This window comes from Telmatherina bonti (assembly GCF_933228915.1).
Source record: "Telmatherina bonti genome assembly, chromosome: 12".
NCBI classification, from domain to species: Eukaryota; Metazoa; Chordata; class Actinopteri; order Atheriniformes; family Telmatherinidae; genus Telmatherina; species Telmatherina bonti.
This window is the reverse complement of record NC_136610.1, coordinates 9,324,369-9,612,726: the sequence shown is the minus strand read 5'-3', so window position 1 is coordinate 9,612,726 and position 288,358 is coordinate 9,324,369. Positions and strand designations below refer to the sequence as shown.

General features: G+C 40.2%; 1 protein-coding gene across 1 annotated transcript; it reads left to right on the top strand.

Annotated features, from left to right (window-relative positions):
- Nucleotides 1-63,215: 63,215 nt before the first annotated feature.
- On the top strand, nt 63,216-285,166 carry LOC306762869 (protocadherin-1-like; the record flags this gene model as incomplete). Its single annotated transcript, XM_079249505.1, has 5 exons — nt 63,216-63,290; nt 79,437-80,268; nt 84,689-86,872; nt 184,980-185,199; nt 284,736-285,166. Exons 2-5 carry the CDS (start codon nt 79,459-79,461, stop codon nt 285,164-285,166), a joined length of 3,645 nt encoding a protein of 1,214 aa, XP_079105631.1. The 5' UTR covers nt 63,216-63,290; nt 79,437-79,458.
- Nucleotides 285,167-288,358: the final 3,192 nt, after the last annotated feature.

The window sequence follows — 288,358 nt, the reverse complement described above, 5'->3', positions numbered from 1 at the left end:
CAGGTTGACGTCATAAATAAAATCCTGTGAGTTTAAGTTAAGTTTAGGTTAAAGTTTAAGTTAAAAATCGTGAGTAACAAGACCAAGTCGTAAGTGCTGTGAGCTAGACGTAGCAAGACCAGACCAGTAAATCTTGTGAGTTACAAGACCGAGACCAGTAAATTAGTCAGTAAGTCCTGTGAGCTCGAGAAGCAAGACCAGGCCAACCTTGAGTTAGAAAATTGAGAGGAAAGCCATCTTGAGTGAGGAGGAACAGAGAAGAAACTGTGTGGGCTGGTTTCTGGAGACATTGAGAATTTTGCCTGATAATTCTACAAAGGTGTGGGATTGACCCTCTGTGTACATCCGCTGCAAACAGAACTAGTTCCTTTGCAGTAGGAGGTTGATGTACAGCACCATTAAGAAGTTGAAATCTCTGTCTTCATGTGAGGGGAAACTGGGGTGGTTGTGTAAAATTTCCTGTGTTAAACTTGATTGGACTGATTGTGTGGAGAATTAAAACCACGTCTTGTGAAGCCACACCGGACTCTCGCAGGAGAGCCTAGAAGCTTGTGTGGGGGTAGACAAACGTGGGGGCACGACCCATTCACATGCATTCATCCAACTGTTGAAGTGAATTGTTTGTGTAAAATCTAATTTACTGCAGTAAGAAAAAAAAAAGAAAAAAAAAAAACAACAAAAAAATGTATGAGAGTTTCAGACATGAAGGAGTCCAGAGAGGGAAGTGAGAAAAAAGTGTTTATTAAAGGCCTTCTGCTCACTGAAGGACATGATGTCATAGCATGTTAGGCAGAAACAAACATATAAATCCTGTGTAAAATAGCTGCTTGTGCTTTTCTTCCTAAAGCTTTTATAAGAGCATAAAAGCCACTCCCTGTATGAATGTGGAACCTTTTCCTGAGGAAAAGTATTCTTTATTATCACCTGAGAACATTTTAAAGAGCAACAACATATTAAGAATGAAAAATCTGAAATGTGAGAGATGTGATTTATAGTATTAGGAACTTACTATGATAAATTACTGTACATTGTGTGGGTAATAAACTTAGGTTTCTGTCTGTTCCCTTTCAGACATTCATAAGGTGATTTTTATTCCTTTACTACTGCAATTATTAATTTATGCCTAGCATGTCTAAATAAATTTAGATAGACTGGAAATAAATAATGCAGCTGAAGGATGCTGAAACTAAGCATAATGTTAGGAAAAAAAGAAAATCCTTGACCTTAAAATAGGAATGGTGAACCAACGTAACTTTGCCAGAGTAAATTTCTCTTGCAATAAATTCACTTTAGCTAAATGTGAGCTAACGGCGAGAAGAGAAGTTCTCAGAACAAGTGTATCTTCTTAGCAAGATCATGTTCAGCTTTCCCAGGAGAGAACTGAGTCATAAATCCACTGATAATATAGTCTCACACACACAATTACAATGTAATATTCAAGTTACATGATGTTCACAGCACAGAACATGGTTCACATAATATGTTTGCCACAGGATTCAGAAGAAAACTATTATAATTATGAGGCTATGATCTTTATTTTCCCCTTACTGGAGAAGAAAATACACCACATGACCAAATGGTTCAGTCTCAAAAGCTCGTCTGCTGTATGGTGTTGGACGCATTGCAGCGTTCCCTTCTAAACCCTTGTCAGCATGCAGCTTGGTCCACAGGGTCCTAAAATTGTCTATCCTGCCTGAAGGGGATTCAGAGGAGGGGCTGGGGGAGAGTGAGTTCTTGATCCGGGTCACTGCAGAGTTCTGGGTGTCACGTGTGGTCAGTCAGGAGACTGGAGCAGAAACGGTCCCTACAACCTACAGCATCATTTCACCTCCCTCCTGTGTCAGATCTAAGTCCTGGAGCAGAACCTGATATGCAGATGTGGCTGCATGGACCCGGCCGCTGCTGATGGCCTGGGGATCCCAGAACCAGAGGGTCTGGCAGAGCCCTGTTGGTTGTGACTGAACAGTGTGGATATGGCTTCTATGGTGGACATGTGAGCTGGATTTTCACCTTTGACCTCTGGAGGTGATGGATCCTCCTTGTCCTCAGACTGTGTTTCAGTTGTGGGATTTTCTGGAAGTAAAAGACTAACGGATGTGGCCGGCAGGCAGCACAAGTCCCACCCCGACTACAGAGTCAGATGATGTTTTCTGGAATAAGCTGCACCCTGATTCTGTCAGAAAGACTGTTGTGTTCACTCAGTTCTCTGTGGAAAACCTGGATCTCCTTCCTTGAACTTTTGCCCACTCTCTGATCCTTTACATGTCACTCTTTGTTATTTACACATATGAATCTGATTTATCTACCAGGAAGCTTTGATGAACATGTGTCGGGCACTTCCTGGCATGAATTTCTGATTGTATGCTGATTGGTGGGGAGCATGGTGGCTGTAGCGCATCTGACTCCTGAGCAGATCGAGTGATACGAGCTGAATGAATGATTATCCACAAGACCAGGCCAAGGAATGAGGCCCTACAACCAAACATTTACTCACTGTTTCTGCTTAGCTTTATACCACATTTATGAGCATGCATAAAATTTTGCACTCCTGCAGACTTCTGCAACTGAACAATGACACAGACATCTCTGCTCTGCTGCAGGGAAGCTGAACAGTTCATACAGACTAGTCAACTTCTGGCACGCTGTGCCTTATAAAAAAACAAAAAAAAAAGGTGTCAAATTCTGCCGCCTTTTCAAAAAAAAAAAAAAAAAGTGATGAATACTAAGTTTTTAATGTTTGAGACAGAATAGATGTCAAGAGAAAACAAAAACACGAGAAAAAAATAAGCCGCTATATGACATTAAATAAGAAGGTAGCTTTGTAATTTCCCGACTTCAGTGAATGCAACACAAGTACAACAATCTCCGTGTTTTATTTGCTGACAGCTTTGTGTTTCATCCCTAATCAGAACTCATTATTTTGAATTAAAGCAGATATGCTCAGCGGTTAAAATACACATCAGATGACTTTTGTTTAAAGAGTAGAACCAACTCTTGCGATGGCTGCCAGTAAACAGACCAGTCTCTTAGTTAACACGCTTAATAAGTAAACAAACAAGTCATTTAAGCCCTGTATGTCCTCAAAATAACATGAATATGAGGCAGATTATTATAACAGTATTGATACTTCCAAAGTTAAGCTAACTATGCTAAACCATTAGTCTTGGCCTTTTCTGTTACACACGTTTGCATTAAAATCATTAAGGAAGAAATGCTGCTGTGAGTGTGTGCACGTACATGTGTGTGTCGTGTTGTTGTAGATGAAAACAGTTTTGCCATCAGTATTAGAAGTTTGTTTCTAAATGCTGCTTTAGTTCAAATGTAGATAGAAAACAAACAGCTTTATTATGACCTGAAGGTCTCTGGCTGTTCGGTACCTAAAGTCCAGCTGTTAAAGATGGTTTTACATCTTGTTGCTTTATGCTTATGCTTATGTTCACAATATATTTGGAATAGAAAGCCAGTCTTATCATGATCTCAGTTTTGTGTGTGTTGCTCCTGAATGGGTCTGTTGGAGTCTGAGAGAGGCAAATCAGAGTAAACCATGAGACTAAACTAGACTACATTACTGATTAAATCAACAGTTCTGAATGAGCTTTATTTAATATTTGCAGAGATTCTTCAGTTTGGTTCTGCTTCTGTCATTTAGCAGACATGACATAAACAACACGAGCAGTAAATCAGAAAGGAAATTCCAGCATGGATAAGTGTTGGTCAGACTGCTGGGAGTCCAGTTTGACACATGTCCTGCTATGCAGTACTAGAGGATTTTTCTGGTTGTTGGTTAAGATGAGACTACCTGATAGGAACTTTGCAATAATTAATTAAATGAATTTGGTTACTTTGAATGCTTACCTACCAGATAACTGAGTGGCCCTAACTGTTGCTTTGTATTGTTCATGATTTACTCCATGACTGTTTAGCTGAAACTGACTATCCTCTGCACCCCCCAGGCCTGGCCCCTGACCGACCTCTAGTTGACCCTGACTTGATTTTCCTTTTGATGCTGTTTGCTCTGACTGTGACACGGTGGAGGCTGCAGCTCTCCCGTCTCAGTTCTCATTACTTGAGCTTACTCTTTAGCTGAAAACAAGTCCATGTTTTGGCGCTCTCCTATGAATGACTTTCTGGATGCCATTTTCCTGAATGTTTTCCTCCCACAGGTTGCAGACGGGGAAATTTCCTTCTGGCTCTCTTTTCAGGTCTTCCTTGGACCAAAAGTACTTTTTCTGGTTCTGATGTACATGCGCATGCGTAACATGGAAACATGGGCTTTTTTGTGATTCTTTTTGCAGGACCCTCACCCAAGTGGGCATGGTTCCTTCCAAGACTGCCTGTTCAGACACAGCTCTGTGTGAAAGTAATGTTTTAACATATTGTCCTAACCTCATAGGAACCCTTTTCAGGCATTTGCACACAGTTGAAAGCTGCCCTTCATGAATCAGCATCTACGCAGCTCTATTCACTTCAGCCTGGAGATTTTGTCCTGATAAGAAGTTTTAAACATCAGCGCTGGAACCAACATCGATGGTTTAGGCCATTTCAGGTTTTCCTGACGACCCAGACAGCGGTAAAGGTCGCAGAGTGAGCTGCTTGGCACTACAGATTGCTTGAACCTCCTGAAGCTCTTCAGTCTGAAATTACAGAAGAATAACGCACCACCCAACAAAGGGCAGAATAATCCCTGTGGTTGCGTGGGTAAGTGAGATAGTCTACTCTCACACCTGAAGACCAGCCTTCGCTCTCAAGCAAGATCAGTGAGAGGTGAAAGAAGCGCTCCACTGCCACTGTGACATGCCAAGTCCCACCAGAACGCCGACAGTGTCTTCACTACACCTCTGTCACCACCTAAGAGGAATGATTTGTTTCCACTTTTCTTAAATTTATCCTTAGACTGAGATTTTGAAGCTGAAGTGAATGGCTCCTCACTATTGTAATTTCTGAAAGATTCTTTTAAAACCTGATAGGCATGAGGCTCCTGATGTTTTGAGAATGTTGTCTTCTGTCTGTATTTTTGCGTTCTGATAATAATTTATCTTCTTATTGTTGGTCCTGTAGGACCAAGAGGAGGGAGAGTGTTGGAGAAATTATTATGGGTTTTGGTTTGAATTAAGTATTAGACATATATGCATTGATTTGCTGTGATCCTGCTGTGTTTTGTGTCTATGCACAAAGCTTTCTTTAAGTCATATGATCCTGGTCTGGAATGTGCAGACAAAGTCTGAGACAGGAAGAGTTTCCTGCAGGGCATCTGTTTTTGTCAACTGCTTGGTTGACCAGTTGTCTAAAGGTTAAAGGTAATAAAGTAATATAGTGAGTGATTGATGCTTAGTGAGCTCAGTTTAGCTTCGGTAGAGAGAATGATTGTTTTCTGTGGTCTGCCCAGCAACTAGGAGGAGTTAAGCAAGGTTTATAATTGGGTGTTACTTCAGCATCTGCAGAGAGCGTTCTCTCTCCAAGCTCCAGCGTGTGCTTGTATTAGTTTATAATAAAATGTTCATTGTAAGAAGACAGTTGACTCTTAGATGTATTACAACTTCTCAAGACCAGAGTATTTTCCACCACACTTCCGTTCCCGTTTCCTCAGCAGGAAGCTTCTTCCTGCTTTTATCCTTAACAAGGAAACTGCCAAAACAACAGCGATACAAAAACAGAACAAAGTTTGTTAAAATGAGTGAAGGCTGAATTCCATTAAGCTGTTCAGACTCTTACGGTTTAGCGGAGCAGATTTCAGCAGATTCTCAGCACTGTTGACTTTGTGTTTGTGTAATTTTCTGGATGAGCAGAGCACATGTTGATAGTTCAGTTCCTGCTGCGAACTGCTCCCTGACTCCATTTTCCTCTTGTGGTCTCGCTGTGTGTCAGCAAGGTTACAAAGAACTACAAAAACATCAAGACACTCTTACCAGTGATGATAAGAAAGTAGCTTGATATACTTATTGATAATGATGATCACATCATCACACAATGATGATAATAACTTAAACACTGGAGTTCAAAAAGTTTCATATAAGATCAATATAAACCTGAAAATAATAGCAGGTGCAGTGTAATTAAATCATTAAAAGTTATAAAATAATGAATAAATTCGAAAATCGACTAGATAAAAATAATCTTCAGCTGATAATGATGGTTCTTGAGCCTCGTTTTAAAAACCTTGAGGTTTTTTGAGCCCTGAAAGTCTTCCTGTTCCAGTCGAGGGCTGTATTGGTGAAAGTTTAAGTTTTAGTTCAACTCTAGGAACAGCTATAAAGCTGGTACTACAGGACCTCATGATTTGCCAGGGCACAGGATGTAAAATAAAGGATAATTAAAAATAAAGAGTCGGATGTTCAAGATGGGTCTGTTACACTCACATATCTGTTCACACTGTACTGACAACATGATTGACAGCTACTACCATGCCTTATGGTCTTGTCCACCTGTCAAGAGATTCTGGCTCCAGGTATGTAAAGATCTGTCAGACTGGTTTAAATGTAATATCCCTGCAAACCCCAAATTGTGCCTATTGAGTCACTTAGGTGAAAATAACATAGGGTTTAATTTAGCAAAACCAATCCTCAGCAGCCTGTGCATTGCAAAGAAAACTATCCTTGTGAACTGGAAAAGCAAACAGAATATGTGTATCCAGCAGTTTAGAAATCTGTTATTAGATTACATCAGCATGGAAATGATGTCTGCCTCCTCAAAGGATCAGTCAGTTGAATTTCACTCTCTCTGGTCTCCTGTGATCAGCTCCATCACTTAGTGTAGGGGGGAGAGTGTGACCTCATCCCGCTCGGGGCTAGGGAGTGGCTGGGTGGCTCAGGTGGCTATGGGTCTGGGGTGGACCCCTGGACGGGGATCTTGGCTGCTTCATTACTGGGGGGGCTAGGTTTCCAGACCTGGCGGGAGGCCTTGGGTTGATCAATGGTTGGAGTTGCCTTTTGGTGGTGGGGCGAGGTCGCTGGCGGGGGCTGGATCGGCGGGTATTGGCTCCGTGACGGGTGGCCGTGCCGCTGTGGGGTGGGCGGGGTGCGGGTCCTGGGCTCCGGTGCCCGGGGCTGTCCCCTGCTTCTCGGGGATGGGGGGTCGGCCCTGCCGTGGGGGAGTTGGGCTGACCTGGACCTGCCGCTGCAGTGGGGGCGGGTCCGTGCCCTGGTGCCCGGCAGAGGGACCCGGGCCCAAGATAGTTGAGGATGGGGGGTGCCTGTGTATATATGGGGTGTGTATGGAGGAGTGTAGTGGTACATTAATGTATGGGGGGTAGGGGTGCGTGTATGTGGGAGTGTGTTGAGGAGTGTATGTGTGGGAGTGTATGTATGAGGGAGTGCGGTGGTGTATATGCGGGGTGTGTATAGAGGATTGTAGCGGTATATGAAGGTATAGGGGGTGAGGGGTGTGTGTATGCGGGAGTGTGTGAGGGGTGTTGGGGTGGAGGTTTAGGGGACTGTGATAGTACATGAGTGTGTGGGGTGTAGGAAGTGTGTGGTGGTTTATATGTGGGGGGTTTATGGGGAGTGTAGTGGAGCATGAGTTTGTGGGGGGTAGGGTTGTGTGTAAGGGGGAGTGTGTTAGGGCATGTAGGTGTGGGGGTGGAGGTTTTGGGGCGTGTGATAGTACATGCTTGTGTGGGGGGTTGGGGTTGTGAATGAGGGAGTGGGTGGTGTGTGTGTGTGTGTGTGTTTGTGTGTGTGTGTGGGAAGGGGTAAGGGCTTGTGTGTGGATAATCTGGTGTTAAATGCATGGGAGATATGGGTGTGTATATAGAGGAGTATTGAGATGCATGTGTATGGGGGGTAGTGGCCCGTGTGTAGGGGGGAGTGGGGGGGTGCATGTGTATGTAGGTGTATAGGGGGGTGAAGGGTCATGATTATGAAGGGGGTAGGACTTCAGTGAGAGAAGTGGGGAGTTGTGGTGGTTTGTTCTAGGGTAGGTAGAATGAGAAGGGGTGTTTTGTGATGGGCAGGGAGGTGAGTGGGATGTAGGGTTTTGGAGGTGGACTAATCTTTTGGCCGTGTATCTGTTAGAATGGGTGTGTATGTGTATAGATGTATGTGTGGGTCTGTAGGTGTGTGTGTGTGTGTGTAGATGTGTGTGTATACCAGGCTGATGGTGAGGGGGTGTGAATGTGTTGGTGTGTAAAGGAGAAGGGAATGCAACGTGTCTCTGGGTGGGGGCGTCTCCTAGGGGTGTGGGGGCGGTGGGCCCTTGGTCTGTCTCTCCTTCTCCCGCCCCTCCTCTTCTTTGCCCCCACCCCCCACTTTTGCATGTGGTTCGTTGGTGCCTTCTGGGGCCGGTGGCGGCTCCTTTTTTGGGGTTGCTGAGGGCCCTGGTTGTTGGGGCAGCTGCCCTTGGCCTGTCCTGGCCTTCGGGGGCCCCGGGAATGGGGGACGTGCCTCGTGCCGCAGGTGGCTCATCTTCTTGAGGGAGGCGCGCTTCCCTCGGGACCTAAATCCCCGGACCCCCCTCCTTCCCTTCTTCCACCACATACAGGCAGGGCGTTGGGAGGTGGACACGTTGATCTGGATGGTGAGAGAGGCCATCAAGGTGGTTTCGATCGCCGCACCCAGCATCGGTTCACCTCCCAGTTTTAATTACACTTAGTCAACATAACACAAAAAACACACACTGACAACACATGGACATATTTTGGGGGGCGGGCCATGCAGTGTGCGGTGGGCGGGGCTGCTTTGGTGGTCCCGCTCCCAACATGATGTGGTTACTTCTTCCCAATTTTAATTGCAAACAACACACACTTCACAATCATTCATAAGCTGGGAGGGAGGGGGTGACAATGGGGTCCTGCCACGCCCCTATTTCTGGGGCTGTGCCGGAGGAGTTTGGGCGGGGGAGTGGTGCTGTTCAGGGGGCCTGGGTCTGGGCTGGCCTGGCGGGGGTGGGACTGCTGCTGGCCCTGGGTGGTGCTGGATCGGCTGCATGTGTGGAGTGGTGGGGGGGCATTGACAGGGGTGGGGGGTAGTTGTGGGGCCCTGATCGGGGCCCTCCTATCCCCTGCTCCCCCGGGGGTATCTCACAGGGGACACGTTGGGAAAGAAAGGTGAGGGCGTGCATGAGCCAATGGATGAAGTGGTGACTGAATGTTAGGGTAGAGGGGGGGTGGGGGGATCAGGGTGAAAGAATTTAGGAAAGTGGATGGCCGCTGGGATAGGAGGAAGGGGGGGTGTATGCAGATGGGTGGGGGTGCGTATGTGGGGTTATGTTGGTGGTACAGGGAAGTGATGGGGTGGGTGTACAATGAGGACTGTGAATGTGGATAGAGGGGTGTAGGGAGGTGTGTGTGTGTGTAGAGTGGGGTATGCGTGTATAGAAGAATGGGTGATTATAGAGGGAGCAGGGATGTGTGTGTGAGGGGGTGTGTGTGTATAAAGAACGGGGGTAGGAGAGTGTGAGTTTGAGCGTGTGTAAGAGAATGGGTGTATAGGGTGTGTTTAAGGAGGAAGTGTGGATGCGTGTGGGTGTGGGTGGGGGTAGGTAGGTGGGTGGGTGCATGTGTGCGTGTGCGTGTGTGTGTGTGTGTGTGTGTGTGTGTGTGTGTGTGTGTGCACATGTGTGTGCGCGTGTGTGTGTGTGTTTGTGTGCGTGGGTGCGTGGAGGGTCTTGGTGCTCGGGGAGCGCTGCTGGTGCGCTGGGGTGCGGCCTGGCTGCCGCTCGGTGGCGGTCTGGGGATCCCGGCCCTCCGTCGGTGTGGGCTGGGCCCTCTGCCTGCGGGGGTGGGGGGTTGCTTCTGGGCTCTTGGGGCCGTGGGGCCCACACTCTGTCTGCCCTGGGTGGCCGGTGCCCGGCGGGGCCGGTCCTCGCTGGTCCGGGCCTGCTGGGGCCTGTTCCCCCTGACTGCGGGGGACTCTGGCTGGGACCCGACTCTGCCTCCTCCTGGGTCGGTGCATGGCTGGCTCCGGGGTGGGGCGGTTGGGGTCTGCGCCTGGGGATGGCTGCCGATGGCCCTGGTCTCGGGGGTACTCCTGGCGTGCCTCTTGCCTTTGTGTGGGAAGGGTCACACTGGCATGATCACGTTCCACTCTGCATGTTCTGCATGTGACACAGTCACCGAGTCGTCACGCAGTTTTATTCACTAACAGCAGCTAGTTTTCTCATTTCTGTTTGTTTCTCATTTATATTTAACTTTTTAGATTCATAGTTTAGTTACTATGATCTAAAGTTGGCTTGTTTGTGTATGTATATGTGTTAATACTGGCGAGTGCGTATATGTTTGTACGTATGTATGTGTGTGTATGTGTGTGCATAGAGGTGTGTGTGTATATGTATGTATGTGTATATGTATATGTGTACATATGTATATATATGTATATATATATATATATATTATGTGTGTATACGTGTGTGTATATGTATGTGTATGTATGCGTGTGTATGTGTGTGTATATGTATGTGTGTGCCTGTATGTGTGTATGTATACATCTGTAGGTTGTTTTCTTTCTTTTTGTTTTTGGGTTATTTTTTAGTTGTTTTTCTCTCTCCCTTTCCTCTCCCTTTATCTCTTTCCATTTTCTTATGAGGTGTTTTTTCTCCTTTCTCTTTCTGTCTTTTGTCTGTCCTCTCTGGTCCAGCAGTACAAACTCTACAATTCAAACAACAATACAAAATAAACATAGAAATAAAATAAAAATTCAGAAAGTCAAGGGGATCATTATATCTATAAAGCTTCCCTTGGCAGAGAAAATTTGCTCAGCAGAACACAGCATCCAGACCATCATTCTGCTTGCCTAAATGCTGGACAAGACAAAAAAATAAATAAATAAATAAAGAGTCAAGCCCGTTACATTCTACACGAGAGGTAAGAACTTTCTTTGTGCGCAGGACATCTTGCAGCTTGTTCACAATGCACCAGCTACCGTGTTGAAGACTCCTCAGTGAGATAAGGAGCTATTAGCTGACCTTATGTCACTACAAGTAACAAAAGATGTCATCGTTGAATTTATGTAATCAATTATATAATCTGGTTCACATAGCTGTAATGGACGTTGCTGCAGCATAGCGTCATGGGAGAAACAAAATTACGATATGATACCTAAATATGTTTAGTAGATTAAAACCCAAATCAATTATTTTTTGTTTCAATTTTTTTTTTTTTTTTTTTTTTTTTTTATTCTACAATAGGATTCTACAATATAATACAATACCGCTAATTATTTGTAATGGTTTTTTTTTTTGTTTTTTTTTCCCTCTTCATTTATTTGTGACGGTAACCCAGGATGGGATCAGCCAGCCAGTTTTTAGCATTTTATTTTCAGTCTGGTCACAAAGCAGAGTTGATCATCTCCTGCTCTGACCCCAACTGTGAGTGAGGATTAAATGCTTTGGACGCAACACCGATGCTAAATAAAATATGCTTTCATGTCAGTCTCCAAAAGTCTCCAATAACAGCAGAAAAAATTTTTTTGTTTTTTTTTATTTGCTTTCTAAAACAAAAAGTAAAAACATCCCTGGAGGGGACTGAGAACTCCCTAACATAGCGACAACATTGATAAGTTAGCAACACTGGTTTACCAAACAGAACTTTCTTCTCTAGCAGCTTCAAGGAGTTTTGTATAATGGGCTGATGTTTGAGCTGGTTGATGTGTGGTTGATGCAGAAATCAATCTATCAATCAATCAAACTTTATTCATGAAGCGCTTTTCCAACATAAAATATGCAACTCAAAGTGCTTTACAGTTTAAAATCAGACATAGAGGAAACACACAGACAAACACATTATATAAAAAGATACCTCCCACCCCCCTTTTTAGATACATCTAAATGAGAGAGCTCAGTGCAGACGGACTTGTGGTGGAAACCCCATCCGACGAGCCGGATGCCATTGCACCGGGGCAGCGCAATGGCAGGCACCAGCATCACTGCACCCTCTCCACCACCGCCACCCTGGTTGCAGACAGCTCCCACAAAGGAAACACTGGAAACACCATTTAAAATATATAAAATGTATTAAATGCATGAAGCAAAGTTGTTTTTTATGCATTTTTGCTGATGTGAGGTTGAACAGATAACTTATATAAAAACCTCATTGAGGAGGTGAGAAAAAGGTAAACAACAACTGTGGCATTTGAGGACACAGACGCCACATGCAGAAACCCGTCCTGCCACAGAGGAAGTTTGTTGTTAAATATGAAACACACAATGACAATGTTGAAACTGTATTGAGAATTTCACTTTTGTCCTGGTAAAGCTGTAGAAAATTCTCATCATCATTGGCTTCTTATCTAAAATACAGTTTAAACAACATGGAATGGCCGAAGGGTGTGTTCATATCAGTGAAGTCTGCTGGACTCGGTCCGATTGGCAACTTGGTTCAGTTTGGGCTCCGACATTATTCTAGACTAAGACTGCGTTCGTGCTCCACTTCTCAGGCCAATCAGACCTTTCCAAAAGGAGCTGCATCAGATCCTAGAACTTCGGGTTCATCAGATTTCTAGCAGAAGTTTTATAAAATTCTGAGCTATTTCCCTGAAGGAGTCCTCCCAAAGGGATCCATAAAGTCAAGTCTAAAGTCTAAAGTCTGCTTCCCCCTTCCAGAGTCACCTGTTGCCTGTTCGCCCACGATGCCATGCGCTGAACCTAAAATGCATTTTGACGCTTCTTGTATGTGGTTGAGGTCTGTGTTTGTAGGCCGACCAAGCCCACTTCTTTGATCCGAATTCAGAATCACACACGACTTGCGTTAAAAAGGCTGGTATGAATTTGCTCTCAGTCATTAGGAGACATGATGATGTAAAGCTGAGAAAACCAATATTGTGTCTGCTGGTGACATCCTCAAGAGGCAACATGTAGAAAGTATTGGTCGAATCATATCAACAGTTACCCCCACAACTAGAAGATACTTCCTTTTTGTTGATGTGAAATGAAGTGATGGTAGAACAAACTGGAATAAATGCACTTTGGAGTCCTGCCTAAAAGTTTCCTTGTGAATTGCTGCACTCAAGCCCCTTAGAATAGATTATTTTCTATGTAATCAGTTTTTGGAAAAACACAACTTGCAAGCTGCAAGTTTAAAAACTTTTAGATTTATGTCAGGGTACAATCCAGTCATCTCTGGAGTTTAGTGCTTGCACATTCAATTATGAATACAAATGATTAATTTTACATCATATTGATTGTATGTGAAATCACAGCAGCTGTAGAAATGCAGCACCAGTCATCTGGGTGTTTTGGTGGAGCAGTAAATTCCACCCACATCCATATGAAACCTCCAAATTCCTCCTGTGCTGCGGCTCTGTGCCCTCTCGTCTGTGCAGCTGCTGTGTTTCTGAGAATCCCAGTTTGTCCATTTCCAATGAGGGTCAGCTGTGAGGGAGGCGGATGAGAGGAGGGGGCAGTAGCTCGGTAATCTCACTGCCTTCCTGACCATGTGTTCGAAAGCAGCGGTTTTCTTCTTCTCCTGCTGAGTGAGGTGTGGAGCAGTGGCTTTAACCTTGTGTGGGAGGATGAGGAAAAGAAGCAATGCTAATTATTTATTATTCAAAGGCGAGATGGAGGAAGATTCAGCGGCTGTGTTGGGGTTTCACCCTGCCTTCTCCGTTGCAGCCTCCGGGTCAGCTCAGTAATGAAAGCCAGACGGAGAAGTTCTCTGAGAACCTGCATCAGATGATCTGTGGCTTGTCTGCTTGGCGTCCACAGGTCAAATGCTGTAAATATAAACCCATTACCCAGACTAATGTGTGTGTGTTTTCTGCCGACCCACAGAACACAGGCAGAACACAACAGTTGCTCTCATTAGAACAACAGACAACAAACTCGGCTGGTAGCTCGGGGCGTTCCGAGGCTAAAGGTTAGCGCGCACAGCTAACCTTCGGTTCAGGATCTCACCTCCTTGCTGCCTCCTCCTGTTTCCAAGCTACCTTTTCCTGCACTTCTGTTTTCTCACTGGACACATGCTGAAATGACCATTGTTGCTCTCTATTTCAGAAAAGTTGAAGGAAAAACCTTAGAAACAGACTTAAAGTTGTTTTGACAGGGAACATAAGGTCATAAGAATGACTGTGCTGCACCTTCACTACATGTTGAAGAAAACATCACAGATATACAGAACTGACTTTTAGCATTTCTGTACGATGACTAAAAAACCTATTTTGTCATGTTACTGTAACCAGCTATGATAATGTGTAAAAGCTATATATATAGCTATATATATATATAAAAAAAGATATATATATATATATATATATATATATATATATATATATATATATATATATATATATATATATATATATATATATATACATATATAGCTTTTACACATTATCATAGCTAATGTGTAAATGCCCTGAGATGTCTGCATTCAAACATCTGGGATCTGATTAATCTAAACACTCACTTCCTCAGATTAGTGAACTTTTGCCCGTCTAGCCCACTTTTGCTTGATGCAGAAGATGGATGCACAGATGAATGGAAAGTTTCGTCCGTAGCTTTCACAGGTACTTGAGTAATTTTGTCTCTTTTCAAGGGTCTTACTGTAGGGAAATGGATCAATGCCACCAGAAATCATGGGAGCGGTGTCGAGATGGATAGCTGACATACAATAAACTAAAGCAACAAACTAGAGAAAAAGAAAAGAAACAGGAAGTAGATAGCATAGAAACCACCAAATAAAATTCACTAGAGGAGGAAGTTGAGAAGAACAGGAAAAACTTTTTATTCTTCTTCTTATGTATTTGGATAGTGTCAGGGTTTGTGAGATGTGGGAACCCAAATGTAGGATGGAAAGGCTTGAGACGGACAAAATAAGAACAATGATTTTAATTCAACACATAATCCAAGAGAGTAAACAAGAAGACTGGACAGAGAAATATGATGGGTGATGTGAGAAAGGAAACTGAAGCCTTATCCACTCATACAGATACAGCTAAGAAAATTAGAATATTATGAAAAAGTTCAGGATTTTTTGTCACTTATTTCCGAATGTGAAACCCATATATTAGATAGATTTATTACACATAGAGTGAAATATTTCAAACATTTATTTAAACATTTTAAACATTGATTTCTTGAAATCTTGATGATTGCGGCTTATTGATAATAAAAACCCAAAATGCAGTGTCTCAGAAAATTATAATACTACATAAGATTTATTAAAAAGGGATATTTTAAACAGAACTGTCAGTCTTCTGAAAAGTATGTTCATTTAAATGCACTAAATACCTGGTTGGGCCTCCTTTTGCATGAACTACTTCATGAATGCGGCGTGGCAATGGAAGCGATCAGCGTGTGGCACTGCTCAGGTGTAATGGAAGCCCAGGTTGCTTTGATAGCAGCCTTCAGGTCATCTACATAGTTGGGTTTGGTGTCTCTCATCTTCTTCTTGACAATACCAAACAGATCCTCTATGGGGTTCAGATCATGTCAGCTTGTTGGCCAATCAACCACAGTAACACCATGGTCATTAAAGCAGCTTTTGGTACTTTTGGCAGTGGAGGCAGGTGCCAAGTCCTGCTGGGAAAAAAAAAAAAAAAAAAGTCAGCATCTACATAAAGCTTGTCAGCAGAAGGAAGCATGAAGTGCTCTAAAATTTCCTGGTAGATGCTGTGTTGACTGTGAACTTCAGAAAACACAGTGGACTAACACCAGCAGACGACATGGCTCCCCAAACCATCACTGACTGTGGAAACTTCACACTGGACTTCCAGCAACATGGATTCTGTGCCTCTCCACTCTCCCTCCATACTCTGGGACCTTGGTTTCCAAATGAAATGCAAGATTTGTTTTCATCTGAAATGTGACCATTTGCAACCAAAATACCATGACGTGACATGCGCAACCCTTGTTTACAACATCATGGATGTCCTCTAAAATATGTCACCGTTTTCCGCTGTCCAGCTGCTTTTTGTGTGTTTTTACATTGCCATCAGAACCATCATCATACCGCTCCAGATAAATGACCAAAGGTGAAGGACAACATTGAGGACACCTAAATATATCACATAAGAAGCATTTCTTGTGTTTTGTTGAAGTGATGTTGGAAGATATTCTGATTGGATAGGATTAGAGGCGCTCCTGCCACCTAAAGGTTTGATTTGCTTATTAATGTGCTAAACAACACAGTTTTGTGGATAGATTTGTTTTTAGAAACAAAGTGGTGTGGACTCTTTTTTTTTTTTTTTTTTTCACTGTTTGATTGCCCAACCCAACCACGTTGGCCACATTTAAGACCTTTAATTCTCTTATTTTCCTGATTCTTACACTTGATTTGAACACTTCCGTCGTCTTTAACATGTCAACATGACGACATGCATTAATTTATGACCATGTGATTAAATATTTTTGTTAACAACCAACTGAACAAGTAGACCTGATAAAATAATATCTGTCCTCTTACATTTTTCCACCAGTATCACTTTGTGTTTATAGCCAAACCTTTTGTTACTATAAATCAAATATCAGAGATGATATTTAATTTATAGTAACAAAAGGTTTGGCTATAAACACAAAAATCCCATACAACACACCTAGCATCAGTCTGCACACAGTGTTGTGTTGTTGGGTTGCGTACACTTCCCTCACGATTTACAGCAGTTATGACTGCAAACAAACCAAACCTGATTGAAGATAACAGAATCGTATCATGCTCGCAGTCAACCCAGAAGTGTTCCTACTATGTATAAAAAAAACACATTGGTTTCCAAATAAATGATCTGAGCTAATGCGCTAATGTGAAATATGTAGGTTAACAACGGAATTAAAGTGTTGTAATGTATTTATGAATTTTGTATCAGAGCCAATGGGGTTAAATAATCCTCCAGCTCAAGCAGATGTTGACTTTGCACCCCCTCTTTCATCTACCGTGTTTGTGCTTTAAGTCAGTTTATGAGCTGTATTTAATCTCCAGTGACGATCCTGAACTTGTGCAGTTTAATTTACTTAAAGAGGAAAAGAGGATAAAAATAATCTTCACTGCAACGTTCAAACCATAGAGCAACATCACAGTTTCAGGTGTGTCATACAGTTTATCACGTCTTACATCATGTAAGAACTGTGAGAATACAAATAGTTAACTAAATGAGTTTATTAATAAAACATTAACTTAAAATGTGAAACATTCTCATTCTTATAAACTGTGTCAACCACAGACTTATTACTAAAGGGAATACTGACACCAACACGGTCTCATGAAAAGAAAATGCAGTGATTTATTTCCTGGGTTATGACTGTATGATCATAAACACAAATACATGTAAATCCAGATTCACAAGACAGTTAAACCACTGTGTAAAATGTATATAAAACAGAGTACAATGATGTTCAAATCATATTTTATTCTCAACAGAGCATAAACATTTTAAATGTTAAAACTGAGATATTTTGCTACATTACATGAAATATTAGCTCATTTTAAATTTGATGACAGCAACATCTCACAAACGTTGGTACATTGGCAACTAAAGGCTGGAAGGAACACTGGCACCAATCAGCTGAAGAAGCATTTGGCTACTAATTAGGATCTAGCTGTAGAGGCATTCGAGAAAGTCTTTAGGCTCATTTATACTCCCGTTTGTATGGAAACGTTGACGTCCATTTCAAACTTTCATACGTCACTGCCCTCATTCTTCCATGTGTCTTTTACTTTGCCATGGTTGTTGTCATTTCATCCACTAGTCTGCAGTGTTGAGTTCAGTGTTCACGTCTGCAACTTGCCACCATTTGGTAGCAGAAATGTACAACTATAAGCTTTTTTACACCCATCTGTCATGGTGTGGGGGTTTTTGTGTACTCTTTAGTTCTTATTTCCTGTTTTATTTTGTCACCTGTCACCTGTTCCTTATATGTCCCTCATTGTATTTATGCTCCTTGGTCCTCACACCATGTCCCCATGTTTTTGTGAAACTGAATATTATTCCCCCTCTGGGCAGTAAAAATGTGGTGGAACTGGTAATTGTGCTAGCAACAAATCTACAGTGATTGTGTGATGCTATCATGTCAGTATGGCGCAAAACGTCTGGAGAACGTTTCCAACACCTTGTTGAATCTATGACACCAAGAATGAAGTCAGTTCTTAATGTAAATAAAGGTCCTATTTGACAAGTCTGAATTCTAGTCTCAGTTTCCTGTTCTTAGCTGACAGAAGTGGAACTGGGGTGGTCTTCTGCAGCTGTAGACCATCTGCTTCAAGGTTGGCACACGCCAGTTTGAAGATCAACAGTTTCTGAAACAACCATGCCATGTTCTAAGTCACTTAAATCCTTTATTTCTCATTCTAATGCTCAGTCTGAACTTCAGCAAGTCATATTTACATGACTAAATACATCATGTTGCTCTGTGATTGGCTGGTTAGTAACACCTGCGCCTGATGGAGGCCAGTGAACGTATATGTGGTAATAAAAGGGAATTTCCTGCAAGTGATGACTTAGTTTAGCTTGACTGATCAAAGTAAAACTTCTCTGAGATTTGTGTTCATGCAGTTGACATTAAATTATTGACCAAATAAAGATGGTGTTCAGTATGGTCCATGTCGCCACTGGTCATAAAAATGCTCATACATTAACATATGCTGAGCAAACACATGCAGATGCTTTCCACTATTTAGCTTGTAATTTTGGATTGTACACAAAGTGCACAGCGGGGGTTTCAGCATCATACAGAGGATTTAAATTCAAATTCTGATCTTTAATCTGATTCATTGTTAATCCTCCCATGCATGAGTTATTTTCCAGGCATTATTACATACTTATACTTACAAAGACTGTAACCTTGTTAAGGACTAGTAGAAAGAATAACAAGAGCACAAAAACAATCTGTTTTCAGGTTTCCGCTGTGATATTTTGCTGTGCCCTGTTATTTCAGTGGACCGACAGTTAGAGGACCAGAACAGTCAGAGCTGAAATAACCAATTAAAAATGTTTTTAAAAGGGAAAAAAAAAAAAAAAAAAAAAAAAAAAAAAAACAGAAAAGAATAATTGTTTATGGGGACTGCAATCTGACTCAGGTCAGTGGTCAGTCAGGATGGAAATCTAACTCAGGAGCTGGCATTAGAATCAATGTATCAATAGAGGCTTATTGATACCTGTATCAGTGGTGACAGGTACTGCTCAGCTCATCTGTGTGTTGCCAGAGTATGGCTGCATTTCATTGAGAATCATAACAATGACACAAGCTAAAGACCATAAACAGGAACAGACCTATCTTATTGCGTGTAGGAGTCTGCAGCCTAATCACTACTCTGCTCTGTTCTCCTTACAGGAGTAGAGAACTTGCTGGAGGACTGCCTGATGTGCAAATACAATATATTCTTTTTATTTTCATGCAGTCTCATAGTCAAACTTCTGGCAAAGCTTCCAGCTTCTCTGGGTGCTGGAAAGTTCCTCCCTGACAAATTGTGAGGTTTCCTCCTACTGGTGACTGCACCAGTAACTGTAATGCTTCATGGAGATTTCAGTAGACTATAGCTGGGCACATTGTTAATAAAATCCTGTGAGTGAAGTGCTGAAACATTAATGTGAAGTGTATTGTGCGGGGTGATTCGATGTGCACAGCAGGCCATTTGCAATACAGAGAGTCATACAGTCGTGCAAATAAGATACAGGACACCGTGTTGTTCAGTTGTTTAATAAAACGATGAAGTACAAACCCGTGGTACAGGAAAGGTCTAAAGGCAGGCAAGGTGCTGCTCTGGTATAATTGTAGAGGAAAGACTTATGAGAAGCACGCAGAGGCAGTATTGCATTAGGCATCACAACACATAGGTCATAGTTTATTTAACTGCTTTGTTGACTTGATGAAAAAACTCAGAGTTTTTATAAGTTTTATTATTTTCCCTTTCCAGGCCAGATCTGAAGTTTTACCATCCATAAAATTTCAACTATATTGTTGATCTGATTAAACTTGTTTACATTGTTTAAAGAGTTGATATAGAGGCTAAACTCAAAGTTTACTCTTTTTTTTGGGATATGAATAGTCAATTTATTTGTTTATTTATTTCTAGTTTCTTTCTAGAAATCTGGATCAAGGAATTGAGAAGGGTATTTATATCAATAATATCATATCAATCCTCATCTCCAGTGGTCAGTATATTACTAATAATAATAATAATAGTAATAATGATAATAATAATAATATGTTATGAAAGGAAGCATAAAAGGACTAAATGTTGTTAAGGTAGCCGAGAGAAATAAAAGGTGAAATGTCCACATCTAACAAGGATTCTGGGCTGGAGGCAAAGGGTGCAACAGTACATGGATCTATATGTAAATCAGTTATGCTATTAATAAACCAATGACATCAATCCAAAATGCAAACATTGTTAAAAAAAATCGATAAACATTTATTAAATGCAGTTTTATTTTGAAAATGGCTGCATGTTGCGTTCCCCTGGCACTGTGTTTTAAGTTTATTAGCAGTCTGTTTTTCTTCTAAGAAAATTTCTTTCAAATTCCAATAAATTAATTCATATAAATACCTGAGGTCAGAAATAAACCTGTTTATTGTTAATCTTGTTGGTTTTTGTGATTTTGATGTGACTGGAAGTCACTGTTTAATACCTGTGGTATTGGTTCATATCAGTCTATGGATTCTAAATCAAACTGAATCAAGGTTGAATCATGAATATAAGATAGCAAATATCGAATCACGATTCACTAAATCTGGGGTCTCCGACTCCGGTCCTCATGAGCTGCCATCTTGCAGGTTTTACTGTTTCTGTGGTACAACACACTTGATTCAAATGAAAAGGTTCTCCAACAACTTGTTGTCATCTTCTGCATCTGCCTGTAAATGAGCCATTGATTTAGGTCAGGTGTGTCACAGCTGGGAACCACTGAAACCTGCAGGATGGTAGCTCACGAGGACCGGCATTGGAGACCCCTGCACTAAATCAATATGATATCATAGGTGCTCTAACTGCCGACTTTAACCCCTAGTGGAGTTAGATAAATCAATCATTTTCCAAGTAGGAGGTGATACTGATGCGCTGAAGGGGGCAAACAAGACCACCTTCCCTAAACGGTTTACATCTAAAACATCTTCTTACAAGGAGTTCAGATTTTCCCATGTCCAAATTTTCCAATTTGGGTGAAACCATAAAAACCAGTATCTCCTTGGTAAAACCTACCACATGCTGATGCTGTATAGTGATATGATAATACTGTAGTCTGATGAGTCCTTTGTGGTAATTGTACTATATTGCATTTTATACTAAATTTTGACTAAAAAAGTGTTTCAACCACACATTCGTACGGCAGTCCTTAGTTATGCTAAGAGCTGTATCATATAGATCATATTAATTAATAAATGCAGCATTGTGGGGTTCAGTGCCTAAGGACACTTGCCTAAACATGGACATTTTAAGCATTTACCCCAGGGAAAGAGGAAATGACCCTCCAACTTTCTATTTGTCTTACGTAGCAACTCGTGCCCCAACTGGTCAGAAAATCATCACCTCGTGTTGACATTTGCTACACTTTCATGTTCAGTAAGTCAGATCTAAGTCGGGCACACAATCTACAGCACAAATCATGGCTATATGAATTGTGCGCATGGATTCCCTATTGTCTTAGTGACTAAAGAGCAGCTTTATTAAGAAATATGGATTTACTGAGCAATCTTTTTTTTTTTCTCTCCACCAACCGAGGCTGCAATCTATGGCACTAAGCTGTTACAATCACCCCATAAAGATATTTAAACCCCTCTTAACTAAAAGCTTTGCATAAACTCATTCTGTGCAGTAACCACACTGGCATCCTCTATCCTCCCAATTTTTTAATTCGGGCTGGATAAAACTGTCTGTTTTATCTGTTTATTGTAATGAACAGAAGTTGTCTCTGTGCTGGCTTGTTTCACTCACACATCACTCAATGCAAAGCTACAATGGAAATGCTTTAGACAAAATTAGATTCAATTTGATTAAATTAAAAATGCTTCATTATTTCTCTGAGGGAAATGGGAGTGTTTGGAAAATGTACAAGTTTGAAAAGTAGGACAGGAATAAGAAATGGGGTTGAAGTAAAACATTTTTAAGGTTTTTAAAACCTTTTAAGCACCAAAGAAAACAACAAGCCTGAACGTTTCACCAAAATATTTTCCAGTTGTAAATGAATGTTTGCAAAAAATTTCACAGTTTGTATTTGACACACTTTGTCACCTTGTTTGGAGGTTTTGCTTTTAGGAAAAGGATTTGCATGGATGCAAAAAGATTTGTATTTGTAAATAAATACATATACAATGAAGTGTTTTAGCAAACATCTGTTCATGTATGCAAAGCAGATTCACAACACAGGCAGATGACGGATGACGGCAGATGAGTACTGTCCATTTATCACATTCACGTTGTCTCCATCATCCATCTTTAAAATACCTCTTCTCCCCATTAAAGGCCCATTTCCACTGTAAGCATGTGCACAGTGTGCCATATGACCATTTTAATCAACAGCTTGGCTCAAATAGGGCACGTCACAGTGTGTGTTAGAAGAATGCCGCAACTATCAGCAAAACATTGGTGTGGATTGGTGTAGGGTGTAGTGTTGATGGAGCACACTTTGGATAAAGCCACATGTCTCTAATGTACTTCACATGTTTCACATGTGATTCACCTGCAAACCACACGTGATTGCCTTGTTATTCACACATGGATCACTTTAATTGTTCCAAAACCACATGTGGTGCACATATGCATATATATGTGGATGACCTGTCTTTTCTGTAAGTAGAGAAATCTGCTTGAAACTACACCATCCTTCACTAAACAACATATGAACTTCTGTCTTAAACAACCAATTAACAACCAGACCACAATTCCATTCCCCGCCTCGATGATGATATTCCCCTGTTTCTCTAAGGAATTAGTGACCATCAACCCATATTCATGGCCCCAAAGTCAGATAAAGTTTAAGGGCTAGATGACCATTATTATTTAAGAAAGAAAAGGGACACCTTATCCCTTAGTAGAGCCATGAGGTGGGGCACAAAAGACAAGTAGGGACGTGGCCTCGAATCACTGTGTTTAAGAAAGCATCTACTTGGCTTTCCATCACCGCTTTTTTAAAGGTGCTAAAATTTGATGTCGCATCAAAAAGATTTTGCTGCATGATCTTGGCTTGATGATGGACTGGTGGCCCATCTGTGGGGTAACACCTCTCCAATTTGGATACCATGGGTATAGAAAAATGAATAGATTGAGGATAACATATTCTTTGCTCTTTGGAAAATAAACAAAGTAGTTTGACAATATTGTTCAAGCTGCTATTTAATGTATAGTTTTGAAGGTGAGCAATCAAAGAAAATGTCTGTAAAGTGTCAAGAAAACGACTGAAATCCAGTTTAGCTTAAATAAAAGGAGAAGATTCAAAGCTGCTCATTGAGAGTTGTATCTGAATGAAGCAGCCATTTCCCAGAAAAGAAGTTTTTTGTTTTTCAAGGACCAAAGTGAAAGTGTCATATCTGTATTTACAGTTCTGACAGAAAAAAACTGCCAATTAAAAGTATAAGTGGCCTTGATGACAGTGCTAACACTTTTAATTTGGTTTGTATTGAAAAAGATGTTGATGAATGAAAATAGAGTTAAAAATGATACGTTAGTGAGGCACGAGAAAAAGCCTTTAGCTTTCAAATACAACTGCTTTGCCGGTGCCAAGCAGCTCTTTGTGCTACTGAATCGTCAACTGCCCATGACTCTGCTACAACGGTCAGTTGGATTGTTGAGTCAAAGTGTGAAAAATACTAATAGAATAGTATGCTGATTGCTGCACCAACAGAGGTGGACTTTGTGGTGGAAGCACTGTGATGTGTGGGTTGGGAAAACAAAGCTTGTCTTTATTGGAACAACTTCAGTGTAAAGAGAAATGGAGATGGGATCTTGCCAGCGGAGGCAGTGTCATATCTTCACAGTTTGCATCTGAACTCTGTCCCTCAAGATAACAATGATATCCCTCACAGAGCAGGGATTTATGAAAAAATACTTCCAGAATTTGGGAGTGGAGAGAACGAAATGACATGCCTGTGGTTCTCAACTCAACACTTGTGAGACCAGATTGGGCATCTTTTTGATGCCAGGATGACCAGCACAAACACGCTGCCTTACAGATGCTGCTAAAAGAATAAATGCCATCCCACAGCAGTGTGTGATCAAGCTGGTGATCCGTATTAGGAGGAGGGGCCAGGCTTCCATGGCTTTGGATGATTCCTCCATGGCCCTTTATTGTCAATTAATCAACTTGGTAAATCACCAGTATGTCTCAGTTCTTCAAACTTGAATTATCCAATATAATAAATGACACCAGAGTCCACAGCAGAATCCACTGATCGGCATTAGCAAAGAATATTTGGCAAGTTTTTCATTCACAGGTAAAACCCACAAACTAAGTCAACCAAACATTGGTTTTCTTTGTCTTTGTTGTTTCGTGCAAGTTCATATTGGTACAAAATAATTCATTTACTGTAAACAGCAAACTAAAGTTTCACACTTATAATCAACATTTGACAGCTTTGACAAAAAAACATCTGCTAGAACCAGGTTTGGGCAGGGCAGCCATCTGCCTTGACCAGTTGAAGGTCAAGAGGACAGTAAGAAGGGCTTAACAAACACCACAACGTCTAGCCATGTATACCTTCTGAGGCTCCATCCATCAGTTTTGTGCTGCTTATCCAGGGTCAGGTTGCGGAAGCAGCAACCTAAGCAGGGAAGCTCAGGCTTCCCTTTCCACAGCCATATTTGCCAGCTCTTTGGAGGGATCCCAAAGTGTTCCCAGGCTCAGAGATAAAATCCGTCCTGCGTGTCCGGGGGTCTCCTCCCACAGGAAAGTGCCCAGAATACCTCACCAGGGAGGCTACCAGGAGCATCGATAACATGGCTGGACTGGTCATCGGGCATACCGGGCAGTTGGCCAACAGTGATTTAGGGTCAGACAGCAACTGGTTTTTTTTGTTTTTTGTTTTTTTTTAAACTAACAGTGCTAATCACAAAACACACAGTAGCTATGATAGCTACTGGTACACAAAATGATTTGTCATGATTTTTCCTGGGCTGGACCAGTTATATCCATGGGGCGATGCCACCTCCATCCTAGACCACTGTTCTGTTAGTCAATAAGTCATCAGAGAGAGACAGGAGATCAATATTAAGAACAAAAATACAAAAAGGAAGAGCTGAAAAAACTGAGACAAAAAGAGAAAAGTCCCTCAGGCAGTTGCACAGAATGTGTTAAAATAATACAATGTTTACTGTTGGCGATGGCAGATTCACCTCAGCAGCATCCTTGGCAGGTAACGGAGGTGGCCGGCAGGTGAATGAGGGTTAGTGGGGAGGCAGGGGGAGAGTCCCACAGCAGCCATTGGTGCCAATGGTGGGGAAACTGAACTTCTGGTAAGAAGTGATAAACTGTAGTATACTGGGTTTGACATATGTCACGTTTATGTGTACTTTATTTTGGTTTTGATTGCTAACTGTCAAAACAGTCAAGCTACAAGTAAGCCATTTAACAATGTAGTTGAAATAAAATGCCAAATAAATGTTAATTCATTCAGTTTCTAACCAAACTGTTATATCCGACACAGTCCGGTTTTCTTGCAGCCATTTTTAACTATCCCTGAAAGTCATTATGTCACATAAGCTTTAAACAACCACTCTTCTTCAGACTGAAATTTCTCCTAGATTAGTTGACATGCTTCCATGACGAATTGTTATTCCGAATGGACATTTGATCAGATCCAAAGTCCTCCATGTAAATGCAGCACATGTGTCCATCTTCTGGCTCTGCTGAATCCCCTCATTGTCAACAGGAAAGAAGCATAAACTCACCTAAAACTTATTCCAAACTGTGCTCATGTCACATCATAACCATGGAAAGGGTTAATGACAAAGCTTTTCTTTTTGCAGGGTTTCTGTTGTGGGATTTATAAAAGACACCAGATAATTTATGAAAGACATGACTGAAGCAGAGAGATGAGGCCTAAACACAATTTTCCACATTATTTTCACTCGTTCACATGAGTTTGGAGCCTGTCAGAGGAATCCAAACCTTTATTATGCAGGTTTTTCTGCTTCAGTTGACTCTGCTTTGTCTCCATACATCCAGTCCTCTTGCCTCTGGTGAATCCTTTTAGTTTTCATGAACTATTAAACAAAAAAAAAGTCTGCTTGAGTTCAGTAAAAGCTATTGACAGCCTGACCTGATAATCCGGTTAAACATAGCTGTGTGGAGCAGATCCCCCGTCATCCATTGTTTGTTTATTTTTGGCTCCCCAGCAATTATCATCAGTGAGATCTCAGTCTGTCAGCAGAGTCTGCCAAACCACTCCATCAGATATTTTACACATTGCTTCACAGGTCATAAAGATCCGTTAAGCAGGCGGGATCCATATTTATCTGCCACAACAGTTTCATTTCTCATGTTTTCTCAACAACCCTGCTTCTTTCACAATCAGAATTACAGCGATGTACAAAACTTTTAGGATGTTTTCAGAGTTTTTACTTATTCACCTTTTTACTGATCAAACGTCACTTTATCTGATACTGTTTGTATGGCATACCAGAAATTTTAAAGGAACTATACCCGATTTTATTTTATTCTCATGAAGAAAAAGGATTTTTATACAATATATCAGGGCGTACACAACTAAGTCATTCGAGGTCCGCAATCCAGCAGGTTTTTCATGGATCGTTGCTCTAACGCAGCCGAGTCTTGTGCAGAACTTGATAGGCTGTTAAATCCATTTAATTTGATTCAGGTGTGTTGAAGCAGCAATACGTGGGAAACCTGCTGGATTATGCACCTTGCAGGTCTGAGTTGAATACCCCTGAAATATATAATAAGGTAGGGGAAAAAAACTCATTGATTGCGCAGATGTATGAGTCCAGGCTTTTTAAGTTGTTGGAAGTTGCTAATGCTAACTAGCTTCTAAACTTGGGGTGGGCTGTTGGGGTGTCTGCTCAGTAGGTCTGATGTACGTCAGCTGTGTTGCAGCAGAGCAACTCCTAACATTTGCAGGACTGTGGCCCTCGAGGACCAGAGTTATCCAACCCTGTTCTAAACTTTCTGTGACCATTTTTCATTGCCAGTTGCTAAACGAGGGGTGTTGCAACAGCAACTATGATGCCTCTCCTAGCATGTGCAGGACAGATTTTGTAAACCAAACAGCGCTGCCACCAAGGGAAACCTAGGATACCTTGACTTGCTGACACTACATTTACAGAGAAAAACCCTAAAAGGATCAAACCTCAGGAAGACAAGAGACACTTAAAGTACAAGACTGACCAAATGCTCGTCCACATCTCAGTACCTGCAGCACGTCCTTTCTGGCTCTACCTCTGGTGGTTTGACCGCGTCGACCGCTGTGTCTCTATACCATGCTTATGTAATCTATAATGATATTTACACTGTTACATGACTAACTCACGTAGCATTCAGCGCACAGTCAAGCTTTTTATAAAACAACAAACTCAAACTTACATACTTTATTAGGCATGGATGTCTTTTTTTTTTACGTTGCGTAAAACCTCATAACACTTTATAATCGTGCGTCTGTGTACAAAACATTTGGAGTTTGGCTGTTAGGGTAAGCTAACATGAACAAAATGGCTTGTTATCCCATCATTTGCATTGCGGATTTAAGTAAAAAAAAAGTCATTCTCCTTAGACGAACTGATGAACTGAAACGACAACAGTAAATTCACATGAAGATGCAAGTTTCTTTCAGAGAATCATGCACGAGAATGGGGCGTGTGCATTATAACATGCAGGTTGAGTGGAAGGAGAGGGAAAGCAGGAGTGTTTCTCACTGGGGAAAACAGTTCAAACTAATCTACTCTCCTCGCTCATGGTTCAAAACCACGAGCTTCTTTATGATATTTTACATTTACAAAATATTTCTACAAGTTTGAGTTCAATCATATTTTTTGCTGAAACTATTACTTCTTACCGTAATTCTGACCAGTCGAAATATTGGACTTGATCCTTGTTTCAATTTCAAGATACCTCGGAGTTGAAACAAAACACAAGTTTTAGGCTTTAAACTGGCATAAAATGCCCAACAACAGTGTATTCCTTCCCTGTCACATCATCAAGGCAGCCTATCAGATGTTTTGATAATTTACTAGTTTGTTGTTATTCTGCATTATATTGTATTATATATATCATATCACATTTACATTTTTTTCACTTTATTGATATGAATAATCTGAATAATCTTATCATTCATTCATTATCCGAAACGCTTAGTCCGATGAAGGGTCGCGGGGAAGCTGGAGCCTATCCCAGCAGACTTTGGGCGAAAGGCAGAGTACACCCTGGACAGCTCGCCAGTCCATCACAGGGCCACACAGAGACAAACAACCACTCACACTCACTCCTAGGGGCAATTTAGAGTAACCAATTAACCTAACATGCATGTCTTTGAATGATGGGGGGAAGAAGTAGCCGGAGAGAACCTACACATACATGGGGAGAAAAAGCAAACTCCACACAGAAAGGCCTCTTTTCGAGCCTCCCCCCAGCCGATAATCCAACCAGCGACCCTCTCGCTGTGAGACCACAGTGCTAACCACTATGCCACCGTGCAGACCTGAATAATCATATATTAATTTTTGCAAAAAAACCCTGACATTTACATCCTCCTTAGTCATACATATTTGATTTTAGTACATTAATCTTTAAGTTAAAATTGCAGAGAAAGATTTTTTTTAATTTGTACTGTGAAAAAGAAATACTACGGCTAAAAAGCATTATGTGCTCTTAAGACTTTGAAAACCAAATGTTACTGAACTTTAGTTTAAAAAGCAGCATGAGAAAAAAGTGCACAATACACTACTTTAAATTCATCATTAAAATTTGCCAGTAGCCTTGTGATTAAACACATGGTTAAACATTTAATTGTCACCCAGCACTAATTGCTTTGTACAGTGAGACAGTGAGCGAAAGCTTCAGCAACAGATTAAACACACCTCTCGTTCATTTAGCTAAGACACTGAGTATAAAATCATAACTTTACCGAAAGACAATGTTGTTATTATCTCTGCCTGTCAGAATCCTGTGGATGCTTCCTTACATGTCAAATGAACCCATTTCTGCGGCGCACGCCTGTCAACCTAACTGCAGCAGCTCACACTTCTGCTTTACTCATGTTACCACTGCTGTCATGATCGGTGGATTTCTGTTCTTGTTGTCTATTTAGTTTTCTTGTCTGTCATTTTTTTTCTGTTGCTGTTTAGTTGTGTAAGCTGCGTGTTAATTCAGGACATATAAACAGGAGTCCATATAGTTCTATCCTACGGTGGCTGCTTACCGTTTGTGAACAGAGACAGACTACCTAGCCATAACACTGTGCTCCAGCGGCTCTGTCACCCAGCGACTCAAAAGTTTAATAATCAATGCTTTCTGGTTTTTCCATCAGTTAAATTTATGTTTTGAAACCCAAATTAAGCCTGAAATTGTACTTTTATTCTTCTCCATTTAGCTGTTCCTTGAAACTAAAAACATGTTCTTTTACTAGCTGCTAGACACTTTATTACCTCTTGAAAATACATGAATATCAAATATTACACAATTTTAATGTAATTAATGTATTTGACTTTGTCACATTTTTTCTAAACTTTGTTAAACAACAACTGCTGCTCATGCCCTGTCATGTTGTGTGAAGTGAATTCTGGGTGTCATGGGGCAGTAAAGAGTACACCAGCAGTAGCCTCTGCTAGGAAGGTAGTTGGAGTGCAAAGTTTGTCTGGCGGACCCAGAAGTGTCTCCGAATGGGACGGTGCTTGGCATACCACTGTGACGTACATATGTAGCCAACAAATCAGTGCGTCGATCCTAAATTGAAATACAGCTGTAGAGCTGTTTCACCTTATGTATTTTGTCGTCTTGCTTCCTGTTTTCGGTCATTAATTTTCACACCTGCTTTTTGTCAAGTAAGCAGCCCTTCTCAGTATGTCCTCCAGGTTATGCATTGCCACTTAGTTGGGTGTTTGTTTGGTGTGACCCTGTCAGGTATTCAGCTCAGTTCCTTAGTGTTCATTTGTGTGTTAGCTGGCCTGTGTAGTCTACAGATGTTTCTTTTGTTATCACCATCCTACCCTCAACCGCTATTGGTGCTGATCAGTCCACCTTGTCTCCTGCTTCCATTCCTTGACAGGACTCATTTTGTCTAATGCTGGGGTGCCCAAGTCCAGGCCTTTGAGAGCTACTATACCGCACCTTTTAGATGCAACTCTTGTCAAAATCATGCCTGAATCAAATTAATGTCTCATTACCAGGCATCTGCAGAGCTCATTCTTTCATTTTCTGAATCAGCTTAATCCACTTAAGGGTCATGGGTAAGCTGGAGCATACCCCCGCAATCACTGGGTGAGAGACAGGGTACATCGAGGACAGGTTCAGTTCAAGCAGCGACCTGTCCAGGGTGTACTCCGCCTCTCCTCCAAAGACTGCTGGGATAGGCGTCGGCTCCCCTAAGACAGTTAATTGGATTAAACAGTTTGTAAAATGAATTAATGGATGAATAAATAGATAACTGAATTTGAGTAAAAGGTAACAGAGACTAAAAAATGAAAACATCAAATGCTATTCACATCATTTAAAAGTTAGATGGCAAAGGGAATAAAAGAGTTGGAGAATCTGTTTGTTCTTCTTGGCGGACCAACAAGAAACCATCTACAGTGTGTTAAAATAAATGGCTTATAGGCAGAAAGATCCTCCAACTTTATGTTTAACAATAGGTGTGATTGTTCTTGGATCATCCCCATTAGCTGTTTGGTTGTTTAGTTGTTTGCGGTCTGTTTGCTCAGGTTCTAGTCAAGGACAGTTTGATTTCTGTGCCATTTGGAAAACTGTGGCTTCCTTGTTTATTTCAGTAAAACTGTTGAGTCTGAAAAAAAAAAAAAGGAAAATGAGAAAGGATTGTGATGAATAGGTTAATCTAAACGTTCTCTGTAGACTCCCGTGTAACTTAGCATTTCCTGGAAGATAAAAAAAAAAGCCAAATGTAACCATTATTTGCCTCGTCTGAGCTGTAATGCATGGTACCTACAATATGTCAGGATTTAGTTTTTTATGCTTGCCAGTGGTTGTCATGGCGTCATGTTTCATGTGCCATTCAAGTGTTTTAATACAAGTTTACAGAACAACAAGGACATCTAACACCAGCGGGACGTAAGAGATAATTGTCTTCAGCAAACTTCTAGAAAAAGAGTGAGAAAGTCAAAGCGATCTCACACTCATTGGGAATCAGTGTGTGGACATGCTGCAGTTTCTCTTCATACTCACGGACAGCAGGTTCTGATGGAATCAAAGTAGCATCAATCTCGCCTTTGAAGTCGAGATGGAGAGATGAAAGGAGTTCTGACCTCTCCTCCCTCCGTCACCTCCTCCCCGTTCTTCTCCTCTATTTCTCTCACATTCACTCTCCTCTTCCCTCATCACACCTGTAATTTTCCTCTCTGGCAGGATATAATCATTATTTTTCCTCCCACAATAAGGCTGCGCTGCTCCTCCCCTCGTCATGCAGAGACTGAAAATGGTAGAAGTCGCTGTAACACCGGAGTGGGTCATCATTCTGGGGAAAATACTGAACACACTGGTCAGCAGAGCTGGAGTCCAGACATGGTTTACAGGTTACAGCATTAAGGCTGGGGGCAGGCACAACCACAAATACAACCCAAATTCTAAAAACAATGCCCCCACTGTGAAAATACTCATGAAAGTTAAACACAATGATTTGCAAATCTCATTAACTCTAATGGTATTCCTTGAATATAAACAGCATATCAGATGCTGGAAAAGATGGGCTCATTTGGAATCTGGCAGCAACAGATGTCTACTATCGTTTCAGGGTAATGTTTAGCATTGTGTAGCATCTCCTCCTAAAATCACTGACTAAACATGTGTTGAGGAGACCAGTTATTGGAGTTTTAGGAAAGGTATGTTGTCTCAATCTAGTCTAATGCAGGTTCTGGCTACTCAACAGCCCTGGACTTTGGTTTCTAGATATTTTGGTTCATGATGCACCAAATCCAAATGGTGCCACATTTAGAAGAAAAAATCATTTCAGTCAATGAAGTCAAGAGTTTATGGGATATTGTAGTTTTGGGGTAAAGACATACTACAGAACAAGGCAGCGCCCCGTATGAACAAGTTGTATCACATGGTTTCTCATTTTCGGGACTCTGCTGAGAGCAGCAGCTCCAGAAAGACACGTCAATGTGTCATCGAACACATCCAGAGTGTAAGGTTATAAGGTCAGAAAGTTACGTAATGCATCGGAAGGCTCTAAAATAAAAGCAGGCAATATGGAATGATCAGGAAGTGGGGAAAAATGCAAAACAAAAAGCAAGGATGAACAATTCAACTTCGTTAGACCACCCACATTGGATGTTTTTTTTAATATGTAGCATGGACATTAGTAGCATTCCACATGGGACACAGGACAGCAGCTCGAGCCATTGCATTGTTTGCTGACAGAGTTGAGTATGTGGTTTGCGTCCATGAAAAACATTACCAAATCTCCTGTCAATGTCAAACAGCTTTTTATGTCATCAACTCTGGTTTTGAGCTTCTGCTGCCCAAGTGCAGCTATTCAGCTGTGAGCTCGGACCCTGTGCCAGCAGGTGTACAGTCAAAATGTGGAGATTTGGAGAACACGACGGTGATTTCCCCACTTATGGGGTTACAACTTCCAGTGCAGGCTTCATGATGCCTTTGTCTGGCCGCCCATCCTCACCGCCACCCACCACCCCACCCATTAGAGCCGAATTTACTGCAGAGAGATATGGCAATGAGATTCTTGAACCAGTATCTCCACAGTTTGAGATTAAACTCTATCCTCCAAGATGGCAATGCTTGAGCGGGCTTTCATTAGCTACCTCCAAAATTTGGGAGTGACAGAATGACCTACCTGTAGTCCTGATGTTGACCCCATTCAAACTTGTGAAGATCAGCCTGGGATCCTGTTGGTTACACAGTGTCCAACACAACCACGTCTGCTTACAGGTGACAAATGCTGGCTGAAGAATAGGATGCCATTCAACAGCAGTGTGTAAGGAAGCTGGTGACCAGCATTAGAAAGAGAAGCCAGATGTTGTGGCTGCGGATGATTCCTCCACATGCTTCTGAGGCCCTCGATTGTTAAATGGAAAACCCTTGTTAAATGGTTAATAATGTTTCTTCAGACTTATATTGCCAAATCTAATAAACAACACTGAACAAATTAGTAGAGGAATCATCTGTTTGCACCGGCAGAGAAGACGCTGCTGCTCATCCCACAGATGCATTTACTGTGGCAAATCTGGTGCTATTTAAAACTTTATTCTTTGTGTTCAATTTAATCACAGCCTGTAGACCAGGACCTTTTAAACCTTTTTTTTTTTTTTTTTTTTGAGGAATAACAACATTAAAAACTGGATTAACTTAGTTAAAGTAACGCATTCTTGTTAGAAAAATCAGTATTTAGCAAGAGAACTGACATTATTCAATTCAGTTCTATCCAGTTTTGTTTATATAGCAGATTTAAAACAATCCCTGCTGACCAAAGTGCTTCACAGTACAGAAAATACAGATAAAATTATTTAAAATATAATAAAAATAGGAAAATAAAACTCAGGGTGATTAAACGAGAAAACCTCCTAATGAGATAGCAATAAAATAAAACATTAGTAAAAAAAAAGGTAAAAATACAAAAGTATAAAACAATACAAAACAAGGTGTACCCCAAAAAGCTAGTCATAGCTTTAAAAATACAACCTCAAAAAGTAAGGCCAAGGAAAAAAGATGAGTTTTTAGTCTGGACTTGACCAGAATTACTCTGGGGGACTCTTGTATTTAGATGGGTTGATATAAAGAGAAAGGAATGGTTCATCAACAGAAAGGTTCACCAGAAATTGATTTTACAATTGTAAACTTTCTCCCATCCTTCCTGGCACATTTACTGTCCTTGTTATTCTAAAAGCAGATATTTTTGTTTTGCTTTCAATGAAAATACAAAAGCAGTATTATACTTGATTGCTCTTTGTGTGAACAATTAAACAACTTCATTTAAGAGTTATTAATAGGATTCAGTTTTCTTATATTTACAACTTAGTTTGAGACGATGGGAATGATTCTTCAGGGTCTAATTATATTTCCTATCATTCATCAGTAAGACACTCGTGAATCCTGTTTCAAATTACTTACGTCACATGTTTATCAGACAAACATGTTGACTTTTAGGATGACCTGAGAACAGATTGTCCTTAATCAGAGTTATGGAGTCATTCGAAGGTGTGTTGTGTTCCATCAGTCTTTGTTTCCCCAAATTTTTCAAAACTTGTTAATGCTTGCAGGATGATGAAAATCAAAATCTAACTGTCTTCATAGATGCTGGCTGATTACCCGGTCTGCACTGAGAAAGACTGTCCTCTATGAATGATGAAGATGTGTCTCTTTGTGTAACTGTTTGATTTTATTTCTTCATCTCGCTGACAAACCAGATTACCCTCGCAGGCCGAACACTGAGCAGACCTCGCTCGCAGCACTGAGGATGTCTGTATGTGCGTCTTAGCTCTGTTAGCCAGTGTGTTAGCATCGAATTGTGTGGGTGGGACCTGTGTGGGCTGCGGGGCAGTGTCTCATTGGTTGCCAGGAGGTGTATTTTTTGAGTGGCGGCTCTCTAATGAGAGCCCATGGGAACTGAGCTACAGACCTGTGGTCTAACATGGCTTAAGGCAGAAATGCCTTCATCTCCCATCATGCTCTCCCCCCCACCCTCCACCCCATATAAACCTCAACCAGCTGTGGCTCACGCTGCATTCAAGACATCTAGGAAGTGCAGTAAAAGTTTGTTTCCTCCAAGTTCAATACCTTTCAGCTTATTGTTGAGACTTTAAACTGTGGCTGGAAATCACTGGACTCGCCTCCAGGACGGTAAATACAACAGAAGCCACATTTCCACCCCATTCTGGACACTAAATAAATGTAAAGTCCAGTTTGGCTCCGTTTCTACTCAGCAAACGCTCCTAAACACACAAAATGGCTTGGCTTTCAGAAAGATGCAAAGTAGGGAAACACAGATCAGCGTAGGACTGGAAATTGCACCAAAGCTCCACTTTTGGATGGATGTTTTCTGGCAATAATAGCTGCACACATTAGTGGTCCACTCTCTCTTCCAGAGGCATTTAGGGAGAAATTTATTAACTCAGTTTCAAGGTAGTGACTACAAAGTGTACATTTTCCTTTTTTTTCTGTCTTTTCTCAAGCACAGATTTATTTTGACTATTTAAAACTGTAAAAACATATATGAGTGTGGAAAAACCAATGTAGGGATTGGATCAAAGTTAACATGAAATCAATTTCCATGTTTGCATTTTGCATGTGTTGTACTGTTTGTCCACTATAAATCAGTAACTGGCCTCAATTTTCCAAAACAGTCATTTTTTAGTTTTTTTAGTTAGTTATTTCCCAAAAATTTGTTTAAAAATTGATGGCCCATTCTGTATTTCCAGAGATTTTACACAAATCGGCTGGAAGGATTGGTGAACAAACTGAAATATCTGGTAAATTTCAAGATGGTTGCTCTGTTTTGTCTTTTTACAACTTGTTTGTCTTCTCTTGTTATGTAAGTTAATACTGCATAGTAGTAAATTAATTCAAAAGTAAAGTGAAAGGTGCTGCTTGTAACAAAGAACAGTATTATTAGCAGATATATCATTAAAAACTGCATGCGTTGATGCATAGCGAGCTGGGTTAGGGTTGGTCAAAGGCGGGAACATTGGCGGTCCAATCCTTGGCTTTACAAACTACACAGGATGTCACCTCTCTGGGGTGGGTCCACATGGCAGCTAGTGTATTAGAATGAACAAACAGCTCTGCATATGAAGTGAGAACGCTCTGAGTTTTAGGACAGCAGTGTTTGATAGGCGCTAGAGCACTGTTTAGGGTAGGTAATGCCTTAAATGGCACATGTTCAGATTTTTGGAGTGGTTATCTGTGGTGCAGTCATTGCTGCACTTGAGGCCACCGAATCCACTTGCAGATGACGATAGGTTTTTGTACGGAGGAATTTTGCCCATTGATGGCCACCGTACATTCATAACTGGAGTTGGCATTTAAAGCCATTTCTGTTTCCATCTTTTAGTACTAGATCTTTGTAATGCTTACACACTGCGTATTAAAATGTGTTGAAAATACATTTAATTATACATATTGAAGGAACTGTTTTGGGGACTCCTGTGACTCTGATTGGTACAGATACTTGCTGCTACAATTAATACTATGTGTTGATATTTTTTGGTCAATTTTCTAGTCCAGATCGAACAGATAGTTACCACTGATTCATTCTTCCCTTGGGGCTTTGTTTCTTATTTGTCTATTAAACTAACAAATGCCAGGTGAAAAGCATGTAGATGAAGTCACACCTAGATTGCCAACTGACCAGACTTATGTTTTGATGATGGGACATCCCAAACTTCTAAAGCATAATTGTGTATCAGGATAAGAGCAGCTGGAGATGATTTATATGGTGCATAATCCTGCTGGAAGTATCCATCTACACTGTGGTCATGAAGGGATGGACATGGACAGCAGCAATACTCTGGTAGGCTGTGGTGGTGAAACCATGTCATGTTGGTTCTGGGACCCAAACTGTTCGAAACTTATAGCCCCTACACCATTGCACTACCAAATACCCTAAGCTATTGATACAAGGCAGAATGGATCTAAACTTTCATGTTGTTTCCTAGTAGCTCAGCAGGTTCTTAAATAATCATATTAACAACCGTGCCATGGTCAGTCACTTTATTCCTCACTCTGATGCTGGATTTTTATTTCATCAACATGTCTTCAGTATGTTTACACCACCATATTAACTGAGTTCTTGCCATTTGGTGGAGCTTGTGAAGCTGATGAAGAGTACAATGACTGCTCCACAAGAAACTTGGTTTTGTGAGGTATGACAGTTTGTCTTCTGGGACCTGAAGTCAGTGCTTAAGTTTTAGGTTTTCATTTCCTCTGCAGTATTGGACAACATTTTGTCAGACACCGAGTTGGACTAAAGTGGATGATTAACCCATCACACACTCGCAGTCCAGTGAGTCATCCTGTCAATACCTCCTAACATGTCCACCAAAACATAATTATATTGTCAAAGATCCTTCACTCCCTCCTGTGCAGATGCACACACTACCACACCATCAAATAACACCTCAGTTCAAGGCTGAGAGCTGTCAATCATCCTGATAGACATGTTGTACTTGCTTCAGTGTGTCAATGTGTATTTGTGACCATCGATTAACATTTCAGTCTTCTTGGTCTGGGATATGGCATTTATATAGCTTATTTTAATGCTTCTATCATTGGTTGTTTTGAACACTTAAAGTATACATCAAATTTGACAAAAGCATACTTTTTACTCCAAACATTGGGTACAGTTACATAGTATTTTTTTTTAATTCGGTATTATTAAGTCAGAGTTACATAAATAGGAATTAACATATTCTCCTACGAGTTTACATAAAAATAATTCAGAATGAATGTTAACATGAAACGCGTCCTCACTTAATTCCTCTTTAGAGCAGCGGGTTGGGAAGGGTTTCTGATAAACAAAGTTAGCTCCCTGCTTCTTGTCTTTTCAGTCGTAACTTGTAAGAACTATATTATAAGTACCAGTTTTGCCGCTTTTTTTAAAATTTGAAGTATCCAGCTCAACACGAGAATACTACTGCATTTTTGGCAGCAACTAAGAAGGAGAAGAAATATAGACCACCGAACCCAGGAGACAAAACAACGCGCGTCATTGGGACAGGACAAGGTAACAAGCATGCACAGAATGACCAGAATTAAGTTAGACAAGAATTAAGGTTTACATGACAGAGGATTTAAATAGATCGGAATTAAAATGCGAATAAACAAGTTTACTATTAAGTTTAATTTCGGATATGAAATTTGCATTAAACTTTAAGTGTTTACATAACTTTAAGTGTTTACATGGTCGTTTTTCATCAGTTTAAAGCGTAATTAACTTTAATTCGGAGTTAAACAGGAATTAAAACTCCAATGTAAATGCACGGATTGAGCGTTTGGTCATACAAACACCAACACATTGTCGGTTGAACTTCAATACTTAATTAAAATATTGTTTTTAGCAAAGTGAAATAAACAAGCAAATTAAGCAGAAAGATGAAAAATAACCACAAAACCAAGTTTTCCTTAAAAAATATGCCTGTGTGGGTAATGATGTTTGTCTGTCCAAACTGTTGACATGTTATGAAATTTACCTAAAAGATAGAAACCACCAGATCTGTAGGCTGAGTAAAGCTCATAAAAGTTATTGGTTTAAAACATTTTCTCAGTATTTATTCAGTAAATGTACAACCATATTAGGTAAACACTGCTTATGAAAAAATATCATTGGCTTTGTATTTCACATTGGATGACACCTTTGGTTATAACAACGGCATCATAATTGCTTCAAATGTGCACCTTTTTAAAATGGATGTTTTTCCAGTCTGTGCTGCCACATCATGGTTTTCCAGATCCATCCCTGCTTTGCATAAATAAAATGAAAGAATGAAAAATACTATATTTATTCCAGAGGAACATTTCTATTATAGTTAGCAGGTAATTGCAAACAAGTAGCAAATTGTAATTATTGTAAATTTTAATGAAAAGATGAAGGCATAAGTGGAGTATTGTCAACGATTGTGAGCCTTATGTTAACGTTAGCCTCAAAGACATTAGCATGTGACAGATTAGTAATGTGGCTGCTAACTAACTGAGCCCTCTTTGGCCTGAATGGCAGATGACTTACAAAGAAATTTTTCACAGATTTGACACAGTTAATTTTATCTATAACATGACTAATGTTATTTTTTCCTTGTTAATTGCTATAACTAAATGTAAAGGAGTTTTGAAGACAAACACACACACACACAGTATATAGTGGGGATTGAAAGTTTGGGCACCCCTGGTAAAAATTTATTTTATTGCTAAAAAAAAAGGAGCCAACAAAAGATGGAAAATTTAGCAAATATAGCAACATACAGTGATAACAAAAAATATGAAGGGTATGAATAAATATGAGCACAACTGTATATATATATATATATATATATATATATATATATATATATATATATATATATATATATATATATATATATATACATATATATAAAGTCCTTGGACTTTCTGTTGATCACAAGCTGGATTCTCTTTCTCCTCTTTAGTCCATATGTGACTGTAACCATTTTGTTTTTTAAAAAAATATAAAATTTTCATTCATTAAACCAGTTCTTTTCCATTTTTATTTCTCTGTTACTTTTTTTTATAAAGCTCTTGGCAACACTTCACTCACATGAAATCCTTCTGAATAAATTTGTGTTGCTTTGTTTTTCCAGGGCATGTGGGAAAACTTAAATTTATTATAGACAGATTGATCAGAGGGATGGATGCAACCTTCTTTGAATAATTAGAAATAATAATTAATGGTAATCAGGCCTCTTTTGATGATTGACCCTGCAGTTACCATAGAAACTAGAACACATAAACACAATAACAAGGGGATGTTAAGTAGCTATGCATATGTGTTTGCTTTCATATGAGACGAGCATGAGGGTTCTGCAGTCTGCAGGGCATTAGTGTGCGTGCATTAATCTGAGAGGATGGTGTCGCACGTACTCACTCAATGCCCCACCAAATGCTTAAGGGTGTGTGACTGTATTTTATTCTGCATGTTCACGGTGCACCCACTAAATTGATAGCAATATTTTTTCAATGGGCACCATGGCAACAGATGTTCAGAGTAGTGTTTGTCTGTTCACGCCATGCTGGCATCTCACACGCCTAAATTCGAAGCTCTCTTCTGGAAGTGAAGTGAATTAGAAGTGATGTGTAGACGTTGACTTTCTGTCCAACCTCTTGTGAGCTCTTTTGAAATGCCAGTATAGCCGATTAGCCAATCCATGTAGAAACCAACCAGGTAACGCTCAGTTTGTATGAACTCAATGTAATGTTTCAGAAAAGCAAACATAAACCCATGTGTCTTTTCACCATCCTTTGTGATGTGCTCTGAAGAAGATGAGACAAGATTGCATAATTATTGGAGCGTCAGTAATTTAAATACAGCAGGGATTTTTCTGTCACATCCACTCATACCCTGTGGTGTTTCCCTGACTCAGTCAGCGCGTTAAATGTGCAGAAAATTTGGTGCATAGATGCTTACCTAAGGACAATAGAAAAAGTGGGCTGAAAATTAACATTTTTAAAGAAAAAGAAAAGTGGAGAAATGAAGGTAACAATAAAGACATTAAACCTTAAAGCTACACCTGGAATGAGGTGAGGTAGCTTTGTTTTCACATATATATCTATATAGATATCTCTCTCTCTCTCTCTCTCTCTCTCTCTCTCTCTCTCTCTCTCTCTCTCTATATATATATATATATATATATATATATATATATATATATATATATATATACACTACTCACAAAAAGTTAGGGATATTTGGCTTTCAGGTGAAATTTATGGAAAATGCAATATGTTCATGCTACAGTGATACAATATCATAAAAGTAAGACATTTAAGTAGAAGGATGCACTACTGATTTCTTCATTCAACACAAAAGGTAACAACAATGGTAGTTACACCACAACAAAAAATCTCAATATATATATATATATATATATATATATATATATATACATATATATATACATATATATATATATATATATATATATATATATATATACATATATATATACATATATATATATATATATGTATATATATATTATAATTATTATTATTGTTTAAAAAGATCTTTAAAATGATATAATGTCACATCAGTTCTAAATAGTATATTTTAAATGTAAATAAAAACCCAGTCAGTACAGATGGTGAAGCTGGCATTATGTTCATACTTGCTCTGTTTATATTGGTAATAGTTTAATGAGCGGCATTGGATGAAGAGGCTGTCAGAGTTCACCTAACAAGCAGGAGGAGGTCAACCATCACGTCCACACCTGCCCAATCAGACGCAGCGACCGCGGCACCGCCCACTGTCACCAAATGTTGATCTTGTTCCACTGATTGGCTGACCTGCTGGCATGTTAATAAAGCCACTACCACTTCTCTCCACACAACAATTAATTCTGATTTGCATACTTAAAAGCTCCTTTCAAACAAACAAACCCCCTGTGGCAGAAGTGACCTCTGTTGTCATGGCTACAGTGCTGATAGTCCACCATTACTTTTGATTAAAAGCCCGTTCAGGGTTGTGTCTAGACTGAAGTTTCAGTTGAGATTCAGGCATCAAATCTAAAGACTGGAACTAAAAACTTGTTCTTAAACTGTAATGAATAACTGATAAACAAAGGCTTTGCCTCCTGTGTTATTTTTAGAAACGTGAGGGGAGACATGTAAATCTGCAGTCTGTGCCTGTTATTTAAGTCCTAGCGCAAAGAAGCTAAATGAAAACACAAGAAATACATTTTTTTTTTTTTTTTGTTTAAGAAACATATTTTGTTGTGTTTTATCAAAAAGCCAAATTGGCTGATGGATAAAACAGCTGTTTGATTAACTGTCTTTGTGTCTGGACAGCATGCAGCCCTTCTCTGCAGGGAAGCCCTTCTCACACTTATCTGCATAGCAGCCTAAACTGGATGCTGTTTTCACAATATCAGGGTCTTTAGTTCAATCAGAAATAAAATAAGAAGTTGTACATCAGTGAGAAGTTAAATCTTTTTTTTTTTTTTTATAAACAAAGAATAATTTCAAACATTTTTAGAGGGAGCATTACTAAAAGAGGAAACACAACCCAGTCTCCACACGCACTATTCCCTCAACACTGTTTGAGGGTAAAACTAACAGAGTTGAAAAAAGCAACATTTTCTTTTAGACCAAACTCATAAAAAGGAAAAATCGTCTGAAATTCAATGCCCATGTTTATTTTGTCTTCAATTCCATATTAAAGTTAATTCCACTTGAAAGGGACGAAAAACAACCATGTGAACAAAAATTGCAAACGAAAACGACAATTCGAAATAAACTTTTCTCCGAGGTAAGTGGCTGGTTTATTTATTTATTTATTCCTTCTTCGTGTAAAGCTTTGACCCAAAGTTAATCCGATCATTCTGCGCATGCTTGTTACATTGTCTGCACATGTGCATCACGATGATGCACATGTGCAGTTTTCTTATTTTATTTTCTTCACAGTTTTCAGTTTTCTGCCTCCCGTCTGCAGTATTTATCTTCCTTCTTCTACCCATGATGTGCATCTAATCTTCCTTATATCAAAATCTGTTTAATAAATCTTTTATGCATTTTAATAAATTATTTATTTACTTACTTATTTATGTATTTATTTTTTTACTAATTCCATTCATTTTTATTTTCATGTAAGAAAAAAGACTGATTGGTGCTTTTGCTTACAGCCCAATTCATATTTTAATTAAACAAAGGACTTGATCTGGCATCTTTTTGTCTTTCAACAAGCGTAACAGTTTATTAAAAATGAAAACATCTTTACTTTCAACTTGTTTTCTGTTTTCATCAATACATAATAGTTTAGTCTGAGTTTAAAGTTAATGTCGCTTCATTAAAAATGTACTTGCTTGACCTTGAGTTAAGCTGAGGAAATAGTTTTTATGCAGAAATATTAAGTTTACTTCCATTGTTTCTACTTTAACTTTACATTCATATGACTGACTAACGGGGGGTTTTAAAATGTTTTTAACAAAGGTTTTTTGAAGAGATCATAGTTGAAGTGGAACAACCACTCAGATTTCCTGAATGTCCAGCCTTTCTGATGTCAGCTTTCCCTCTCCCATCTCCTTTCTTCTGCTTCCTTTTGTGTTGCAGGTCAAGCGGATAATGAGTTAATTAGCTGAGAGAAGTACTCCGCAGAGGAAATGTCATACTCTCTGGCTGCAGTTTGACTTCCTGGATGGGAGGTTAAAGGTCGATAGTGGGTTTACTGAACCTTTTCCCTCTCACCTTTATTGCAAATGTCACACAGGAATCATTAGCTCTGCCGGCAGACGCTTCAAGTGGCGAAGCAAGTCTTTCTTGCCATCACTGATAACTCTGCAAGCCTCTCTCAGCACTGAGTCAGTGTAGATTCTCTGAGGTTCATGCAAATCTGAGGTGTCCCCTCCATTTTTCACGGCCGTGACACTGTTTTTTGGACAAGTTTCTCAGAGTTGTGATTAATGCTACCAGGACTATGAACCCAGCAGATTATCTGAAAAATGTTCCTCAAAAGAAAAGTCAGGCCAACATTTTGGGAAACGTTTCCATGTGTGCATTTATATTATAAATTCTCTGTCATTTAAGAGGGTAAATAATAATGACTTTATTCATTCTTTATCTTTCCCTCAATACTTTATTCAAACTCATTTTTAAAATGATCCATTAATCTATTGTGTTATGTTCGTGAAGCTGGGTTGCAGGGGCAACAGGTTTAAGAGGGAGACTGTCAATAGTAACTGTCTCCAGCTTTTCTGGAGTCTATGATGTGTTAAGAAAACTTTCAAGATAAGGCAACCAGAAAGCATCCTAATCAGATGCCAGAACCACCTCTGCTGAAACCTTTCAATGCAAAGGATCTCTGGGTTCATGCTGGATGTGCAAGCAACCCCTTTGATCTCAGGCTGTGCCCAGCCACCTTGCAATTGAAGCTCATTTCAGTTGGTGATGTTCATGATGTGATTCTTTTAGCCTCTATCCAAAGCTGGTGACCATTCATGAGGGTTGTGATACAGACAGACCAGTAGATCAAAAGCTTAGCCTCTTAGCTGTCCCTTCATCACATCAAACCAGCACAAACCCCTTTAATACGCCCAACAAAACTAATCTGTTTGTTCTCCTTTGCTTCATCGTATCCAACGCAAGAATGTCAAGAAACTTGAGCCCCATTTCCAGCAGTGGATTTTGGTTATTATATAATGGGTTGGCACATATTTTTCATCTTTTGTCAGGGAAAGACTAACGTTGCCAATATATCTGGTGTGACCCATCCTACATGTTTGGAACCCTTATGTTGGGGAGCCTGGATACAAGATTTTGTTCTTTCCGTCGGGACCCACAGCTCATGACCATAGGTGAGGGTAGAAGCATAGATCGACTGGTAAATCGAGAGCTTTTCCTTCTGGCTCCGCTCCTTCTTCACCACAACAGACAGGCGCAGAGACCGCATTACTGCAGACACCGCACCAATCTGCCTGTTTATCTCACGCTCCATCCTTCCCTCACTCGTGAACAAGATCGAGATATTTATCTCCTAAACTTGGGACAGGACCTGACTCCCAACCCGGAGAGGGCAATCTACCCTATTCCAGCTGAGGACCATAGTCTCACATTTGGAGGTGCTGCTTCTCATCCCATCTGCTGCACACTCAGCTGTGAACCGCTCAACTGAGCGCTGGAGATTGTGGCCAGATGAAGCCAACAAGACCATGTCATCCAAAAAGCAGAGACCCAATCCTGAGGTCACCAAACTGGATTCCCTCAACACCTTGACTGCACCTAGAAATTCTGTCCATAAAAGTTATGAACAGAATCGGTAATAAAGGCCAGCCTTGCGGAGTCCAACCCTCATTGGAAATTAAATCTGACTTACTGCCAGCAATGGAGAACAATCTCTGACCCCTGTTGTCCAGGGACCGGACGGCTCCTTCAGGGAGGTCTGGTACCCCATACTCCCGGAGTACCTCCCACAGGAGTCCCCGGGAGACATGGTTAAACGCCTTCTCCAAGTCCACATGCTTCCCAATTACTCCCCTCCAGGTCTCACGGTCATTGCTCATGGGACCATTGAAACCTTAGCAGAACAACGGAGTCCCCAGATGGAGCACCCTCCAACACTACCTCCAAGGACTCCAGAAAGGGTGGGTACTCTGAATTGCTGTTCCATGCACAAGCACAGACAACAGTCAGGACTCATCCCCCACCTTGGTGGACAAAAGGGTAGCTTCCCTTTTGTCCACTTGGGTAAACCCCAATGTACAGGCACCAAGCTAATGAGAATGCCCACACCTGCTCGGCGTCTCTCACCATGAGCAACTCCAGAGTGGAAAAAGGTCCAGCCTCTCTCGAGGGCACTGGTTCCAGAGCCCAAGCCATGCATCGAGGTATATCTAGCCAAAACCGCTCAATCTCACGCAAAAACTCAGGCACTTTCACCACCAGAGAGGTGACATTACATATCCCCAGAGCCAGTTTCTGCAGCCTAGGATTGGACAGTCATGGCCCCCACTTCTTGCTGCCGCCCAGCTCACCTTGCCCCCAACCCCTACGGCCCCTTCCGCAGATGGTGAGGCCACGGGAGGTGGGGCCCATGTAACCCTTTTAAGCTGAGCCCAACTGGGCACCAAGGACAAAGGCCCAGCCACCAGACGGATGCTCTCATGCCCCACCCCTAGGCCTGGCTCCAGAAGGGGCCCCAGTGACCTGCGTCTGGGCAACGGAACATTACTGCCCATGGTCGTTGTCATCATAGGGGTCTTTGAACTTAGTCTGGTCCCTCCCCTAGACACCTGTTTGTCATGGATGACCCTACCAGAGGCATAAAGCCCACAGCAAGATAGCTGCTAGGATCTTCAGGACACGCAAACCCCTCCACCCCGATAAGGTGGCAGCTCATGGAGGAGATATTGATTAATTTGAAAAAAAAAAGAAAAACTATAATAGAAAAAAGCTACGGCGATCAAAAAGCCAGACCAAACAGCAACAAATCATCCCGGGCCAACCTAGAACCCTTGGTCTAGTCCTCCTTTTTTGGATTCTTTGGTTGCCCTGGTCCAACTTCTTCTGAAACATGTTGCTGCCTTCAAATTTAAAATAAGCTAATATTTTCATGACATCCACATAAACACAACTTTCTTTAAGTTCCTGTCTGTGTGCTTACATGCTTAAATCTGACAACTTGAGTGTTGCCCTCTTTCAGCGATCATTCTTTCTAAGCAGACTTTTAAACAACACATTCCAGCTTGTATGAAGTGTTAATGTTTACAATTAGATTATATTGTTTTAAAGCTCTGTTAATTTGCTATTGTAACAGCTTTTCTTCCAGCAGCTCATTAAAGGAACAGTTGTAGTCATACAACTCACAATCCACTATATTAGGTTTAATCAACACCCTGCTGCTGCCCATGACATTAAATTCATTTCAGCCACATGGGAAGAGAATGAAGCTGATTGCTGCAGCTTATAGCTTACTGCTTCTTTATAATGTGACTCATTGAGAGGCTTTTCAGTTGTTTCCCATGACTAATTTTGATTGGTATGTTTTTAAGCAGTGAGCAGATTATTCATTGATTAACACACGGGTAAATTCCTGACTGTTTAGAAATTCCACAAAGGAAAGGAAAAGTATAAATCAACATTTTCAGCTAGTGTAGTAAAAGACATATTTTGTTGCAGCTGTTGAGTTCTTCCCATCCAGAAGAAACAGGGTGAAGTTACTGTTAGTGTCTGTTTAATTTAATTTTAGCAAACCACATCAGTAAAACAAGACAAAGAGCACACACTTCATAAAAATGTTTACGTTCGTATAATATCCGTCAACAAACCTGTAAAAGAACAAAAGCTTCATAAAATACAATATATTGCCAAAAGTAGTTGTTCATTTGTTTTTTTATTTTTATTTTTTATTTTTACATGTATATGGACTTCAATGATATTAGTTCTTAATCCATGGAGTTTAGGAGTGTGTTTCTGGGAATTGTTGACCATGCTTCCAGAAGTACATTTTTGAAGACACTGACTTTGACACTTATGTGGAATAAGATGACCTGGCTGGCAGTCTCAGCCTTATCCCTCCCCAAAGGTGTTCTACTAGATTGAGGTTAGGACCCTGTGCAGGCCAGCCAGGTCCCCCTGACCTTTGCAGAATCAACCATTGATGACTAGCATGATAACATTAGCAATTATGTTAATGATGGCTGGTGTGCTAGAGGTACCTTGTTTCCAACAGTAGTTGAAAACAAGTAGAGTCAAAGTATAGAATACTCTAATTTGCCCATTGTTCATTGAGAAACAATGAGAACAAGATTAATTTTTGATACATAAAAAAATAATCTAAAAAAAGCCTCTAGGTAGTAGTTAGAGTGTCAGCAGAATGCCAATCACAATTACTGTGCTAATGTAAGCAAGTGTACCAAATACATCTAGCATGCTAGTGATTGCTCATGTGCTAGATGCAAATAAGGGAACCATGAAGACAGTCTTCAGTTTGGCTATTTTATCGTTTCTGCTGCGACCTTTGGAGAAAGAGTATTGAAACCAAGTCACAAAGCCAGTTTTTGTATACATCACAATGATCTTTTTTAATTTTTACCAATACCTATCCCTGTGCAGATATATTAAGTTTTTTGTTTTTTTTCACTGATGGTTGATTTCTATAAAATGGTAAATAAAATTCAATTAAATCACACTTTATTCTGATTAAATACTGATCATTGAGAGTTTAAATTTGATGTGCATAGCTGTGCTTGCACCTGTGGAAACAGGACAACTGGTTTAATTAGTTTAATCATAGGGATGTTATAAAATTAGTGTTGTCAAATGATCATATGCTGTGTACATATTTCAATAGTATGTCGTCAAAGTTATCAAGAGGTTGTTTTATGATAAGGACTGCAAGGAAGATTGGAACAGAGGAAACCCTTGAAGGAATTTTCCAAACTAATCTGTCAGTGGTCTCAGCAGTGAAACAGTTTCTCACAATAAGAAATGACATGTTAAAATATTTATCTTTCTTATATATTCCTTTTAAAAATTACCTTAAAATTGAATTTGGTGTGGTTTTAACTAGACTTTAACACAGCATATCTATCAAGAGCTAGTGTTAGCTGGTACTAGCAAGCAATGCAAGTTTGTCTTACTTTAAACAGAAAATGTAAATTAGAAATTAGAGGTTAAATTAGAAAACCTTTAAAAAAAAGTGTAAATTGTGTTAAACATAGTGGGAGTTTTTGACTGCTGTAACTGCAGCTGACACTGGTACAGTCTGTATTTGGGGATTTGAAGCCTCAAAAGCTTCACAAGACTTATTCTGCCCATCTCTTTCAAAGACAGAGGTGGGTTAGATGAATTTTCTAATATATGAAACAATACCTTCAGAGACAATGAGTTAACAATGGACTGGTGACCTGTCCAGAGTGTACCCTGCCTCTGGCCCAATGATGGCTGGGATAGGCTCCAGCTTCCTGCGACCCTTGATTCGAATAAGTGGTTAAGAAAATGACTGACAGACAATGAGTGGAGTTTCACATGAATGGGTGCACTGAGCAGAACCAGGAAGTCCAACAAGGCAACAAAACTGAAACCAGTGAGCAGAGATTCATTAGAGCCATAATCCGGGGAAATGGATAAGAGTTATCCGGTGGCTGGGCGAATGAGGCGAAAGGTAAAAAACTACTGTAAAGTGAAGCCAGTGGTTTCGCTGAATCCAATCATGGAGGAGTACCTAGGACCAACAGTTAAAGCAGTCATAAAACAATAGTCCAAAATCCACAAGAAGATATACTCAGACCAAGTCCAGGGTCAAAACAGGGCCAGCAGTTCAAGACCACAATCGCAAATCCTGGTCTGAAAAAGGCAGGGGTCAGATATAAAGAAACTTATGTATCCAAAAGGGCCAGAGGCAGAAGACGAGATCGGGTCCAAAAAAGGTCACATCAGGAAAACAGGCAGCTGCAGAAAACAGAACAGCGAAAAGTTGCTCGCTAACAGGCAGGCGGTGAACAATCTGACAAAGCAGTAGCGTGGAGCTCCTGCTGATAATTTGAGAGAACAGGTGAAACAGATCAGGGTAATCAGGAGCTGATTGCCATGAGCGGAAAGTGGACGTGGTGACAGCAAACATGACCCTATAAAGATATGAGTACAGAAACTGTGACAACCAAACTATTTACTTTACCGCTTTGGGGTAATTATTAATAGTGATAATAGCATGGATTGCAAAAAATGAGGTTTTTAGCATGCATCACTGTGTTTTGTCAATTGACTGAATCAAAGCTGCAAAGCAGTTCAGAGAAAAGAGGAGATACAGTGGCAAGCAAAGAGGCAGTGTCACAGCAGATAAGCCTGAGTACTGGGAGATGTGACTTTGTTCAGATAATTAATTAAATTTATTCAGAGTCATAGTACAGCATGCTGAAGTGTTTACCTGACCTCATAATATTGAGTTCACTCACTGTTCAGCACATCAGCCGCATTATTTTTTAACAATCCCAATTCCTATGAACTTGGAATGTTGTGTAAAATGTAAATAAAACTGGAATGGAAGGATTTGCAAATTGTTTTAACCTACATTCGACTGAATACACGAGAAAGAAAAGAAAAATTATGTTCAAACTTTTCTTTGGGCAAATGTTCACTCATTTTGACTGATGCTTTCAACATATTCCTTGGACTGGATCATGTTTACCACTTTGTTACATGACGTTTACTGGTAACAACATTAGTAAACGTTGGAGAACTGGGGACACTAATTATTGAAGCTTTGCAGGTGGAGTACCACATTAGTTGCTCAACAGTTCAGGATCTCCATTGTCTTATTTTGCACTTCATAAAATGTCACACATTTTTAATGGGAGACAGATAGTTCAGTCTCGTACCTGCAGAATGTGGCTTGGCATTGTCTTGCTGAAATAAGCAGGAACGTCCCAGAAAAAGATGTAGCATTACCATACCATTACATTACATTACAGAGACTGGCTTCTGAACTTTGAGCCGATAACATTTAGTCCTTTTTCCTCTTTAACTGAATAAACACAATGTCCATGATTTCCAAAAACAATTTGTGGACTCATTAGGCCACAGCACACATTTCTGCCTTGTTTAGTTTATCTGAGATGAGCTCAGATCCAGGGATGCGGATAGAAGAGAGTTTCAACTTCATAGTAGAAAACATATTTATGGTGGTTTTGACTAACCTTTTGTTTCTCCCACAACATTATCTTTCTCTCTCCTACAATGTCCATTACATTACAAGCATATGGCCAATTATGCAAATTAAGCGATGGCGTCATTCAGCGACTTGAAGCAACTTTTAGAACAGCAAATCGCGACTTTCTTTACTAGCAGCTGTTTGTTCACACAGCAGGTGGAATGTAAAACCCATTGAACAAAGGTGGCAAATTGGTTCACATCCACAGCAGATAGAAATAACCTTAGTTTTCTGGCAAAGCTAAAAGCAAAACTGTGTATAAGGCCAATTCTTCATCATTTTTTGCTTTAGAAGCACAATGTCTGCATCATTTCCTGAAACTCTACATTAATGTGGGATTAATGTTTTAATTTCAACAGCTTTAAAACAGATAATTACAAGATGGACCTTCAATCATCCCTAGCAGAGAAATTCCACACAAAATATTGTAAATAAAACAAAAATTTGTTGTGATATATATAAATAAAAATGAAATTAAATAAAGAATACTTTAATTATTATATATATATATATATATATATATATATATATATATATATATATATATATATATATATATATATACACACACACACACACACACACACACACATATATATATATATATATATATATATATATATATATATATATATATATATATATATATATATATATATATATATATATATATATGCAGTAAGACTTCCTGCAGCAGTCTTACTGCTGCAGGAAGGAAGGATCAGTGGTGTGTGTGAAGGGTTCCATCGCTGAAGGAGCTCTGCAGTGCTGTCAAAGCGTTCTGGAGGGAGTAGGAGCTGTCCCCAACATTGACACCAGCTTATGCATCGTTCATTTTTCTCCCAAGCTGGAGTGTATCCCAACAGATAAGAGGCAGGGTACACCCTGGACAGGTTGCTAGTGCACTGCAGGGCCAACACATACATAAATAAGCATATATGTGTGTATGTGTGTGTGTGTGTGTGTGCGTGTGTGTTATTTTTTTCAGTTAATAAGTGGCAGCATTTTGCTCCAGACTGAAACACAAATAACAACAAAAACAAAAGATTAAAATTTCATTGCAATTAATCATACACTATCCGATCTCTGCTTTGTGTCTCTTTTCTTAGACAGACTTTTGAGAAAATTGCTTACGAAATATATATAACTTTTAGATGGCAATAGCATTAATATTGCTTAACCTGCATTGGTTAAGTATTAAATAAACATGGATATCAGAATTACTGTTAAGATCATGATTGAAATCATTTTAAAATAAATGTGAGAAGTTGTTGATTTATTCAAAGCTGATCACAACGAGCACTTGGAATGTGGTTTCACTGTCATTTCAATGTTATTTCAATATCCATGGCTAATCAGGCTATACCACTGACTCAATGAGATTTAGCTATTTTTCACAATACGCAATACATAACAAACTTCTACATGTGAGTAACTGTGAGGGGCAAATAAGTAAAGGAAGGAGTAAATGAAGGAGTAGAGAAGTGTCTGAATGGGGAAAAAGCTTGCTAAGGACAAGGTTCGACCAGGTGATGTTAATCAAAATGTGACCAAATAGCTTGTGAGTTTAATGCCATCTAATCCTGCTAATTACACACCATAATTATCCTATTTAAAGTTTCCAGACTTTATATTTATAGACCTTTTTCCCATCAGTCTGGAACAAGTAAAGCCCAATTCAAACTCCACTTATCATCATGCCCACTCCCAGAAGCTCAGGGAAAGGCAGTCAACAACAAGACAGCAAGCACATTGAACTGGAAATGGGTTTGGGGGGGGGGTCACTTTTTTTCAGTTTTTTTCTTTTTATTTAAAGTCTGCCCTTAGACATCCCACTGACAAAAAGTCAGCTTCTGTGGCTTCAATATTATCAACCTCCAGCAGAGATTCATTATTTATGCTCTGCATTTTACACACACAAAGGAAACCTCTGGAGGTTAATCTAATTTATCAGCTGAATGTATGTTGGTGTGTGCGCTCGAGCAATTTGTCACTCTTTCAAGATGCAAATATTTCTGTAATTGTCACAGCTTTGGTGTTTTTTCATGTCATTGTTCCCCTGTTACCTTCAGCTAAAAGTGGTGATTTGTATTTATTTACTTCATGTTTTTTATATTTGTATTCCCACTGTAGCTGTGTGCGTTTTTGCCTCCTGTTCATCTCTTCTCTGGCTTCATGATAATATTTGTTGTTACAATACACAGGCTTTCCCCTCAGGGATCAATAAAGTTTCATCTGATCTTATCAATAGATGTTTACTGTCATTGTCTAATTAATTTAGCTCGTTAGCAGCAGGTAGCCGCTGCAGATTACAGATTACAGTCAATTCATCAAAGCAAGACCAAACAAGCTTGTTAAATGCAAATGGTTTCCTGTGGAGGGAGAAGAATCAGCCAGATTTCATCATCCCTTTCAATTCTGAATGACCTCTGACCTCCAGCTTACTCGTTCAGAGAAAATCAAGATCAAGGGTTCATAATAGGGGCAAATCTTCCCAAACCTGACCTAAAAAGCAACTATATTTAAGTAAACAAGCCCAAAAACGTGAGATCCATAACTGACTGTATTTGCAGGTAACTTGACATAAAAGCAAGGCTAAAACAAAACGAATGTGAAACAAAGATGCCAACTGATCTTTTTAACTCATAACAATCCAGAAACCATGAAGCAAAACAATCCTGTATTCTGTTTTGCCATCAAGCAAAACAAAAATCGTCACGTTGTGTCCCCAAGCGGAACATTTTAACTCGTTCAGATGTCCTCCAAAAAACTTTATCACAAAATATACAATATGAAAGATAAGAAATAAACTTATCTCCTAGCAGACTCTGTGGGGACACTTTTATGTTTTTTACCAATGGCTACGGTTACATGATTTTTAATTCAGAATTAATAATTGAAGAATTGAATAATTCGGAATTAATGTATTCTCCTACGAGTTTACATGAAACACGTCCTCACTTAATTCCTCTTTAGAGTGGCGGGTTGGGAAGGGTTCTGATTGGACAGAGGGTGCATGTGACATATGACGTATACCGGTAATAACCAGTTAGCTCCCTCGTCTTTTCAGTTGTAACTTTTAAAAACTACGTAATAAGTACCTGTTTCACCGATATTTTTTATAAAAACTTTGAAGTACCAGCTCAACACAAGCATACTACTTCACTTTCTGTAGCGTCTGAGAAGGAGAAGAAAGATAGACCACCGAACACGGGAGGCAAAACAACGTGCGTCATCGAGACAGGACAAGGTAACGAGCATGCTCACAATGACCGGAATTAACTTCGAGCGGAATCAAGGTTTACATGACAGAGGAATCAAATAGATCGGAATAAAAACGCGAATAAACCAACCACTGGTTTATTATTAAGTTTAGTTCCGAATAGAAATTTGCATTAGGAGTTAAGTGTTTACATGTTCATTTTTCATCAGTTTAAAGTGGAATTAACTCTTATTTGGAATTAAACAGGAATTGAAACTCCCATGTAAGCGTAGTCGATGTCAGACTCAGATCACAGCCTTGATCTTTGTGAGTAAGAACTTGAAGCTGATAGTGATTTCTCCCTTCCTTTCTCCCACGTTTGAAACTGACTTCATGATGAAGGAAGTGTTTCTCCTTCAGAGCTCTGACCTGAAGGCCCATCAAATGAACTAAAGCGCCAGCTGTGACAATGTTTTTATGCCATAGAAACTAATCAAAGCTTGTAGATTTATATCTGCTGGAAGCAGTGATGGTGAGGTTTAACTGTCACAAATGGTAGGAATGCTACGGTGTCCCAGCTAAATGCCCTTAAATTGGCCACGGGGATGGGCTGGAATCATTGGGACCACATGTTGGACACACGGGTGTCTGAAGGGAAATAAATATTTAATAATTGTTCCATCAAATGAGTCATTTGTCTGCCGAAATTACAAACCATTCCAGAAAATTCTCATTCAGGACTCTTTATTTTTTGCCTTACTTTTGTATATTGAACCATTGAATTGCTTCATTCATTCCCTCACATTAATAATTCAGTAATTCAGTTCAATAATTAATATCCTTATCAGCTCATTTCCATTTCCCTTGCCCCCCTGACACTTTCACTTTGGACCACTTGGATTAATATAGTTTAACTTTGTTGAACTCTGATTGGATGTTTTATGTTTTTTTTTCCACCAGTGCTCTCTGGGACTCGTAGTTGACTTTTTTCATGAAGCACATTGTGCACTTTTTTTTCTTTTTAAATCAATGAAGCAGAAATTTTTCAGCACAGTTTCTCTTTGTTTGATGATTAATGATGATTATCTGTGGAGGACTGTGGGATTATAATGAATCTTGTTGTTCTTCTGCCAGAATAATTAACTTAATTTCCTAACAGTTAAACTGTCGGTGTGTTTCCTGCTCACATGTTGCTTCAGGAGGCCCGGTATGATCATTTTCTTCACCAACTCTTTGAGGGTAAATGCTCCCAGCACATCTAAAATTACTGCAGATGGAACATTAAATTTTCTTCTTATGCTTTAAAATTTAGCTATTAAAATAATCCTACCCTGCCTTTTTTCCATTTATATTACACCCCTGTATTATTTTCATTTAAATCATTATGATAATTCAACATTAGCAATAAGCTAATGTGCCAATGGGCAGAGGAATTTGTGAAGCAACCAAACAACCCCACCCTGGGAATTTTACCCAATACATGTGGCGGATTCCACCCAGGTTTGTTATGCACAAGACAAAGACAACAGTTCAAATGAACAATGACTTTACTAATCCTACCAGATAGAAAGAACCAGATTAAAACAAGCATGAAACAGACAAGATGTTTACTCAGAGTTGAGACCTACTGAGATGGAGGGGTCCAAAATGTAAAAGGAAAGGGTGAGGTCTCAGCAATGCAACAAGTGAAGTTGAACAAACCAACCAAACTTCAATCCAGAAAGCACAACACACCAAAGCGCAACACCCAAAGCAAATAAAAAAATAGAAACCAAATGATTTGGAAAAACTAGTGTAAACGGTTGAAAAAAAAAGAACAACAAACTATACAGAATTGGGTACTATGATGGACTGGCAACATGTCCAGTGTATACCCTGCATTTCGCCCAATGATTGCTTGGCTAGGCTCCAGCTTCTCACAAACCTTGATTGGACCGAGTGGTTAAGAAAATGGATGGGTGGATTTAACAAACTGATAAAATAAGAGTCCTAAACAAAGAACTCCAAAGGAAAGTTGTCTTCTGCAAGAAGTGATCTGGCACTGCAGTAAGCTGTAGTTTGACAGCCCAGTCTGACATTCTGGGGCTGTCCAGAGCTTGTCATGGGGGAGTCGGTAACCAGCTCTTATGCAGTAGGTCATCAGGCGCTATGTTGTCACACCATCATGTGTAGAACTCAATCCAGGACATGGAGCAATCAGTGGTAGGTTACAGTGGCAGACATCAGCATCTGGGGGCAGTTCAAAAACACTTTACCGGTTCCATGAGAAGTGCAATACCCACACAAGGCTCTACAATAAAACAACCAGAGTGAGCAGCACTACCAGCCACCAACCAAGGGGAAGTACCTCAAAATTACATGATCCCAGCCAACAGCAAAAAAGAGACACAACGTGCATCCTGCCTATCTTTTATACAGTGGTCTGCCCCAACAGTTGGCTTGTAGACTCAATCAGTGAGACACAGGTGGGACCTGCTAAGCTAACATCGAGTGATTCAGCAGATAAAGCAGTGTCACTAAGATTTTATTCATACAGCTAATTTACCAGACATTGTAGAAGAGAAACATTGGGCCTCAGTCACCAAATGTTCCTATGAACAAATTAGGCCACAACAAATTTTTTGAGTAAAGCTATTCCAGCATCCATCTTGCATCCCACCTGTACTGTACCTGGACTGCGAGTTCTATCCAGCAAGTACAAATGAGTCTCAACTCCTGCTTAGTTTCTTTCTCTTAAATTTTGTCTCATTCTCCACTGGTGTTTCATGATGAATCTGTCAAAATGTGCATTTAAAACAGCCAAAACAATGAAGTTCCTCAGTTTGAGCATTAAATATTTTGTCTTTGTAGTGTATTCTACTGAATATTGGTCAATAAGTATTTGCAAATCATTGCACTTTGTGTTTATTTATGTCTCATACAATGTCCCAACTTCATTGGAACTGGGATATTAAAATGTATTGACTAAGCTAAATTGACATATTTCTATAAACAGTGAGATACATTTATGTTTGATACGTCCAGTCTGTAAAATAGCTAGCTTGCTAACATTAGCTTACTAGCTAATGTTAACCGCTGTTTGTCCCTTAGCTACTAGCTTCAAGCTATGTCAGTCATGGTCAATGCCAAGAGATAAATATTTGATTATATTTGATATTTGCATCAAATATTAAAAAGAAAAACTTCAGATTAGCCATCATTGCCTGTTTACAATGGCACATTATTCAAACTATTTACATGAAGAATCAAACATTGTTTAAATTACAGTATTTTGAATGAATTGCAGATATGTTTGTTTTGTTTTTTTTTAAATAAATTACTTGTATTATTTCTTCCTTCAGCGATTCCATCACATGCAGTGCACCCTTTTTCTTTTATATTTGTATTCATAAAATAACACATTATTGGGTTTCTCCTTTATTTATCAACAGACACGATTAAATTTACTGTCATAGAGGTTAGAAACACAAACTGGATATTTTTGTTTTAAAAGAATTTTACTGCGACAAAACCTGAAGTTAAGTAAGGCAGACAGTAAATATACAGAGTGGTGTTAAATTGTAATTCTGTGATATCTGTATTTGACAGCATAACAAACTGATCCATAAAAACACCGCAGTAATGACCACTGAGAACTCCTGATGCTGAACAAAGGGAACTTTGTACTGCGTGGACAAACTCTGGAAGTGTGATTAGCACGGCGCAGCAGAGGCAGCAGAGGACCCACTGAGAATATTGATATCATATTATACCCGATCAGGTCAGATCCACACAGACCCCTGGGTTAATTTATGAGACGGATGCTGGGAAGCGAAGTTGACCACCGAGGTTTAAACTCCTCGGAAGACGAACATCTTCAGGAGGGAAAACAAACTGTGGTAACAGACAGAGATTAAATGGTATAGACAGCACAACTGACTGCTTTTACTAACTCCCTGACTGTCCCAGTGCTGGTTTACATCTCACCCCTGGAGAAAAATATGGGCTCGTCAGATTTAGAGGCTCTTCATTCAGCCTTTTTTTTTCCAATTAAAAAAAAGCATTGCTATGGCGCAAACCAGTTTAACCTGAAGGCAGGGTTGGAGATGTTTTCCTGAAGCGGTTTTTACTATATTGCTTAAAATCTCCTTCACATCTCAATTGCAGACAATCAAATAAATGCTGTAACACAAATATAAACAAATGTACTCACCCATAGGGCCGATGGAAATGTAAACAAAAAAAAACAAAACACCATCTAATCACTTTAACCAATCTGTTGTAAAAGATTGAACAGTGATATGTCTATCAAACTTGATGGCCATTAGCCCCTCCCACCTCAACCCCACTCTTTCAGGCTTGGAGCATAAAGACAACAAAGAAACATTATCTACATTAGCTACATTATCTAGCATTCTACATCAAAATCTTTGGGAACAAGCATTGCAAGCATTGGAGGCCTGGCTTCAGGGGGAAGTCTGCAGAAAACAGACTTAGTTAAATAGACCTAAAGGTGGATAGAATTGTTGAAATGCCTTTTTCTCCAACTCCTCTTTTTTCTTTTCCAGTGGATTCTGCATCTCTTTTAATTCCCAGATGGAAATGCTTTTTTGGAACTCAACTCTGGACAGCTGAAGACACTGGAAAGACAGTAAATAGTCCAAGCTGCTGCTGGTTTGATGAAGATAAAGGAGTTTATTCTGAGACCTATAATTCCAACACTCTGCTCTGAATGCAGCATAGTGGCTTTTCACATGGATCCCTCTATCTGAATCCCTTAGAAAAGGTGTTTTTAACTTTTTTGTGACACAATCTATCGTTTCTGTATAAATTTGCATGTTCTCCCAACGTAAGTTCTCTCTAGGTACTCTCACTTCCTCCCACCCACAAGACATGCTAATCACATGTAAGTCGCTTTGAATAAAATCATCTGCCAAATTATCTATCTACCTATCTATCTATCTATCTATCTATCTATCTATCTATCTATCTATCTATCTATCTATATTTTTAATTCATAAGAATCCAGTGGGATTATATATATATACATATACATACATATGTATATATATATATATATATATATATATATATATATATATATATATATATATATATATATATATATATATATATATAATCCCACTGGATTCTTATGAATTAAAATGGCTGCAGATGTTTTGCAAAGCTTATTGCAAAAATTTCCCCATTCAAGTCTCCAATCAAACACAATGGTAGGTTGATATGTTCTCCCCTTCCTGAAGGTGGAAACCAGTCTGAGTTAAACAACATGCCATCCCATTTCCAAACTGTCCATTCTGACTTAAATAGTTGAATGTCAGATCCAATGTTCTTTCAAAACTTTATTAAAAGCTTGTTTGCAAAACTTTGACAATCCGACACTTTTTGTGTCTGATGCATTGCCTGGAAGTGCATCCTCCTATTAATACCTGGGAATATGAAATGTTATTTCCAATTTTGTTCAGAAAATTATAGTGGAAATTGGTTTCCATTTCAGAAATAAATCATGTTTCACATTTTCTACAAAGAAAAAACTTGGAGAAGCCACCTTTATATATGTGATTTATTATGGTGATGCACTGAACAAACCTCATGGTTCCTCCACTTTAAGGAGTCTGGAGTCAGTGTAACACACTTCTATATGTTTCATAATAAATGCAACATCTCTGGCTCATCACTCATCCCCCACTTGGCTGGACCTCATTGACAGCAGCACTGGAATATGTTCATTTATAAAGTTCATTTATAAAGCTACAGCAGGACTTGAACCACAGACCATCATACAAGCAGCTCTACCACCTGAGCCACTGCCACCCCTTCCCCACACCCTGTATAAGTGATCAATTGATCGATAGCCTATATCAGGTCATCCTCCGGGTTCCTCTAAATGTAGGCTGGAAAACGGTCAGAATCTTCATAAATAAGGAAGATAAAGTGGTTTTTGGTGGATTTGGTTCACCGATGTGACAAGGCACCGGCCCTAAATCAGGCTCTCTCACTTTTATGTAGCACGTGTGCTTGTATGTTAGTTAATGTGTTAATAATTAACGTGTTTATCTTTCAAATTAGTCTCCGTTTATGTTTTAATTTTGACAATCCTGGTAAATATCATGCTCTTATGTGCCCCTAGAGTATTTAGTTGTTAACAGCTGCAGAGGAAAGGAGAGACAGGGAGGGACGAAGCAGAGACAAGAGAAAAGCCAACATCTGACTGACCGTTACTGGTAGGAGGGAGCTCAGAGAAGAGATGAGACACAAGATGGATGCTGAATTAGCCATCATTCAAGGTGCTTCAGGGAATAAAGTTCCAAAAGAAAAAAAAAAAAAAAAGCCAAGAAATGTCATAAATGTCATATTCTCTGAGGTTTTAGTGTGTATTCTGTTTTTATTAATGTTCATTTTTGGGTCATTTATTTCTTTATTTATTTTGGTGGGAGGTTGTGTTTGGTAAATACAGGTCAGGTCACGGTAGTGTTTTTATTATAATCACGAGAAATAATCAACGTTAGAGCAAAACAATTGTTTCCTAGGTCTGTTAAGGGTTTGTAATCAAGTCACTTTTTATTAAACTCTTTTTTTTTTTTTAAAATTCAACTTTGAAAAAAAAACACAATTTAACAAATGGTTAAAATAATTGAAAAATTGTTGTTTTGGTGTTCAAATGCGGTGCATAAATTAATCACATTTGTTTTCTATGATTTACTGATCATGACACATTGTTTAGAATTTTAAAAGAACCACAACTTTTATTTTCTAGTTTATAAACAAAAAAAGGTGAACATAAAGAGACATTATTCATTATAGCAGAAACAGTTTCTCCGTATCCCAGAATGTGGAGTTTTGTTTTGTTTTTCTTAAAAAAAACTTTTTAGACGTTAGTAAATCGATAAAATATATAGTGAAATTGTGTTTATGGCTTGAAATGCAGGCAAGCTGTGAAAAGTTCGATGAGCTGAGCTCACACTGATGCGAACTAGAAATGAGAAGCCGAGGATAAGTTGGACTTCCCTCATATCTGAGGACCTCAGACCGATTGTGGGACCCCTGGGGACGTGGGTAAAAAGCATCTGTTTGTTTAGTGTTTGTGTCTAAAGTAATTTAAAAAAAAAAACATTTCTGTCATTTTCTGTGTCTTTGTATGTTTTTTTTTTTGTTTTTTTTTTGGCCGTTTATGTCTTTTGTATGCCTAGTGCACGTGTTGATGCAGTTTGTGACGGTTGTTATGTGCGTTGTTGAAGTGGTTTTGTGTTTGTTTCTATTGTTTAGACAACACAGTTCTTTTATTTCTTCTTTAACAGTTTGCATTTTTTATATTTTTGTATTTATTTTCCTCACACACATCCAGAGGACAGTCAGACTGACAATAATGTTCCTACAAGACATCCAGTGTTTTCCCAGTTTAACTGATAACATCATTCATCCATTTAAACATTAAATAAAAAGGGGGATACGATTCCTCTTTAACAAACTCCACCCTGAACAGTGAGAGGATAACTTGGTTCCATTTTATCTGGAATGCTTGATGGGTCATCCAAAAACATGAACTTCTCCAAATATTTATGAACACATCAGTCTTCAAAAATAATTACTCTTGATTAATGCTATTAAACGCCTTAAATTCATCATTAAAACATGGAAATACAGATTAAATAAGGCTCGTTTACATGAATACAGTCTCTCTAAGTGCATCCAGTATAGACTGGTCAGTCTGATTGGTTGTAACAAGAACGTATATTTCTGGTTTACAGTATTTACTCCAGTAGTTTAGACAAGATACTGACCAATGCAACAGGTCAGTAGTTGTATAAACTACTGGACCTACCAGCCTTGTCCTTTAGCAACTTTTAAAACTTTCTTTTTGTTGTTGTGTTTGTTATTAGTAATTGTTATTTTCTCTGATTTTTTCTGTGCTTTATAATTGTTTTGTATTTGATCGGCTCTTTTTGCATTCTTAGGTTTTGCCGTCTGTGGATCGGGGTTGTGACTTTATATTTCTGTTATTTACAACACAAGACACAAAACAGATATTTGAAAATATTTTTCTCTCAGCGACTTTTCGTCTTTTCAGTTACGTTTGTTTTCCTGAGGATTTTATTATTATTGTTATTGTTAATATCATTATTTTGCAGTTGCTTGTAGGTTTCCATAAATGTTTTGTCAATTTTTTTCACCCCTTTGTCAATATTTTGTGTTTCTTTGTGTTAATTTAATCATTTAAAAACAAGAAATTTTCAATTTATTCTCAGCAAATGGGTCCTAGGCACATTTACAATTACATTCACATATCTTTGTTTCCCTTTTGTTTTGTTTGTTTTATTGTAAGTTACAGATGGAAGAGGAATTATCAGTAAAATATCCATCTGTTTTTGAAAGAAAAAAGGTTTTAATTGATTGTACTTAAATATTCACACTGTTTTAAGTCTTTTTTTGCTTCTGATTTAGAAATAAATTCTGTATATTCATATGATTTGTAGATGTTTACACTCAAATTATGGGTATAGCCTACTTGTATTGACTTCCAGCGTTTCAGTAGACCTATTTGTTACATAAAGTCCCATGACTGAAGCTTTCTATATCTGGTTTTTAAAGAATATTATTCAGCAGTAAATGATTATGACATATATATCATGTGAAATTGATGATCTGTGTATTTTTGTTGTGCCACACTCCTCTTAAAAGAAAATAATATAATGTTTTGGGTTGTTTTTTTTTTTTTTTACATTCCTTTTAAAAGATGTGTTTGGATTAGTTCTGTAAGCAGATGCACTGAAAGTGAGGCCTCCATAAAATCATAATCCATATGTGTTGTTTGTAATGTCGCGGCAGTAAGCGGCTTTGGACAACAGCGTCTCCTTCCGCCGCATGCTGCGCGAGGGCTGCACGTCGGTCACTGCTGCCGCTAATATCCCCGTTATGTGTTTTACACCACAGCCTCCACTTTGTCCCGCTGGATGAGGAGGAGGAGAGGAGAGGAGAGAACGAGCTGCTCCGCTCACGTGCCGCTTGTCGCCTGTAGGTGGCGCTCAGAGCGCGAGAGACGGCAGCATGTCTCCTCTCTCCGCTGCCGGGCGGAGCGGAGAGGAGCTGGAGACCCGGGGAAAGGACCGCTTCTGTGCTGCTGGGTGGGCGCAGAGACCCCCGGACTGGGAACCATCAGGTTAACCAGTAAATAGTGAAGAAAGAAAGAAAAAAGTGTAAACCTGTGATGCTCCATGAAGTTAGAAAGAATGAAACAATGATGATAAACTGGCGCGCGAGACGTGGAAGCACGTAGGTGAGGAGTCTAGATGTGTTAGTGGAAGAAAAGAAAAGAAAAGAAAAGAGAATAAAAGAAAAGAAAAGAAAAGAAGAGAAGAAAAGAAAAGAAAAGAAAAGAAAGGAGGAAAAATGTTGGAAAAACCATGAAGTTGTTGCGGAGGATGCTCGCTCCGCCCCCGCCCCCCCTCGGTGGAGAGAAGAGAGTGAATGGGGTGAGGGAGCAGGGAGTGGGAGAGAGAGAGAGAAAGGGAGAGAGAGAGAGAGAGAGAAGCGCGAGCGCAGCCGTTTGGATTCACTCCACTCTGCCATCAGACCCAGAGCAGCCGCGCGACCTGCTCCGAGCCGGACCGACCGGGACGCGGACAGTCTGAGGCGGCAGAGCGGTGCACGCGCGTCGGCGTGGAAACTAATCACAGGACGGTTGATTTCAACTCCCGGACCTACCGGAGCTTGTCTTTCTCCACTTGGGTGCTTTTGTTTTTCTTATATTTTTTCTTTTCTTTCTTTTTTTTTTTTTTCCTGGTCCCGGCGCTGCGTCCTCATCCATCACCACCATCACCCCCTCCACCCAACTTCCCCTCGCGACGCGTGCCATCAGTGGGAGATGCTGCCGATGCAGCCCGCACGGTGGTGACAGTTCGGCAGAAGCCTGAGTGACCTGTCTGGTCGGGTCTCTCTTGCCCTGCCCCCCACCCCCCCACCGGGCTGGACTCCAGCTCCAGCCGCGCCTCCACAGAGAGGAAGGACGCGCAGCGCCGGTCACGACAGTCAAAGTGGACTGAAATTGTGAGAGAAACTAGAGGAATAATAACCACCGTGACTGGATTGTTTGATTTGTTTTAGATATTTTCAGTGCTGTGGATTCTACTTTTGCCCCCCTCCCTCCCGGAGAGGCTCCGTTTGCGCACCGAGGAGGACGGAAGCCTGTAGCCGGGTTGCAGCGCTCAGAGCGGGGCAACCGCGCGGCTCTCACCCGGTTCTGGTAGGAACTTCTCTCCACACATACCCAGTATCCTTTCTACTCCTCTGCATTAATAAACGACACATCCCAAGCGTGGAAATTCTCTGTCAGTCTGCGCGAGACGCTTTTACGCACGAGAAGAGTCCGAGTCCACTCACTTTATATTCAATCCGGCCGAAACGCGCACTTGTGCCTTAAGTAAAAACACACTCAGTGCAGGATGGATCTGTGAAGGCACACGGGCGATAGATAAGCTGTTTTCTAAAACATAGATAATAAAATAAACCCACTTAAAGCGTTTTTTTCTGCGTGGAACCTCCTCTGATGGCTGGTTTACGTGTGTTTCACTACGGACTTATTGATCCGTATCGATCCCGCATCCGTCCTTAACATTACCTCCATGTCTGTCAGCAGTAATATAGAGCTTCCTGTGGCTTTCCCAACATTTGTGCAACTGCAAATATCCACCACAGGAGATGCGTGGCTGCAGGATGCGGTTTTTATGGCTTCAAACTCAGGAGTTCTGCATTTGCAGAAGGATATTAATTATATGTATTTATATATATATATATATATATATATATATATATATATATATATATATATATATATATATATGTATATATGTATATATATATATATGTGTGTGTGTGTGTGTGTGTGTGTGTGTGTGTGTGTGTGAAAGTAAAGGAGCTCGTGGTTCCAAGCAGAGGTTTCTCTTCACATTGTTATGCGCGAGCTGATCTGCCTTCAGGGTCTCTCGTGGGGCTGCTTAACGCGAGGAAACGGTCCATTCATCCGGGGCTGCTCATAAGCTCGTCATACAGGCCAGGGAGCTTCTATCTCTGTGCACCTGAGGCCCCTGGAGCACCTGTAGCATCAGATTCAACACTCCCCACCTGCATCCTCCCCCCTCACACACACACTCCCTTAATATGGCTGTGTGTGAGCTGAAAGTCAAATAAAAGCAGAGGAGTTTCAGGTGAAGTGTGTGAAGGTGGCTGAGGGGAGGGCATGCGCTGTGACAAATCCACCATGTCACTGTCGGGGAATCCTGTCCGTCCGGTTCCTCTGGTGCCTCTAGTTTCCCGGTTCTCCTCGTTCTCCTTCTGCTGGGAGAAGCAGAGAGAGGGTGGGCATCGGTCCTACTGATAGAGAGAGAAAGAAAGAAAGAGAGAGAGAGAGAGGGGAAAGGGGTGGGAGGGAGGGGGAAAGAGAGGGGGAGTTGTGTATTTACATGCAAACTGCATCTGCTTCTCCTCGACACACACACACACACACACACAGACACCGAGCTGGAGCAGCGGACGCTGCCGCTGTGGTGGATTCCTGTCGTCCCTTCATACGGCTGTTATGTCTTCCATAGCCTGACCTTTGACCCTGCCCCCCCCTCCTTCTTTGTCTCAATGTTTCATCTGAAAACCGTCTTCATATGAAAACATCCAGAGGGACTGAAACCTGAAACATTTAGCTGCAGGTGCACCCGTGAAATGAGCGACCAGTGAGAGGACGGATCGGGGACGGGAACCACGGAGTGAAATGGCTTTGAAAAGATAAAGACAAGAAGGAAACGGGGAGGAGGTTGGGACTGGGAGGTGTAGAGTTGACGTGGGTTACAGGTAAGCTCACAGGAAGGTGGTGGACTTGATGTGGTCTGCTTCGATGCGGATTCCACCTGGAGGAAGGTTCAGCTTGTGGTGAAAACCCACAAACCTGAAAGCGTCTAATTCCTCTCCAGCAGACGGGCTTGAGCTGGGGAAACTGGTGCTGAGGTTTGCAGCCAGTTCTGATGCTGTCACTCAAGCTCTCGCCGCGGCGCCGGGGTGGGGGGGGGGGGGGGGGGGGGGGGGGGGGCTGCGAGGTTTGAGGTTTGAAACCCCGCTCTGGGAGCCGCCGCCGCCGCCGCCTGTAATTTAGAAACAAATCTGTCCAGTTCTGATCGTCCGAGCAAAAACATTCTCAACCATTTCCCTGTGGGGGGGGGGGGGGTTGAAGAGTGGGAGCTGAAGGATTAGTCAGCGGGGGAGAGGAAGAGGATGGCGAGGGGGGAGGGGGGAGAAAAAAGAAGAAGGGGGAGTCCGTTCTGCACATTTCTGCGTAAAAATTGGAGATGTGAGCGAGCCGCGTCGCTAATGGCCGTCATTAAAACCGGAGCTGCTGGTGCGGAAATGGGCTCGGTGTGTGTGAAATGAAATCACTCGCACATGCACGCATTTACATCCACCGCTCGGCAGGAAGAGAGAGCGTCTGCGCTTCAGATTCACCACTTTTCACGGCGGGTTTGCCCTCGTTTCCGGCTCAGGTCTGAAAGAAGTGCGTGAAGAAGAAGCAGCAAACGCTCACGGAGCGATGACTGCTCTCATTTCAGACAGAAACAAAGGAGAACGGAGGCTTTGTCGGCTTCCTCTCGAGCAGGGCAACCGGTTGTTTGACTTCAAGGTTTTTAAAAGGAAATGTGTAACACATGAGTCATATTGATGACATTTCATTTCGATCCAGTTTGAGAAGATTTCGGAGCATCTTCTGGCTGCTGGAGCTTCTGATGGTTCAGTTTTCAACTCTGAAAACAGAAATCTGTCCTTTCAGACTCTTAACGGTCCAAACGAAGCTGCAACACGCAGCCCTGAACAGCTAAAATATGTCCTACGTTAAAATGCACCACAGACAAAATTATGTAAAGAAATTTAAAGCCAAAGGTTTTTTCTTTGCATACTTGCTAAAATCCCGTCTGAAGGTTCTTGCAGGAGTCGACAGATGTGCGCAAATTGTTGTGTTTATTCACACAAATCTACATATAAGCTCGAGAGAAATATATTTTCTCCACATAGATGCACGGATGGCATCTGTGTGTCCAGAACATCGTCCAGATCCACGTGCTTTCACACCATCAACACCTTTCCTTTTTTATCTTTTAGTTTTTGCAAACTTGACCTGCAGCTGACTGTTTGTTGCAACTTAATCTCATATTTCCTCACATTGAAAAGCCCAACTTTCTGTTAACGCCAGCGGTCGATTTTTAGCTAAATTTAAGCAGCTTTTGCTTCAACAAGCTTTTTTTTGTTTTGTTTTATCTAGCTTGTATATTATCTCCCTTTCTGCTGCTTCTAGGTGTAAAAAAAAAAAAGCTTCTTTTTGGAGATTTTGTGAACAGAAGACGCAGAGGGTTCAGAGGTTTCACATAAATCACGCTCTAACGTCTGAGGAGGAGAAAACATACCGACTTGTACGAAAGCAGCAAACATCCGTGACGGCAGTGACAGACGAAGCTGAACGCTACCAGCAGGGTGTAAAAATGTCTAAAAAGCAACTTCATCACTGCTTCCATCAGAGGAATCTGCCTCATCTCAGACTCTTCGTGTGCTGCAGGTCGACGAGGACGGACATGCTCCTCATGTTTGCTTCCTTTTTCTTCCAACTTCCACACGACTCCTCCCGCAGCTCGTCCAGCTCACGTCGGCGTGTCAGCGGGAGCTGTCGAGGGACACTGTGGGTTCACGTCACAGAGCTTTCCATCAGTGCGACGCACCGTGGCTCCTCCGTAGCGAGGCCGGGAGTCGCGGGGGAACTCCGTGCTGTCGCAGCACGTCTGTGTCGCTGTGCAGGAGACGACCTGATGGCGGTGCGGCGGATGAGAAATAAAACCAAACTCCGCTCTCTTCTGGCCCTTTACGCTGTGACAGCAGTTAAAACCGATGCCATCTTGGTGGTTTCTCCCGTCAGAAGCAGGAAACCATAAACATGCTGCTAATTTCGTGCTAATTGCAGCTGCAGGGGTGGAGATGCTTCGCTGTCTGACAGAAGGACACATCTTTGTTTCCCAGCAGTAAATGGAGTTAGAAGCACCGTCGCTGAGGCCTGATTGATTCTTTTGGATCGAAACGAGGGTGAAAGGCAGATAAGGCTTGTGGGTTGAACACCAGGTGTCATTTCACACCACCACATCTCTGCTATACACACATTACACCATGCAGCTGAAGGATAAAACATTCGTTTTACAGAAGAAGTTCCAAATGTCATCTTCAGAAGTTGCTCGTTTAGGATGGAAGTCAGCAGGAAACTTTAATCCTGTCGTGGTTTCTTCTTTTTAAGATGCTTTTTAACATTCAGTGTAAAGAGTCGCTGTCGTTTCAGCGAAACATTTTCAGCACATCTCCCCTGCCGCCATCGCCATGAGTCCCTGATCTGTCGTTTGTAGTTCACGACATGAACGAAATGGTTCGTTTTTAAAAGGAAAATTAGAAAAAGTCTGTCAATCGAATAGAAAGAATAAAAAAACCGGCTTTCATGTCTTTCATTTAAAAAAAAAGCCACAGAAAAGTCCCATTATTCTGAAATTAGTCATCATTAACAGTTGAGAGAAAAGTAAAGGTCGTGTGCTGCTTTAAGTTGGTTGGTTGCTGCCATTAAGTCGTGCAGACTCCATGATGTCCCTCCATGATTCTGCTTTCCAGCCTCTGCACACATGAACTGGATGAAATCTTATTGGTTTAGTAATTTATGGACTTGTTTTATTTAAATCTGTGTGTAAAAGATGGAATCTGTCCTGAAAGATCCAGCTGGTCTGAGCTGGGAAGAGCTGAGACTCGGATCTAACGGCGTCTTCTGGAGTTTTTCTTCTCCATCGTCTTGGTGACAAGCTGCTGATGCACCGGTACTTCATTTCATTCAGTCGTTATGGCGATTAGAAATGATCTACCTGATGACGTCTGATCTTCAGCCACAAACTTCTCCCATACACCAGAGCTGCAGTGTGCGGATCAGAGGTCACCAGATCTCGTGAGTAGAAGGTCACATGTTTGATCCCGGTACCGCTTCGTCCCGCCACAGCGTCCCGCGGCAACACTTTGAAGATAACAGCAGGCGCGACAAGAAGAAGACAATAAAAAGACTCAGCCAGTCTGCTTCTGTGCATTTCCTCGCTACCTTTTCCCCACCTGATGACTTTCACCGCCGCGGGGAGGATGTTTGCAGAGGGCGTGAACACGCTGACAAACACAACACCTGTTGCCTCGGTGACGTCTGCACCGAGCTTCACGTGTTCACATCTTATCGCCGTCGTTCCACTGAACAGTCCAAAGTCTCTTTATGTCTGATTCTTTTAGACTTTTTCCTCCAGAGACGACATTTTCTGTTCTGCTTTTATTTCAGGGCCTTTTCCCATCTGCTCCCAGTTCATTCCCAACATTACATTTCTTGTTCCAGTGGGTGTTTGGGACCTAAAAGAAAAACACAAAGACTACTCAGTTTATGTCACTGGATAGCAGGAATGTCGTGACGAATCACTGAATCACTCCAGGATGATTGTGACTTGGAAGGGGAGTGTCGCTGCAGGGAAATGAAAAACCTTTGACTTACAGGGCTTTTAAATTCCTCGATGTCGCAACCTGAGAAGATTCATGGACTGGAAACCCATTCTCTGTATTCATGTGTGTGTTTCAGCCCTGATGGCTGCTTGGTTTGATTTTTGCAAATTAAAATTTGACTTCTTTGAGAATCTGCGTAGCATCCAACAACAAGGTCTGCTGTTTCTTAATATATTTATATTAATGTTAAACCAGACATTTATAAAATCGACAAGTGTTGGAATTATTTCCTCTTTAGAGCACATAAACAATCTGGAATATGTTGGATGATTTGCAGAAACCGCGTCGCAGGTTGATGCACGATGAGGATGAGATTAGTAGTAATGAATAAAGACGTGCTGCATTTAAGGAAAGCAGGATTTTCCAGAATTTAAGGCCCAGTTTGTTTCCCACTGCGATGAAAATGAACACACGAACGTTGGAACTGCGTCGTGTTCCTTAAAATGAACCAAAACAGGAAAATAATCTGCGTTTCTGGATGAATAAAAGCTGAAACGGTGCTGCTGCGGAAGATTTTCACTTCAAATGAATTCAGAGGACACACACATACGGGTGGTGCGAGGAGCTGCAAAAGGCTCGGACAACCCCGAGTGTGTGTTAGTGTGTATGTGTGTGTGTGAGCTGATCTGATCAAACAATGGAAGTGAATGGAGTCACTTGAGTGAGCCCTATTGTACTGGATAGCAGACAGACCACACACACACACACACACACACACTCTGGATTGTCCACATGAACCACATCCTGTCCATCTGAGATCTGAAAACATCAAAGCATCTTTTCATTCTCTGGGTGTGTGTGTGTGTGTGTGATGTTTAATTCAAGCCAGGTCTGCAATGCGTAAACTCAAAATGCCGGACATTCTGGTTGCTCTTGTTAGTGTGAGACACACACACACACACACCTGCACTGCTGGACGGAAACTTCCCGGACTGGTTTCCAGCCGGCCTCCTGCTGTGCCAGATTTTTTTGCAGAATGTTTGTCATATTTCCGTGGTTTGTGATTGGTCTCGCAGCGCTGCCGAGCTCGTCGCCACAATTAAAAATGACACCGAGGATTCTTCAGGCTTTTATGTAACACAGATGTCTCTCTGCGTCTGCAACACACACATTTCACTCCATTGAAAAGTCATTTTGTGGAGGAAAAATGATTTAATTTACAAGCTTAAATGAACATAAACTAATTCAAGTTCCGTTGTGCAGTTTCAGATTTACCTGAAAGGATCTGGGATTATTTGTCATTTAGTGATTTTTCAGGAAGACAAAAGAAGGAAACTTCTGTGATGGGAGTTTTTTTTCTTTACATTAGGAAGGATTAACAGTGAACTCAACACACGTTTGCTTTTCTTTATTCCATCCTCGGTGCATCTGCAGTTATTGAGGGTAATTTGGCAGCCATCAGTGGGTCTGTTGTCATGGAGATTGGGGCAGTTGTGTTTGGTGGGATGGGCCGGCAGGCGGGATTGTTGGTGGCTGAAGTCGTTCGTTGCGCTCAGTCGTGCAGCAGGAGGTGGTCGCTGCAGATGCAGCGCCGAGTCGGAGCGTGTTAAACAGCTCACATCAGAGGAAGTTTAATGTTTAATCATCTCGCTGGATCAACGGAGGAGGTCAGTCGTCTGGTTTCTTACGTTACTGCGTCACCTTCTGTAAACGGAGTGTTGTTTTTCCTACAAGCTTTACTTTAAAGGATGTATTCGTCACACACAACCAGCATTTACAAAGCTGACAAATCAACATACTGATGTCAGCTTGTGTAGCTTTCCCTCTGCGTCCTGCAAGCCTTGTTTCCTGGTTTAGGATTTTAATATGTGCTGTTTTTATCTGGAGTTTAGATAATCCCATGGTTTAAATGCTTTTTTTTTTTTTTTTTTTGCTTTCCTTTTATTTATAGTAAAAATATGGTCAATTCATATGAACGAACCAAAGTAGACTAAAGCAAAGTAGCGGCGTGCACATGCAGCACACAGAAAGGAATAAAATAAAAGTTATTAGTCAGACAGATGAACTGAAGGGTCCGAGGCAAGTTGCAACAGGTGAGTTTTGATGTGATTTTAAGGGGGGGGACGTCAGGAGGAGAGCAGAGCAGCGAAAAGCCCTGGTCCCCATGGTAACGAGGCGAGGGGCGATGGAGAGAGGAAGAGGATCTGAGGGAACGGGAGTGGATGGCTGTGTGGACCGGAGCAGAGATGATGGATGGCTGTAAAAAAGGATTCGGGACTTTATGAGGAGATGGGGGGGGGGGGGGGGGGGGGGTCTAGTGGTGATGCAGGCTGACCAGTTCAGGCTCATGGACTGGATAGAAGGGAGTTATAGTGGTCAAGGTGGGAGGTGACTGGGCGGTGGACCAGGACGGCAGGGTGAGGGGTGAGGGAGGGGGGGGACGGTTGGATGCCTGAACAGTTGAGGCGATATTGTAAACACAATATGTTAACATTTAAAATAAACACTCATTTATATTTCATGCTTCCTGCTTATTTCAGAAACTATCAAGGTGCATTTTTTTGTCTAAATAATCCAGAAAATGTCTCATTATTTGTGTATATTTAAGTTTTCCTTAAATCTTATTAGACATTTTCTTCCAATGTTTCAAACGGAGGAGACGATGTTGTTGTGTTGAGGAGTCACGCTGTACTTCTGCAAACGTTTTGGCTGTTTTTCTGCAGCTTGGAAAATATTGTTGAAATGTTTTTTTTCAAGCTTTTCTTTACTTCTAAATCCACTGAGTGCACGCGCAAGATTGTTTTGGTTAAATATCAAGTCTTATTTCACATTTCCAACAAACTAATGAGGACTTTTGTTCCACAAAAATATGTGATTTAGTTTAAATATTTAATTACATCATTAAGAAACCGGGTTTTTGTGTTTTTTTGTGGCTTTTTGTGAATGTAATACACATTTCCAGACACACAACCTCTTCAATAAATCATGTTGCATTTTTGCAGCATATTTTGTTGATATTTTCATCTAGATGCATTCTTAGTGGTTATTTAACATAAATAATGTATCGCTGATATTGTGGTAGTTTCACAGCATTTTAAAGCAACTAAATACAGTTTGTTGTTGTTTAATTTAGTGTTTAAGACAGTAAATATCAGGAATGTGAAGTAAAAACGAACATTTCTGGTTGCTGCAGCGTGAATGTCCTCAATGGATCAGGAGTGATTTCCATTCTGATCTTAGAAAATTTGCCACTTTTATTTGTTTTTTGTTCATTTTTGGATTTACGAAAAACATTGAACCCACATAACTGAAAAAAATCAACTTCAGAAGGAATTGTTGCCGGATGACAGCAACGTTAACACCAAGAAAACAACAAATCAGATCATGAAATACGTTGTAATTCTTATAAAATTTGCGTCATGGTTCGACTTGCAGTTGCGAGGGTGGCTGCAACCTGGGAAGTAAATGCAACACTGGAAAATCAGCCGATTGATACATCAAGAAAAAAAAAACAAAAAAAAAAAACAACTAGCTTAAATTGCTATTTAAGTTTGATTTGGCTTTGGAGGAATTCATTCCTTTTAAGGATAAACGTCGTATGTCATGTTAAAATGGAAAGGAGCACACGCAGCTGTTAGATGCCATGTCCTGGAGTTACAGGCGGGGTATTTACATGTAGATCCATCACCATCAGGTGGTGATAGGGCCTTTTTCGTTGCTTTGTAATGTACAGATGAGTGTTGTTGTCTGAACACACCCCCTCACTCTCTCCCTTTGTCATCGCCATTGTAAGCCTTTGTCTCTCTCCCGGTCCAGCAGCAGACGCAGCGGCTGTGAGCATCAAACACTCGCTGGCTTGTCCTTACACATGGAAATGTTGCTGGGCTTCCTGCTGCTCTTTGTGCCCAAACACACACACACACACACACACACACAGAGAGAGGCTGCGCTGGTGAGAAAGTTTGAGTCTGTGGGAAAAAGAACAAGCTGGACAATCTCTCGCTCCCCGAGGAGACGCACATCTGCACACGCTACATGTGAACCAACATGCTAACACCAATCCAAGCACATGGACAAACAGGAAGTCGCCGATGTTTTCTCTTCACATTTTGACCTTTTTTTTTCTTTTTAAACATCCAACTTTTCTCATGACCCAAGATGTTGGTTTTTTTTTTTTTTTTTTGTTTTGTTTTTTTTTTTAAACTTTCCTGGTTGGATGCTGGAAAAACAAAGTCGGCTGATGTTACCTGAGGCGTCGAGCTGCACAAACCAAACTCACCTGCACTTTGTGTTGAAACAGGAATAAATCGTTGGAAATGCAGACTCCCGTTTCTATTTATATCGCACATGAGTTCAAGCTCCGCAAGCTGCTGGAAAACATCAGCTCGCTTGTATCTCACGTCGCTGAGTTTATTTCAGTGTCTGGAAGTGAAAACAGCAACAAGCATAAGGTTCAGATGTCAGGAAAGATTAAGATTCAGTGGAAAGCTGCAATTGTTCCACTGGATGTGGGTCACATACAAGTTTTTAATATTTCCATGTAGATTTTACTCAATATTTTAACTCATACTTCTAGATTTTTTCATTCTTTTGAATTTGTTTGCAAAGTAAAAAAAATGGAATCACTGTTATTGTTGAAGTTGGCTTCAAATTTCCCGACAGGTCTCTGTTTTGTGTAAGGAGATTTTTTGCCAAACTTAGGTTTTATTTTATTTCTTGCACAGTTTTGCTGCTTTCTCTCTAAATGTACAACAAGAAAAAGCTAGAACAGCATTAGTTTAGTCTATAACAGATCTCTGGTCACGTCTGACCAGATCATTTTCCTCCTCCGCGCTTTTATGCCATCATCAAGTGTTTTTAGCTCAACATCTGAGCCAAAGAAAGAGAAAATAAATGCTAGATCTTATTTTCAGAGGTTTTTGCTGCAGCTTTTCAGATTTGTGTGACACAAAACATTCTCCTGATTACAACTGTGCTTTAAGTCCAACTAGAAAATCACTCTGAGAGCACTGGACGCCACCAAGCAGCTCATTTCCACCCACACTGGTTTCCAGATGATGTTTTAGTCCTACATTCATCTTACATGGATACACTAATAGATCCCACAGTGTCTTGGCTATATTGTCGTATTCGTTGCATATTTATTTCTTAATTTGTTCTTTTGCAGTGATGGGAATTCCAAAAATCTTTTTATTTTGCTTTTTCTGGGTTGTATTATCTAGAATTTCACTTAAATCCAGATCCATATTTTGTATATATTGTAAAACCAGTCAGGAACTTCTGCTTGATCTTTTGACCAAGTATCCTGGGTATTTTTTAAAGTATTTTATGCATCCATCCATTTTCTTAACAACCTATATGTCAATGTGCTGTTACACCATAACATCACACCCTGGCTCTACGAACATCAACACACACACGGGACAGATACATTAATCTGATGCTACATGTTTATTCAAAATACATTATCTCGTTGCCAGCCTCTACTGAATACAATAATAGCTTTTAGGGCTGTGACGATATGCTTTTGTCCCAATTCGATTCGATTTTTTTGGATGCCGATTCGATTTAAATTGCGATTCTCACAATTTTTCGATATTGCTCATTTTTGTAGATTAAAAACCAACAAAATGTATAAAACTTTTTTTTGCTCATCATTTTTCTTGATTTCAACTGCGAAAAGCAACACGGTAGCCAGATCATCATTCTGCTGCTATCATGCCCAAGAAGACAAGTTAAAAGATCAATAAAAACAATAAAAATGACAAACATTTTGTAATGGACTAGGAATATGGAGTCTATTCCAGCAAACATTAGGTGAAGAGCAGGTACACCCTGGACAAGTCCATCGCACTCACTCCAAGGGACAATTTAGTTACCAACTAACCTAACATGCATGTTTGTACGGAGGGAGGAAGCCGGAGAGAACCCACAAACTCCAGACAGAAAGGCCACTGTGCAAACCTCCTCCTAACCGAGGCTCGAACCAGCAACCTTCTTGCTGCGCAGTGCTAACCACCACGCCACCGTACAGCCGTTTTATCCGTATTGATTGAAAAGGACCCAATTTCGCAATGATAAAGAATCTTTACATCCTTAAATCCAGATGGCGATCCGTTAGATGCATTCTCAGCAAAAAGGACATACTAATCAGTCCAGTTGTATTGAATGACATTGCTCACATACAGGACAGACAGACAGATAGACCCTGAGAAAAACATGGCAACATCGTTGGCGGTGGTGATGAAACTTTCCACTCAAAGAAACCAAACAGGAATCCAGAGTGGAGCAAAGTTACACTTTCACCACTACTGCTTTTTCCCACACTGTCTCCATGGTTGGCATGTTTGTAAGTCGTACCAGTTGAAGAACTGCTGGGACGTTTTCGTACCTTTCTTTGATGTGCAGTCCAGTTTCATGAATCTACAGTATTATTACTGCATAGCAACATGAGCCTTAAACTGAGGCATGTCTGAATGCTGTCACCTTAACAGATTGGGAGAAAAAAGTGTTCCTGTTTATTATCTTGTGTTTAAAAGGACATCAGAGTTCCTTAATCTGTCCTCCATACAGTTTCTCTTCAGTCAGATGAAGAAATGATCCAAATGTACAGTTAGAGGAATAAAACTGCACAAAACAAGAGAGGAAAACTAAAGATCTGAATGTTGAGCTCCCAAATCTCCTGGATGTGTTTTGATTTCATGAAAATTTGTCATTCAGCTTCCGGTTTCTGTTCACCTGCTGGCAAAACATGAGATCACTGCTGCTGTGTGTCCAGGAAAAACAGCCGCAGTCTGACGTTTCACATAGAAACTCGCAGGCAGCCTGCCACATCTGCAACTTTTCCTGAATTCAAAATCAGATCAATTTAATGTAGAAGTGATAAATCCAAACATCAGTTTACGTTCACGTGTCGGTACGACTGTGGTGTGTTTGGGTTTCGTGCTGCTGGACTCGTGTGTGTCTAAGACAGGCCGGACATCCGCTGGGACAGTTGTTTTAGCTCCGTTTCCATGGTTACGTGTGAAATGCCATGGGGTCAGAGGGCATAGGATAGCAGTGTGGGGTATTTTGCAGCTCTACAAAAAAATGTGAGAAAAGAAAAACACACAATTTACCTATGTATACACACACACACACACACACACACACAAATCTCATGCACATTTACACCCCTCATTTACACACACACACACACATTTACAGTCTTCTGGGGGTAATTAAGTGTTTGTGTGACCCAGCAGGCAGTGGAGCATCCAGCACAGAGGAAGATGGCAACAACAGCATCAAACATTCGCTTTTAGCTGCACAGTTGCTGTTTTTCTCCGTTTTATGGCCTTTTAGCTGCAGCAGCTGTTTCCGCCTCGTACCACCTGATCCTTCACTTCGTCTTCTCTGAGCAAACTGTTGCTGTCTGCTCCTGTTGATGGCACATCAACATCATCATAGTGGTAATCTGGCTTTTGAAAAGCAGCTTATAGAAGATTTTGTCTGCAGTTTTATGCACTGAAAGAAGGGAGGTCATTTCCATGTGTTGTAAACAGATCTACTGGATGATATTGCTTCTGCCCAGCAAGCCCAATAGTCAAATCACACACGAGCAACGTCGAGCGAGCAGGAGGAATGCTCTCCAATATTAAGATATGTGGAAAATTTGAATAGGTATCATATTCCTATGTCCAATAAGCATATTTTATGCAGACTTCAGGACCTTTGGAAGCGCTGGGCTACATTTATAACTTTATTTACATGCAAGTTCACTGAGCAAAATGAGTCAGAAAGAGAACGATGCTAACCAGAAACTAGTGCTCTGTTTGCAGCTGTTGCCACAACAGAAGGCAACATGACCTGATTTGTTTATTCTTAATTTGGTTTTTATTAGTCAGCTGCTGTTTTACACTAAATCTAAGTCATGATCCTTTTGTTACATTTTATAAAATTATGCAAGACATTAGTCAGAATTTTTCCGCATCACCATAAATCTCATGCTGGTTGATATCATTCCTCTGGTACTTGATAAGTTTTATTCTCAGTGTGTGTGTGTGTGTGTGTGTGTGTGTTGGGGTGAGCAAAAGATGCGCTGGAATGTGTTGTTAGTTTATTAATGTGGCTGTTGTGTTGTGAGAAAAACTTGCTACAACAGGAACATCAGGCTTTGGTTCGTCACAAGATAACTTCATCTTCCTTCTGTCTGTGAATGACTGTAGAGACCTAATGGGCTCAGGAAGTACAAGCCTTTACTCTCACACACACACACACACTGGCTATTTGCATTAGTGTTGCAATGCTTAGGGAGTGAGAGGAAGGATGTCATCTATACTTCCTGCTCCTCTCCGTGAGTGTTTCCAAATCAAGGATAAGAGCAGGATAAAATAAAAAGATTAACCTTGTTGGTCTGCAGCAGAGAAACTCCTCCAGCACTAAACAGTGTCTGTGTGTCTGAGATGATTTACTGCCAAGAAAAAAAAAAGCGTGTGGACACAAAGGGAAGAAAGAAAAAAAAGAGGGGAGGTGAAGAAGAAAGAGCTGATAGCAGGAAGAATCTGGCTGAGACGTGGCGTTGTGAACGGCAGGTGAAAAAGTCAGTCTGAGAGTAAAAACATTGACACTGAAAAGCAGAGACGGCATTCAGCCAGGAAGCTGCGAGGTTAGAGGGAGAAACCAACAGCGTTCTCACCTCAAGGCCTGAACTTGTCTTGTATGGAGCATTGTAAAAGTAAAGTCTTAATTTTGACTGTTATCTTTGCTCTGCATAAGCGCTGCTGTTCCCCATGCAGGCTGTAAGAGACAGATATGCTGCAGCAGATGTAGTTTAGCCAACGCTGAAAGGTTTGCAGTGCTTTAAGGCCTGATCCTAATCTTGGCTCCCTGTATTAAGGAGTAGTGGTCATTAAGTGATCCTAATAACCTTAAAAGCTCAGGTTGAAGGAATAGATGACCACTTCACCTTGGACCTGGCCAAACGGAGGAAATGGAATACAGCCAAGTTTTAGGGAACTTTTCTGTAAGAAACTACAAAGTTCTAGCAGACTTTAGGATTTTTCTTAAGTCTAATGGTGCTTTCACACTGCTGCTGCTTGGTCCTCAGTTAAGGAACCCACAGACTCTGGTGTGGACTAAAGAAGCAAACTATGGCTGGCTTGAAAATCCGAGGTAATTTGCAAGAAACCCTGGTGCAGCTTACACATTGTGCGCCAGCATGCTGGGTAGTTTGCTGCTGGTCCTACTGGACAGATTCTAGAGAAAAACATTGTAAAATTAAAGTATAAACAGAAACCCTCAGACTGCATAAATGTTTTGTTGCTTCAGCTTTTACTTGCAGTGAAAGGAGTCTTTTCTGGTCCAGGTGAACCATTTTCTCTCTTGTTGTCAGGGGTGGTATTGGGGAATATCGCCCCTAGTGAGCAGTTGTTAATGCACGCCATTGTTCAGGTGCTTTGGTCCAGTTAAGTAAAGTGCAGCGTGGCTTCACAACACGTCTGATTCTTTGTGGATGCTGGATTCAATTTAAACAAATTATTCAATCCATAAAGGAGACTGACTGTGAGATGACCTAGATACACTAGAAAGGATTTTACTTTTTTAGTTTTTTTTTTTTCTTTGTTTGTTTTTCAGGGACTTTTGGAAAGAGGGAAAAAAATTATTTCTCCCTTTAAATATAGTTTTAGTGTTAAAGGTATTATGTCACCAAGTTCCAAATCATTAAAAAGGCAAGGAAAACATAACGTAAAATCTCAATATCGTAGCTTCAAAATGACTCAAACATCACCTACTTGTTCAAACCAGGTTTAAGGTAGACCTGTTGCAATAAGCAACAAGTCAGTTGATCGCACGAAAAAAAAAATATGTGTGCAATAAGTTTGCTGGACGCAATAATTTTCATTTGTGTTTCTTTTCTCGTGCCATGTTTGTTTTAAGACATATTAACTAAACACGGCAGTGCAACAAATATTTATTTGCACTTAAAACACAACCATCAACTGCAGTTTTCCCAGCTGGGAATAAAATAAAGACCTTGACAAACAGGCTATCTCCATTTTCCCGACAGTCTATGATCACTGCTGTGTTTAACTGACTGATTAAACACAAACAGGACAGTGGAACATGGTGTGCACTCAAACAACGTGGTTGGTAAAGCCATTTGATATTATTAAAAAGGCGACATTTTGAAAAGTGTTGCAAACATTTCACAGCCAGGATGAATTATCTGGATGAACATACATGTTACAAACGGCATTTCCACAACTTTACAATGACATGAAAAATGACATACTGAAGGCGAAGACATTTGATTTTACCATTCCACCTCTGGTCCAAACATGTCCCCTTATATGAGCTTTACCATAGTTTGTATAACTGCTGCCTGGACCCTGAACTCCAAGTGTTTAGAGTCCATATGTTCCAGATAACCACTTTGCCAAAACCCCAGGAGAAATCCTAATCTGTTTTAGCAGACTGGGGACTGAATCAGCATAACCTAGTCTGCACATCGAGCTAAGTGTTCTTTAGAAACTAAAGTATATTGATCTTTGAAAGGGTGTACTAGTATTATTATGACAATATTGTTATTTTAGCTGAAAATGGTCTCAAAATGACAACAATAATCGCTCAGCGCAATATTAATATCTATTGCAATCATTTCTAAGACAATTAATCGCATTGCAAAATTTGTTAATGTGACGGGCCTAGTCCTAGTTTGAGGTGAAACCTGATGTCAAAGAATCAGGTTTTATATATATATATATATATATATATATATATATATATATATATATATATATATATATATATATATATATATAGTGTGGGCATCTGGTGCTGTGACGTGGGCTCACCATGGTTTTTTCTGTCTTTTCTTTTACAGAACGGTGTTGCTTAACATAGACATGGCGCTGCCAAGGTGGGAATTTTTGCTGCTCCTGGCTGTCGCCCTGATGGTTCCTTGCAGCTCTGCGCCCACGGACATCCTCTATCGTGTTCTTGAGGAACAGCCACCTAACACGCTGATCGGCAGCCTAGCGGCAGACCAGGGCCTGCCCGACACCGGACATCTCTACAAGCTGGAGGTGGGCTCGCCATACCTTAGGGTGGATGGCAAGACTGGTGATATCTACACTACCGAGATCCCCATCGACCGCGAGACGTTGCGAGACTGCCGTAACCTGTTTGAAGATGATAAATGCCTCCTAGAATTTGAGGTGTCAATCACTGACATGGTGAAGGGGATTGGCATGGGGCCACGGCTGATCGAAGGTCTTATCGAAGTGCTAGACATCAACGACAACACGCCACAGTTCTCCTCACCCATTCTTAGCCTGGCCATTCCCGAGAACACGCACATCGGCGCCCTCTTCTCCATCCCCATGGCAGGCGACAGGGACTCAGGCAACAACGGTGTGGCCGAGTACACTCTGACCACCGGGCCAGATGCTGATTTGCTCTTCAGCTTGCAGGTCGCTGTGGACTCGGGGGAAAAGCTGCCACAGCTGGTCGTCATGGGCAATCTGGACCGTGAGAAGAAGGATTCGTATGATATGAACATTCGGGTCGTGGATGGAGGAAAGCCACCGAGGGCTAGCAGCGCCTTGCTGCGAGTCACTGTGACTGACCAGAACGACAATGCACCAAAATTTGAGAGAAGTCACTATGAGGCAGAACTACCGGAGAACAGTCCGCTGGGTCACTCTGTGCTCCAGGTCAGTACATCTTCACACACACCATCAGTTTCACTGTCAATTAAGCTAGCAGTTCTGTTGTTACGTACCAGGCTATTGGTTCAGGTGATTAGATAAAAAATGTCTTGTCTCAGGTCTGTAAAAACATGAAACATTTCACCCACTATAAACAACTTGTCTCATGTGTAGGATTAGCATCACACTTTTATTAAGAATCTTGTTATTAAACCAGGATTCAATTCAAAGTGTTTCTTGTCATATGCACAGTAAGGAAACAGCTTTCCCTCGTCAATGAAATTCCTACTTTGCCCTCCACATTGAATGCCTTAAAATAGCCATTTTGTTCACATTTTGCTAATGAAAAAAACAGGAAGATGGTAAATTGCCAGGTGGGATCATGCCTGAGCATCGCTGCTGCAGCTTTACGATCCGTATTTTTTAATCCAGTTTTATCTTTGCCAAACGCTGAAGCCCAATCTTTGGCCTTGTTGCCGATAAGTCTGAAAACTGCAGGACAACACTGCACACTGGCTGCACATAATATGCTGCTCAATTATCCGTACAGACAGATGGTGCGGTGGAGGTGAAGGAGGGCGTGGGATCACTGTGTGTAGTCACATATTAACCACTGATTCAACCTCACCTTTGAGCCCTCGGCCTCAGCACTTGTACGTGTTGTTGGTGTCAGCTGGCAGAGCAGGAAGACTCGGTTTGGCTCGGTGGTTCCGCTACATCCTGACAAACCCAGCTCACCGTGCCATCCTCCAGTTCTCGTATTCCCTCCCTCCCTGTGACTGCAGCACGACCAGCCAGTCTTCCAGCTCGATGTGCATGACTTAATCTGAGTCAGTCATGAGATTATCCACGGGGCTTATTGGTATTATTGCTATGGATGTGGCTCATTGCATTTCAGAGAGCCGCAGAATTCATTTCACTTAGCGTGCGCTTGAGGAGTGATGCTTTAGAGGCAGCGGGACAATGCTGACTGACGACCCTGACCTGCTTAAATTGTCCAACGGTTCTACTGACATGTATATCTCTGGCTTTTGACTCACTCTTTAAAGGGACATACTGCTGTGATGTGCAAATTTCCCTCCATTCAACGAATCTCATATGTTTCTTTTCCAGCAGTCACAAATTACTATTTATTTATCAAATTATTCTTGGGGGAGTGTTGATTAAAACTCCCATTGAACAATATCAGATCAGTTAATAACTAAAAGTACATTTATTAAGTTATAAAAATACAGTACATATAGAAAAAAAGTGAGTGTCCAGTAAAGGAGAAACATTTTTTTTTGTAGAAACAGAAATCAGTCGAGCTTTTCTTCTGTTTGATAAGCCTAGTCTGCTTTGATTTATCATCTGTAGCCATTTGACCAATCACAGCGTACACCACCCCCTCTTTCATGTCATCTGTGCTGTTTTTAAAAAAAATAGAAAGTATTTTATCAGTCCTAGAACTAGCATGTGCCTCCAAGGGCAGGATAAATTCAACTTCAAAAGTTGCTCTTGCATCTGATTGGCTGCTTTTAAAGCATGTGACACAACCTCTTTAAACAGACCCCAACTTTTTCAAACCAGAAAATGGAAAAGAACATTTTTATAGGCTCCAACTACTCATTATATATCTAATTAATGCTTTCACTCCTCCTTATGTGTAGGTTTTCATCATTTCAAAGAACAAAGCATGTTAAAGAATATTGACAGAAATCCTTCCCTAATAACTAGAAGCTTAATTTCTATTAAAGATGGATAAAAAGATTTATTGCCTCAACAGAATGCTGATTAATAATTGAAAAAGCAGCAGCCAAAATGATTTGAAGAGTTCACACTGATCTTCCATGTAATTACAATATAATCTAGTCAACATTTAACAAGATACAATGCAAACAATGACGGCTTATATCCGGCAAATTGTCTTTAGGATTCTCTTATAGCTTTCTGGTCGTAGAGACACAAATCTAAAAACAGATTTCATTTCAAATGTATATTATTACTGATTTATTATAAGTTGACTAAGACCTGCAGTAATTTTGGTCATTTAAGATACTAGTTGGTCAGTAGGTAATTGTTAACCAGGAGATAAGGAGTGTTTATATTTGCTGTATGCCTGCACAGAGTAGCCTTGGAGGGCAGCCAGCGTGGCCGTGGCCTCATCATGGTGGCCCTGTGCCCGAGGAGCTCAACTGTTCAATACACAATTCTCAGAGGCTGTCAATAATTCACCACTGTTTGGTGATATCTGCTGCTTAAAGCCACACCGGAGGAAAGGAAATCAATGTGCAGCAGAAATTATAATTTCACTTTCATGCTTTCTTTAACCTTGACTTCTCAGACTTAGATCAGTGACTCCCACGGTCACCCAGGGGGTGCCGGTCATTGTCTGTCACAACAGTGATCTTCTGCTGACAGGAAAGAAGATATTTATTATGTGGTAATGTAAACTGGGGTCTGTGATGGAAAAAAAACAAAAACAAAAAAAAACATTTTGGAGACACCTGAACCTCATTCACTTGCTAGATGTTAAGTTGATATATCCTGATAATTTCTAAACCTGGTTGTTAACTCAAAATTAAAACATTAGTTAAGTTAGTTAAAATATTGATTTTGCAATTGTTAAGAAAAGAGACCAAGATTTTTATTATAATTGTACTCGGAATCAGATAATCATCTATAGAAGAACTGACAAGGCCAAACTAGAAACATTTTAGCACAAAGACCAAGCTAAGCAAGCTGAGCTCCATTAAACAGTAAAAAATAAAAAAATCTCACAACTGTAAATTAGCATAAATTATCTAAAATAAATGCTAAGATAACTAGGATATTATTTATTTATTTATTTATTTGATGGTCAAAAAAAAAAAAAAGTTAGCCTAAGACATAGCCTAAGCCAAGCTAATGTAACTTGTTTGATTGATACAAAATGTTAAATCAGCTATAATTTTGGTATACGTTGCAAAAATAAGTTCAATTTTGTCCAGAAGACATCTAAGCTAGCAATAGATCTTTTAATTAATCCAAAAATTAAATAAATAAATATATTTGTTTACAGCAAAGACTGTGCTGAGCCAGATCTGTCCAGGCCTGAGATACCTAAATCAAATCTAAGTATAATGAAATCAGCCCAATAAATGTAAAAACCTTAGTTTGTGACATTCATTCCTCTTGCTCAATAAGTAAATTGTCTAAAGCCACATCTATTGTGAGTGTTTGTAACAAAATCCTAAAGACCACACTTTGGTCAAAATTAAGCAAAGCTAACATCTCTGTAGCTTCATAATTCTTCCACTCAGGACAGCGGTAAAAAAAGAAATGCATAAATAAATGGAACAAGAACTTGTACAAAATGTTTGAGCTTGGCTGTAAAACATGCCTCACTGCTTTAAGTATCCGTGTCCTTGGCCCAAAGATGAATTTTATTGTTTGTTTTAAAAGACTAAAATTATCCCATCCCATTGGCAGATTTCTTTTTTCTTGTTTTTAAGGACTTTTTAGGAGATTATTTTGCTGAGTGCAAACTTGGCTCAGATTCACTATGGTTAAAAGGAATAATGGCTTTAAAATTTTAAAACCCTAATTACATTACTGCAAGCCCCAGGTGAAGGCTACAAGAATGCTGAACCAGCAGCACCTGAGACATTTACATCAGCTGTTCAATATCTACTTCATTTGACCTACATTTTTAACAGCAGCCGTGGCATTGAATGAATCCAATTAAAAAGCATTATGTGCAAATATAGGCATCCTAACGAGCACAACCTAAGTGATATTTTGCTGACTGCTGGTACCCCCTAATTGACTAATTACTTCCATTTACTTTGGGTTTGCACATATGAAACTGGATTGTGGCTGATGTTGCTCTGTCCTCTCTGGTTTCCTAATGGGCCCAGAGGAGCCAGGGCTTTTCTGATAATGAGAGGAACATTAACATTCACTCATCTGCCCATTAGATACCAATGACCCGCTGCACAACTGTTAGATGTTGTCGTGTGGGTGTGTGTACCCAGCTTTGATCTTCTAATAGATTTCACACGCAGCAGAAGCCTCCACCCCCTCAGCAAAACATACAGGGCTTTGTAGTGTTGCACCGGTAATGGTCATGATACTTTGTAAGCCGAAGAAGCTAAATGATCATTAAAATGTCACTAAGACTGTAATGACTGGGTTGTTCAGGCTTACTGTGATGTCTGACTTTAATCAAAATTAGATACAAATTTAAACTTGAGTGTAATTGTCTGATAATCACAGATGAAAGCATCGCAGATATAATGGAAACTTCATTATTTCGCACTTATTTTTTATAATTGGTCATGACTCATGGGTATGAATTGTAAATTGTAAACCTTACCATGCAATTTCTGAAAAACTTTGACAAATATGTTGTTCTTCTAAATCAGTATTTTAAGAAAAATATAACCCTCTTTTCTGTCTGTTTCAGGTAAGAGCCACTGATGCTGACACTGGCACAAACGGAGAGATAGACTACAGCCTCCATCAGGCGTCTGATGCTGTTCAGAGACTTCTGCGCATCGACCGCTCCACAGGGATCATTTATGTCAAAGGTCTGGTGGACAGAGAGGAAGAAAGCTTCCTCAAATTCTATGTGGTCGCCCGAGATCGTGGACCCAATTCAAAGAGTTCCAAGGTCGTGGTGACTATCACCGTTAAGGATCAAAATGACAATGCCCCATCTATTGAGATCCGTGGTATTGGTTTGGTAACACACCAGGATGGTGTGGCCAACATCTCCGAGGATATGCCGATTGGAACACCAGTAGCCCTGGTTCAGGTGTCAGACCGTGACGAGGGGGAGAATGCTGTAGTGACCTGTGTTGTAGCTGGAGATGTTCCATTTCAGCTCCGACCTGCAAGAGAGTCTGCCAGTGATCGGAAGAGAAAATACTTCCTACAGACAACAACCTTGCTGGATTATGAACGTGTTAAGGATTACAGAATTGAAATAGTTGCTGTGGATTCTGGGAACCCAGCTCTGTCCAGCACAAACTCCCTCAAAGTGCAAGTTACGGACATGAATGACAACACACCAGTCTTTTCTCCCACTTTGTTTGAGGTGGATTTTCCAGAGGGCAACCAGCCAGGCGACAAAGTGCTTGATGTTTTTGCTACAGATGCAGACAGTGGCACTAATGCAGAACTGACTTACAGCATCATAGAGCTGTCTGCTACCAGTCTCTTTGAAATTGATGCCAACACTGGAGAGGTTAGTGTGAAAAACCTGTTAGATCGTGAGGAAACAGAACGTTATGAGTTCCATGTGGCTGCAGCAGACAAAGGTTTACCAAGTAAAACAGGCACAGCTACAGTTGTAGTTAACGTTCTGGACCGCAATGACAATGACCCTAAGTTTACGCTGAATGACTATAGCCTTTCTGTCAATGAGAACATGCCACCATTGAGTCCTGTTGGTGTAGTGACTGTCAGTGATGCTGATAAAGGTGAAAACTCCCAGGTAAGACTGTTTGTGGAACCGGACAATGGCAAGTTCGTCATCCAGAACGGCACAGGGACTATCCTGTCAAGCATTTCCTTTGACCGTGAAAAGGAGAGCACATACAGCTTTCGTCTGAAAGCTGTGGATGCTGGCGACCCACCTAGATCCTCATATGTAGGAGTAACTATCAATGTTCTAGATGAAAATGATAATGCCCCCTATGTCACCAAACCGGCTAACTCCTCCTACACATACCTAACACCTTTCACCCCACCAGAAACGCGTGTGGAGGTGGTTGAAGCTGAGGATATTGACCAAGGAACAAATGCTGAGCTGTATTACTCTATCACTGGTGGTAATCCCTATGGCCTGTTCCAAATTTCCTCAACCAGTGGGGAGATAACACTGGCCCAAGAATTTACTGGCAAGCACAATGGGCTACACCGACTCGTAGTGAAGGTTAGTGATAAAGGCAAACCTCCTCGCCACACCACTGCTTTAGTCCATGTTTTTGTGAACGAAACCAAATCTAATGTCTCCCTCATTGAGGCGCTGGTTGGTCACAGTCTCTACACACCTCTGGACAGGGACATTGCAGGAGATCCAAACTATGCCCTTGCTCAGCGGAGTAATATTCTGTATGGCAGCCTTGCAGGTATTGCTGGTGTCATTCTGGTCATTGTAGCTGTGGTGGTCATCAGATACCGGCTACAGAAAGATACCAAGAGTGGTTATCAAGCTGGCAAGAAGGAAAGTAAAGACCTGTATGCTCCCAAGCAGGGTCCTAAAAATGGCAAAGGGAAAAAGAGCAAGAAGGGCAAAGCTCCAAAACCAGCAAAACCACTGGAGGTGGATGAAGAGGCCAGTCTACAGAAAGGTCTGAAGTTTAACCTCATCAATGACAATGTCAACGACAGCCCCAGAATCCATCTGCCTCTTAACTACCAACCAGCAAGCCCTGATTTGGGCCGTCACTACAGGTCCAATTCCCCTCTGCCATCCATACAACTGCAGCCGCAGTCTCCATCTGCCTCCAAGAAGCATCAGGCCGTTCAGGACCTCCCAGCTACCAACACCTTTGTGGGGACTGGCGACAACAACTCCACGGGCTCTGACCAATATATGGATTACAGCTACAAGGCTAATCCAAACAAATACAGCAACAAACAGGTAGGAGACTACGCAAACACGGCAATGTACCCCAGGGAGATCTATTGGACCAATAAGGTGTGGTAGTCAAGCTGGGACTATTTGGCTGAGCCAATGTTCTTCCACCAAAGCTGCACTGATTCCCTTGCACAGCTACCATTTCCGAATGGCTTATATTCCTTTTAAGTTTTGGTTTTGTTATGTTCACCGTTTTTTCTGTTCAATTTTTGGTTTTTACCTCAACATGGAGACCACAAAATGCACAATATGAAGGATCACTTGAGGGATCGACCAGACATGGGCTTACCAATATCTTTCAGTTAATATGTGGTGACAGAAATGTCCCAAAATGGACATTTTGGATTATTGAGATGCATTTGCCGTTTGTGATTCTCAGCCATTTCTCTAAATGTTTAATTTTGTAAGTATTTAATGAAGAGTATCTTCTAAATCGCCGAATAAGAAGTTTTATTTTCAAGAACAATTCAAATTCAAGAGTAATGGATATACTATACTGCTGATATTGGAAATCCCATTTGGGTCTACCCTTAGCTTTTTATGTTTTTCATTTATTTTACTTGTTTAGTTTTGTCTTTCCATGAAAGTTTGAATGAAGGAGGCTGACAGTTTTTCGTTTTTATCACAAGTGTATTGCATCTGGAGTTCTTTGTGTGGCCATAGACAAATTCATGCCGATATCCTCATTAAGTATGATTGTGATTTTCTTTTCCCTCTTTTTTTTCTGAGAAGCTGGCTCTTTATGGCCGGATCAGCTTGTTGAAGTGTGACAAAGAGTTGCTGTGAATTCCTGAGTTTTTTGTATCCCCTTTTTATAATTGTTTCTTGGCTGTCTTTGGCCAGGAACTACACTGGCTGAGCAGCACTTTAGAATGTTTTCCATCGAGTTCGAACCAATTTAAGGTCATTTCAGCTCAGTCAGGGAGCCAAGCAGTGAAAAAGGAAAAAGAAAGGGAATAAGGATGGCGGGGGTGTGAGGTTGAAAAAAGCCACTACACTGTGAAGGAAAAGGTACACGAAGACTAAATACAACCATTTCTTAACCTCTGCACTTCTTGTCAGCTCAGCTGAAATACGACTTTTAATTTTGCCATGTTCCCAATCACTGGGGCTAAAAAGTAAATTGTTTGCACAGATTAATGGCAGGTTATTTTCCAGGCGCCCGCTTTCGCCTTCTTTTACCCACAGTGCCTTGCTCTATTCTATTTAATGTACAAAAGTGTGGTAGAAAGGGAGGGGGATCAGGGTGAGATGGGGGCCATTAACTGTGTGATTGTGACAAGCTTTGGTGCTAGATCAGCCGTTAACGTTGCTTCACTATGATGGACTTGGCGGCTATGAAAATGGAAAATGTCACGTGCACTGTAAAAAAAACAAACAAAAAAAAAAAACAAAAACAAAGGAAACTAGACAATCACATGAAGCTGTCGTAGCATGTTCAGACTGTACATACATGTTGGATGACGTGTCAAATATTTTGTTCTGTCTGTGCTTTTTCACCTGCTCTTTTTGTTGCAACATTATCGTGTGCTGTGTGTGAGCCTAACGACATGTCATTGTTCTTCCTGCTTTTCAAAGACTTGTGTTCACAATTTAAAAACCTGTACCAAAGAGTCTCTCTCTCACACACACACAAAAACACACACCTACACACCTGTGCTCTCATTGTCATTATCATCTTCCAGTATATAGCATGAATGAGGCTGACACAGAGGATCTGCTTTCCCCGTTTGCTCGGTCTAGCAGAGTTCCCGCCGGTGTTGGCAGCTTGGTGGTGCTCCTGCTGGGTTCACATTTAGCCTGTTAACACTTGAGCCCGCAGGCGTCACACTTCTCTCCAGTCAGATTTAAAGCCACATGGCTTCATATCTACTCTGCTCCATCACACACATTCTCAGTCATGTACTCTTTTACTTGGGGGGGGGGGGGGATATTTGTACAGTTTTTTTCTGATGTTTTTCTACAGTTAAAGCAGATTTTATTCCAATAAACTTGTTGCTAAAACGTTAAAGTGACGCTCTCTGTCCATTCACTGGGTTCTTGAGGTTTGGTGGGAAAAAAGCAGGAGCTGAGAGTGTTGGGAACACTGGAGTTAGAGGTACAGTATTCCATTTTCACTTCCATCCTTCACACATGGAGAGAAAATATGTTTGGCATAACATGTTTAGATGATTCTGCTGTTAGTTTTAAATAATTTTTTTTAAAGTCAAGAATAAGAAATCAAGTTTTTTTTTACTAAATCTTGAACATGCAGATTTGATTAGTTACATTTTTTATTTTGAGATTGAACATTTTCTCTCTTTAGCTTGTGTTTTGTTATTTAGATTCTTTATATTTAATTAATTTAATTAATTAATTTAATTTTTAAATTAATGAAAAATCAAGTAGAAGGTTTTATTATTAAATTTATAATTGATTGTTGGACCATAACTGAAAAAAAACAAGAAATTAACCAAATAACCAACAAGTCATGACAAATTAAAGCTTGTTACATACTTCACCAGAAGTGAGAACTTTGTTCTTGCTCTTGAGGCACCAAGAACAAGAAAAAATGTCTTTGTCTGGTTTGTTCATATTCCTCGAGAAGCTCCGTTTGCTGCAGGGCTGGGATCATATTTAACGAGAAATTTGACCATGGCAGGATGGGTTTTTATGTGTTTGAGTCTGCATGTTTACATGCTACATGTTAAAAAGATTTTCATACTTTCTCACAATCTTGATCAACTGTTTTATTAAAACAACACATTTAACTTTTAATCAGCAAAAATGTGACAGTGTATTAACCACACCCACCTCAAATGTCCAGCCAAGCTTCTCGGACCCCCACAAGAAAAAAGTACTGGGCCAGCAAGTCATGGACGTGTCTGAAGTGTCTTCAAACACGTCTGTGAGAACAAAATGACACCATTTTCTTCTTAGGGCCTCGAGGACAAGAACAAAGTTCTCACTCCTCACAAACTATGTAGCAGGATTTTCTCAATAGTTTCTGCAGATCCTTTCCATCAGAAGATGAACCCTCATGATCCAGAAGACCTAGCTGGCTTGCATCTCCAAACATTAGCAGGTGAAAATTCACAACCTACAAAAGCATCTTAAGGCCAGAAACAAGACCAGAAAATCTTCATGGCTGACTTCTGCTATGTATTAGTTACATTAGTCCAAATATTCTTCCATATTAGGTTATTTATTCTTCATTCATTTAGTCCGCATGTGTTTTTCTCTGTCACTCTACTGTTAAATTTAGATATATGACAAGTCAAAATAATTACAAAGAATGCAAAATAGAAAAAAAACAATACATATATTCATTGTTGACCAATAGTTTGGGGTACACTTACATAAAATCCAGTTTTGTTTGTGCATAGATGATGAAATTTACGGAGTTTCTCATTCATGAAGAGTTGTCATCAGGTATTGTGAATTGTCTCAAAACCTTTCAGTGAGTTTTAGTGAGTGCTAGCATGATAATATGCTAAATGAAGTGTTGAAAGCGTCTCTGGAGAGCATCACTGAGTGAGTCAGTCTGAAATGGAAAAAAAAAAAAATATATATATATATATATATATATATATATATATATATATATATATATATATATATATAAAAGCTCATCATGAAGCTTTCCAAATGCTGTCTTTTATTTATCTATATAAAGAGGTTTTTTTTTAATTTAACATGGCACACACACACTTGGCTGAACATCAGCCAAATATGTTTTCTCTCCATAAACACCTGAAGCCATTGTGTCCAAGTCTGTCACTTTAAAGCCACACCTGCCTACCTGCTGGCATGTGGCCTGTGTGCACACAAACCACAAACACACAATCTTTAGACTTTCAGACTTTGAACTTGCAGCACACGCCTCTAGTAGAGTGAGATCAAAACATAGCTGAACAGGTGCTCACTGAGGGGGGGGGAGCAGTCAGAGGTCAAATATTACCCAAGAACAAATATTTAGTGTTTTTGATTGAAGAGGTCAGAGGTTAATAAGACGGCCCTCTGCTCCTCCCCCTGTCTGGACACCACATTAACAGTCCACTGGCATACTTCTTGCTTTTACGCTGACCAGCTCGGCCGTTTCTATGGTAACACAGCGGCCTGTTCGTGTGTGTGTGTGTGTGTGTGTGTGTGTGTGTGTGTGCTGACTCATAGTACTGACTGACCTCCCTTGCCTTCATCTCCTGCTTCTTCCATCCAATCCAACACAATCCCTCCTTCTATGGAAAGCTCTGCCCTTTGGATGAGGGGTGTGTGTGTGTGCTTAAATGTGTGTTTAAGTGTGTTCGCTGCTTGTCATTCAGTTTATATAAGCTCTTAGCTGAGCATTTGTTCCGCGCTCCCACATACTGACAGATTTTATGCACTGTAACAGTCAGAGTTCTCCACTTCCGAGTCTCAAAGATTTCAGTGTCAGTTCGACGGGTATTCAGATTACTCACATTCACGGTTTTAGTCAGATATATATATGTGCTCTCAGGTAAATAATGACCGTAACGTGCAAAAGGGTGGATGAGAGATGAGAAAGATCTTCATTATGGTGTAGAGAGCAGTCTTGGCTAGTGTTGGATGTTGTCTGCTATCATGGTGCCCATCGGCTGTTTGGAGAGGAGCAGAAAGCTGCCACCTGTTTTCTCACCACTTCTTCCAGATCTGCATTTTTTTCCCTCTTTTTCCGCTCAGTTTGATGCAGGATCTGTTGCATGCAAGCGTTCATGTCTGCAGGCGGGCTGACAAACATCTTGGATGATAAGACTAGTTTGTCTGAGATCCACACTAGTGCATGTGGGACCCTGCTTTGTTTCTGAAACCCTCTTGTTTTTTGTGGTGTTTTTTTTATGAATTGGTGCAATACTTTTCATAAACTTCCTTAAACAATAACCAAGCTAAAAGAAGGTATGCTGAGGCATGTTTCAGATTTATAAATCACACAATCCACAAGTTATTTGAGGCAATGGTGCTCATAAGATGTTGAAGGAAGATGTTCCTGTTCAAGAATCTCTTCACATAATCTATTGTTTCATATTTTGGCAGGAGTTTTATTTTCCTGTGTCAAAACAGACAAATAAATAGGAAAGAGAATAGCAGGGATCTTTTTTGTTTAGTTCATTCTTGGCACAAAAAAACGCATTGGTTTTAGTGAGGTACACATTATGAGTGTGTCTCTAGGTTGTTTCTAGGTGTTTTCAATCACACTAACAGCAGAGAGATCATTGTTTTCTGTGCTTGATCTGCAGCAAGCAATCACTGCTACAAGTCCCACTCTATAACTCATTTCAATCGATATGATTGACTCCGTTGTTTTGCTTTTTGCTAACATGAGTGGTTGTCCCTGAGGTCACGCTCTCTGATGAAGGAGCCGGTGCTAGCTAGAACCAGACAGCAGCATTAACAGTGGACGTGAAAATGAAAGGCGGAATTGGGAGTAATCTTAGAGTGAATCAACATACTAGGAAAAATCAAAATGACAATATTTTCTCAACTGGCACTGAATCACGGTGATAATAAAAGTCAGCATCAGCATCACGATACGTTGCCTCGTCAGGAGACAAAATCAAAGCTGCCTGGTAGCTCAGAATGAGAAGAAGATCTTGAAGACTTGGGCTTCATAATTAATTTAAATTTTAGTGAGTCATACTATGGCTTAAATATGCACTTATCTGACCTTCATATGCAATTCTACAGATTTAGAAAGAGATTTTTTATCTCATAAAGATCAAAGGAATGAACCCTAAAGATTTTTAAATGTTTTTAGATAAAAACGAAACTAAAATTGACATAAAAGTAGAATTTCCCTCTGATATCACAAATGTTATGCAACTGCAGAGTCAAAAGGATGATGTGGACACATTTAGTCTGCTGTGGCGTAAATACCCAGTTTTATAATCATGTCGTCAACTGAACAGTACAAATATCACAAAATAAAGAAAAAAAATCTTTAAAGTCTGTTTCTAAACTGATTGTTTTGGATTCAAAACAATATTATAATGCAAATGAACATCATAAGGTGTGTGTGTGTGTGTGTGTGTGTGTGTGTTTGTGTTTGGGGTGGGGTGGGGTGTGGGGCTCTTATGGACACTTATGTACCAACCAATATCAAAATCGAACATTCACACTTGATGCGGCTTTAAAATAGACTCAGAGAAAAAGGAGTGATCATGATCACAAGAGCAGTTTTGTTTTTCTTATAAATTTCATAAAATAAACAAACAAACAACATCAACAAAAAAAGCAAAGACAAATCAATTTGTAAAAGTTTTAGTGATGGAGTTTAAAACACCGCTGAAAAAGGACAAACGGATTTGATTTCCTGTCTAACAAGGTTGTTTGTCGTTATAAAGTTGTCTTTATGTCTCAGTTGTTATGTGAATTTATTTAAAACTAAGTGATTAACATAAAAAACAACCTAAACAGCCATAAGTTGCAGAGACATGACAGAAGTCTTGGAAAGCACATTAACCTACAAGAACGGGCGACCTGTCCAGGTCGTACCCTGCCTCTCACCTCCTAATCGCTATGATTGGCTCAAGTCCGCCACGACCGTGAATTGGACCGAGAGGTATAGAAAATGGATAGATGGAACTTTACAAGGAAGCCTTTGGACAGAATGTACTGAATGGTCTTTGGATTTCTTTTATACATGAGATGAAATTTGCAAATACATATTACCACATCTCTCCCTCTACAGAGTGGTTTCAGAGCTATTTGATGTTCTGGGAAGCAGCTTTGATGAGTTATGCTTTAAACGAGAGAAGACCATAAAGGAAGAAAAAAAGACTTTTCAAGAGTGAGTGCTAGTAGAATTCCTTACAGTGACCAGGGGAAACATAAAAAGGTAAAAAAAAAAACATGACTTCATATGTCTTTATAAGTTTAGCTCCTGCTTGGAAATTTATTAGTATTGTTACATTTCTTATCAAACTCAAACATCTCTTATTCAAATTCAACTTCTTGATCTACATTGGAAAGCAGCTGTTTTTAATATGTTTTGACGTGATTTTTGTCATAACAGTCAAATGCATTTTATTACACATGATGTGCAGGATATATTAAGCTCCTAAAGGTGCCAACAAAGAAAAAAATTATTTTCAGTTGGTGCCATATGAAAGAAAAACCCGGTTCTGTCCACCTTCTCCCTTCAGTCCATTCGAAGGTTAGCTGTCAAACCAAAGCGCCTGGTAACAACTGGTCCACAGCCTAAAAATAATTCCCTATTTTTGATGTGTGGTCTGAAAAGACAAAAATTATCCTCTTCAACCACATCAGCGCCCTTTCCTAAATCTCCTCTTTCAGCCTGTCAGCTGTCATTATGATTATCCAGTAAAGCGACACACCCAGAAATTCACACACTGCACGACACCAATGAAAATCTGTTTTCCATTTCAGCAGACATGTTAATGTAATGGTAAACACTCCTAATCAGTTTGCTCAGCTCCAGTTACAGACCATTAAGTGATAAGTGTTTTAAAACAGGTGATTTTAATCACAAACGTGTGTCCCTGCAGTTTGACTGACAGAGGACTTCCTGTTTCTTTCTGCGGTTTCAGCTCTCTGTCAGGAAAAGAAACTGCCATGGCAGCCGTCAGCGGGGTGGCGAGTAACTTTTCATCCCCTGAAAATTACAGTAATTTCACAGCCGCTGCTAAGATATAGTTAGCAATCAGAGTCATAGTCAGATGCATCTGAGAGGAAGGCCTAAGTACAAATATTTCTACTATATGCATTGTGTTTTATACTTAACTTACATTAATTACATACATACACGCAAAATATCACACATATACAGAGCAACATCTCCATCTCAACCATGTCTGTTCAGCTTTGTTCATTGCAGCCGGTTTTAAGGCTTACATCTAACCACTGAACGCCTCGACTAATTACTTGCACCTAATAACCTTTGACAGATGATATTACTTTATGACAGAGATTTCCTTATGAAGTCAAGTCAAGAATGTTCTGAAAAGGCATCAAAAACGTTTCAAATCCCTTGGTGGGATCAAAACGAGTGATTACTTGGTTAGATGTCTGTAAATCACTTTAATTTAGCTTCTCCGTTAGCTTCTGCTAGGTTGCAGCTAACTTTAAAGGGGTGCTATTATGGTATTTTAAGTTTTCTGAGCTTTCTACAGTGTTACAGTGTTGAATCCTCATCAGACATGTGAACGGCACTGTTTTTTTTTATCACCTAAATGCATGTTTGAGTTTGAGTTCCAGCACTCAGTTCCAGTCGGTTTCCATGGCGACGAAAAACGCGTCGTTTTAGAGTTTTTTCTATTTGGAAATCCTTGTGACGTCCCGGGGGATAAGGTTCGGTGATTGGTTACCTTCTACTGGTTAACAAGGGCATGTACAAATACATCAGGCGGGTGGAAAACGTGGGATAAAGTTATTTCCAACGATGGCTGGTGAGTTTACCAAAGAGAGACATCCTGCTGCATTCGTTGCTGTGGGTTGCTGTTTTCCACTTCGTTTTCAGGGTCTGATTCAGGTTCCAACATGTAGGACTGTATGCTATCTGTTGACATTGTATTTTGTTTTTTTATTGAGTTCATATTAGCCTAATCCTTCTGTTTATGAGATGTTACAGTGACGGCGAAAGCAGTTGCGGTGCGCGCTCCCGATGTAGTGCAGTGGCGGGAGGCGGGGCTTAATGCGGAAGAGTCTCAATCCACTCGTTTTGCCCGCAGGCTGATCTGACAGCCTACGGAGAGGGTCGGTCTGAGGTAAATAAAGCGATTTGTGACAATAACTCGATCAATCCCAGCCCTTCTGGTCTCAGAAATAAAAATAAATTAGCCTGAAATGCACATAATAGTTCCACTTTAAGCTGTTTTAATCATCAACATGACGGTTGCTTAGCAGAAAGCAAAAAACAACACCTGAGTTCATTTTAACCTGAGCTGTTGTTTTAGCTTCACTCACCAGGGTGTCTTAGCCATCTTTCTGATGAAGACCACATAGACTGGACTCCTGTGAAGAATCTGATGGAGTGAAACAGCCGCAAGCAGTGGTTTGTTTACACCAAGCGCACACAGCAGCAATGCTATAAAAACACTCAAATGTGTTCTTTTAGCAGCAGAAACAATGCAGGATTTGCCATGAAAGGTCTAAATCCCAACTGCTTTTACTTATCCACACGCCAAAAAGTTCTAGACTCCCAAGATTGTCCCTGTTTTCATTTGCTTGGCCTTGTAGACGCTTGTCTGAAGCAGCAGACATGGGGGAACTGAACTGGCAGGTATTTTTCTAGGAGCTTAAATCTTCTTGGAAAACATATGATGATATATGCCATCACACCGTTCAGCATTCTTTTTTAGGTATCTCGTGTGAATCTCCAAACTGTGAAAATATGAATTTGGGTTGTTTAACTTTGTTCACAGGAAGGACAGGAGCTTGCAAAAATCTCATGGTTGAACTGAAGCAGTACTAGACCTGCAGGTTTATTCTCAAATACTCTGTTTGCAGCAAAGACTTGGTTCTGTTTCGCCTTTATGTAGTCTTTTTGTGTGCCTTGCACTGAACTGGCCAGCTCCAAAGTTCAAACCGTAGTGATGGCTAGCCAGCATTTTTCTCCATTCTTCTGTATAGAGACAAACGTTTCGAAGGCTTGAATAGGCAATACATAATATTTAAAGGTTTCTTTTGTAAAACCACCTTATGTAACAGGAGTGAGCAAGTGGAAAACGCTAAAATGAACAATCGAACCATAAATAGCATTTAATCATTTATTTGTATAAACACTCCATATATTACTTCAGTCTGTCTGGCTCAGCATTAGTTTGCCCGTCCAGCAATACACACCCCGAGGCGGATCCCCCGCTAAGTACACGGCAAAATTAACACACTGGAGACATTCTGATTTGCACGGCAACCCACTACATATCAACAGTCACTTAAGTATCATGCATCAAAGGTCGGGATCGGACTAACCAGTGCTGAGCACCCCGGAGATTAAAAAATTTTAAGGGGAGTGACTAAGAAAAACACAGAACAGACATAAAAGAAAAATAGTTAGTCCGCTCTTACAATCACCACGAATTGTGGCCGGAACACACAGCTGGAGCGGACTAACTTAAAACAAAACAAAAACTAAATCAAACAAAAGGACAGCAGGTAGCTGCGCATCACACTGTAGACAGAACAAAATAAAATTACTATAAAACAAAAACATTTTAATTTTACTTCCTTTAAAAAACCATAAAAGCACAGCGTACCTGCACCCTCGAATTCCCACACCCCGTTTCCTTCATCCAGCAGTCTGCCAGAGCCCAGCCCTATCATACAAAGCATGTCCACGCAATAGAAAATGTAACACACTAAAACCTATATTTACCAGATTACTGCTGAGGTCCATCACTGCCCCTAAAAGTCGACGTGGCCACTGATGCCCCTGGCTACCAAACAGGAAGCTGGCATAACCTGGCAGACAGCCACTTCCCTATTTATAGAGGACCTGCCCCGAAGGCCAGCGACACCCCGTGGTACCACTTACTACATTCAGTTTTCAAACCGTTTTTTATTTGCAAAATTGAGTTTTTTTTTTCTCATATTTTGCACCTTTTTCACAAAAATATTGTCTAAACTGTTTATTTATGCTCTCATAAACAAAGACATTGTCAGTACCCAAGGCTGTACAACAGAAACATCGACTGATGATAAAAATCTTATAAGAGTGGAAAGCAATGATTAAAATGATTAACAGGATCACAACTTTATTAAAAGAAGCAACATCTTAGACGTTTGAATGCAGGAATGTTGTGTGTTCACAGGTTAGAACAGGTATGATGGGGAGATGGAGATATGTGTGGGTGTGTGGGTCTACAGCGGCGATGGAGGAGGGAATGTGGCCACAAAGGGGCCTTTGTAACACAAACACACACTCACACAAATTCCTAAACACGGCAGTCACTCAACACAATGTGATCTTCGCAGACCAACGTATTAAACTGCTTAAGCATGAAAAACAGTAAGTAAACACATTTCTGGAACTAAAGTTGTTGCCTTAAAGCTTTCCCACTGCACTGAGCGTGCTCACTCAACCGGCTGACTCTCAGGTGTCTCTGGAAGACTCTGAAGGAGGACAGGTGCTGCAGGGGGTCCATCTTCCACTTTAATGAGAGCAGGAGGAACAAAGCTGTTTGTGCAGCTTAGCGTTTGAGCTCCATGGAGACGGGAGTCACAGCAGTGGCAGAGATCACGAACAAACCCCAGAAATGTCAGTTTGACTGATGGAGACGTTGGAGTTCCTTGTTGTTATTGTTAATGTACCATCAGTTTGAAACTTTTCACCTCCCTGACAAATCACACATAATTTTCTCTCCCTTTTAAAAACAACGTGAGTCAAGAAAAGCAGAGATTTGTGATTCACAGGTTTAGATTGTGTGATGGCAACGGAGCAGCTGCAGGAAGGAAACCTGTTCTAATTTAAAGTTGTGTTTGTCTTTAAGGCTATTAACTAATCTCTGACCTGTGCTACTTCTATGTTTGGTCTTGAGGCTTTCCTGTAGTAACTGGTAAATGGACATGCATTTATACAGCACTTTTCCAGTCTTTTCAACCATTCGAAAAACTTTACACTCCATGTTACCGACACCCATTCGCACACACACTCATACCCTGATAGGCACATTGGGGGTTCAGTGTCTTGCTCAAGGACACTTGAATGTAGTCAAGGGGAGCCTGAAATTGAACCACTGACCTTTCAGTTGGAGAGGGGATGATAATCTGGAGCTGAGCATTGTCAGCATAATTATAATCAGATATTTTGTTTGCTTTCATGATCTGAGCTGTAAATGCTGGACACAAGGAGGAGCCTTGCATCTTTGTTTGAGTAGATATATGGTTACCATCTGACACAAAATTTATCCTGCATTTCAAGTAAAATTCAAGCCAATTGAGAACTGGACGGCCAGTTTTCCAGTGGGTCTAATGGGATGCTATGACCGACTGTATCAAAAGCAACGCTGACCTCTAACAGAACCAAATCCTGATTTCTGCTGCTTCCATTCGTGTCTGTTTGTGGTGGCATGAAGAAGACGTGTCCTTTGGCACTGACTCCGAACCCAGAGGCTGCAGGATCTCCAAGTCTGATTTTGTAACAGGTTGTTCCTTTAAGGCGCTCCAGGTCGACCACAGGTTGCATAAAACTGTTGCTTTGTGGCGTTTCTGTCATCCGGCAGACAAACAAACCACTCACACACCCTAATAAAACTCACAAAGCTAAATTTAAACCCTGACTAAAATTAAATAAATTATGCGGGATAATACAAAATAATTGTGTAACCACTCAGCTATTGTCATTTTCAGTCCAAGGCTTATTTCCTAATCCAACAACATACTCTAAGAATAGATGTCATTCATTTTACAGGCTTAAAAATCCTCCGAGCTGTGATTCACACTAACCCATTTAACTGCGGCCACTGATGCAACGTGGACCGCGTCCAAAAGAACCAGCTTTTCGCCTCAGAACCAGAACCTACATGTTCTCAGAAAGAAAATAATCTCCAGATGCAGCCTGAGCTCCTTTTCAGCCTTTCCGTCCGTCCGTCCATCTGTGTGTATCTACCCCTCGGGGATGTGATTGTGTTTGAGCCACCGAGACGAGTCTGTGCAAAGACCAGCGAGGAGGAGTGTGTGAGTGAGTGTTTGTGAGCATTTTGCTTTTATGTTTAGCTACATAATTTTGCTAGTGTGTGTTCAGTGTGTATTTATGTCTGTGTGTGTGTGTGTTGTCTTACCACCTGCTTCAACTGCACAAGTGAAGTGGAACGGAAACCTGCCCGGGGCTTCACACACACTCTCACTCAGAAGAACAAAACAGGCGACAGTAAATGCATGGAGCGAGGGGCGGTGAGGGTTCACTGAGTGATGAAGAGGACGAGAAGATGAAGAGGAGGAGGGCAAATACAGCTCACACTCACTTCACAAATCAGCATATCAGCATGCATGTTGGCGTTGTGTGTGTGTAGCAGGGATGGTAGCAGGTGGTGTAAATTGGGAGAGCAGCAGGTTGCTACTCCACACGACACACACACACACACGCATTCACCTGAAGGCAGGGTCAAAGGTCAGATGCTGTACAGCTGTTCTGTACACTGGGCTGCTGAACTTGTCGGTCTGCAGGAAAATACACACACACACACACACACACACGTGCACAGAGACGATGTGACAAGCTGTGATCAGATGGGCGATCGGACGTCAGTGAGCCTTAACCCGACGGCGTCGGATCACGTTGTGTCGGATTTAGGAAACAGAACCAATGATGCGAACAGATTCTGATTTGCACTGACGGAAAACAAAACAAACCGAAACCTCTTTATTATGATGTTTTTATTTTTACACAGATTAGCAGAAAAACAGAGGTGTCCATGTTCAGCTGCAAGTCTGAGTATTGAGCTGAGGGTGTGTGGTGCATCATCAACTGCATTAAATACGCATCAGAATTAGTTTGGATGGGGAACAAATTCTCAGGTTTTATATCTTTTATTCATAAAAAGAAATACCTGATCAGGTTTTCCAAACAAATTTCAACCAAACAAATAGATAGTTAAATCAATACATTGAAAATATAATAAATAAATGACTGAAACTAAATAAATAGCCTAAACAAATATATATATATATATATATATATATATATATATATATATATATATATATATATGAACTAGAATAAATGACCTGTAAGTGCAATAACAAGCCTGTTAACCTGTCCAGGGTGTGTCCTGCTTCTCGTTTTAGCACCCCGCACCCCTGAACTAGAAAATTGAATTGATGAAAAGAAAATCTAGATTGAAAAACCATATTAAAGGCAATAAAATGAATAAATAAAAATACAAGCGGCTCTGCGATAGACTGGTGAGCTGCCTTTCACCCAAAGACTGCTGGGATAGGCTCCAGCTTCCCGACCCCTCATCGGACTATTAATAATAGTTATTTGTCATGAATATTTTGTATTGATGACAAAACAAACTGAAATTAAGTTTCAGCCTCCAAATTTCAGACTGCTCATGTTTATTGGGGCTTGTTTTTAAAGTACCAACTTGTCATTCTGATGATTGTCAATGCAAACGTCTTTTATTTAAAACACCACTGTGATAAAGTACTAACACTAAATTACAGGAATGATTAATATTAAAAGGAATTAATGAAATTAAAGTACAGAAAAATATTTTATCAATCCTCTGAGAGAAATTCAACAAAGAAAAATCTGAATCCTTAAAGAAATAATCCAAAACTGAAGAGTAACATTTCACTGAAATCTTAACATGTCATTTCTTGTGTGCAACACAAGTTGTTACAGTTGTTGACTTAGTTATTCAACCAGTGCTGCGAGGTGATTTATCTGAAGGGTAGGAAGTCAACTGAGACTGCTGATGTTCATGGTTTGTTTTTATCCCACTGCACCTCAATAAGAAGCCAACAGCACATGTTTATCTGCTGCTTTTTCTGCAAACCAGATACTCTCTTTATCGCCTTTTGTTTCCACGCCTCTCACCTGACTGGAGGAAACGTGAGATTGTGTCCAGGCTGGTTTACAACACAGACAAATCTACTCCCACTGCATTTTTTTTTCATGGAGTTTCTTTTCTTTATTTCTATTTTTAATTTTCATTTCCTGTATTACATTTATAAAAAAAAATAAATAAAATAAAATAAAAAAATAAAAAAAAGAATTTAAGCTGTTTATGATCACTTTTTAAGAAGTAACAACCAAAAAGCCCTGCAAAAACTGCGGTATAAGACGACAAGTTCTCAGCAGGATTTAAGTTAATTGAGGATTTAGGTCATCTGAGAGGCAGGCCATTCCTCAGTCCTCATGCTCAGACACAAGATGGAGTGTTACCCAACATAAAGCTGCAGACTTCTTTCTGAAACAAAGTCCATCCATCTGGTTCTTTGTGACTCTTCTGGTATTTCATGGCTCCAACATGATGCTCAGTTGATGACAATCAGTTCATTCACTTCATTCAGATGGTCTGGTTCTGAAAGTAGAGTGAGCTTTTTAGGAGGCTCAGTTCAACATTCACAGTAATAGAAACTGAAACAGTCTGAGCTTGAACAAGAAGTGAATCTGGTTAGTTCTCAGTTTTAGTGAATTACCACCAAAAAGAGCAAACAAAGCTTTCTCCCTTGTGTCTTAACTGCATCATCTGGGAGGAACTCACAGTGTATATCAGTATTAGCGGAACATCATTATTAGCAGTATATCAGTATTAGCCGTATTGTAGCATTAGCAGTATATTAGTATTAGCAGTGTATTAGTGCTAGCAGTATATTAGCATCAACAGTATATCTGTGTTAGCAGTCTGTTAGTGTTAGCAGTGTATGAGTGTTAGCACTATATTAGCATTAACAGTATATCCGTGTTATCAATATGTTAGTGTTAGCAGTATATTAGTGTTAGCTGAACATCTTTATGAGCAGTATATCAGTATTAGCTGTATTTTAGCATTAGCAGTATATTAGTGCTAGCAGTATATTCATGTTAGCAGTATATTAGTATTAGCAGTATCTTAGTGTCAACTGATTATTAGCTGTAGATTAGTATTAACTATATATTATCATTAGCAGTATATTAATTTTAGCAGTGTATTAGTATTAGCAGTACATTAATATTAGCAGTATGGTAATGTTAGCAGCGTATTAGTATCAGCAGTATATTAGTATTAGCAGTACATTAATATTAGCAGTATGGTAATGTTAGCAGTGTATTAGTATTAGCAGTATATTAGTATTAGCAGTACATTAATATTAGCAGTATGGTAATGTTAGCAGTGTATTAGTATTAGCAGTATGTTAGTATTAGCAGTAGTAGAGTATCTTCTGGAACAGAGTGCAGTAATTTGCAGCAGATGCTAAGTGACAGTCAGGACTGTCAGCAGCGAGTCTCCAGAGAGTCACAGAGATGGAGTGCATTCGAGGACCTTCTGCCAAGTGTACAGTCACTGGCAGTTGCCGTGGCAACCGCCTCCGTCTACTTCCTGACTGACAGGTGACGGCGAGGGAAGTGACAACTACCGGAGAGAGAGAAACAAACATGACTCAATCAATCAGGAAGAGGAACATAATCACCCGCAGCTCTCAGTTTCCTCTTCTTGTTTTCTTTTGCACAGTAATTGATCATTTATTGGAAGTTGTGGTCTCTTGTGCGGCTGCCTTCATTTGTTCAGAAACTTCCTGCTTGGAGTTTACTTCCTGCAGCTCTCTGCAGGTCCCTGTCAGGAAGAAGTCTCTGAGCCCAACCAGACAAAACAAGAAGAAGCAGAATCAGCGAGAGTTCGCAGCAGCTTCAGCAGCAGCACACTGACTCCTTGCTCTTAAAGGTGCATCTCACATCACCGCTCCTGTTCTATCCAAAAGCAAATATTGAGTAAATGTTTAAGTAGATAGTGAGTAAAGGAGTCTGTTGTGATGTTTGAGGCCTTCAAGAATTTCTTTCTACTAAATTTGGTGGGAATATTTCTTCACATCTTTGTTTTTTTTTCCCTTTCTGGAAGCAGAATCAGTCATGTGATCGCATCCCAGACTCACAGCAGGACATAAACACAGTCTGATGAGAAAATCATCACATCCGTACTGACAGAGACGAAAATCAAGAAAAAATAATGTTTTCAAATTTCAGGATACACAGCAAAGCATCTAAAGTCCCACTTTGAACAAAATTTAGGCTAACAAGGGGGAAATGTTTGTATTTCCAGGACTGAAAAAGATTAATTTCTCTCATTTTGACTCATCACAACCCGTTGGCTTCATCATCCTCATCTGTGTGCTGTATAATCCTCACCATCATCTTCCTCCTCTGCAGGATTTTACACTCTGCAGAGATCAACCGTAAAGACTTATTTTTTTTACCTTACTGCTGCTACTTCATACATGTCTGCCTCACCAACACACACATACACACACACACACACACACACACACACACACACACACACACACACACACACACACACGTGTATATATATATATATATATATATATATATATACAAAAGAAATACACACACCTCAGCCAGTCATAAAATCCCCAGACCCTGCAGGACAGAGCGTGACAGGGGCAGAGGGCATCGAGCTGTGTGTGTGTGTGTGTGTGTGTGTGTGTGTGTGTGTGTGTGTGTGTGTTAGTATCTTTGGCGTTGAGGCAGAAAATGACGCAGCGCTTGGCTGAGCTCAGGAAGGTTTTATGGAGCAAAAGAAGCTTCCTTTCTCCATCTTTTTTTGGCAGCACACTTCTTTATCCTCCCTCTGTCTGTCTTCTTCCCTTCCTCTGGTTCCATCCATCATCCACCCTTCTTTTTTGCTTTTCCTCATGGATTTCTCTTTGTTTTTCTTAAAAAAACATTTCAGGTAATTCTTACTTTTTTTCCTCTCTTTTTGTCTATTTTATCCTTTTCCTATCTGCTGCTTTCTATTGTTCATTCCGTCCATGTCTTCATTCATTTTCTTCCATTCAGTTCTTGTCTCCAGTTTCATATTTACTTTTCTTTCTTGTCTTCCACTCATTTATTTATCTTCTACCCAATTCCTTTCCCTTTCTTCCATTCTTCTTCCTTCCATTTTGATCCATGCGTCTGTTTTGCATTTTCTTCTATCAGATTTTCTTTTCCTCTCCCTGCATTATTCTATTTCTCTTTTCAACCCTTTTTTATCGTTCATTAGTTTCTTTGAAATTCCTGGTTTTCACTTTTATTTTTCATTGTTCTTCCCTCTTTCTTACTGCCATTCCTCCTTTTTCTTTCATATTTCTGGTTCCTGTTTTATCCTTCCTCTTCTGTACCACCCTTCATCTTTTCCTACTGTATTCTTTTATCATCTACTCCTTCCCTTCCCTCCATTCCTTTCCTTAATTATCATCATTCATGTATTTTTCTTTAACACTTTCTCTCCATCTTTGCTCTTCTTTCTTATTTTAATTAATTTTCCTTTCATATTTCCCTTTTCTTTTCCCTAATCCTCCTTTTTCACTCTTTCCATTTTGTTTTATCTGCTTCATAATCTTTTTTGTAAGTCCATTATTTCCTCTTTGTCTTCCTTTATTCTTATTTTCTGGTCCTCTTTTCTTTTCCATGTTTGACTCTTTAATCTCGTCCATTTTTTGCTTCTTTCATTCTCCTTCCCTCTTTCCACACATCCGTCTTGACTTCTCCTTAGTCTTCCATTTTTTTCTGTCTTTTTCTTCACTCCTTTTGTCCTTCAATTCTTCAACCATTTTCTTCTCTTCCTGTTTGAACCTTTTTCTACCTGCTTCCACTTCTATTTTTCTTCCCTTCCCTCCTTCTCTTTCCCTTCCTCCTATCTCCTTTATCTTCCCTTCCATTTTCATTGCCTTTATCATCATTTCCATGTTCACTTTTTCTCTTTCCTTACTTTTTCATCCCTTTCTTTAGTTTCATCCACCTCTTTCCCTTTCTTTTCTTTCTGTCTTCTTTTCCTCTACTTTTTCAGTTTTTTATTTAACATGTCCTCCTCGTACTTCACCTTGAATCGGCTCTCCTTCCTCCACTCAGACTGTGGAGATGAGATAAGAGAGAAGGAGAAAGGGAAGGAGATGTTGTCGTCTTTTTACTCTGCGTTTTCGCTCCGTATCATCAGAAGTGTCTGTTCAGTTGGGAAACACTCGTCTCCTCTCTCCTTCCCCCTCTTTATCTCCCTCATTCATCACCTCTCTCTCTCTGCCTTTATCTCCCGCACATTCCTCATGGTCTCGCTTACTTTCTCCTCTTCTTCTCCTTCTTCTTCCAGGTTGCATTTTGCACCCAGTCAGCATGTAGAGAGATCGCCAGTTTCCCTCATTTAGTTTCATCTCATTGTTGTGAATGACTCAAAACATTTAATTACATAAAGTTTTTCATGTTTCATTACCTGAAAGATATGACATCAGCTGGTCAGCATCTCTGGAGTTGTTGGTGCCCAGAAGCTTCTCAAAGTTGACCAAACACTGTGAGTTTACAGCTTAGTTTCAAATCACAAGCTGGCAATTTATGGCAATTCTCCAAACAGAGCTTTTTGTAGAGGTACGACGCAACAGGGATGAGGAATACAGTGATGATGGGGGGGGGGGTTTGCTGGAAAAACCGCAAAAGTTCTGTGGTACATCTTTAAGGCATAAAGGCTACATTCACATTACAAGTATTAGTGATCAATTCAGATTTTTGTGAAGCTGTTTACACCTCCAGTGTTATTCTGAGTTACTGATGGCGCTGAAGTGACCCGCATGCACAGAAGCCCAATAACGAGTTACACACAGTCTAAATATGAAGGCCTTGAAGTCAGTGTGCATGGATTGATTGTGCTTATAAATACGTCTTGATTCTAAAATCTCATTGTCCCTCCTCTGTACACTCCACTACACTGTCTCCCATGTTTGTTCCGTGGTAAGTCATAATTACATAAAATCTGAGATGGGTCACTTGTCCCCCAAAAAGTCAGATTAAAAACCGAATACAAAAGTTACCCATATCAGAAGTGAAAAGATCAGAGTACATGTGATTTGGCCTGTTCACGCTGTGGTGAAAGAATCTCACCTGAGCCACTTAATGGCAAAAACATCAGATTTGAGTCACATTTGTCTGTGGTCAGAACGTGACCGAAAACAGCCAGTTTGGTGTTAAACAGTCACATTAGTCATATGGTTTGTAGACTTGTCTTCTCTCACTATGGTTTTTATTCTGAAATCTAATGATTTTTTCTTGTTTTTTCACATTTTCTGCAACCGCTTTCCTGAAAATGTACAAATAAAAACAGAAATGTGTGGATCAGGATTTCTTTTCCATGTAAAAAGAATTTAAAATAGTGAATGAACATTATCAGAAGGCAAAAAAACTTAATGCGAAGAAGTTCCTTTTACTTTCTAAACCCTGTATTTTTAACACTTAATTAAGAATTAAATATTAAATTTGCTTTACATTGGTTTAAATATTAAATATCTGGTGGTTGGCTTTGGGAAACTCATGACTTGGCTTCTCATGAACACAAAAAAAAGTTTCTGCTTCTGTAAGCTCTAAAAGTCTCAAAAGAGCCAATATTTTACTATTTACCCACAGCTGTAAAACAAAATACATTCAGTTGTAGGCATTCATTAGGATGGATGGGAAATTGAGTATTTCTTGAGTTGTTTTGCTGTCATAACTTGGTTTTTTGACTGGACAGTAGACATTAATAGCACATGTTGGATGTGAAAATAAAGCTCTTATCACACTAGTCAGAAAGTCCACATACATGCTGAAGTCAGGTGTTTGCATTTCATGTCATGTCATGTCTTTGCAGCTTGCTATTTATTATCTCAAGCTCTGGTTAGTGTTGAGGAGAACACAGCGTTAGGTGTGGGAGCTGCACTCCAGGCTGCAAGAGTGTACACAACTCATATTTTCTCATATTTATGCGGCTTTATTGAGTGTAACTTTTGACGTGAAGATTGAAACTGATAAGTTGTAGACAAAAATGTGGCTCTCAGTCCCATTAAAATCCATTTTAAACAGAGTAATTTTATATATTTTACCAAACCAAACCAGGTTATTTGAATGCCTAAACCTATTAGTGTCAGGAAAATCTAACTATTTTCAGAGAAAACAAAAAAGTATTTCATAAATATTTTTGTGAAAAGATGGCAGACTTTATTTAGAGGTGCCATCATCATTTTCTGACTAAATATACATGAAAAAAGAAATACAGAATTAAATAATACATATTCACAAACTACTTCATTGCTCAGTGAAGAAAACACACAATAACAGCAACATCCTTGTCCAGGATAAAACTCCGTCGATCAGCTTCACGGAGCTGTTTTGGTGTTTCAGTTTGATGAAAGAGTATGTCAATGCATCGATTCGCCACCACTTGAATCCAGACCAGCTAAATCATTCCTGACACCAGCTTTTACCAGAAGGATGAGCATAACGAGTGTTTGCTTTGTGCTGCACATGCTCCACACTGATGCACTCCTTTGCAAAGGCTTAAAATATTCAAGATGTTTTATTTTCCATGAATACTTCATGTGTTGGATCAGTGAGTTTAGCTTGTAGTTCAGATTGTGAGTGAAGCCTTGAATGAGGCTTCAGCGGCGTTCTCAAATGCAACCCTTTAACGTGCTCTCAGTGTGTGTGTGTCTCTGTGTGTGTGTGTTAGTGTGTGTGTTAGTGCGTGTTCAGTGAACAGCTGTTTCTCTCGAACTAATCCTCTGGATGACCTTAGCTTCTCATCCTCCATTTTTTATCTCCTCTTTATTTTAATTTCATTTCAATCTGGTTTACTGGTAGAAATGAGAGATTTCTCTTCCAAAAGCTATATATTTTAATAAAAAGGACAAATATACATAACTAATACATGACAAATCCGTACTGTGCCTTTCTCTCAGTCTACTTTTCCTGGATTAGTGGTCCTAATCTCTGGAGTTTAAATTAGAGGATTGAGGTCATATGTTAACACAGAACTCCACATCTGCGACTTTTATTTTTTTCTCTTTCTTCTTTCTTTTGTCTGCGTAGTGGGGGGGGGGGTTTCCCTTAACGTTTGTGTGAATCCTGTTAAAGCTGGTTCAAAAACTCAGAAACCAGAAAATAACAAATCTGCTCTGTGTCTGTCGGACAGCAGCGTTCGTGTTCTGTCAGAATCCAAACGATTCTTAATGTTCTTTTCCACAGAAAAATCAGCAGGCGGTTTATTCGCTCTGATACACACTGACAACTGAAAACTGGCAACAAACTGCATCATCAATATGTGAAATGATCAATAATGATTTGCCATGGAACAACGGATGGACTTCTGCGGAAGATTACTGGAGCCAAGCTGTCTTCTCTCTGCTAACAGCATTGTTATATCATGGTTTAGCTGTGAAAAACACACATGAACACACACATATACATGTACATATGTTTAATCTAAGTAGACTTGTCAGGCCAATTAAAGTCAACAATAAAAGTCAATTAGTTGCAGTGTTATCATCGCTGTGGTGAAGAGAGAGAAACCAGGTGGCTACAGGAACAGTTTATAGACCCCATTTATGCTCCCTTATGTACATAAATACACATATATGTTTAAAAAGTTGCCAACCTCATTCTTCTATGATCTTTATGTTGCCATGGTTATGTCAATTTATCCACGAGGGACAGTGTTGAGTTCAGAGTTCACTTCCCGGTTCTGACTTCAGTTTCGGACTCTGGTTGGTCGTGTTAATGCACTGCTACGAATTTGTTTGCAGCAGCTCAACATTCCTGACACACCATACAGTATTTTTTTTTAAAAGCTTCTGCTATATAGCGACCCACCAAATCTTTTCATTTGTTCTTTTCTTCTTCCTCTTCTTCTCCCTATATTTGCTGCTTTTGCTGGTCGCATTTTGTCTATCTTGCTCTACACTGCCCCTGTGGTTTCCATTGGTATTGCTCTGTTTTCTGGGTCAAGTGATGGACCAAAAATGGGCCAAATTTTTCATTTAAATGATGCAGGAGATGGATGAACTCATCCATCCATTTGTCTGTGTATCCATCTTCTTCGTTGTGCGTTGATGGTGAGGTGACTTTAACATGCAAAACAGCCCACAGATTCTCCATTTAACCACCAATCCTGCATTTGCAGGTGTCATGTCTTTTGCATGTGTGCATACACATACTAACTTTACCTCCTGCACATCCTACCCATCAACAACAGCCCTCAAGCTAGCGGCAATGCTCTCAGCAGTATACCTCTTATCGATGCTGTGAGACTAGTACAGAACCTGACATCTTTCAGTCACCAACAACATACTGGCAGTGAGAAGCAACTCTGTCATGAGACCTGTACATGCTTTTGTTGTAGCTCCCGTAGATACCTTATTGTACTTATTCTTCATCTGGCTAGCAATGATTTTGCATATATAATTTGAAACTTATCCCTGTGCAGGTGTTTCTTCTTACTATTTGCTATCACTCAAGCACTTAGTTGCAACAAAACTAATCTGTATTTTTGTTCCTAAAAACTCTGAAGCACATTTTCATTAAATGAGTTCTTAGTAAGCTGGCTTCATTTGGCATAGTTTGCATCTGACTTTGTTGTCCTGTTGAGTTAAATATACAGCCTGGCTTCTGCTATAGTTGCAAAATCTAGCAAAAACCGCATCAAAATATTAGCTCCTCATCTTAGCTTAGTGAAACATGAGTTTGCATTGCCGTTTAGCTGTGCTGTGAGTGTAGCTGTTTATACACACCAGATAAATGCTGAATCTGATTAGGGTTTAAACAAACCAATCACCCCGTCAAACTGGTTACTTACATGTGGCAACATGTGCTGAAATGACGCTCAAAATAAAAGTAAAATATGTGGTATAGCCATGATACAAACAACCACCCACCCATCCATCCATCCATCCGTCCACTTTCTTAACCGCTCAATCAAACTCAGGGATTCAGAAATCTGGAGCCTATCCCAGGTATCGTTGGGTGAGAGGCAGGGTACACCCTGGACAGCTCACTGGTACATCACATAAATATAACTTGAAGTTTGAATGTTCTCAGCCTAAGTCTCCCCGAGTCCCAAACTAAAATTAGTTAACTTTAAAAAAAAGTTGAGAGCTATGTGCACCTGGTGTCTCTACTTGACTAACTGATTAGTTGTGCACATCCCTGTTCAAAAGTATATTAAAATTTACAGAGAAATATTAAGAAACATACCTTTTCTTTCATTTTTTTAAGGGGACAATCTTCACTCATGTTTTGAAAATTAACCACCTAAATTAAGGAGAACAGTAATCATGAGTAGAAAAATGTTTTGCTCACATAATCGACAAATTTATTTTTCTTTGAATAAAAGCCACATCTGTCTGTCTTATTTGTTTAAAACAGGACAAATTAAAACTCCTGTGCAGTGATATGATAAAACACACAAACACTAATGAAATTCTTTTTAATATTTCTCCAAGTATTTAGACAAACTTGTTTACCAACAATGTCTTCAAATAAGATTTCTCTGCTTGTTTATTAGTTTTGTTTCAAATTGCTTTTATGAATTGACCCTTTAATTTTTCTCAAAACTCGGAAAACCAGTCTGAAATTCAAAAGTACCCAAAAGAGGTTGAGTGGGTGCTGAAACTGGATCTATTTTTAATCCACAACTGCCAATTTAGAGGTTTGCTAATGAGATTTGGGAGTTTCAGTCCACTCTGTGATTGGTTTGTGTATTCCTGTTGTTTGTTTGTTGTTCCCTGTTGACAACTCCAATCCTGAAATGAAAAAAAAAAAACAACAAAAAAACAAAAGAACTGAGGTAAATAGCAGATTGTCAACACATGACAACTAAGAGATAAATGGGCTGATGACACACCTTGAACGTACACTGGAAACTTAAATACCACTTAAATTGTTCCCTCAGTGATGACTGTCACCGTTGTCATGGTAGCAGGGGTAGGGTGGGGGGGGAGCTGAGTCTTTTCTTTGAGAGTAGGGACATGTTTGGGCACGTAGGTATGAATGGACACACAAACACACACCTCTTTCAACAGTGTTTGCATTCCGCTTTGCATGCAGCCTGAGGTCATGCAGTGAGGCTACATACTTCCCTGACAACCTGATATGTGTGCGACAGGTAAAATCCCTACCTATCCTCTGAAGACTCCTCCTTGTGTCCTCTATCAAGGCGTCTACTTGTGCCGTCCCCCGCCAGCTCCTTATGTGATGTTGCAGGTGGCCAAGCAGCCAGTGGAGCGATCCCTGAAAACTAATAAATAAACACATGGAGAGTCAGCGTGCTGCTGCAGGGGCTGATGGGTAGTTCAGTCTGACTGATCTGCAGTGCAGACTGACTGCTGATCGTCCCAGCACGTTCATTTGTCCGCCTGAAATGGATAAGTCTTACTTTTATTACAGTGTCAGTCATTATTGCAGAAAAAGACTTTTATCCTTGTTCTGGTTTGTCGTTTGCAATGTTTTCCTGCTTTTCTCTAAATTGATCAATCTTATCTGGATATCTTTAAGTTTTATATCCTTGGTCAGGCAGAGTAAGCCTTTTCAAAGTAATGAATATTTTAACATTTTTAAAGGCTGAAGAGCTACTTGATTAGTCATCATGTTGACAGTAATCAGTGCTGCAGACTTCAGAGATACAGATCATTTACATTCTTTAATACCAGCAGGTTTTCCTTCAAACGGGTCCATTTTTAACTTGTGAACATCAGTTCTCTACATGTTAGATAAGTTGTAGTTTGTAAAATAAATTACCTGCAAAAAATGTGACTTATACTCCAGTGTGACTTGCATATTTTTTTTCTACATAATTATGTATTTTTGGCTTAGTGCAACTTAAACTCCGGAGGGACTTATATTTAAGAAAATACCGTATTCTTGTCTATAAATTTAGTTAGCTGCTTAGCTAAGCACACTAAGCTAAGCTAAGTTAGCTTGCTTAGCTAACTAAGCAGCAAACTTAGCTTAGCTTAGTGTGCCAGTTAAAATAAAAGCCCACACCTGTGGTGTTCATTTATAATCCTGGCTAAAAGTAATAATTTGATTTAATTAGTTTAGCATGTTTAAAATGTGTATTTATTTGGTTAATTGACATGTCATCAGTCACCGATTAGTAAAACAAACAAGGACTAAATTCCTTTTTTTATGAAGTTAGCATAAATTGGTGAGCATGGTGGGTTATAGTATAGATTAGTGTTGTTTAAAAGGTTAGCTTGTTTTTGTTTTTATCAAATTACATTATTTTTAATTATTGTTTATGCAGTAACAACTGTTCATTAACTGAACGGTTGAGAGATTAGGGAGATAAGAGGTAAGTGTTACCTTTCAGTGGTTAAATCTAATGTGAACAGGAAGTTCAGGTATTTCAGCACTGCTTGTTTTAACCAAATAAAAGAAGTAACTTTTGTGCTGTCTTGCCCATCACTGTTACACTTAAATGGAAATGTGCATGTGTTGGAGAGGGTGTGTAGCCTATGTACAATATTTTAGCTTAGTGATTATCTTTGGAAAGCCTGCAACTGTAGAGAACTATTGAGTGGATTTAGCACAGAAGAAGCAGACTCGGGCGAGAATTAACTAGCTATACTTTTCGTTTTGTGTGTGTTAGAGTGAGAGAGAGAGATGGAAAGAGAGAGAGAGAAGGGCTGGAGGAGGAATGCTACACTAAATTGGCAAAATGAGGTGTAAATGTCTTGAGGCAGATGAGCTGCCTTTAGTGAGTGCAACTCTGAATATTTCACCAGCAGCTTCAGCAAAGCATATGCGTGCGCGCGTGCGTATGTTAGAGAGAGAGTGTGTGTTTTTGATACTGTGTGTGCATTTGTGCACTATATTTGGCAGCCATAGCCAATCACCGTCTATCATTCAGTCTTGGTTCTGACAGCTGGAAGAGACATAAAGTCCCTAAACGCCTCAGAGAAACACTTTACTGCCTCCACTGCTGCAGATCAGACCGAAGTGTTTGAATGCGTGTGTATCAACCAGAAAGTGTGTGTTTGTTTACTTCAGAGGTGAGTAATATGGAGTGTAATTATCTCATTATGTCCACTAATCATCTGAAGTCTGAGCTAAAGGCTCCATTTAGTGCATCAGCACCTGAGTTTCACCAAATCTTTGAACTCTCGTCAGATCAACTGGCTTGTTTTTATCAAAATTAATGTCTGGTTAGGTTTAAACATTTCAAACTAATCTGGTTGAGGAAAACTCTCACGCTTCTTTTAACGTTGATGCAACCACTCTTTTATTCTGGTATAGTGCATACAGTACACAGCAAATAAACAACACAAAATTGCAAATGATTCAGAGGTGAATTATAAACATTTCTGTCTATGCACGCCAAGTGCGATACGAAATTGTGAATAAATGATGAAAATTCTTAAACAAACTTGCAAGGTGGATTCCAAATCAACCCATGACCACAGTGTGCTGATGCTGCAAAAGAAAAGACAGAGAGCGGTGCTGGGTTCATCCTGTTCTAGAAAAGAGAGGATACATCATTCTGGTGTAACTCATCAAACATCCTCCTTCCACCTGGGCAACCAGCTTCAGCCACATGATTAGACTCCTGCTGCCCCATCACCACCCTTCTCCCCTTCACCATTAAAGGTATAGTTGGTAATCTTGCTCAGAGAAATCATGAACAATAAGAAATGTAGTTAGACCCTTCTGTTTACTGTAAACCTGTAAAAACTTTGACCAATCCAAACGTCTGGACTGAAATGGAGTTTTTTATTTCTTTTATTTTGTAAGCTTCTTCTCCCGGCTCCCCTCCTCCCCCTCCTGCAGTGCATACCTGATAGTCACACCCTGCATATAAACAGCGTGTTAGGATGGAAATACAAAGTAGTGAAGAAGAAAGTCGGAAGGCAAACATGGGAGCAAAAGCAGGAAGCATTTCCCGACCCGGCTCGGTTTATTTGCCTCCTCCCGCTAAAAAGCAGAGAAATAGAAAATCGTTGGTAGAAAAAGCTGCTGAGAATTAAAGCGTTGGAGCAAAACCAGATTATTGATTAGAAGGGGAGGAGCCAAGACAGGGTACCACTTTCAAATCTTGCCCACTCCCCAACATTACCTGCCCCAGCTTTAACAGAGCACTAACATACTGTCTGCATCATACTGTTTTGTCATTAAGAGCTATATAAGTACAAGTACCAGAGAGAGGAACAGAAAACAGATGAAGTAGCCAAAAAAGAGACATAAAAAGTGGAAAACAACAAAAAAGTTCATGATTTAATCTTTTACTTCTGGTGTTTTGGAACAGTTTTAAACTACTTCATAGTGGTGCACTACTGTTACCAACGACCTAATAACCATGGCAACGATGAAGATGCATAGAAGCAAAGTATGAAAACGTTTGACATGGACGTCCTTCATTAAAGCACATCGATGGACCTTTTGTCCTGGAGGACATCACATCCATGATTTGTCAAAACAGTTTTAAAGAAGGACTCGTTGGACCACAGCACACTTTTCCTCTTCTCCTGCATCCGTTCATCTCAGATGAGCTCGAGCCCAGAATAACTACCAGCATCTACATGGTAGAGTATTCATTTGCACTTGCAAATATTGTATGTGTTTTATATTTTATACCCAGTAGGAACATTCACCTGTTTCCAGTTAACCAGTTCAGCTGTGGAATAATCCAAACAGACCCTATTCTGGCTTCTTTGGAAAGTGTTGCAGGCATTATTCAAGTTTATCTATTTAAGCATGAAATATGGTGTCTTTGTTTTGTGTTCAACAAAATATAGGTTAAAAAATATTTGTTCATGACTGCTTTTCATTTTATAGTTATGTTTAACACAATATCCCAACTTGATTAAACTTGATTTGTATGGTAAAGTACAAAGGTTCGACTCAGGGGTTCCTTATCAAATCCTTGGATCGTCTATCTCATTGAACTTTAAGGCTTGATGTGTAGCTTCCATTCCACTAGACCATCCTGATGAGCTTGAATAAGTAAACCTGTAGCATCTGATATGTGGAGTTCTGGTTAGTCTGACGCAGGGTGTCAAATCCAGCTGGCTGCTCTCAGAGAGGAGAGGAAGCCAGCTGAGGAACAGGAACATCCTCTGATTTAAATAAGTCAGAACCAGCAAGACTGATTAACTTTAAATGAGCTCTGGTTTTATGGGCAGATCATACTCAGCTCTACTGCTCCATCTGCATCGTCACCAGTATCGTTTCTTGCTGCGTTTCTGAAGTGTTTGCTCCTCCTTTGTGCTGTTACAGAGACCTTTGACCTCCAGGCTGTCGCTGAACTGGAGCAAAGTGAAGTTTTCTTCTAGATGAAAGAGTTATAAAAATGTCTGGAATGTAAAGTATCTTTTCACATGTTTGATCTCTCCGTGGCAGACATGCAACTTTCATGAAAACATGCATTTCAAAATGCATAAAAATGAAAGACTGACATTTGCAATTCAAGATAGTTAAAAATGACAAAGCCAATTCTAGTTTTGTTGACCAGTTTATAGGGAACTTACACCAGTTATTCTTATCAAAGTGTGAAGAAGTTTTTTCAAAGTCAAGTTGTATGAAGTCGTTAACGTCTCAACAAGCAGGTGACAAAGTTTGATCCACAGACACACTTCAATGCTACATACACTCTTATTAACCAGCCACTGGGCATATCTGTCATTGTACTGAATATATGGCATGTATTTAGTCTCTAAAGTCATGCACATCAGAGCTAAGCATGTGCATGTGAGGCGTAATGACCATATTCAGTAGAAACATTATTCACAAGAAAAGTTGGGCATTGGATCTCCCGACTAGTTTTCGTTTGCTTTTTCTTTACTCATTTTCATATTAAGCTTCAGTTTCAAAACAGAACATGAACTTTTTCAGGAATAGTTCTCCAGGCTTCCTGAAGGATGTTTATGTGGATGCTTCCAAGTCCGCTCAGATGATTCCTCAAGCTTTGAAAAATGTTAAGGTCCTGGGGAGGAACCATCTCTTTAACACCACTCATTATCGTTCTAGTTCTTGTGTAATGTGGCATCCTTCAGGCGTTTTCTCTCTTCCCCTTCCTTACGAACCACTTCTTCACAGTCATCCTCCATGGATACCCTATGTGATGCGGCAGATGGACCAGCTGAAGGTCTACATGTATCTCTCAGGGCCTGTTCGGGTCTTTGCTGGGTTTTCTTTAGGACATCACACTGGTTCATTTCTTGAGTTAAGAGTTTATTTCTGCTTCTATGATTTATAGTTCAGAGTTAAGTGACATAACAAGGGATAACACATATTTCTCTGAAAATAGTCGGACACAAGGACTTGTCTGAAAGTGAGCGAACAAGCAGAGAAAATGTCCAGAGAACTGTTTCTCTTGAGCACTAAGAACTGCAGCAAACTCAGAAACATGAATAAAAGACTGCTGGATCAGAAGTTTTGCACAGGCCTGCTGAACCATAATGAATTCCTGCAGTTATTAGGCTGATGTCATCATCATTATGCTGTCCGGTTGCTCAGACTCAGTGTAAGAGCCACTGCTATTGGTCGAAAAGTGGGAAAAAAAAACATTTTATTGGCCTTGAAACTCAAATGAAATGTCTTCTTTCCAAATTATTTTCTTAAAAGAAATGTTACTTATTTGGACAATGGTGTTTACTTCCTGCTTTTAGCTCTTAAGGCAAGCTGCATTTTGAGTGGAGAACATGAATTGAAGCTGTTGTTCAGTTGTTTCTTCCCTGTATTCACTGTTCCACACCGTCTTTGCTCATCATCGGTCCCATCTAATAATTAGCCTGTTGTCTCTCCAACTGTCTACAGAATATCAAATCTCCTCGGTAAACTGCAGGATTGATCAGCCAGTGCCTGAGTAAACTCTGCAGTGCTTTGAGCAAACGGCAGAATTGATTTGTCCACATGAGTCTGATGGGAGGTTGTTTTCCCCCTGTCCACCGCCGTGACATCACCTCGCTGTGAGTTTCCTGTTTTCCCCCTTTTCTGCTGCCGCTGTGTGATTTTCCTGCTTTTCACATCAGCAGCAGTTTGTGTTCATCTGAGGAGCTCACCACTCTGTTAGCTGACCACTCACATTTACAATGCTAATGTTTGCCTGCAGGGAGGACAAGGCTCATGTGCTGACTGTGAACATGCTTCCTGAAGCCATACAAATGCACTGCAGCAGTACAGTTCAGCATTTTTTTTTTTTATTTGCAGGGTTGAGCATGAAAATAAATGTTTTTTGTGCTTGGTTGCAGTCGTCGCCGAGGACAAAGAGGTCATGTCCTCACTGAGTTTCAGCAGCACTTGAAAGCTAAATAAACAAAGGGTGCATATTTCATCGGCTGATTACTATATTTTTAGACTTTATGTATTTAAATATGGAAAACAAAAAATGAATTATTAATAATATTTCCTCAGGATATGCGAGGAGAGTGTTTTGTGATTGTATTAAAAAGGACATTTATAGGTGAAGAGGAAAACAGTCGAAACTTAGCCCGACCTCAGTGGCTTTTGTCCTCAGTTCCTGTTTCTGTGCAGCCATGATCATGGCCTCTGTGCTGTCTTTCAGACCGACCTCCTCTAAACCAGCAGTTTCCACATAGACTGTATATAAAGAGGTGGGCAGAGCCTCTGTGACATCACCCATAGGTTTCTGAAGAGCTGAATTGAAGCTCGGTGGGCGGTTCCTACCATCGCCATCTTGGCAGTGTCATGCGTGTCGTCTCGCCCGGAAAATACAAATATGGGCAAAGAGGTGGAGCTGAGAGGGGAGCCGTGAGCATCATGGTGGATGATTGACATCGAGCGAACTCCGAGCTTTCTGTAGCTAAGAGCTAACTGAGCTAACCCCGAGAACGGGAGCTAACCGGCTAACAGAAGTAAGCGGGCTAAAGCTAAGTCACGTTGTTAACTGGCTAAAAACCGCAGTTATTCTACTTTCTTCTTACTTGAAGCCGGAGATTGGTACCTGTCAATCAAAAGGACACGCCCCTAAATATGTCGAACTTCAAGATTTAATTACTTTTAAACGGGCGAGTTAGAAAAAAATTCACTCCCCCCACAGTTGTCATGAAGGTAAACTTGACTTATAAACCGAAAATGGATTTTTGAACCAGGCTGTAAACATGTTTATTTCTGCTGTGAAGTTGGTCTTTTTAACATGGGAGTCTATGGGAATTTGCTCTGTTTTGAAGCCAGCCCCTAGTGGATGAAGGGGGAACTGCAGTTTTATGCACTTCAGCATAGGCTTCACTTTTAACCGCCGGAGGTTGCCGCTTGGGTTTCCAACTCCGGTCCTCGTGAGCTACCATCCTGCAGGTTTCAGTGGTTCCCTGCTGTGACACACCTGACCAAAATCAATGACTCATTAACAGGCAGATGCAGAAGATGACAAGTTGTTGGAGAACCTTTTCATTTGAATCAAGTGTGTTGTAGCAGGGAAACACCAAAACCTGCAGTATGATAGCTCACAAGGTCCAGAGTTGGAAACCTCTGCTTTAGACACTGTTAAGAAAGTTCAAATTTTGTTTAAAAAGGAAAAAACAATCAGAAATTGATACTTAAACTGTGGAGACAAATGGTAATTTGGTTGCATTCTATAATTTCTGCCACTACATGCCACTAACCTCTGTACACTACAGCCTTCAAAAACTTTAAATCACAAAGTTAATTGAATTATTGGCCATTTATGTCAAAAACAGTAAGATTAATGACAGAATAATGTAAAAACCTGTTTCACTCTGAAAAAGATTTCAAGTGTGACGTGGAAACAAAGGATATGTGGTTTGAAGTTGAATCTAACATAGTTTGTTTTACATATTTATGATCTGAAATACATTTAATCTTGTGACTCTGACATTCAGACCCAATCCAGAAGTATATATCCATGTTGTCTTTGGGATAAGTGAACATTTACCCTTCAGCTAGGGTGTCTTGGACCAGCAAGAAGTCCTCAAGCACAACTATCCTGCAACTGTTTCACCCATTCTCTAACATGTCTGATTTAAATGGCTGAATTCCCTCGTCTGTCATTCAGATCTGCAGCCTGGCAACAAACCATCGATTGATCCAGAACACATTTCTTTTTCATTTATCATGGCTGCCTTGCATATTTTGCATTTGCTTGAAGCATTGTTTGTGTTAAGTTATTAGAAATTAGGATGCAAATAGAGGCTGCATAAGTGAGTAACCAGCGGGGGCAGTGTGGGGACCAACTTGACCAAAGGTAAAGTCATAGCAATGAAGAATCAGGGAAAATTTAGAGGAAAAGCATGTGCACAAAGTCACCATGTTGATTGTTGTTTGTATGCTGCAAATCCTGCAATTCTTTCTGGTCTGAGGTTCCTGATGTGGAACAAGCGGAGCACACATGCACGTACGTGAACAATTGCACTCACGATGGAGCTGGCTGTCTATGCAAACATGAGGTGTATTCTTGACCTGGAGCCAAACCGGAGGACTGTAGCCTCCAGGGGTAAATAGGCCTGCAGTCATCTGACCTTAAACATGCCTTTTAAACCGGATCAAACTTTATTTACAGCATAACTACGTCACAAAAATGAATTTGACCTGTGTATTGTCTGTTTTACCAGAAGTATTATGGCAAGAAACAAAACAGTTATCCGAGTATCACTTCATCGACTGAATAGATTTCTACCAGCAGCTGCAGAGAATTATTTTGTCGAGGAAGCGGGCCATGTTACCTGACTGAAACACTTTTCCAGAATGAAAAATCAATGGAACTTCAATCCATCATTTTGTTGTTGGATGGCAGAGTTGTTGCCTTTTTTTTTCTTTTCCTGTTGTGAATCTACGAGTGTTTCATTCTTCAGCTGCAACATTCGGATATTGCAACAGCGTCGTCACGTCTTTATTTACTTCTGAGAGAACGGGTATGATGAGTCCCATCCATGTCCCGGCTGATGGAAGCAGGACGTCTTTGTTTCAGAACAAGACAGATAAACCTGCATTTTCTACATTGAATCAGCAGGAACAGATTGTGTCTTCCTACATTTCCCACAATGCCTTTCACACCAGAACAAAATGACATTAATAATAAAAAAAAAAACAACTTCAAGTCCAGTATTTTCCTGCTTTCATTCTGGTTTGGAGGCTGAATCAAACTTCTGAGCTGCTGCTGGAATCAATATGAGGGGAACAACTGGGTTAACACTTAAACCAGGACAAACACTCTGGACCTGGGTTTTTGGGTCACTGGGCACGCATCCCTCACAAACAAACACACATCACTCACATATGTCACAAACACACTCAGACAGACACACAAACAGCACACCGGATGAGTGACACATTGGGAAGCGCCGGGGAGGAATCTGAATATTGATTGGCCCAGAGCAGTTATCAATCCATGATGAGCGATGTGTGTGTGTGTGTGTGTGTGTGTGTGTGTGAGCTGATGTGGAGATAATCATTGACAGATTAATGGACGGGAGTGCTGGGTGTGTTGCTGCTGTTGTTGGTCGATTATCTTGTTTCTAACACACACTGGATGAGCTGCAGGTTGGAGCTGGTGTGTTTGAGGTCTGACTGAACCTTTGATGTTGCTGAACAGACACTGAGCATGCTCAGAACAACTTTGTGGCACAGTGTGATGCTGTCGCAGATAAATAAGTGGCTTTCTGTCATCCTGCTGAAGGAAACTTTCTGTCCACACAAAACAAAGAGGGAAAACACACCATCGGACAAACACTGTGGTAATATATCCATATTCCTTCTTTGTGTCACTTCTCCAAAGGCTGTGAAGTGGGAGAAGTTCGGCCATGACTTCTCCTCTGTGAGTCCAAACCAAAGAAGAAGAGAACAAAGCAGAAACACAAGTCATGTGTGTGTGGTTCCTGCATGTGTGCGTTTGTCGGCTGTTGTGCGCCTAGCCGTCTTTCTGCTTTGTGTCGATGTTCTGCTGATGAACTTTCCTGCTGCAACAGACTGAGAAAAAACTGTCTTCACCTTTACCTGTGAAGGAAACATCAAACCTTCAGACTGTGAGTCTGCAGCTCCGACTGAAGCTTTGAGTTTTACATCAACGTCGTCAACAAAGCAGGATTTAAGTTGTCGTCCAGGCCGCTGGACGTTGCGGGTCGGCTCTGCTCCTGATCTGAGCAGCACATTAAAGTCCAGGTTCCTCTCTGGGGGTCGGAGGTCATCCCGTGGTGCTGCTGTTACGCTGCTGCAGGTGGTACTGGTTACAGTCTGGTTGTCGTTGCCTACGGCGACCAGGTGTTGTGTGATTGATGAGGATCTTTTTATCCTTCTCCTGCTAATGGACAGGAAGCGACCACCCACAACCTCTGACCGGAGCAACCGCCACGGCATGCTGAGTAGCAGGCCCAGAATCCGACACACACACACACACACACACACACACACACACACACACGCACTTACATGCTCAGTAATGAGACACTGAAGCCAGCAGCTCTCCTCTGCTCTCTTTCATCTTCCTCCTTTTTTTGTCCTGCTGCTTTGCCTCATGCCGGCTCAGGATGGTTGGCAGACCCGGGGCAGGGGGTGTTCTGGAGGTTTTCAGGCATTGACCCTGCGAGGTCAGCGGAGTGGTCATCAGCACGATGAAGAAGTTGTTTCTTTCATACTTCTGAGCAGAACTCGGAAGCCTGTTTGATAAGCTGCAGCTTCTCTAGGATCAGATGTTGCTTTGAGTCCATGTTCCTCTGACCTGCAGCACAAGGCGGCCCTTTTATTAGGCACTCATTAGGATGCTCTTTTTCATTCAGACCCACTTTTAATCTCGTTCTGAGATTCAACAAGGTGTTGGAAACATCCCCCTGAGACTTTGCTCTGACACAACAGCATCTCACAGTCCTGAATCTCACTCCACACCCATGATGCGAGTCTCCTGCTTGCTTTGAACTTCAGTAAGTCACCTTGACGATGCTTGCATGACTAAATACATTGAGTTGCTGTCATGTGATTGGCTGATTACGTATTTGTGTTCAGCATTTTACCTTGTGGAAATATAAACTGGTTCTGTGTGAGATCAGCTGCATGATTGGATGGAAATCTGATAGCAATCAAATCTATGTCGAGCTTTAATGATCCAGCAGAATGTCTAGCTGATAAGTATTAATACTCCTGATCCTGATCCGAGCAGCAGCTGTTGTTATGAAACCAAGAAGCAGATCCTCTTGTGCTTCTTTAACCAGTTTACTGCCTTACTGGTTTGAACAGAGTTTCAGCTCAAAGGATGAAGTTTCCGCACAAGATTTGTGTTTACTGTTGAATTTTCTTGGCTCACAGTGATGAGATGCTGACCTTATTTTTATTCATTTATACGTTCAATCAGTAGTTTGTCATGTTTCCATCCAGTTTTGGCATCTTGGACGATGCAGCTTCTGTTTTATATGATTAAATCCCTGAAGTTTTATGTGGAAACCAGCGTTGGGGCATTTTTTAGCCAATTATTGATTCTCAGTTGAGGTCACCTTCATCCAGGACGTAAAGAGTAGCTGTGAAGATGACGTGGGTGGGAACTCTGCCATTATCAACCTTTCCCTCAAATAAGCAGTGGTAGTTAACTCTGCCAGGTAAACGTGATGTGGCTGAGGTGTGTGTGTGTGTGTGTGTGTGTGTGTGGGGAAAGTGTTGGTGTGACAGCAGAATGTGTGAAAATGAATGAGAGGTCCGTTAATTATCCATATTAAAATGATGTAACTGAAACTTGAACTCCTCAGCTGATTTAATTAGCCTAATTGTTGGTGTGTCTCTTAATTAACTCAGCTGAGCTAAACACATACGTTAACAGAAGCGCCATAAGAAGGAATTTCTCTTTCTGTCATTGTCGGCCAAAACAGCTGAAAGCCGGATGAAAAGTCTCCTGGAGGAAGTTAAACTGCAGTAAACACTGATCATGTGTCAGGAAACCAGTCAGCTGTGATGCAAAGGGTGTGTTATTTGCTCTTAATGAGCTAAAATATGACAGAAAAGTCCAGAATTGTCCTTAAAATCTGCTCAACTGTCTCATTTATGAGTCGGCAAAAACACTCATTAATAAAGTTTGTGTTTGTAAGCCTGGCATGACCTCTGACCTCTGACCCTCAGATGCACATTTGTGACGTCCTGTGATTTTAGAAGCAAACACACGCACACACACACCGACCTACCCTTCACATCTCAGTGACACATGCTCTAATGAGGTGGTGTAAGGTGACAGAATTAAAGGTTGAGCTCCAGCTCAGTGGTCTGTGGCCGGTGACGGATTCTTGTCTGAGCCGGGGGTCAGAGGTCAGTGAGCGGCAGACAAACGGGGTCAGAGGTGGAGTAGCGAGACAATCGTGCTGTAGAAGTGTGTTTGCAGATCTCAGCTGACGTTGGATCTGTTGGTTTTTCCACAAATTCTGGATTTGTTCTGGATGAATTAACCTTAAAACAATGTCTAAACCTCACGGTCCATTTGGTCAAGTCCACCTTTCTGGTACCGGACTGGAATCCCATTTGAAACTGCAAAACAGGTGAAGGTTTGATAAAGTGTTTTTGCTCCATGTTGACATGAAGCATTGCTGCATATCATGATGAGAATCTCCCGTTCCACCATGTCCCAAAGATCCTCTACTGGACAGAGATCTGGTGACTGTGGAGGCCGTTGGAGGACAGTGAACTCATCGTCATGGTGGAGATGATGTGACATGGTGCATCATCTTGCTGGAAGTTTACATCAGAAGATTGTAGTTAGTATAAAATATCTTTTGATAAAAAGAATTTGTCAAGTTCTTTCTACCTTTTTTTGGTCTTTCGTTTGTTAGTTTAAATTTTATTATCTGTTTTCTGAAAATTTGTTAACTTCTGTTTGAGATCAGACTGTTGTTTCTCTTGGCGTGTTCCTGTAAACTCGGCTCCATGCCTATGCTCTGCTGATACCATCACCTGTTGCTACCTCTCTCAGGATTTCCTCCTGCTTTCACGTCAGATCATCTCGTTTTCACGCTTTCTGAATCTACATCAGATTTTCTATCATTGCGTTTTTGAAGATTCATGATAAATCTGGTTTGGTTCTGTATCTGGACGCTTTTGCACAACTTTTCATCCAGTAACTCTGTGAAGTTCCTTCCTCAGAATGAGGGGTGTAGTCTTTTTAACTTGCAGATGCTGATTGAATTCCTCTGAGAGCAAGCTCCGTTTTCCTATTTTGAAGTGTTTTGGTTATCAGTCACTGTTTATTTCCCAAAACACTGATTTCTATCTGAAATTTCAGCTTGAAAACCTCAACTTCAGATTTTACGGAACAGGTGTGCATGTTTTTAGCTCAGATAAAAAGAAAAACGGGCTGTTGCTTCGATGTTGGGATGCTTTAGAAGATTAAAATGAGAAGATGAGATGAGACTGGGAAACAGGACACTCGAGAGATAAAAATAAATAAATAAATAAATAACCTTTAATTACCTGAAAGAGGAGATGTGAACGGGTTTGCAGACAGGACAAGAGGTAGAAAGGAGCATCAGGTGGTCTGATGCCTACAGCTGTGTGATTTCAGATTTCTTTCATTTCCTCTCTCTGATTTTGACTTTTTGACCTCCTACTGCAATTAAAGCACATCGTGATGCTGGGATTCCGACTGCGGCAGCTTTTACTTCTCTGCCTCTCAGATTTTCACCAAACGTTGCAGCCGATGTCGGGAGTTTGCTCCAATCAGCAATACTGAGCGATGAAGCTTCGCTGACGGTCACATCAAAAGGTGTTGAGGGGCTTTAAGGTCAGGACTCTGGCCAAATCAAACTTGTTAAAAAGTCTTTAGATAAAATGTGCTGCAGGGTTACATTTCCTTTCGTCGGACCGGCGCCTCGTTACGAGCTCACTTCACAGATGGCTGGCTCATTTAGAATCGCAGCAAGTGAAGGGAAGCTGCGTTTCAGGGGTTTTGGATCAAATCCTTCTCAGATCCCCCAATAGCCTGGATGTGTCCCTGCAGCAGCGTTAGTGGGATGTGTTGGGGCTGAGCATCCTGCACTCTCTGTGGGAGTGGATATGTGGGATTTACAAGGACAACACGCACTTTCATGAAGGTGCATCCGCTGTCCGTCAGTCTTTCTCCCTTCTGAGTCAGCAGAGGCTGTCCTGGCCAAACGGAGTTCTGAGCAGTTTTCTCTGCAGACAGGACCAAATAAGCGAGTGGGGACAACGCCAGAGGGCGGAGTCTGTGAGTCACAGTGAGGGCAGTCGTGACTAAGAATCCTGCGGAGTAGTTGTGCTTTCTGCTGGGGCTTTGGAAGATCATAACTGAACGTAACACCTCCTCCTTGTACCCAACAGTAAGATTCACACGGTGGATTAGATGTAGTTGGAAGCGTTCTGTCAGCCTGAGCTGAAGGCAACAGCTGAGCTGAGAACATGGTGATAAAAGAGCAATCTGAACAGCAACAACATGACAGGAGTTCTGCATAGTAAAATTCACATTTATGAAGCAAAGCTGTGGCTAACTTCCCTCCGTGGAGCTCTTAGCTGGTACGATTTACAGGTTAGAGATAAAAAAAAAAAAAAAAAATCAGTGCCAGTGACAAAAATCTTCCCAGAATTCATGTAAGAAAATCTTTTAAATGAAGCTCTCAGAGCATCACATAAAGCAACAATATTAAGTTATTGTTCTGTCATTTTGTTCCATCTTGCAACATTAACCATCCACTTTATCAGGCCCACCTTGCTCCTATCAGGTTTGACGCCTTTCTTTTAGTTCAGAACTCAATTCTTGCTCTGTTGGACTAAGATCTAGTGCCTGTTGAGGTCACTGGCGTATAGTGAACTCACTGTTATTTTCAATAAAGTACTTAGAGAAGATGTGAGCTTTGTGACATGGTGCATCATCCTGTTGGAAGTTTCCATCAGAAGATGCTACACTGTGCTCATAAAGGGATGGACATGATCAGCTGCAATACTCAGGTAGGCTGGGTTGGTGCTGTTGGTGCCAAGGGCCCCAAAGTGTGCCGGTGTATTGTCTATGTTATTCCACTTAGTCTAAATAAGCCAGTATACTCTGATTGTGGAGTTGACATGCATACCTCTGGATTTGGCTCCTATTTATTTTCTTCCTCTCTGTTTCACACTTTAAGAGCTTTAGGCTTGAAAAAACAGCCTTGAAATCATGTATGGGAGGGAAAAAATCCAAGAACGAGCAACAGGTATTAAAAAAAAGAAACCCATAGTTGTTTGTAATACTGCAGGTGGGCACATCCACTCTAAAACTGAACGCAGTGTAAAGCAGTGTGTGTGCTAAGAAACATGTACTCCGCAGAGCCTAATGTAAGCATTGCTGTTGGTCGTGATTTATTCAGACTGGAGTCTCAATCAAGTTAACATGTTCTGCTGAGCATATAAATATAGCCAATATTTTGTTTTGTTTTGACACACAGGTCCACAACAGATGTGTGTCTTTTCCATTTTCAGAGCACATTTGCAACCATGCAAACATAAAACCGCATTCAAATGAAGTCCAGTCTGGACCACATGCTGGTTTGAAATCATCAAACATCCTCTTTCCACCTGTACAACCAGCTTCAGCCACATGATTAGCCTCCTGCTGCCCCATGAACACCCTCCTCCTCTTCGCCATTAACCATCTCCAGCTTCCCAGCAGCTCCCCAACGTCTCCCCCTCCAACCAAATGGTTTCCTTTTGCTGTTCAAGCCATTTGTTTCTCCACAGGTCTCTCAGGGGGAGTTGGCCTCTTCCTCCTCTTCATTTTTATTTTCTGTAAATGCTCCAGCTTTAAAGGAACAAAAATCTATTTATACCCTGGAATCAGAAAGTTGAGCAGAAAATGGAAAAAATGAAGCCGAAGCTACAAACTCAAAAGAATTCAGTTTAATTGGAGCCTGAAAGAGGAAAAAGAAACAACAGGTGGGGGGAGGATTTGGCCTCTCACCGTCCTCTTCCTCACTGGGAGGCTCTCAGACAGGGTCATGTGACAAACTCGAGAGCTGTTGTGAGGGATAAAGCTTTACTTTAATCAGACAGTGAAGCATCCTCAGCCTGCCTGTAGATTCACTCCTCTGAGCTGAAGGACTGTGATTCAGGCCTGTTATCCCAGAGCTGCTAAGCGCTGCATGCCAGCTCATTTTAAACAGCAACATTCAGACGGAGGGGGGAGGGGAGTGTTGGAAAGATTCTGCTAAGGAGGTCGGAGGTTGTGCACAGATGTTACATCACATCACACGGACTGCAGTTGGAAGCAGCCAACTGTGAAAATTCGGCTTGTAGTTCTCCGTTTGGGATCTTTTGATTTGTGAGGGTTGTGTCCATGATGTCTTCCTCTGAGCCTTATTTCCTTGTTTTCTTTCAAGAGCATGACTACAGGGTAGAAGTGGGGGGGGTTGCTGAAATCATGTCGAACCATGTTGAAATAATGCCTGACTGCTCTCTTGCGGGTATATAGGAAGTTAAAGTTGTAGTTGGAGACATTCCCCGAATGTTTAACATGATACTAATGTAAATGTGTGAATAGGAAATGGAGATATTTTTAGATGAGCAGCTTGACTATCCTGATGCGTCCGTATTTCACCCTCGTCTACAGAATTAAACATACATACTTTTAAGCTGTTTAAATACATAAATGTTTTTAAGGTTCACAAGGTGAGTGTGGATGGGAGACGTTTTTCCACCAACTGTGTCCTGGGGGGGGTCATTTGGTCCATTCTTACAGACCATTTTAGTTCCTGCAAAGTTAGGATAAAGCTTGCTTCATAGCAGTAAATCAGACTCATTTCCAACTTTACAATAGAACGATTTAAAGACACAAGCTATTCAGTCCAATTGATTAGTCTAATTATAATGCAATGCAGAAATAATACCATTAAAACCATTATGTGACCCTGACTCTGCTGATGGTGCTTTTCATGCACTTGAAATGAAACCACAGAGACCATAAGTCAAATCAGTGGTATTTCCTTAGATTTGTTGCTGCTGTCATTGTCATGATGTGACATATCACAGGTTTTTCTCAGTTTTTATTTTCCTGCCTTATTTTGTAGTGTTTCCTGTTTAGTTAAGTGTTGTGTCTTGTTTCCTGTATTTATTTCCTGTTTATTAACTTCTCCAGGTCTTAACATGTTTAGTTCACTCACTACACATGTGTCTTGTTAGGTGTCCCAGTATTCATAGCCCCAGGTTTCAGTTCTGTTGGTTGGTTCATTTTGTTTGCTTCCTCATGTTAATTCTGCCCTCAGCTTGTTCTTGGTAATTAAAACATCCCCATTCTGCATTCCTGCTTTCTGTTCCTGCATTTGAGGCCACACCTCCACCACCGACATCGCTCTTCAGGATGACATCAGCACTCAGTGCTCAGTAACACTGTCCCTAACTTTTCAGGCCGTATTTGAAAATTGCTAACCCATAATAAAATGGGTGTATTTTACAACCACAAGGTCTGTCTGAAAATGTTTGGAGTCACAACAAAGGGATTTTTTTCCCAAGCTGTGTAAATAAAAGTTTCTGTGTTACTGGTGAAGAATAAACTCTGCCTTTCGCCCACTGACTGCTGGGATAGGCTCCAGCTTCCCCACGACCCCTTACTGGACTAACCAGTTAGGATAATGCATGAATAAATGGTGAAGAATATGTGAAGAAGGCACACAGTACAAATGAGACGTTTTGGGCTTGCCTGAAAAAAAAACATTCAGGATGAATAATTATAGGTCTAAACGTCTTTCAGATCACAGTGCAATATGTGAACATTATCTCTGCAAACGCTAACTCTAATAAAGTGAAGCTGAACAAAATAACACAGACTTTACTACTGTGCAGGTAAGGTCTCCATTTTTGGCCCAATCTGTCCTCAACATCACATTTTGGGGACCATAGTTTTAAAATGTTAGAATTGATTTGAAAGAAGCCATTAATAGGTCTGGAGGCAGACCCATTGAGCAAGCAAGACCTTGACTCCCTTTGACCTGGTCCTATCCAGGTAGTACAAGAGGGATCGACAGAGGTTGTCTGAAGTGATTGCTTTGAGAACATCAGCATTCTCTTCACCCTACTCTTGGAAAGGATTGTGGCATGTTTGCCAAGCAAGATGTGCCATCCAATCCCACATGCATGTCACATTTGGCTTCCATTACGACTATCTATCACTGTTTAAAACACATCTGATTGCAATAAAAATGTAATTGAATGCTTGCACTTTAATAGACTGAAAATGCAATACATGTAGTAATTTAAGTCCTAAAACAGGCTAAATGTTTAATTAAGGAGATTGTTGGTTTAACAAGCACATAACCAGGAAACTTGGTTTAAGTCCAGTTTTCACTCATAGCCGGAAATGACAATCAATTGTAGTAATGCAGGTTTGAATCTGCTTAAGTGACATGTTTACTGTTTAAACATACTTGGTGAAGTGCAAAGATTTACAGTTAGATTCTGAAACCACTTACACACCAACAGTTTATAAATTAAGCTACCATCACCCTATTTTTCATCTTTTCACCTGAGCAAAGCATTAATATCTCATGATGGAAGTTGCAGAAAGCAGAGAGCCAATGAAGCATTGGTATCACTAAGCTAATGATGACCTGCTGCACTAATGTACATGTTTCTGAGAGCCGGAGATGCTCATGTTGCTGAACACACACACAGCTCGTCCTGTCCTCCTGCATCTATATTTAGCAGCCGTTCGATGCCCTCGGTGTGTCAAGCAGTCGATAAAATCAGCTGCTCGCCGTTGGACATCGTGTCTGAACCTGATCCCTACAACACCTCCACCTCCGCCCGTCATCCAGCAGGAAGCGCCGGCGAGCGCTTCCTCCTCCTCCCGCTTGCCTGCCTGAATGAAAAATGACGGCGATATCAGTCCACTAAGGTGTTGTGGTTTAATATCAGCAGAGTCACCTTCACACGTCTGATCAGGGCCGGCAGGCGGAGAGGTCAGAGGTTGCAGCGCATATCTTATGGAGCACTGATCAATGACAAAACACCATATCTGAGAGGTCATTGTAGCATGTAATTATTTTCTCTTATTCAAACCTTTCTAGAAGAAGAAAAAAACCCAAAAATAAAACATTTGGTTTGTTCTACATTTAAAACATGTCTCCTTCAAGTCTACCTTAGCAGAATATGTTGCAGAACCTCTTTAATATCCTTTCAATGATCAAACTGAGCAATTTTTGATATTCAAAAGAACTCTTCATGTGATTTATGATGAATTAATAATTGTCCAGATCTAGATTCTCAATTTACATGGAAACAAGAAAGTATTCTTACAACAAGGCAAAACAAATACATACATGTTGAGAGGCAAATAAAAATGAACTGATATGTCAGAAACCTGAGACCTTATAAACCAGGAGCACAAGTGTGCACAAGAGAGGAAAAGACCTGTGTCAAGAAGAAAACTCAGTTTCCTCTACTTGAGAGTTAAACATGGAAATGAAACTATCGCTGTTTTGGGTTTTTATTTTGTCTTTGTCAAATGCAGGCAGTGACTTTTTTTTGTAGCCCGCTTCCTGTATTTGGTCCGCTTGAAACAGACCAAGACCTGCTTTGTAGGCGGACTGAGTCTGCTTCTTTCATCTGAATCAGAATTCGTTTTGGACATTCACATCTCCCCAAATGAAGCGAACTTTCTGAGCAAATGGACTAGGATTTGGATAAAAGGCTGATGTGAATGCGCCCTAAAAGGTGGTTAAACGGAAGTCTGAAGTATAAAAAGAATTGTTTCAGAAGTTTTGGTGACTCTCTTCATTCTCATAAACAAGAAGAGACTTGTTTCAAACCTGAGCTGGTTTTCTGCAGGCACTCTGGCTTCCTCCTAAAATCCAGTATGTTAGGTAAACTTGGGTTTTCTAGGTTCTACCTAAGGGTGAATGTGTTTGTTCCTCTGTGTTGCACTGTCATGGACTTGTGACCTGTCCAGGGTGTGTCCTTCCTCTTGTCTAACAGACACTCTTCCAAATATCCTCAATCCCTTCAACTGGCCTTATCCTAACATGTTTCAGTCCTGCAGAATTAAAGATAACCATCTAATCCTGAAGTAGTGAAGATTCAGCAACTACAATAGCACATTGATGAAGAGGGAAAGAAATGTTTACCTTCAATACTCCATGAGAAGCAAGAACTTTGTTCTTGCTTTCGAGACTGTAAGAACAAGTAAGAATTTACATTTAGTCTGGTCCATTCATACTCTATATGACACTTCATCTGGAACAGGGCCGAGATCAATGCAGGCAGTGATGTCTGCTTTTATGTGCAACAAAACTGGTTATTTGATATTTAAAGTCCGACCGCTGACAAACTACTTCTCAGAGCCCCACAAGTAGAAAGTTCTACCATCTTTATCTGTTGAACCATCTTCAACCACATCAGTAAGAACTAAATGATGTAATTTTCTTCTTGGGGCCTCAAAAACAAGAAAAAAAGTTCTTGCTTTTCATGGGGTATATAGCAAGCTTTTCCCTCGCAAATCAAAGTGGGACAAGGGGAGCAGGTCTCAGTTACATCAGTCAGAAACTGATTGTTGTATTATGACTTCAGGAGGGAAACGACAGCCCGCTCAAACTTGCTTATCTCCTTCATCTATGACATCAAGTTATTGAATATGACCAGGAAAGGTTAAAGGTTATGAAATAATTAAAAAAAAGTGAAATATAAGCTGTTAAAAGACTTCCAGCTTATATCAGTATCAACGTGGCTGAATCACGTCAAAGACTCTCATTGTGTAAGCTGAGCCACCACACAATGCATTTTACTTGTCCAAAGTAACTCTGGATGTTTTTATAAGTGGTTTTTTGTACGTAGCACTTATCATTCATCAACCCCTAAAGAGTATTCACTTTTAGTTTTATAATTGAACTAGAAATTGACTTTAGCTTTAAACAAACAAAAGAAGGAATGCAATTTGTCAGACTGATGTTGACAGATAAGCCAAGCTGCCTCTTTAATTTCACCAACTGACTCGTACCTCATATGTCTCCCTGTCAGAGACGATCAGTCCCGAGTAGATTTTGTTTTTAATACTAATAGACTTTGATTTCTCCTCACTCTCTTTTTTTCCCCTTGAATACATGGAAGAGTTCACAGAGTCCCTTGAGACGAATCTAGATGATGACACATTGTGACTCTCGAGGTACCAAAACAAACACATAGACTTTGTCACAGCTGCTTTAATTGTTTGTGCAGATATTGATATTTGGATTTGAAAAGTTAAAAATTTCTTGTGTACAAATGTAATATGGCATTCAAAAAGTGTTTGATTTTGAGTGCTTACAGAGCTAACGAGTCAAACAAGATACATCATTTCCTGCAGCTGCTTTTCACAGTTGAGGCTTTTTCACACTAGACTGACTTCCTACAATACCCAGGATCAACACTGACAGAGTTCCCTTTGTTGTTTTCAAGATTAAAGTCAAAGTCACACCCTCCTTTTATAGACTTGAATCTTTTGTTCCACCACGACGGCTGCCCAATTCCCTTTTTTTCACGTACACCTTGTGAAGCATTACAATTTTTCAAGTTAGGGTCAAAATTCTGGTATTGTTGTTGCTTGTATGTACAGAACATGCATGGCTGTCTGATTTTATGGTGAACAGTAGCATGCAGCTGTCATTCTTCCTGAATAATAATCTAAGATCAAGCCACATTCCTTACTTTGCATGTCCTACAGGTTTATTAAAGTATGACTGGAACTCGATTTACATTTAATTTGTCATGCGATCACTATCTGGATGCGGAAGGCTTAAAAAAGTACGTGGGCACTAATAAAGCAGCAACAGGAATTTGCTGAGTCTAAATTTCATGGTGATCCGGCCTCCATCAAGTATGACTGGATGGACCACATGCTTTAAAGATGAATCTGCAAAGGTCACCTCAGGCCTCTTCAGTGCAATCAAGTTGACAGATGACATGTCAGACATTTTAAATTATTTTACAGCTCACATTTCACTAAAATGTTGGCTGTTAAGTCAAAATGTATGTTTTTAATCACTGAATGTTCAACTGCAGGCAACTCTTCTAAAGCTTTCATATGGATGAAAATGAAATACAGCTAAAGCTACAATTACTAGCGGTTACCAAGTGTTCCTGTTAGCTAAAACACAACAATGACACTACTTTCCATGTTGACCAGCTGAGTGACTTTTTTTTTTCATTAATGTTTAATCACAAAAATGAGATGCAAGATCTCACATTTTACGAATGGTTCATTTCAGGCAGCTGTCTTTCATTGCCATAACAGAAATGAAACTGATCCCTCATGTTAGCACAACCACCAGCTGAAGCTACACTTATCAGAAGCTAGCAAGTCTTCTGTGCTTGCTTAAGCACAATCATATTACTTTCATGTTGGCCACCTGAGTTACATTTTACTTTAATAAAGTTGTTTTAGATACTTTTCTGCTTCCCTTTCAAATTCTAGTCTGAGAGTATTTTAGCTATCTAAATGGGTTAAAAATGTGTTAGCAAGATGTTAGCTTACTTGCTAATAAATGTGTTTAACAATAAATCCTTCTATCCACATTCTACATTAAGACAAAAAGCACACTACTGTATAAAGATGCACATTTTTCTTATTGAATATATCATCATATTATATATATTTAAGTGTAATTCTGCTCTCATTTGACAGTGTCAGTAGTAAGAAGTAGCATTAGCGCCATAGAGCTCAAGAGTATATATTAATATTTTTATTTTCATTTTTATGGATGAAAAACAACCCCAAAGAAATACAAGCAAAGCACGAATTCAACGAAGCTCTGGACATGTCTGCCAGCCAAAAGATAATTTCTTGAATTTCTTATGTCATTGTAAGAGTATTAATCCCTGTCTTATGCATCATTTTTAAGGTCAGGTTTTTTTTTTTATCTGTGAACTTCAGTTGTCTTATTGCTAAGCTGACATAATTTTGAACTGAGTTTTATATTTGTTGCATTTTCATTTGGCAGCTTCATTGTTGGATTGAGAAAAGTCTGTGTAAATTGTTATTGATTAAAAGCAAAAGGCCACCCATCCAGTCTAAGAGCAGCTGGAACTTGAGACCCCTGCAACCCTGGGTCGGATTAAGTGGCTACAGGAAATGAATGGATGGACGGACCTTCATCCTTGTTCGGTCCTGAACAAATGGGCTTTTACTGATCCTGACTCACATTCCTTCTCCAGTCAGTTTCTTCAGTCCAGGAACTTGTAAAAGCTTTTCTGTGGTTCAGTAGATAGGCCAGAATGAATTCTATACTATTTTAGTCTATCATTCTCATCGACAGATGGACCATTTCTTGTATGCTTTGGACTGAAAGCCACTTTATCTCAGTTTTTCTCCTACTTCTGTTTCCTTCAACAAACAGTTATACAGAATCAAACTGCCCTACAGACATACTGCACAGTATTATAAAGTGTTTGTGATTTATTCACATGCACACACACATCCATCCTTTCAGGTGTGTAGAAGAGCAGCTGGGCAGAACCACCGCTGCCACCTTCACTTGTGCGGGGAATATGTCTGTTTCTCTGTGCATATGTGTGGTGTGTGTGTGTGTCTGTGTGTGCAGCATCACTGCACACATACTTGAGTAATTAATTTTCAACATGGCTGAGTTTTGCCTGTGCACGTGTGTGTCTGTGTGCAGCTGTGTGCAAGGTAGCTGCCGTCAATACTAATTTGGTACGCGAGAAAACAAATGTATTTAATTCCTGGTTGTCTTGTCCTGTTTTCCTCTCACTCCCCCATCTCTTTCTCTCCCTCTCTCCCTCTCTATATCCCTCTCTCTCATCCACCCCTCGCTTATCCCTCCCCATGCCTCGCAGGCTGATAGCCCTCAGCGCTGCAAAGGGAATTTTAATGCAATGCCAGCCTCACTGGGAAGGAATGAATATTTAAAGCACAGAAACACTGACTGGAGCAATAAAAGGAGAGGGACATATCCTTAATTTGGAAAACACACAAACACACACACACACACACACACACACACACAATGAAATACAAACACGCAGGAGTGTGTTAATGTGCAACACTGACACCTGTCTTGGATCCCACAAACCAGTTCAGCTGGTCTGACTGGTGATCTGTCTGCCTCTGTTTGTTTTGACAGTGCCGCGTTCACGTCCCGTCTGAGCGCTGGGAAAAGAAAGGTTGTCATGGTTACGACTTGAAAGGTTTCATTTAAGGCATGACACAACACAGGACCGTTGTCCTGTTTCTATTTTCCAGATTTACCCTCATCTGGATGTGACTGTAGAGCCGTTTCCACAGTGAATGACCCGATGATCCCAGTTTCCACCTGTTAACTGCACCACTGATCTCATCACATCTACCAAACCAATGATCTGCTTATAGCTTGTGGGATAAAGGAAATATGTTGGTGCATTTTTGTTGCTTTAAAATACATTATTTTTATTGGATTACATCAGTTTACTGTTTTTTTTAATGTTGTCATGCATGTTAGGACAAAGTAATACAAAAAATCTAATCAGTTTATTAAGAGTTTATTGAGGTTTGTAGTGTTGGTTTCTGCACAGATCCCTGACTGTCCCACCACAGCACATCAGTAAAGTTGAAGTCTGGACTTTGACTGGATCACGTCAACATGTTGATGCTTGTCTTTTTTCTGCCGTTCTGTAGTAGATCTGCTGTTATGTTTTGGATCTGGTCCTGTTGGATTCGGACAGCGAATCTTTTGCTGTCCGACAGATGGACTCACATTTGACACTACAAGATAGTTCATAATTCACTCAATGCCTGCACAGTATCCAGATCCTGTAGATGCAGAAGGAGCTCAAATCATCCTCCCTCCACCACTGTGTTTTACATTGGTTTCTGACATTTGTACTGACATGCTGTGGAATTCTTTTTGTGTGTGTGTGTGTGTGTGTGTGTGTGTGTGATGACCACACATCTCTGGTTTGGTCTGGTCTTTTCAAATGACATTATTGTATGGAATCCTTTGGTTTATTCATATGCAGCTCTGCTAATCTATAGGTTAGAAGAAAAGTCTTATGCAATCCTTCCAAAGAAGTCATACTTGTTTTGTCTTCTTCTAATACCCTCATGAACATTAACATGTTAACTGAAACCTGGAGAGTATGAAGAAGTAGGGTATTATCTGAGCATTGCAGTCTGACCTTGCACTAATATACCCTCCTGGGAATATTAACAGGTGTCTTGAGTGCTTTCCAGTTGTAAGTGATGACGTTGCATCCTGTCCCAGTTTGATGTGCAGCAAAAGTCACTTCTGTGATCATTGCTAATTTTTAACTCTGTGTGAGCATAGTGGGAAGCCTTGTAAGACATCACAAACTAAATACTTTAGAGACTCGAAAACGAGTGAAAATAAAAGTTTGAGGTTTAAAAGAACACATTTTTCCAGCTATGTGTAACACTTCTGTGCCTTTTTAAAACAAACAAAAGAGTACAGACATGAGATCAACAGGTGAGCTAAAATCACGGTCTGTTGATATGGTAACGAGATGCGCTGTCAGTCTTTTTCATGCTCAAAAAAAAAAAAAAAAGAAAAAAGAAATTGCCTCAGGCATCGCTTTTCCCACAGACACACTAAATAAACCCACCCTCTCTGCATTCAAGACATTGGAATACTTCAGAGACAAATAATTTGAGTTTAGATATGTGAGTGTTTTTTTAAAGCATTTTGTGGAGAAAAAAAGAAGGAAAACAGCAGGAGTGAATGAGGTTGGGTTTAAACAGGTGAAGCTGCAGCTCCAAAGAATATCGTATTCTCAGTTCTCTGCAAGAAATCCATGTAAACAGAAGAGAACCATGTGTTGATGGGATGTAATATTTAAACATGGATGACTGGTGTTTCTAACTGACTCATGGCTACATTTACATGGGAGTTTTAATTCCTGTTTAATTCTGAATAAAAGTTAATTCCGCTTTAAACTGATGAAAAATGACCATGTAAACACTTAAATTCTAATGCAAATTTCTATTCGGAATTAAAATTAATAGTCAACTGGTTTATTGGCATTTTAATTCCGAACTATTTAATTCCTCTGCCGTGTGAAGCTTAACTTACAAGTTATGACAGAAAAGATGAGAAATTTGTTTATTTCCGGTATACGTCATACGTCACATCCAATCAGAACCCTTCCCAACCCGCCGCTCTAAACAGGAATTAAGTAAGGACGTGTTCCATGTAAACCTTCATTCGGAATTATTATGTAAACTCGTAGGAGAATACGTTAATTCTGAATTATTTAATTCCAAATTATTAATTCAGAATTAAAAAAGCATCATGTAACCGTAGCAATTGAACTTCTTTAGAATCCAGCTCTGAGCATAGAGGGGAGTGGAGCATCCGTTTGCAGGAGTGTTTGTAGCTGAGTGTTGGTTGGCAGAAACTCGTGCACTGATCCGGAGATTGAGTTGCTTCCCATGAAGACATGAAACAGAGAGCCATCTGACTGGATGTCTGGATATGTTGGCATGTTTTGTTTTTTCTAACTTGAAATTGCTTACAATAGTTGCACAGTGACTCATCGCAGGTGACAGAGTTTAACTATGTGTGTTTGATGGACAGATAATGAAATACATGACAGTTGTTGTTGAATTTAAGTGAAGTCTAATGAGAAATACCGTGTGTTTAAGTGTGTATGGTGTGTCTTAAATGGGTAAACTGAAAGTTTTGAAACAAGTCTTAACAACTAAAATTGGATGTGATAGATGGAGCGTGATCTCAAACAGAGTCTTAGTGAGATGATTCAACTCGATATGGATGCAAACAAACCAGTTGTTGGGAAAAGCAAATTAGCAAGAAATAAAAGAAAAAACAATCTCATACTCGATTAATTATCTCTGCCTTTTTTACTCTTAAAAGAAGATCGTAAAGACTTTTACGAGGCCTGAATGTAAGATTGCAGGACTTGTTTGGAAAAACCGTTTGTGCACTTTAGCTCTGTAAGTCCTGATGAAGCTGCTGTGAAAACAGATCATCAGAAAATCGTTGAGGTATGAAAAAGACAATTTGCTGTTTCAATTGATCTGTACTCTGGAGACTGTGTGTGTGTGTGTGTGTGTGTGTGTGTGTGTGTGTAACATGATTCCTTTCAGGTGTATTGGGTGATGGATCAGCTTTCGGGTGGTGTGTTTCTTGCTGCTCTGCTTCCTGTGCAGAGGGAAAGTATAGCTAAAACCACTGGTTCGGGGGACTGACCCCCAGTTTGGATTTCAGGCAACAGAAAACCAGCCTGACACCTCATCATGGTCATCATCCCTCCAGTTTTTGTTTGGGGAAGTTGTATTTTTGTTAATCTTCTGAATATACCACTATTAAACCTGGTAAGAAATGTTGTAAAAACTTTTGAGTCAAACAGTTTTGAATAAACGCAGATAAACAATTATTATGTTAATGCTAGAATGTGAGTTACATAACAATGAAGCAGGCAGATATCAAAGATGCCCAAAAGTAATAAGCAAAAGCAGTGTGCGAAAGTCTTTTGCTGCTTTTTTCTCTGCATGGAGCGACCCTCTTGCTGTGAGGTCACAGTGAGAACCACTATGCCACCGTGCCCCCCCCCCCCCCCCCCCCCCCCCCTATAAAAAGCACTGTAACCGAGGAAGAACAGAAAACGAAAGGAAGAGAAGTAACACAAAGAGATAAGCAGCGATGATGGAAAACAAGCTATGACTAAGACTAAAACTGGTCTGTGGGGAAGCTAAGCTAATGCTTTTGGTTTTACTAGCTTATCTGCAACATTGCTAACTTCCTACATTCAGATAAGTACGTCGCTGCAAAACCTAGAAGAAGAGCGGGGAGGAGGAGGAGTAAAATAAAGAGAGAAATGGAGGCAGCAGTGATGGAAATGACAAATGAAGACGGGGATGTGGATCATCCTTCATCTGAATATAAGCTCAGAAACAAACCAGAACTTGTCAGATATACAGATTATTCATCACAGACATCACATTTGCTATTTGTCACATTCAGTGATGCATGTATAAATGGTCCTCTCTCATCAGGGATCACCATCAAACTAAATGTGAAATGAGAGCATTAAAGTTACATTTGGATAAAATGAGAACATGAATTTATGGCCAGTTTTCCTCCCTAAGGTCATTTATTAAGAAACTCCTCACATCCAGCTTGTGTGTGTCACACTAAAGAGACAGTTTACATCTGTTTTTGGACTGAATGATGTCCTGTTAGTTACCCACAGCGGACAGTTGTGACATTTAACCCTGAAATTGGCCACTTAGACTGTTGGAGACCCACACAGTACCAGGATCCACTTAAAATGTCTTAAAATCGGGTGCAAATGACATCACAGACAGAGGTTGTTTCGTTAAACGCTGCTAGATGAGGTGCCCAATTGGGAAACTCCCACGGCATGCTGGGAAAATCTGCTGACATCTGCAAAGAGAGCATTCAACCAATGTTCTCACAGAGAAAAAAAATAAACAATAAAGGCTTTTTTTTCCCAGCTCGTCCCTGAACTCGATGTACGCCTTCTGTCCTGTCTGCCCTTCTCTTCTTTCATTTCCCCTTCTCTTCTTTTGCCTTTCCTCATCTTTGTTTGTCTTACATTTACTTTTCTTTCCTCCATCCTTCATTGCCTGAGTCTTTAGGAACATACGAAAAGGTCGGAGGGTGAAACAGGAAGATCAGTTGGATGATGAACAGAAAGACATGAACAAACAGTCAGCTTTTCAGAAACTAAATATCTCTGAAAGGAAGAAAAAATAACTTGAAATGCATTTTTAGCCGTTTGACTCTGACAGCTGAAATGCTAGCCTGACAATACTGCAAAGTGCAAGTCAGCAGAAGCAGGAAGTTCTTACTGTATGTTAAACACAGTGACATTTGCCCCCCCCCCAAAAGACAAAACAGAAATCCTCTGTTCCACTGTGATGTTTGTGTGTGAAACAGAGTTTTCACCCCGGTAAAAAAGAGCTGTGACATTGTTGTATCAGAGGAAGGATAAGCTGCTTGGCTTCAGAAAGACAAGAGGGGAAAATGCACCTAAATGCAGTGACATCATCATCATGTTTGACCAATCAGAACATCTTTGTGATTTTTCAGGGATGCTGATCAGACCTTTATCCTTTAAGTTGGAAGTGGAAATTAGCTTTTTTCTAAATATTGAATTAAAAAATTGTTTAAAAAAGACAGTCTGGTAAGAATTCAAGCTTTGAGTCAGGTTCACTTTGCAAGTTTATAACTTTTTTTTTTTCCTCAGTTGTCCAAGTTTAAAAAGCTTTAAAAAGCATAAGAAAAGGCTGCTAACCCAAGTAATGAACCAGTATTGTGTAAATCCGCTCTTTAGGCTTATTGACACTAGACGCTTGTCAGAAAGACACATAATTTATTCCGATATCTTCTGTCACATTTCAGAAAAACAGCAAAGATAACACAGTCTGATGGTAGGAATTGTATGCAACAACAAGGTGATTCCCAAAGAGCTGAACATTGGGTTGACATCTCTGTGCATGGCGTGTCCTTAAAACATTTCCAAAACATGGACAAGTTGAGGACAAAGGGAGTATCAAATGTATATTTTTGTATTTCTTGTTATCTAAAATTGTACACCTGCAATGGACTGGCAAGCTGTCAAGGGTGTACCCTGCTTTTCACCCAAAGACTGCTGGGATAGGCTCCAGCTTTCCCACTACCCTTAATCAGACGAAGCACTTAGGATCATGAATGAATGAATGGATAATGTTGTATCCTTAAATTTTCAAAGCAAACATGGTCTGTAAACTCTGTAATCTGAAAAAAATCTGATAAACCAAAAATAGGCACCAAAGTGCTGAAAGTTGAATACATTTGGCTTTATATTGATCCCTGATGTCTTCATCATCCATAAATGGATTTAATTATAGCAGGTCTAAACATTTTCTAACCATCAGAGACATATAGGCAACAGTAGTTCATAATAAATGAATAAATCATGATGTAATTAGTATAATTAAACCAAACCCCTGACCAATGATGACTATTTGGTGCATCGATAAAAGTGCAAAAGTCACCACCAGTGTGACTACTTGCAGCTGCGAGCTTGGACATTAAAGATGTCAATTTCAAAGTGTGCTTGTGCTGGCAAGTTCTCCTTTACAGTGGTGAAAATCTGTTTCTAGCGAACAGTCATAGTCAACACAATGTTTGGGATGTGATGGTTTCCTCGGCACTGAAAATCGCTGGCTTTAGATGGGATTAGCATTTCAGAGATGGAGGGGGGTCAGATATTCCCTGTGGTGGTGATTTTAAATCATTGTCCTGGTTGAAGGTTTTAACATTTCAAACTGGGGGAAATATCCACAGATGGTCGTAGACAGACGTCAGTAAGTCTGCTGGAAGATTATTGGAAAAAAAGACGGGCTGACAATGTCTTACATCATGTTGGTTCTACTTTCCTGTTTGTTAGTTTGACGGTCTTTGCATTGCAGCTCTTTGGGATGTTTCTCTCAGTCTGCAGTGTGCACATCCCAGTCCAGTTTGTGTTACAGTGGGATTTTTCTCTGTTGATTATCTATAATTGTTTACAGGAAGTTGGCTTTTGTTTCTGAGCTTTAACCACAGCGTGGATGTGCTGCTTATTGACGACAATCAGGCTTTCATCAACATTTCAACAACCGTTTAGACCCATTTTAATGTTGTGAAGTAGAAAACGTGCAAATTTAGACAAACTTTTCAATTTAGAAACATTAATTAAGTGGTTGCTAAACTATTGGAAGTGAGAGAGGAAAGTGGTGATAAACTGATGCAGAGGGGAGTTCCTGTCTTCCTACACCAGCAATCAGCCCTCATCTTGCTGCTAAGCAGCAGTTTGCTCTGAAAGATGACTGATTTCCGTCTCAAATGACTTCTCATCATCGCATTCGGAGTCTGTTAAATGACAAAAGCCTTGCGACTAACTTTCATAAGAATATTTTTAACAGAAACATTTGGAAAAATTGGAAATAGATGTCGAATATCCAGTGATGTTTTTCCCGCCTTAACTGATGGTCAGTTTTCATTAATATTTTATTAATGTCTTGTTAGGGTTAGGTGTGGTCCCATACCTGTCCCAGCCCTAAGCCCAGCTTTAGGCTGGGGTTGAAGGCTTTGTTTGTTTGGAGGTCAGGCAGTGGTTGTTTTTAACAATGCCTCAATGGCCCCAAATCTTTCCAGCTGAGGGGATTTATGACCCCTGAGACTTTTCTTTTTATATTAAGGAAGAGTCAGAACAACCAGCAGTGCCAATGATTAAGTTGATTCGGTTTTATTTTTTGGTTTCTTTCCAAATTTATCCACTTTTCTTAGCATTTAAAAGGAACTGGACACACTATTAACAACATCATTGTGTTTCTGTCGGTTTTTGCTCTGGCAGGAACTCTCCTCTTCCTCCTGCTCCTCTTCTTTCTAGTGCCTCTCAGTGTCTTTGGTGTTTAAGGTTCGAGGTAAGAGGAGCTGAGGAGGAAGTATTTCCTTCTGTGCCTCCTGTAAGACGAGATCCTCCCCCCCCTCCCTCATCCCTACGTCTCTCTGCTCTGTTAGCATCTGACCGGTGGCTGTTTGCTAACCAACCCCGAATGGCTGGTGATTAATCTGGAGGAGTGGAGGACGAACATCACTCATCCTCTGTTAGAAAAAGAGACTTCAGCTTGCATGGTGTGTGTACACACATGCAGTCACACACATTGCTGCGTCCACCCTGTGTCAATATGAGTGCATCTGCAACCTTTGACCTCGCCGGCCTCACCTGCTGAGAAGCAATTCATGAGAAAAGGAGGAGAAGAGAAAGCGGGGATATTAAAACAGCTGCACTTCATATGTACATCTGTTATCAGTGTGTGTGTGTGTGTGTGTGGCGATTTAGTACCCAGCATGCAGAGAAGGATGTTTAAATGTTAAAGTGATGGGGATGAAGGTGTCATTCACAGCTCAGTGACAGTGTGAGTGTGTGTGTGTGTGTGTGTCCTGTTTGAAATTCTGCTTGTCTGTTATCCAAGAAGTCGGCTGCAGAAGGAGACGGATGAGTTTCTGTGTTCATCGGCGTTCAGCTGTGACACTTTAGTTTCATTCGCTTTAAGCATCAAACACTGACCTGCACGGCTCAGAACCATAGCAGCAGAACGTGTCCTTCCCGCATCCTTCCTGATGACAGAACACCGTTATCAGCCACGGTTCATCGCCGACAACTGGGCTGTAATATTAATCTGTCTGGCAGATATTTTTAAAGCTTTTTAAAAAAAAAAAAATAAAAAAAATAATTGGCATCATCTGACACCTGATTGTGATTACCAGGTGTATGTGTAGGCAGAGGAGGCTTGCTGCTATGGAAACGTAAGAAGTAGGGAACACACAGCTCTCCACCAGCAAGATTTGGAACAATGATAACATTTTCATTCTAATCTTTCAAAGCTGTGAATATTGAATTGAAGAAATCTGACGTGACTTTCAGAGAGTACTGATCCTTTTAAAAACTGCTGTTTATTGGCTCTTTTAACTATGAAACATAATAATCATGGTCTAATTCATGAATTGATGTGTGTGTGTGTGTGTGTGTGTGTGTGTGTGTGTGTAGAGATACATGAAACACTGGAACATATTCAGAAAAAAACCCTCCATATGATGAACCCATACAAATAGAGAGACCTGATAATCCAGGTTAATCCCATACGCTGTTCTTACCCACCATGCACTTCATTGGCTCTGCTTATTCAGCAGAAACAAGTATCTTGTCAGCCAATCACATGGCAGGATTTAGGCTATGTTCACACTGCAAGCAACCGGGGCTCAAATCTGCCTTTTTTTTTTTTAACATATGTGACCATATCTGTTCTTAAAATCACCAATATGATTCAGACCACATTAACATGTGGCACCAAATCCAATCTTTTCCAAAGCGACCGCGGCACAGCTGAGTGGGATATAACCAGATCAAATGTAAATAACAGAAGGAATGATATCATGTCAGACTTTTGTCATCTTTTATTGCACAACGACGTCTAAACTGAGACAAACAGAGAATGATCTGAATAAGTGAAAATATTCAGCAAGCAGCAGTTGTCTTTTCCAAAATACATTGTTGATGTCAGAGGAGACTGGGAGAAGTGGTTGGAGATGAGAAAAAGGCAACATGAACTCAATAAATGACTGGTTGCTAAAAGTCAGGGTTAGTTGAGGCATAACCTGAATGCAGGACGAAATGGTAGCAGGCGGGAAGATGCAAGAAAGTGCTCAATAGGCAGGATAAGGAAATAACTAACAGGACAAAAAAAAAAAAAAAAAAAAAAAAAAAAAAAGAAGCAAGGGCATAAACAAAACAACAAATTAATAATAACTAGGGCCACGAGGGATGACAAGCGCAGAAATAGTGACAATGATCTGACAGAGAACAAAAGACAGCGAAGGGTAAATATAAACTGAAGAACCAATAGCAGAAGGAGATGCAGGTGGAGCAAATTATTAAATGAATCCAGGTGTGTGGATAACAGGAAGTTCTACAAGATAAAACCATGACCCAAAGAGAAACACAATGAGAATCGAACCAACGACCCTTAAGCCATGGCATAACCAAGCCATGCAAAGCAGCATCTCTGAACACACAACCTGTCTAACCTGCTTCATCGGCAGAAGACCAGACCAGGTTCCTAACCTGTCTGCTAAGACCAGGAAACTGTTCAGACTCACTGGACATAGGTTGGTTGTCCTGAGCTTCACATTGTTTTTATGAACTGGCTTGTATGGACACAGTTTTTATAAACTAGACTAATTCAGATTAATTTTAACTGGATCATAGGAAACTTTCTTGTATAGATAGGGACTCTGAAGGAGATTACATTGTTTTAACTTGGCAATGAATTTAATATTACTGATTATAAAAACATTGCCTGGTCTGATGAGTGTCCATTTCAACTGGTGGATTCTGATGGTAGGCTCAGAATTAGGTGGAAACAACATGAAAATGTGGATCCATCCTGTCTTCTGTCGACGATTCGGGCTGCTGCTTCTTCTCATCTGTTCACAAAGACGACTCCACCTGTACTTTTATACTTTTAATCAGGGCATGGAAAGAGATAAAGGTTTCTAAATGAAACCAACAATTGTAAATCAAACCAGTAAGTTCAGTTTTAGGCCATTTTTTATAGGTTGTGTGGTCCAGACTGTTTCAGTGATATAAAGAGTTTACTATAACAAACTGTTTGCATGTATTTTGTATCTGCTAGAGATTAACAGAGAAACATCTTCCTCCTTTCCACTCATGGCTTACAATGGATTAGTGTGAAAAGAGTTTTTATGACCGTCTAAATGGGTAACAATCAACATGACCAGCTTATGGCCAGGGTAACAGTTGAACACACAGCAGCAGTACTGGGCTAAGGGGTGAAATGGCCTCCGTGTGAGGAAGGTAAATAAATAACATTAAAGACATCAGGGAGAACATTACCCTGATCAAAGTCATAAAACCGGCATCAGACGGGACTTTTTAATGTCTTCTACATTGTGGGTGGGGCTCAGCGCTCAGAGGAGACATTCCTTTATTTATCGCTGTCTTCATCACTCCATCCGTCTCTCCGTCTCACTGTCTGTCCGTCTCTCTCTGCAGCTGCCAGCTGGCAGCACCTCTGTGGGCTCATCAATAAGTATGACAGATTGGAGATTGATGACCCCGGCTAACAGAGAAGAAGCTGTCCGTCTGACAGATTATCCTCCCGTACAGACGCAGCCAGCTCCATGATTTTGCTCCATGTGAGTGGAAACAAAATTCAGGAAGCTGGAGCTGTTGTTGCCAGGCTAACCCGACCACTGGTTGTGCTAAGCTAAGCTAATCAGAGCTGCTGCTGTAGTGCGACAGGTGTATGACCGCTGTTCCTTTTTTGTATGAAGGTAACATCTGCAATTCTGTATCCTTGACTAAAACTTCACTTGCCACATAAAAAAGGTTTTTTGTTTTTTTTTTGTACAGCATCTTGTTTTTGTGTAGAAATCATTCGATACCAGAGAAAAAAGATTCTTTTTCCATCTTCAATAGAGAAGCTGTATGATCTAAAGTCAGTGACCTGGTGATTGGGAGTATATACTGACGTAAATCTAGAAAATGAGATTGTTTATATAATGAAAATAATTTAGCTCAGTTCAGACGAAGTAAAATTGGATCGGCGACCTGTCCAGGGTGCACCCCGCCTCTCGCCTGCTACGGGCTCCGGCCACCCCATGCCCTCCAGATTGGATTGAAAGAAAAATAATCACACTAACATGCACTGCAGCTTGTTGTTTTGTTATTTTTACTGAACATATTAGACAGACAAGTTGCTGGTGGGCAAACTTTTTAAGTGTTCTCTTTGTTTTCACTTTTCATACTAAATGAAGCAACTGGCTGTTGACTGCACTTCAGTATTTACAACAAAAACATGGTGTTCTCATCTTATTTTCATCACCACAAACCCAACAGCAAAATGAATAACAGAAAAAAACAACCTTTTACCAAAATATTATTCCTTTATTCAGAGGAAAATTCTATTTTATGTATGTCCATATATATGGTATTTGCACCAAAAAAACTAAAAAAATCTGTATTCTTGAATGAGCAGAAGTCCGACTTTATGTTAAGCTTTACAATAAAGAAAAGATAAAAGTAAATTTGAGGGGAAAAAATGGACAGTGGGAGTTTCCTCCGAGCCAAATGTCCCATCAAACAGAAGATTCCTCAAGGCAAAAAAATCCATTGACTGTTGTTAGTGCATGACCTGAAAGTGTGTGTGTGTATGTGTGTGTGTGTTACGTGTGTGTGCTTCCATCTGCATAGCTAACAAAAGGTACAGCCATTAGAGAGGAAAAAGTTAACGAGCCCCATAAAGATGGTAGGAGGAGATTATAGACCCCCATTTGTCTCTGTTGTTGTTTTTCTGTATGTGTCTGTGTGTGTGTTTGTGTGTGTGGTCTATTTTTGTTTGTGGGTAAACAAAGATGCAGGTCAGGCTGGTCACAACATGCCGTTGTATGAAGACGTTGACAGAAGAATCCAGCTGTTCAGAGAGTGTGTGTGTTTTTACAGCTGGTTTGATGGACAGCAGACAAGTGACATCTTGTGACAAAATGTTTCATGTCATGTCTGACTCTGGAGTTTAGCAGATGAACCAGCCACCCTCACATTTACATAAAAATAACCACAGGAAATCAACACAGAATAACAAGAAAACTTTCAAGGAAACAGTCAAAAACACACAAAAATAGGTGTTTATTCTCCCTTTAAGTACATAAATAAGTGATGAGTTGTTTAGGTTGGCAAGTCTATGAGGCAATACATCCACCAGAGGGCAGTGCGGAGTCCACCTCCAAGTTTTGACGTGAGTTTCAGATAATGGTTCCAGTGGAAGGATTTGTGATAACGTACATTTTCAGAAAGAGATATAAAAGAAGGCAGGTGGTGTGCGGACAACGGATCACGTAACACCTTCCCTTTTTGTTTTTTTTTTTAGTCTTCACTGGTTGTTCTTCAGCTATACAGCTCAACACTGCCCCTGTGGTTGGCGGTGGTACAGTAACATTTGCTGTGTCAGGTGGCACATTTGCAAGAGCTCGCAAAGTGGACCGAATTATTAATGCAAAGGAAAGGAAACAGATGGAAGACTACATATCTGTCTTTGGTGGGAACGGATAAATAAGCCTTTACCTCTTCATTACCACCGGGTTGCTAGCTATCCAGTAGAACATCTTATCACACTCTGGTGGTAGTCAAGAGGTTAAGGCAGGAAACACGCTTGATTTTAGCTATGTATGCAGTCTCAGTAATTTTGTGTTGAAAGCAAACTTTGTGCACATCTTCAGAAATGAAAATTATACCCTCACAAGCTGCAGTATGGGAGTAACCAGTAGGAGGCAGTGTAGGGCCCAGTTTGACCACGTCAAATGATAAACAGTTGTAATGACCAAGTCTGATATCACCCACATCTATATGATGTATGGAGGAAGAGAATGAATATATTTCGTCACCATGTTCATATTTTGCTTGACACCCAACAGATTTATCAAATTCTTCCAGTCTGAGTGTGCTGATGTGCCCATAAACAGAATGTTCTGGGGACAAATGTGATCACCTTGTGTGGTTAAATTAACTTATTACAAGTTTCTTTGTTTTGGGCTTCAGTATATTTCAACACATTTGACCATCCCTCATAGAACAAACTTTCAGCTTGTTCTGCTTTCACACATAAAAAATGCTCAGTAACTTTGGGAATTGTATGCAACTGAGAATGCAACAACACTTCAATCGACATTGAATTAATGATAATTGAGCTCATTGTACAATGCCACCTAGAATTTAAGGCAGATCTGAACGTTAAAGGGAGTCCAAATTACGAAGGGTTAGCCAATAAAATGGCGGTTTTCTTTAGGCCATTCAGATGTAGTTTTCTGCTGTGATCTGCTGTCTTCATCTCTGATTTTCAATGCATCTCAGTTCAGTTTGCTTCTTTGCATCAACACATATGTTTGCACACATTGAAGAAGTTTGAGTAGTGATTAAATAAATGCTGCCAAGTCAACCATGGCAGTCATTTGGAAGCTGATGAACTGTTAACAGTTATTCTCTCGTATTTTTTGCCTCCTTGGTTAAAACCAGCATGAATCTGTGTTTTATTAAGGTAAACTTACATCTGAAATGAAGGATCAAAGAGCCTTAGAGATGACTGAAGGATGTTTTTAACTATCACACAGCAGTCGAACCACACCATCTTAGCAAGGTCATCGGTTTGTAAAAGCTCAGTTAACACCAAGCTGGCATTTTCAGATCAGAACAAATGGAAACGCTTTGTTTTGGGGTCAGAAAAATGCTGCTTTGGCCTCAAAGGAAGCTGGAACAGGGAAAAAGATGCAGATTTAATCAGTTTAATGTGGATGCACTCTGAGAATCTGCAGCATCAGTTTCTCTGCTGACCATCATGGCCACAAAATTTCTCATAAGCTAAAAAGGATCTATTTAGATCATTCTTTAAGAGCTGCCCCCCCCCCCACACCCCCACACATACACACACCCCCACCCCAACCCCACATCATTTTAACCCAGGCTTGTGCAGTTAAAGGGATTCCCCTGCAGGGAATGTTTGTTTATCCCTCCTCCAGCTCTCTGCTAAAGCTCATCCATTGTTGTCTTGTTCCTTCCTGTGTATATGTACGGATGTGTGTTTACGGGGAAAATGGGGGTGTCTTCCCAAGGGGATGCCTCCAACAGCTGGACTGTGGCCCACATACTTCCTGCTTCATCCTGCAGCACGTTAGAGGAAATTATGACATCCCTTCCTGTGTCTTGAAAGGAACAAAATCTTTTCAGGATGTGTCTGCGTCTTTTCATTTAGTGTAAAACAAAATCAGCATAGGTATGTTTCAGTTATGAAATGCTAGCTTAATGCTACTTTTCATGCTACATCTCTCTTTAGAGGTGTCCCACAGAGCGTGATTTCCGGCCTTTGTTTATCATATTTCCTACATTTGTACTTCATTAGCTTTAACTCTCATGATGCCACACACTTTTATCAGTCTAGCAATAGAAGAGACCCTCTGGTGGCAGTTGGGAAAAAAATTATCAAGTGTTATTAATATGTTAATGTTTTGTGCATATTGTTTTAATTCAAAACCCCCAAATTAAACATCCGGCAGTGTTCAGAAGTTGAAAACTGAACTTCACAACAGATTTGTTTTTTGTCCAGTCCGGTGCATCATGTGACTGCTGCGTTCTGCTTTACAGCAGCGTATCACATGCTAAATGATCATATTAAGTGGAAAACATTACAGATTCAACATATTCATTAACTTCATCCAGTCTGAGAGGATGAATGTGAAACACAACTGGACATTATCAGGAAAGGAGAAAAGAAAGACATGGTGACAGAGAAAAAGATGAGACAAGAATCAACACCAGACTTTGATTGGCTGGAGAGATCTCAGAGAAAAGACTGAATGCAAGATGGATGTTGAATTAGCCTGAAGTAGGAAACACTACTGAGAAAATCTGGCTAATTTTACAATCACTTTAATGTTGTCCCTGTCCATCCAGGGGTTCCCTAAAGTAGACAGACTGTAACCCATTTTTGTTGGATTTGTAGTTTCAGGGAACAATAAAGTAGCGGACCTGCAGTTGAATATACTGTGTGTACTGCCTCCAAACCATCCTGGTGAAGCCAGTAAGCTCGGTTACATGATTGCAATTCATTCCAAGATTACAATAAAATGAAATAAAATTAAAATAATTATTACAGTTACAATAATAACCATTGTGCGTGTGTGTTATACTACCCCATGTCCTTGACTTTTCCCTGTACAGTATTATTTATCCATGGTCACACCATGGTAATGCGTGGCCATGGATTCATATAGCTTCAGTCACATGCATTAAAAAAAAGAATGAAGCATTCTCTTGTTCTTTTTGTCTTGTGGTTATAGCAATGCTTAACTAAGAGGTGCTGGTTAAAATAAGACAGTTAAGATAATAGCTGGATCCACAGTTTGATTTCTTATAATCAAATGACTTTTTAAAAAGCATCATAAGTGGCCAAAGTGGGTCAGATCAGGCTGAGTGGGTCTGAGTGGATCTGCTGTTTAGCTGTGTCTACTTAGCATGTTGAAAACTGATGCTACACTTTGTGTTGATAAAGGACACTCTAGCTCCTGGTAACAGGAAACTAGACATGATGTTCAGACAGTGGTCAGTGTGTTAAATAGGACATATTTTCACAATCACGTTCAGGGACTATTTTCTGCAGCGGATTAATCCACATCTGGCTGATCAGTGAGAATTTCTTGCAAAAGGAAAGTGAGAGCAGGCAGAAAATCAACAGTGTGTGTGATTTCTTTTCTTTTTATGTTAAAGAATCAGGCTGAGCTTTTATCATCCAGTGAAACCATTATAAAAACAAAAAGAAGTCCTACGTTCAGCTGAGACATCATGAAGTGTGTGTGTGTGTGTGTGTGTGTGTGCAGTTGTGTCACTAAACATTACTAAAACATTAGAAAGTTGTGGTTAAACTGAGAGGAAACGGATTAAAACAAACCGCTGACCTTTGAGAGGGAGGATGAGGTGCAGCTTTTCTGAATCTGCTTTGAATCTTTGCATCTAAAACACACACACACACACACACACACACACACACTTGTGAGTCAGTCAGATGAGCTGCAGGTTTTGTGAGGTTTTAATGACTTTCCACATGCAGACAGACACGTTTTGGCTTTCAGCTGCTTCTCACTTTTCACTGCTACATCCTGCTTGTTCGCTCTGTGTATGTGTGCGTTTGTGTTCCCGTGTCAGTGCTGCTTCAGTAAAATGTGTGTGTGTGTGCATTGTGTATGCAGGTGATTTATCTAAGTCAGCGCTTGCTCTGTCGACCACCGCCGTTGAATCCTAATTCCGCCTCACTTTTCCATCAAAGAGCTGCTGTTCATTCAGAGTGGGAAGGACTGAGGGATGGCTCCTTCTCTGCTCTCCTTCCTTCCCTCATTCTACCCCCCCCCCCCCTCAGGTGTTTTTTTGCAGATTAATGATGATGGATGCAGATTTAGCAGAGGTGTCCTGTTGGATTTAACGCTGTATGACACACACAGACTCGGATAAAGCGCACACGCGACAGAGTTCATCCTTCTTTTGTTCTCTCAGACACGTTTTCTCCTGCCTCGCTCTGTATTATTTATTCCAGTCATGTCATCATTCATAAGTGATAAAGTCTGTGCAGAGTCAAGCAGGAAGCAGTGGGAATGACGAGAAGAGGAATGTGCTCAATCTTTGACATTTAACATTTCCCACACTTCACACTGGATATCCCTCCTCCGAACGCCACGCCTGCATGTATGGGAATGACCCATCACATTAAACATGTGAGAACATAACAAGCAACTTTTGATTAATAATTTACCTTTCTTTGAGCTGAGTTTGTTTCTTGTCTGAGAGGAGAAACATACAAGAAAACATCAGGTAGTTGTTTTCCAGATTTCTTCCTTTATGTGGCTCAGAAAACACAAGAACATAAACAAAGTGACATAATGGCTTCTTCCATCATGAATGACTTTTTGTTTTGTAAAATGACTCCAAAGATGAAGACCTGGAAGCTGTGGGTAGAAGGTACAATGGTGGAAAGTCCAGTCTGGGGGTGTTGATCAGTTTTTTGGGATTGTTTGCTTGAAATCTCATTACAAATAAAATCTGTAAATGACTTTATTTAAAAGTTTGACTCTAAATGCACAATTATGATTAACAGTCACAGTTTCCAGTTGATTTCTAAAGTTCCCAGCCTATCAGAATCCCCCCTACCCAACCGAGCGGTGACCTGTCCAGGGTGTAGCCTGCTTATCATCCTGTAACGGACTGGCTCTAGCCCACCTGCAGTCATGCACTGGACTGAGCAACTATAGAAACTATCTGCAATGATGGAATAATCCAAATCAGTGCAATTACCTGCATTTAAATAAACATATTTATTTAAGTATGTTTTATTGATGGTTTCATTGTGAAAATACAAAACTTTCTCTTATTTTACTAATCCAAAGCAACTCAGTTATGATAAATGATCAATTACCACAATGATTAACCTAACACACATGTATTTTGGGTGGGAAGAAACTGAGTACCCAGAGAGAACCTACTCCCACATGGGGAGGACATGCAAACTCCACATAAAAACCAGTGACCTTCTTGCTGTGAGGCTGTAGTGGGTTGAACTAAGCCACCATACATCATCCAGGTCCAGTTCAGGTTCTGCTCTGGTTGTTTGGGATTGTGCAAGCTTATGTCATGATGTCAATTAATGCTGGGAATACTGGACTGGCCATCTGCATCGGCCAACTCTCTGTTTTTACATACCTGACTTGTAATTATGGATTAGATGTAAAACCGTTTCTACTAGGGCAGCTAAAGCGTGACGCCAGCCACAGATGCTCTGGAGCAGACTGCTAAACATAGCAGCCAATCCACCACCAAACAGTCATACACCAGTAATGCTAACAATGGACGTAAAGTGGGAGGAGGACACAAGGATACAATGGAGGATTTGGACCACCAACCTTTTGGTTGCTGGATGACTTGATCTACGAGTTGAGCCAACACCACCTAACATACTGAGTTATAAAACCTACATTTAGTTTGGTTGAGTAGTTTTCAAATCTGTAACTGGAGTTAGCAAGCTGTTTGTTGTCAGCATTACCAGAGATTTCCTGGATGTGTTAAACCAGCTTCATAGCACTGACCCCGTCTAAACTAGTCTAGGAATAATAGAAACAGCCACAAACAAGAGAAGTCCTTTCATTTTTCCTGTTGGATAAGAGGCTGTGAATCAGAAGCCATTTTCAGTGACATGTTGTCCATCAGGGAACTGTTTTATTTGGGCTAAAACTTTTAACTCTGTTTTGGTCACTTCAATGTTTTAAATAGTTATTGCCATCCTGCGTCATTACAGTCATCCCCTACCCTACAGGAGCAGTGGGATTCTGGGTCCGAATGAACCCAAAAAAACCGCCTACAATTATTCTGTTACATTTCCAAGTGGCATCAGAGGAGGATGTGTGAAGTGGCTGAGACATTTCAGATTCACTTTGTCCAGTTTTGAACTTTTAAAACATAACACAACTGGAAAAGATTTCTGTCACCAGTAAACAAAGCAACTGTCCCCAGTTTGGTGCTTTTGGTTCCCGACAGCTCCTTCCTCTGTCATTATGGAGTCTCTGGATCGCCGCCGCTCGGTTAACCACGGGTTTCTCATGACTCCGCCCACTCCACCCCATCCCCTGTTTAAACCACGGCTTCTAGACCCACAAACCAGTTCTGCCAAAACCAATCAACACATTCCTTCTTAAGTTAGATTAACTCAGGAGGGAATAAAGTGAGGAGGAGGAGGAGGAGGAGGAGGAGGAGGAGGGTAACTGCTGAGAGGAGGAGGGCGGAATTGAGTGGAGGAGGAAGGATAAAGACAGAGAGGCTAATGCTGTGTGATGTATTAATCACAGACGGAGGTAATTGAGAGGCCGAGTGAGGACTGAGCGAGCAAGGTACCCTCCATCACTGTCTCATTCTCTCTCTCTGTGTAAACACGTTTACTGTATACACTGAATATTAATACACTGTGTGTGTGTGTGTGTGTGTGTGTGGAGTGACTTATGGTGCAAGTGTCCTTACAAGAGTCTGTAATGTTCTTGCTTTTGGCATCTCTGCAAACTGTGTGTGTGTGTGTGTGTGTGTTTTGGCTGATGTTTCCACTCAATTTGACCTCGTGATTTTTTAAAGGAACAAATTCTAAGTGGCAATCTTTTTTTTTTTTTTTTCACAACTGTAAGGGTCAGTTGTGAGTTTAGCTTAGCACAAACACTGGAAGCTGGGGGGAACTGTTAGCAACGAGCCATGAAATGAGGAAGAATACATGTTCTAGAAGAAGACAGAAGTCTCTTTTAGCAACGTCAATGTCAAATGAAGAGGATTTGACACTTTAATCCCACACTGTAAATGAAATCCAATCAAAAGTAAATGTATTTACAGATGCCGATTGAGGCTCATCTGTAGCGGTAATCTCCAAAACACACAGGTTTTGAAGAAAAAGAGACAGCTATTTACACTTAAATCAGCATCTCTGAGTTTACTACACAAGTACATATCATTCTGCTGTATGGAGACGGCAAAGCCGCAGTATGGCAAAGGCCGAAAACAACAACTGAAAAGGATGACCACACACTCATCAAACACAGTGAGACTGGGGTGAAGTGCAAGAACAAACGGACTCCTACTGGCAGGACTGGAGTCCTGCAAAACCCACTTTAATTGGTGAGAAGCAAATACTTCAGTGTGACATTTGAAGGAGACTACTGGACAGTAGAAGGCTGAAGGAAGGTCTTCTTCTCTGAATCCAGTTTTCAGCCTTGGACTGATACATATGAAGGAGGATGAGTGATGATCAGGTAGGCTTCAGCAAGGCTAGAATCAGGCAGATGTGTCTTGTAAGGACGCATTAATACAGCCGCATACAACCTTATCCTCGGAAAATACTTACATCTTCATGCTAAGACTGTGCTTCATAGGTCAGAAGATTAAAGCCTGAAGCCACACAGGCAGGGTAACCAAGGTCTGGATGGAGGACCACCACATCTAAGCCTGTCATTGCCAGCTACACTTTCAGATCTTAACCCCATTGAAAACCTGTAGAATTACATCATAAGGATGATAGATAGTCACAAAACATCAAGAAAAACTGAGCTGTTTGATGTTTTTGCAGAGAAAGTGGTAGAAATGTACCCAGCAGCCGTTTGGGCAGTGGTCTCTTGCTGTTTTGGATGGTCCAAATGATGCTCTGAACAGCAAATTCTCATTTGCTTTGAACCTTTTACTGGTGTTGTTTCCTCAGTTCTTCTGCTTGCATTGGAAGTGCAAAGGAAAAGGGTGCAAAGAGAGGAATAAAAGGAACTAAGGAGAGGTGGCCAAATTATTTTTTTGTTTAAATCAGGTGTATTGGAGCAGAGAAACATCTAGAACACACAGACAAGCAGGTAAAACTTCCGCAATGTTCAAGCAGGGGCAGATTTAGTCATGATGGGATGTAAGGCAAAAACCACAGGGGTTGTTGGGACAAACAGAGAGCCATACAATGAAAACACTTGCATATGTAAATAGAATTTAGGTAATAATTAACAGAATTTTACAACTGAAGTGGTCTATACTATCACAAGAAAACTATAAAAAAAGCGAGGATATCAAAGATAAATTTCCATAAACAGTTGTGTACTCACGACAGCCCTGCATTATGTAGATTTAGTCATTATATAACATTTATTCCACCCTAGACAAAAGCTTGCTTTGAGCCAAATCACAAGTCATTAATGCCACAGCATCTTTGCATAGTCGTCACATCTGGTAGTTTTATTACTTTTACATTCTCTGCATAAAATGTAAATAGTTTGGATGGGCAGATGTTATCACCAGCGAAGGCAGTTGGTGAGAAGATGCTGCATGAATGCGGAATTATATCACGAAAATGGTAGTTCAGATGTGGAACAACACATGGAAGTATATTACATGCTGCTTTCACTTGCACTCAGGCATTTGATATTTACTCAAGTAAAGGTGACTTTATGCTAAATATTTGCTGGAATTTGTTTTTCTATTCTTGGGAGCTATAAACAGTATTGATTTATTGATAATATAAGCCAAATGTTTTTTGGTTTTTTTTTGCTTTTTTTTTTTTTTGGAATTATATTTGACCTAAAACCAATTATGTTTGCCACATTAAGGGTTGTATCATCTTCTGTCAGTTCAGTGTTTCCTTTTTATTTCCCTTTATTGGATTTATGTTTTTTAACAAACACTGTTATTACAACCTTTAAAGTGAACTGAGCCCTACATTTTACCCTCTGTCCTGGACACTTCGGACCATGATCTATGAAAACAGAGGATGTGAGGTGAAGTGTTCATGTGGATGAAAATAACAAAAGGGAAGTCACTTGAATTCTTAATATAATGACAGTTTTTTTTTTTTCTTTCTGTAGCTTTCTTCTTTGTCTTGTTTGAAATGATTGGCTTTGATGATAAGGTCATCCATCCACCCATCCACCCATCCATCCATCATCTAACATTTATTCAAAAGAGTCCACCGAGGGAATGCAGGTTTAGTCATTGGGACACAGTTAGAATCTCTTCTTTGGAACTTCCTTTTTGACCGCAGTCCTGAAAAACACTTCCCAGCTTTCCCATTGGTTATGTCATTGGTTATGGTTTCAACCATTTCTTAAGGACTTACCGTATCTCTTCAGCGAGTGAGCAGAGTTAAACCTCGTCTTGTGCTTTGCCAACATGCCGGACCGCTCCTCTGGCAGCTCAGTTTCAACAACGCTCTCATACAAACAAACACACTCCGATGGAAGATAATTGGATAATAAGTTTGAAGACGCTGTGATTCTTTCTCAATCGGTTTAATTTATTTCTCTGTTTATCACCAAGTGTTTCTCTCCTCTCTCCGACGCGCCTCATTATTCACTCGCAGTAATCACTAAACACACACTTACATAAAACAGTAATGATGATACATAACAGCCTCTATCTTTAACATCATAAACACGTATAACAGGACACTGTCTCCGACTCCTCTGGGATCTGCTGACTGATGCTTTGTTTTGGTTTCTACGGCAACAGGCTGCACTCTCCCCATAGTCTGGTTGGCATGGTTACAGCTGGCATCTTGGACTGACCCTTTACCTTTCACCACAAACACACACATGCGTGCATGCTGAACAGGAATGTATGTTTCTGGCGGAGCCTGTGAGCCTCAATGGGGAGACGCAGTGCCCCGAATGAAACATTATCACACTTCTACACCCCGGCTTTCCTCCTGTTCTGTTATTGATTACGGTATTATTGTTCTCACCAGGTTAACAGCCGGCACTGATGAACTCGCTGCGGTCGTTAATGAGATTTTAAGTGTGCTCACTTTTCAGTTTTTCCGTCTTGTTAAATAGGTTTATAAAATCTTCATCGCTGTGGTTAACCAACAACTTCTGGCCTTACTGACAGATGGTTTCCATTTAAAAAAAATGTTTTTGCCACAAAAACTTGCTGGAAGAATTAAACTACTTCATTTATATTCATTTTCACACATCTTCAGACATCTTGTTTATTTTTTTTCATTATTTAGACTCAGTTTAGGTTTGTTACATTGTTTTCCAGCTTCATGTTTTTTTTACTGGAGAATTTATGGAGATCTTCAGTTCCCGAGGTCCCCGATGACCCCTGATTTTACTGCTGCAGATGCTTTTAATGACTCCTTTAATTGCAAGTTGCATAATTAAAATGCCACAGAAAAATGAAGTGGTTAAGCATTGTTGTGTTGAAGAGGAGATGACATGACGCTGTAAATCCAGTCAGGCTTGTCTGAAGTCATGATTCATGAGATTATACAGAACTGTTACGCTACCACTCAGATGAATTGTTTTCATGTTTGTGAAGTCCCTTTCATACTGACTTATGGATAATGTAAGCAATAAAAAAGGATCCTAACTCAAGGGATTAATAGTTTGGTTCTTTGTTTCAAGCAGCCAATCTGAAAGACGCATAATTTTGTTTCACATTTCTTTAGTTGCATCAAGGATTGTAATATATTGCTCTTTTAAGGCTTTTTGAGGGGATTTGTTCCAGATAATAAGTAATACTGATTGCATTTAATCATGTTTCTTTAGATTGTATCCTGCTTCTTGCCGAAAGATTGCTGAGGTAGGCCCCAGCTTCCCAGCGACCCTGAATTGGACTCAGCGGTTAAGAAAATGGATGGATGGATTTTTATTTAAACTGTTTTTGACAATTTTATCATGAAAACACCAAATAACAAAATAATGTCAACCGTCCCTTTTCCACTTTGCGGCAGTTTTGTGGTTTTTCAGATAGCATTAAAATTTTAGGGCCAAACACATCTACACATTTAGAGTAATGATTGGCCCATATTTGGTTTTAACCTATGGCTCCATGTTAAAGTAGATGTCAAAACCACCAATCTGGCCACACCACCACTCACCAGTGGTTTTACTGAGCCATTAAGTGGCTGAGAATCAGCCCAAACATGTCCGCTATCTGGGTCTCCAACTTCAAATGATTAAAGTTTTATTGTTTTGCAAAAATTCAGCAATTCTATATTTTTAATTTTTTTTTTCCTTTTTTTTCTTTTTTTGTTTTTTTTTTGTTTTACAGTTTTACACAATAACAACTCACAACTGAAAAGCCATTTTGTACAAAAGCTCTTTGTTTTCTTTGGCTATGTTCACATTGCAGGAAAAATTATTTATTTATTTTTTTTACCAATGTTGAAACCTACCAGATTATTTTATGAGTCCTAATAGCACAAATCTTGCATTTTCAAAGCAGATTTGGACCAACAGTATAAGTAGAGCTAAATAAGATTTATATATCAAAACATTTTTTTAAGAGACCTCCGTCTGTACGGTCATGTCACATTTCATTGGACTTTTACGTCATTGAAGTGAGACAGACGTCACCACTCCGTGGTGGTAGAGTACATATATTATTCAAACTGTGGATTTTTTAAATCTTTCTTTTATAATCCTTCAGAGATAACAGATAGAAATAAGCCTTTGGCGGAAATCCGGGGTGTTTGCATGGCGTATTTTTATGCAACATTCATTATGAATATTCATTGGATGTATTAACACAACGTGCTGTTCGTGATGTAATTTCTTTTGTTGTGCATGCTTGTCACTTCAAGGCTTAGATCTCAGCCAAAAGCCTTGTTCTCATTTCCTGCCTTGCAATCTGTCATCTGACCAACCACAATACTATTTTTTAAAAACATTCAAGATTATGAGACTTTTGGAAATCTAAAGTCATTCATATAGATCACAGGTGTCAAACTCCAGTTCTCGAGGGCCGGTATCCTGCAGGTTTTTGTTGTCTCCATGCTCCAACACACATCACAAGTTCATAATTAGGTTTACAAGAAGCTGCTGGGTCCATTTGATTTGAATCAGCTGTGTTGAAAGAGGGAAACAACAAAAACCTGCCGGATACTGGCCCTCGAGGACTGGAGTTTGATTATATAGATGATCTAATAACCATCCCTGAAGACGAGCCACAACGATGAAAACTCCTGTTAGGATACTTTAAAGAAACACCAATGAACTTGGCGTACCCTAACATTGGCTAAATTAGCATCTGTCTTGCATCCTGTGTCTCATCTGAGATCTCTGCAACCTGTAAAAGTCAGTCTGAGTTTGACTCTTATCTTGTGTTCTATCCCTTTATCTTTGATGAATCAGCCACAGTAGGAATTCAAAATGCTGCATTTAAAAAAAGCTGCTGCTGTGTGACGCAGTACCATAAAGCAAAACTGGACTGAAATATTATGCTCCAAGTTGGAACACCGAGTTGGAAAGAGCAGTTTCTCATCCTCGGGATGCTGCTGGGCCACTACAGCTCCAGAAATGTACATGATAAATATGTCTATGCCATAAAAACGACTTAAGACAAGATATATTTGGACACAAAGTTATAAAGTTCTCATTAGGACTTATGACGTCTGATGACACAACTGTCGTCCACAAGGAAAAACATGACTTTTCCATGACTTACATGCTTAAAGTTGGACTTATTTATTTATCTATTTGTTGTGATATGAAATTTATCTGGAGTGAGAAGTTGTATTCTTGACCTGACAAACAGTTTCCAAATGTTGGGTTTCTGTGATTGAACTTCAACTCAGTCACAGTCTGTTTATCCACAAGATAAAGTAACTTTGTCTTTGAACTGACACCTTTTCCTTAATGCTGCTCTGGGCCTGTTTTTTCTTTGCTGCTTCTTCTTTAAAACCGTTCTGTCAGAAAGTTCTGGATTTAATTCACTCTTCATTACAGCCAACCCATTTGATTGTGTTTACTCTAAATTAACAATTGGTGGGTCATCTCTTCCTCTGTGATGAGACTATTTTCTACCATCCACAGAAGTATCATTCCCAGGAAACACAAAAACACACACACACACACACATATCCAAAGACACCTTAGCGTTCATTTTCCATTTTTGTCACCAGCCTTAAAGAAAAAAAACAACTTTCTGATTAAATTAACCACTGGTTGACAAAACCCAGCTTCCTGTTTTGGAGTGGTAAACATGTTCCTGCCTCAGACCGCCGCAAATTAACGAAGGAGGTTGAGCGGAGCTGCTGCACCTCCAACTTTAATTAAGCTCACAGAAGGGCTGAGAGTCGACTGGAGAGATGAAGAGATGAGCTTTTTAATGGTGCACACAGCGCTCTGCTCCTTCTCTGCTAATAAAAAAATCACTGTGTTCTACTTTAATGACACTTTATTATTAATCTTTCATTTCTAACTCATGTCAGGATCATTTTCTGGTTTGTAAATTGAAACTGTTTGGATGTTTCCTGAAAAAAATCTTTAAATGATGCTTTCCACTAATTTAGCAGCTGAAAGAACCCTGCCAATCAGAGTTAGTTTTAAAATGATAGTTTATTGAGAAAAAAATGGAAAAACATGTTAATGATTGATTTTCTCTGCTCTAAATGATTTGCAGCTCAGTTGTTCTTTATAATCAGCTCTTAATGAAAACCTACACACAATCTCCGAAGATCATCTTTGTGCTAAAAACTCATTCACTACATCTGATTTAATGTAGGATGTTCCAACAGATTTTGGCCCTGGACCTTATTGCATGAAAAAAGAAATATATATTTATTATTAATAAATAAACACATAATTTCAGAAAAAATTATGAAATGAACAGTTTGCAGAATATTTGGTTTCTGGAAGATTCTCAAGATCAAATAGCGACCGGTGAGGGTGTCTGAGTTGGGTATAAAACTAGAGGTGAAAGAAATACCAATTCTCTGGTTTAAGGTCAGATACTTATTTCATTTTGGTGTTTGACTCACTTGCATTCTAAGATCAGATAAGTGAGGTGTCTTTTTACATAAAACTACCTAACTGGTTTTCCCTGAAATCATCCACCTGGTAAGAACATTGAGAGGCAACAGGAAGGAACTTTGTTTGTCTGAGTATGTGTAAAACCTGATGACACAAACACCTGCTTAGTGTGTTAAAAGTCAGAAAGTTCAGACACTGTGGAAGGTAAGAGGTCAGTACTGCAGACCAGAGGTGACACCTCTTGTTGCATTAGAAATAATACCAGTATGAATCCTGGTGGAGATTTCTATCAAACCTGTAAGAGTTGGGTTATACTTGCTGTGTACAAATGTGTGTCTGCATGACAGTAAAATAGACCAGCAAAAAAGCTCATATTGGAGTCCCCCACTCGGGGCAGTAAAATGTTCTGCCTCATGCAAACATGGCAATCTTACATTGATTTTTGCTTCTGTTGCTAAGTGGCAGCTCCAACCCCCAAAACGTTTCTGTTGCCAACTGTTAGCTGCGAGTGTTTATCACTGTGAAAAAACCAGAGACGCCGGAAGCTGGGTACAGGGTCTGAGAGGCACACGACAAAGTTATTTGCTAAAACTATCCTTTGACCTGGAGTTCATGCTCTGGTTTGCATGAGCACCTTTAATGTTTAAGTTAACATTCCAACTTGTGCATACGGGGAGTTGCATCACATCGATGTGAGTGGCGTACATGCCAAATGAACACCTGGAACGTGTGGCATCCATGGTACGTATGCAGACGCATTGCTAACAGTCAATAAATAGCAGCTTTTAGTGCTTTTAACTCCACATGTCATCATCTCTGTGCATGAGGACAAAACACAAATAATCAGTAAGTAAAAAGATGAGCTGTGAACCAGCCATTCAACGTTAACTCTGCATTAAAACACCCACTAAAGAGAGCTGATCTGATCGATGCAGTGATTTCTAATCAAAGCTTCACAATTTTATATGTGAAGGAATTATCTATTAAACATTTTCCCAGGATACCTGTAATGCTCAGTGTATACAAATATATATATATATATATATATATATATATATATATATATATATATATATATATATATATATACATATATATATATATATTTGTATACACTGAGCATTACAGGTATCCTGGGAAAATGTTTAATAGATAATGTGGAAATACCTCAGATGTGTTTTTGTTAAAGTTAACTGTAGTAGTGCTGTAGTTTGTTTTCCTGAAAGGCTGCGGTCGTGATCAGACTTATTTTAGATGATCTTGAGAAGAGAAACTGGGAAGCGCAGCCTTTAAATGCAGAAAAAAAAAAAAAAAAAAACAGCAATGTAAGTTACTGTGATTTACAGCTGCTCAGAGTGAAGGTGTAAGGTGGAGTAAAGGACGGCTCATACTGTGTGTCTGCAGTAGAAATTTGCCAAGGTCAAAGCTTATTCTCATTTGTTTACTTACAGCCAATGCTACTGTTCATTTTCTTTACGATATGTTGTGTTGTTTTTGTCTTTATTGAAGCCAACAACATGTATTCAGGGCCTGTTTCTCTCCAGCTGGCTTATTGATTTTATGAAGATGAGTTTCTGCTGTTTGGTTGTGATTCAGGAGGAAGTGCTAAATCACAAAGCCCTTCTCTGTCTCTCCTTCTGCCTGCTGCTGGTTAGACTTGCCGCTAGCATTAGCATTAGCCTGTCTTCTTGCTCCCTGCGGGCATGTTGTCTCTTCTGGCTGGCTGCAGCAGAGTTGGCGAGCTAGCAGCTAATCCAGACTGGATGCTAATGAACTCTGGCCACTGTCCACCTCATTCCTGTAGAGATGTCTGCTGTTATAAAGCCCAGCGGCTAACGGCTAACAGGCCAACACGGGCAGTCAGAAACCAGTGATGATGAACTAACTGGCCCTCAGCTGTTTTCTTCTGTAAAAAATGACTTGATGACACTGGAACTGGACGAGCAGACGCCGATTCGGTCACTTCCTTAGAGATTCATTAAAGACAGAAATAAAGAATTTATAGTAATTGTCAAAAATGTTCTGAGGGATTATAGGGAAAAAATATATATCAGAACCCCCCTTGTTTTCCAGTAAAATGTGTCTTTGTACAAGGTAGCATATTAAAAATGTACATGAAATGATGGTAAACAACTTTGGTCTAAAATGCAAATGTATATGTGGTAATTCATTTAAATGTTTCTAAACGTAAAGAAATGAACCTTCACAAAGTAGTTTTTCTTTAAACAGTCTTTAGGAACAGTTCTCCCAACGTGTTGAAGGACTTTCCGAAGCTTTTCTTTGGATGTTTCTGCTTTGTTTTGTTAAGATAACACATTACTTCATTAATATAATCCTCCATTAAACCTACTGCCACCGACTTTTAGTCCACTTCTTGTATGGATTTAGCATTCCTCGGCTTTACATCCACCCTTCTACTGAGACCAGTTTAAATGATCTGTTTCCCTTTTCACTTGTTTAAAAGTGTGAATCAGAAAAGTATCAGACTCTTTCCAGACGTTGTTTTGAATCATCAGGTCTGGGTAAGAAGCAGAACTAGACTTTGGAAACATGCCTGCTGTTTTGAACCCTGTTCACTGCAGCAGGTTTTCCTTCCTGTTTCTGTTAAACCCCCTTTGTCTTTGTTTAGATGTAAATTATTCCCACAACAGAAGCTCCCCTCACTCAAATTTTTTTCCCCACGTGTTGCTTCGCTCTGTCAGCTTCCCTCTATTGTTTCCAGACAATCGACCTGACCTGAGCACTCCTCATCTTCCCCCTTCTCTGCTATTTATACTGCTCTTACACACATACATATATATATATAGGAACACATATGTGCATACTGGCGCCCAACTCCTCAGGCGTACCTGCACACATGATGTGAGAAAGAGACCCCGCTACAATAGGTAAGCTGCCGAGAGCCGTCCTCGGAGTCAATGTGATTTATGACTTCCATGTTTGGAGACACTCAGAAAGGGAGAGGGTCTCATAGCAAGGAGCTGGAAGGAGCATCTGAAGGAGAAACTCAAACTTATGTGATCACTGTGGATTCACAGTCTGCGACAAAGTACACCTTCATTCTCTGGAAGCGACATAAGAATCTTTTTTTTTTTTTTTTTAAAAAGAAAGAAAATATACAATTTTTTTAAAATCTTTTTGGAAAAAAAAAAAAAAAAAAAAAAAAAAAATATATATATATATATATATATATATATATATATATATATATATATATATATATATATATATATATGTATATACATTTTTTCTTTACCTTTAATCCAAGTATTCCTGTTAAAGACGCCTTTCGTAGCTTTTTTACCTAAAAACTTCATATTCCGGAGTTGTTCAATGACACAATGACATCTATCATGTGCATTTCTTGCCGCCTCTGTAAAAACCAACCCTATACAAGTTTCCCTTCCAGGATGCGACGTGATGTTTCGCTTCACTCTAGAAAACACACTGTTTTGAACACGCAACATCGCTGATTCAGTCAAAAAAGCATGAAGTAAAAAGAGTGAAAGGGAAAAAACAAAAAGTCATTGTTAGATCATCTTTTGCTGGCTGGAGAGAGCTCACAGGTCAGGTAGGACACAAGATGGATGCTGCTTTAGCCTTCGATGGGGGGGTGCGTGAAAGTGGCAGAAGTTCTGCGGTTTTTCTTTAATTCTGATGGAGAACATGAGACCAGAGCTGGAGCCATTTCTGGTTCTCTAACTCACGTACATCTGAAATATCTTTGGAGGCAAATTTCAGTGCAACCGCGGATGGAACAACAGACCAAATCCAGCCTCTCTGGAGTTTCTATCTGAATAAAATTGTTGAATATTTTATGATTAGTCAGTTTTAAAATGGCTCACTGAAGAGAAATCTGGAAATCATCTTTTCTCCTCCGTCTTCAAGCTGAAGCCGGACGACAGCCGAGCAAATCCAACTCCTTTCTCTCCCACTTTATCTTTTTTTTGTATCCCTCTACCTTTCCGTCTGTCTTTCATCCTCCCTCGCTTCGTCCTGGAGCCAATTATAAACCTGCTGCAGCATTCCTGACTGCAGGAGGCGGAGGGGAGGTGTTTGTAGGGATTTACATACCAGAGCTGTCAGCTGGAAACCACTTCATCCTTCTGTTTTGCTACTTCCAAAGTTTGCCTGCCTGTTTTTGAAACTTGGCTCTACTGTAAATCACAATGCATGCAAATGTAGGTTCAACGTGGGAACGCACAGACTGTCAGAAGCAAGCAGAACCACGCGGTTCTAATCATGCAAATACACTGCAAACATGAAGGAAGAGCGCAGACGTCTGTACGGATGGGAGATGTCTTTTCAAGCATAAACACAGCAGTGCACACACACACTTACACACACACACACACTGGAAGACTTTCTCTCATCCAACAGTGCCTCTAGTTTTGGTTTTATCAGTGTAAGTTACAGCATTTTGGGCGCACGGTGTCCTACAGATAAAATAAATGTGTCCAAGTGTTTTGGGTTCAATAATGTCTGCGAGGCTGCACGGATTTGAAGATGTTTGTATTTTGTTTTTTTTTTGTGAATCTTGACACATCATATACTGTAAAATTTTCACCTGAAGTGAAATGTCTCACTTATTTATTTCTTTGGATTGTGAAGCTTTTAAAAGGAGACCTTAGAGACAATTAGGCAAGGCGAGTTTATTTGTGTAGCACCTTCCATGTACAAGACAATTCAAAGTGCTTTACATGAAACATTAAAGCACTACAGAAAAAAAAAGCACAAAAGAATATACAAATTTCAAAATCATAATTAAATCATAAATCATATTAAAATATTTTAAAGCAGAATGAAGTAAAAGTGACTGTGCAGATGTCATGCATAGGCACATGAGAAAAGAAATGTTTTAGGCAGGAAAACTTCCATCAAAAGATTCACGTCATCTGGTCATCTGTTTGTTTGTTTGTTAGTAAACAACTTCACGTAAAAACTACTGGATGAATTTATTTTCTTTAAGAGAATGGGTCTTGCTTTAACTTAGATTCCAACTATTTTTGGGGAAGGATCCGGATCACCATCTGGATTGAGGAACATTTTGAAGGATTCTTTATCATTGCGACAAAGAGCCGTTTTCAGTGTTTATGCATATTTATTGCAATAAATGGTCAGAGTCCACGATCCACCTGCACCAGTCTCTGCCACGAACACACCCACTACTTCACCAAAATACTAATCATCTAGATTAGTATCAACCTGTCAGGCACCAGGCCTTTTAAGCACTGACTCCACCCCCCCTCCGTGTCGCACCCTGTTCATGGATCGATGGACTTACCCCCCCTCATTCCTGTAGCTCTGACTTCTGGTTTTCCCTCCAAATTTCCCAAACGACCTTATGTTTCGTGAAATCATCACCATCTTATAATCTTAAATTAAAGTTATGTTAACCCTGCCCTCCCTCTCTCTGTGAGGTCCTTCATAACCGTGCTTGGCCAAAAATCCAGAAGTTTCCAACGAGTTCGACAAGATATGAAGAGCAGATCTCAGGATTCTGAACACTGCCATCCATAACAGGAAAAAATAGGGAATCTTTTCATTTTCATCAATGCAAGACAATAAAATAATATATAAACATGTAACAAACACAATGACTCAGTCAAGACACTGTGGATTCAGTGTCAGCGTATCTAATAACACATCCATGTGTTTATTTATTAAACTAGTCGTGATCAGTTGTAATTGTGTTCTTTATAAACTCAAATTTCCACTGATGTTGTCATACCCAGCGGCACACACACACACACACACACACACACACACACACACATACAACAAAGGGTGCGCACACAATGACCTCTTTCATCTGTTTCCATCCATGTTTTTTGAGCATTTTTCTTGTTTATGAGCAAAAGTTCAACTTCGAAGCAAATCTTCGTCCTTAAAGTTAAAAGATTTTCTCAGAATGTGAAGATAATAACCAGCGTTTGTGTTTTCTGACGTGACTGACAGATCAAAGACATCAGCAGGTCATAAATGCACACACTAACAGAAATCCTGCAGACGCGCATAACAGTGTGTGTGTGTGTGTGTGTGTTTTCTGTCCATCCGTCAGCGTTGTGTTCACTGTTGTCATGAGTCTGAAGCAGCAACTAACAGAAAAATATGAGCAGAAGTTTGTGTGTGTTGGAGTTGCTGTGTCAGTGTCTCACACACACACACATGTATTGCTTATCACGTATGTGTGTGTGTGTGTGTGTTTAACCAGGCAGCAGTTTATCTGAGTACACGACTTGTGTGTCTGTTTCAGACTTTTGGCTCCATGTGCAATGGTAGATTTACTGGATCAGTGATAACACACACACACACACACACACACACACACACACACACACACACACACACACACACACACACACTGACACACACCTGCAGGGCAGAGAAGTGCAGGCACACAGGTAAACTCTTGGAAGCAGACGAGAGACTGCTGACCTGCTTCATCTGTGTGTGTGTATGTGTGTGTGTGTGTGTGTGTGTGAGGCAGAGTGATGCTGGCTGACAGATGTAGTGATAGAGCTTGTTTCTGTTTCACAAACACACACAGGGGGGTGCAGCCGGACTGTTGTGGACATTTTACACACAGCACGCTGAACTGCAGACTCGCTGTGGGTCGTCTTCCTGGATCTTTGGATTACAAACACACTTATTACTGCTTGTTAACAGTGTGTGTGGTGAATATTTGCATATCAGCAAGTATTTTCAGATGTTTTGTGGCAACTCTTTAGGCTTACACACTTTGCTTTTCATCAGTGTTTTTAGGTCAGCCTGGATCAGTTCATACGGTGGCCCTGAAGTGCAAACCACAATTACAAAACAAAAAACGCAACACAAAATTAAAAAAAACACAACAAATTGGAAATGAGAACAAAATTTAAAAAATACACGACAAATCAAAAAACACAATCAATTGAATTAGCACTACCAAAACATTCTAAAAAGCACAACAAATAAGAAAAGTTGTTGTGTTTGTAGCGCAGTTTTTAAAACATGAACGTAACCCGGAGCCCAAACATAGCTGCTGCTATCCAAGAATATTTAGATTATTACACATTTTACACAAAATGTGTCTCAATCAGCACACTAAAACTACTTCCAACACTTCTGTAGTATTTAACACAATGAATTTAGTACTGCTTCAGCCTTTCTTCTACTCCAAACTGAACCAGGTACAGAAGTACAAGAACTTCCTGTTCTAAAGCCGTCTGACACCATCGTCCAGTCAGCGATTTCTCCTGTTGCCCGCTGATACCTACCTCTTCCCGTATGTTAATGTCGTTGTGCTTTTTCTAAGTTCGTTGTCGTTTTTTAGTCATCATTGTGTTTTATCATTTTTTTGCGTTTTTTTTTCTTTTTTTTAATTTGATTTGTTTTTTTTAGAATTTTTTGTGATGTTAATTAAATTTGTTTTTTAATTTGTCATTGTTTATTTTTTAATTGTTGTTGTCATTTTCAATTTGTTGCTGTTTCTTTATTTGTCGTTGCGTTTTTTTGTTTTGTAGTTTGTGTTTTTTGTTTTGTTGTTGTGGTTTGCACTTCAGGGCCACCGTAGTTTAGTATGTTTGACTTTTTGTATTGATATTTAAGTTTCTTAAAGATATTTACATGCGTGTAGAGGTCAGTTCCTCTGAGCCTCAGTAAACATGCATGTCTGCCGTCCAGGCTGGAAATGAGTCAACAAAGGAATGTCAGTGTCTCAGGACGTCGTACTTCAGGGATGGACAGATGGATTTGGACTTTGGTGGTTTTTCCTGCTGACAACCTGTTTTGATGAAAACAGAGAAGAGCTGAAAAGCAAAGCTTAAGGTTTACTGGTCTGTATATCTACCTACCCTCACCTGCAGCCATCAGGTTTTAGTAGAAAGGGAGCAGATACATAGGATAGGATACATGTGGCTGGAATAAGAAAGTGGACCAGCTCAGCATGAGAGATCAGGAGAGGAGCTGCACATCTTACCGGAGTTTGGAGAAAAACTGTGGCTTTTCTGCATTAACTCAACTCAACTCTATTTATATAGCACTTTCACACAATGCCAGCTGCAACAAAGTGCTGAATAGTAAAGACATGCAATGAGATTATAACAGAAGTTAAGGGAATAAAAGATAAAACAATAAAAGCAATCAAAAGTAAAAGAAATGTAAACATTAAAAAAAACAAACAATAAAGCAATACATAAGAGGATAAACAGTAGAATCTCAAACTGGAGAAAATGCCAGATCATAAAAATGGGTCTTTAGGCGTGTTTTAAAAGTTGGCAGCAATGCGGCTTCTCTAATTTGTAACTCCACAGTTTTGGAGCAGCAACTGCAAACTCTCTGTCCCCTCTGAGCTTCCGCCTAGATCGCGGTACCTCCAGGAGGAGCCGATTAAAGGAAATTGGCTGAAGTGGTTCAGACGTGTGATTCGTTGCTTCCCTTTAGAGACCCGGGACAGATTCAGGACTCAAGGCAGGGGTTGTATGTCCCTTCTGGCCTGGGAAGATCCTGAACGTGTCGTCTCTGTGACCTGACATGAGCAGAAAATGGATGGACGAACGTCTGCACCTGAGTTTGCATCACTTCCACTCAGTCTTAACGCTTTTGTAGAATATTTTTTTACTCCTCAGTAACGTTGGTGAAGAAGAGTCATTTCATGAGAACTAAAATGATGAGACGAACACAACATGGCGGCAAACTTTACTGTAAAATACAAAAAGCCAACCAGAAAATTCAGCGGTTGGATTTGTAAAGCAGTTGTTTTATTCTTTCGCTTTCTTTGACTCATCTTTCTAAATTGCGACTGAAACAGGTGGTTTCTGTCTGTAGAAGCACAGATATTACAGTAAAATGTTGTGATAACGGTTCAGCCTCCAGTTTACTCACCAATAAACAGCCTTATTAGCACGGTGCTGCTAAAATCTAGCTGCTTTGAGCCATCACACTGGTCTAATATCCTCATATGGATGTTGTAACTACAGGAAAACATTTTTAATGGTATTTATTGACTGCATTTTTAGTAAATCATCATGATGCCACGTATTTCATGAAGATGTGTCCTGTGGGTAACGGTGATGTAGATAGTCATCCAGGTCCGGATCCTCGTAAAAATGAAAAAAATAGGCAACTTGACTTCTTGTCTTGGTTCTTGAGGATGTTTCAGCTCTAAATACATGAATAAAATAGAAAAAAAATGAATGAGGAAGTTATAAATGAACAAATTGTGGAAATAAAATGTGAAAATTGTAAAGTTATACATGTTAAGTGTAGAATCTTTTTCATTTAGATCTTTTATTTTTGGTTTTGTAATTTTCTTATGTAATTTAACACATTAAATATATAAATTTACCCATTTTTTCTTCTTTTTTTTCATTGTAATCTCCAATAACACATCTTTTTTTAGCAGCTTTTCCTGATATTCACCTCATAGCTCAATGTTTCTTGTTTGAATCCCGGCTGCTTCTCTTCCTGCTGTGTAATTTATTCAGGTTCTCCCAGCTTTTCTGACCCGCCCTCAGTTATTTTGCTTCATCCATACCTCATCGACTGTTTCTGATTTGGACTTGTATAATCAGAGTTGTCCTACATTTGCCTCCGTCATGCTTATTTTTATTGAGTGAATGAAAGATCCTGCAGCGCGCTATCACGGCCGGAATCAAGTATCGGATTCATAATCTTGTTTTCTCATCTTTTATCTGCTGTTTCAAGACTGTTTTAAATGTTTTTTTTTTTTTTGTTTTTTTTTAATAAAACGAGGTTCCAGCTTTTTTATTTATAGATAACAGGGTTATAATGAGATCTTCCAGACTTTTCTGCAGTTTCAGATCTTTTAACTTCTTCTTTACAGGAATATATTCTTTCATTTTTTTTTTTTTTTTAATTTCCAAAAATCATCTCTGAAGCCTTTCAGCAAACAGAAAAGAAGATGTAATGTTAGGAACTATTTTTACAGGCGGATTAATTTGAAGTTGGTGTTTGTGGTGAAGGGGCTGAGTGTGTTTACGTAGTTCAAAGTTGAACTTCTGAATCAAAAGAAGAAAATGTAAAAAAGATTAAATGGAAACAAGTATTTTCTCTGTGTTTGCTCATGTTAACATCTGAGTTTAATTCCAGGCTTATCTCACCACCTCACACACACACACACACACACACACACACACACACACACGCCATTTCCTGAGTGTGTTTTGCGTGGCTTCATTGTGTCTTAGATGTGATGGAAGCTCATTTCCCTGCCGCAGCGCTTTCATTTGGATTCATGTGGGAACTTTCCATAGAAACACAAAGCTGCTGTTTGTGTGCTGCTTCGCCGCCTCTGCAGCTCTGATCAATGTCCGTTATCAGCCATCAGACTCCATCACTCCCAGCCTTCAGCCTTTTATCACAGCCGTGCAGCACTGAGAAGGTGTTTATTTGAGTTTTCTAAATATCAATAAACTTTTCTGGAGTCTTGAGGACGGTTCGTGAGCGACGCCGGGAGGCAGGATGACGGTCGGATGAGCTTGAAGTCAGATATGGCTGAAGAAAAGTCACTAATTGACCATGTTTTCCTCACGGAACAGGAGGAACGTGTCCACGCCTTTTGTTTTAAAATAGTTTTTGTTTCTTATTCTGAAAACTTCATTGTCCATCTAGTGGTGGATGGGTTCAGTATTAGCAGTAGGGTATCAAACAAAACCGTTAACATCCTGAGAGAACCTGAAAGAAACCGAATAATGCTGCTGCTCCTCTCTCTGCCAGAGAGACTCCATTTCATCTCATTATTTTTTATTGTTTTGTTTTTTAATATTTCTTAACTAATTTGGCCTAAAAATTTGCATTCATTTATTATCCTAACCGCTTAGTCTAATTAAGGGTCAGGGGGGAAGCTGGAGCCTATCCCAGTCTTTGGGCGAGAGGCTGGGTACACCCTGGACAGGTCGCCAGTCCATCGCACAGCCTAAAAATGTGGATATTTCAGTCGACATCTCGGTTGTTTAAAGGCTGATTTAAAAAAATGCAGATTTAGCCCAGAAATTTGCAGAACTGGTGTCAGAAATGGGAACATTTGCTTGGATTTAAAGGTCCTGAATTTATCAGCCACTTATTTGCACAAAGCATGGCTGCATTATCATGCTGCTGATTTCAGAGAACATTTGGAAAACATGGAGCTCCATGTACAGAATAAACTTTAAAAGACATAAAGAAAATAAAAGTTTGGGCTAAAAATAGCAGCAGCTTCGGTGGAGCCATTCAGAACCAACAGATAGTGTTGAACTGATGCTTTTCTTTGGGTGTTGGTTTAGATGGAGGTGTGTGACGGCCGCTCTAATCGATGTTTATGTTTAGCTTCTGTCAATCATTGAGGACCTGAGGCTGAAAACAACTTCCATGTTTTTCATTGTCACATCAGGCAGCTGTGGACAGATGTTCAGCTTCTGCATCTACACTGTTTATATGTGGAAACACACACACACACACACATGTGCTCTGCTGAGAGCGGTAGGCTGTTTCTCAGCAATCAGCACCTGCAGCGTCATGCTCGCAGCCTTCGCTTTGAGACACAGAGAGGAAGAAAGATGAAGAGGAAGAGTAGTTATTCCAAAGAGGCAGAATAAGCTGTTTTGGCTGCAAGGAAGTTTCCTGCTGTGCACGTTGGTCTTTCTAAAGCTGCAAGGACTCAGATGAACAGTTAGTTGTCTGTAATATCTTCTCGAGGCTGTTTATTATTTGGCCCGATGCAGCCGTGGAGCAGCATTACAGCAAAGTGCAGTCAGATAGAGTCCACTCACCGTTCACTTCATCACACTCACTGTTCCACTTCCCAAATATCCAATCCTAACACAACCAGCCTTGAAGCAGATGGGGAACGCAGAATTGCAGCATCATAATTTGATGGAAACAGCAGGAAAACATGGATCAATGCTGACTGCTTTAAACATGTTCACATCTCTTTGTACGAGTCCAATCCAAGTCTGAGGTCAAGTTGTTGTTACAAGTGGTCTGCCATGTGACACTCGTCCAAACTAATACAGCAGGAGCACAAAAGGTGAACACTAATTCATCACAAAGATATTAATAATGACATTTAAAAAGAAAAACACCAGCTTGAAATGAATAAAGAAAGTAAAGAGCTTTAGGCTTAAACACTTTTCTTATTTACAGATCTAGATAGACTTCTCTCTCTTTTATTTGTCCCCTGCATCAAGTTTTTATACTTAAAAGTGACTCTGAAAGGTAGACCAGCAACAATAAGCCCCGGCTGCAGCCTGGAGAATGGGGTAGGGCTAGATATTGGGTGAAGTTGAATGTCAAATGGGCATGGTTTGGATGTCAAATGGGCGTGGGGTCAGGGTTAGGGTTAATCCAATCAAAATGTTGAGGGGACGGGGTTGGACATCCAGCCCCGCCTCATTCTCCAGTCTGCAGCCAAGACCCTCTCTCAACGTCAGTTTTAGAGTCTTAAAGTCCAGACTGAATTCACCGCATATGCAACATAAGTGCAACATAAGTCCGACTCCTGCTGTTGGTGGTGAAATGAAACTCCCTCTAACCGAAAGGCAGCCCAGATAAAATCTGTCCTGTTTCAGGTGAAAATATCATTGTGTGTTGCACATGTTGTGAAAACGATCGGCATTCTGTGCCTGTCTCCAGGACCAGCGTGTTTGCCTTCAGGCTGTGGGACGAAGAAAAGCCCAGTCCAATCCAGAAAATTCTCTCTGTGAGGCTTCTACACCCTCATTTCCATTCCCTGAAGCCTAAATAAGTGCATTCAAATGCATTTTAGATGTCTGACTAACATCTCAACCCCCCCTCCCCCCCAGCTGTTTGGTTAGCGATCACAGAAAGCAAATATTAGCAGATTCTCACATTTAAGGCACCACTGTCACACATTTACATTCATGAGCTCCCGGGAAGTGGGTGGTTTATGGGTGCCTGGGGGAAATAATGAAAATGACATGTGTTGTGAGCTTGAGTCGGGGCTCAACAACAGGTTTCCGCCCAGGGGGGGTTAATCCCTCACTCGAGATGGATTTGGACAAAGTGTTGAATTATGTATTTGACTGTTTTGTGGGTTTTACGGCAGAGAGACGTCACATTTCCGTAGGTGATGCTCAGCATTTCTTTTCAGAAAAGTTGAAGTGAACCTGCCGATACTTGTATTCATCGCTGATATTCACACTTCCTCCTCCTCTTCCTCCTCCTCGGTCATCTCTGCTGCCTGTTTTTCCACTCCGTATTCATCCTCCACTCGGATTCCTCACGGTTGTGTGGAATTATTGCTGGCAGTCGCCCTTCTTGTGGGCTGAGTGTGTGTGAGTGTGTGTGCATACCTAAATAAGTGTGCATTGTTAGTATGTTGGTTGGAAAGTGTGTGCACATGCATACTTGATAAGGACAGACTTTTATAAGCATGCACAATGCAGCCTCACACACTCTTATCTCCCACAGAGGGAGGTAATGAGGATCTCTCTCACACACACACACACACACACACACACACATGAACACACTCAGTTATCTTCCTCTTCGTGTCTCGGCTGACAAACACCCAGCGAGGCGTCCTGCGTTCCTCCTCTTGCTGGTTTTTAATCATCTCTGAACAATGTGGCCCAGAGAAGACGTCTCCTCCTCTTCCTCTATCACCTCCTGCAGGAGCTGGAGCAGCAGGAGGAAGAGGAGGAGACCTGGAACTTCTTATCAGGCAGCACCCACACCTCACCTCCTCTCACTCTCTTTTTCCTCTTCATCCTGCTCCTCCTGCCTCCTCTTTATGCTCCATTTACACCCCTTCCTCCCTTCTTATCCCTCTCATCTTCCTTAATTTTGCCTTCCTGCATGATGGATTCTGCAGCATATTCATGGCCTCCGTGTTGCCTCACCCCGCTAAGCTAATGAAGGTCAGTTATTACGGATTCAAGGAAAAGTGGTTCATCATGCCCTCTTGTTTTACATAATAGTGCACGTGTGCATTTTGCCCGCAGTTCGTCAGCGGAGAAATGATGAGAAACTTTCGTCAAAGTGCAGCACTAACAGTTTGCTGCGGCGCAGGTTGGACGTGATGAAGCATTTTTCCTTGAATTCTCAGTTACTGACCTTCATCATCACCGCAATGAACTCACTGAGGTCCATGATATACAGAGGGAGAGTGAATCACGGGAAACTCTCAGAATAAAAAGCAGGATAAAATGCAAATGAGAATGCATCATCAGGAAAAAAAAAAAAACAATGGAGATGAGGCGCTTTAGTTCATGTAGTAACTTCTTTACAGTCTTCTTCTTCATATATATGAAAGATTACCAGTTGTGAGATTAATGTGGAACCCTTTTAAACAACTTCCTAGTTTGCAATTGAAATTGAGGAAATTGTGTTTTATATGAAATTGTGTTTTAACTAAAATCATAATGTGCATCAAATTCAAGTGTTGAAACAATCAATCACCGATCAGCCGGAACATTAGCACCACATGAATGGTGCAGAGAAAAGTCCGTCTTTGTCTGCCAAAGTACCAACAGTATGACTAACCCTACCCTAACCCTCACCCTAACCCATCTGTTCATGGCTAGCTGCATTTACAATTTCACTCAATTGACTGAATATGGTATCAACACACCTCTATAGAAATTAATTGGAATATGCTCATGTTTTTCCCTGATAAGAATCTACTGAGTTCATACTACCAGTCAAAAGTTTGGACACACTGTCCCATTGGATTTAATGGGAAATTGTGTCTAAACCTTTGACTGGTTGTGTAAGTTCATTGATTTTCTCAGATTTGGCTGATCCTTCCTTCCCCATCACGGCTAAAGGCACGTTTATGCCAGACACAGTTAGATACAGAGACTGACGGATCATTTGGTGCGTCTCCTACATCGGTTACGTGCATAATTTGGTCCATTATTAAGGGGCTTACCTATTACCTCAGTTGATGCAGGAAACAGAGCAATGCCTACAAAAGTAATGGGAGCAGGGTTGAGCTAACACAACCAGCAAAAGAAACAAACCAGCCAAGAAAAAGAGGAACTAGAAAAAGATGATGCAGAAACTGCCAAACTGCATTGCCACTACTAACCGGTGTGACCTGGAAGTGAACACTTCCACACTGCACACTAGTGGCTAAATTAACTTAACTACTATGGCGTATGACATAAAAGACACATGGAAGTGTAAACGGTGGCAACATATGACAACATCTGAAACAGATGTCCCCATTTATGTACATAAGGGAGCATAAATAGCCCTTAATTCAGAATCCATCTTGCCTCCCACACTGTACTCTGAGCTTTCTCCAGTTAGCACAAGAGTCTGATATTAACTCTTGTTGCTTTGTTCCTTCCTTACTTCTCTTTCTTTGCCTCTCTTCCTCTGGTAATGCCCTCTGCACAGCCACAGTGTGCATTCACAGTTTTCAGACTCAGGATGATGCTTCGAAACTACGGCTGGCCAGAAAGTTACAAAGAGATACCAGCAGAAAACACAAGGAATTTTACTCAGATGAGAATTAAACAGACTTGAAACTCAAAACTTCAAGAGCAGGTGAATAACTATTATTTAACAACCCTCTCAAATAAAATACTGAATTAAAAAATAGGTTTTTCTAAGACACAATAAATAAATAATACGTGTAGAGAGAAAGAAGAGCAGGAAATGTTATAGAAGCAAGGAGAGAGCTCTAGATATCAAGCTAATACTAAAAGTACATTTGCAGCATACAGATGAGATGCATCTGCAGCTGGAGGAAAACAGAACATTTCTACATTGTAAGCTCATCTTGTGAAGCGCTTTAGTTAACCTTGGTTGCTTTAAAATGCTCGCACTCCCAGCACCGCTGTAGTTCTTTACTCTTTGATTTCAGCTTGATGTCAGATGAGTTCAGGCCCCAATAAAAATAACTAATCCAAAGCAGGTGGTACAATCCAGTCCAGCGATAGCTGGAAAAGGCCAGACCTGCCTTTTATTTCATGCAGACTACCAAAAACACACCAGAATAGTTTTTGTCCAGGTGGAGTGATGTGTGTTAAAGCCAGCAGCAGATCTCTACCAGGAAGGTCCAAAACCAGAGCAAATCTCTACTGGGAAGGTCGGAAACCATGGCAGATCTCTAACTGGAAGGTTCAAAACCATGACAGATCTCCCACAGGAAGGTCCGACACCATGGCAGAGTTTTACCAAGAAGGTTCGAAACCACGGCAGATCTCTAACCGAAGGATCTGAAACCACAGCAGATCTCTAACCGAAGGATCTGAAACCACAGCAGATCTCTAACCAAAGGATCTGAAACCACAGCAGATCTCTAACCGAAGGATCTGAAACCACAGCAGATCTCTAACCGAAGGATCTGAAACCACAGCAGATCTCTAACCGAAGGATCTGAAACCACAGCAGATCTCTAACCGAAGGATCTGAAACCACAGCAGATCTCAACTGGGAAGGTCCAAAACTACAGCAGATCTGTTGCGGGAAAGTTCGAAACCATGGCAATCTTTGACGAAAAGGTCCAAAACATCAACAACTCTCTACCAGGAAGAGCCGAAACCACAGCAGATCTTTTTCAGGAAGGTCCAACAGTCAGTTTGATTGTTTTCTAAGCTGTGAAGGAATCAGCTCAACTTTTCTTCAGTCCTAGTCTACTGAAGTTTCACCATCTTTTCAGTGTTTGGATCTGTTTAAATGTTTTAAAATATGTTTAAACTTTTAATCCCAGAAAGAAACTTTTTTTTTTTCTTTCTGGACCTTCTCAGCAACTTCATCTCTCATCAATTCATGAAAAATCAATAATTCTCCTGCTACGAAGCCCAGCAGTCTCCAGGTTATCAACTAGGACACAACTCTAGCTGCTGGGGACGTTTCTGCTGATTCAGAACTGGATGCTAGACTTTAAAATAAAATAAAAACAGGGCAGCAAAGAACATCAATGCTGGTTGGGAAGTAGCTATTGTCCTTGTGACGCGATCTGGAGCACGAGGACAGCATGTAGGGGCAGGACATGGCGGCGGGGCGACGCAGATGTTGAGGTTGTTCTGGACCTTGGTCGGTCTTATTTCCCTCCCCTCTGATCTGCTCCACTTTTTCATAGCACAACCTGCTGAGATGGCACTTCTATTTCCAGCAAACACACAAACCCAAGTAGAAAAAGGAGAACAAACAAGAACGGGTGTGTGTGATGTTTGGGTGTGCTGGAGGTGACAGGCAGGTAGGAGAAGCATCCAGGCGGTTTGGGCCGTAAAAACAGATGTGATTTATTTCCTAATGCTCACACAGCAAACAGAGCAGAGGAAGCTGGAAGCAGGCAGTGGTTATTAATAACACAAATGGCCTCACTTTGCTCTCCAAAACACACCTGAGCTGCCATGGGGCCGCTGCAGGGTCTCAGGCAATTGAATATTTGGAAAAGGAAGAATTTGCTTACGGTGAAGGTTTATATTTATGCCGGGAACTCCTGACAGCTGAGTCACATCAAACTCAGGTTCAGCACAAGCTGACTGACTTGCATTTGTGCCAAAACTCTGGTTTTCCTGCTTTATATCACTTTCTTTGCTTAAATTTCTCTCCTTATTTAGCTGCATGTTATTCAGGCAGCTCTGAAATAGTGTTGATTGGAAATACAGTGCAAAAATAACACTGGACAAAATTATTTGATTTATTCATCATTTTCTGAATTGGAATTCAAGTTTTCATTAAAATCCAGGTAGATGAACTTGCTGGGTGTTTATATGGAGACCTGATTATGACCAATAGTGGATACATTTTATTTGAGCATTTATGATTATTGCATAAAAAAATGCATATTTAGAGAGCATTGTGACATCCAGATAAAAATTAATAACATAAATTAAAGAAATGTTTATTGATACTGAAATATATCAACGATTAAATTGAATAAAGACTAAATGAAAATTAATCTTTTTAAAATGAGAATAATAACTTTACTACATATTAATAAAGTTAAAGTTTTTATTAAGAAAAGAAAGAATATAGTCATTTAGATTCTGCATTTAACCAGTGAAATATTAAAACACAACATCACTACCAGCTGTATCACTGTCCTCATTATCACTATCATTGTGACATCTTTTAGGCAGCTATCATTATTTTTACACAATAATGCAATGGCTGGTTTTTACAAAACAACAAAGTTTCTTATCTGGTTGCATGGTGGAACAGTGGTTAGCACTGTGGCCTCACAGCAGAAGGTCACTGGTTCAATCCTTGGCTGGGGAAGGGTTTGGTCAGTGGCGTTTCTGTGTGGAGTTTGCATGTTCTCCCTGTGTATGTGTGGGTTCTCTCCAGGTACTCTGGCTTCCTCCCACTGTCCAAAGATATGCATGTTAGGTTAATTGGTCACTCTAAATTGAATGAGCTTGAGTGGTTGTTCATCTCTCTGTGTGGCCCTGCGATGGACTGGCAAGCTGTCCAGGGTGTACCCTGCCTGTTGCCCAAAGCCAGCTGGGATAGGCTCCAGCTTTCCCATGACCCTGAATTGGATTAAGCGGTTCAGAAAATGAATGAATGAAAACAAACTTGATCTGCTAAAGCTATTAAAAGTGAAAACAAATAGCTTGCATTTGCATATTGGTATTTCTAATAGACAATATTTAAATATATATATATATATATATATATATAGCCATTCCTAATGCATACTTGGTATATGTAGTATGTGGTACATGCGGTGTACTGTTTGCTGCTAGCATGTAGCCTGTCACCCTTAAAGTGGCTCATTTCATAACATATTACTATACTGGATGGATGGGTGGGTGGGTGGGTCTGTGGGTGTATGGATGGATGGATGGTTGGATGGATGGGTGGGTGGATGGGTGGATGGATGGATGGGTGGATGGGTGGGTGTGTGGGTGTATGGATGGATGGATGGATGGTTGGATGGATGGATGGATGGATGGGTGGGTGTGTGGGTGTATGGATGGTTGGATGGATGGATGGATGGATGGATGGATGGGTGGGTGTGTGGGTGTATGGATGGATGGATGGTTGGATGGATGGATGGATGGATGGATGGATGGATGGATGGATGGATGGATGGGTGGGTGTGTGGGTGGATGGGTGGATGGATGGATGGGTGTGTGGGTGTATGGATGGTTGGATGGATGGATGGATGGATGGATGGGTGGGTGTGTGGGTGTATGGATGGATGGATGGTTGGATGGATGGATGGATGGATGGATGGATGGATGGATGGATGGATGGGTGGGTGTGTGGGTGGATGGGTGGATGGATGGATGGGTGTGTGGGTGGGTGGGTGTGTGGGTGTATGGATGGATGGATGGGTGGATGGATGGACAGTGTAGATCAGTGGTCTAGTCTCCAGTCTGAAAACAGCCAGTTTAGTTGTAGACATGTTAAAAGCTGGTGTGCAGCAGAAGAAATAATCTCTCTGATTAAAGTTAATGCCAGAAAGTTTTTGGAAACATCACTGACGTGTGGTAACAGTACACAGTTATAGTACTTATTATCTATACGTATTTTGTGTCAACACCTCCTAACAAGTCTTGGAACACTATAACATCCACAGCCAAGACATTTGGCTTTTCCACCTGTAATGGTCAGGGGATTAGCTATAGTTATAGTTAGTTATAATTTGCAAGTCGCTCCCTGATCTGTGCATGGAATGTCATTGGATGACCATATTACTCCCAGCTTGACAATCAGGTAGACCAGGGATCCCCAATCCTGGTCTTGGGGGATGGTGTCCTGCAGGTTTTCCAGGTTTTCCCTGGCATGTGCAGAGCTTGTCTAAGTCTGAGTCAGGTGTGTTGCTCAGAAAACGTGCAGGACACCGGTCCTTGAGGACCTGGACTATTCCTTTTCAACTGCACAACTTTTCAGCTGTGCTCTGGACATTGTAAGGGGGAGTGAAAAATCCTGGACATTCCAGTGGTAAACTCTCTAGTCTTGTTCAGTCAGACACACACTAAGGTAACACACCTGCAAAAGAAAACCGAAACATGAAGTGAAACACTTTTATTACAGAACACATCTGGGTTCTGCCAGTACAAAAATATAAACCGTGACCTCTGCGCGCTGCCGGTTTCAGCCGTTCCTCTGGGAGGGAAGAGCTCCTGCAGGGACTCCAGTTATTTCTGAATGTTTGGATGTGTTCACCTGGAGAGGCGCCTGTCGCCTCAAGCACCAGGGAGCTGGGCTTTTTATGCCATGACACTACATTGTGTCCACACAGTTTAAAGGGCAGCTCCACAGCGGTTCTGCACATTTCCATCAGTCTGACATTAATATTGCAGCCTTTCCCTGCATACCGAGCAGAATCAGATATTTTTAAATCCTTTAGCAGAACCTCTCAGACTGCTTCGAATACAGCAGTTAGTGTCGGGTTACCCATCTTCCTTCAGCCAACTTCAGCTTGTTAAGTGAAGAAGAAATTAAAGTATAATTGACACAGAAATGTGATTGGCAGGGCTGAACTGCAGCCTGGTAGGTTTTCATTAAGCCGTTGTGAGGCGGTGAACCTTTCAGCTGCTTTAAAACGTTAAGATCAAGGTTTTAAAAAAATGGAGCTCGGAGACTCTGTGTTCCTGTTCTGAGTGCAGATCTGCTGGTTTTACTGGTTTTTAGGGTCCTGACGGGGCACAGTTGCCATGGTGATGGAGTATCTGCTGAGCCACGAATGTTGCTCTTTATTAGCCCAGGCTGGTCCGGTGTGTGTGCGCGTGTGTGTGTGTAATTGAAACGTTTGACCGTGCATTGTGTGCCTTTGAAACAGGACAGCTTGCTTGGCAGCACTCATTGTATTTGCACAGTGTGTTCTTTTGTGTGTGTGTGTGTGTGTGTGTCAGTGTTCCTGCAGCAATATGGGGAGGCTAATTGTGTTTTAATTACAAAATCATCAAGTACACAAGTCAAACGGTTACCTTCCACCCACAGAAAACAGTGAATTGATTCAAGGAAGTGTGTGTTTATAAGAACACACTAAAATACATGCATGTTCAAAAGAACATCACTGTTCATATGTGATCGGATGATGCCTGGATTTCAGAAAGAAACATTAAAGGATAATATAACGAGTGACCAGGGGCTTTGTAGCTGGGTGGTGCTTTAAACTCAGCAGGGTGCCACTTTCTCCATCTGATGTATGTGCATGTACATAGTGTGTTCACTTGCATGTATGGACATCTTTTTAGTATGCTCTTTACTGAGCAGACCTTGCATCATAGCACTTTCATGGTGAAACACTTATTTAAAGTTTGATTCTTTTTGTGTTGATCAAAAAGTTTTTATGATCCACTTCTTAGGGAAATGCTATTCAACTGTGTTTCAGTTAGATGACTTGTGTTGCATTCAGGAGGGCTGCTGACATCCAGTCGATGGCAGAGTGGAACTGGATGGCATGGCATCCACTGTGAGAGCAGACTTTTTGAGGTTAATGGATGAGATGGCTTTTTATAGCAACAAAAGTTACATAAACACACTAAATCCAGCAGCAACCATTTAAATAGCAAACATACACATTTATTTCTGTTGGTTCTTTGTTGTTTTTTAGTATTATTTTAAATAGAGTGCATTCAGCTGAACTAAAATAGATTTCCTTCAGAGACAGAATACGTTGGCTCCAATCAGTTAGTTTGAACTGGATCATGATAAATTAGATGGGAATTCTTGGAATCTCGTGACAATTGTTAGCAAACACCATGTTGTTACTTTTCCGTTTAGTCCTCAGTGTTCAGTAGTTATAGAAGGCGTGTTGTCAACGTTTGCGGCCATTTAACACCATGGCATGACTTTGATCTTCAGGACCTGACTGTGTGTTGTACACATGTGATGGAAACAAAAAACATTTCAACTTCAGTTGATGAATCCGTGGCAACAGTTCTGGCTCAACAAGTTCCATCAATCTCTGAAAGAAAATTCTTAGTACCTGCATGTTACCTTTATTTATACACCATTAGTGTCCAACTCCTTGATGAACTGGTGACGTTTCCTATATTATATGCCTAGTAGCTGCTTTAGTGGGCTCTAGCCACCCAATGCACACATGTTCTGGAAAAGGCAAGTCTAGAAAATGAATGGACAGATAGCATCAAACCTCACAGTGCCATGCTCTTCATCAGAAACTACCAACCGTTGTTGCGTGTTTGGGTTGGTGTTTGCTGACAGATGGCAGCCTTTGGTGGTAGTAACTCACAACTACTGGGTCAAAATAAAATAATCACCTCTCAACACAATAGTTGCTTGAATTTTTTACTTTTTTAGAATCAAATGTCTCAGTGAAATTCAAAAATCATCCTCCACACCTAATACTGAATTTTACTGAATTTAAATAGATTCAAAATATTTTCTTTTATCAAAATGAATTGTTTTGAGTTGTATCAATCTGAACTGGAATAAGTAGGATTTTAAATTAAACATCAGCAGAATAAATAGCATTTAATAAAAATGTGAATGAAAGGGTCAAGTTGTTCCATCTTTATGGTGCCGATAGAGACAGAAATTTCCAAGATCCAGCTGCTCATGGGAAATTAGAATTCACTACTCTGTTTATTCACATCCCTACGGTCAATTTAGTTCCCACTAAATATCGAGTGTTGTCATATTTGACATTTTCAGTCATTGCACTGAAATGTCTGTGAGGCGGCATGACTAGCTGATCTTTTAGTCCCGTCCAGTCTGTTGCCAGCTTTGGTACACTGACGCTCAGCTTAGCCAGTAGCGGTTCCACTGGGTTGCACAGTGAAATGCATGAATTGCCAGTGTTTCATTTCTCACCACCAGTCTCCCAGTAACCAGTGCCAGCTTATTGTTGTCCAGATCAGTAGCTGGCTTTAGCAAGGAATGGTCTCCAGCAGCTTCTCAGGAGTCTTAATTTTCTCCATTTTACTGCACTTTATGTCTTTAGTTGTCCCTTTAGTTGGCTCAATTTCTCAGAGCATTTGGCTCGTTTTTGGTGCACCGCCTGCATGCAAGAGAAGAGAATAGACAATGGGCATCTGTTAAAAGTGTTACACCTCAGCTGATCGTTTCGTATAGACCAAATGTGACTTTAATAAGTAAAGCATACCAGTCAACTGGCAACATTTTAAAGCTTGTCGATTGTTCTCTCACAGTGATCAATTTTACTGCCTGTAAAGCATCTGCTGTTGAGGTCAATGTCTTTGGCTGACTGCTTTATAAATGAAAACAGGGAAGAGTGAAGATGATCAATCCTCTATCCATTAGTTATAACCACGGCACTCTGTTAAGGGTGGATTGAGATGAAAGTTGACTGGTCTGAGCTGCAGAATCAAAGAGAAAACTGAAGTCAGACACTGATAAAAGAGCACACATGATTAAAAGTGTCTAAACGGCTTCTCTGTGGTTATTTTTATTGTCTGGCTTCTACTTGATGCCTTTGTTAATTTGCATCATCGTTATCAGATCCAACTGAAAGTGATTTCTAATTAAAGCACTTCATATGTTAAATTTAACTCAACATTAGCCTTTTATTATTTCAGCCAAAACTAATTCCTTCCTTTTCTCACAGTTGCCCCATCGCCGAGTGACCTTCTCCACATCCAATCAGGCGCAAGATCTGCAGGATGCATCCCAGCACAGCTACTACGACAGCGGCCTGGAGGAGTCTGAGACCCCCAGCTCCAAGTCCTCATCAGGGCCACGGATTGGGCCGCTGGCTCTGCCGGAGGACCACTATGAGAGGACCACCCCCGACGGCAGCATCGGCGAGATGGAACACCCGGAGAATGGTAAGACCAAGTGGAATTTCCTCTCCTTGTACTCCCCTTTTCACTCCCTCCATCCATCCATTATGTGTGTGGGGAGCAGAGTCACACAAACGGTTTCATAGGCTCAAATACCACGTTCATGCTGCTGACTTTCACACACGTAACACTGTTTTCACTCCACACATATACAGCAGGAACACTTACATCGTACATTCAATCAAATTCCACACAATTCCCTGCACTGTGTATACCTTCGTTAAAGAGGTGTGTGTGACCTCACAGCAGCACAACACATCAATATACAACATAATCAAGTCCCACAGCTTAACGAATTAACATCCCAATTATGTAAATCATACAGAGTCCAACCCTCCATCAACACCTCTCACACACCCAGTGAAGAAAGCTAGCAGGAAAGATGCTAACACAATATGCTTCTCTTTGTCTTCACAAGTTAACATATAGTATGACTGTCATCATGTTGGCAGGCTGATATTCAATGTCATTTCACATATTTTATGTTCAAATGTGTTTATGATACAAACAAGTTGTGAAAAAAGAAGTTAGCTTAAGTCTGTTTATAGACATTGGCACATGCTAATGATACTAATATCCAAATACAGAGCAAAGTGGAAGTTAGCCCGACGTTTGAAGCAGGCTGACTCAAACAGAAACACCAAAACTGAATGCTACTAAAGTTTGGATGTACATCACTCATAGAAACATGATTTCACCTTTTTTTTTTCCCTTTTATCCATTTATTTATGTTTATTGCTTTGGTTTTGTAATTTTCTATTCATCAACAAGAAGACTGATGTCTAACAGTTGACATATTTCAGCCCAGGTTACAGGCTACACATTTTGCTTGTTCCACGGTACATGAATATTACATATCCTACATTAGATATTGGCACAAATAATGCTAATAATGCTAATCATTCCTGCTGCACCTGTTGAGCAACAAAAAGGGAAGTTCAAATATGGAATTTGATATATGAGAAGATCCAGTTTCTTGGTTTTTGAGAAGCTTATCTAGACCTTTTTTTTTGTCTTCTTATACAATTAAGTTAATTAGGAATTGATTAAAAGGTAAGGAGTGATTGTTTTGTAATATTTAGAACAGATTTTATCTGTTAAACACTGATGATTTTGTGTTCAGCCACCTAATCAATGCTCTGCTAGCTGCTGCTACCTGCATCGAGGGCAAAATGACAGCCATTGATTGTGATAAATACACCTAACATTTACAGTATTCCATTTTTGCACATTTTAAAAAGCTCCACTAAAATCTCTAAAGCACAAAATCATTGCAGTTCATGCATAAAAAACATAATTTCTCCTCATTAAGAACAATAAAGTATCATTATGTTGGCAGATTTAACAAGGACAATGCGAAAAGAAAAGAGTTAAAGCTAGTTACGGGTTTCTCACAACTTTATATTTAGATCATAATGCACAATAACAGGTGGCTTAAAGTGCTTTATTTCTGATTTCCTGAGGTATAAAATAAAGCAACTAATTTACTGACATTATGGAGGCAAACGAAACAGACATGAAAGCACTTTAGCAATCTTTTCTTACTCCTGTCACTGTTCATTGTTCTGCTGTGGCTCTTAACGCCTCGTTAAGAGTTATGCCAATTAAACTGACTGAGGTGAACAAGTTGAAACAGGCGGAGGAATAAAAAGCGAGAGAGGAGACAGAGAAGGGGGTTCACTTTAAATGTCATGCCTGTCTTCTTTTGTGAGGGTAAGAGGAGCAAGTGTGCTCCTTTCTGAACCCACGGGTCGCACATAGAGCATCCGTAAACACAATTATTCACAGCTGCTTGCACACCCATGGGCTGCTGTCACCTTTTCTGTATGTGTGTGTGTGTGTGTGGTGGAGAGCAGAAATAAGAGGTATTCTCACACACCCAGGGATGAGGTCAGTGTTACTTTGTGTGTAAGACCAGATAATGGTGTTCATTCTTACACGTTGACTGTGAAATGTTTGAGCTGCAAGTATATTCCTCATGAAATGTGTGTGTGTGTGTGTGTGTGTGTGTGTGTGTGTGTGTGTTGTCTGAGCAGAGAGGTCAGCAGATTACAGCTAGTATTCTGAGGATTAGCAAACTGCCACCGATACACTTTACTCCCTCATCCTTCCTTTCTTCTGGATTCAAAACTCAAACCTTTAGGATAAAAACAAGGGAAGCATTGATTCCTGATTTTTTCTGTTAAAGAAATCTCATCTTCAGATCCTCCTTTTCTGCTTTATCAGACCAAAACATTTTACTGAGCAGTATGACATGGTTGCAATAGAAATATTACCAGGTTTATTTATCTACAAGCCACTAAGCAGTTAATCTCTGCATTTTTAACCTCTCAGGGTTTTTCCTTCGGGGTAGGGGGAACTTGGAGACTTTTCCACGACCCTCTTTCCACCTCAGCAACTGGGGACTTAACAGAAGACCATTGAGATGTTTTAGCACCTAAAACCAGGAAATGTCAGAGCAACTGTTCTGAGCGTTACACATTTGAAATAATTTCCACCATTCTGCCTCAGATCTGCTCCTCATTATGGGCTGGTTGTGATCCATGGACAGGCTGTAGTGTAAACAAACTGTGTTGTCAGCACAGCACCATTACCATTTCCTGTTTTCCCTTTTTCTAGTTCTCTAAATATTAAAAAGGGCACTGAAATTGCAGAAAAAAAGATTATTATGAGCTTTGAATTTAAAAAAGGCTTTTTGTTTGTTTTTTTTTTCCTGTCCAGTATTATAGAAGCAGACTGCTCTGGTCGCCATGCTTGTAAAGAGACCCATTTCCTTAACCCCTTAGTGCAGTTCAGGGTCTCGGGAAGCTGGAACCTATCCCAGTAATCATTGTGCAAGAGGTTGCAATGAGACATGCTTGTCAAAATGACATTTTAGTTAAACAGAATGCGTTCTTAGTTTCAGAGACATGATGTACTTGGTGTTGACATAGGACATGGACAAAAGGAAGTTCTTATCAAATAGCAACAGACAAATTAGGAGGTAGGAGGGGTGGAGGTGGATTGAATGGATTATGACCTATGATTTGATGTTCCTATTATTTCTGTAGGATGCTTCGTTTGGTTTGTCAAATTATTGACCATTTTGTTTTGTTCAAGCCCAATTTATTTATATATAATGGTTCTAACACTGAACAGATCCTTCACAACCCAGTAATCCAGAAAAATGTTGGTGTCTGAGTTTAGAGGCAGACCCGTCTCTATTCTCAGAAAATAGATCTCTGTGGTTTGCACAAATGTAAAATGTCTGTGCTTTATGGACTTTTCTGGCAGCGAGTGGCCATCAAACTCTCCAAAATTGGATTGCATGATCACCATGACTGAAAACTCAGAAGAAGAAGAGTACCTTTGCTTTGCAGAGTGAAGAGGAAGTGCCTGGGTGAGGAATTGGGACTGGGTCGATAATTGCACCAAACAACAGCACAACTGGGTTTCTGAGGCAGTGTCTCAGCTGAGTTCAGCTCTAACAGTTAGTTCACTTTGTTCCAGCTTTTTAACCACTGTTTAGTTGTTTCCCGTTGTTTCCTCCAGCTGCAGGCTGTATTGATCATTTAGTTGTGTGACTGATTGCTGATTGTTCAGATCTCAAGTGCTTCAGACAGAGTGATGGAAAGCTGCAGGAGCCGACTGGCTGGCCTTTACCATGTTTTTCAGTTTTGCTCTAAACCAGTTGGGTCCTTTTTATTTGATTTTATTAACCTCCAACAGTTAAATACATCTGCAGTAGTTGTGTAAAAGTCAGATAATCCATCTAAAAACCATCTTCAGAATGACGTTGTCTCTACAGCAGTGGTTGTTGTTTTATATGTTTCAGTTGCATGTGTCCAGATTGCAGTTTAAAGGCTTTTGACTGCTCTTAATGCATCTTGCTTCTTTGGTAGATTATCTACATATATTATAATCTGCACATAAGCCAAAAAATAAACTGGATGCCCACAACATGTGAAACAATGGTCGTGCAGATTTAGAAGCACTACAGACCAGCTGTTTCATTCACATGTTGGCTTGAAGCTTCAGCTGTTCAACTTCCAGTAGTCCACTGGTTCACCTGAACTTCTTAGATATAGCAAAGCAGACCACATGCTTCAGAGAGTTAACAGAATGCAATCTGGTTCCAGTTTTCCCACAGAATCAGATTTTGAGCAGATGGAGGAGTTGATTCAACCTCACCAGTACACATTTAATACATATTTATATTTACATTAAAGCTCTTCATCTTCTCTACACATCTTTAAATAATATTAAACAAAATTTCTTCATGCTTTCATTGATTTTCTTTCACATCCTGGTCTGCAGTTGTATTTAGCATTTTTGTTTTTGTCTCTGGCATTCACAGAATTGCTTTATTTTTAATGTCTTCTTCATCCAGTAATGCATCGGTGCAAATTATTCTTTTACTGCTTTCAGTGGGGACAGGCAAGGTTTCTTGTTTGCTCGGCAAGCGCTCTCTCTCAAGAAAAGGGAAAAAAACTGTAAAAAGGTGCAGGAAATAATTGCAAAAATAAAAATAAAAATAAAGAGTAACAATGGCGTAACCCTGCTTGTAGCAGAAATCATGACACTAGTGTCACAGGAAATGCTGCCTCCTATCGGAGGAGGTTATATCACTTAGTTAGAGGAAAAAATATTGATGTGTTCAGCTTGAATTTGTATGCACAGTGGTTTGCTTGCATAAATCTCACAGCTTAAACTGGAAATTTCAACACCTGAATACCCTGCACCTCACCTGGCACTTCTGATAGTGACGTCAATGGATGCAGAAGTGGTGACTCAACCCAAACCAAGGTTGTCTGGATATAAACTACTTGTTGATGAATTTTAATTTCAGTTCATATTAATGAATGGAAATAAAACTACTTATATTTATTATAAGTATTTCTGAAGTTAAAACTTCCTCTGATGTTACAAAAAGAGATGCCCAATTTGACATCTCTTTAAGGTAAATTAAAATAAAAATTACTTGTTCAGAGTGCATTTTTGTTTAAAAAAAAACAAACTGTTTTATTCTGTTTTACTATCAGAAGTGCTGCAAAAATGTAATGATTTTTTTAATGTGGTAAAAGTGAAACATGATAGTCATATTTTCCAATAAAAAGTATTTAGAAGCAGAAAATATTTTATTTTTCCTGAAAAATTAAAGTTTGGTTGTTTAAAAAAAACTCTGAGACTTACATCTGGGCTGGCAGAGATGAAGCACTCAGCAACCGACTTTTAAAGTCCTTAAAATGAGATTTTTAACGGAAAAGTCATTTAGTGAAAAGAGAAGGTAGGTCCCACATGAGCAACACAAACATGCCTTGGTTTGTTCTGCAGAGCTGAAAGATCTCTATCACCTTGGTCTTCCTCCCTCTTTCATCCCACTCTCCAGCCTGTAAATGTTCGGATAATGGACGTTAATTCCATCAGCCCGTCTTCACTCTACTAATGCAACCATTTCCTGCCTGTGATGGACAGATAGAAAGAGGAGAAAAACTGAACTGTAAGAGAGAACAAAGAGAAGAGAGGTGGAAATATGAGATTTGATTGGATGTGTGTGTTTATGTCAAGAGAGGGAGGAATAGAAGAAATGTGGCTTTGCAGAGAGATCAGAGGAAGGAGAGAGAGACATAGAAATCATAATGAGAGAGAGAGAGAGAGAGAGAGAAGTTTGCTGTCTGACACTGATGCTGCTGCATAACAAGCTGACTTGTAAAGTGTGTCTGACTGCACACACTCACACACACATGCAAACATACATGGACCTCTATCTGCTGATTGCATCAGTCTGAGAACTGTAGAAAATGCTGCACAACACACAATCTCTCTCACACATACACACTCAGATAAGAGATGCAAAACATCAGTAAGGTTTTCTATCAGGCTCTTAATCAGCCACCAGTTTGATTTGCAGATAAAAACTGTGAGAGCTCAGAAGACGTTCTGTCATCTGTTGACACATGTGTTCTGAGTTAGATGAGTCTGATCTCACAGGGAGAGATAATTCAAACATAAATACATTCAATCTCCTCCTGACAGCACGCCGAGGAATTATGTGGACACGCCAGATGAATAAAACTTGGAAATTTGCATGTTTTGTGTGGAGGGTGCAGGGTTTTGTTAGATGTGTTGAAGCTATTAGTAAGAGAAGAAATAGAGGGAGAAAAAGGCATCATCATTTAGTCCTGGTCTGACTTAATTCCCACTGACTGATGCACACCTGGACATATGAGCCGTTACATCTTCCAGGGAAATTAGATTATATTTAAGTCAGAGGAGAATCAGATTGGAACGGGACTAAGACTTCTTCCTGTGAGGGTCTCAGTGCAATCCATTTACTCCCCACCCAAGTGCCATGAAAGGGTATAAAGAAAGATCTAGATGCTGATTGGACCAGAATAATCGAGGAAAGCCAGGAAACAGTAAAAGGACCACCCGGTAATCAGCACTTTGTGAGATCAACTCTTGATTTTTCTATGAATGAAACAAAAAGAGAATATTTCAATAAATCTCTCAAATTTGTTTTAATAAAACATTTTTCCAGACAAAAAGGAAAATTCAAAATGACTGGTTTGCACGCACAGCATTAATTCCACTTCATGACTAATATCATACAACAATGAAGATTGTGCCATAGGTTCATGCAAAGCCTTGAGTTATTACTAATTTCCACGAACACATGAAATAATTGCAGCAGTTTTTTTTAACCAGTGGTATTTACTGTATTAAATGAGAGCAAAGGAATATATAGCAGCATGTTGAGATATGTCAAATTTTTTCTCAGATAAGGTTTTAAAATATTCAGATGGTTTCTAATTAAATATATCAGTGGATGAAAATGGTGTTCCTCAGGGATCGATGTAAGGCCCACATCAGTTCTGTTTAATCTGTGCTTCAGCGCCTGGCATCATGTTATATGTTCAGCTGTTATATTTTCATCTGTTACACTGCAAGCAAAGGTTTGGGTCAAAGAACAGACTAGACTCTTTGTGGCAGGGATGTCCAAAGGCGGTCCATTAGGGTCACTGTCCGGCAAGTTTTCCATGTATCCCTGTTCCAACAAACCTGTCTTCCACTGAATGGATCCAACAGTCAATGAAGTTCTGCAAAATGAGTGATTAATTTGAGTCAGGTGTGTTGGAACATGGATACATGGAAAACCTGCAGGATTGTGGCCCTTGAGGGCCGGAGCTGGACACCCCTGCCATATGGTCTACAGAGACCCTCTTGTCCAATTTACTCAAACGTTTTAAGGTCACAGTCCATACCATTCTGATGTATATATATATGTATATATTTTTTTTTTACCACTACTTTTCAAAGATGCTCCTAAACAAATAAGAATACATGGGTTTGTGAGAGGCTGCAAGTAAGAAAGATTGTAAAGACCCAATGCGAAATGGTGTCTTTGCCAGATTGTTATGTGTTGACACAACACTGGTACATCCCTTGAGTTATGAGCTGTTTTTCTGCTCTTATGATTTATAGGTCAAAGTTAAATGGCAACATGAAACACATTTCCCTCTGAAAATGGTCATGCCCAGTGAGTGGCCTGAAATGTGTGAAAAAGGAAAGACCAACCTTCAAAAAGTAGGAAACGGTTCATGAAGACCACTTAAGAATTTTTTTCCAAAAAGTCTAACAGTAAAACAATGTAGGCATTATCAGGACTATTAAAACGTAATATTTAACACAGTAGAAAAAAACCTCCTTGGCTTGACGGCTCTAAATTACTTCTTCATGCTTACAGAAGTTGCGCAGCGATTGGTCTGTCCCTGCTTTCCAAACCATATGAGAGGGAAAAGTGACAGCATCAATGGAGTTTAGAGCGACCCATAGATTGATTCAGCTGCTGATGGCACGAAGACACTTCAGCTAGCATCTCCCCCTCAACCTCTGCAGCTCCTTCCATCTCATTGTTTGTGTGCTTCAGACTCTCACGGAGGGGAGAAGGTTACCAACTTCTGCTGATCAAGTTTTTTTTTTTTTTTTTTTAATTTTTGCTATTTTATTTATCAGCCTGGAATTTAGGCCTTAAAAAGTGTCACATGGTTAACAGTTCACATCAATGTGGAGTAAGGTCAGGACGGGTTGAAAACATCTTGTTGACATATTGCCCAAATAAAAGTTTGATTTTAACTTAAACAAGAACTGAATTAACCTGAATATTATATTATAACATAAATTACACATAATTTATGTAATGTCTTTTTTAATTATTTTCTGGAGTTAGTAGGAGCAATGGATGGATTTGTTTGATAATTACTCTTTTAATAAGCATTTTACATTTTAACAAAGAGCATAAAATGGAAGCATTAGAAAAACTCAGAAGCAGGTGAAGTAAAAATAATATTTTAAAGTTTGAACAATGTGGGATTAGATAAAGTAATAAGAAACAGAGACATGATTAAAAAAACATGGCCATTGAAGACAGTTTCCTCTTCAAGAAGAAGAGGAGCATTGAAGAGGTCATGCATTCTTATCAGTGAAGCGGATTGTCTCCATCTGTCTCCACCTCCTCCCTCCTGCTCTCTAACATGAAGCCTCCACTCTCTGGCACCTCCTTCTCCCCCTCAGGGATCGTTGTTCCCATCGTTCCTACCATCCACCTCCTTTTTCCTCTTCCTCCTCCTTCTCCATCAGCTCTCCAGCGGGTAATGATGTGAGGCCAAGATTTTTTCTCCAGTCAGTCAGAAACTCCAGGGACAGTATTCTCCAGAAAATAGGACATTATTTTTAGTTTTCTCCATATTTATGAGAACTTTTTGTCAAAAGGTTCAGAGATTTTAAACAACACTATGTGCAGTTGCACTCAGCTGATTTCCAGGAAAAAAAATGTGATCATGTTCCACATTATTGAGGCACTGAGATTACTGCGATGATAGTAATCCATCCCAGAGCTCTGAAAGTTACACTAAAAGGCAAAATGATGATCAGAAATAAAAACCATGTGAATGGACTCCAGATGTTTTCTTGGAGGTATCAGGGTGTCTTGAAGAGTTCCCAGAGCTAAATGGGGTCATATGGGTGTAAGGTATTAACTTAAAGTTTAGGGAAACTCTATGGAAACTTTGGTTTGGGAATTCTGAACAGTCCATGAAGATATTTTCTTTGGAGGTTATTTGGGGGATTTGGGGCTTTAGTCAGGGGTTTAAAGGGGTCACTGAGATGTGATGTTTGTGAACAGATAATTTTCAGGTTTTTAAGAAAGTTAAAGTGCTCTAGAACCACACAGGGAAAGAATTAAGGAGTGTCTGAAGATGCTCTCATGCTAGTCCTTTTAAGGTTTGATGGTACAGAGGGTGCTTGAGAAGGTTGAGGGTTTACTGATGAGGTCTTAGTCATTAAAGATTCGGTTGATCCATCCTGGGACCTATTGAAGAGTTTGAAGAAATCTTTCAGGAGCTGTTCTAAATGAAGATGAATGTTGAATAGTTTTGAATTATCTTCAAGAATTTTTGGCATCCTTAAAGAGGAGGGCCAGATGTCCTTAAGAAGCTCCAGGGATCACTGCAACCATTCTGGCTTGTCTATGCCCTGAATGAATAGGAAAACAAAAACAAGACAAAAAGAAAGATAGCTTAAAGGTTCTGCAGAAATAGTCCAACAGTAAGAATACAAGCCTTTTAGGGCTCTATAGGATCACTGAGGAGCTTCTATATGTTGGAAAGTTATCAGGAAACTTACACTGTGAATGATGTGAGGCACCCTGAAAAGGTTTGTAGATTTAAGGTCTCACCAAGGAGTTAGTTGGTCTTATGGTCATCCCATAAACATTATACCTTTGTGCCGGAGATGGGAATGTTGGTGATGCGGCAGTGAAGTTGTTTATATGTTTCATGAATCTCTGAAGAGGACTCAAACTTTTTTTTCAGCAAGATCTAGCAAAGATTTTATAAACAGTTTTGTGATTCCCAGGACCTCCATATTGGAGGTCACTGGGATCGAACAGCTTATTCACCAAATATGAGAGATGGTTGAAAAGGCTGTTTAAAGAGGTTTAAGGCTTCATTTAAATAAATAATAAAAAAAAAAAGGTTGTTAAGGAAAGGGTCCATGAGGTGGGGCTATAATTTAGCATTCAGAAAGTGGCTTTCCCAGGTCTAACCAAGGAGGATGGATTGGTCTAAGAAGAAGCCAGGGTGTTGTATAGGATGGAAGTATTTATGAGATTTTTTAGATATGGATAAAGTTCTTATAATATCTGGATATAATACGGGAAGTAAAATGTCCTGTTTGTTTCAAGTGGTTTTCTGTGTTCTTTAGTGTCCAAACAGACGTGTTAAAAGTTTTAAATCAAATGAAAGTAGTTTGTGGAGTTGCTGAGGTTCTGTGTGATTTGTCATTGTGTATCTGCAGCATCATCGTGCGCAGCAGAAGCTCATCTTACTCTTCTGGCACCTGCTTACTGTGCAAAAACCCACTTTTCTGACTAATAATAGAAATGCTGTTTGCCACAAAGACACACAATTTCTCTACATGAACACACTCATTAGAGCCTGTAGTGTTACAGCACTTCACGCTGAGGAAAGAGGCTGAATGTTCAAAGCCTTTCCGGGCTCAAACACACACACACACGCACACACACTAACCCAGAGCATTACATAATGATGTAAGCAGTGGTCTTTTTAGAAGTGGGACACTCACTGAGAGACGGTCTGATGAAACCACAGTCCTAAGGAGGTGTGTATTTGCATGTAGCTTTTTGAGTGTGTGTTTGTGTATCTGCTCCTCATTAGCCAGTAGATAAAAGGAGTGTATGGAGCGATAGAAGAGGTGATTCCTCCCCGTGGAACCATACCTCCCTATCTGTTTCTTATTCATATCTCTGGCTGTGTGGTGAGTGTGTCTGTGTGTATGATGTCAAGAAGCTTTATAGTAACAGGCGGCGTTCTTTGGATGCCCTCTCTCGTCCCCGGGGAGGCAGAGAGGGAGGGAGGTGGATTTATTTTTCTAGGTCTGTTGTTTATTTGAGCTTATCTGTGGTGGCCGCTGCACACTACAGAAGGAGGTGTGTGTTTTTGTGTGCGTTTGTGAGTAAGTTTGTTTTTTGTGTTTGGCAGTAGCTGTAAATCGGAGTACAGCCAGCATTCGACTGATGTACAGCAGCGAGGATGCTGAGTGCTGCAGCACACCGCCACTGTTGTGGCTCCGTGATTGGATTATTTTGTTTGTGTTGTACTGCGATACAGATACTGCATGTTGCTGTTTGTGTGTGTTCCCACTTCGCTGACCAATGTAGTGGTTTTTTTTTTTTTTTTTATATTTGAAGCTTTCAGAGTTTCTCATGGACTTTCCAGGAAAGTTTACTTGGACAGGTTTCAGAAGTTGTTTGCAATGTTTTATAGGTACCTGGAAATGTTTCAAGATTTATCAAGCATATTTAGAGACTTCAAAGGTTTCCCAACACAAACATTTGGTCTTCAAAAATATCCATATATGTTAGTTTATCTGTTTCATCTGTAGAAGAGGTTCAATGGGGTGGACTGATGGACCATTTATATTTTAGGGTGAATTTCAACATGTCTCTGGATTTGAGACATTTGCACCCATTACAGGAAAAGTCTGGCTTTATCCTATATCTACTGAACTTTGAAAAAATATACATACAGTATACATATATATATATATATATATATATATATATATATATATATATATATATATATATATATTTGATCGACGTGTCAAAGACTAACTACAGAATTGTTGCCATTTTCGCCATCGAGCACCCCCTATCGACGTCTAACTCTGCATCCATCTTGCATCCTTCCTGACCTTTTAGCTCTCTTTAGCCAGCAAAAGACAATCTTATAATGACTCTTGTTTTGTCTGTTTAATCGTCTTGCGTTTCTTTGCTAAATCAGTTGCCAAACAACCAGTTCATTATTATACTGTGAAGCAAAACTCTGCTGTAGTGTCACGTCGCGTCCCAGATGTAAAGTTGTATAGCGTTGGTTTCTCGGCCTCGGGACGCTGCTGGGTAGCAGCGTCTCTAGAAATGCACATGATAGATGTTACTGTGTCATTGAACAAGCCTGGGACATGGAGTTTTAAGTCCAGAAAGTTTTGTAATGGATCTTTAAATTTAATATCTAGAGTGATATTCAGAAGGTTACAGATTGCAGAGAGGTTTCCAATAGAAAGTCCGAAGGCTCCACTGGTCTTCAGTGAGTTCAGAAGAGTCAGTGTTGAGGAAAAGATGCTCATATGGATATTTGTGTTTCCAGGGAGCTGAAGTACTTTCACAACACATCCTTAATAACTATTAATTAAGAAAAAAATGATTTGTTTAACTGGCATTGTGTTTGTGTGTTTGTGACTCAGACTAAAGAACTACTTTATATTTACTTATCTGATTACGCTGCTTTTCTTGGGCTTGTTTAGAATGATGTGACTGTCTTTATTTTTCAGATAACCATGATTACTGAGCTTTAAATAAATAAAATATTTCTGTCCTCTGAAGGTGAACTGTTGATATTTTCACCAAGTTTCATATTAAGTTACCGGTTTTTTTGTGGCATGTGTAGCTTAAGCAGCCATGTGTACTACAAACATCATGAATATTCAGCATGCTGAACTGCTCAGTATTCTCCTCAGAGTTTGAGTTTCTTGGCTCTTAAACTGCAGCTTGAATAAACCATCAAACTGTCCTTTCTGTCAGCCTGTGTTTTTTTTTATTGGCATGAAATATGAAGCACTTGAAAAGTGAGAGCCCTTCCCACAGTGTGAAGGAGAGAGGCAGCGACTCAGTTCTTTGGTTTGAATGAAACAAAACCGATGCATGAGGGGTCATGTTGGATTTAGTAAACTCATGACAAAATGTTTAAGGTTGTCAGGAGGAAGTGGTCACATAGAGATGCACCTACGGCAGCAAATAACTATTTAAGAACAAGTGTTCAAGGACATGTTAAACATTTTTGACATATGGGTGAAAGCATTGGTTTTCTGTGAAGGTTTTCCAGCTGACTGGTTTGACCTCTGACCTCCCAGCATCTGAGGTATTTGTGGTGGTTCTGTGTCTCTTTTACAGTCTTGTTTATTCTGCCGTACCCTTTGTTTTGTTTTTTTTAACTCTCAGATCAGCTTTAATCCATACGGTTTCCACACAACAGTCATGTGAATTCAGTTTAATCAGGCAGACTCGTGTGAGATTATCTCAGAAATCAGAGCCGACGCTCGAACGTCCACTCTGAACAGGATGCGGCTGCCTGCCTCAGCGCCAAGTGAGCTAAAAGCAGCTCAGCTAAAGCTGCCTCCCGCCGTGTCCTGGCTCCGGTTAGCCACCTCCGTTAGCGCCGGCAGCTGTTCCCGGTGGGCTTTGCCTGCTACGAGGCATCGTCTCCAGGACAGATGGCAGGCCGGCAGGGGGTGGAGGTTGGGCAGTGCTGGGCCGTGACTCCCGGGAACTTATCCAATGAGAGCGTGGAAGCAGCAGGGAAGGTAGCCACAGGTCTGGTTGCCAGGTTAGTATTGCATCATGGGAACTGATGAAACGAGTCTGGCTGGAGTTGTGTGTGAGTGTGTGTCAAGGTGATGTCATAGAGTTAATGGTGGGGAGTGCATCAGGTAAACAAGTGCGCACTCTTCGCAGGCTCCCTGGTGTGTCTCAATGTGTTGTCCTGATGTCCTGCTGAGACCCCCAGCAGTGGCGGATCGCCATGGAAACAGAAAGACAATCGGTGCGTTCGGGGCTGGCCATTAGCACTGTGTTATCTAATGAGCTTACACACATAAACACTAACTGTTGCATCATCCAGAGTCAATAATGAAGTTTTTTTTGTGTGTGTTTTTACTGAAACTCAGTAAAGCGGAAAGAAAAAACACAATGTGGGTCAACTATAAAGTCATACGCACAGAAAATAGGCAAGGAAACAAGAAAGCCTTTTTTTATCAGAGGATGTTTACAGACAATTTACTTTTTAATGAAAGTTAAAGATGTTTATAAACAACAAAACCAAGACAGAGTTCAGTACATCATTATTCTGTGCATTCAGCATGGACATCAGAGAAAAGGGTCTACTGTTAGGTCAGAATAATATTAGAAAGTTTTGAAGTTATTGTGGAGCTATTGCAAGCAATGTATGGAGTCCGTATTATCTTAGACTGTTCTTGCAGTGTAAGGGTTTCTTTCCTATCCAGGAAGTTATGTGCAGAGATACTATATAGCCTGTTACACCAAGGTTGGTTCACCAAGTATTTTTTTTTTACATATTGCAAAGCTCTTCACAGCGTTCTTGGATCTTCAGACGAGACCAAACACAGCAAATCTCAGTCCCTGCAAACACTTTATGTTTAAGTTAATTTTCTGCATTCCAGGTGGAGGGATCCACATGCAGTAGAGGAGATTAAAGTCCCACAACTGAGCTCTGAAGATTTTTACAGTTCAGGGCCCCTCTGATGAAGGCTAATTCAGCATCTGTCTTACATCCTATCTCTTCTCTAAGCACTCTCCAGATAGTAAAAGTCACTGAATTCTTTTTGCCCGGTTTATGGCCCCTTCCATTGTATGATCTAAAACATTTTAAAGGCTAGTGATGGTTTATTTTATTTGGGCCCAAAAGGATTAACTGTTTAGTTGGTGAAATTGGGGTATCTTTATCCAACCAGTCCCTCCAGGAACTTCAATGTTGAGATCACAGCTTTGGACACAAATTCAGTCAGTACCCAAGAATTCTACTAATCCTTGAAATATATCTGATTGCTACATATTAGGGAGTGGTAATCTAGTGGTTACCAAGGTGGGCTTGTATCTAAAGGACCCAGGTTTGAGTACCCACACAGGTTAACCACTCTGGGCTCCTTAGCAAGGTTATTCAAATACAAACAATTCTACCATTTTATGGTGCAGTGTAGCTGCTTTCACAAGTGAAGAAAAAAAAGGTACAAAACATCAGCAAAATGTCATCAGCTTTTTCACCATCAAAGATAAAAACAAGAAAAATGGCGTATTTCATCCATCATAACTTTGAGCTCACCAGAAGACAGAACAATGAAAAGTTGCAGACATGATTAGCATCTGTGTTTCTAAATCATCTTCAGCTCAGAAAAGTAAAATATTAAGTCAAAGAGGAGAATTCAGTGTATAAATATGAGCAAAAATAAAAAGTTTCTAAGCCCATAGATCATGTGCGAGGCAGGTTGAGGAGGTGGGAGTGTTTAGGTCTGTAGATGGAAAGGAAATGTGGAAAAGTTGCAGCAGTTTTTCCACAATTACCTCTGGTATTCAGAGAATAGTTTACGGTATTTCTTTTTCTCACATGAACCCTCCACTTATCTGATAAACACACATAGGTTAACAGGGATGAAATAGCAGGTGTAATTATCATGCTTGTCAGTGGAAGACACCAGAGACAAATTTAAGACTGAATTAAAAACACCTGAAAGAATGGAAGACAGTGTACTGAAGTCCAGGAGAGAAGACTCACCTTGGATGAGGGGCCAGTCGTCTTACCTGTCGCTTATTCAGATGTGAAGACAATACATTTTCAAAGCTTTGGATAATGACACAAAAACACTGGATGTAAAATTTACAGCCAGAAAGCTGCAGCTGTTTTCAGCAGATGTAAAGCAACGTTTTAGGCCATGTGCCCATGGTTGCATGGCACATGCAGATTTTTCTAGATAAAACTTTACACCAGGAGTTATTGAGTAAGCTGCTGCATAAAACATTTCTTTTTTCTTTTCTTTAACTTAAATCTCTTTTTGGTCTAACCTCTGAATGGCCAATGTGGACTCGGAGACAGAACCAGATTGCCACCTTTCGGTTTGAGTGTTTAAGGCGACGTAGGGGAAAACCTTAGTTTGGTTACTTCGGATGTACATCATGTACTGGTTTTGAAACAAAGTTGCTTGTTTATTTTTGTCATTTTAAAGCCGAAAACTGCATTATTTTGATGTTTTGTTTGTGGTTTGAAGAAATGTGGTTGTTTTGTTCAGATTGACCTGGCTAAGGGTCCGACTCTCTGGAGAAAAACAAGACTCTTTTACTCTCCTTACAACTGATCTGAAATGTCGTATAAATGAATGCTGAAGCGGCCTAGATTTAAACCCAAGAAAACAACTGAAAAGAAAATGAGATTAAACACCTAGAAATCAGTCCTGATGCCTGAAAGAGGAACCGACAGAAAGCTGGAAGTTTCCTGTTCGAGTTTAATGAGAGTATTACCGTAAATGTACTTTGTTACATTCAGCAATTAGTCCTTCAGCTGGAAACAGGTGGGGGTGGGCGCTTGGCTAATAGATTAAGAATGGCTTAAGGTGTGTGCCGGTTGCATGCTGCTGCTCCTCTTGATCGCCTATTAAGCTCCACAGATTAATGCTTTCAGTAATTAATGAGCAGCTTAGAGGCAAATCACAGAGTGGACCCGCTCCTCTAAACCCATATTGTTTCCCTTTAAGCATGAAACCTGGAACGTAGTCAGCCATTTCCCAGCCTGCCGCTCAACATGCTCCTGATTGATAGGCGGCTGCAGAGAGGTTCAGAGTTGCAGACCAGGACTTTTACTTCAGTCTTGTGACTTTGGGCATGGAGATGTCTCCTCTGGCTCTTTCCTTTAGCTTTAAAGGAACAGCAGAAATGAACCAACATAGACCTCAAGGTCGTCTTGGATAGAATGAGACATAAATGTCTGTTCAGAAACCTGAACATACTCATCTGGCTGTTTTCGTAATGAATAAGTAACGACTACTCCTTCCTCACTGTGGGTGCTTGGTCTCCTCTTATTTGTAAAGATGCAAAAGAAGTGGATTTCTGTTACCTCTGCTCTTAAACATGATCATCATTATGGAAAGCTTAGGGTCAAAGGTGAACATCAGGGCACAACTTTCTCCTCCCCTATGCTGTAATATCTGAAGGTAAAGTCTGAGCTTATCAGGAGAACAGGTATCTGGGTGTTTTGTTCTTCAGTGAGTGGATAAGGATGCCTGATAACAGTGTTTCCTGGGGGGGGGGGGGGGTACAGTTTTTGAGACGTAGAGGTCCGTTGAAACATAAAGAACCAAGAATAAGTTTGTAGAATTTAACAGCAAGAAAAATGACACTCCCTCCACAAACCAGGCTCATCCTGAGTTCAGATATCTGTTTTTATGCACAAGGATACATCCTGGTTTTCAAAAGCACAATCAGATATTTACCATGGGAACTATGACCAGAATATTCTGCAGTCTAGATGAGAGTCTGCTGCATTTCAACATCTGTCTTTCTAAAATGATTCCATAGTTGGTATTTTTGTGTGTGGAAACTATTTCATCCACACATCTGCCGGTGTCTGTGCACGTGGCCCCCGACGGTATTTCAACCTGTACATTTTTTTTCTGTCTTGGTAAAATATGGGCGCTTTGGGGGAATTCCTCCCCTGACTTATTGACTTATTATCTCCTAAAGAAATGCTGGCGTCATTCCTCCTCACTGCTGTGAAACAGCCACTGCCTCGTTGCTGAGACCCTGCATCTTTACTGTCTAGAATATATATTTGAATAATTTTATAAGCTAACATACATAACTTAAAACAGTTATTTTATTTGATTTAATTTTTATATTAAATATGACTGAATTAAATATAATTATTAACATCAACTGGAAACAATCCCGTTTTGACAAATTCCAGTGTTATTCTGCGTAGGAAGAATATAACTCAATACTCTATAGCTGAAATAGGTGGAATGAAAATATTGTAGACATACACACCTTTGCCTTCATGTCGTGCTGAAATATTTCTTATGGCTGGAAACTCTGCTTGTGACCAGAATGGAAAATAAAGTTGTGAGGGTTTGAATAATGCTCGTCTGCACATGCTGCATTTATACTGAAGGTGACTCAGGGGAGTCTGAGAGGGTAAAGAGGTTCATAAAACTGCTCACTGGACATCATCCCTTTATTAATGGACTGTTTTCTACATGCTGCCCCTGAACTGCTGCTGTCAAATGAATCACAGCTTAGCATCCCCTCAAAGTTCCTCACACTGTTATTTATGATGCTGCACTCTTATGCACGGGTGAATTCACTGCCTTGAAAAAACATGGAAGTAGAGATTATCAGTTGGTGGGAGAGCTGTTATTGTTTTGGAAGTGAATCTTTTAGCCTGGGGCTTTTTAGCATGATGTCATGGTGAATCTTTATATGTGAGCACCGTACATGAACTGAGAGGCTGACAGGCGTAGTAACTGAAGCTAAAGAGGGATTAAGAAACTGTTAATTATTTCACTTCACTAGCATTTAATTGGCCCTTCAAAGGAAACTCCCCTGACAGCGAGCAGTAATGACACAGCCGGGTATGTGCTTTGCAAAAATACAAATTTTTAACAGTCAGCACTGAAATCAAAAAGACCAAATGGACGCTTTGTTCTTGTCCTTAAATACTACCTATAATGGCGCCCTCTAAACTACACCCCTACATGTGACAGGAAGGACAAAAGATTAATCATTTTCATGTGTTTCCTTTAAAGGAGCGATAAAATTCCATTTTCCTCAAGCTGACATGATTGGTCGGTTTGGAACTAAAGCACAATGTGAAAGACGGAGAAGCCATTGATGTAATAGTAACATGTGGCCATGTGTGAGTTATCTCTAGCCATTACAATATCTTTTCTTTCAATGTCAACTGATGCCATGAATGTTTTATTTAACCTCTTTGAAGATCTGAATTTTTTCAAAATAATAATGCAGTTGTCCGTGGTTTTATTCCGAGGAAAAACCATAATTAGACTACACAATTTATGCATTTTATAAAAAGCAAACAAACAAACAAATAATAAATCAAGAAAGTTTATAAGTTAAGATAAACATTATAAAAGTCCAGGTAGAAAATTATTACCTCATCTCTTTCTTAAGTGAAAAAAAAAAAGCCAATGACATATTCTGCTTATAGAAAATCAAGAATAAAGAGTTTCCATTTCCTGCTATGTATCATGGTTTGGGTTAAAATACATTCTTCTTACAGTGGACGCCACCACTGTCACCTTTATCAATGCCATTTTAACATTTCATATGCAGTAGTTCTAATCCCGGCTGCATGGTGGATTGGTGGTTAGCACTGTGGCCGCAAGAAGGTTGCTGGTTCAATCCTTGGCTGGGGCGAGGTTTGGTCAGTGGCCTTTCTGTGTGGAGTTTGCATGTTCTTCATGTTGTATGTGTGGGTTCTCTCCAGGTACTCTGGCTTCCTCCCACCATCCAAAGGCATGCATGCATGTTAGGTTAATTGGTTACTCTAAATTGCCCCTAGGAGTGAGTGTGAGCATGAGTGGTTGTTTGTCTCTGTGTGGCCCTGCGATGGACTGGTGAGCTGTCCAGGGTGTACCCTGCCTTTCACCCAAAAGCCAGCTGGGATAGGCTCCAGCTTCCCTGCAACCCTGAATTGGATTAAGTGGTTTAAAAAATGAATGAATGGTTCTAATCCCAATCAAACTTTTTGTGTGGTCCATAATGTACCTTTCACTTCCATGGTGCATGATGAGACACCACATCCTCTGAACCCTCGTGTGCTCTCTGCTGGGTCCAAATCAAGTCCATTTCCAATTCAACATGTATGCAGCGGCAGAAGAAAGACACACAAAGGCCTTAATTTAGTCATCTGCTCTGTGAACTCATCTAAGGCCAAGACTGTCTGCATGAGGTTGTCACAGCAATGGTAACTTTGATGTTTTGGGTTTTATTGTGAAGCGAGAGGAGGCCAAGAGAGCAGGCGGCCATGGTCAGAAGGAGCACTGAAGTTACAGAGCTGAAAGCTAACAAACGCATGCAAGCACCTTTTCTTTGAGGCTAGACCTCTTCATCAGCCAGGAGGTCAGCAGCAGGATGACGTCTGGGCCCCATGTGGTCCTGGGCCTTTACAGGATTTTGCTGAGATTACAGGGTTTCAGGGAGGGAGACTTCAGGATTGAACAAAAACTGATGACTAATCCTCGGTGACCCCCTGCTAATCCACTTATTTGGCTGGTATTAACATAACGATCCCTCCTAAGTTAATAAGGTTTCCTTCCATCCTCCCTCTCTCCCAGCAGGAGGAGGAGCAGGAGGAACCAAAATAGATATCTTTGCTTTGGTTTGCATGAAACTTTGACAACAGAGCCTGACCCCCTGGTGTCCTCAACTTTATCTTAGCTGTGTCGTTGTTCATGATTTGTTGAATCCCACATAAGGTTAGGTATCCCATTTTAATGAGGATCAACAAGCTTCTAAAGCTACAAATCCTTCTTCTGCTTCAGGGAATGATTCAGAGAGGATGCCAGAGACATTTAATGAAGAAAAACACTCTTTGAACCCAAACATGTGACCAGATGTCTTTACGTTTTAGTCTAATATTTTCAGGGTGACAAGAAACAATACATTTCCTAAATTAGAGAGTTTACTGGATTTGTGAATAGCTTTTAAGATGTGCATACGCTCATCTTTCTGTTACTGTGTTGGAGCCACTTTTTTCATTTAATTCATAGAGTAATAGATTTAACAAGTAATGTATAGAAACATTCCTCAGAAATATTGCTCCATATTGACAGGAAGCATCACACAGTTGCAGCACATCCATAATGAGAATCTCCTGTTCCACCACCTCCCAAACCTTTGATTCAAGGCAGGATAGATTCATGTTGCCATGTTGTTTCCACTAAATTCTGACCCCACCTGCTGAATGGAGACTGTTTAGCTTCAGTTTCCTGTTCATAGCTGGCAGGAGTGGTATCTGGTATTGTCCTCTGCTGCCGTAGCGTATCTGCTTCAAGGTTTGGCATATTGTGTGTTTAGAGATGCTATTCTGCATACCTAAGAACCAGTGGCTATCATCTCCAACCAGTCTGTCCATTCTCCTCTGACCTCTGACACCAACAAGGCACTTAGCTCCAGACGACGGCTGCTTACGGGATTTTTTCTCTTCTTCAGACCTCCACTGTAAACACTAGAGACGGTTATCTGTGAAAATCCCAGTTCATCCGCAGAAATATTACGTCAATATTACCAATACAAACAACCATGTTACAGTCAGAGTCACTTAAATCATCTTCTGTCGTCATTCTGATGCTCACTTTGAACTTCATCAAGTTGTCTTCTCCATGTTTACATGAGTTGCTGTCATGTGACTGGCTGATTACATGTGTGTGTTAACATGCATCAACAAGCAGACTTAATAAAGTTGCTTATGAGAGATATTATTATTATTATTATTTTTTTATTATTATTATTATTATTATTATTATTATTATTATTATTTCATTTGCATTGAAGCAGGTTTGTGGGAGGGTTTGATTCATATTCATGTCAGGAGCTTTCCCTGTGCTGTTATTGAGGTGTAATATCGACTGGCAAGCTTTCAGTTCCCGTCTTTCTTTTCAACAACGTTCACACCGAATAACTCTACAAACCCTTAAATTACATTCATTAACAGCCCTGGCAATTTTTGGGAAAATGAGTTTCGGTGTAACACTTTCTCCTGCAGGGAGTTGCTGAATTAAGCATGACCTCTTTAACAATGGGACTGTTTCCACGGTGGTGACACATAAAGAGTGCCAACAGAAAGTTAATTATCAGATCTGTCTCGATGAAAACATGGATTTGGTTTCTGAATGAAGGAATTATACAAATAAAATCTACATTAGGTGGAAGAACAGACAATCAGATTGAGACATAAAAACCTTCAACCACACATACATATATATGTAGTCATTGGACTATTTTCAAACATATTAAAGTTACTTTTACTTTGACTTTGTCAAAGTTGCAATAAATATGCAGTCATTGGGTTATATTGCAAGTGATGTGCCAAGTCAGCAACGATTGGCTGAATTTCCATCAATAGTTGTGATTGCAATGTCACACATTCCTGGAGTGATGGGCTGCATGCTTTGCTTTTTGCTCAAACAGAAGTTTCCCTGGATAGGTGCAGATGTAATAAATGTTGTGTCCTAAATGTTTAACACCACACATTTGTTGAGGAAATAATTAAAACATATTCTAAATGTAATGCCCACTCTGGATTTTTTTTTTCTTATACTTGAGGAAGAGTTAATGACATACAAACATCAGATGGTTCTTGAAAAAGTTAAGAGAGTTGTATTATTACATTATTTTCATTTATAACTTTCAGCTTTAGATATAATCAGGTCAATATAAAGACGATGTTAAAAAGGCCGAAGTTGTTTTAGTTTCCCTCAGAAAAACACAATCATATTTTTCCCTTTTTTTCATTCTCAATACTTAGTTTAAGAACTCCAAATCAAATAAATTATTGTAATATTCTTAATGGATGCAGAGCAGGCGCTGAAAAATTCTGTCATGAACAAAACTCTGCTGCCTCCACATAGTAGCAGAAAAAAAAAATGAGATGAGATATTGAAAGAAAACGACTTCAGAACACGAATAAAAATAAAACAGATGAGAGGAGGAAGCAAATAGCAAGCGGACAATTTCAGCTTGATGCGTTATATGGAAACATATGGATGAAAACAGACGGGAAAAAATGAAATGGGAAAAATGCACAGCTGCTTTATTTATGTGACAAACCCGGCAGCCAGGCAAATGGAAGTAAAACCGCATGCGATATGAAAGCGCACAAAAGATATGAAATCTGTGGAGTGTGAAAACGGTGAAAATGGCTGGGTGTATGCAGAATGTAAAATATCAGAGCCACAATGGAAAAAAAAAAAAGCCTCCGTTTGACTCAGAGAGGGATGAAGACTAAGAATGAAAGAAAAAAGGAGGGAGAGGGTCAGACCGGAGGAGGAAGAGAGCGGTTAGAGCAAAGGAAGAGGAGGACAGAGGGATTAGACGGACACTGGCAGGTAATCCTGGAGGAGGAGGTCGTTAGCGGGATCGAGCTAATTAAAATGTGATTTGTGCTACAAGCAGCTTACGGCCCGCTGCACAAGAAGAAGAAGCTGAAAAGGAAAAAGAAAAGAACGAATTCTCTCTGAAACAGAAAAGCCAAATGTCATTTCCGACACAATGCCGTCCTTTAAATGTGTCTGTTTCCAGTCCTCTGAATGGACGGAGGAACGGAAGGGAGAGACCAAATGGACCAAGAAGGGAAATCACTGTGAAATGTTTTTGAAGCATTTCAGTGTCGGCCATTTGTCCGCCTTGTTGAAGTCAGTTTAATTCAACAAAACAGCTGTGTTTAGTCACCATATGAAGAGGTTTAACTGGACTCACACCTCACACTGCTGTAATCACAACCTCCGCAAATATTTACAATCCCAGCAAACAAGTCACAGAGATGGACACCTCATCAAATCTGCTGCCTCACTTGTTCTCTCTGCATGATTTTCTTGACTTAATTCTTAAAATCTAATGAATTTAGAATTTTTGAAATTTTATTTATAATACAGATGGATAGCAATTATGCTTCTTATGACTATTTTCCTTCAGAAAGGAGGAATTATGGCTACCTTGGCTGTGACATATGTTGCTTGTGCAACAAAATTTGCATCTTTCAATTAGTTTTAATTGCAGCTACATCTGATCTGAATAATGCTAAGAAATTTAAATATGTTAAGAAACTACCATACCTCCTGCAGGGGTTAAGGTTGTAAAAATAATAACAAGAAGTGGCATTACACCATATCCTGCTAATTCTACGGTAAAGGAGTGTGAAATAAATAATTACACTGTGACGTTATTAGGTCATTTTACTGTTTTATGTAATATTCAGACAGTAAAACTTATCGACTTGTCCACTGTTGCAGATGTGAGTGCAGCACCCAAATGTTGTGTTTCCATCAATGCTGTTCAGAGCCAATAAACAGCTGCAGCTGTTGCAGAGCAGTTTTTCAAGGGAATTAATTCTCATACTTTCCTAATGCAAAAAGACAGACATTCCATTGTTATTGTTTGTCACCAGTGAGAGTAAAAGGTTAAATTATTGTGGGATTCTGTAGCAGACTGAGATGACCAGGTGTCTCAGGGGTTAGAGCGAAGACCAGGTTGGTTTAAAGTTACAAAGCCGTTTTTGTTTGTCAGTTTTCTCCACCATAGTTTGTCCAGGCAGTAAAAAGGTTATCAGGAATGAGTAAAGACGCCTCTTTCTGGTCAGAGATATGCAGTGGAATATTACAGTTTTTACCACCATCAGGTAACTGGAACAACAGAGGCTGACAGGCTGTTTTTCACAGAGCCGCTTCAGCAGCTGTCTGGGTGTTCAGTCTGACTCTGTAGCTGCATGTTATCCTGTTTTAAGTAAAGTCAAGGAATTTTTTTCCTGATTTGTCTAATTTACAGTGTAGTGTAATATCACCACTAGCTTATAAAGTTTGTTTTATTAATTTATTATAATGCTATTACCAATATATGAACTTAATGACAGAAGAAAAATCTTTCCCCAAGCTCTAACTGTAATTACCATTTGTAAATCACATGTTATTATGAACCTATCCAGGTGTAAGCCCCCACCTGCTGTTTGTCTATAAGTTTCAGGCTTTTTCTCTTCTTCTATAGAATCCTCTTTCTCATCCTCTTCATCCTCCTCCTTCTTCTGGTTGGATATTGGATTGTGAAATGTTTCTGTGTTTTATTGATTCCTGCTTTCACTTCAGAGCAGGAGGCTGAGCTGGCCTTGACTCCAACACATCCAGCCTTTTCTGTCTTTTCTTCACTAATTTAAGCTGTGAGGTCTGATGTTCAACAAGCTAATAGAGGCCAGGAGGTCGAAGCGAAAGCATCCCGTTACACCAAACCTGCATTAATATCATAGATAGAAATAAACAGCTGTGTCAAAGCTGATGAATCCCATCTATTTGCGTGGTCCAAAAAGAATAAAACAAATAAAAAATTGAAATTCAGCGACACTTGGACAGAGATTCAACCATATTGTTTGTTTAAATTTTAAATGACAAAATGAGCAAGATAAAAAAAAATGTCATGTTGCAGATTTGCTGAAATGAGTCCCTAATTTCCCAGCGATGAAGCAATCTGTGCCAGAAGTGACTGCATGAACTGGAAAAATGCTCAAACTGTGACGATTTCATCAGGCTAAAACACTGGAATTGCTCTCTTAATGTAAGTTTAATGTTTAGCTTTTTCAGCGGTACAATAACGTCAGATCAGTTTTCCATGACAACAAAAAGCAGAACTTAAACACACACCTTGACTGAATATGAAGCATCCACTCATCTTTTCCAGCGTTTGCAGCCGAACTGGATGGACTGAGCCTAAGAGGTTTGCTTTAATAGAAGTAAAAATATCTTTAATCATGTTGTGGGCATGTGGGGACTGACAGAAATAACATTAAAGGAACCTGAAACACTTAAACGGGAAGTGGAATGCTGTAATCATCCTTAAACGGACGTTTGTTAAAGTGTGAAATGCTTTTGAGGTGGCCCGTCATCGTCCCTGTCGCCCATAAATAAGCACAATGGCTCTCAGTGATGAGGCGTCCTGTTGATTTCACCGCAGCAGGGAGCTCTGAAGCCCGCTTGCCAGGCCGGCCGGTCAGCAGCCATGCAGTGAATCGGCTTCCTGTGATCCGCTCGCTATGATTGGATTAAGCCATCATCCACAACAGATGATCTGCCCGTCCACCCACACAACGGCCAAATCGCTGCCGCTCCCCCACCTCTCTAAGCTGATTTGACAGACAATGGTATTATGCCTCCACCACATGTCTTTCATTAACATGGGTGAGGTGCAGGGGGGGGGGTCAGGTAGGCAGGAGCATTGCTGTCATGATCAGCAGGAGGAGGGTTCAGCGTTTCATCCCTGCTTTGGTCTCCTGATTAGGAAGATGCCAACAGATCATTAGTCTGAGTTTTTACATGTGAACTTTGTTGCTTTTTCATCTCGTCCATCCATTGGTTTAATCTGCTTTATCCTAGGAGAAGGGGGGTCTATGGGGACAAAGAGAGTACTCCTGAGCAGAGGTGGGGTCTTGGCTTTCTACTTTATTCTTTATGAACAGGTCAAACAAATGCAGATTGACTTAAAATTTGCGAGAATAATAGCATCAGCATTAGCTTTGATGACTCAGCAAAAATGGCCCAATTTGATAAGAAAAATACTTTATCTAAAATGTTCTGCATGTTTAAAGTGTTATTTAGCGTTTACGAAGAACATATTTATTTAAATGTGACATATAAGCTGATTCAGTCACATTGAGTGACTAACATGACCCATCAGCTGGTTCTGCACCAAAAGAAAAAAAAACAAGACCAGAACTCACTGATAAAGACGAATCATCACAACACATGAAAATATTTCCTGAATCTTTCATCATCTCGCCTTTAATGGCAGGGCTGCTGGTTTTCCTCGTGGAACGTAGCATATAACAGGATATAAGTGTTTTCTGCATGAGTTACAGAACTGGAAGAACAACCTACAGGTGTTGCTTTCAAACAACACCTTGTGTGAAAGGATAGAAACTTAAGTGTTTCCATCCTTTCACACAAGGTGTTGTTTGAAAGCCAAGATGGCAGCATTAATCTGAAAACTGCTGCATTAACAATGCTAACATGCTAACCGAACGTATCAGTGAGAATTCCTGGAAGATAAAGCACAGCTGCGATTTGTGGGAATGTGTTGAAGCAACAGCTTTTAGGGCCTAAACCTTCACTAAACTGGGTTGTTTGGGTTCTCGACAATAAAAGCAGAACATAGAGAGTGGGTGGGTGGGTCAGGAAAATATCAATGACGGGTTTACCAGTCAGCTTTGTGGCGACTTACGGCTATGCTGGCTGAAAAGTTTGGTTCTGATTGGTGTTGTTGTTGATTGTTCCTGCTGTTGTCACTGAGTTGTAAAATGGTTTGGGATCAATCGGATCGAAGCGGTCTTATTTTCGCTTGCATGACGAAGCACTCGTATACAGCGTAGATGTGCAGAAAACAGCTAAAAGGCTTTGGTCTTTTCTGAGGGTTAAAGAGATAAATATTAAATGTTCATGTCGGTCCGAGTCAGCTGGATGTGGAAGCAATCAGCTGTTTAATAAAGAATAAACCCTGTTAGGCTTTATTGTCGATGGACAGCATCCTCAGAGGTGGAAAAGTGGCCTGTAAACATCAGCCCTCTACTTTGTACTCTGGAGTAATTGGGGCACAGCATGTTTGCAGCTCCTGCTGATCTGAGCATGCTCCACATTTTCTTGATGCTAAAGTTTTGACGCCGCAGAGGTTTTCACATTTTAGGGTGTATTAAATAAAAAAAAAGAAAAAAAGAAAAAAAAAACATCAGTGGAGCTGAGCAGCAACACAGCTAGGGTTTATTTTAGCCCAAAAATGAGCTAAAAGAAAGCAGAAAACTCAGATGAAGCTCCAGGTGTGTTTATGTGTGTGTGTGTGTCTACTACTTTGACCAGCAGCAGGAATATGACAGGACACCTCGGTAACGTAGTGGTGTTTGGTGATTCTGAGCGCGCTCAGGGAGCCTTCAGCTGAAAATCCCAGAACCAGCAGAGAGCTTCAGGTACAGCAGGTCCCAGTGGTGAAGAGAGGGGTAGCGGAGGAAGACCAGGGGGAAGGGGAGATGGAGGAGAGCGATGATGGGTAAAAAGCTGAATTCATCTGAGTGAGAGTGAGAAGAAAGCAGCCTGGAGGATGAGGAGAAGGTTCAGTGCGGTTGTCATGAGGAGTAGGAGGAGAGTAAGGCAAAGAGCTGGCCTCATCATTCAGATGAAGAGAAGCATCGCTGAAGTGTTTAGGGGAGGTTGAGGAGGACAAACCCTGGAGAAGGAGGCGGTTTGTGATTCTTCCTCATGGTTCAGCTGCCAGCAGGGGGCACTGGACCCATCCAGGATCGCACCATCTGTTAGAGATTTGGATGCTGACCCTGAAAATAAAGCCCATCAACACACACACCAAAACACACCTCTGTTACTCTTCATGTGTGGAGATGATGAGCGGCGCGTCAGCCAGGAGCATGCGACACCTGTCTGTCTGTCTTCTGTCTGTGTTTCTGACCGGTTTTCTGGTCATCTCTGAACCACTGACCCACTCCAGTCACAGCATGGGTGAAGGTCTTTCACAGGCTGATTAAGCTGATGGGATTCATCTGCTGGCCATTTCCTCCATCAGGACACACACTGACATCTCCCACTAGGCCGTCTGTGTAACACACACACACACACACACACACACACACACACACGTGTGGGATTATTTATTCATGAATGCAAACCAGGTGTTTTTTAACCTGATGCGTTGTAACATTTGTGTTCCAGTGACTGTGATCAGTTTTCACTTTTCAGATGAAATGTTGCGTTTGTGCCTGAAAACAAACAAACAAACAGTCATGATCAGATTTGAAAATTATCTCAAAAAGACTATATCTTTAGGAAGCTTTGGTTCTTATCTGCTGAACAGTGATGGCGGTGAAACGTTTACCTTCACATTTCAGCACTGAGGAGACAAAATGAAAATAGCTTCCCTAATCGTGGATTTTAGAACCCAACATGCCATAAAACTCAAAGTTTGCATTGATGGTCGTCGTCATCGGGGAGTTTAGCTCTACATGTGATCTTCCATCTCTGCTGCAACCGAGTGCACACATGAGGGCTTAGACAAAAATATTTTACTTCTGTCTGTCTACACATGGCCCTTCAGTCTCATGACATTTTATAGGGAATTATTTTTGTTTGCCTGCAGATTCTGGACACCTTGCACATCCTTTAAATGTACGTTTAATTGGCATTTAATAAGTTAGATGTGAGCAGTTTTTCTGTCTAATAACACATTAGTTTATTTAAAGAAGTTTTAAAAAGATGCTGAAGGAGTCCCAGAGTTTATTGTCATCTTCCACCTGAACACCCCCCTTGCCTCCTCCTGTGTTCCAGTGGCCAGAAGAGGGCGCTGTCACGCATCCACACAGTAAATATGTGTCGTTTGGGGGCATCAGGAGAAAAACTGATAAATATAAAACAATAAAAACATTCATTTGAGCCTCATTTATCCACTTCTGTGTACCTTTTTTTGTCTAAAGGGTAATTGTGCATCTGTGTACACACACACACACACATAGTGTCTGGAGTGACAGAGCTGGTTAGCTGCAGGAACATCCGTCATCCTGCTGGCAGCTGCAACATCACCGAGGACCAGAGGTCAGAGGTCACTGTGGAGGAGGCAAGGACAGCACCCAGGACACTACACACATACACACACACACACACACACACACACACACACAGCGGCTCTCTGATGTCATGGTCACCTCCCCCGCAGCAGAACAGCGTTTCCTCCCCCAGAGGACGACAAAGTCACAACTCAACAACCTTCTCTCTTTACCTTCATTTGCCTCCTCTGTCACCCCCTTTCCTTCCCTCCTTCTCTTGCTCCCTCCCTCCCCCTCTCCTCCTCCTTCCTCCTGTCTGTCCTTGCTGTTAATTGGCTCTTTGTTTAGCTGTAGCGGTTGCCATCATCTCTGTCTCATAGTGCCGTTGTCTCTGGAGACAGTTGTCCTGCCAGATGTGCGTCCAACGTCTCCCACTGCAGTCAGCTGCTTTGGTGTTTGCTACACAGCTGTACGGTGGTCTGCAATTTTTCTCTCTCTTTTCCTTCCAGAGGGTTTCTGAATAAAAATGACTGGAATGTAACTAATTATCATCCATGATGTTGGCAAATCTGTTTTTTTTTTTTTTTTTTTAAGGAAAGCAGTTCCTGTCTTTCCTGTAAAACCTTTAAAATAATACTTGTTATGTTTATTCAATATGAACTGGTGTGACAACTACAGTTTTAAACATAGGGAGGTCAAAAGTATGGCAAAACTTTGTCAGGGGGTGTCTATAATAAAAGTAAATGATATAAATGAAAACTTATTTACATTAAACATCTGGATCACCAAGCTGAAATATGTGTGGAGCTTCATCTCATCATACTGGGATCAATGTCTTCTCTCTAGCAATACTGGTTTACTGTCTCGTGTCTGATCGCACTAGTTTACTCTAAAAGGTTAAAATATTAGCAGAAAAAAAGTCTGGAATGTAGTTGTTAATGTTCAGATGTTCCTTCATCTCCGCATCCACATCCAAACCCAGTTCCAGCAGAAATAAATAAACTCTGGAGGTGCTCATTCAGACTGCAGCTCTGACTTCAGACAGATGTGAGTGATAGGTTCAGGATTTTTTTCCTTTTCTGTCTCTTAACCTAACATGAGAATAAAAGAAATGGAGGAAATGCTGCGTGTTCAGGAACAGCAGCTCTAATTTACACCTGACAGCCTGTGTGAGAGCGTGCATGTTGATGTTCTGCACAGAAAGGAAGTCATGAGTCACCTGAGTGGATCACAAGGAAGTGCTGCTTTCTGTGTGTGTGTTTATGTGTGTATACAGATATATATCTACTGGTGTGTGTTAACGCATACACATAAAGAGGGATGTGTGTGTTTGCTTGTGTGTATGTCTGCTTTGTCGTGCGCTTGTGTGTGTTGTTCCCGCATATATCTCACCATCCTGACTGGAAGTCAATTTCCTATTTGCAGTTTGTTCTGGCAGCGATTGGTCCAGTCTGACTTGATTTGTCTTTATCAGAACCAATCAGATCATTCAGGCCAGCTGACACACGAGATCACAGCTTCAGCGCTCATTGATCAATCATCTGACTGCTTGTTAGCCTTCGAGCGCTGATTGGAAGATACTGTTTCTGCTTTTCTATCTTTAAATCTATACTTTTGGTTACTTCATTGTCTGCTTGTGTGCATAGGTGTGTGTATAGGTGTGCATGTATAGGTGTGTGTGTGTGTGTGTTAGTGCATGTGATAACTCGTGTTTTCTCACAGTAGAAATCTATTCAGAGAAAATGGAAAGAACCTTTTCTTTGTTGGCGTTTGCTGCAACCTTTTCAATTAATCACCGTCGCCAGGGCATCGAAAGCCACCATATTGTTGTATTTGCTGCTTCTGTGAGTGTGTATGTGTGTGTGTGTGTGTGTGTGTGTGTGTGTGTGGGTGGGTGTGTTTTGTAGCATTGTAATGAATCCAGCAATGATGCGGCTCTAAGTTTGACCCAATTGTGAGTTCACTTGACTGACTGCTGAGTTTGTTGGGTCGTTTTGTTGTGCGCTCTCATGTTAATGTCAATGCAGAGCTCATTAAAGTCTGCCCCTCCCCCCTACACACTCACACACACACTCACACACACTCACAAATCATTGACTATTCTGTCATGGGAGATATACAACAAAATGACTTGGATTTTCATCGTTGCATTTTTCCTTTAATGTACAGGTCAGTGGCCACAGACCGGATAAAGCCGTGTTCCGTATGTGCATTTTGTTGTCATTATTATTATTATTATTTGGTTTTTAGCCATAACCAAATAATTTTATGACCTGAACCCAATCTGAGAAGTGATAAAATCTATATCTATATCTATAGATATATATCTATATCTAGAAAAATATATCTATATCTATAATATATATATCTATATCTATATCTATAAATATATATCTATATCTATTTCTATATCTATAGATATATATCTATATCTATATCTATATCTATACCTATAAATATATATCTATATCTATATCTATAGATATATATATCTATATCTATATCTATATCTATACCTATAAATATATATCTATATCTATATCTACAGATATATATCTATATCTATATCTATATCTATAAATATATATCTATATCTATAGACCATGTACAACAGACTGAACATCCATCCAGACAACATCCCTCGCTTGGTTTTCCATTCGCCTTACTGCCCCCACTGAGAAACTGTGGAAACCCCTGCAGCAGAATCCTCCAACATGATATAGTTTGTGTTTTTCACACTAGAGAATAATTCCCAAACAAAGCTAGTCTTTTTGTGTGGCTGTGGTTTGAGATGGAATCAATAAAGCTGCTGTCTTTAACCCGTCGCCTGACATTATAACCAAATATTTCTGAAGCTCCTTCACCTTCCTGAACTCTGCATTAATCAATGTTTGTGGAGCCTTTAGCTCTGAGTCAGTCACTGTTTCTGTGAATTTGCTCTGAAACATGAGTCATCACATGAACCCTGACACAAACAGCAGGATCTCGTCTGGCCTGCACACTTTGGATAACGGTAGAAGAAGAGGAGGCATTCACGTTAAAAAGACTGGGCTGGCAGAGGTTGGCATGGCGACCTCCAAATTTTTTGTCTTTTCTTTCTTTTTAAGCCATGAAAAGACTTCCTCAACTTCCTTTTATCCCTTTGTGATCTGGTTGAAGTGAAATAGCTGAAGGAAGTCAGATGAGGAGAGGCTTGACGGCAGGTTTTGTGAGCGTTGAGGAAGACGGATGATGTGCGGTATGAGTCGAGTAGCACCACCAGATCAAACTGGGTCCGATTGTCTGACTTCACTCCGCAGCTCAACTTCAGAGCACATGGGAAGGAAGAGTTGTACGTATGTGTGGGTGTGTGCATGTGTGTGTATTGGTGGCAGGTGCATTGTCTTTGAGGTCATACCTGAGGAGAGGGTGCTCAATGAACTTCCTGTTTTGTGTTTCTGCTAATTTGACCAAGAGGCTGGAAGTGAATGAGAGAAGTCAGGACGAGGTGTCTATAACGCCTGGGTTTTTGGCACTTTGGATACACTGATAACATCACAGAGATAAGCGACTAATTCATTTCGTCAACCCCGTGTGCTGTAGATAATCAAAAGAAAACGGAATACATGGCGAGTTACATATCATGCAAACCGATGAAACATCATCAGTGCAGATATTGAAGAAAAAAAAAGACTAACTTGTAAAATACAACAAATACAATTTTCACACCATGTTTAAAAGAACTAATGTTTGGAGCTGATGCCAGGTTTTCTGGTAGCTCTGGCAGATTTTAGGAGCTAAAAGCTAAATATTTATTCTCCATGTTAAGTTTTAAAGAGTGTTTGATCAATACTCTTGTTTTTTCTGCTTTCCCCTCCTTCAAACTGACTCAAGGCCTGGTATTTGACCATTTTCAGATCAACTCAACCATGACTAGGTTAATTCAGGCAGGACAAAGGATCCCAACTCAGGGGATGGACCACCGTTGTGTTGACACATACCTAACAGACAGCTTAGCAAAGAACCTAGCTTGCATCAGAACTTCGGGCAACTTGACATAAAACAGGATTTTAGCAGAAACAAGGTCCCCAAATAGCTGTTGGCCAAAAACTTGCTGTATCTCAGGTGGTTTTAAAACATTTGTGGAACCTGGACAAGAAGAAGAGAAAAGAAGAAGTGTCAGGATAAAAGAGAAGACGAAAAATTCCGGACAGACAGCTGAAGGTCAATCTTGACCTTCAGCTGATACTCCTACTGTTGGTCCAAGACATAACCAGAAATGGTCTCCAGGCTGTTAAGAGGTAATTCCTTATGAAGGTAAATATGGAGAAAATGCACCTGTTTCCTGAAACATGATTTGTTTACCTGAAGAGAGGTGGCTCACCACTCTGGTTCAGCAAGAAACAGAATTCAGACTATACATATAATGAACAGCAGAGGTTAAAAACAATGTGGAGTGTATTAAGGGAAGTGGATGAGATGTAAACTGCAGCCATAGTCAAGTCCGCCTGTCTTTGGTCTTTTATCGGTTAGCATTAGCTTATTACAGGGTGTTTGATAACACTGTCAGCTGTACTGCAGTGCTGATGTCCTGCCGTGCTTGTTGTGCCGTTTTACTTAGCTCATCCTTTAAATTTATGTCATTTTTATGTGCTGCTGTTAAATAGATTTACTGTGGAAAAGGCTGAGGAGAGCACCTCAAATGTGACAGCCAAGAGAAAAAAAAATCAGCTCAGACTGACAGAGAGACTCCATTTTGGAGAATTAAATCAGTTAAATGGCTGTGGGAAGCTGGATGTGTCCACTGGGCTGAAGAACTCTCAGGAAAGCGCTTCACTTTCTCCTGCCAAGGCTGAATCTTTTATCTTTCTCTTCTCTTTATTGGTGAGGCTCTGACCCAGCGCTCCCTCTTTCTCATTTTTCAAAGTCGATTTTCTCTCTTAAGTGTTCTGCTCGCACTCAGTTCTGCACTTTTTCTTCTCCCTTTTTTATTTCAGCCCGTTCACTTTCAGTTCTCCTGCTCCCACTTTGACTTATTTCCCTTTTTCCCGGTCGTTATGGCAGACTGACAGACAGATGGGCCAAGATGAGACTAAACCAGTTCATTTCATTATACCCTTGTGTAAAGGCAAAAGAAATGAAGTCATTAACAGGGCCTGTTTGAAGAGTTTTAACATGCAGCGTGAAGTCTGGATTATGTGATCTCTCTGTGCACAATCACATTGGTGGCAGTGTTCATTATAACAGAGTGGGTGGCTCCTTGAAAGCAGGTGGAGAAATGAAAGTGAATTTCAAAGACACAGAAACTGAAACCTAACTGCTCGCTCTTTTTTGGGGGTGTGTTGGTTGAATGTTTGGTTTGCCCTTCAGGACAATCAGAGCTTTCTTGAATATGATTTGTAATTAAGAAGGAATATTGTTTATTTATGTCTGAAGGCCTTTATGCGACATTACACGAAACGAAATTACAAATAATTTGGAGGTGAAATATCTGTGTTATAGATGAAAGTGTGATGCTAAAGTGCAAAAAAAAAATTATTCATTCGTTCATTCATTATCCTATCTGTTTAGTCCGATGAAGGGTTGCAGGGACGCTGGAGCCTATCCCAGCAGTCTTTGGGCGAAAGGCGGGGTACACCCTGGACAGCTCGCCAGTCCATTGCGGGACGCAAACAAATTATGAAAATTTTAAAACCATTTTGCAAGGTGGATAAAACAAACATGGATTCCACATCAAGCAACACCGATATTGTGGTGATGCTGCAAAAGAAAAGTCTGCTTCCTGTTTTAGAACAGGATGTACTGGCTACAGCCCGATCAAAAGTAATACAGTAAGATGCTCAACCATGGTGAATGAAGTACTTTGAATGAAGTAGCAGCAACAAAATGACACTTGCAAAAGTCAAGACCGACTAAGTTCCAAAAAATAAAGCTCGCAAAATTGCTGGATGAAAATTTGTCACTATTTTGGGGTTTGGCCTTGACTTGACATTAATTTAAAAAAGAAAAAAAAAATGCTGTACAAATTATCCGGGATACTCAGAGTCGGTGTGTAAAGGCCTGGAGACAAAAGAACAAAGGCTTTACTTCACAATGGGCTGACATTGTGCAATATATCTATTAGCTACAAATGCTCTGTCACTGCTAACAAAAGCTATAATAATCTTCTTTTAAGTTATACGGTGTAACTATTACTGACACCTAGTGGCCAAGTTGGAAATAACACCGATCACAAAAAACCATCAGCAATCTGATATCTGATGGCGAACTGACCTGCCACAAGAAAAAAAAAAAAAAAAAAAGGGGAACCACAAGGAAGTTCTCAAACAGTTTGGAAACCAACTTAAGTCTTTCATCACTTTAGTGTTTTCATGCTAGACCAGCTAACGTCTCATCTTGGTATTACAATTCTTTTTACGTAATTTAGACAATACCCACAATTAATTCAGAGCAGTGCCACTCACTTCCTGACACTCCTCTTGCATCTACATCATGTTCAGTCCACTGGTTTCCCATTTGGCAGTAGAACTGCCCTTACAGAAAGCCACCTGTGCTCCGCATGGGTTCTACATGTTGTTCATGTTCATGTTGTGCATGCATAATGACCGTTCCATATGATGTATCTGTGAATATGTGAAACATGTGGTTTGTGTCGTTTATATGTGAATCACATGTTAGCATGCCACATCATAACATGGTTCACATGTAAACTACATAAGTTACATGAGTTTGACACATGATGCTCATCTGAATCCCACTTGATTCTCAAGTGATACACACCAGAATCACATGTGTTTTTCATGCAAACTACATGTGTCAACCGCATATAATTCACATGTAAATTCCATGTGATTCACATTGTCTTCACATATATCACATAAAATTGATCTAAAACCAGAGGTTTGCACATGGTGTAGTTTGGACATATGCATGTCCGCTTCAGTCTGTTTATGGTCTATAAATAAGGTAAAACGCATGACAATGTTGAGGTTTTGACCTACCTGGCTATTCTATAACCACCTTTTTAGATCAAATCTGCTTTATATGTCCCATTTTTAAGGTTTCTCATAAAGAAGCTTTTTTTTCTCTCATTGGCTTTTTAAAAAACGAAGTTTAACGTTGCACTTTTGTCTGTGTGCAGCACTTTGACCAACTGTGTAATTTATAAAGTACTTTATAAATTAACTTGGACTGGATTGGATCCATCCATCTACCCAAGCATCCATCCATTAATCCATCCATCCATCTAACCTTTGAGGTAAATGAAGCTCTCCAGCCTGCAGATGCCCGCGGACCCATAACTCAGCTTGTGATCAAGCTCTTTCCTACATATTGCCTCAAGGTTGCATTTTTCTTCTCCAGAAAGACTCCATTTTTTTCTGTTGTTGTTTTAAATCAGGTTGTTTCTGTGCAGAAGGTAGTTTTGGACACGAGGCAGCTGTGATCTTACAAGTTTTTCCTCCTTCCTCAGCTGATCTGTTCGTCCTTGCTGAGATGTCTTTGAATTTAGCACTTCAGTTTTCTGACCATGTGATTTTGGATTCCGCCAATAATGACATTTAACGTTACAAGAGGCATTTCAATCTACAGTTCAGTTGTTCCACCCTAGTCTCTTGGTGATTGGAGGACCACTCCAACCCAAGGTCGGCCTTAAAGCAAAGGAGTTATTGAGGCAGCAGACTGAGACAAGGAAGAGATTTCACATTACCTGGACTGCATGCAGAACCTTTCCAGATACACTGGAACAGATGCAACGATGATCCTCATCTCTTTACACTTGAGTTAGGATTATTTGCTCATATCCAAGGTCAAGAGTGTTTCATTCTATGTCACATCTGAAAGTAGATCAAACAAGAAAACAAGCACAGACGTGCACAGCAGTAAAATCCATTTGCAAACAACTTTAAAGCCCATTAATTAATACTCCATCTCTTGTCTGTTTAATCCTTGCAAAAACAAGATTAAACAGGCAGGTGCCGGCTATTTCTCGACTTTGGAAACATCATTGTTTGTTTAACTTTGGTTTTTGTTTGGATTAAACAAGGGAGATGTAAAATGTCATCTTCTGGTTCCTTTGGCTGTAATTTCCGGTTGAAGCTCCTGTGGCCCCCGGAGCTCCTGACCAAGCCTGCCCATTATAGCTCTCCAATCTAGGTATTTGCTTTGTTGTGGAGCCTGACTGCTGTCTCACTGACCCTCCAACTCCTTAGCTGAAACTCTCAATTTGTGAACAAGACAAAGAAAAAGAACCTGTACAAACAGTCATGCGCTGACTGCATACAAAGCAGCTCAGAGTACAAAACATAATTGGAATGTGTCCTTGAAGGAGAAACACTTACTGTACTCATCATTTCCAGAGCAGCATGGATTCGTGTTTAGACGTTGTTCAATGACGTTTTTGCAGAATAAAGAGAAACAATGAACTGTGGAGGTGTCTGCATGTCTGATGAGAAATTCATTTCTTGCCTGTGGTGGAGGCCAAACTACCTGCAGAAAACAGTCATGTCACCTGACTTTAGTGCAGCACAACTGAAATGTCCAAAGAAAAAAATTTACATATCTGACACTAAATTAGTCTCACCTTGAACTGTCTGCACTAAAATTTTTAACTTGCGTATTACCTGGCTGAAAACAACTTTCATAAAGCCTCAGTTGTGTTGCGTCGTCCCCTGACTGCCCCAGCAATAGCAGGAATCAGCCATAACGTTTAGTAATGCTGAAGATTTGTGCTCATTATCTGCATTTTTAAAAATGTGTTTAGGGTTTTATCACAATAAATTATTAAATACGAGTCAGTTCAATTCTGCAACCCATATAAAAGCAAACACAGTTGACCAAAGTGCAGCAGAGTATGCATGAGTAACAAGACTAAACAGATGACAGCAAATATAAGCTAAAATAGACAGTAAAGATATGAAATAAATAAATAAGCAAGCAAACAAACAGTGCTTGCATGTTAAAACAGAGATTCGCTGCTCAACCCAGACCAAATGCTTTCAAAAAGAAATAAGTTTTCAACAAAGCTTTTAAAAGCTTTCGCCTTAGGAACATCTAAGAGTAACTGAGTGACAGACTGAGCTCTGCAGCATTCTGGATGGAGGGAGAGACTGCAAAAGTTCAGACAGGTAAGACAGCGTCAGGTCTTTCAGATCCAAAAAAAAAACCAAGTAATAAAATTTTAAACTGGATCCCACAGTAGACTGGAATCCAGGGAAAAGAGGCCAGTGCGGGTGTCATGTGATCATGTTGCAGCATTTTGTGCAGCCTGAAGGCGAACAAGTGATGACTGATCAGCACCAACATACACCAAACCCCGATAATGTGTGAGAAGTAATAAAAGCATGACTTGGTATAAAAGCACGACGCGGTCAACAGAATTTGTTGCAGATGCTTAAAAGTTCTCTATGAGCTGTGAAGCTATGTGTAAAAGATCTTAGTTGAGACTTGAGGAGTGGTTTGACACCGTGCTGTCAGACGGAAGTCTTACTGACGATAATTTCTGGGAAGTGAAGAATAAACAAACTGGATTACGAGAAATCTGCTCTTTAACTCTGTTGTTAACCAGACTGTCAGAACAGGCAGACAAGTGGCTTTTCATAAACTCATAGTCTTAACGAAGTACATATGCCCAGCAGCTCAGAATCGATGCTTCTACCTTTCAGCTGGGGTCCCAAACTGGTTTACCCAAAATGGCTTTTGAATTATAAATGAGAGAATAAATACTATGACAGGAAAATCTTCATGTCAGGTCTTCATCGCTGTCTAAGACTCTGATCATTCATAGCAGAACTTATATTTATAAAGTCAACAACTTTATTGGCATTCCAAACAGAATCAGATGTACTGATACATCGATTTATTGGATAATGATGTGATCTTTTTTAAAAGCACAATTGGAATAATTGTACAAATTGATGACACAAACTCACATGCTGATTTAACACAATCACTTCTACATGTACTTCTACATTCATTCATTTTCCATACTACTTAGACCAGTTCAGGGTCGTGGGAAAGCTGGAGCCAGAGGGAGGGTACATCCTGGCCATCACAGGGCCACTACAAAAACACCAAAATCTAAATTCATTCCTACGCTCTTCTTGTATTAAAAAGCTACAATGTCACATTAATGAATATATAAAAAAATATGACAAATGTGCTGCAGATTAAGCCAATAGTAATTAATATCCAATTGTCCCTTGGTATAATTTCTTCTTCTGAACAAAATAAAAGAATAAATACACAAACCAAATGTGTGTGCCGTTTGATTATAATACCAAAAACCGTGAAGTCAGAGGTCGTAATTGTTCCACACAACACACACACCTCATCAGGTGAAGACATTTTAATTGTTAGGACAAAGAAGCTTGGAATAATTCTTTATTTGATATCAAGTAGGACCATTTTGAGCATTTTTTTCACATGTATTAAATATTTACCAAAAAAGCACAAAGAATGGAAAACATACGGTCCCCATTCCAGCATGAAACTGCTCCTGACAAACCCTTAATTCAGTTCTTTTATTAATAACTTCAGTTTTCCGACAAGTTTGTCACAAAGACCAAATGCTTCTTGTAGTTTAATCTTTTCCCAGCCAGATGTATTCAGTGGGTCATGAGTCTGCCTTTTTATAAGCATCATCAGCTCCAGCTGAAACCAAAATCTGCCCTTAACCTTCACCATCTTATTAGATATTGCAGAGATAAATGACTCTTTCTGAACAAAGTGTGTACAGCAGTTTTACACAAGTGGTCAAAGTCACTGCTGACTGGTCACAAAGTGTTGATGGGAGAAAAGCTCTCCCTTTATCACCACAGGGTTAACATAGAAGTTGTTTCCTTTTAGCTTTGATCGTCTTTTAAAGGCTTGTTCTGTGAATGCAGTACTGAAGAGGAACCTTGAGTTTCGAAGAACACTCCAGCTCAGGGCGACTTTGAAGAAGCCTTATTCTTTCTTCTTCTGACTGAATTAAATAACGAGTACTTGATTTCACCTTGGTTTATTTCTTCAACCAAAGTATAATTTTGCATATTAAAGCCCAACACTGCAGCAGCAAATGTAAATATTACACACATTCTTTGGTTAATCTCAGATTGTCATTGAATTCCTGATTTTGGACGTGCACAATATCACAAATGTTTGGTTTTTTTATGCTTTTTTTTCCAATTATTTTAAAAATAAATTTAATTAAAATTGGGAAACAGCCATGAGATCGCATAGTGAAACATATTAGTAGCTTTATTGTTAAGTCTAATGTTGGAATATTACAAATTAAATTTTATTTAAAAAAAAAAAAAAAAGAAAAAAAGAAAATAGCCTCGTGTTAAGGAATCTGGTAACCCTAAAAATGATCAGTCTTCTGATTAATTTTCAGTTGTAATTACAGATCTATGTGGTTTTAAGGCCAAGCTCCTCATCCTCTGTTCCTTCAGCATGTGCCATACCTACAGGCTGTTCATTCTGCAACCAGAACCTCCAAAAGCTTCGAACAAAAGTCGTTGCATCTTTCATTCTCCCCCAGTAAATATTACCCCACGCTAAAATTACATACAGCATCTGCCTCAGAGCCTTGTGTAACCTGGCTCTGATTCAACACTGTTGTGACCCACTTCCCAGATCAATGACATCTGGAGGAGGAGGAGGAGGAGGTGGCAGAGGGAAGGGAGAAAAGGGGGGAGGGAAGGAAGGTCGCTGGGAGGTGCTGATGATGTCTAACAAACGTGCCCAGCAGGAGGTAACCTCTGGAGCAGGTAGCATGGAGGAGGCGCTAAACGAGGACGACGTCCAACTGTGTGTTTCATTATGAGCAGATGCTGGCGCGATGGGAGAGAGGAGGAGGAGGGTGAGGAAGCCCAATTCAGCCATAGGTGAAGGAAATAGAGATAGATATCTCAATGTAAGGCAGAGAGGGAGAAGAAGAGGAAAGCAGTGTGGAAGAGAAAAACATGAAGAAAGGATTCAATGAGAACTGCGATGTCTGAAAACTGAAGAGGCACCTCAGGCCATGTGTGTGTCAGTTTTGTCTTCGCACATGACACATTCCGCTTTTCCATGCTTTGAATGTGACCTCACACGCATGCATGAATAAATGCAAGATCACGGCATGCAGCAGCCAACAGCTACAACTCCAGCAGTTTTTGTGTGTGAACGTGTTTGTTCTGCCTTCAAGTCCAATATGCAACTTGATTCATAACTTGAAGGTCACCAGTGCCTTGTAATTCTCCCCGTCACATACACACTCACATTGCGTCTCAGATGAAGTAATACTAAAACAACAGACTGTTAAAGTGGACAAAAAAGGCAAATATGTACTTTGTTCAGCTCCCACCATCAGCCTTCCCACTGTACGGATGTTTACAGTAATTGTTTGTGTGACAGCTGTGACTTCATGTCAACATGCACAGCTGTTTATTCATTCCAGTACAAGAAAACCTCCATATTAAATCATAAAAGGGTACAGTATTATATAATCGGAAAACAACTCAGCTGAGCTTTTTGTATGCAAAACTTTAAGGTGATTTCTTTCTTACTATAATAAGAATGATTTTCGATTCTCATAAGGATAAAAATAAAATGTCCTAGTCTGTCCTAATAAATAAAGTGTTAGTAAAATGTACCTCGGATTTACAGGAAAAAATATGAATCTTTGAGTCATTTTTTTAAAAAGAAAAATCATTGTAATGGAATTACTTGAAGAATCGTGATATTTCTGTGGTGCAGTGCCATAATGTTTATAGGTGCTATATAATTATAATTTATAAGGATTCTAAGAAGTAAATTGTCCCATAGTAACACAGCAATTTGATAATTTAGTCTTTCAGGTAGTTTATGAGTTGAGTTGCAGTTTCTGCTGTCTTGGTTTAATATCGTGGCTCTGGATGTTTATTGTTCAGTGGGATTGATTTGACTTGTTTAGACAATTAAATCACTTTTATAGTTACGCTACCAGTAAAAAGTGTGGACACAATTTCCCACTGGTATTAAAGGAAAAGTGTCCAAACTTTTGACTGGTATTGTACATTTTTTGTAGTTACCATATCAGAAAGGATTTCTTTAAAAAAAAAAAAAAGAAAAAAAATCCAAACCAATGATTTAGACTGGTCAAAACAGACTGGGCCGACTGGTCAACTGTTGACTGTTGACCAGTCGGCCCAGAACAAAAGTTGCTGAAACTCCTGAGCTGCTTTTCTGAGGTATTATCTGATTCAAATCACAGTCCTGACAATGCTAAAATGCCACTATTATACTCAACATTTTCACTTAATTAAACATGAATTAATCAGATTTATGGTAAACTTAAAACACTGAGCTTATCTAAAGAAATGTTTCAACTTTCATATTACATTGTTAGCTAACTAAACCAACCAATGTTTTGAGGTGTGGTTCATTAATCTAAACCAAACAGCATTAGCTTACCAAGTGATAAACAGTTGCAACTGCTACTTTAACTGACATATAGCTACCATACACTGAAAGAAGTTAAACCTAACTGTTGCAAAAAACAACTTTTTCTTAAAATACCACTCTAAATTGCAGGGTTTATCCAAATTATGGTAAATTTAGCTGTTAAAATAATATAAACTGGATTAGCCAGTTAACGTTAACTAACAATGTTCATTCAACAGGAAAAAAAAGTTATTTTTTTCCCAGAAAAACAACAAATTTGTTTTGTTGTTTCCATTTGTTGTGTTGTTTCTTTGCACTATTAGCCATTATAAACTAAGTGGTTCAGAAGCCAACACAAATATTTCAGATGCTAAATTAAACTTGACTCAAGCAATTTTCTGCTGAGCTTAACTATTTGCCTTAACTAAACCACAGCTGTTATGCAACCATCAACAAGCTTAACCAACACATTTCCAATGTTTACTCACAGTTGACCAGTCGGCAGGGTATATTGGTAGCAAATATGAACTTTGTACAAACTTGTGTTTTAGGTTTTAGGTCTCAAAAATTTAACTTATGACTAAGTTGACCCAAACTACCATGGTTTATGAACATAAACATTTTGATAATAATTTTTTTTACAATTCACTAAATTCTGTTGTTTAATGTGGCTAAATTTAACCACCAATGTCTATTTAGCATTTAGCAAAGGCAGCTAAAACTGTAAAGATGTTTTAGTAAATTATTAGCCACCCCAAACAAAAATCTTCTATTAGCTGGCTGAAAACGTAATATTTTAGATGAAATATTAGATGAGTCACAAATATTTATGGAGAAGAAAAACACTGAGTTGTTACAGCAAAGCTAGCTAATATAACCAACGTTGTAACTGTGTAATTCCTAATGTTTGCTCTTAGCTAACCAAAGCTAAACTGTTTTAGCTGATTAACTTGTACACTATGCTCTTTAATCACTTGTTAATTTACTTTCTTGTGTAAAGTTCAGCAGTTATCTTACTAAACTGAAATGGTTCGAAGCTTAGCGGCATTATTAAACCTGCTTCAGTTTAACATTTCATTTCAATATATTTTCATGATTTAACTGCTAGTCTGTGCTCATTTTAGAATAGTTTTCTCTCTATTTTGGCCATTTTAAGTTTTTCTTCCACTAGTGCGTTGGAAAAAGTCTTGCCAAGATGTAGTCTTCTTATCTAGTCAACTTTTTCTGCATTACAAAGTTCCAATAAAGTGCTCTATTTAACGGTGACAGTGTGAGTTCATGCACAGTTCAGTTTTTTGTACATTTTTAAACTGGGCTGTGAATCCATTTTGCGTTATTGTGGCTCTGCAAGCTCTAATTTTTTAATTAGCTTTTCTTTTTTTAAACATTCTTTTTCTTTTCCCTCAGCCAGCTTTTAATCCTCCTTTTTTTGGCTTTTTTCATTGATAAGACATTTTGCATGGAATGTGTTTTGCGTTGCGTTACCTGAGGTGTAAGACGTTCGTATCTATCCTCTTGTAGGTGGAGCGTCGTCAAGCACCCAGCCGGAGAGGGGGGCCGGACAAAAAAGACTGCCTTAAGACAAAACTAAAGACACAAAGAGCATCTTAAGCTTCCTTTTTTTTTTCCTCCTCCAATTTACAAAAAGAAAACAGATTAAGTCCTCAAGCTTTTTCCTCTCTGCTGCAGTTCTGAGGATTTTTTTCCCCCTTCCCCTCCGTACTTGCCTGTGGTCGTGAACTGCTTTTTTTGCTTCATGTTTCACATTCTTGGTACTAATTCCCATGGAGGAGAATCACATCGTGAAAACAGATGAAAGAAAACACATTTTGTCAGAGGGTTTTTCCTGAGTAACAAGGAATTAATCCTGTCTGATTTTCTGGGGTATTTTTTTTCCTCTCCTATCACGTCCTTCGTAGGTCACTTTTTGGGGAGTGGATTTGTACTTTTTAGTCTTTGCTGCACTGTTCTCTTTGTGGATGTAACCGAAGCCTAAGTGGACTCGTCCTGATCGCAGTGGATTATCAGCTCTTCGCCTTTCATGGGTTTTTGCTCTCGTTTTTTTTTTTTTGTGCTGCTGTTTTTGCAGCTTTTTTTAATGGGAAATGTAGTTCCACATTATTTTCCCAGGGCCACATTTTTTTTATTATTATTTTTTTTTTTGGTAGCCCAGGTGCCTGTAGTTGATGACTGACAGTCAGGGTTCGGAGGACAGGGTGACTGGCAGTTAATCAGCCAACACGCCTTCTCTCATGGGCCAGCAGGAACTCTGTGAGGAAGGGTAAAAGCCTTTTTGGCTCACATCCTCACTCCTACCACGATCACTGTCCCACATTTGTTTGGAATGTTTGTTTACAGCTAAAGAAACTCTGAAAATGTTTGGAATCCTCTTGTAAACAAAAGTCAGATTAGAGACAGGAAACCAGTTATGACTGTGAACAGAAGTTGACCCAGTGTGTGTTAAGCCAAGATTTGAACAAACACTAAAAGCTTTGGAAAACTGCTGGACAGTCGCAATGTATAGCAAATACAATATTAGATTGTTAGCTGTCATCATCAGGAAGCCATTGGAAGGTCAGATTCTCACAACATGTGCTAACATTTTCCTTACACAGAACAAGCTAAGGATTCCTGTTGCACAAAACACTTTTTAAAATGTACTTAAAAGTATTTAACAAGTGACACTACAAGAAAAAAAAAGACTTCCAGCTTATGCCACCTTTTTATCTCATTTTAATAATAACTCCTTTTAATGAAAACTCGGGGTTAGACTTGAACATGATAAATTAATTACAGAAAAGTAACATAAAAAAAAAAATGCTTTTAATCAGTTTCTTCTTAAACAACATGGAACTTTAGTCAGAGTACAGTTTCTTGGTACACCAATTATATTGATGCACTTGTCAGAGCTTGGCTAACAACTTAGCTGCACAATACATAACATGGTTATATTATTTTATGGTGATATTTAAGTAGGTCATCAGATCCCTTTTGTGGCTATATTTTAAAGAAGCGATGAGTGACAAATCTCGCAACTTTTTCTGGCGTTACATTGGAGACATTTGGGGACTGACGTTAGCTGTAAGTACTACAGAGGCTCCTCCCCCATCCAAGACCGCTTACAACAGCCTCAGTTCTCACCCAGTAACAGCACCCAGCTGGATACAGAGCTCCATGACCAGACTGAAAACTAAACTTGCAACATTGCCATAGGCTGATCTGTTATGTCTTACTATAAGATATTAATTCCGAATAATGAAGAGTGCAGACAAAAATATTTAAAACAGTTAAAAGCACTGCAGACTATAAAACACTCGGAAATGTTAGCTATTAAACTAAAAATGACACTTTAGATCTGTTCTTTCTATAAAATACAATTAAATGGATTTACTTAAGACAAAACTAGATCTTGAGTTTACAACATTGGTGTTTTTATTTTTTGTATTGCTTTTAATTGAGTCCCGCCCCTAATAATATGTGCAAGTGGGACTGGGCCTCTACAGTTGGGTCAGCCAAGTTTCGACCGAAGCCTGGAGGAGTCAAACTAAATCAGATATTTTTTTAAATATTTTTGTGGCAACCAACATTTCCCTTCATACCCAAAGCATATTTGGTGTGTCATAGTCTAAAACCTAAAACTTCACCACAAGTTGACAATAAGCCCTCTATCATCTCCAAAAGAACAGAGAAATGTATTTTCCTGAGGTGATAAGAGCAAGGAGCAGATCCAAACAGTTTACTGGACCACAGTTGGCAGTACGTTTATTCCAGAGACATGCTTGTAAGTTTAACAGAGCAGAGGGGGGATTGTCTCACTGTGAAGTTCTGCCAGGGAGGAGAGTCATAGTTAGGATTTCTCCCAGCAGGATGTACAGTGGTTAGGAAAAATGACAATAAATCAGTTTGTCCTGCTTGAGTGTTTGGTAGCAAAGTCTGGGAGGGAGTATGTAGGGAACTGGGATGGCACTGTCACAGGAGCCATCTTCAAGCAATGATCTGGTTAAAAAGAATGGTCTGAAGACACTAGAAGTAATCCAGATGGCCATATAGTCACCATAGCAACAAAAGCGATCTGGCAGGGAACGGCTCCATCCTGATCCAGCTCATGAATGAGATGCAAGAAGGGGAAGCAGAGGCAAAGCTCAACAGCAGAACCAGCAGGACATCCTGCCCAGCACTTTTCTAAGCTGGCCATCTGCATCGTGACAGCATGTTGTGTAGATTTTTAAATTTCCTCCCTGCCTTAGTCAATTCTTCCCCAAAACATCCATTTAACTTTGCTTTTCCACATTAACGGTGGACACTTCATATTTCTGACCATCACACAATAGGTGTTAGACACATGAGAAAAAAGTTCCAGATTGTGTGACAACAACCAAACCACAAATATAGGAGAATAATTTCTCTGTTCTTGTGGAGCATGTACCAGCATGGCAGAAGTTATAATGGAGTGGAAACTCCTGCAAAGATTTTCTGCTCTTAATCATATTTATAAGTCAGGGAGAAAAAAACTGTGTTGCTGTTGGTGAACGTCCTTCCTGGGTTTTGTACACACTAAGCTCAGTCAAATCTTAAATTATGTAAGGATGTTAAAAACTAAAGGACCAGGATGTTGGTTCGAACTGTTTAGTAAGAAAATGTAAGTTATAAATATGTTTAATCGTGTCATATATTGTCAGACTTTTAGCTGTCTGGGCTGAAAGGCATATTTCAATTAAACATAATCTGTACACATTTATCAGTTGTTGCAAAGTTCAATCCACTTTTATCAAGCTTATTTAAGTGGTTTTGATCATGTTCCTTGATGTTTTTCATGCATTTATTTTGAACAAAGAGCCAAACCGGTAATTTGTCCCTGCTTCTGCGTGTTAAGAAAAAATGCTTCTTCTTTCTCAATTTCAATGATACAGCGAAAAAAATATAAACAATCATCATTTTATTAAAGCATAATATTGAATTAGAATATGTGAGTCAAAACAGGATTTAATTGATGATGACTACGATAGGTGGTACGTTCCTCTCTCAGCATCTTTCTGTCTGTCTGAACTTTGCTGCTACACCGTATCTCAACCAAAAATCAGCCACCCAGCTGTATCTGCCCCCCCCCAAAAAAAAAAACCTTCGAAGACAAGAAACTTATTTTTATTATATTGAAAATCTTAACTGCCAGTGAATCCAGCCATCCAGGCAGTTTAAACCCTCAGAAATCTGTTCATTAAACGACTAAAGACTGAAGCTTTCACTGACCTGTCAGTCAGCTCTCTTTCTTGTATCTTCCAGTAAATAAATCTGTGTAGGACTCAGCTTGTTGGTTTGGATCAGAACTTATTAAAAGAAGACTAACCAGTGATCAAAGCCTGGTTATTTGTAAGTACAACAGTGTGTTTCTTCTTCAGAATCTAGCGGTATGTTTAAGGAATATAAAGCTGTAAAATGGTGTATAAGGTTGAATATTTGTAGTAATCACTGGTTTGTCGTAGGAATCAAACAGAGCAGCTCAGTGTCATGCTGCTGTACCTGTGAATGTACTTTGTATCCAGAGGTTTTTATTACAATAAACAAGTGCTGATATCAAACCAGCATCGGCCGTTTGTGAAGTTTGTCTTCCATTTATCCTGCGTGTTTGATGCCAAGGTTAAAGCCACGTTGTTACGTTCCAACACTTTTCCATGCGACTTGAGTCTGGATGAGATTTTCTGAAGAGGTTCTGGACAATTTGCACCACAAGAGGTTAAATGCAATTACTCCGCATCTTCTACAAGTCAGTCTAACGGATTTTCTTTCTTGGCAAATAAACCAGCAAGGAGATAATCTCAGCTTTCAATCAAAAGTTTTAATAACAGAGTCATGCATAATCTTTAGTAACGTGATTATCTCTAAAGCCTCTCCAGCGACTTAATGAACTACTTTCACTTCAGCATGCTAATATTTCTATGTTTACACCTTCTGCTCGAAATGTTAAGTATGAGGACCTGATTGGGGGGGGGGGGGGGGGGGGGGTCTTCTGGTTTTTACCAGGTCTTAGAACAAGACATATGAAGTGTATAAGACATATGAAGTGTAAGTGTAATTTTGGTATCATCATTATTTATGGAACAAACACTGAAATAGTGAAGCAGCGTTAATAGGTGGTACTAATCACTGCATTTGATAACTTGGTCAGGTGTGTGTATTAATACAATATCATGGAGGAAAGACATCAGCAATGATCTTTAAAAAGCAACCATTGCAAAAAAGAACAAATCATTTTTAAATTAGGTTTTTATTTCCAGGACATAATAATAAAAATATATTACCACATTCAGAAGAACATGTCCTGCAAACCTGACATGGTCGATCTTTGGTCTGATTTTGCTTGTTTTTCTGTTGTGAATCAGCCATCCATTACAGGGTCAGGAGGTTAAGTCCTGTGGGAGACAACAATCATGACAGCTGAGTGAAATAACAATGTTGTCAAGGAAAAAATGAAAGAAAGTGTGTTTTAGGAAGATTTTTTTTTTGTTACTTTCTTCATCAGGATAATTAAATATCATAGTTACTGAGGTTGCACTGTACTGGAAATTGCTTTCTGGTGTTTTGATGAAAATACTTCAGAATGTGTGTTTTGCTAAACTCAAACGCACATAAACACACACACATTTGAGCTGTGACCAGTTCAATAAATTTCTACTTCTTTAGTTCAACAGATTTCTTGTTAGAAAAGTATCCGAACAGACTTTCAACGTAGATGGATCCAAAGATCTGAACCGAAACAAGGTCAAAGACATGAATTATTCCTGGGCAGCTGGTACTGGTGCTCCAACTAGTTCGTATAATTTCTCTGTTTATGCAGGAATATCAGTTTTGAAGATTTCCATCTTTTTAAGGGGAACTGTGTAAAAATGTCAGAAAAGTAACTAATCAATGTTCCTCTCAGATGTGCACAGATACACAAGTCATTTTCTTGCTGTCGCATCCTTCAGTTCTGCCATGTTGAAAGTGAAGAGAACATGTTTATTGCTCTACTTTCAGGTAAAAGCTTTCTTTTTCATTTTGTTTACATCCAGGAATAAAATGCCTGTACATGTAAGCTGGCAGAAACATGGCCAAGCACTCATTTAAATTCTCATTCCTTTCATCTCACCTTTGTCTCCTGAGTATTCCTCCAGTGTTTTGGCTTCACACGCAATTTTAGTGTTTCTGAGTTTTCTGAGAAGTGCCGTATAGTCCATGCATCATGGCGCTTTTCCCTTTTTCCCCACCGTTCTTTTCCTTTTTTTGAATACCATTATGTTTGTTATTTGCATTTTGCTCCTGCTTCTCCCTCTTGGTTTTGATCTGAGCCAATGTGGTTTGAGCATCAGTTGTCTGCATCCTCTTTACAAACAGCACATGTTATATCATGGGAGACAACAAAATCAGCCAGTCAATGCTCCTCAGCTGTCCACAAAATCTGTCTCTAAACAAATTCAAGGTGTGAAACGAGAATCAGAGTTTTATAATCTTCTGTCATGTTTAATCTGTCATGTTTAAAATGAAACTGATATATATATATAAATATATATATATATATATATATATATATATATATATATATATATATATATATATATATATTTAATCTTAATATATTTTATTTAAAATACTCAGTAAAGATTGAAGAAATGGCAGCATAATGATGAAACTAATTTTAAAACTACAAAAAGGAAGCAATGTAAATAAGTTACTGAATGCCTATATGTGATAGATTTCTTTTTTTTTTTTATTAATATTTTATGTTTTCAATTTCAAATGTATTGAGTAATATCTGTTGATATTTTTTCTTCCTCAATTTTTTATTGCTTCATTTCTTATTCATTTATTTAATACTTTTTAGCTGATAATTCTGAATAAATCAACTGAAAAATAAATTTTAGAGGTCAGCACTCGCAATCTTTATGCATGGAATCTGAGAATCATTATGACTGTATGTTGTTTACCAAAGATACTGACTGTCAGAGAAGTGCTTCAATTTGTTGTAAATTATAATTCCTTGACCTAAAAAACAACTGTTGCAGTATTAGTTTACGCACTGACTGTACCCTCTTTTGTGTTTCCTCCACGCCGGTGGGGCTCATGGTGCTCCAAGTCAATGCCCGCGCATTTTATTTATTTTATCCACCATCGACTGGAACTGCTGGTCACAGAGAGAATAATGCTCTGCTGGAACGATGAAATAAAGCAGCTGGGAGAGTTTGTAATGAACCATTAACAGCCCAGTCAGAGAGGATGAGGACTCGCAGTCAACCTCAGGGTTGTTCAGGTTCACCAGTGTGTATCAAGCAGACAGTCACGAGTCCTTTTTGGAAGTCGTGGTGTGTGAGCCGCTCCTCTTCCTGCTTGTCCTGGAGGAATTTCAGATTCCCAGCCTTCATGCTTTTTCTTTTCCAGAGCTTAAGATGTAGCGTCTGTGTGTGAATCAGTCCATTCCTTGTGCTGCTTTATATTTTGATTAAAGCCACACTGTGGGCTTAATTACTGCCATGATAAACAACACCCTTATTTCTCTCTTGTCATCAAAGAACCAGCAAAGCTCACCCAGTTGTGCATACACACATAGATACACACAGACACACACTCTTGTAAAAACACGCACAGCCTGCGGTCGGTCTCCATGGTGCAGCAGAACTGTGTTTATGGCTGTTAATGAAAACTGAGGCCAGAGTCCCAGAATCCCAACGCTAATCACCATCCAACTCTCTGGACAGGAGAGGATGGAGCGATGGAGGGAGGGATGGATGGAGGGAAGGGAGTTTTTGGAGACCACAGCACGACACTCTAAATGCAGAGCTAAACTCATCCACGCTCTTGTCTGATTAGTTCTGATCAGACCTCATACGGTACCTGCTGTGGACAGTCATGATGGAATATTTCACTGAGAGACAACGGCCTGCTGAGTCAATACAGCTTTCAAAGAAACCAAGTCAGAGCAGAAACTGTGTAATCCTGAGGGGTAGAATTTGTGTTAGATACATGGATACATTTTTAATGAGACTCCTTACCTCAGTACTTAAAGACAACTCTGGGCCAGTTATATTGGAAGATACTGGAGTTTTGGTTAGATTAAAAGAAAACAGTAAAGTACTACATGGTAATGACAGAAAAAATAACAACATACACTCATTGACAAGTTAATACGTTATTATTCCCTAGGTCTCCTTCAGATCTTCCTTAATTCTTTGTGTCACACATTCATCCAGGTGTTGGAAACACTCCTCAGAGATTTTGCTCCAAGTTGACATGAAGCGTCACACAGTTGCTGCAGATTTATCGGCTGCACTTCCATGATGAGAATCTCCTGTTCCAACACATCCCAGAGCTGCTCTGCTGGATGTAGATCTGGTGACTGTGGAGGCCGTTGGAGGACAGTGAACTCATCGTCATGGTGGAGATGATGTGAGCTTTGTGACATGGTGCATCATCCTGCTGGAAGTTTCCATCAGAAGATGCAACACTGTGCTGATAAAGGGACGGACATGGTCAGCAGCAGGACTCAGGTAGGCGGTGCTGGTTAAACCATGCTGAGGGTACTCAGCATTGGGTAGTACTAAGGGTTCCAAAATTTGCAAAGAAAATATCCCAACAGTGTTACACCACCAGCAGCCTGAAGCACTGGTTTAGGTCAGGATGGACCCATACTTTATTGTATTTTCCACCATATTTTCATTTTACCATGTAAATCTTGTAGAGCAGACATTTTTCCACATTCTGGACATGTTGCACATTTGATTATTGCATTCTTCATACTTCGATTGGAATCAGTAGTCATTTGAGTTCCTGTTGCCTTTAAATTGTCTCCAACGAGTCGAGTCAATATGCTCTGACCTCTAATATGCTGTCAGCTGGATAGTTTCTCCTTTTCAGAACTAGACCCTAGAAATGGTTGTGTGTGAAAATCCCAGTAGATCACCAGTTTCAGAAGTACTCCATGTCATGTTCAAAGTCTTGTAAATTCCCTGACGTCCCCATTGTGATGCTGACTTTGGACTTCAGCAAGTTGTCTTCATCTTTTCTAAATAGCTTATTGCATCAGGTTGCTGCTTTTTGATTAGTGAATTTTCTATATCAGGCAACGAGCCATTGAAGTTGTGGACTTGATCATATAAGATCCCAAAAATCCTTTCTGTACATATGGAGTTGCTTCCTGCTAACAATATTTTTTTTCCTTGTGTCCTCCTACATTTACTCACTGTTTCATCGTGAAGAATCTGAGGCAGCAGAAGAAAAACAAACAAACAAAACAAAAAAAGATTAAATTCAGCCAAATTTAGAATCAGTACATGTTGACTGATATGTTTGTTTCTTTCAAAGTTCACTTACATGGATTAGAACACAGTCAGAATGAAATAATGATCATCTAAGAGGTCGTTGTGGACAGAAATGACCACTTGTTCAAATGAGAGGCTCTGCTCTGCTGCTCTCACTCTGAATCTAAGAGTTTATTAAGCACTCTCAGCTCACCGAGCTCGAGCCGGCTGCAGAAAATGGACCATGTAAAGAGACACGACCGCCCAGAGAGCACCATGTGAGAGAGAGAGGAGGGAGGAAGGGGATGCTGGGAAACACACAAATGTACTTCTTTCTCTGTTCAGACCAATAATCCCTCCTGGCAGGACGGAGTTCTCCTCACATTTCCACATTTCACTGACGATGAACTTAATCTCCCAAAATGAAGCTACAAATTCATTTCTTAGTTACTCCATTAGATGTTTTATGAGTGGATTTAAAACTTAAACGGTGCAATATTACTCTCACTTTGTGTAAAAAAGACAATGTTTTGGATTGTTTCCATCAATTCCCACCGACAGATGCTGTTTGTCCAGCCAGCGCAGAGCTTTGCTTAAAGCTTTGTAACTTTTGGAGTTAGATTATTAGAAGATGAATCACTTAATCACAATTAAAGTCCCTTTTTCTGTTAAATTACACACTCGCTTCTGTACTAAGTTTATTAATAGTTTCTATCATTTGCAATAAAATAATTAATCCTCTGGAAACTATGTCAGCATATCTTTTTTAAAATGGTTGAAAACCATAAAAAAACAGCAAAGTTTGACATTTTATCTTTACCATAAAAACTCTAGCAATGTTTAATGGACAGTGTCCCATTCCCAGTTGACAGACCCAATTAATTTAGTGTTAAATTATAAACTAGAATTATTTTAACAATGTGTTTTAGGCATGTATGAAAGCGGCTTCTTAGTCTTCTTTTGTCTCACTTTAAAGAAGACATTCTGGACTTGGGCAGATTTTCTTAGTAAGGATGCCCTAACACTGGCTAATTCAACATCCATCTTGCATCCTACCTCTACTCAGAGCTATATCTAGTCAGTAAAAGTCAGTCCAATGTTGACTGTGGTCTCAGCTCATGCTCCATCTCTTCCTCTCTTACTTTTCATCAGTTCCCCCTATACTGTCTTCTTGTTTTTTTTTTTTTTTATTTTATTTTTATTGCTGAATCAGCAACAGTGTGGGGTTGAAAGGATCAGTCTGCTGATATTCAGTTGTTGATGTGTGACATTGTGCCGTGCAACGAAACTCATCTTTAATCCCTGAAAAAAAAGTTGTAAAGTGCAAATTCTCAGCCTCGCAACGGTGCTGTGCAACAATGGTTCCAGGAATGTGCATGATGAATGTCAGTGCGCCATTTAAAATGAGTCAGAAATTCATAAGGTTGGGAAATTCCATTGGGCTACTTTACAAACATGACTGCAGTCATTGAGACTAAGAATAATTAAAAAAAAGAAAGAAAGATAAAATCCCTTAAAAAAAACAGTATAAAATCATCAAAATCAAAATAAAATAGTAAAAAGGATAAAAGATAAAATTAAGATTCAAATAAAAAAAATAGAAAATAAACAAAAGAATTAGCAAATGAAAAAGTGAAAAAAAAACATTTCAAAATTAATAACACAATAAAAACTGAATTTACAAAACATGAAAATGAATTAAAACTAAAATGAAATAAAGAAATATGAAACATTTAAATGAAAAAGGCCACATATTACAATGAAGGATAAAATGTATGTGGTTTCCCAATAGAAATGGAACGTGACTTAACATAATGCAGGTCAGTGAGTAATAAAATGAACCACAGAAGCAGTGCAGAACTGGCACAGAACCAGCATATCGAAATGTTTCTGATTGTCAGCAAAACAGTTTCCACAAGTTATTTTCCAGATCAGCACCTAATCGGATTGTGATGTAGCCACCGTTGCCCCCATCCAAACCTCTACCAGACTGTTTCTGTTAGAGCCAAGCACACCCACAGCACACACACATACACCTACATGTACACTAACACAAACAAAGAAACAGAGATACAGAACATCCAAAATAATTACTGAGCCCAGAAGTCTGCAGGACTGTGGAGCCAGCAGTGTGTTAGAGTGTAGTGGTGTGTACGTGTGTGTCGACTTTAATGAGGAGACAGAGGACAGACTGGTTTAAAGAGAAAAAACTTCCAAATCCCATTACTGCATTGGTTAGTGTGTGTTTACAAGTAGGGGTGTGTATCATTGTGTGTGTGCTGAACTGTGTGATTATCGTAGCAACACATACGTACGTGTGTGCGTGCAAGTGTGTGTGCATTAGTGTGTGTGTGTGTGTGGAGGTCCACAGTAAATAGTGACTTCTCATTAAAGCTTTCCGCATGGCTGCAAGCAAACGCTGGGTCCTGGAACCTGGATAATCCACTCAACACAGACACACACAAACACACACCACACACACAAAACCTCTTTCCAGCTGACTTACAGACCTTGTATCAACTCAACGGTCACCTGTATATATATATATATATATATATATATATATATATATATATATATATATATGTATATATATATATATATATATATATATGTGTGTGTGTGTGTGTGTGTATAGGAGGAGGAGATGAAGGATTAAGTTAAAGAGGAGCACAGAAGGTGAGATGAGAAGAAACAAGGAAAAGGAGGTGTAAAGGGGAAGATTTGGAGCGAGTCGGTCTCAGTACTGAAAGCGGAGGAGCATTTGGGGGCGGAAGGATGGAGGAGATTAAGAAGTCAAGGTTGAGGGGCAAAAAGAAGGAGGACAACATCACGAGGAGGAGTAACAACGCTGAGGAAGATAAGGGGAGCAGAGGAGGAGCAGCTGAGGGAGTGGGTGTATTTGTCAGTTTAATCCTCTCCTATTAGCGGCTCCTCTGTGTGCTGTAAGGATTAGCTTGTTGTCTGAGCTCCAGCAGGTCGGGTAACTGGGGCTCCGTCCGCCTTGGCGAGCCAGCCGGGACCCGCCAACGACAGGAGCAGAAACCTGCGAGGCTTCCTCCCCTCGTCCCCACCTCTGTCCTGGAGCTCAGAGAGAGGATTCACCAGCGGTTTGTTTGCTCAGAGCCTGATGCTGAATAACCAATGAGGTGGTGCAATAGAAAGCGTTTCCCAGGGCAACAGTTTAGAGGCCCTCCCCTCAATTAACCTCTTGGCATTACTCACAAGCGCAAAACACACACACATACACACACATGCATGTTCATATTCTAGAGATAACTTTCACATTGATATGCAGGATACAAGCTGACCACATACCGGGTCAGGCTGAGGCTCCTGCTCATAATTCATAACACACACCCACACACACACGCACAGCAAAACATACAGCTTAGTGGAGGATGCTGTATTTACAATTCGGGTCACACAGGCAGAGATAAAAACACACTGAGGCGAACATGGGTCACCGATGCTGCCCAAGCTCCTGATGCAGTGCATACACACAATGTACACACTCTCTCATCTGAGGGCAAAGCATCACTTATGAGGCTTGTAAAGCCAAACACAGGCCCAGCTTAACACTGAACATACACACATACACAGCGTGGTACATGTAACAGCACCCAGCTGGCTGGAGACAAGCCAAGTGTGTGTGAATTTCTTGTGTCCCTGTATGATTAGCACCTACCGTGCATCCCAGCTTGTGTGTCACTCCTATGAATTTGGACAAACGTTCTGGAAGCCAGAGCGTTTGATTGGTGAAGGCTGATTGGTGCCAGGCACAGTTGAGCCTGTGAGGCAAAACTGAGGGAGAGAGAATGTGTGATGGACTGCAAACAGCACAGAGACAGGCCAGCTTTCACATCACATCACGTCACCCCATTATATGTGTGTATGGGATAGTTGGGGACACGTGCATGAGTGTGTGTGATTGTGTGGGCAACAACTGTGAGTGTATTTAGATGTGTTTGTGTGTATTTATGTGTTATTCATCAAAAACAAAGGAAAGGGTTTGGGGACATAGTTGTGTGTGTGTTTCTGTGTGTGTGTTGGATGGAGGGAAGTGCTGTCCAGGGGGGACATCTTCTTCTGCTCCAGTTAGGGCGGTCAGACACCAGCACAGTCCTCCACGGTCCACTTCCTGTCCATTTTCTGTTGCCCTCTGACCCTCACTGCCTGAGTTGAGGTCCTGAGGGTTGATTGTGTGTGTTTATGTGTAAAAAAAAATCCAAACAAAACAAAAAATAAATAAACAAATAAAAGTAAAAGAATCAAGAAAGAAGACAAAAATACTTTCCCATACTTCCTCGACATATCCTAATCATATGATATACAGCGGATTTAAATTGTTCATTGTGTATGAACCCAACATATCTACTCTTTGTACCATACTTTTTTCTTTAGAATAAAGAAAAAAAAAAAACACAATAACAGAGCAGCTGCAGCTGTGAGTCTATCAGCAGCTGAAAGAAGTCCCCATTTGCTTTTCTGGACTAACATTTAATTACATAACGTGTAATTAAAGTTATTTACTGTCATTACTGATTCTTTTTTAAGGGAAATGAGGTGTTGGAAAGGACAACGAGGAGTACTGTCCGTGCCAAGAAGTCATACAATTTAATGCTAGTGTTGCTAGTGATCGAGCTAGATAGAGGATTTCCAGTCCAAAACTCTGTCAAAAACGGCCCTTTATGCAGAACAAGCTGTCAGTAGCAATGTTGGAATTGATTACTACTACTTTGATAAAATATAATGATCCTTTTTCTAATCTGAGAGAGAGCTGGCCTCCAACTTATGACCAAACATGGTTCTGAAGCCAGTATCTGTGGGCAACAAGTGGATATTGAACGATTTTAAGTCCTGTTTCCAAATCTCCCGTTAATTTTTGTTGGAAAATATTCAGCTTTGCTGTGCGTTGCACTGTTGACATATACAGCAAATGAATGCCCTGAAAGACAGCAAGGCTGTTCTCAGTGGGTGGAGCGGGCTTCAATTTAACTGTTGGTGTCCCATTCCTTTATATAATATTTCCAAATTTCTACATTTCCCCCACTTCTCCTTATATAGGCTGTTATGAATTGGCCTTCATTATGTTTTCCCCTCTGTCTGTAAAGCGTCTTGAGATGGCATTGCCGTGATTTGACGCTATATAAATAAAGTTGAATTGAATTGAATTGAACTTTGGCATTACCCTATTGAATTTACCGCTGCAGCTTGACTTTAAACTAAAAAAATGCAGTGTTGAGGCATCATCACCATCACAATGCTGGCCAACAGAGGACAAGAGCCAATCAGTGATGCGGATAGGTCAGTGCAGATTGCTATGGGCTATGATGACTGACTGGACAAAGAGTGCTTCAAAAATACTTACAGAAGGTTCATCTAAAGTCCACCAAACTGACTTCAAGTTAAGAACTGCTGGGTTTTTAGATGATTGGTTTGTAGAAAACAAAAGGGAAAAGAAATGTGGCCTTCATTATAAAAAAAACTTATATTCAGTTATGTTTTCTTTCTTCTTTTTTAAGGTGACAGTGAATACAACCTACACCCCCACCTATTTTATTTTCAGCTGTTTTAATATATGCTGATTTTTTTTCTTTTGTTCACCTTTTAATTTTTTCTTTCTTTCCCTGTTTGCATTATTTTACCAACAGCATGAACTTTTTCATAACTTTGATCCCACACAGCGTTTATTTGTGTGGCAGTCAGATTTCTTTGCTGTAGGTCATGTTATCTCTCCAAACTCTTCATACTTCAAACCACAAATTGTGCAAAACCCTCATTTAAGTAGGAATTCTCCAACATGTTTGCACCTGCTGCCCATTTATGCGATCTCTGTTAGTAAATCACCTGCAAACCTTGGCTCAGCCCCACACACACAATTCTAGATTGGACATGCAAATAACTACTCTTCGTAGTAGCTTTGTCCCTATGTTTTGAATTGTTGACTTATGATTGGATAAGAGGTGTAAGGGTGAGTTCACTGGGAGTTCATTCCATATGTGCATGTCAGGAAAGAGTGATTAAGCACATGAAACTGCACCTGGGAGCAACTTTCCTGTCTTCTTCTTCGATTCTCTAAATGAGTGGCGCTCCAGGGGTTCTGGTGAGGAATTTAAACTCCACTTTGAACATTTTGTGTCAGTTTTAGTTATAATTTTATTGTTATGATTACTCTTTTTAATAACACTGGAATGCTCTTATTTATAAATCTATTTTTTATCTGCTCTGAAGTGATCTACGTATTGATCTGATCTACTTCTGTTATCTCTCCCCGCTGTCTGCATTGAATTTAGTAAAAACGGGTTTTTGCATTTACTCCTCCTACTGCCTGGAATTAACTGCAAAATCAGCTGAATCTTCAGGAACTGCTCACATTATATAAATTCAAACAAGCTTTAAATATGACAGAAGCAGGTAAATCATGTTGTAATTGTTGTGTTTGACCACTTCTGTCTCCATTCAGACTTTATGGACTGTGGTATTATATTTTCGGAAGTCTTGGTGTCTTAAACGTTTTTTTGTTTTTGTTTTTTTTTAGCTTAAGTTACAACAAGACAGCTGAAATCTGTGAGGTGCATCTATCAGATTTTTTTGATTGGGGGTTTTTGTTTTGAATGAACACATTCAGCTTGTTGTGCTGTTTTCTATGTTATAAGCATCTTTTGATCTTCCAGTTTTTCTTGGATTTAGCATCAAACATCTTCAGTTGACAGCTTTTTGTTGTTTTATCCCTCTCTTAGTGGACTTTTTGGGGTTTGAATGTGTAATTTTGGACAGTTTCCTATCAAACTGGCAGGAATAAGCAGCAACTGAGTGGTTAATGGGAATATATTCTGCAGCTGCTTTGAGGTTTGTGGAAGTACTTAATGAGCAAAAAGTGCAAAAAACTTGGAGGACTGACCTGAACGTGTCAGGTGAGAATATGTTCAAGCCAGGTAGTGATTTTTTCTGACTTTGCACTTTTCCCTAAACTTTAAGGAAAGTGGAATTTTCCAGTCATAGCTTCATATTCCCAGCTGCTCTGAAGTTCATTTCCCTCCTCTTTTGTGTATCTTCACTTTTCTGCCTCTGCGACCTCCTAATTTACCCACAGGGAACAGACAGTTTCATCTTCTCTTATTAAACTTAATTTGCCCACTGTGTATTGTGTGTGTGTGTGTGTGTGTGTGTGTGTGTGTGCAGTCTGCTCAAACACAAGGAGAAGCAACCATGCGGTAAATTGTCCTTGTCATCTGTGTGTCACCAGCAGAGTCCACAACCTTAACAAGGACTATCTGTCCGTTCATTCCTCAGCTTGGTGGTCGGGGGTCTCTGAGGAGCCCACTGCACGCCATCGTCCTCTCGCGGTCGCGCCGCTGCCGTCCCACCGGGACATTTCCCTGGGCGCGGCGGGGAGGACGTTGCTGACTAATTAGGGAGACGGCGTTGAGCTGTTGCACCTGTGAAGGCTGCCCTGCTGCTCGGTCAGTGGTGACTTTGGGAAAAAAAACAAAACAAAAAAAAACCATCTTCATAACTTTAAAGTTATTCTGAGGAAAAGCTGCTCTGCTGGACTTCACCTGGCATGGTGCCTTGCTTAAAGAGACCTGAAGAAATGGTTATTAATAGAAATGAATAGAGAAACCGGCACCTTTTTGTAATTAGAAAACTGAAAAGTAAAAACCTGAAAGTTTTTGTGTCTGTAGATGATCTAAGGAATATAATCTCAGTAATAAATCAACAAATCTATCCTGGTTTGTTTCTGTTAACTCAACATCAGCCAGTCCAAGTCTTGATCCAGCAGTTTTCCTTCAGATAGCTCTCCCAGAATGCACACTTATAAATAATTTCAGAATGCTAAAGAAACACTGACTAAAACCACTTTAAACGATTACAAAGTGTTTCTTTGGACATTTTCGCTAAATTGGTTCAGTCCTTTTACCAGTTATGATCTGGTACAATAGCTGTCTGTCGGGACTGCCGAATGAGATGGCCCAGTTTGACTGGGTGTGTGCGATGAGGTGTGTTTGGGGTGCACACTTGGTGTGCATTTTAACATGTTCAGTGTCGCTCATGGGGGGCGCATTCATGTGGCGTTTTTATGCTAAATCGGCTTTCCACATCCAGAAACTGCAAAAGGTGTCAAAACTTGTCTGTGACAGCTGATGAGTTAATTTAATTACTTGTTCTCAACTGAAAAAAATCATTAAAGTTGTATTAACTAATCTGTTTTTACAGCATCCCATCAACACTATTCTATAAGTTATCATCCATCTGTTGGCTGTGTGGTGACATTTACCAGCTACCACCTGAAAAAAATACCATTTAACTAAATGATACGTCGAACGAATACAAAATATGTCAGTGGCTGGATGTGGAACAAAAGAGACTGGTGATAAGAAAAGAAAGGAGTCAGTGGAGAATGTTGAGGATGAAAGAGGAGGTGAAACCCCAAGTTCAGGGAAGTGAAATTATCCAAACTGACACAAGACTTAAGAGATCCATTTGGACCTTCAGACAGTTCATCTACTTGTTGGAAACGGTCTCCATGGAAGGGTGGCTGTCGAGAAAATATTATTGAGGAGGTGAAACTGGGAGAAAAGGCTGAGATAGAGGATGAATCCTCCCCCGAGTCCCCCAGACCCTAACGTTCCTGAAGCAGTGTGGAATCATCTGGACAGAGAACAGAACAAAAAGCAGAAACATCTAAAGAGGAGTTTTGGAAAGTCCTTTAAGAAGGCTGGAGAACTATTCCAGTAGACCACTTAAAGCCTGGCACACATAAGACCAAATCCAGACTTCTTTACGGTATCTGAACACACCGGTTCTGTTTGTTCGTTCGCAGTGTGTTTAGTTCACCTTTCAGGCTCAGTGTCTTCTGACACTTGTGATGCTTTCCTTCTTATCGCCTCTCACAGTGTTTTGGTCCTTATTCTCTCCTTCAGTCTCTGTGTTGGAAGCCTCTCGGTCTCTCTCATAGTATCTCCTTTATAAACGGATCCTCTGCCCAGCCTGCATTTGCATGGGCATGAGCCAATAAGTCGTTTGGGAGGGATGGGGGAGGGGGGAGGTGATTGGGAGAGAGGAGGAGAATTTCATTTCCATATATAACGAGACCTTCTCTGCAGGCAGCCAGAGACCGAGAAAACACAGCGAGATGGCTTTATTTATGTATGGTTTTGTCAAAGATCCCCCCCGACGACTGAAGTCGGTCCAGGAAGCCAATTATTTGCCAGATTGCGATCGTGTGCAACACATTTCTTTTAATTTCATTTAGTCTTTTCAGCTCACTCGGCCATTGTATACACCCACAGAGAAGAGAGAGAACAAAAATCAGCTGATGAGCAGCCGCACTGAGCTGAGGCCTGGGCCAATCCAGCGCTCTCTTTTCTTCTTCATGTCTCATTCAAAGCGGCAGCCTTTAATCTGCTTCCTGCTCCTCGTGCTTGGCTCAAGGCCCTTTTCTGACTGAGGAGCTTCAGGGTGATAACCGAGCACCGTCTCCGCCTTCCTGTTTTTTTTACTAAAAATGTCAAGAAAATAAACAACATAGAACTTTTCCCAAAAAGCTGAAAGCGTAGCAGAGTGGCTTCAGCGTGGAAGATGAGCACAACAGCAGCTCTTCTCTGGCTTCATTTTTTTTTTTTTTTCTTATCAATCATGACGAAGAAGCGAAAGAAGAGAGAAATAAAGGCATCTTCCATTCTCCAGGATTCTGCTTTTTCCCCTCTTTTCCTAATCTGCGATGCAAAAGAATTAGAGTGTGGAGCTGAGCTGTTATCTCTTGCACACAGCACAAGAAAGAGAGGGAGCGAACAGACAAGAGCTGAATAATGAATCAAACACACTCTAAAGCTTTTTTTTTTTACATTTCCTATACTTCACCTTAAATATTACGAGGCCTCCTTCTCAGCCCCCCCACTCGTTTCCAGAGAACTGAAGAAGAATCGGTGGCATGAAGGGCAGAAGATCCCTCGTCCTTCTGGTTGCTTTCCCGTGACTCTGACTGATGCATTTTTCCAACTTGCAAGCTGACATTTTACATAATGTGGGCAGAGCGACTGTCGACTGAGGCCGATTGGAGCAGCTGGACAGCTTGTGATGAATGCTGGGAAGCCGCAGCGGGGGGGCTGGCGATACCAGCTGATGTATCGGCAGGGTGGGAAGAGCTCCCGGCTCGGGATGTGGAGATGCCACGAGGAGCTCCCTTGATGATAAAAAAAAAAACAAAAAAAAACATGAATTTAATTAATCATCTTGTGGATAAACCCCGACATGAATCTTGTTTGTGTGTTGCTTCACATACTAAACAAAACTGTTCAGATTCTCAAACAAAAAGCACGCCTGCAGGTAACGCAGCGTGATTGTAGCAGGACAAGTCAGTCACACGACTGCAGAAACCTCAACAATGAACACGTCGCTCCAGATGTGGATGTGCGCTGCAGAAAAAAGATAAACGGCTTAATTTAACTGCAACAGAACCATCAAAGTCTTATCCTTAACTCAAATGAAATGATTTAAAGCCAAAGCTAAAAGTTTTTAAGGTCACACATGATTTATCGTGTTGTTTTCTAAAGAGTCACATTCATTTATTTCAAAGCAAAGCTGACTCCATTGGTAATCTCGTGTAATTATCTGGATTACTGTCAAAACTTTCTGTCCCTAAATGCAACAAAAATCATCAAACTTTAATGATTAATATCCTGTAATTCATCTCTAAAAGCAGTTTTCCTGCATTAGGAATGATCCCAGGTATGTGTATGACCACATGAATCATCTTCATTTAAACTGAAACTGATGCTTTCTGTGACCCCGCAGGCCATTTTCAGTGGTTGAATAATAGTTAATAAAGGTTAAAGGAGAAATGGCTGTTGCTGTTTAACATATAGCTAGGTGCTAATGGAGCCCTCCAGACGCTCCAATCTGCATTGCTAACTGCCAGCAGTGAACTTCCAGCCACGGCAGCGGCGTGAGACTTCACAGCTTCCCACAGAAGATAATCTGATGTTAATTACCATGGGGTGCCAATAAATCACTCACAATCATGTCATAAACATGAAGGGGTCCTTCATGCATCATTATAGCTTTGCAGAGATGAGCGAGCGCAGGCCTTTTGCTGTGACACCCTCTGCCTTGCATAAAAGTCCCTTCATTATGCCGCCCCATCATTCCCCTCACATCACAGCCAAGGTTTTACTTTAACGGCCTCCATCAGGTCTTTCTTCACATTCACTCGCATCACCCAAGTCAAATTACAACGTGCCTTCACATGGAGCTCCATAATGCAGCCTTAATGTGGGCAGGAGGACGGAGGATGGAGCTAATTACAGACTTTTCAGCTCTTCATTATCATCGATTACCTAATTGATGCATTTAGAAACATTTTATGAAGTGATTTTTTTAATTTGCATTGAAATGATCCATCCATTTACTTTCTGTATCCTCTCTATGCCGCGCAGAATGCTTCCCATCTCAGCCTGCAAAGGGTGAGAGGCTGCTGGTTCTTCACAGGGCTCGTTGAATGAGACCAAACATGAAATTACTGCCTTCTTAAAGGCGAGCATCCAAATCATCAGTTCCAGATTTGGTGGAAGTGGCTGACTTTTCCCGGCTGCGTTGCTGGACTCAGCAGCAGAAGGATTAGAACAATGCAGGCAACAAATCTGCAACACTCTGACAGAAATAAAAAGTAGGAGAAGCAGCTCTGGGCTGCAGACATGTTGGTAAACTTCACCTAAACCAGTTGCTTCTCATCCGCTGGTCATTATGGTTAATATTTTAACCTGACAGCTCCATCTTCTTCCATATGATTTAGTTTGTATCTTGTATAATCACATAACTATAAATTAGATCTAAAGAGAAAAGTTTGGAAAATGTAAACAGTTTATCTTGGTTTTTATTTCACTGCAGACCAAAATATTTCACATATTTTATTAAATCCAGTTTTGTGTTTCAGACTGCAATACGATCTATAATAGTTTGGATGACTGTAGTCTACACTCTGTACAAATACTACATACTGCATGTGTTCGACTGTAGGAAGGAGTATGGGAACGACTGCAAAGTATACACCATGTGAAAAATACTGCTGTAATATAATAACATGCTATAATGGTTTGGAATATTTCCCAAAACTATTAAGATTTTTATCATCGTTTCCTCAGAGACTGAATAAATTTCAAGGGATGTGTGCTTCCAAGTAAACTACAGAGCAGACCTGTGAGTGGTGCTGCTGCAGAAATACACCAAAAACATAGAAGAAGACAGAGAATGTGCAGAAACGTGTGTTGGCAGGGTTTGCACACGCTGCTTCAGGAAGAGACTGTTTCATAAAAGACAAGTTCGATTAGAAACACGTAAAAAGAAAAGAACATTTATTCCCTTTGCCAAAGAGTAGAATAATATAAATATAAACATTGTTAACATGGAGTTGCCTTATATTCTTAACTTAGATAATTATTTAAGACCCAGGTATTTTTACTTTCTATGTAATGTGTAATGTTGTGTAAAGATTTTTTTCTGTTTTTACAAGAGTTGGTAAAAAAAAAAAGTCATTATAATGTAGAAGATTAACACAATCTGGGAACACACACAAGCACTCAAAGCACATTGTGAATTCAAAGGTAAAATATGCAAGAAAAACCGTTTAAAATGAGCTTTTATGTGGTCTTTCATGCAGTTAACTTCATTTGAATCTTTCTTTAATTGTGCTGGCGGTCAGGATTCCCTCCACAGAGAATTTCCTCCCCAGAGACTCTGACAGATTAAAGGTTAAATATAAAACAATACAAAGAAAGACAACAAGTTCCCGTCCCCGCTTCCTTCCCTTCTTCTATGGATCTGCATATCTAATAAGCATGGAGGTGACTTGTGCAACCTGGGCCCTGGCAACGCCTGCATATTAAGCAGTGTAGGATGATGATGCTCAGTGTTCTCACAGCTGCACTGCTCGGACCAAACATCTGGTTTGAATCTTCTGCTCTGCTGACCCTGATGACAGATCTATTAGAGGCTGTGTTTAAGCTGATACAGGAAATGACACAGCAGCTGCAAGGTACACAGACAGTCCCAGAGCTCCCATCCAAACCAATCAAACAGGAGCAGAACAAACCATGAACACCGGTCAATTTATGTCCGTAGTCAGCCTGCTCTGGTGAGGAAAACATGACTGACTGAGACATCTCCAACACAACAACGAGTTCATTGTATTTCACGGTGCATCATCCTGCTGGAAGTTTCCATCAGAAAATGCTACATTGTGCTCATAAAGGGAAGGACATGGTCAGCAGCAGGACTCAGGTAGGCTGCAGTGGTTAAACCATGCTCAATCAGTCAGTGCTCGAAGAAAATGTGGAGTTTCTCCATCTTCTATTGTCCAGTTCTGGTGAGTCTGTGTGAACTGTAGCCTCAGTTTCCTGTTCTCAGCTGACAGCAGTGGCACCCGTTGTGTTGTTCTGCTGCTGGAGACCACCTGCTTCAAGGCTGAACAGGGTGTGTTAAGAGACGGTACTGCACATAGCTTGATTGGAAACAGCAGATATGGTGTGACCTGTACTTTCATGGTGTTTACATCCTTACCAACATAATACCAGTGGCTGACTGATACCCGCTGAAAGGCTGCGGTACAAACACTTAAACATGCTTTCCTCCAGAAGCGTTTTCATTTTTTCTACAGACTGAATGAAAATCATACGACTGCAACCACAAGGTCTACTTAAACACTTTTGGAGTGAAAGAAAAAGTAACATGAAAGATTTGTTAAGGTGTGTAAATCTCAGTAAACATGCCAGTATGCTGGTCAGGAATAAGCCAAAGTTGAGGACAGGTCTCCTAAATGGTCATTGTAGCTCTGGTCTAAATTTGGGGCAACTCTGGTTTTAAAAGCTTCATGCATTGTGTGCAGGAAGGGATGGGGATAAAAAGACCTGCAATTGTTGTTTTTAAGGACTAAACACATATAATTAACTTCTACTTTTTATTTGTCTGCTGTTTTGTGGGAAAATCATCTGAGAAGTGAAAACGTTGCTTCATTCTGGTGAGATGCTTCTGCAGTTTAAGATGGAGTCTTTATTTTTGTTATTACCCTATGGAAAACTCATCTTGGAAGGCTGATATTCAGTAAATTCAATAAAAGTGAACCTTGATACGTTAGTCGTAAAGCCCGATTCTCTTTGAGTCCTTCATATAAACAGAGCTGTAATGAGGCAGCTGCTGCGTCGACAGCGTGTCACTGTGATTTACTGTTCGGGCTTTCATCACGAACACCACCTCACACACACTCATAATACAAAACAACGTATTAAAATGAACGAGTGTGCCGCCTCAGTCTATGTTGGTCCAAACTTTCCGCTTCATTTGAGCGCAGATAGCGTGGCTTCTCCGTCTTAGGGCCTCGTTCGCCACACTGCGTCCTCACTGTAATGCACCCCAGGGCTGTATTAGATTTAGCTGCTATCAGCCTTATTTGTTCGCTTTAACCAGTCAAGTACACATGATGTACAGTGCAGCTCTTCATCCACTTAGAGCTCGGCAGATAAGAGCTTTCTTTATCCTGCTTATCTTCCAGAAGATAAAAGACGCTCAGAGGCCGAGTGGAAATGAGATGTGGCGACAAAGCGCATGTTTAAATGGAGAGGTGTTTCTTCATTTCTAATAATCACGGTCTATATAGAGCATGAAATGCTTGCATCTTGATGTGTGTGTGTGTGTGTGTATGTGCTAGAGTAATACGGCAGCATTATTTGAGTGTAAAAAAGCGTTAAGTTTGAATAAGTTAACGCATCCAAATGAGCAAAGGGAAGGTTGCGGTGGGACATAGCTGAATCCCATTTTCTGCATCGCTTCACCTGTTCACAGAGGGAGGAAAGGTGGATGATGCGCACTGACGTTCAAAAGGCCAAATGTTCACCCAGGAGAGTGCAGGCAAAAGGCCGCGATGAATCACCTGTCGGCCAGATCGCCGCCTGACCTCCAAGACTCCCTCTTTGTTTTCTATTCCTCCTGCTGCTTCGGCTCTGATTGCTGATGATGTATTAGGGAAACAAAGTCAGACGGAAACATTGATAAATTCTTAAACCAGCCCCCTGAGGACTTGTGAGGGATGTTATCGTGGTCTGAAACATCAAGTCAAATGTCTGATTGAACTCAATGAAACCACAGATATTGTGTTAATTTGTTTTTTTGGTTTTTTTTTTAGCTCAGGAAGTCTGGATGTGTAGCGGATACAAATTAAGGAAAATATAAAGTAAGGCAGCATCTCAGGACTGTAACAACCTGATATCACTGGTGGCTGTAGCTCTGGAGGAAGAGCAGGTTTCTGTCACCTGGAAAGTTGGGAGATCGATTCCATGCTTCTGCTGACTATGTGCTGAAGTGTCCTTGGGCAAGACACTGAACCCCAAGTTCCCCCCCAATGTGTTTAGTATGTAAGTTGCCATTATTTGTAAAATAGCTGCATTTTTACTTTTATATTATTATTCAGTGTTTTTATTATTATTATTGTTATTCAGCACCTTATCACTGAAACAGGTTCCTAGTCTGTGAATCGTTCAAGACAATGGCGATAAAGATCTTTCTGATTCAGATTCAGATTCTGAAGTTGCTTTGGATAAAAGCATCTGCTAAATGAATCTCAGTTATATGTTTTCATTAATGAAAGATATCTGTGGATCTTTTCCAACAACAAAACACAAAGACAGTTTCATGTTCTCGGTTAGTTGATTTGTTTACATTTAGATTTAGTGGATGTATTTTGAACACATTATTAGAAAGGTCCTGCGATGGACTGGTGACCTGTCCTGTATGTACCTGTCAAATGTGCCAATATCGCTGGGATAGGCTCCAGTTTCCTGCAACCCTTAACTGGAATAAGCAATTAAGTAAATTGATGGATGGATGGATGGATTATTCATTCATTCATTCATTCATTCATTCATTCATTTTCCGAACCGCTTATTCCAATTCAGGGTCGCGGGGAAGCTGGAGCCTAGGATGGATTATTGGATGGCTGGAAATTAAGAGAAAGAAAGGAGAGTAAAAGAGTTGGAAGCAGTCTACTCATCAAATGCTAAACCTCACGAATTCATAGAATCCAAAACAATAATTGGCATCTGGTTTCAGACAATACACCATCTACAACAAAACTGCCTTTTTCTTATTCATTCAGGGAGGCTGATTCACATCCATGATGAGAATATCCCATTCCACCAACCCCGATGCTGCTGAATTGTAAAGTAAAAATGTAAAGTAAAAAAGCGCCTTTTGTAGACAACAATCACAAAGTGCTGTACGTCAAATGAGTAAAATAAAATATAGTGATTGCTGTACATGCAACAAATACAAACAACACCATCAACCAGAGATTTGGGGACTGGAGACCACTGGATTACAGTGAACTGGTCATAAAGGGACATTGTCAACAATAATACTCTAGTAGGCTGCAATGTTTAAATGATGCTCAGTTGGTACTGAGGAACGTATCCCTACACCAGTAAACCAGTAGCCTGAATCTTCCCAGCAAGTGAGCTTGACCATATCTGGATTATGAAATGAAATGACTTGACTGCCATTAATCTACAAGATATAAATAAACTGATTTAAAGGAATAAGCAAGTCAGGATGTTGGAGCAGAGAGAGGATTTTACTTGATGAGATAAAAATGACTTCAGAATTTAAAAAATAATTAAAAATGATGTAGAAATAGTCATGATAGAAGAAAAATGAAAACACTGCTAAATCTGATGCTTTGAAGTATGAACAAAATTAATCTTAACATGTAGCTTCAGACAGATCGGAAGTTTTTTAACCATCTTTCCTGGAAGCCTCAAAGACTTTCTGTCTGCATCATCCTGGAAATACTTCCTTTGACGAGTGATTTCATCATCACAGCTGAGTTTTTTTTTTTTTTTTTACATCCTTGTAGCTGGAAAAAAAAAGAGGTCAAATATACGTTTCATCATTGACAAAAATGTGACTGAAATGGGATGAAAAATTTGTGAAAGGAAACATGGTGCGTGCTTTCACAGATATTTATGTGCTTGGACGTTTCAGCTGAGTTTGCTGTTTTAAAATAGTTGAAAAACAACTTAAATTATCTCCATTCATGAGAGTCACATGACAGCTAAGTATCACTTTACAGCACTGCCTCCACGACAGCAATAGAAATAAGCAGAATAGCTCAACATACACTGTGACTGACTGATCAACTAAACACAACGAGACATTATCACAGGAAGAGAGAAAAAAATGACACACCAGAAAAGGATATAACATCAGACTGACTTTTATGGGCAGGAGAGAGCTCAGAGAAGAGACAGGATGCAAGACACGTGCTCTATTAGTTGTGATTAGGGGGTCTATCAGTTATAAAGTCTGTCCATCATGGTGACAACTTTGCAAAGCTTCAATTCTCTCCACATGTTGTGAGAGTCATAACATTTCCTATCCTCCCTGCTATATATGAATGCCTCCTGCTCCTCCTGCTAGCTGTTAGTGTCTCTGCAGAGGAAAAAGGAAGATTTGTAGTTATTGATGACCAGTAAATATTTCCACAGCCTCCCTCTCCCCATACTCTCCATCTTCTCTCTTCTTTCTGTGACAGAACACTGCAAAGCTCCATGACAGTGTTTCATTTCATGTTTTCGGTCTTGTTTGTGTCTTTGACGCTTCACATGAAACATTCCCGCTTGGCTGCTCCTCACAGATCACACATATGTTTTTATCACTGCCAACCATTTCCACAGCAGCTGAATATTTCAGTCCAATGAGGATCTTTCACTTCACAGTCCATTTATTAAAATCATTAAGAGCATTAATACATGTAAATTGCATGAATTGGAGTGTGAAGTCATTCTCACTGCAACACGCAGAAACACACTGACTTGCCTCCGAAGCGACAGCAAAGTCGGGGATGAAGTTGAGCTTCATCAAGCAGAGAGAAAATGTTCACACACACACACACACACACACACACACACACACACACACACACACACACACACACACACAAACACACACAGACAGCAAGGCGGTGATTCTAATCTACCAACCCAGCTTCCAGGGATTAGACACGTCCCTTTAGGATGTTAATTTAAACATTTGCATATATTTGAACATGCTTGGTTACGCATGTGTCTTTGTTCATCTTTGTCAGGCAATTAATCCGACATTATCAGATTATTTCAGCACAACAAGATGTTGTGATATTTATCTCTGCTGGAGCGACGGAACATTTGTCGTATTGCATGAATCTGGTTTTGGAAGCTGTGTTTTGCTGACATCGCTGAAGTGATCTGCAGCAGGTCACGTTGGTCCAGCTATGTTCAAACCATCAGAAACACTTGAGGAAAATTAATTCTGAAAGACACCTTTGGGGGAAATGATTTACACAGATACTACTAAATGTATTAGGACATTTCTTTTTGAACAGATGTGACCTTTAGTGACATCTTATCTCTGATTTTAAACATTTTGAATCTGGAGTTGGTCCACCATTTGCAGCTGGAACAACTTAATCTCTTCTTGGAAGGTTTTCTGCAAGGTTTAGGGTATTCTTTCTATCAGTCCATACGTAGTACCTATGAGGACTTGTATTTAACAATGTCTGGTAAAACTGTGCTGGATTTCTAACCATAGTTTGTGACATTGGGACATTTTAAACAAGAGTACTGTTCAACGTTTTCAACCTGAGTGACTTGTATTCACTTGTGACTTAAAATCTTCATCTGAGCAAAGTGGTGTTCAAATAAAAAACTAACTAATGCTGTTCTGTCCACAGTTTATCCCCTATACACTTATACGTCATCCGAGAAGTTTTCTTTTTTTCTTTGATTTGGAGAAATTCAACTCAGTTCAGTTGCTGATATCTGGAGCTATTTGTTGCTTCAAACCAGCTCTGAACAGATGGAAATAGAAGAAGAATGTCAGGGTGTGTGGATAGATGAAGGGAACTGGGATTAAAACCCCTCATGACAAATCTTGCATTGTTTCTCCACCTGTAAGTACAAATGTAGGTATTTTTATTTAGGTGTTAACAAAATGTGTGTTTGGTGTAAATAAACCCCAGCTGTCTGTTAGACTAACTCATGGTTTTGATTCCTCGTAGTCTATGTTGTCTCTTTAAGATGTTGGCACATCCTGCTGGATGAAACTAAAACATTTATTCAAGTTGGAATTAAGGTCAACTCGTGTTGTTGTCGGCCTCTTGCTTGACAACTGCAGTCTTGATGAGTTTAATCACCACATCAGCTTCATTAGCCCCGACATTTAGTCACCTAACGGAGAAGGACATGATTTACAGACCCTTAAACATGCGATCTCTGCAGAGTCTGACATGATTTGACCGAGCTTCTTTCTTTTCACTGATTCCAATCAAAGGTTCATAAGACCATTTTCTAAACATGGTTTTCATAAAATGCATGTCTCGTTTCCCTTTTCAAGATTTCAATGGTTTCGACAGAAAACTGTGACATCACATGAATACCAGCAATGATCCAGCCAAATATCGTGTTGCAAGATGGAGAGATAACATTTATTAAGCCTTCAGTCACACGAGGCAGCCGGGATTTGGATGCATGGTCAGGAGCAGATTGTACAGCGTATCATCTCTGGTGCAGTGACCCACAGGATGCTGATGTTTCCCAACATCTTAACGTGATTACATGCATCACGCTCTGCTGGTGTATACTGCCGTTAAGGTGGAATGAGTCTGCGGCGCCAGCTCTCCGGTGTCAGATCTGAAAGCAGCTGAAAACTTAAAGCTTTGGATGGATCTTGAGTTTCCTTCTGTAAAACAGAGAGAGATCAAACTTTTTTTGGTGGAGCCTTCATAAGATGGATTTATAGAAGTTTCATCAGATCAGAGAACTCTTGAAGCATGTGTGTGAATGCGTTGTAACAACATCTGAACAAGATACTGACCAGTTTCATACTTAGTGTCCAAATGAGCTACCACACACACACACACACACACACACAATACTCAAAGGTAATGTGTCTTCATGCGTGTCCTCTGACCCATCCGCAGCAGCATAAACAGCCTATAAGAAGAAATAGGAGTGTGGGTGTGTGGGTGTTATCAGAACATGCAGCAGTTCTGTAGCACTGATCTATCCCATAAGTCACTGGGGCTTCTGCTTCCTATTGATCTGGCAACGCTCCCTGACACACACACACCCACTTGCCGCCTGCCAAGTCGTTCCCAAAACACAGTTCATGTGGATGAAGAGAATGAATTCGGCTACAACAATGCTGCATCTTCATCATGCTCTTCTACAGTGTTTGAACTCGTCATGTGGTTATTTATGATCGGAGAATTATGCTAACATTAAAGTAGAAAGTTGAACTCAAAAACACACAATCAGACCCCTGATTGGCTGTTTCTCTTAGTAATGAGCCTTTTAGAGCTGGTGTTGCTAGGCGACAAGCTTTCATCTTCTGTGATGGAAACTACAGAGTATTTTTCTTTTATAATAAGTAATTATCCACCAACCATTAGTGATTTAAAGTGGTGGTCTGCAGATTCTCTGCATCTCTGCAAGTTGTTTGCAGCTGAGTATACACAGAGATGGAAACTGGGTGCATTATTCTACTGGAAGTAGCCATCAGAGGATGGGATCGCTGTGGTCATGAAGGGATGGACACGGTCAGCAACAACTCTCAGGTAGACTGTGATGATTAGACAATGTTCTGCTGGTACTAAGAGGGCCTAAGTGTGCCAAGAACACATCTTTCATGCTATTATAGCACAAGCAGCCTGAAACACTGATAGAAGGCAGGATGGAGCCATGCTTGTTGACAAAATAGAGACTCTGCAGATCAGGAGGTGTTTTTTCATCTTCTATTGTCCAGTTCTGGTGAGTGTGTGTGAATTGTAGCCTCAGTTTCCTGTTCTTAGTGACAGGAGTGGCACCTGGTGTGGTCCTCTGTTGCTAGCTCATCATGTCCAACCAGTGTGCCCATTCTCCTCTGACCTCTGCCATCAACCAGACAACTGCTGCTTGCTGGATATGGTCTCTTCTTAAAACCATTCTCAGTAAAGAGATGGTTGTGTGTGAAAATCCCGATAGACCAGCAGCTCAGACCAACATGCATGAATTAAATCTCATGTCGTCTTGGACATGTCGACATGACTAAATGCATCGAGTCGCTGCTGGATGACTGGCTGATTGGATATTTGTTTCCACAAGCAGTTGAGCTGGGGCACCTGCTAGTGTCTGGTGAAGGTTTGACTGTAAATCTCCATGAATTTCCAACATTCGACGAAATGATGTGAGCTACTAAACCACAGCGGAGTAAACACTGACTTGAGCTGCATTTCAGAGCTCTGCAGTGAAATTTATCTTTATTTTACAAACTGAAACACACACAGCTATAGGATCTGGTTCATGTAGGGCTCGAGGCACTTAGCTGACCTTTAACCCCACTGTGGAAACTCAGAAACACATCAGAGGGATGCTGGGAGAAGATGTGTGTGTGTGTGTGTGTGTGGAGGTCAGCTTCAGCCTGAAGCGGAGAATCACAGTCACCTCTCTGGAGCTTCTGCATTTGTCACCAACCCTCATTCAATGCCACATTTCCTTCTTCCTCTCCTGTGTTTTAAACCCAGTTGCACCAGTTTCTTATTCCCAGTCAGAGCCCATCAAACTTCTCTGCATGCATCAGGAGTCAGAAATCCCTCTGAAGTCAGTTTGTCTGTCTGATTTTTGTGTTGCATCCCGAAAGCTTCTGTTTAACTTTTAAAAGTTGCAAACTGTCTAAATGAGGGCGCAGATTTCCCCGGATGGTGAATATCACCAACTCTGCTGCTGTTTCCAGGCGACTCCTTTCGTTTCTGCAGCCAAAGCAGGCTTTAAAATTCAATCTAGCTCTCTGCCATATGTTGGGGATTTTCCTCCAGATATAATCTGAGCAATCGATCTCAACTCTAAATGTTTAAATTACTTCTTTTGCACTCTCTGACCGATCAATATGAAAAAATGAATGCAGAAGCTTAGAAGGCAAGGCCTTGAGTTGGTCAATGGTTTTCAGCTGCATCTTCTCCAGTTGGCCTTATTTTCCCTGAACATAGAGGGGTTTTGACGCCCTCACGCATGTCTAAACTGATACAGTTTTCATTGATTGAGGCGTGACAGTGCGCAGCTTTTCTTTCTGTCCAAACATGCCTTGTTCTTAAATTGAATTTCTTCTCACAGCTACAGATTTTCCATTACAATGTTCCATCTCAATATTTTTAAGCCACTTTAACATGTTGTAGCCTGCATTTATTCTTTTTTTTTATATGTTTTTTTTTTTTTTTTTTTGTGAATTTTAAATTAATCTGCGGCTTTCACTCCACAACACCAAAGGATTTCACCGCAAGCCTGACCTGCAGCAGCCACTTCTCTCAGCTCATATCTGCGTGTTTTTTTTTTCTTTTTTTTTTAAAACACATGCAGCAGCACACAGGAAGGCTGAACTTTGATGTGAGTGGGTCTGGTCCCTCTGCCTCTCCCGCTGGGTGATGAAGCCTCAGAGGGGAAGAACAAAGAGTGTCGGGCTGAGAAGCAGGTAAAAGTGAGACGTGTGCGAAAAGCAGGAAGGACAAAAGATGAAAGACGAGTGGACGAGAGGAGGAAGGAATGTGGAAATGAGCTGGCGAACAACAGCAGGGCGATAGACAGAGAAAAGAGAGAAAATAGTTTGTAGATGTAAAATTTTAGTGTTGTTGGAGAGTTCAGTCCATCTGCTGGTGTTGGCAGTGGCTGCTTTGCTGCTAAATACAGTGCAATGCAGAAAACAATGCATCCTCATACTAAAATGAAATAAGTCCAACCTCAGATAAACAATCAGCCATGTTGCGGCTAACTGTCCAACACCATTATCTACTTCAGCCGCTGCAGGCTAAACACGGAGATATTGATGACGCGCACTAAGATGTATGTTCTCCTTATTGCGTTTGTTTATTTTTATAGTTACTTTAAATAAATTACAATGAACAAACAATACGCAGAGCAAAAGCATCTAATTGTGGTCAACAAAAAGTTTACTCCCGAGCTCACCCCACTTCTGCATCCTTACAGCCAAAACGATGCGCTCAGGTGAGTGCAACTATTTGTAATGTGTGCGTTCACACCCAAAGTGACACACCCTCCACCCAAGTGCCAATCAAGCCTGCACACATCGGCATATTCGCAGACATTCATGACTTATAATATGGCTCCTAAAAGCCATATCTCGTTTTGTTGTTTATTGAGGGAAGCGGTTATTGCTACCCATCAATCTGGACTATACAACCATTTCCAAATGATCTGGAGTCTTTTATTATGCAGAGGAAAACCACTGAAGACAGCTGCTGTTGCACAGTGGGAGGAACCAGCTTAGTTTTCAGCCAAGTATTCCATTGACCATTGTTAAAAATTAAGAAGATTATTGATGAAAAACATGTATGATGGGGCTGTGAGTCTGTTTGTCAGTCTGGGAAGAGTTAACACGCAACTATAATACAACAGATCTTTCCAAGCTATCTGGAGTCCACCGTTCTACCACAGGAAAGCACTGAAGACAGCTGTCAGTCTTCTGGACTGGACGTCTTAGAAAGTTCAGCCTGTGACATGCTCAGAGAAAACCAAAGAGCCTCATGTGAAACTCTCCAGGCCACAGTTAGCATGTAACATGTTGCCGTTCATGACGTGGTTAAAAAAACTGAACCAATGTGACTTGCTCGGAAAAGTTAGAAGAACAAGTCTATTCTCTCGAAAGAAAGCTGATGCATGTGGACAAACCACAAGACTTCTGTCCCTTGGACAGACCAAAGTGGAGATCTTTGGTCATCATATAGCATATCAGACAAACACCTCAAACTACCCTGGAAGAGGATCCAGGCTTCCTTTGCAACCACAGGATCTGGACATAATACAGTCACCGAGTCCACCGTGAACTCCTCTGGTTACCAAAGTATTCTAAATATAAGGATCATCTGACAGCTAGAGCTTGGCTGAAACTGTCTCACGCTGCAGGACATTGTTCCGAACGCACCAGCAGACATGATCCAGTCAAAGTCCAGTCCTCATACTGGTTGAAAAGCTGGGATGGGACCTTCAGAGGGCTTCAGAAACCAGTGCTGCAAACCTCAATGAGCTCAAGCAACAGTGGAAAGAGGAGTTGACCACAGCTTCTTGGTGCTTATCAACATCAAATACCATCAAAGTAAAGATCAGATTAAATAAGTCTTGGTGTTACTGATGACAGAAACATTTATAGTTAACCTCCAGTGTTCATCTCAGAGGGATTACTGCCGCTCTAAGCAGGACCCAAATCTGGCGAGGCCTAAAGATGCAGATCATCATAAGTAAACTTGAAGAGTTCTGCACACAAAGTAGTTCAAGACCCACTTTACACATGTCTATAAATCTGCTTTATTTATTTTCAATGCCTCTCTGTTCTCTCCTGCTTTTGTCTTTTATCGTAATGCACTTTGTTATGTCAGCTGCAGAGAGGTGCCACACATGGTAAATGAACTTAACTCGGTTACCTAGTTTTGCATGGTGCAGCTGCAGAGTTACTTCTCTCAGCAGCTGCAGCACTGAACCAGTTTTTCCTCCCCAAAGTTGAGCTTGGTTCAGTTTTCCTCCTGAGAGCTTCACTGTCGGGCTGCAGCCTCGATTCTCAGCAGCGGACTTCAGTTCGTATTCAGGACTCTCAGGTTTCCTGCAGCGAAGGAGGACAAAAAGAAGAAAAAAATCATATTTTATTTATTCCATTCAGAAAAAAAAAGTTCATCTGACTGTGTGGAATAATATAAAGCCTGATGAGTTGGTCCTTTTTCATTCAACAGTCAAATAGTCTCTGCACAGATCAGAGTTGTTTGCACGGGGAGGGAAGGGTTTTGAAATAAGGATGGGGTCTGATGTAAATCTCTGGTGGCAGCCGAATTTATGAGTAAACATAAAAACGGAAGGAAGTTATAATTTATTTTGCCCCTTATTTTCCTGGAGTGTGGAAATGGAGGATGGGTCCCCTCCGTGCTCCAGTTTTAGTCACAATGCGTTCCTTTTTTTTTTTTCATTTTAAGAAATTGAGAAAAGTTAAAAAAGCTGAACATTAAATATGCAGGAACTAATGAGTAATCCTTTCTGCTCAGCCTTCAACACAAAGAAATTGGCTTTTCTTGTGGGATAAATGAGCAGAGATTTCCCCTGAGATCAGCTGAACACGGCAAAGTGTCGTCTGCACGGCTTGTCAGCGGCTCCTCAACACGCCTGTCACATGTTGTTTTGTGTGGTCGGTCATACGTGTCAGCATCAATCTGTCTGCGGCATCGCCGAGCCGACACATCCATCAGCTGCAGGTACGCCATCACTGTCGGATCAGACGGTCACACCCAACGTGCAATCAGCTTGTAACAAAGAAGAGGGGAAACAAAAAAGCTCTGGATGTTCGCTCGTGTGATCTGCAGATTTCTGAAGTTCATTCAATCACAATATGTTTCAAGATTTTTTATTCCAACCCCAATTTCCCAATAAAAATAGGACTGTGTGTGAATTTTAAATTAAAACAGGATGATTTGAAAGTCTCATCAACTCATATTTTCTCTCTAATTGAACATGAGCAACATATCAAGGACACATTTCTCCTTTTCAGGGGGAACATGAGCTCATTTTGAATGTAAAGGCGGCAACGTTTCTGTTGAAAGTAGTTCCAGGATAAAGTTAAGCATTGTGTAGCATCTCCTCGTCTTTAACATATCTGCCTGTAAATGCTGGAGTTTTAGGAAAGGAATGTCCCGTTCCGGTCTGATGCAGGATTCCAGCTGCTCTCCAGTCCTAGACCTTGTTGCTGGATTTGCAGAAGTTTTGTACTGGTGAAAGGTCTGGACTGCAGGCAGACCAGTTCTCCTGTTCCTCCATGCTGCTGTGATGGATGCAGGATGTGGTTCAGCATTGCTTTGCTGAAATCTGCAAAGTCTTCCCTGAAAGAGACGTTTTCTGGATGGGAGCAGATGGTAAATGATCCCTGGTCCAGAAAACATGATGCTGTGTCTCGATCGTGTTCACATGTGTCTTCTTCTATGGATTAAGGCGCTTTAACCTGCATTTTGTCATGCAGGTTTTCCTGAGGACTCAAATATAACAAGTGTCCAGTTCTGACCTTCAGCCTTGTCCTACGGCACAGGGATTCTCCCTGATTCTCTGGATCTCCCGATGATATAATTCACTGTAACAACTTTGTCCATCAACTTTCCGTTGATGGACATTTTTCTGGAACACGGACCGTCTCGGTGAACCTCAGCCTCTCTGACATGCTCCTTTTATACTCAGTCTGGTACTCACATGTCACCAATTAACCTAATTGGCTGTCAAATCCTCCTCCAGTCATTTGTAATTAGTGTAAATTACAGCCTTTAGTCGCTCCTGGTCCCACATTCTTAAATGAGTTGCTGCCATCAAATTCAAAATTAGCATGAAATGGTGAAATGTCTCAGTTTCAGCAAATGATCTTTATTTCCCATTAGAAAGAAAATATAGATTTATGAACTTTGCTAATTACTGCATTCTGTTTTTTACGCAGCATCTCATTTTTTTGTGCAAATGGGATGGCACATAAATATATCTTAAAGGTGGAGTATGTAAGATTTTCAATATTTTCAAAATAAATTAACTAATAAAATAACTACAATCATAATTAGATAGTTTTTTTTAAACATGTAGGTTCCAGTCTGTCCATATTTGATGCGTTATTAAATTACAAGTTTAATTAATGACAAATGACAAAAAGCACTTTTGTTTACTGGTAGGCAAACATTTAAGAAGGGTCTTTGTCCACCTTTAAAAAACCCAAACACATCCAGTTGTTTCCACATCTGTCACACCTCTTGCTGTTCCAATAACTCAAACCCACTATGTTCTGGTTTTCGTGGAAAAACGTAAGAAAGCGATGCAGGGAACATTTTTGCACACTTCTTTATATTTCCTCGGACATCAATGTTTTTGCAAAAAAAAAGTTCAAACTTCATCAGACATCCATCTACACTGAAAGCACCCGCGGAGAAGCTGTGAAATGTGATCACATCTGATTGGAATGATGCACCAAACCGCTGTGTTAAGGAGCGATTGTTTAGAAGAAAACAGATCTTTTTGCTTTTATGTTCCCACTGAGACGGAGAGACGTGACTTTTGTTCGAATTGGTTGTCAGAGCGGACTTACAGAGCTGTCAGCGCTGCTTTCCATGCATCAAACAATCACTAATGTTGTAGGTTTAAAGCGTTCCTGTTTACGCCTGTCTCTTGAAGTTAACTCACACACTCGCTCATCACACAGCGAAGCAGAGACAGTAAACTGAAACCGAGTGACCCGGCCCTGTAAATAACATCAACCGATTGGGAAATAAATAAGTAAAAATCTGAGGAACCTGCAGATCACATCTGAGACGGGACCGAATTAGCGGCGAGGTGAAATGAATCCGCGTGCAGAAACAAACGCCAGCCAGTCAATTATTAATAGTCCAGAGGAAACAAAAAAAGAAAAGAAGAGCACACACACCCACACACACTACTCACACCCCTGTGGAATCGGCCTACTATGAAGGAAAAATTCAATTATCCTACAAAAGTGAATAAATTTGCAGCATCGGAGCCCCCTGGCTGTAGCTGCTGCCGCCTTTTCCCAGGATGCACTGGGGAGGGGTTGAGGGGGGCAATCAGGCTTATTAATGGGACCTCGGAAGCTTTTAGTTCTGTCACAGTGAAAAAGCTGTTCGCTGACATTCAGTGAGTTTGTCTGAATTTTTTTCATGAAAAAACAAAAAGAAAATCTGCAAAAACACTGAATTAAAACATAAAACGAGGTTAAAACGTTGAAACTCTCCAGGAAATGTCCTTTTAATTAATGCAACACAGTCACTTTACATATGAGCAAACTGCACGCATCAGAAGTGCAAATTAGTGCACATTGTCATAAAAAACTAATGCATAACATGTAATATGCACATTGATATTAATACAATTACCGCCATCATACAGGGCCGTCCAGAAGTCTTGTTCTAGCCCTCATTTCTATATATTTCCAGGAAAACCAGAAATATGTTCAAACACGTAGCAAGAACTGATTTTAATGAGCTTAAAAGAGAATATTTAGCCTGAATAGCTTCAGGAAAAGTTCCCCAGACTTCCTGAAGGACTTTCCGAAGCACTTCAGATGTATCTGACGTTTGTTGCATTATCTATCCAGATGATCCAACCCAGCTTTGATAATGCTGAGGTCCAGGTTCTGGGAGGATGCATCACACCGTCAGAGCTGTTGCCGCTGATTTCCAGTCATGTTCTTGTCTCATATGACATACCTCACCCTTACATCAGTTTTTCTCCATTAAAATGCTAATAATCAAGATTAATTCATCACAAAGCCCGTGTTAATTCTTTAAAGTCTAATAGTTTTATAATTAAACAACAAGGAGCGGTGAATTATGTGAAACAATTGTCAAGTTCCAACCAGTTCCTCTCATTCACCTGCAAGTCGCTCTGAACGGGCTGATTAACACGTTGCTATGGCGATACCTGTAACGTAGGGATAAAACTCACCAAACTACATAGTGCTGGATCACTTACACTCATCCAGAGGAGACTTTTAAACTTTCCAGCTTGTGGGATTCTCCAGATTCTTTATGTTCAGGTTGCAGAAAGGTTTTGCCGATTCATCCCGATCAGATCCGTGACAGAGGACAGAAGTGATTCAGCTGAACGACTCATCTCTGTAATCTGTTGTAAAAACACATAAGTGAATTTTGATTCTGTTAATAGATTTTTTTTTTTTGTTTCTTCTTCCAGCTGAGATGCACCTCTGCAGTGGGAGTTCGGTTTTTCTGTCCACAGGCTTGTACCATATCGACTAACTTTTTATTATAAAGCAGATATTTTTCAGCACAGTTGTTCCTCATTTGTACTTCTGAGTCTTCAGAGAGCCCCAAACACCCGGCTTACATTCTTTCATCACAACTTTATCTGACTGCAGGTAACTTTAGCAACTATGAGTATATATCTGGCTCCAAAATAAGGAGCCTCTGAACCAACAGCAAGCATGCCGTTAAACTGTGGAAAGAACTACAGTACATGTCTTGTTTACAGTACATGTTCATAACTTCCTCGTTTTCTTTTTGCTTTTTAAATAATAATTTAAATAATTTATTTTAATGATTAAATCATCCATCCATGCAGTCATTTTTTAAAAATGAAATTTATCTATTAATCAATTTATTATTCCTTGTATGTAATAATAAACCAAATTATAAATTCATTCAGTCATTCTATTTTATTCAGTTTTATTCAGTTTACAACTTTATATATATATTCAGTCATTTATGACTGGATATATATATATATATATATATATATATATATATATATATATATATATATATATATATATATATATATATATATATATATATAAAGTTGTAAACTGAATAAAATAGAATGACTGAATGAATTTATAATTTGGTTTATTATTACATACAAGGAATAATAAATTGATTAATAGATAAATTTCATTTTTAAAAAATGACTGCATGAATGGATGATTTAATCATTAAAATAAATTATTTAAATTATTATTTAAAAAGCAATATATGAGTATTAAATATATATATATATATATATATATATATATATATATATATATATATATATATATATATATATATATATATATATATATAAAGTATTTATTTTATTTTATTTTTATTTATTTACTTTATTTATCATTCTTGGTACTTAGATTTAGATTGAACATGATAGATAATAAACTTCCAGAGAAAATTTTAGTCCACATTTATTAAAAAAAAACCCAATAATTTATTTTTTTTAAGGCCCATTTATGCTGGACGGAGAAGACAGATGTGGAAACAGACAGTTTGGTTCATCTCCTGCATCGGTTACGTGTATTATTTGGTCTGTTTTTAAGCTGCTAAGGTATTTCAAGCAGAAAACGGAATAGTATTACCAGAAATTACGAAGACAGTGTTTTAGTTGCCTACCTGACACACAACCAGAGAAAAGGATAAACCAGAGAAAGAGGAAACAGAGGAACAGGAACTAGAAGAAACAGAACCTGACAAAGAAAAGCACCAAAAAAAAAAAAAAATCTGAATGTTTTATGTAAAGCACTATGAATTGTCTTGTACATGCATTGTGCTGCACACATTCACTCGCTTTTTTGTGTCATCTTCCTTTGGTGTCTTTGTCGTAAACGAGTTCATAGCGTTGTGTTACTGCCACCAACTGGTGTTAAAAGTAATCTCTAAACTCAACATCGCCCACTAGTGGATGAACTGGCCCACAACCATGGCAACAAACAAAGACACGTGGAAGTACGAGGGCGGTGACGTATGACGATGTTTGAAATGGAATTACTCATTTAGATAAATAAGGGAGGATAAATGGACTTTCAGACAACAGTGGACACTCAGTGTCCATACTGAGACGGAACAAGGCTCTTATTTCAGTACAGGGTCATAATGGGCCTCACTGGGTGTCAGACTTTGTACAGATGGGTTCATTCATTCATTCATTCATTATCCGAACCGCTTAATCCGAGGAAGGAAGCTGGAGCCTATCCCAGCAGTCTTGAGGTGAAAGGCAGAGTACACCCTGGACAGCTCGCCAGTCCATCGCAGGGCCAGATGGGTTCATATGTTTGCTTAAAGACAAATGTGGACAGTTGTTTCTATATAGGCGACAATGGGAGCATCCAGCTTTCCGCAGACGTTCCTGTTACCTGAGAGAGAAAAGCTTCTTTCCACCACAACTCTCCTTCAGTGACGTAAAACTAACGAGCCCGAAATGTCCTCCTGGATTCAGCCGGATCTCTGCTGAGCTGGAACAGAATGAAAATTCAGTCGATATTTAAAAAGCAACAACAGCCTGTTTACATAAATATGTCTGGAAAGAAGAATCCAATATAATCGTTAGAGACCGAGCCGGTCATTTATCTCTGGAGAGCAGAGAGAAAAAGAAAACCTGAACCAATCAGATATGAGCGTTTCCCTGTAGCTGCTTTTCAGCACAACATCTCCTGCATCAAATCTGCAAAGTGAGACCCAGTTTGCAGAAACAGAGAAGGTTTTTTTTTTCCCTTTAAACAGATGCAGATGTGCTGCGGCTGCCAGCTCCGAGGCCGGCCGGCGTTTGTGTATTCAGGTCAGTTTGTGCATTCAAAGCAAACGCAGGCCATGTTTCTCTGCATCTTTAATGACCTAACACACACACACACACTCCCAGATCCCCTCTCTCACACTCTCAGCAGGATGCACTGGTCAAATATTTATGTCCAGCAGAAGCTGCTGTGTTATTGTAGCTGATTTCGCTCCGGGCGCCTTCTCTCGCGGTTGTTTTGCTTTGTTTTCAGGCGTCGCTTTCAAATACAAAATGCTGCAAATCACAACTTTGCTTATTTCTGCAGGAGGCTCGTTCAAAACATCTTTAATAACTCTTTCCACTTGATGCTGAACATTCTTGTTAGGGATGTTTTGTGCTAATTAATCAAACAAGGTTTTTTTTTTTTCCTCCAGAGGTGTCGACAGCGTTGCATCACATTGAGCTCCTAATGAAACACCAACAGTTTCCAGTGATTTTAGTCCGCTCAGGGTCCCACACCTCCCAAACATCTGCAATATTTAAGGCTAAATTTGAAATGTGTAAAAATGGATGACAGACAGAATAATTCCTTGTGATGATGATGAAGATGTAGCAGTGGAAACAGAGACATAAATGGCACGATGAGTGATGTTTAATTTAAGTCAAATATTATTTGTCAGGGAAAGTTTGAACTCTTTTCTTCATTAAGGGAACGTAAAGTCAAATCCAAAGCCCTAAAACCTGCGCGGAGCAGATTAAAAAGCCTCTGCTTGTCCGGCGCTGCAGCAGGTTTAACGATGAGCACGAAGCTGGCGTGGCGATGCGGCAGCAGCTTATCGATCAGCCGGGAAGGGATGTTAAACATGAATTATTCCTGAATCGATGGAGCGTGGCGCTGCTGCTCAGGTGAGTCAGGTTTGGAAGGAGAAAAGAGAAACGGATAAAAGTGACTGTAGAAAATCAGTTTGGGAGTTCATATTTTACATAAAAATCAGGAAGAAATGGAGGAGGCATGTTGACATCTGGCATTGTGTTTTAGAGGAAAAGAGTGTAAAATAAATGAAAGAAAAATGAAAAGAAATGAGGAGAACAAATTTATGGAAACAATTTAAACACAGACAAGTGAATTGTTTGGATAAAGGAACTGAAGAAAAGCGCCACAATGTATGTTTTAAACTTCATTCAATCGTATTCGTCTTTTTTTGCCCAGCAAAATTCACAACAAGGTTATTTTAAGACAATCCAGGCTGATTATTTATTGCACAATCACAGTCCCATTAAAACAAATTCACTATGTTGTCACAAGGTGGGGGGGGGTGAGGACCCATACGCAGACAGGAGGCAGGTAACGGTGATTTATTGGAAATGAAGGAAAACTAGAAGTCAACTAAAGAACTGGGAACTATACAACAACTGGGAAAACTAACACAAGGGAGACAAACAAGAGAGACAACTGCAATGAACCACCAAAGTGGAGCTGAAACAAAATGGTGTTTGGCCAGAGGAAACAGCAAGATCCAGCTGGAATGGATAAGCTAAGTGATCTCAGGCCTTGTCCAAACGTAGCAGGTATCTTACAAAACAAAGATATGTTTCAGTGATCCACACAATATTGCAGATTTATGCAGTCAGGAACTATTGTTCAACAAATTGAAGATTAGTGAACACGCCGTCTGCATGTAGACATGTATAACAGGAGTTTTATGTGTTGAAACGTCATTGTCTGAGACAAAAATACCATGATGTCACAATTGCGACCTTTGTTTACAACAGCATGGACGTCCTCTCTGTGTTGGCGTTATCCATTGTCCAGGCGCTTTGTGTGTGTTTTTACACCGCTGTCTGTACCGCTCCACACAGACGACCAAAGGCGAAGGATGACATGAAGGACAGTTATTCCACAACCTAACCAGATCATGTCAGAGGGATGTTTCGTGGAAGTGACATCATGAGATGGAAGGTTATTCTGATTGGATAGAATTAGAGGCGCTACTGCTGCCTAAAGGTTTGATATGGTTATGAATGTGTTTAACAGCGCTGTTATGCGGACAAGTGTGGATGGATTTGTCATGATAGTGTGGACTCATCTTTTTTCTTTACCGGCCGGGGAAGGGGGGGTGTCAACATGATTTAACAAACAGGAAACAAAGCATTACAGAAAACACGAGAAAAACTACAAAATAACACGAGTAAACTGAACCAAAGGACTGAACAAAAACTCCAAACCAACACAACATGATCCACATTATATGCAACAAAAAAAGAAACCATGTGATAGCAATGGAAAATGTTTCTAAATGTACATAAAGGGAGCAGAGAGGAGCCCAGGACATCCTACAATGTCTCCCTGCAGCGTAAAGCAGCTAAACTGAAGGGATGACGAAGGGTCAGCAAGCCAGGCTTAACTACCAAATTTACCTAAATGTTAAACATTGAAGTCTGACCTAAAACTTGTGTAACTACATCAGATGTCAATTACAGAACATTTGATGTAATTGTAAACTGTGTTTCCACTAATCACTTTACTAAAATAGCTGTTGTGCTTTTATTTACTCAGAATAATCCACTTTGCAACATGCATGAAGCAAACATGTTTGTTCCATCATTTTTAATGAGGTGTCTCTAAAGAGACAAACATCCATCCATGAAGAGAGATTTAAAAGTCTGAGAATTAAAACTGAGGTACTTGCTGCACCTGAGACCATTGGATCAACTCGCAGATGAAAACAGCTGGAGGAATTTTGGCCACTGACAGCCACCGTCCCTTTACAACTGCGCTTGCTTATCCAGATTACTGCAGGATAAGGGTCATTATGTGGACTTGATGTAGGATTTTCTTTATCATCCTTTTGTTTGCGACTAAAAGATATTACTGAGTCTGGATGTAGAGCGTGAGGAAGAAAAGTAAATGGAGGGGAAAGGAAAAGACTAAATGAAGCAGGAGAAAAGTGAACGATAGGTCTGGATTTGACTTTTCTGCCCCAGCAAATTTAACTCTGCTGAACCACAATGTTCCTCACAGGAACATAGTCTGTTGATCTCCGTGTTGACTCTTCTCAATTATGGTTCCACTATAATGGAAAAATTAAGGTGTTTGCTTTGGATAAAACATCTTTTTAAAAATCACATTTTTATGTGTGAGAGAAGGAAAAAAGATTTTAATCTTTGTTTCTTTCCTGCTAATTAGTGAGAGAAAAGACGACATTTAAATATCTAATACCCCCCCCCCCCCCCCCCCCCTCCATCTCCCAGATAAATCTGTGACTCTTTTCCTTCATTTTCTGCCAAAACCCCTCCCCACTTCGCTCCTCATCTTCTTTTCCTCCACTTTCATCTTGCTTCACCTCCCAGCCTTCATCCCTCCCCCTCCTTCTCCCCCAACCCCCCTCCCCCCCACCCCTCCGTCCTCTTTCCCAGCTCTGTGTCGATTAATTAATTGCCGGCTAATTTAATTTCTCAAAAAGTAATAACTTGTTTAAGCATGAATAAAGACTGACAAGGCAAAGTTCCAATCTGCCCAAAGTTTAATTAGAGCCGGCAAGGTTTCCACACAGAGCCAGGCTGGGGGTCAGACTGAGTGGGGGAGGGACACGGAGCCTCGGGGCGGGGGGGCCGGACCGAGCTTCCAGGAGTGGATTTGGCCTACATGGACATTTTGATGAAGTGACCTCTGGGTTGCCAGAAACTGGTCACATCCTCAAACCACAGAAACTGAATCAGGAAGATCTTGAAATCCCCCGGAAGGCTTGGGAGGCATTTAATCTGTCCTTTAAAAGACCATTTCACTCCCTTTCATCGCTGCTCACTTTAACATTCCAAATTCTTTTGTAATTCCCTCACAGGTTTGCTTCTGATGTTTGCTTTAACGCCTGCACACATGACAATAGACCACACAAAACATCAACATTTACTGACTTGGAATGAAAGTTTAAAACAAAACAGATGGAAACACAACACAAATGAGCATTAACTCATCAGTAAATGTCAGCAGTTTCCTTTAACTGGTCAGGACTAAAACACATTCCTCACCGCTTAATGAATGCCATTTTTCTGCTTTCTATGGTTGCCAAGACAACGTCACGTTGGAACACACTGATGCTTCCAGTTCGGATTGAGGAAACAACGTCACTGTGTTGCAGTTAGAAAAAAAAATCCTCTTTCTAAGTGATAGAACTTTCCCATCCTACATCACCTCAACGTGTCCCAACCTGACTGTGCATCTGTCATGAGAATCTTCTGTTCCACCACTTCCTAAACATGCTCTAGCCAACTGAGATCTGGTGTCTGGGGAGGTCCTTAGAGTACAGTGTTGAGGGCAATTGGAGATGATTTGAGCTTTGTGACATGGTCCATCATCCTGCTGGAAGCAAGAATGTGAAAATCCAGTAGATCAGCAGTTTCTGGAATACTCACCAAGAACCATGCCACATTTAAAGTCCCCTTTCTTCCTCTTTGTGATGCTCAGTTCGAACTACCGAGTTGTCTTCACCATGTCTACATGACTAGTTGAATTGCTGCTACAGGATTGGCTGATTTTTATATAATGGACTCATATCTCAATGCATACAAAGTGCATTAGGATTATATAAGGAAACATACATTAGACTGAATATAAGATAATATAAAATATGAAAGCTGCAGTTTGGTCTTGTCAGGAGTGTTGCATCAGTTTCAGCTGGCTCTAATCAGCCAGCGAGGGTCCATTTTAAACTTAGTGGATTATGAATTTCAAGGACACGAATGAAACAGTCAAAGTTTCGACCATTTGTTGGAGACAGAGACATATTATGAGAGCGACTTCCACCTGAATGTAGTGCTGCTGTTCCCAACATCACCGCAGTAAGAGGACGGTTAGGAGCTGGTTCTGGAAAAGCTGATGATTGTAAAATCTTTATGGGAACATGGAGTACGGCACACACTGATACAGCCGGAGCACACTGAACCTTTGACGGGAAGAATACCAAAGACACAAGACTGTGTGTGTGTGTGTGTGTGTGTGTGTGTATTGGGCAAGCAACGGTGAAGAATGGCTGTGTCTCTGTGTGTGTTTGAGTGTGAGGCTGAATACAGATTGAGATTTACAGCAGTGTGTGTTCAGGCCTGTGTTGGTCTCCATAAAAAACATAAATGAAGACCTTCACTGTTATTCATGGTAAATATCTGCTTCGTTCAGCTTATGGGAGGAATGTCGCTGCAACACAGTCATCTTAAGGATTTTCAGCATGAGTCACTTTGGAAAGACAAAGACGACATGAGAGTGTGTTTACCACAAGACACAAGGAGCCAATCAGGAGGATAAACTTCACTAAAGATCGGATTCCTGGTTTAAAGTGCCACTCTAGTTCACATAGATAGTTGAATCAGTGGAGAACAAATAAAATTAGTTTGTGTGTTTAACCTTCATTTTCTTTTATCTTTTAACACTCGCTGTCTGCCAGCTGCTCTCCTCTCCAGCGACTTTGCAGCTGTGTTCAGTTGCTGCAGCTCACATGTCTCACATTCCTCAGTTGTAGCAGAACTTTGTCACCATCTGAATGTTTTTGTCCCTTTGTTTAATAACAAATCTCTCAATTTTTCAGAGCTACGGTACCAGTCAAAGGTTTGGACACACTTTTCCAGTAATTCCAATGGGAAAGTGTGTCCATACTTTTGACTGGTGGTGTAGTTATAACAGTCCAAGCTAGCATATGATGCTGTAATGGTCAAACTTGCAACTTGAGTTGGTGAGTTGAAATTGGTTTCCTGGCTTTACTAATATAAATGACTTTATTTATTTATTTTTTACCTATAATTATTTCACCCAAAGCAGCATCTAATTCATTCCCCAATGAAAAAAAAACAAACAAAAAAAACAGGATAAGCATGATGCTAGTAATATCTGCCACCTTTAAGCCGTAGCAGTTCTGTGTTTGCAAGCCTGACATCTTCTGTTTGGATATCATATTTAGATCTATTTATCTTGGTTCCAAAACAATAAAACATTGAAGTTTGAATACAAGTTTCTGAGACCCTGCACTAAACATAAAGACACACTACATGACACTCCTGCCTTGTTGCTGGCACTCTGACATATATTATGAACATCCGACTGCCCAGCATTGCCATGGGGGTAAGAAAGTCCTTTTTTTTTTTCTTCCAGTACGCCTCTTGGCATAGCAGCCAAGTTTCACGTTACACACTACATCACATGTTAGCAAGTGGATACAAAACCACTATTGCTGAGCGAGCAAGGTAAGACATTATCGGAGAAAGAAAGGAAAAGAAATACAAAAAGTGACAAAAGGAGAGAGTAGAAAAAAGGCAAGTCAGTCTGGAAAGACCTTACACTACAGGTAGGATGCACAACATGCTGCAAGATGGATGCTGGATTAGCCAGCAATAGAAGGCCCATAACCAAGACAAATCTTCGAAGGTTCTGTTGTGCATATTTAAAATGTAACATTTTGACATGTCCAGTGTCCCATGGTGGATTTATTGATATAATATTGTTGAAAACATCTTGAGGAGTCTGTTTTAAAATGACTGCCTCTGATGGGTACACTTTAAAAAATGATGTTGAATTGGGTTTAAAAGACTTTAGAATTTAAGTTTTAAAATTATTTAACTACTCAGAGATCATCGAAAACACAATTTCATCCTTTCGTCTATTTCTTTCCATCAGCCGATGTCGACAGTGACCACTTAAAGGTATTAAAAACTGAACCGCAAAAAAATGCTGCAAATCTCATAAAAATGACTCAGACATTTGAAACGTGATTTTATGATGTTTGGAAACCAATGTCTAGTTCAGATTATGTAAAAAACCTTTGCTGTCACATGGTTCATCTCATCTGTTACCCAGTGAAATGCCTCAACTTTCATGACTTTGGTTGTTTGTTGGTGTTTTGATCAAAATGTCTGAAGGTGATGAAACGGTAAATTTGAACATGCTGTTTTGTCTGATTTGGCACAACAAGCTCCAACTCCTCAGAGGCGGTAGACACAGTTTGGTCCTATTCCCTGCATCCTTGCTGGAGCCTCCAGGGAAGCGGACTAAAGTGTGTGGACTGCCGGTAAAACTGAGATGTGTGGGCTGCTGGCGTCACCACTGATTGCAGCGGGGGAAGCTGCAGCACGTCTTTGAGCCTTCAGAGGAGCTGCACCTCCTCTCACTCCTCTATTGTTCCTGTAAGATAAATTAGAGCCATTGTCATAGGCTGAGAAAAAGTCATTAATTGAAGGTTTTCTTGCAGCTTTCAGCACAACACAAATCACACTCACGTACACACACATTTAAAGAAAAAAAAATAGCTTCAAAGTAATTAAACACATTAACACTTCAAGCAGAGGCAGGGAAAAAGAAGAGAAACGCTCTTTTGTGTACATTCGCTTCCATTTATCACCCTGGACTGAGTGGGGAGAGAGGAAGCACAAGGATTTAGCATATCTCTGCGACTAAAGTGATGGAGTGGAAAAAGAGGAAGCAGAGGAGGGGGATACGAAGGAGGAGAGAGCCTATCCGCCTGGGCTCTTTACTCTAGTCGACAGCGTAAAATGTCAGATACTCATCTGGAAATTATTTCCATTTCATACCACTGACATCTTCCCAAGCGGGACTCTGAAATCTAATTAGTTTGACCGGAAAATGGTGACCAAGGTAACGCAGTGTATTATGCAGAAAGACAGGCCAACAGGGTGAGTGAGGGGTCCCTGGGGTTAACTGGAACCCAGAAGTATAGATAAGAGCTACAGGGGGTGTGGGGGGCTCAGGAGGAATACTTCATTTTAAAAAGCCTTGACTAATAGTGGCAACCTTGAATTCAGCGTTGCAGCCCTGTGACAGCGCTGCAGCCTCGCCGAGGGCGCCGCAGAGACGAGGACAGATAGCACGTTCTCCTCCAGGGGTTACCCCAGAACTTTTCAAACTTCTCCTGACAAGAAACGCTGAAGCCCCCGGTGTTGCTTTTGGTGCTTCAGAGAGATTTTTAAACTGAAGTGTTTTGTGATGTTTGTCACCTCTGGGTGGTTGGATGGTTAATCATTCTGCTGTCACTGTAGAGCCTTCAAGCCTGTGTGTATCCAGTGCAGAGCAAATTCATCACGATCCCCTCATCCTCCCTCTGCTGAAGCTGCTCTGACATGTTGATGAACAGAGTTAAACTGTCCAAGCTGAAAGCACAGTTTCATCTTTTACAGAAACAGAAATGTACCCAACTATCACAGAAAAATCAGATCAGAAGGAAGAACCGTCGTCGTCTCTAACACCAGTCGCCATGACATCAATGCTTTTCTTTTCAGGTCTTTTTTATTTTTCAGACAATTTATATGTTTCTCCACCTGTATTATGTTTTACTATGGAACTTTTTCCATGGGTATGATGCTTGATCATGTAGAGGATGTATAAAATGTCATCAGTTCTATGGGAAAATAACTTTTTTAAAGATAAATCCGACAGTGTGAACAGCACAAATATTTATTTTTTTTTGTTTGTTTTAAATCGGGAAGAGCCCACTTTACTTGTCTTATTAAATCAAATGCAAATCGGATGTTTTTCAAAGCAGCTTTTGTCTGAACATCGGTCTTGTATTTCATCCAACTTTCACATCACTGAAGAAGAGAAACGTGCATCACAGTTCTGTGTCGAAAGCAGTAGATGGAACTATATTTTGTTGTCCTGTGATGGACTGGTGACCTGTCCAGGGTGTACCCTGCCTTTCACCCAAAGACAACTGGGTTAGGCTCCAGCTTCCCCATTACCCTTCATTGGACTATGCAGTTAGGAAAATGAATGAATGTATGAATATTATGCTGTCATTTTGTGGGTTCTAACAGTTTCAGAACTGGCACACATACACTGGTGTGTCCATATTTACCCCCATAAACACAGTTTAATGTCATCCTAGGGTCACACTGTTCACACTGGACTCTGATGGTGGTCACATTAAAGGTCCCATATTACACATTTTTTCACCAATTTCGTTTGAGTATCAGAGGTCCCACATTTTTTTCAGTGTTTAACCCCAAATACAACCTTGGTTTTTAATTTCAGCCTTTCCAAATGTCACTTTTGTGAGCTCTACAGAGAACAGGCTGTTCTTGTTCACTTATGAACCTTTAAATGTTCGCTCTCTTCTCCCTGAGAGCAGCGTGGAGTGGACATGGACAGAAACCATGCATGAACATGTAAAGGTTCAGAGATGAAAACGTGATCTTAGTAGAGCTCCTTATAGCTACGTTAGGAATGGTCAAATGAAGGACCAAGGCTGAATTTGGGATAAAACACATTGAAAACAATGTTGTTGGATCCCTGGGACCCATATAAAACTGTTGGGAAAGAAAACAAAACAATACGTTTAAGACCTGCTATGTGAACATAGCCTTAGCTCTGACTGTCTTTTGACACTGCAAGTGACCTTATATCCGACTCCTGTCTTTATTTCTTGTTAACTATAGACAAAATAATTGATCACCAAGGAATGCTGATCAGAGTCACAATTCTGTCCATTTGGCAACGGATTCAACTTTTATTGTCAAGTCCTACGATTCTGTCTCTGATGCAATGTGCAACGTCAGTCACAATTTAAAATCAAGACAGAGAACGTCAGCAGCATTATACATTTTAAGTTATAGTATATTTTAATTATACCACTAATTAATAAAAAAAATATGTTGAAGTCATTGAATCAACATCTGCACTTGTTAGAACTTGGTTCCTCTCTTCTTTAACATCTCATTTTTGACTAGTTAGATGTTCTCTTGTATGGGTCTGAAGAATTAAAACATCCAAGGGATTGTAACTAAACTCAGTCTTCTCCATGTTGAAGAATCTTGCATAAACAAACAGCTGCGCACTGTCAGCCACATGAGTGGTCTCAGCTACAGCTAAGCCTTTGCAGGGAGTTTTACGCATGGCTTCATACAGCAGTTCTCTGGATAATGTTTCGCTTTTCATTGTGACTGTTGATGCAGATAGAGGTATTTTGTTTTATTTATTTACAAAGACTGTTGGAGTCACGCACTGTTTGACAATGTCTCAGTGACTTAGTTTTGCAATGGAGTCTCAATATTAACACAACTCCAAGGGAAAACTTGTTAGAAAACTATTGGCTAGTAAATTAACGTGTAAAATATTCTTTAGGTAATCATGGAGGCTTCATAATAGCTTATTTTCTGTAGCCAAACTAATGCATTTGGTAGATAATTGTGATCTAATATAATATTAAGTTCATGTAAAACTATAGAGCGGTTACACATTCTCGATTTCAACCAACGCCACCGTTACAGAGCAGATAGGACACAGCGCTTTGGACATTCCTACATGAACACAAACACCAAAGTCACATCCAGATTCATTCATTCATTCATTCATTTTCCGAACCGCTTATTCCAATTCAGGGTCGCGGGGAAGCTGGAGCCTATCCCAGCCGGCTTTGGGCGACAGGCAGGGTACACCCTGGACAGCTCGCCAGTTCATCGCAGGGCCATATCCAGATTCAAAACCTAGTTTTACTTTTTTTTTTTTTTTCCATTCCCAACATCATCACAAAATAACTAGCTGAGCTGTTTTACTATGAAAGTGTTTTTTTTTTTTTTTTGTTTTTTTTGTTAACATGTTTGTCTAACGGCTGCATGGTGGCGCAGTGGTTAGCACTGTGGCCTCACAGCAAGAAGGTCGCTGGTTCGATCCTTGGCTGGTTTGGTCAGTGGCCTTTCTGTGTGGAGTTTGCATGTTCTCCCTGTGTATGTGTGGGTTCTCTCCAGGTACTCCGGCTTCCTCCCACCATCCAAAGACATGCATGATAGGTTAATTGGTCACTCTAAATTGCCCCTAGGAGTGAGTGTGAGTGTGAGCGTGAGTGTGGTTGTTCATCTCTCTGTGTGGCCCTGCGATGGACTGGCGAGCTGTCCAGGGTGTACCCTGCCTGTCACCCAAAGCCAGCTGGGATAGGCTCCAGCTTCCCCACGACCCTGAATTGGAATAAGCAGTTCAGAAAATGAATGAATGAAATGTTTGTCTAACTACTGTTTTTGCCTTTTTGATCTTGGACCTGGAGTCTGTAAAAATTGAACTGAATATGTGAACTGGCCATTAAATAAATTTTAGAGATGCCCTGTTCAGCAACCATCACAATGACAAGAGAATTATGCTTCATATACTTTTAAGTGATTCCATAAGCATTTCAACTTCATTACCATCTGACACCTCCCATTAAACAAATGAATGGTGCTAAATGTCCTTACATGAAATAAAACTTCAGCAGAGAGCAACATTTGCGATCTTCATTTTATCCTAAATGTTTAATGATTTTCTGTCTGTGCGACACACTGTGAGTGTTGTAGACTTATCTGGTGGCTGTAGTGTGGTCACTCGCTCGCCACACTACGTTGTTTGGGACAGCTACTAGTATGACGGAATCTCTGTGAGAACGCGCAAACGGATGTTTAGTGTGTAGAAGGCAGTTTGGGATTGAGCCTGTCTGTGCAGAAACAGTCAGAAAAGAGCCGCCACTCAACCTGTAATCAGATGGGACAGAATCTGTGTTCAGAACTGGACTGCCTATTGGGGATCAGTGCTCTTTAGGTGAACGTGAGTTGTCCATATTTTAACGAACCGGTTACCATTGAAAGATTACATTCTTTCTTGAAGGAAAAATTTTAAATTACAACAGTATTAGTCTTCAGTAAGGACTTTAGATATGCTGTCTACGACATGGTGACACTGGACAGGAGGACCAATCTGTCCCACAGTTAGGGAAAGTGAATATATCTGTGCCTTTGAATAGTAAAGTAAACATGGTCAAGAAGCTTTAAAAGCTATGAGTAATCTAGGTTGGAAGTCAGGATCTACAGTTCCACTTTGTGGCCTTGTGGAATTAATAACACCCCACTTATCCTGTTTATGAAGATTAAAGTAATTAGAGCTTCGGAAGTTGTGGATCAAAAAATATGAAAGTTTTTTTTTTTTTTTTTTTTAAAGGAAACCAATGAAATAAGGCCACACATATGAGAAAGGTTCATCCCCTGGAAAGCGTCAACATGTGTACCCATGAACATTAATTGGTCATTTAGAAAAAATTCATTTTGAAGTTAAGATTCATCCTCCAAGTCCCTGAGGATGACTCCACATGAAATCAGGCTGATTTCCTTTATTCTGCTGTGTTAAAAGGGGTGACCCAACGTGAACATACTTTCATGTCCATCATTGCGTTTCCCTGAAGGCTTCACGTGCACCAAAGCAAAGCTGCTCCTGTAAATGCAGAACACCCCCAGTCTGAAGTTAAAGTGCTCCAAACACTCAAAGTTTGCATCTAAATTACGAGGTGACAAAGCTCTCAGATAATGAAATGACTGCTTCTCTTTTTTTACTAATGAGGCTCAGCGGCAGGAAAAACAGTCCAGTCAGCAGCAAGCAATCAGCCTTAGATTTTGGCTGGAGGTGTTACGGTGCCGGCTGCAGGATGGCCTTTTCGTCATGCAGAGCGGTTATTAATCTCACATCTTGGCCATTGCTCACCGTAACTGCCCAAACTCTCTCCCCACAATCATGCTCACCAATAAGCTCCATCTTAAACCAGGGCCAATTAGTTCTTCTGCTTAATTAGGATGAACATGACCCCCATCAGCTGTGTGTGACACTGTGACTGATGTCCTGAGGGCCCAAAGGCAACTTTAAGCTTAATGAAATGAAATCCAATGAAAATTTGTAATAGTCACCATAAATGTCTTTGTTCACATAAACAATCCATAATAACAATCACACAGAGAAGGAAACCAATCTACTGCATCAAATTAGAACTAAAATACCTGAATGTACATTTTGGTTAAGAAGCCTTTCCAGGAGTTTTTTTTTTTTGTAAAACCAAAGTGAAAAAAGAAAAAGAATTTTCAAAAGATGCTTTAACATCTTCCCCAAAATAAACATGTTCTTCGTCCTTCCTCCATTAAATCGAACAAACATTTTCCATGGTATTTCAGCGACATCATGGTGTGATCACATAAAATTTTGTTAAAATTTCACAATTGGTTTAATTAATTTTCATTTAATTATTAATTGTTGTTATGATAATAATAATAAAAAAAAAGTAGAATTATTTGTCAAGTAAAACCTTTTTCATTTAAAAAATTAATATTAACATTGAAACTTAAATTTAGTTTTTTTGTTTGTAAATAATAATAAATGACAGCATCAACAACAAGATCAACAATGCAACAAACTAATAAATTAACTGCTGTTCTTTTTTATTACACAATTGTTTGCGAAAAATAAAGACAACAGTGCAAATGAGCCAAACTAAAGCAAAAAATACCATTGGCTTGTTCTCATTCACATTCATTTCATTTCTGTTCCCGTAGACCACCCCAAGAAAAAGATCAATTTCAGTACCGAACGACACTGATACTAGCCTTGGTAATGATACAATCAATAATTGGATTTATCCGCTAAGTCTTATAATGAGGGGTAAGCTTCCTGTTTTTAAAAATGGCTCCCAAGATAAAGACTCAATTCTGTGAGCAATCTCATAGCTAATGAACACTAAAAGAGCAGGTGTTGATTCCTCCAGAAGGAACATCTGTCGCTGAAATCAGGAAGGTCAGTTTGGATTTGCAGCTAAAACACTGAGTCAGATGGTTATGGTAATGTGCCGTGGAGCCTGTTAAGAAAATCAACACTTGCAGATGTCTTTTTTTTTTTAGGTGGATTGTGACTTTATCACTGAAAGTTATCTTTACTACATCCTGTGAGTCTGAAGAACACATTCGGTTGTACAGTGAATATTCATAGTAAGCATCTGTGGAGATCTCTCTCTGTCAAGTAGTTTGATAAAAGAGAGGCAGAAAGGAGGCTTTGTAGAAACACGTGAAGACAAAAAAAAAGAAAAGAAAAAAGAAAAATGAAGAATAATTTACTAACAGAGCCAAATAAAACTGCAACCATATGAATTAGAGCAGAAGGTTTTGGTCAAACAGCTCAATATTTGTTTGACCTGTGGTTGTAAATATCGACATGCAGCACACAATCTGGATCAGATCGGAATTGCTGCTGACAACAGAAACCTGCAGGTAAACTAGTAGAAACCTGACTTGAACTTGAAAAAGCTGCTGTCAGAGATGTGGTTCAGCTGAGCTCCGTAAGCACGAGCTACGTAAGTCTCCCGCTGACTCCACGTTCAGCCAAAGCTCTTATAAAGCAGCGGCTCTGAACTCGGCTGCCGCTCGCACATGACTTAACATTTTTGCAAGCACCTTGCTTTTGCATGAGGAGTGCTTAAAAACTAAAATCCACTGCAGCGGCCGTGAGAATACGGGGATGTGTGTGTGAAGGGGGGAGGGGGTAGCCGCTATTCAGCACTCCCGGGGATTAGCACATACACATCAACCTGCAAACAGACAGAAAAGCCGACTGTAGCTCCTTTTGCAAAAAAAGGAGGCAATGAATTTCAATTATGCATGAAGCAGAGGGCATTTTGAGAAATAAGCGCCATTCCCCAGGAGAACCCCCCCCACACCCCCCAACCCCGCCTCCTCCACAGCCTCCAGCCTCAGTATCAAAGAATGATCTAATGTCACGCACAGAGGAAAGGTTACTCTCTGCATACGCATTGATATTTCTACTTCCATCTCTGACCTTTTTCCATCTGAGCTGTGATTTTTTTCTTCTCTTTTTTATTTAAATGCAAACTCGGCTTTGCTGTCTGTCAAGTCCTGCTTCTCTGTCTGACGATGGATTATAATCACATGAAGCCTCAACAGAAAGTTGAAAAACAAAAAACATCATTAGAATATAACAGTAAAAAAAGACACAAACCTGAATATTTGCCCTCTACTCGTTGCTAATTATGATATTTCCTGCAGGTAAAGAAAAAACGTGGTTAGCATCATTAGTTTTTTAGCCTTAATTAGCTGCTTGTGAAACATTATTAACGTGCTAACAAACCAGAGTGTGTTTGTTTTTCCTCCTGTAATGCAACTGATCCTGTTTCATGCTTGGCACCCACCGTTTGATTTGGTTTCCATCTTTTCAGAGATAATTTAAGCGATGATCTCACCTCTCTGTGAACTATTAGTGACTTTAAAACACACCAAGCTTTAATTGATTTCTTTCAAATGCACGGAGCTCTGTGTGCAGATAAGAGGATAATGACAGTTTTAATCAGCCTTCCCCACTCACTAGCTGAACTGGGAATCTGCACTTTGTTCTTTTTTTTAGGGGAACAAAAGCATTTATTAGATTTTTGCATACAGAAATGTCAGCGTTACTGACGGGAAATCTTTATCTGTCTTCTGTCAAATGTCATTTACAGTCAACTTTGACCCTTATCGGTTGATTATCAAAGGAAACGTTCTGCTGCTTTAGATAAAAACCACAGCACAAGCAGGCATTTGTGCACTAAACAAGTAAAAACTCAGTGTAATAGAATAAAGACCAGAGGCAAAAAGCCTTGTAGAAACTGACAAGAATCTTAATGTAAGGCAAAAAAAAAGCATGGTGGTAAGGCTCGCTCACTTGAAAACTGAAAAAAACTGAGAAATTATTTACAGCCAGGCATTCCGCATATAATCTACCAGTCCTTTCTCCGCCCTTTTGATTAAATGGTGAGCTTCATAATTACTAAAATATCCTGTAACACTCTAAAGCAGCAGTATGTCCAATCAAATCAAATTCAGCAGATGTGCAAATGTAATCAAAGCCTTCGATGCTACGCTTAAATCTTTTAATCAATAAGTCAACCACCCAGTGGATGCAAACAGAAAAAGTTTCCAGATGAAGTGCGCAGAGGAAAATGATGTTGCTCTGACTCTGCTAATGTGCTACCCTCCCTCATGGTGGTATTCATCTCCATCTGCCTCCAGGTCACTCATTCTTCCTCTGTCTCTTGTTCTTTTCTCTGCAGACCTCAGGCCTCTTCCCGACGTGGCGATGACTGGTAACTGCACCCGCGAGTGCACCGAGTTCGGCCACTCTGACTCCTGCTGGATGCCCGGCCAACCATCCCCCAACCGCAAGGTGTCCAAAAATGCCCCCAAGCTCTCCACCTTCGTGCCTTACCAGGAGATGGATGGACAGGAGCAGCTGATGGCGAACGGCAGCCCCAAACCCGTGATGACAGAGGAGCGTGGAACGGGCGGCGGCATCGCTGGTGGCAGCAGTTCCAAAGTGGCCAACATGAGGTTCATGACACCCTACAGCAGTGCCTACCCCGGGAGCGGGGACTCGTCCGGTAAAGACTGTGGGCTGGAAGAGATCCCGCTGAGCCAGGCAGCAGAATACCACTCGGCTAACACCCCAACTGGCCAGACCGCCAAGAGGGAGATCTACCTGTGAGGGTGCAGTTCTCTACCTTAAAAACCTCCAACCATCTCTCACCGTTCATCCCTGATGCCGCTCACCACCACATGCCCCACCTCTCACAGCTGCCCCCTGTGCCTATAACTCGCTGTGCCGCAGCGCCAACCCACCCTTTCTCCTTTTTATAACTGCACCACCAAACAAGGCTTTAGACCCCCGTCCTCGCTCACTGCAACCACCACCACCCCCTGGAGAGAACCAATCAATGTAAAACAGAACAAATAATCCAAGAAAAAAAAAATTGTGGTTTGTGCTGCTGCAGAAGGAATGTAAACTACACCTCATCGTTGTGATGATTTTAGCTCCTCACGTATTTGAGTTAAATTTTTGTGCGTTGCTTCAGGCTTTGTTGCTGTGATGGAACACGAAAAGAAAAAAACAAAAACAAAAAAAAAACATCCTTCCAGGGGAGAAAGGAAACAACTTCTTGTAAATCCTACTTAAGTATACTATGTAATGCTATCTATCCTCGATTTTTACAGTTGGATTTTATTTTCGGGTTTCTCCGACAACACTGGAGGCAGTCTAACTGCAGCCGAGTTGCATCAAATCAACCCGGTTTGTTTTTCTAGAACAGCTTGTTATAAAAGTGAGACGTTTGCAGAAACGCAGCTGTTTTCTAACCTCTAGAGTTGAACTTAAATTTATTTCAGTTATATTTGTATTTATGTTTGTTTGCTGTGAAGAGGTTTCTTTTTTTTTTCAGTGTACAGAGCTGTAAATATGAACAGTGACGGAAGGAACTGCTGTGGCTCTGGGCGTGTATCCGTGCTGTCTGCAGATCTTCAAGTAACATCGCTCCGATGGACTGAAAATCGTTGCATGCACAGAGAATCACAGCATCCACTGTCAACACGCAGGAATCTGGACTCTTGCGCATCACCGACGGTGCCGAGTTACAAACACCAGATAATATTTTTTTTCTTTTTTTCTCTATGACATCACAACACACTGGATTTTAAGTTCAGAAGGGTTTGAAAACATTAAGCAGTACAAAACCAAAACCAGTTTATTCAAAAATCTACATACTAAATATTCATGCTGTTGTCAGTAGTATTCCATGACACAATAACCCAAAAATAAACATGCATCAGACTAAGAAAGAGAATAAACATGCTTTTTGTGTACTAAACTTGTTACCAGAGGATTCCAGTAGGGGGCACACTAGAGAACAAACCGGACAGAGTTGTGGAAATTGTAAGAAAAGAATAAACACGGTGACAGTAGTGGGAGATAGAATCAACAGCATCCTAAATGTTTTGTGTGGTCCCTAAACTACTTACAAACCTTCTGTCATTTTCCCAACTGGAAATCCTGTGACCTTACATCTGGTCAGACTGGTCCCTACACTGCCCCTAATGGTTACTTGCATATTGCGTCTTGTGAATACCTCGTGTTCATTTCAGAGGATGTGCACAAACAATGCTTTAAACATGAAATACATTGCATAGCAACGATAAATATTTGTAGGTGTGATTAAAAGCAGGTATGTTCTCCATGGCTCAATCTTCAGTTTTTCATTTAAAAGCAGACACTATTATAACAAAAACAAAGACAACAAAGAGACTAAAAACTTTGATAGATCATTGATCTGAATTATAGTTCTAGTTTAATTTTAGAGTTTTTCTAGGTCTAATTAAATTCTGGTACAATAAACGGAGGAAATATTTGCATAATCCTCCATATGTTTAATCTTTTTTTCCCCATTTAGATTAGAAACTGACTTAAAAAAAAAACTGTTGTCAGTTATTGAGTTGTTAATGAAAACGGTTTCCATTACAACCCCCTCTTTCTTTTTATTTATTTATGTTTTTTTTTTTACTTTTGTTCTGCAACAATAGAAAAAAAAAAAGTTGATTTTTGGTTAAAATCCAACAGGTTCATCCTTTGGGGAACTGGATTGTGATTTGCAATGGATGCAAACTGAAGCTTGGATAGTGGCAATGGGTAAAAGCAAACAACAACAAAGAAAAAAAAAACCCTATGAATATCCAGGTATCCAGGGATCATTTTACAGAAATCTGTAAACATTAAAACTTGTTAAGGACCGCATCATGAGACACACTAGAACTTTATGTCCCAGATGTCATATAAAAATCTAGTTGTTGTCTCTCCATACTCCACATCTGTGATTCCTGACATCGGTGAATGTCTCCCTGCGGTGCTTTGAACTTGAAGGAAGAGCTCTGCTCGATGTTGCCTCTTGTTAATTCCCACCTCTTTACTCCCCTCCAGTGTGCAGCTGAGCCATTTTGTGTTTAGTGGAAACATTTATTAAACCCCTTAGCTGTACAGCAGGGGAGGTGGCCGGCGGTTCCTGCCATGCTGTAGCCGCACAGGACCACAGGATTAATGGCACCTGCATGGGCTTCAGTCCACTAGCACCCCCTCCTCGCTGCACAGCACAGAAACAAATTATAACCTGAGGCTCTAAACATTACCTGCAATAATGTTCACCAGTGGAAGTAAACCGGTTTGGAAGTTCATTCATTATATGCTGCTTGTTAATGTCAGCTGAGAATAATCTGAGATGCAAGCTGAGGATGCGTGGATGAAATGGCAGTGCAGAGAAGAGCGTACTGCTATGAAAGAGATCATATTTGTCCAGTGAAGACAAGGTTATGTTTGAAGTAAACGATGGATATGAAGATGGACAGTTTGATCTATCTGCAGTAAGACATGTAATTTAGTCAGTTATGAAGGGGCTTAGCTGTCTGTCACTCAACACAAAGAACAACGCAATACTACCAGAAATTGCAGGGGTGGTGTTGAATTGTATAGCTGACATGCAACAAGCAACAGAAACAAATTAGAGAAGAAGAAGAAGAAGAAGAAGAAGAAGAAAAAGAGGACGATGGATTTAATGGCATTTGGAATAATGAAGCAAAGATCTGCAGCATCCTATAATCGTCTTTTTGCTCTGTTTATGTCTGGAGAGTCGGTATGCTGTCATTCAGATAATTCTCAGCAGGTGTAAGACCTCTGCATGAACTCCCTTTGACCTCTTCCTTACCACTGGATGGTGATAAAGTGTACAGCTGGCCCCGGTGGTAATAAAGAGGTTAAGTTGCAGCCAGATTTCCAGTTTCTTTTGACATACCCTTCTGTTAGGTAAAGTGTCCCAGTTCTTTCCAGTATCAACAAGTAGTGTGTCATTTAGCCACCCAT